The sequence below is a fragment of the Necator americanus genome, chromosome III, assembly GCF_031761385.1.
Source record: "Necator americanus strain Aroian chromosome III, whole genome shotgun sequence".
Classification (NCBI taxonomy): Eukaryota; Metazoa; Nematoda; class Chromadorea; order Rhabditida; family Ancylostomatidae; genus Necator; species Necator americanus.
The window spans coordinates 25,147,078-25,382,228 of record NC_087373.1 but is presented as its reverse complement, the minus strand read 5'-3'; the positions used below and the strand labels follow the sequence as shown (position 1 = coordinate 25,382,228).

At 41.2% G+C, this 235,151-nt stretch overlaps 21 protein-coding genes across 35 annotated transcripts; 8 read left to right on the top strand and 13 right to left on the bottom strand.

Annotated features, from left to right (window-relative positions):
* Positions 1 to 6,708: 6,708 nt before the first annotated feature.
* On the bottom strand, positions 6,709 to 20,185 carry RB195_010889 (uncharacterized protein; the record flags this gene model as incomplete). 2 transcript variants are annotated; one of them, XM_064192074.1, is made up of 14 exons in its annotated part: positions 6,709 to 6,818; positions 6,876 to 7,010; positions 9,593 to 9,648; positions 12,976 to 13,049; positions 13,264 to 13,416; positions 15,893 to 16,040; positions 16,779 to 16,881; positions 16,944 to 17,037; positions 17,091 to 17,210; positions 17,284 to 17,306; positions 17,373 to 17,435; positions 17,518 to 17,538; positions 17,603 to 17,680; positions 20,053 to 20,185. In XM_064192074.1, the coding sequence occupies 14 exons, from the start codon at positions 20,183 to 20,185 to the stop codon at positions 6,709 to 6,711; spliced, it is 1,311 nt and encodes a 436-aa protein (XP_064049657.1). The 2 variants fall into 2 exon arrangements, with proteins under 2 accessions (XP_064049657.1, XP_013299037.2); XM_013443583.2 differs by lacking the exons at positions 17,603 to 17,680; positions 20,053 to 20,185 and having other exon boundaries at positions 17,284 to 17,435; positions 17,518 to 17,536.
* Positions 20,186 to 25,520: 5,335 nt separating this feature from the next.
* On the bottom strand, positions 25,521 to 45,564 carry RB195_010888 (uncharacterized protein; the record flags this gene model as incomplete). 4 transcript variants are annotated; one of them, XM_064192073.1, is made up of 17 exons in its annotated part: positions 25,521 to 25,675; positions 25,734 to 25,875; positions 26,370 to 26,564; positions 27,467 to 27,565; positions 27,808 to 27,921; positions 28,065 to 28,205; positions 29,292 to 29,414; positions 29,494 to 29,641; positions 31,490 to 31,588; positions 32,478 to 32,563; positions 32,628 to 32,730; positions 35,231 to 35,523; positions 35,578 to 35,744; positions 43,637 to 43,703; positions 43,772 to 43,874; positions 44,953 to 45,050; positions 45,358 to 45,564. In XM_064192073.1, 17 exons carry the CDS (start codon positions 45,562 to 45,564, stop codon positions 25,521 to 25,523), a joined length of 2,340 nt encoding a protein of 779 aa, XP_064049654.1. The 4 variants fall into 4 exon arrangements, with proteins under 4 accessions (XP_064049654.1, XP_013299038.2, XP_064049656.1 ...); XM_064192072.1 differs by lacking the exons at positions 25,521 to 25,675; positions 25,734 to 25,875; positions 26,370 to 26,564; positions 45,358 to 45,564 and having other exon boundaries at positions 27,419 to 27,565; positions 44,953 to 44,996; XM_013443584.2 differs by lacking the exons at positions 27,467 to 27,565; positions 27,808 to 27,921; positions 28,065 to 28,205; ... (9 more) ...; positions 44,953 to 45,050; positions 45,358 to 45,564 and adding an exon at positions 26,957 to 27,118.
* Positions 45,565 to 45,728: 164 nt separating this feature from the next.
* RB195_010887 (uncharacterized protein) lies at positions 45,729 to 46,166 on the bottom strand (the record flags this gene model as incomplete). The annotated part of the gene is made up of 1 exon (XM_064192070.1): positions 45,729 to 46,166. The coding sequence occupies one exon, from the start codon at positions 46,164 to 46,166 to the stop codon at positions 45,729 to 45,731; it is 438 nt and encodes a 145-aa protein (XP_064049653.1).
* Positions 46,167 to 46,448: 282 nt separating this feature from the next.
* RB195_010886 (uncharacterized protein) lies at positions 46,449 to 47,748 on the bottom strand (the record flags this gene model as incomplete). Of its 2 annotated transcripts, XM_064192069.1 has the most annotated exons (2): positions 46,449 to 47,127; positions 47,222 to 47,748. In XM_064192069.1, the coding sequence occupies 2 exons, from the start codon at positions 47,746 to 47,748 to the stop codon at positions 46,449 to 46,451; spliced, it is 1,206 nt and encodes a 401-aa protein (XP_064049651.1). The 2 variants fall into 2 exon arrangements, with proteins under 2 accessions (XP_064049651.1, XP_064049652.1); XM_064192068.1 differs by having other exon boundaries at positions 46,981 to 47,748.
* A 448-nt stretch (positions 47,749 to 48,196) lies between these two features.
* RB195_010885 (uncharacterized protein) lies at positions 48,197 to 51,686 on the top strand (the record flags this gene model as incomplete). 3 transcript variants are annotated; one of them, XM_064192065.1, is made up of 4 exons in its annotated part: positions 48,197 to 48,588; positions 48,693 to 49,752; positions 49,925 to 50,811; positions 50,858 to 51,686. In XM_064192065.1, 4 exons carry the CDS (start codon positions 48,197 to 48,199, stop codon positions 51,684 to 51,686), a joined length of 3,168 nt encoding a protein of 1,055 aa, XP_064049648.1. The 3 variants fall into 3 exon arrangements, with proteins under 3 accessions (XP_064049648.1, XP_064049649.1, XP_064049650.1); XM_064192066.1 differs by having other exon boundaries at positions 49,922 to 50,821; positions 50,877 to 51,686; XM_064192067.1 differs by lacking the exons at positions 49,925 to 50,811; positions 50,858 to 51,686 and having other exon boundaries at positions 48,197 to 48,763.
* A 145-nt stretch (positions 51,687 to 51,831) lies between these two features.
* RB195_010884 (uncharacterized protein) lies at positions 51,832 to 52,284 on the top strand (the record flags this gene model as incomplete). Its single annotated transcript, XM_064192064.1, has 1 exon — positions 51,832 to 52,284. The coding sequence occupies one exon, from the start codon at positions 51,832 to 51,834 to the stop codon at positions 52,282 to 52,284; it is 453 nt and encodes a 150-aa protein (XP_064049647.1).
* A 52-nt stretch (positions 52,285 to 52,336) lies between these two features.
* On the top strand, positions 52,337 to 54,469 carry RB195_010883 (uncharacterized protein; the record flags this gene model as incomplete). 2 transcript variants are annotated; one of them, XM_064192062.1, is made up of 3 exons in its annotated part: positions 52,337 to 52,414; positions 52,478 to 53,195; positions 53,430 to 54,085. In XM_064192062.1, 3 exons carry the CDS (start codon positions 52,337 to 52,339, stop codon positions 54,083 to 54,085), a joined length of 1,452 nt encoding a protein of 483 aa, XP_064049646.1. The 2 variants fall into 2 exon arrangements, with proteins under 2 accessions (XP_064049646.1, XP_064049645.1); XM_064192063.1 differs by lacking the exon at positions 52,337 to 52,414 and adding an exon at positions 54,120 to 54,469 and having other exon boundaries at positions 52,538 to 53,195; positions 53,430 to 54,077.
* A 6,092-nt stretch (positions 54,470 to 60,561) lies between these two features.
* On the bottom strand, positions 60,562 to 60,789 carry RB195_010882 (uncharacterized protein; the record flags this gene model as incomplete). The annotated part of the gene is made up of 1 exon (XM_064192061.1): positions 60,562 to 60,789. The coding sequence occupies one exon, from the start codon at positions 60,787 to 60,789 to the stop codon at positions 60,562 to 60,564; it is 228 nt and encodes a 75-aa protein (XP_064049644.1).
* Positions 60,790 to 72,426: 11,637 nt separating this feature from the next.
* Positions 72,427 to 73,092, bottom strand: RB195_010881 (uncharacterized protein; the record flags this gene model as incomplete). Its single annotated transcript, XM_064192060.1, has 1 exon — positions 72,427 to 73,092. The coding sequence occupies one exon, from the start codon at positions 73,090 to 73,092 to the stop codon at positions 72,427 to 72,429; it is 666 nt and encodes a 221-aa protein (XP_064049643.1).
* Positions 73,093 to 74,149: 1,057 nt separating this feature from the next.
* Positions 74,150 to 75,151, top strand: RB195_010880 (uncharacterized protein; the record flags this gene model as incomplete). The annotated part of the gene is made up of 1 exon (XM_064192059.1): positions 74,150 to 75,151. One exon carries the CDS (start codon positions 74,150 to 74,152, stop codon positions 75,149 to 75,151), a length of 1,002 nt encoding a protein of 333 aa, XP_064049642.1.
* A 17-nt stretch (positions 75,152 to 75,168) lies between these two features.
* Positions 75,169 to 75,810, top strand: RB195_010879 (uncharacterized protein; the record flags this gene model as incomplete). 2 transcript variants are annotated; one of them, XM_064192058.1, is made up of 1 exon in its annotated part: positions 75,169 to 75,810. In XM_064192058.1, the coding sequence occupies one exon, from the start codon at positions 75,169 to 75,171 to the stop codon at positions 75,808 to 75,810; it is 642 nt and encodes a 213-aa protein (XP_064049640.1). The 2 variants fall into 2 exon arrangements, with proteins under 2 accessions (XP_064049640.1, XP_064049641.1); XM_064192057.1 differs by having other exon boundaries at positions 75,205 to 75,810.
* A 1,934-nt stretch (positions 75,811 to 77,744) lies between these two features.
* Positions 77,745 to 125,094, bottom strand: RB195_010878 (uncharacterized protein; the record flags this gene model as incomplete). Of its 2 annotated transcripts, XM_064192056.1 has the most annotated exons (23): positions 77,745 to 77,888; positions 77,995 to 78,165; positions 78,260 to 78,515; positions 79,166 to 79,300; positions 79,415 to 79,560; positions 79,635 to 79,784; positions 79,978 to 80,150; positions 82,183 to 82,339; positions 82,391 to 82,490; positions 83,096 to 83,217; positions 83,278 to 83,447; positions 84,712 to 84,852; positions 86,611 to 86,770; positions 86,856 to 86,959; positions 93,712 to 93,847; positions 94,257 to 94,397; positions 94,873 to 94,961; positions 98,563 to 98,650; positions 105,348 to 105,406; positions 119,228 to 119,315; positions 120,586 to 120,702; positions 124,391 to 124,423; positions 125,029 to 125,094. In XM_064192056.1, 23 exons carry the CDS (start codon positions 125,092 to 125,094, stop codon positions 77,745 to 77,747), a joined length of 2,946 nt encoding a protein of 981 aa, XP_064049638.1. The 2 variants fall into 2 exon arrangements, with proteins under 2 accessions (XP_064049638.1, XP_064049639.1); XM_064192055.1 differs by lacking the exons at positions 124,391 to 124,423; positions 125,029 to 125,094 and adding an exon at positions 80,682 to 81,602 and having other exon boundaries at positions 120,586 to 120,696.
* Positions 125,095 to 131,701: 6,607 nt separating this feature from the next.
* On the bottom strand, positions 131,702 to 144,527 carry RB195_010877 (uncharacterized protein; the record flags this gene model as incomplete). The annotated part of the gene is made up of 12 exons (XM_064192054.1): positions 131,702 to 131,789; positions 131,844 to 131,971; positions 132,027 to 132,126; positions 133,358 to 133,436; positions 133,529 to 133,608; positions 136,748 to 136,850; positions 137,252 to 137,306; positions 138,625 to 138,825; positions 138,876 to 138,953; positions 139,099 to 139,246; positions 140,654 to 140,780; positions 144,470 to 144,527. 12 exons carry the CDS (start codon positions 144,525 to 144,527, stop codon positions 131,702 to 131,704), a joined length of 1,245 nt encoding a protein of 414 aa, XP_064049637.1.
* Positions 144,528 to 150,818: 6,291 nt separating this feature from the next.
* On the bottom strand, positions 150,819 to 153,972 carry RB195_010876 (uncharacterized protein; the record flags this gene model as incomplete). 2 transcript variants are annotated; one of them, XM_064192053.1, is made up of 6 exons in its annotated part: positions 150,819 to 150,926; positions 151,007 to 151,152; positions 151,502 to 151,619; positions 151,683 to 151,792; positions 153,500 to 153,585; positions 153,683 to 153,972. In XM_064192053.1, 6 exons carry the CDS (start codon positions 153,970 to 153,972, stop codon positions 150,819 to 150,821), a joined length of 858 nt encoding a protein of 285 aa, XP_064049636.1. The 2 variants fall into 2 exon arrangements, with proteins under 2 accessions (XP_064049636.1, XP_013308594.1); XM_013453140.1 differs by lacking the exon at positions 153,683 to 153,972 and having other exon boundaries at positions 153,500 to 153,608.
* Positions 153,973 to 154,174: 202 nt separating this feature from the next.
* Positions 154,175 to 162,587, top strand: RB195_010875 (uncharacterized protein; the record flags this gene model as incomplete). Of its 2 annotated transcripts, XM_013453141.2 has the most annotated exons (8): positions 154,175 to 154,248; positions 154,335 to 154,370; positions 156,463 to 156,477; positions 156,522 to 156,551; positions 158,388 to 158,616; positions 158,656 to 160,746; positions 161,590 to 161,778; positions 162,438 to 162,587. In XM_013453141.2, 8 exons carry the CDS (start codon positions 154,175 to 154,177, stop codon positions 162,585 to 162,587), a joined length of 2,814 nt encoding a protein of 937 aa, XP_013308595.2. The 2 variants fall into 2 exon arrangements, with proteins under 2 accessions (XP_013308595.2, XP_064049635.1); XM_064192052.1 differs by lacking the exons at positions 154,175 to 154,248; positions 154,335 to 154,370; positions 156,463 to 156,477; positions 156,522 to 156,551 and having other exon boundaries at positions 158,395 to 158,616; positions 158,662 to 160,767.
* A 309-nt stretch (positions 162,588 to 162,896) lies between these two features.
* RB195_010874 (uncharacterized protein) lies at positions 162,897 to 164,803 on the top strand (the record flags this gene model as incomplete). The annotated part of the gene is made up of 4 exons (XM_064192051.1): positions 162,897 to 163,006; positions 163,099 to 163,186; positions 163,250 to 163,337; positions 164,733 to 164,803. The coding sequence occupies 4 exons, from the start codon at positions 162,897 to 162,899 to the stop codon at positions 164,801 to 164,803; spliced, it is 357 nt and encodes a 118-aa protein (XP_064049634.1).
* Positions 164,804 to 181,020: 16,217 nt separating this feature from the next.
* Positions 181,021 to 182,142, bottom strand: RB195_010873 (uncharacterized protein; the record flags this gene model as incomplete). Its single annotated transcript, XM_064192050.1, has 1 exon — positions 181,021 to 182,142. The coding sequence occupies one exon, from the start codon at positions 182,140 to 182,142 to the stop codon at positions 181,021 to 181,023; it is 1,122 nt and encodes a 373-aa protein (XP_064049633.1).
* Positions 182,143 to 190,076: 7,934 nt separating this feature from the next.
* Positions 190,077 to 190,442, bottom strand: RB195_010872 (uncharacterized protein; the record flags this gene model as incomplete). Its single annotated transcript, XM_064192049.1, has 1 exon — positions 190,077 to 190,442. One exon carries the CDS (start codon positions 190,440 to 190,442, stop codon positions 190,077 to 190,079), a length of 366 nt encoding a protein of 121 aa, XP_064049632.1.
* A 361-nt stretch (positions 190,443 to 190,803) lies between these two features.
* On the bottom strand, positions 190,804 to 203,206 carry RB195_010871 (uncharacterized protein; the record flags this gene model as incomplete). 2 transcript variants are annotated; one of them, XM_064192048.1, is made up of 5 exons in its annotated part: positions 190,804 to 190,962; positions 202,155 to 202,256; positions 202,348 to 202,391; positions 202,427 to 202,435; positions 203,094 to 203,118. In XM_064192048.1, 5 exons carry the CDS (start codon positions 203,116 to 203,118, stop codon positions 190,804 to 190,806), a joined length of 339 nt encoding a protein of 112 aa, XP_064049631.1. The 2 variants fall into 2 exon arrangements, with proteins under 2 accessions (XP_064049631.1, XP_064049630.1); XM_064192047.1 differs by having other exon boundaries at positions 202,348 to 202,435; positions 203,094 to 203,206.
* RB195_010870 (uncharacterized protein) lies at positions 203,205 to 207,958 on the top strand (the record flags this gene model as incomplete). Of its 2 annotated transcripts, none has more annotated exons than XM_064192046.1 (7): positions 203,205 to 203,307; positions 205,472 to 205,605; positions 206,680 to 206,786; positions 206,843 to 206,942; positions 207,233 to 207,385; positions 207,624 to 207,697; positions 207,754 to 207,958. In XM_064192046.1, the coding sequence occupies 7 exons, from the start codon at positions 203,205 to 203,207 to the stop codon at positions 207,956 to 207,958; spliced, it is 876 nt and encodes a 291-aa protein (XP_064049628.1). The 2 variants fall into 2 exon arrangements, with proteins under 2 accessions (XP_064049628.1, XP_064049629.1); XM_064192045.1 differs by lacking the exon at positions 203,205 to 203,307 and adding an exon at positions 204,857 to 204,965.
* Positions 207,959 to 210,132: 2,174 nt separating this feature from the next.
* Positions 210,133 to 212,109, bottom strand: RB195_010869 (uncharacterized protein; the record flags this gene model as incomplete). The annotated part of the gene is made up of 2 exons (XM_064192044.1): positions 210,133 to 210,345; positions 212,017 to 212,109. 2 exons carry the CDS (start codon positions 212,107 to 212,109, stop codon positions 210,133 to 210,135), a joined length of 306 nt encoding a protein of 101 aa, XP_064049627.1.
* Positions 212,110 to 235,151: the final 23,042 nt, after the last annotated feature.

Sequence of the window (235,151 nt, the reverse complement as noted above, 5' to 3'; positions counted from 1 at the left end):
ATAAACACACATCTGAATCAGGGATACAGCGCCCGCCGCCACCTTGGTAAAGATGCGGTTCAATAAAGTTTGCAAATATGACGCCAAGAGACCCTGACAAGTGGATCTTTCCAACTCATGAAGCGAAGCCATCTAGTTGAAAAACGAAATTCGCAGATATCGCCAAACATTGTTATTGGATGATCCTAACGAGTTTCTCATTTCCTGGATGTCAAATAATAAGACTGGATTAGCTATTTTTATTTTTTTTTTTGTGGAAGAACTGAAAAATGTTCGTAATCTTCACATATGTGGCACCAAGGTAGTTTGTGTAGCACTACAAGTAGGTCCTCTCTAAATCTACTTGAAAGCATCACAATCTACGACCTCGTATAGGCATTACCCGGCTAAAACCAGTACCACCCCACGAATCGAGGGTGGTACGGGTTTCAGCCGGATAATGCCTATACGAGGTCGTAAACTGTGAGGAAGAGGATGATTCCGTTCATCTCTCCCTGTATGAGTGTAAATGAACGATCCTGGAACGCTGTTTCTTACGACGGCTTCTGTTGCAATGCGCAACCATTGCGACCGGCCCCGCTTACGACTCGTCCGAATGCGTTTTCGACGAATCGCAGGCGGGAGCGCGCAAGGGTGGAGCGATGCAATAGAGGCCGTCGTAAGAAACGGCGCTCCGGGATCGTCCGTTTACACTGATACAGGGAGAGATGAACGGAATCATCCTCTTCCTCACAGATTACGACCTCGTATAGGCATTATCCGGCTGAAACCCGTACCACCCTCGATTCGTGGGGTGATGCCTTCAAACTGCTGCGCCGGCGGTCGCATAGCAGCATGCTGGATTGGCGAGGTTGGAAGTCTTAGATAAAACCATGTTATAAACCCCTTTCGATTTAAATGCAAGTATTTGGAACTTGAATAGTGAGTGGAGGGGTCAAATCCACTTCTGCTGTTTACTGTTACTCAGCAAAGTTCACTAAGCTGCTGTTTCTAGAAGTACTTCCTCTACTGTGAGCATAGATGTGTCTTCAATGCCTACTAACGTCAATCTATCGCCTTGCACACGACATCGCAGGTTACTTTTTGAAATATGTGTAAAGCTGACACAGTTGGTTAGAACATGACATTGTGACATGTGCTAGCATGGGATTGAGTTTGGCAGAAACGTCAATGAGTTTTACACCTACTGAGGCCGTTCTTTGCTACATCCAAGAATCATTTGCTTGTAATCATCCATTCAATCTTACCCCTAAAAATACCTCTTTTTTTATGTTTCTTTTTGTTTGTCTTTTCAGAAATATGTGAATTTGAATTCTGCATCACTATGAGAGATACATAGTAAATAGCTATCCATATTATTCTTCTATGTACAAACTTGTTTCTTGCTTCTTGCTACATGATGACTCGAAGATGAACCATCTAAAACAAATTGAGTGGAACAGAAGCCGGACGTTAACACAAATATAGGGCTCAAGAATCTCAGAGAGAAAATTATTTTAAGTGGCCATCAGATTGCATCTCGAAAACCTTGCGAAAACTGACAAGTAAATGAACTAGTATTACGATTGAGCACTAGCTAAACCCTTCCATTTGTGAAAATTCATGAGAACCAATCATGAGAATTTAGATTCATTAAAACAGGCGGAAAAAAGAAGGCTCCGAGAGATTCCTGGAGTTTTCCCCGAGCAGAAATGCTCCGAGAAACTTCAGTTTCGTGCTCGCGAAAGCAATTATTTCAGTTGGCTCTTACAACGGTGTTTTTTTTTCAACGTTTTCTGTAAGCACACAAATAAGCACGATAAAATTGCTGACTATTCTTGTACAAATGTTCTATAAGGAACCTTTAGGGAAGAATCTTTAGCAGAGAATAAAGTTGCGTAGATTCGAAGAAAACAGACGAGAGGTAAAATATAGCAGGGGGATGGGAGCACACAGAGGCTCCTTTTTTTCTCGAAGTAAATAATTAAATCAATCGGAGCCGTAAGACCTAAACATTGGTCCTAGAGGATCTTTGACATGTAAGCTAAAGTGAGTAAGATAAAGTTAGAGCGTCGAGAAATAAGGGAGCCACTGAGTGACACCCCCAACTATTATACATTTTCCCCCGGACGAGTGCCTCAAATGAGGAAATTCCACAAGTAGTTCTCTTTACTGCTTCGATAGAACTTGGGAATCTTCTATGTTAGCGGCGAGATCATAAGGAAAGCTCACAACCACGCATTCTCTTCGCTTGCATGTGATAAACCCCAAAATACAGCAAAGCTTGTAGCGAGTCAGCCTGCCACGACGCGATCGCCCGCGCAGTCGTTTAAAGGCATCACCCCACGAGTCTGAGGTCAGGTGGAGTATTCGTACACGGGATCGTAGATTATTGAGAGAAAGGTGATTCCATTCATTTCTTCCTAATTGTCGTAGAAAACGGCCCGGAAGATACGGCTTCGAGCGTTCCGCGCTATTTTCTGCAACGGATTTGATTGGAGCGCGCCAGCCTCGCCAGCCGCATCTTCTCGGCCGTTTTTGCGGCAATTAGGAAGAAATGGACGGAATCACCCTTCTCTCCATAATCTACGACCAAGTATAGGCATTACCCACCTGAAACCCACACCACTTCAGATTCGTGGGTTGCCTCTAAGAAGATTTAGATGGGGCCCTACAGATAACACATACAGTTAGCGTAAAACGAGTCCTAACATGACCACGCAGAATGTTCTCCACAGAAGCAGTGCTCACAGCATGTGAAAATATCTCGGGAACTTTTTTCCACCTTTCTGTCCCAATTGTTGTGTGATTGTGCATGATTAACTTTTGTTGTAATGAGAATCGTAGTAGATTCCTAAACTCCGTCCTAGAATAAGGGTGACTGTGCCCAGGTATACAAAAAGAGGAGCAGAAATCCAATTCCTGCAAAATGAAGTCTTTGACGAGATGCTCTGGAATCGGGAGAAGCATCAGAACAAGTCAAAAATGGGTTTTCCCCATATTACGATTACGAAAAGTGAAGATCGTTGAACAAATCAAACAACTGTCCTATTTGAGAACAATGAGGCCACAAAAAGGTAGAAATAAGAGGTCTGAGGAGTCTTACGCATACCGTTAAAGGCATCACCCCACGAATCTGAGGTGGTGCAGATTTCAGGTGGAGTATTCTTATAAGGGATAGCAGATTATGGAGAGGGGGTTGATTCCGTCCATTTCTTCCTAATTGCCGTAAAAAAACGGTCCGTAAGATTCGGCGCCGCTCCAGTCGAACTCCTTGCAGAAAATAGTGCGCCTGAACGCCCGAAGCCGTATCTTCCGGGCCGTTCTTACGGCAGTTAGGAAGAGATGGACGTGATCATCGTTCTATCCATAATCTACGATCTCGGATACGAATACTCCACCTGAAATCCGTACCTCCTCAGATTCGTGGGTGATGCCTTTAAGAGAGCTTAGTGTAAGCCTTCACCGAATACGCGTCGAGTAGTCACGTTACAAGACGTTTTGCGACGACTGTACATGGAGTTTACGAAAATATTCCAGCTCCACAACAAGAGTGCAAAAATAACTGCTCCACTCCTAGTGTTTGAGGCTTTTTTTTTGTTTGGTCGTTTTTTTAAGGTCAAAAACTGCGCAATTCTCTTCGGAATTTGGTCCTTCGTGTCATTCTCTTTTCTGCCAGTTAATTTTTTATCTCGGTAGTTCGACATCACGAGATGACTAAGATCACTTGACAGAGTCCCAGTGCGCAATATTTAGACATTGCTGATTGAACCACATTTTCACCACGTTGCCTATGTCATTTGGCTCACCTCTAGCGTTACACGTACCAAGGCATCGTACATAGCTCAGGTCGATAGGTACCCGCAGCCGCCGCGACAGCCGATCATTAGGGAAAACGACTGGTAACGGCGATCGTTAATTGCGCTGCGTTTGCCTCATGCTCCGCCCACCACATCCTTCATCAGCGACCCTCATAGCGACCCGTCTAATGAGGTGCGAAACATGCCTCGCAGGGGCGCGCTATCTCTGCTACTGACTTCGTATGGGGTATCGATCGTTTACATATAAAGATATATCGAACGACTGCACACGAGATACCAGAAACAGGAAATAATTGTACGTTTTATTTGCGTAAAGCAAAAAAAAAATCGAAATTTCACAAACTAATGCAGTATCTTACAAGGATTTAATAATCTATATAAATACAAATCTACATTCATATCTTCTATACAGTTCTTTCAATCACACATCTACATCTTTCAAAAACCAGATTCTCGGTTCTACACCTTTTCACTTTTATTTTGGAACGTTTTCAATTTCCAGCTAGCTACGTTTGCATTTGCTTTAGAAGAACAGATTTAAAAAAAAAAAACCAACTTTACAAATTTTCTACGTTTTTGCTTCATTTCTAGCATTTTCATTTTCTACGTTTTCTTCCACTTTCTACGTTGCTACGTTGTTGCCTTTTTGTTCTTTGAACCTTCGTAGAAGGCAACTCTATCACGTAACTGCAATACAAACATTGCTCATGACCTCATTGATGTAGTGATGGATGGGCGTGGCTTAGTGATCACAGGTAGCCCAAGACATGCCTGCTCTTCCACTTTCTACGTTGGCCTACCGACAGCCTCTTCTGCAAGCACTTATCCAGCTGCAGATAATCGGCTGCGGGTACCTAACGATACGCACCCGATAAGGGGTTCCGCCGTTTCTGAGTGATCGATCGGAGGTTCGAATCCGCCCTAGTGCCAATCTAGCCCTTCACCCTTCTGGAAAATTGTTATCGGACTTGTCTGGAAGGGTAAAAGCACTGATTCGATACATCGGCTAGCTCCCTATAAGTCACTGTATAGTGTAGCTACGCATTCGTAAACCTCAAACGATTCTGAATTAAAGTGAATGTGGTGTTCCATCCCAAGCGGATTGATTAACGACAGATGCTTCATTCTTTATAATTTGGGCAGCTAGTTTCTACGCTCTGCATATGCACTAAGCCAAAGCTTTCACACGGTTATGATCTTATCCTTGAATCAGATACTGACTTGACAGACCTCGCCGGTCAGAGCAACTTGAGAAAACATTCAAAAATATATTATTTAGAGTTACGGTGGTTCAAGATCCGCGGCACAGTACGCTGCAGATTCACTGGGCAACCGTCCCCCCAAAGCCATATTCTCCTTATGCCAAGGTTAGCCAAGGTGTCCTCTCGAGGAGTAAAGTGGAAGGATGGCATTGGTGAGTCCCCACAGGAACAATTATTCATCAATGATTGACTCATCGAAACTGCGAAGCAATGTACGGTTGTCACCCAGCAGTTATTAGGAAATACTTGCACAAAATGTTAACACATTACTAGCTTTCCCGGTCAAAAACTATCTCACTAGCTTTCGTTCTACATCCTTCGGATGAGATCAGAATCTTCTGTCGGAAAGAAGTCCCATGTTAGCCGCTCTGCTTCTGAATTCTACTTCCGACTGTTGAGAAGCAGCCAACTCATAATTGTGGGAACAAGTCATTTCCAAAAGTTTGGCCAAAACCAGCATATAGATAGATTTAAAATGATGAAAAACTAGTAAATTACAGAGGAAGCAAATGTGAGACTAGCTTTAACAACGTTTAGCACCAAACGCTAATGTTTTACTTCTCTCGGTACAACAACCATTTTACGTTCGATTTGACTTTTTTAAACGAAAATGTAGAAGATGACAACATCGTAACTTTTACTTCGCACATTGCTCATACGATCGAACGGTGCGAAAGCATGCGAAGCGATTCCAGCTAGCTGCAGGTTGTTCCTATACATCACTATCTAAGCTGATAACCCGCTATCAAAAATTTATAGGAGACGCAGATCACAAGAGTTCAAATATACCTCTTGCAACTACTACTACTACGAATAAGTAGCTTGTATCGCCGGTAAATGGTTTTTATAGCGAATCATAATAACGGAATTAAAAAAGTACTGAAAACCGTGATTATCACATGAAAGTTTCTTGTGTTTCACGAAACTTTATAAAAATAAGTTTCGTGAAACACAAGAAACTTCCATGTGATAATACTACTGTCGAATAAATAGCTTGTATCGCCGGTAACTGGTTTTCATAGCAAATCATAATAACGGAATTAAAAAAGTACTGAAAGCCGTGATCATCACATGGAAGTTTCTTGTGTTTCACGAAACTTTATAAAAATAAGTTTCTGCAAATGATCTAGATTACAAAGACGTTCGATAATGTAAAATGAAAGTATGTAAATATCGAGTTTACACTGTCAACGACCTTTGCAGATATACTTTCAGGAAACTACATAGTTCCTGAAGACAACGGCAGCATAATAAGTTGAACACAGAAAAGAAACAGCTAAAAGAAGGTTGCATAACGTCTGCAGTTATATAGGTTCCTACTACGCAACTTCCATAATTTAAAGAAATGACAAGGCAACATAATGCCCAAAATCCTTTTAAAAAAAGAAGACCTTGACGATGGAGTGAAGGTAATTTTATTTGCACTGAATAAGTAAGTCTCGGAATAGAAGATAATTAAGAAAAAAATCCTGTCCAAGACCTATGTATCATTTATATAACATTTCAAAAACAAATGTAGAACAACAAACAACTTGGAAACAGATAACAAGTACCATCTTCGAATACTAAAATAACAACGAATAGAACCCACTTGGAACTACAACAGAAGAGAACACCTCAGTCCAACACAGATTTAAGTTTGAAAGTTAAGAAAAGTCTTGTTTGAAAACGTATTCCTTTGCATATCCATTATTCTCAATTTCACAAGAGCGAGAACAAGTGAATATGTAAACCGAAGCCCAATCGATTGATTCTCCTGAGAAGAAAGTAAAAACACATTAAAGTGTCAGAAGTCGGAAAAGAAAAAGCTTACTGAGGTCATCGACATCAATAAGTGATAGAAGATGAGGCATTAGCTGGAGCTCGAACGTGCGTGGTGCCCCACATATCTCGCATGACGGTATTTCGCCAGGTGGTGGAGCCCGATCAGTTGCCAGAAGAGGAGTTCCTTACAAAAGTATTGTTTAAGGGGACAGACCGAGAGCTAAACTCCCTTATGAGCTAAACTCCCTTGCCCATATGCCCATACCTTGTAAAATAACTCCACCTTTAAGCAAACCACTGGACAAGAACGAGATAAGAAAAAGAAAGAGGAATAGGTCTTCTCTTCTATATTTAACACCGATTTAAAATAAAAGAAAATTATCTCAAGTATACGTTCTCTACTTTGTATACACCTACTTCCTTGCGAAACGACTGACATTCGCGCCCAAAGTACCAGGAGAATAGTGACGAGTTCCACTAAGACCGAGGAAGATAGTAGGAATTAAACGCGTTTGGCTTTCCTCCGAAGCCGACCATTTGTTTGCATGGATCCGAAGGAGAGTGCCAAGTTTTCCAGAAACAGAAATATGAGGAATGAACGCTTTGTTTCTAACCTTGAGCACTACCGGAACGCTCATTTTCCTTTTTGTGAGAGCGAAGAAATGCACTTAAAGAGGCTCCTGTAGATTTTCGGACGTGACTCCGATCACTGCTTCAGCAAGTTTGTTTTTCTCTCAACTAACGTTTTAGAGAACGAAGAGAAATATGGAAAAAAATAGAAAAAGAATCTAAGAGGAAACATTTTCTTCCATATTTTTTTTGAATGATTAAGTTTTCTTTTACGAAGTTATGAAACACACACACACACACACACACACACACACACACACACACACACACACACACACACACACACACACACACACACACACACACACATACACACACATACACACATACACACATACACACACACACACACATACACACACACACACATACACACACATACACACACACACACACATACACACACAGCTTGATGAGCCTCCAACAATACGAATATTTTGCATATTTCCACATACTTTGGCGACTGCGGTAATACTATTCCAAAAAAATCGCCGGCATCTTTTGATAGGGCATCAAAGGTAACCTTTAAGTGCAAATTTTAATGTCTGAAAGTGTCCCGGTTCTCTCTAAAGCTAGTTGGAAGAAATACAAGTACAGGAGGAAGAATTTACTATTTTCCAAAAAACTAAGGAAGATAGAAACATTGTATTTTACGCAAATATAGGTATACTCTATCTCTACAAACTTGCGAAGCTGCACTGCATGAAATTTATTAGGAGCGTCGTTATCCAGCAACTCGTGCAACCTACTGTTATCACCGTTGGAGAATAAATATGATCATGAAATTCCATTACTCTAAATGCAAGCATCTGCCATGGATTGATCTTGACCGTTTTCATAAGAGCGGCGCTACACCTCAAACCACCACCCCCCACAAACACCAGTCGGACTTCTCACTGGGCCTCTCAGAAAACGTATCAGCTCTCTTGGCAAAAAGGTGCATCTTCAATATCTTGAACTGTTAGTGACTGAGGAGTGCCGAAGCAATTTGCAAACAAGGAAAAAGAAGGAAATGAAGCTTACGCCCTACGATCTCTTATTAGTCAAAACAAAATAACTTCTGGTTAGCTCCATTGCTCTTACATAAAATAATTACACAAAAATTTGTAATGCGTAGATTTGATAGTTGTGATAGGAAGGTAATCTTTTTGAAAAGATCAAAATTTCTGTGTTGTTATGTACATTTTAAACTATTTATTTTCCACTTCATTATCTTCACAACTTCCTTTTAGGTCATTTATACTACATGATATTTATGCCTCAGCCGGCAAAGCGACCCTTACATCATCAAACGTTTTAGAGGACCAAGAAAATGCTAAGTCATTCATCCTTAAGATTGACACACAAGAAGGAGCACTTTAGTTCCATTACCAGAAGTATAAAGAATAAAATCTTTTTGTAATTTTGTTATTTGTGTACTTTCATCTCAAATAAACTATTTTCGCCGCACAAGTTTCGAGTGCTTTTCGATCATCTAATCCCCTCTTACGAACTCTATTGGGAAAATCCTAGCATATGCATGACCCTAGAAAAGTCAAACACACTAACTGAAACTTTCTGATAGGAAGTTTGCTGGAATGATTGTGTTTTCAACAAGAAATTTCATATACATAGATTAAAGTCATCAGATGCACCTTTTTGTCATTTTCAGTTTGTACGGTCACAAATTTGAGGTCACCTTTCATCATAATATTTCTTCTTAGCAGTAACGATGATGAGGATAATCGAGAACCCATGTTTTCCAAAGATTATTGTACTCTAAGTGGTCTCCGTGTGAATGTTACAATACATGTTGGCAGTTTTGAAACAGGTGAGTAGATATGGAGAGGAAGAACGTTGTAAAAAGCTGGTAGTTTTAGTGGAAAACTTGAGACCTTCTGCACGTCTTGGAATGCAGGACTCAAGTGATTGGTGTTACTGGTATGACAATTAATGTCGCACGTAAGAAGAGACGGACACACTACTGTTTCGTATCATAAAGTCAGCAGGCAATCGATGCTGATGAAAACCGTAGACCATGCCGCGACCAAATAAAAACTGGATAACCTCGAAGTAATAGTGAAAAATCAGAAATGCACATGAGGGATATTCAAAAAAAATGACAGACAAAAACGATGATTGAATGCATCGACCAACCTGAACGTTGATATCGAAGAACTTGTTCGGAGTTCAAGTTCAACAGACGGTTGAATCTAAATGAAAAGTGGACCTTAACCCAAATCTTTCAATGTATGATGAATCTCTTAGTGAATGTCTCGATGACTATAAGGTTCTTTAATATACTATATTTATTATTTTCTATACATGAGCACAAACTTCTCATCATTCTTTTTCCTACCCTGCCATTGAAAGTTCGGCGTATTTTCTTGAAAACTTTTTGTTTCGAAGCTTTCTCAAACCTTACAGTATTCGTGAACTTTAGAGCTGTTCTACACACGAAGAATTGGAATTTTCTCTTATGGCATTCCGGTGTTATTAGCCTTATTTTTATTTTTTAAAGTAGAACATCTGTGACCACCTTCATCCTTAAATGACTCTCAATTCACATTTTGATGCAAAAAAAAAATTAAAAGTGTTTGTGGATAAATTGATAAAACAATGCCGGGACAACGATAGTCGACCGCTCGCACGTTAATGCTGCGCTCTACATATAAGAGTGGCTCGTTGCAACCGATTTCGTACGGAAGAACAACGTCTTCCACGCCGTTTTTTTTTTCTCCTCAACGAGGAAAGCAGCAATGAGCGTATCCACGCTGCTTTCCGTAATCTGAAACCGGATTTCTACGGTCCCCCTACCCCCTCCTTCCGCACTACTTCAATTTCGCGATACCCTTCTTCTGCTTTACGCTGTCACGATATTACTTGTTATTATAAATTTTTATATCTAAAGTATAAAAAAGATCCAAATATTTTATGGATTTAGATACATCACATATATCTATCATATATCTGATTGCTAATTGCTTGCGATGGCCCTGGTTATACTAAATGTTGTTAGGTATTTGAGTATACACTTTGAGTACGCATGAGGTGTATAACTTTCATAGTAATTTATTTCTTTTTTTATTTTCATACTCAAATGTTGCAAAAAAATGTTCTCGTTAAGGACAACGCCAAATCCTAAGCCGAATAGGTCAAATGGCTAGAGGTACCATGGAATCTTTGGTAACAACTCTCCGTTTCGTTACGCTGAACTGCTAGACATTGTCGAGCGGAGGGTACTCGGGTCACTTGGAGTCGACAAGCAGTTCACGCTAGATGTCAAGTCGCGAGACTATAGAACACTGCTGAGTGGATGGATTCAGCACATCCTCTCGCTATCGATAGGGAAGGTTAAACAGTGCTAAGGGAGGATGACACGCTCTCATTTGGATTCAAGCTAGCGAGTACTGGACCTTTCAGGCTTTTACTTCATTTAGGTTGTAAATTTGTGGTTGTATTGAAAGAAATATATGAAAAATGTTCACAAAACCGCCACAATTTGCACATTTTTACCGTTCATCGGTCAGTTCTCATTTCCACACATATCGAACCCACTATGAAATGAGCATCTACTGTTATTGCATGTTTTTGAAGGTGAATTTTAAACTGGCACGATGTTCGAAAGCAGCTGCGCATTCAATTTCAAGCATATTTGTCGGCTTAAATAAGACCCAAGCAATATTTATAGATAAAAGTTGTTGTCACTGTGTCTACTGCGCTTACGCCAACGACGGTGGCGCGCAACATATGGCAGCGTGAATCCCGCCTCAGTGTTCGCACATTGCAACACTGAGGTAGAATCTACGCTCTGCCCTTCCAGACGTCGGATAGCATTACGTGAGAGGAGATCAAATCCAGGATAGCGGGTCCAGAGTAACATAGACCTATCAAGGAATCTTCCTCAGACTTTGGTCTTGAAACAAGAGAACCGTACCCCCAGAGGCGGACCTACATGACTTTTTCAGAACTGTTGACCGCTCTGGAGGAGAGCAGGAGCGAAGAGCGTCCACAAGTCACTCCCAGAGAAAAGATTGCGTGATGAAATGCATGCGCAACTGCTCTATTAGCCACATGCCGTCCATCCATAAAACACAAACATCAACTGTTACTCACGAACATCAGCAGTAGACAGAGACCTAACCGGATCCATTATACGTAGTTGTAAAGATTGAAGTAAAATGAGTTTTCTGCGAGTTCTTCGTACAAGATCATGACGAGAAATAGAGAAGTGCTAGAGAAGGGCAGAGGATCCCAGTACTTGATTTACCAGATCGAAACCAAACATGGATTTTAGCGGGATGATTTCTTTCACACAGCAGTCTCTGTCATGGGAGTTCTCATTTAATGAAAAAAGGCTCCTATGACAGAGCCATCATAGGCCATTAAAATCGACAAATGGCACGGCTGTTAAGATCGTTCTAGCGATTGCATTCTCAAATCCACTCTATGTGAACCAAGCAAACAATTCAAAAAAGAGCATGACAAATGCACAATCTGCAACAAAAAGTAACATGAGCTTTAATTTCAATAATCAGAGGGGGTACCGGCTTGGGAAGCAAGTGCACCTAAAAAAACCATTAGTTGCCATGACACCATCGCCCACATAGCAAAAAATAGGTGGAAAATAGCCCACAGACTTTTGTCGCATTCTGCAAACTCTAAGTTGGCAAGTTTGCGGAGAGAGTGCAAACATTTATGAAATCAACCGCTATTGGAAGATATCTTCTGTGGACTATCCATTATCACTGTCGTCAAACACCAACAAAGAAAACAACAAAAAAGAATAGATAGAGAAAAGAATACATCGAAGCCAACTTCCGTCTAATTCTGTAGGATACAAAACGAGAAACACAATCATTGCCTAGGGTAACGTTCCCCTCCTTCATCACCTTGTCTCAATCTTCATCAATACTCACTACAGTTTTGTTGCTGTTCCCTACCCTCATTCAAAAGTTGTCTCGCAAATTTTATTACGCACTATTTTATTACGAACAACGAAAATTTGAGGTCATCTTGTCATTGAGCGTCCGTGGGCGCAACATACGGACGGTCAACTTTCGCTTCACGTAATGGTGGATGTCTTAATGGTATCTACACAAAAAAAAAAAAAACAGTATAATACATATGCGCAAAACGTCATGCTGGTGCAGTGAGTGCGTCATCATCGAACCGGCAAATCCCAGACTAGAATGATGTTTTCGATATTTTTGTAATGGTTGCATGCTGCTCATATATTCTACGTGATTTCACTCCCAGAAAGAAGTTATCCTTAATGTTGTTTTTAAACTTATTACCGCAGCCTCAACTATTCCTATCTTAGAATCTTACCGATGGAATTATCAGTCCTCAGACAAAAAAGGAAAAACATTGGAAGGGAATCCCTCGTAAGAAATCGTACGACCAAGGGATGGAAAACCTTGCAATAGTAAATTTTTTAATGCAGACATTGTTCACAACAGTAGAACTTGATAAATCTTAAATTTTTAGGAAGTATTATAGAGTATTATTATTGATGTTTTACCAAAAGTAACATGAACCTTTCGAAGTTGAAGTCACTCCGTTGGTCGCAAACTGCCGCCTCCATCTCGTCTGTTTTGAACTGATCATTTCTCTGCAATGGGAATTTTGAATTTCGAAGATTGGAAATAATTGATAATGCGCTGCTAATAATTGATAATGCTCATTAATAGAATTTTGCCTCTTCGACAAACTTCGTTCTAACAAGTAGATGGAGGTTCCAACCAACCGCAGATAATTTGCTAGGAGAGAACAAAAGTTGTCGAGACTATTTGATGGCTAAATGTATTTACACCAGAACAACTAACCAGTTTATTCTTGGCCACAAAATCTTCAAATTCCTCCATACGTTTCCTTTTTATGTCTTCTGATTCATCGTCATCATCAGCACATTTGTCATCAAAATCATCTTCACTATCGCCATCGTTCAAACTCTCAAGCAATTCAGCAGGGACATATTCCTAAAGTAGTCTTTGTAGAATACACGACTACGAACTATTTTTAATCTTCCTAGCATAAATCTTGGGATCATCGCATCTTCTAAAGGCAATGTACCAGAAATCTGACGTGATGAGAGGATCCACGCAAAAGTCTAGCGTTTGGTTTCTAGATTGCGGCATCCGTGATAGTTCGCTCACACCCTCCTAATCATCGTAAATTAACGGAGTGAGATCCGCTGTAAATCTTACGAGGTACATTAGAACGCTTTTCAATGTACAAGTTCGGATCCCGTCAGCAGCCTGTTCATTGGTATCACTTGAACAGGCTGAGGAAAAGACATGATTGATCCTCGACTGTTCGCACGTGAACGTGGCGATTTGCAACTTAAATGCTACGTTCGTCTCTCCCTGATGGTTCGTCTTAATAAACGGCGTCCTCCACGGCGTTTAGGGAGAGAAGAACAGAACCACCTCGGATGTCGCAATCTACAACCCCATTTCTAGCTTTTCTCGGGGATTCGTCAGCAGATTCGTGGCATGCTGCTTATAATTCGTAGCGTATATCTCTATGTGAAGATCCATAGCACTCCGTTTCGAACTAGGCAGATGTACAGTCGTACAAATTGAAAAAAAAAACAGAAACGAATCCATGAGACGGCACGTTTGAGAACGCGAATCTGAACATTTATATGCTCTCACATTTAAGTTTCTCAAATTGATCTACGAAATCACCGTTATTAGGCTCCATTGGTTTAGTAGAGGTCGTGAGGAATTGGTGCTGAACCTATGTAAATATAAGGTACGACCATGCGCAATGAGACTAAGAACTACACATATTTCGGACCACAAAGATATCTGTGATGCGATTCAAAATCCAAGTAAATAACGCTCTCACTTCTGTATCTCTGACTCACATTCATTAACCGGTGCAAAATTTTGTACCCCTACTGTACTGATTTTTGGGATTATAGGCCTCCATGCTATGCGAAAATAGTTGCTTAATGGTTATTTCCGTATGAAAACAAGTCAGAAAAATTGTTATAGTAAAACTTATGCTGAGTTCACGTTTTTGCTGGTAATTAAGAGATCGTACCAGTCACAGGATTCGCACCTAGCTTGTTTTTTTTGAGCTGTGGATTTGCACTATCGGGAGATCGGAGAATTTGGATAAGGGGGCTGAAACGAAAACCGGCAATAACCTCCTCGGGCTAATGTTAGAATGCTTGGAAATTTCTCTTCATGAAGAAGGATCATCACATGGTGGACATGGGAACCCTTCAACGGTAGGATTCATGCGAAGATCGATCACATACTCCGTCATAACGATGACAGCATCCTCGATAACTCCGCGTCCAGCGACCATTACAAGGAGAATCCAACCCTCAAAGGATTACGAGCCAGTGTTGAACGTGTCTCGGAGTCTTGCATGACAAACTTAGATCGAATTTCAAAAGTCGCAGGGAATATCTTGAAAAAGGAAGGACTACCAGACTTGGTCACCAGCCGCACCACCAGCTGCAAATAAAAAAGTTTTGCAGGAGCATCTTTGGAAATAAAGATAGAAGAAAATTCTATTACAGAGGATTTCAAACTTTTAAGAATGTAGAGGCTGATAACAAGATGTTCATGATAAGTAGGTAGAATAATTATGTCGAGTTGACCATGATTTGCGTTCTCCAAAACTGCTCAGCTCGTTTTCGCAGCAGCACGTGAATATCCTTGATCAGACAAAAAATATAACAATTTTCATAACTGTAGGCAGAACTAAAGTAAAAACTTTGAAACGAACCCCAAGCTGTAAATAGGTACACGTTACAGGCACTTTTTGAATGCCTTCGGTTCGAAAGGTTCCATAAACTTGAAAAAAGCATATGTAGCGAAGAATCGATACAGTTCAGGGCGGCTATAGCACTCTCAGTAAGAGGTCGGCTGCTGCGATAGTCGGCTGCCGTTTCCCCGACCCCCTTCACTTCTGTACGGTTGGCGAAGGGCTCCCTCCATGTGTGGACGGTTGGCGGATTCTCATCACTTGACCTGCACCCCTTCATGTGAGGAGGATCCGGCTCCTCCCTATCGCACCTGTGATCGGCTGTAGCTGCACGGCCGATGGTTCGGAACCGCCATAGTTCCAAACAAGCCTTTCTTCCCTCCGATGTCGGTAAATCGGTAGCAGACTTGTCTGGGAGGATAAAAACACTGACTTGATGCATCGCTTGGCCCCTGCAAGCCATTGTATAGACCAACCGTCAACCGAGGTCAAGACGCGTTCCAAAAGCCCAACGATTAGGAATTGCAGTAAAACGCGTTAGCGCATCCAAAGCGGATAGATACGACAGACTATTCTTTTGTCAATCGATCAATACAGTTATCAGTACTCCAACTAGTTCGCTATTTTTCTCTCTGTTGCCAACAATTTCTGATGGAAGCTTGGAGAAGCAAAATAGGTTTAAACTATCATCTCATCAACACAAGTTTCAACAATAAGAAAAACACTGACCTGATCCATTTCAATTCCATACTCCTTGAAGAGAAACTTATTCAAAGGATTAGTTAAAGATTTAGCTCCTTCAGGATTATCAGTATTTCCACAAGATTGTTTGTGACCAGACGTCCAATCCAGTGCTTGGTGATCACGACAGCAATACCTAGTGATTTCATAAGCAACAATTGATATTAGAAGTGCAACAAGAAAGCCAATACTCTGGAAAAACAACTCATTTCATTACAAAAGATAATTTGGTCATCATGTTACCCAGGTTCAGAAAACACCACATGCTACATCCTATTCTGCTCAGAACTAATCGTAATTAGCAAGTGATTTCTTAAATCTGTTTCTTTCTTAATTCTGTTTTTTAAATCTGTTTCTTTGTTTAAATCTTTGTTTTAAATTGGTTTCTTAAAATTAAGAAGTTCGGGAGGAAATTTTTCGAAAATTCCGAGTTCCCAAAACTGGCCCGATGTAAGAAGTATTTTATCTTCTAGTAGATGAATACAACTACCAAATCCATTTAACCACTTTCTTTCGTTCTCGTTACCGAGCTCGGAAACTTGGCACCAAACCGGATAAGAGCAGAACAAGAGAGTCTTGACTGGTTTTTTTTTTTAAGATTTCTCACATTTCGCAACCTCGCAGCTCTCAAAATTATTATCAAATAGCCATGTCGAATCAGAATCAAAAGGTGGTGCCGGAGTGAGGTCATGATTCGCGAAGTTTGGGGTAAATAAAGCGATTGTATATGGCTGAGATTGGAAGAGTTATCGCGACTATGGAACTTTTTTTCTGCCGCTACTCTACTGCTTTTGACGACTGTGAAGTAGAAAGAGACGTAAAATTTTGCAAAGAAAGGTAAAACTTAAATTTTTCGAGAGCACATAGAGCTCACCAAGATGTGCTGCATTTCCCGCACTTTTTCGAAGCGAAACAACCGCAAATAACGCAAAGTTGTGGTGCATCTCCAGTCATTCTTGGATCAGGAACATCGCCATCTTCGAAGAAGTGATAACAAGGAGGCAAAGGCTAACAACTAAAAAATGATCGAAGTAACAACCTAGATCAGGATCCATAGGCCCATCGAATGAATAGTAAGGATTCAGTCGGGGAAGACAACAACGAAACACAACCATATTAGACGCATCGTTGGACTGAAAATGAAGTGAATCCTACGTAAAGGAACTGTTTCATCAAGCATAACTACCTTCGAACACAAAGGATTACGGCAAACAAAAACGAAAAGGGTTCGGTGGAATGAATGGGGAGGATCGTTTTCAGATGTAGCATAGACTTGGATTAAAAAACACATTTGCTTTTGACATACCTGAAAGCGCAAGAATAAACACAAAAATATAATTTCCTAACAGAAAGCAAAATAGAAGTAATTAAAATCATACATTACACTGCAGATCGGCTGTTCCTGGAAGAATTTTGGGGTTGAGCCAAGACGGTTTCCCTCCTATCTTTCCCAATGGTAAAAAAATACTTCGAAGACGGTACAATTCATCTGTTTCTATACGATTAGCGAACCCAAGATGAACAGGAAGATCTGTATAAGTAAAGAATGAAGGATAACGTAAATAGTGCTGAGAGAAGAGCTAATTGAATAACTAACCAACTAAAAAACTCACCATGGGCGTACTTTTGCATTACTTTAATCTAATTTGTTTATAGTCTTTTTGTGTTCTTCTTTGTTTGCCGCAAATAACCACAAACACAAAACAACATGCACGAGAATAACAGCAATTACAGCCGAATAGGTGAGGGAATCATTCGGCGAGTATCCAAAAAGTTCTGAAATGCGCATTATCGAGGCTTCAAAAAAAAAACGGATTGAAATAACAACGAAAGCGATTGTTTTACGGCGAAAATCAGTGACATAGTGACATCACAGCTGTAATTATGCTACAAATAAAAGAACAAATTTCGGCGCTTTTTTTTCTGTCTTAATTAAATTATGGAGAATTTATTTAAAACAAAAGAAAAAATTACAAAAAAGGCTTGCTGCAAGTGTCGCAGTTACACCATTTGCAACCTCGGGCCGTCATCAAAGAAAGCTTTAATCAGTAGGAGATCAATATCATTTGGATATTAATGTTTATGTTGTTCAATACCCATAAATCAGTTATTAATCGCAAAATGCAGTCGCCCCTAGCAAACTCCAAAACAGGAGAACAATTCGTAAAAGCTCTATCCATACACTTGGAGTGAAACACTCTCAGCCGCCGAAAAAAGCAATAAAAATAACTATATCTAGCGTTGGTAGACGTACAAAATTGCTCACAGCAATAATCCTCTCCAAAATTTAGGGCGTTTGAGACCATTATGCTACATTAAGACGAGAAGCGTTGGAGTAAGATTTGCAGCTGTATGACGATTCACCTTACCGTACATGGTGATGTCACACCATGAGATCCCCTAGATCCATCACTTCAGTTTAATGTCCGTGCACCCTTTCGGTTGACTTTATCTACAGAACACGACCATACAGCTGCGTCGACACATCTTACTATACTCCTACTTGATTTGCTGAATCTTTATGGGCAGCATTTCAGTAATTTCAGTTCTAAGCTACAATAAGCCTATCCCGGATCTAAGATGTCATTTACAGTAGTTAACAAAAGATAGTAATTTTCGAATTGCTTCGCTTCCATGACCGGTTTAAAATTTGGTTTCTTTGATTTTTTGGTTTTTTCAGCACTTTTCCTCCAAGCTCTGTAAAGTGAAGCAGTTCTCTGCAACATACGTACGATAGTCGGAGCCGGTGCTCCGACCTCTTCACCTACGGATGGTTGACGAAAGCCCTTTCCTTTTGGGTGGTGGAGGGATCCTCATCAATTGCGCTGCTCCTCTAGATCTGCATGCTGAACTAGATCCCCTTCATCTGAGGAGGGTTCGCCTTCTCCCTAACGCAGCCATGGAGGCCAAGGAGCTTTTTTTTAGATTTCTTCTGTCAAACTTATGAAACATGCTCAAAAATATAACAACGTAAATCAACACTGATCGGAATAAAAATGGTAACAAAAGGATAAATTGCAGTGCGTTGATCAATCCCTTTGGAGAGGCGCCTAAGCGTTCGACTTCAATATGGCGACCCAATGTGATAAGTCAGTGTTTCTACTCAAATCTGATACCAATTTATCGACCCCGGAGGGATGAAAAGTTTGGTTTGCACAGCGGACCGCCTTCGATCGATTGCAGTCAGAGCAGAATCTCTTACTGACTGCACTACACCGCCTCAAAATTGTAACGGAGGCACCTAATTCATTTTCAGATATTCTTTCTGCCGACTGAAAATGAATCAATTTCTGATGAGCCTACTTTGTGCCACTAAAAGTGGAAAAAAGAGGTATAGCGTAGTCGGTAAGGGGTCCGCTCCGGCCACATGCCCGATGATTCGAAACCGCCGTAGTGCTGCCAAACATCCTTTAATTCCTCCGGGGTCGATAAATTGGTACTAGACTTGTCTGGGAGGATAAAAACACCGACTTGATACATTGTTTAGCCCCGCTATCACTGTATACGCCAACACGCGTTCGAAAAACCTCAAATAGAAATTACAGTAGAACGCGTTGACGCATCCCAAGCGGATTGATAAGCCATGCACTTGAGACATTTGAGGAGTAGAAAAGTGATAATTCAAACGCTTTTGAATTTTCATAAATTTCAGTTCGACAGTTACCAAACAATGTCAAATAGAATAGATTACACTTGCTCAATGTGGTGAAAAACTGATGCGGAGAGGAGGTCCTATAGGTTATGCAAACAGCAGATGCGGAATTCTGAGATTTACCGCGCACCTATGTACATATGTTCAAACAACTATTCATGCCAAATGAAAACGTACGGCAGCAATAAGCTAAACTAATCTAAGGGACCTCATACTGCAAAAGAGCTATGCGCATAATCGCTTCAATCGCCACAATGTTGCGGATCCTGTTTCGGCGTCTCGTGGCGTTACCGTTTATCAGTCTCAAAGTCTGTGAGTTTTGGAGAAGCTGGCAGAGGCAGCAACGGTTTTCTTGTTTTCCTTACATAATGACTCTGAAGAGGGAAGAGAACTAGCATCTACACCGACATATTTCGTTGAAAGGAAGGTAACTGTAATCATTTAGCCACCACATTTGATGCGACATATTACCATATGAATGGAAATGTATGCGAACCTTCAAACAAATACCGCTTCAGGAAGAACATTGATCCAAGCGGAACGAGTAGTATAACGATGCTGTACACGAGGAGACTTTTAACGGCACCCTGCACACGTTCATCGCGCAGATTCGGTATCAATTCGTCCATTGAAGAAATGGCACCTGTAAAACAACAGATGCTACAGAACGCTGCACAGGGCACCGTTAAAGAACTTACGCCGTATGAATGGAAAAGAAATACAAATAACACTAAAAGAAGAATAACGCAAACAGTAAAATTATCCAAAGATGCGTCCAAACTTGCAATTCCATACGAGAAATCGTGCCTTCGGATCAATTCACGCCGCCGCGATGTTAAAATGCAGAAGCTAGAGAATGAGTACCCTCACTTAATTTGGAATATGTTTACTCTGCGATCGATGAAAAGACATTTAGATAAGTGGTGAAAAGCAAGGATGGGCACGTGGGAGTGCAACACCAATGTGATATGGATACAAGTTGGTGCGAAGTGAACATCATGCCTGCAGCTAGGGGACCCAATTTTGTGTAAAATAACGAAAAAACCTGGGAATGGTCAGAGGGTCGCTTATGAGAACATCTTCTATCATAATACAGGCATACTAGTGCTACTTACCAACGCCCTTAGACACGGTCGAACACTACAAGTGATCTGATGAAGAAGTGACCAAAACGCGAAAGATGAAACAATAAAAATATCACATGTCATTCTATATCACCACCTTTGACCTCTCTTGAAGCGTTAACATCTACATATAATTACAATTAATCAATTATTATTACTCATGAAATTGATTAGAATGGGATCTTTTTGAGGGAATATAAAAATAGGGGCGTAGATTACACCACAATACCATACCAACACCCTTAATTTCGTGATATGCTGCCTTTCACTTTTCACAGGAACTTGGTTTTAATCGAATCGTTGAGGTCGTTTTGCACCCTTGGTTGATCAATGCTTCTTCCCTCTTTACAGTTCCGTAATTGCGAGAGGAGAGGACGGAGATCATTTCTGATTGGGTCGTTTCCCATTACAACGATTCGCCTTCGAAACGCCCTTCTCTCCAACGCGAAACTTGCGCAGCAAGGATTATCTATAACAGAATCTCATCAAACTTTACTTGAAGGCAGGGAAATTTCTGTGGACTAGATTTGTGGATTAGATTGTAACGCAAAAGTTGGTGGTATACATCGCTTTAAGCCTTGTATCACATTGATTAGTTACTGAATTTAAGACGGTGAAGAACATTATAGCCTAGTCAAAACGACATGACATGGTGCAGTTGCGTAAGCTGCTTCGCTCAAAGCGACGGTTGCAATCCCACCACCATCACAAAATGCAGCGGTAGATGGCTCTAGCAAGGGTCCTCAAGCGATAACCGTTACGGTCCTCAAGCGATAATCTGCCATATATAAATCGTAAAGTTGTTCGTCCGTCCGTCCAACACGAATTTCCACGGACATTCAGATATCAAGAACACCTAAAGCCAGCGTAACTGAAGCGACCCATCGCATAGTCTCCTAGAGTGCCACTGATGGCCGCATGCTTGCACCGTACATCTCACAATGAGAGTTTCGAGCTTGATTGTGTGACAACACTTGAAGGAGGCGATGGTGCAACAAGTTCAACGGTACTGTTATGAGAGGTGATGAGGTTCGATGAGCGACGAAAAAGGCATGGGACAGTAAGGCAATGATACGGTTCCTCCTTTTGCACAGACATGGTCGGAACATATCTTTCAAGGGTTATAGACGACGCGGACCACGGATATACGTCGTCTGTATACGATGTCCTCCAGCAATAATCAATTTAATGTTTTTGCGCTTTTGCTGCAACCTAACATTTCGAGTTCACAGAATGTGAAGAAAACTGCGAGGACTTTTGATTGTGGATGTCGGTATGTTGTAGAAAGTGAATTCAGATTATTATCCATTTTATGGATACTGACCTATTTATTCATATTTATTTTACTTACCTATTATCATTACTATTATTTGTTGTTTATTTATTTATTTTACTTGCCTATTATTTATTTACACTTTTTATTTATTTGTATTTTATTATATAGACGAAGGAAACGCGATATATAAGGTTTTTTTTTCTTCATATACTGATTACAATTTTTATATGTGCCAAGAAAATTTCGTACTTTCTGAGGTAATCTGTAACCTCCTAAAACAATCTACAGGAAGACTTTTTTGTGAGGGTAAGAAATCCACGGAAAAAAGCTAGCGTTATGTTTGTGGATTGCAGGATCAGGGGTGGTTCCGCTCACCCCTCTTTCATCGTCCTAAAAAAACGCCGCTTTAGGTCCTACGGGTAAGGCTAGAACGCTTCTTTATGCATACGTTCTGGTCCCCTCAACAACCTATTCATTGGTTCTACTTGAATAGGCAGTCGAGGAGAACTCGCTGGCTTTCGACAGCTGCGCAGCTGGATACGGCGCGTGCTGCGTTGCAACTGAAATCGTCATGAAAAACGGAGTCTTTGACACTGTTTTTTTTTTCTACGATTAGAGGGAGATGTGTGAAATGACTCCTGAACCCGCAATCTACAACCCCATCTCTAGCTTGTCCAGCGGTTTCCCTCACTACGTCAGATTCGTGGTATGTTGCTTTTAAGAGCACTTGTTTTCTCACATTGCTTCTGTGTTTGAAAAAGTGTAATGGTCGGCTCAAAAAGACATGACACTCGGTGCAGTTGCGTGAGCGGCTGCACTGAAGCGGAGGTTGATCTAGCGGCTGAGATTGAGGTGGAACCACCGCGAACTGCAGCGGTGAGTATAGGCAACGATAAGCGAAGCCGCCTACGCAACTGCACCGAGTTTCAGGTCCTTTTCATTAGCATACAGTAGCACGAGTAAATCCATAACAGGAAACTACTCCCAGTCTCGACAAAAGTTAACTTCTCTACTTTTTTGTTTTACGAGAAGTACATTCTGAAACTGGTTGCGTGTGTTAGGAAGAAAATCACTTCAAATTCGCAGTAGAAATGTCGAAGAATCAAATGAATATCCGAAACCTCTGCCAACGACAAAAGGTTTGACCTTGAGACATACGAATATCTTCGTCTCCTAAATAACTAATATTTTTTAAAAGAAGCGTACGCTACAAACTATGAAATACATATAATATGTATAATTGGAGTAACGTGATATGTAGAGTTTTAAACTATGCACATAATTACATTCCATTCGCTTCAAAACCCGTTTGTGCATGCAAATTATTCAATCCAGTGATACGACGCAGTGGCATGTGTGAAGCCCTGCATAGCATAAGAATTCACAGGCTGTGGACCAGCATCGACACAGGATGCAACTATTCGTACTCAAACTAAGAAATATCGTACTTTGAATACATTTGAATGGCTCTGGCGCTAAGATCCGGTCACAAAATGTTTTGTTCATTCCCATAAATAACTACTTCAGAGAAAAAAAATTATAGTAATCTCATCTTTCCCTTTGTTACCAAAAGATAACCTAATCTACAAATTTCTGACCGAATTATCGCAATTGCTATACTGCAGTAACGTGCGTCTTTATTATGTCAACTGAACCCGACACCTTTTCGCTACTTAGATCCGCTTCCCATCGTTTAAAAAAAAAGATTAGAAAGGTTGATGTCTGACATCTGGTATGGCTGGGTTGCATCTTCATCAACAGCAGTTCGCTTGAAAGGTGCACATCAGACCGTTTCAATCCACTCTGAGAAGAAAATATGTGCTGGGCTTAGTTACTTGGTGATTTCATATATCGCAAGAAGAAATGATTAAGGATAAGAAGAAATTCGCATCCATGGAAACACCACTTGTAATACTTCCACCTAGGTTATAAAAGGCAATTCCATTAAAGTATAGTCGAATCAAAACGAGGTGAAGCACAGTGTAGTTGCAAGAGCGGTTTTTGGCAGACAGAAAATCTGCTTATCAATTTGCCAAATTTTGCCACGTGATGTCGGCGTACAAATCGATATTGGCCGCAACTTTTTGGTTTCCATTCTTTTTGATTTATTTTCTGATTTTTTCGCGTTTAATGTTTCTTTCTCGTAATTTTGTTACATTTACTGTATTTGCTTTTGTTATAGAGATCTATATTGTAACTGTATTGTTCTGAAAAATTGCATTATTTTTGTTCATGTATTTATTTCCATGTTAATGTTCTTTTTTTCTTCGTAAAAAAAGAGACGATGTGAAGAAACAAGAAAAGAACATTAACATAGAAATAAGTATAATTCTGGACAAGATTTCAAAAGCAAAAGATGAACAAAACCAATACAATAATTTAAAAACAATATAAATTTCAATATAGATCTCTATAGCAAAAGCTAATACAGCAAACCAAAAAAAAAACACAAAAAAAAGGAATTTAAAAGACGAACAAATAAAAAGGCAGAAAGAAAGAAACCAAACAAAAAGTAGCCGGTATCAATCCGCGTGACGTTATTCGGCAAAACTTTGCAAATTTCCAAGCAAACCGATCGCAGGGGTTTGCGAGCGGTCAGGAATCGCGTTGCTGCAGCGCACTGCTCATGCAACTACACCGTGCTTCATGTCGTTTTGACTCGACTATATATTATTAACAAAATGTTTTGTCCTAGGCAATGCAATCGATATGACAAGAAAACGAGCACGCCCATTATGCGAAAGCTGATTTCGATCCGCAGCAACTTGGAATTTTGAGTCAAGTTCAATTCTGACACAATGCTTTGCTACATTTACGAACACAGATGAATAATAGAAAATGGATGTTATCATCTATTTGCTTAAGTATCTTCAACAGTCGTGGTAACTCTTTCAGGGAAAAAGGATGTTCTGGAAATTCCACATCTCCTTTTGATTTCGTCATCTTATGTTGCACTCCAACCATAATAATAAATCGCAAGTCCAACCGCAAACCCTTCAATCTTTCTTGAGTTTTCGAAAAGTCGAGAAAAAAGAGTATCAAGAAAAAGACGCCAAAAAGCACTTGGAATACAAAAGAAAATGCTAACGTTGCAGCAATGAATAGATGTTCGGTGGCGTTTTTAGTGAAAAAAACAAAGCCATACTATGAGGAACAGAAGAAGTAAAACGCGGTGGATAGAACCGAAACGAACCTCCGAAACAATCTTCTTAATCGTTTACTGGCAAAGAGCCACTGCAACCCAGCAAAAGGGATGTGCAACAATGTCAATATTATATTTCACTCTAAACCACTATAATCTGTCATTCTCAGGAACAGACTTCACCTCCATACAAAATTATCATCAAATCCAAGTATGCGACTGTCTACTTATCCACGTCATAAACGGATTAGTTCGAATAAAAACTGCAGAACATATTCAGATGTCACAATATTAGGAACATAAGGAAAGGAAGACTCATTTTCTGAACGAGTGACGGTCAAGAGAATCAATTGCGAGAAGCACAATATCACTTGTTAAATCTAGAAAACTGCATAAAGTTAAAGGATGTAATTAAACCAAAATCATTCCGATTTCTTCATAAGCTTTTGTGTGTTCTCATCTTCCTTTTCCTCCCGATAAGCAACGTATATGAAGACAATGACTATAATTATCACAGCTGCAATTCCGCAGATGCCCGCGTACAGCATTGCCTGATCCGGAGGCAAATGAAAGTAGTCTAAAAAAGCGAATATGAAACAGAAACATCTAATAACAAATGAAACAAAGCAACGAACCTCTGAAGACGTAGTGGTACATAGTGAACATTGTTAGCAAAGGTATAACAAACATCGCCGCCGAAAATTTTATCAAATTCGATATAGCACGTCGGGTGTGTGCAGGAGTATGAAGTTGTTCGTTTGAACAAACCTCTCCAGTCTCAAATGTAGAAAGTGGAGTGATAACTCACGAAGAACACAGGAAATAGATGTAACTCTACCAAACAACTCACTTCTTAAATGTGTAAGAATTAAGTAGACGTAAATGATGCAAACGAAGTGTGGAGATTCGCTACGAACAAACTAAGGTCTTTAGCATCTAACATCGGTAAATCTTATGTCAAACAAAATCACCATCTGAGCCTATTTGTTAGAATATTCAGAGAAAGAAAAGTGTGAATCTCTTTCCATAGATCTTTGTCGAAGGCCAAAGTTATTAACCATAAAAAAAACGTATGAAAGTCCAACAATTACAGTACTATTGTAGAGCCCATACTATAATTTTCATATTTCCAGCCAAATAAAAATAGAAAAGCTCAAAAATAGAAATTTTCAAAGAGACCAAGTTTCCTCAAAATATGTGACCAATAAACTATATCTGCTTCAAATTCTACAACTTGCGATCCGTGATCTTCCCAATGTAAAAGGACTCACAACGCTAGAACCGCTTGATTCGAGAGATGCCATCTCTTCAAGTGACTCAACTTCTTCGTTACCTTCCTTGACTACGGGGCTGCTTCGTGATCCATTAGACTCAGAAACGCAAGGTCCAGTAACATTTTCGAAGCTTCCAGTGGTTGAAATACTTGACGATGAATCACCACGCACTACATCGTAATCAACAGACATCTAAAGTTTACATCAAGTCATTCTAGAAAGAAACCTCCAATCTGCGTTGTGCACAAACTTAAGGAGCTGGTGGACCCAAGAAAAGCTTCGATTATAGAAGAGTCAGCAAACAAGAAATAAACAAAGGTGAACATCAAATATGTACTAAGGGAATGCCGGAAACTTGACATAACCCGAAAAGAATATCCAGTACCGACAGACAAAGGACAAAAAGAAGACGTCAGACTCATAGTAGTACTTTCCTACATGTCATGTTCATTCTTCCCAAATGTGATTTCGTAGAGGAAAGCTGGAACCACAGCCCCGCCAAATACGGCGCAGAGGACGTGGTGCACAACTGGTACCATTTGAAGGTTACACCACAGTAGGTGTCACGTCGGTGGAAAAAATACCAGTCGGAGATTTCTTCTGCTTGCTTCTGTTTTCTTAGAAATCAACTTTAAGACTACTAACAGATAGAGCGCCAGTGCTTTGATACCAGTTAAGTTCCATGCCAAGTACGACAAATGCCACAACTGTGTATACAGTGGAATATTCGAAATCAAATGTAACATCCGTGAAAGTATTTATCAAGCAGTGTTGATTTATGACGTGTACTTACTAGCACTGAACACGACAAGTTATTTACAAGGAGACTGCACATTGTCCAGAATTATTAGTACTACAAGCAAAAAATAACTAGTATCCATGATAGAGCAAGATCTTAGTCTGACACTAACAATTGATGGAGTGGTATCGTTGAGTGCGATATGAGTATATTAGCCATGTGTCTGGCCTTGAATAAAAAGGTAAAAGTTGTGACAACGTCGAGTTATTTAGTAATAACGAAACAAAAAAGTACTATCGCCAACATACTAGACTACGCAACTTAGTACATGATAAAGAACAGTAACAGAATCGACCCTTGTATTAACACTAGCTTTAATTATACCCATGTGCTCTAACTGCCCAACGCATGCAAAGAATATCGAATCCAGTTTCTTTTTGTCCGTCTCAAAACCCTGCAAAAAAATGTGTTATGACGTAATACTTGTACTTTCATGACAAATACAACAAAGTTGTGCAGAACTGATTGATTTCAATGTTGGTCATTTAGTTCTATGTGTGGCAGAAGTGGTTATGTTACAAAGAAATTATTGTCCTAATAAACACATTTTGTCTGATTTCTTGCACACTACCGAATTTCCTATATCTACACTACCAGAGCATACAGAAAAATTCATCTGAAAGCTTTGAAACCCACATGTTTCATCATGGAGGTGACAAATAATTTTCTCCATCCAGTAAGAGGTACAGTCTTCCATAGTCCATGATCAACAAGAGTCCGGATAGCAACATTCAACGAAGAGTGTTCATTCTGCAACGAGAACGATTACGCTGCAACACTTATGGCTTGTGCACAGTTATTCAAAAAATAGCAAACGCAGCAAAACCGTGTTTGGACAACGGAGTTTGAAATTTTTGAAGCAATACCTAACATTACAACATGAAAAACATTACCATTGCCGGACAGACAAGAAGAGAACGTTCAATATCAGAGATGATATTCGGTGCAAGCGAATGCATTGTCTTGTCTCCAAAGAGAAACAAATTGGAGTGGGGGATTGACGTAAATGGGAGAAGTACGGATCGAAAAACGTTCTGAAACGACCAGTTCTGCTATATTTAAAAAGTTGTGCATGGATAAACAAAGAAAGCTAATAGCAGCATTCACTACAAATTATTTCGTTCTAGGAAATCTGTAAATAAAACAAACGTTTAAGGAAATCATCGGTTCTAGGTTCTCTCCAGTAGTTTGGGGCTCACGACGTAGTTTGTAATAAAAATACGAAGCAACGAAGTATCTCATACAAATCCAATGAAAGCAACTCGACTGACTTCTTCATAACTTGTCTACTCTGCTTTTTTCATTTCCTTATTCATCTTCATGTCGTGCTCTCATTTCACAGTACGTACGGGTGTAAAGAGTTGTTTCGTCAGAAAAACAGCCTCAGACTCCTTATCGTTCTGATTCCTAGATTTTTAGGGGATGTCTCGCATTTCAGCCATGGTTTACAAACTTAAAGGTACGATACCACGAATCTGGTGGAGGAATCCGCGGGAAGATCTAGAGTTAGTTTAGTAGATTGGGGGAACGGGGGTGGTTCCGCTCATCTCTCCCTGGTCGTCGTAAGAAACGGCGTGGGAACCACCTTGGTTATTGTGAGGTACGTTAGAACGGTCCTCTATGCACACGTGAAGAAACGGCAAGAAGACGATGTCTTTTTAAGACAATTTCAATTGCAACGCGCCACCGTTGTGCAAGCATCGCATTCAAGGGCGATCGGCCGGATATCAGCGATATCTTCGCACTAGCATATTCAAGTAAAACCAATGAATAGGCTGCTAAGAGGACCGGAACGTATGCATAGAGGAGCGGTCTAACGTACGTCGCAATAACCAAAGTGGTTCCACGCCGTTTCTTACGACTATCAGGAAGGGATGAGCGGTCCACCACTGATCTCGCAACCTACAAACCCATCGCTAGCTTTACGTCGTGGATTCTTTCACTACGTCAGATTCCTTGTATGCTGCCTTTACATCCCGATCTCTACTTATTAGAAGAGACTCTATAATCAAAAACGCAAACAAACGCTGTTTTTAAATAGGATTGTACTACTTGAAAGGATTCAGGTATTGTTGAAAGACTTCAACTACCATTCGAATAAAATATAGACGAAGGCTCACCTCGATATCACTGATCAATTTCTTACGTGCAAGAGTTCGCGAATTGCGCTGCCTAGACAAAGCAATTTCTTTCATCTTACTCTTCAACTCTAAAATGGAAGTCTTCTCAGAAAGAGAAGAAACCTACAAAGCCGCTAGTTAGGGGAAAAATAGAACAGATCAAGAAAAATATAGAAACTATTGACGTGAGCACAAAACAGACCAGTTGTTCTGCAGTCGCCTCACGTCGATCAGCCGCAGAATTCTGATTGGATACGTTCAATTTTATATCGAATGATGAAATCCCTTCCTGGTCTAACAGTTTCCCGATGTCGTCTTCAGACATCAACGTTATGGAGTGTGTCCAATCCCTGAAATGGAAAACAGTTACATAGTGTTCCTTGAAGAGCTGCAATCGGGGTTGTTAAATCATTTTAGGCGCTATGGTTTCACAGTTTGCCCTCTTCGAATGAAGTGGGTGATCCAAAGATCGATTTGCTCCCCAAGTCTCTTCAGATTTAGAGAATGTTGCAGTCATCTGCTTAGCCATGAATACTCCTTTTGGATCGGAGCTTTAGTTCTTGAGTAATCACTTGGTTGAAAGATTCACACTATTATTTGAAATCAGAAAATCCATCACAAAAATGGCAGCAAATATGATAGCGAAAATATGAGGAGCAACAGTCACACAGGTTCGCCAAGTTTGCTGTAGTTATTTCTTGTCGTAGCTCGAGTAAGAAATCCGATAAATTACACCAGACAATCAATCCTATGTTTCGCATCTACGGAAAACGATGCAGTTTAATGCGGCACAGATATTATAGTGCATGCAAGTTTAGTTGGTACTTAAAGGCAACCTATCACGATTTGACGTGGCGCAGAACCCACAGTGAAAGTGTAGAGTTCGTATTACATCCCGGAAACAGAGCAGTTCGCTCCTCTTTCTCTAATCGTCGTAGAAAATGGCGTTGAGTTCAGTATTTTTACAAGCAAGGTTAAAAGTGTATAAACAGTCAAATATGTTCACGTATTAGGTTCAGCACTTCTCTGCACAACATCTTTGGGTACCAATGCACATTTGCCGACTTTCTTTTTTTCTGCGACGTGTCGTAGCTCAAACGGAAATCTTGAACCGGTAGAACCTCTTCCAGAGCATTCTTTGCGGCAGACTACTAGATAAGTACTAGATACTTGGCTTTGGCTGAAGTTTCGGACCAGCCATCTTCTCCAGACCTTGAAAGGTCAAAGGGCAGATGTGATGTATCCTTCTAAACACCGCATCACAACACAAGCTATTGTTAGTTACAAGAATATAGAGCAAGGACCGGACCAAAGGATTACTGACCGTTTGCATTGCTCTAAGAGTCACGTGGCCGCAATGCTAAGCAACAGTAGTGCATTGTTCCACTAATGGTAAATAGTGGTGCCAACTGACCGTTTAAAATCTCGCATATATCAAAACCCAAGGTCGGGTCATGACAAGGAAAAGGCCAGTTCGTTAGACAGTCAGTTTTCGGCATTTCTCGTTCTGCTCATTCTGAGAGTTTTCGCCATTATCAAAACGTTTCCGTCGTTCGGAGTGCAATGATTCCGGGCAATGATCACAAAATTGGGATACCAATGACAAATGGATGGTCGTACAAACTTGTATGTTATGAGACCCAAGTGGAATCGAACATCTACACTTTACCATAATTTACTGAAGTTTTTGTTTAACCGAATACAAAATGGACATTCGGTGTCTCTGAAGTATTGCTTCCCACAAATTGATATCGCCAGATATGGCTATTATTTCACGTTCCTCAGAACGACCTAGTCGATGCTATCCTTTAGGAGTGTAATCTTCTGAGAAACTAACATTTTGGGCAGAATTTATCAAATTAGTGCACTCTTTGGCATCACACGAAACGTTTACGACTTTCTTGAACATGTTCGTAACTATTGTGTGTTTGGTCTTGCACATGATGTACGGTGTGAAGGCAATGGGTCTAGTACATTCTTATTACTAAGCCTTCGGCAGCAGTTACTTTTGCTTCTTCTCCTTGTTGGACAAATGTAGAACATTTAGGCGAGGCTACCATTTGACTTCAACTCGTCCGCGTATGAATTGTGAGAACAGTGTACTAATTCCTTCCAAAGGTCTTTTATGCTCTGCGGGCTGGTTCCTACTTTTCTTTTCAAATTTACACAATAAAAAAAACAGGCAAAGATACACTCACCTGTATTTGCACGAACTCCTAATTCTGTCGAAGCCACCCAGTTGTATATCCTCATGCAACTTAATAAAATGAAAAACAGATTGTCCTTCACCATCATCGCTGAAATTTCTATATTGTATGTGAGAGGGCACAAGTAAAATGTTAATTGCAGAATATCACATAGCATATAGGATATTGGGATCTCTCATGGGCAATATAAGGTACGAGGTGTAAATTACGACTATGAGCGTGGCCACTTTGAATTCCCTCTAGTCCTCCTGAGAAACGACATGGAAAAGTTTTGCGATACCCTATTACTCACCACTCTCAGATACGCCTCTCGCCTGCAAGGACGTTTTTCATGTCGATTATGGAAACATGAACGTAACCAACCATGTTTCTACTCATAGTCCACACCCCTACCCGTATTGTCCATGAGGGATCCCAACATCGTAAATTTCGTGATATGGTGCCTTTAACGCATCGATACATTCGAAGAGAATAGAAGAGAGTGTTACCAGATCTCAAAATATGTTTTAACTATGCAAACTCAAATTGCTTTTAATGTGTCACTTGGACTTACAACCAAAAACTTAGAGACATCACCCCACGAATCTAAAGCAGTACGAGTTTCAATGCCTATACGGGGTCGTAGATTGTGGGGAAGAAGGTGATTCCGTTCATCCCTCAATGCATTTGCATTTTGCATTGCGTTGCATTGCACCCCGCCCCGCCTATGACTCGTCCGAATGGGCTTTTGACGAATCGCAAAGGGGGAGGGGAGGGGAGGGGCAAGGGTTGCGCATTGTAACGGAAGCCGTCGTAAGAAACAGCGTTCTGGCGCCGTTCGTTCACATTGATACATGGAGGGATGAACGGAATGAACGGAATCACCCTCTTCCCCACAATTTACAACCCCGTATAGGCATTACCCAGCTGAAACACGTACCACCCCAGATTCGTGGGGTGATGCCTTCAAACTATGGAAAATCTGGATACACCTACTCACCGAGAAGCATACAAATTTCCGTGAAGAAACTTAAGAACATCCATATACGTATCTACACTGTCAACAAAGCTTCTAGACACATCACTCTAGAAATAAGAGGACAAAGCATCAAGTCAAAATCAAATTGAATGCAGTGAAAAAAGACCGCACCGACGGATCAGGTGATCGATTTGTCCAAAAATGCTGCAACAGTGCAATGCGAATACACTTCTTCAAAATGGAAATGGAAAAGACGTTCCCGAGAAAAGCTGATCTGTAAAATGAAAAAGCAAAATTTTTCTGTCACAAACTTCCGCGAAAATACTATTGCATGTTAATGTGATAATCCTGACTCTAGAAGCAACACAGGCTCTCGTCGTTATAACATCACACTTATGTTTATCCTTCGTAGCGGGAACAATAGAGGTCCGGATCTATGGTCCTCAAGTTCGGCAAAAATGCGCTTATTGGATGCCCGAGTTCCATTTCAGGGTACTTCAGAAAGATATGGGAACCTTTGCTATAGTTTTATTAACCTAAGAGAGTGAAGAGAAGGATAAAGTTGACGAAGATGGAAAACCGTATTGTTTAGTTATAAGTACTTAATTGCAGAGGAAAACAAAATAAAACATTGCGAAACATTTTGATCCCTCAAATTCTGCAGCTGTAAAAATCACGCTACCAAGTCTGAGTGGGGGCAGCGATATAGTCTTGTGTGGGCTATTGAGTGAACATGTACGTACATTTGTTCATGTAAAGCTTCGGGGTCAAAAAAGATACTTACAGCTAAACTTGGTGAGTGATAAAAATCACCGTCTGTGCAATCGTTTTCACCGAACGTGTGAGTGTCATTTCGTTTTATCAACGATGAAGTGAGTTTTTTTGAATTCGAAAAAAATTTCAGGTACGTTTCGTGGGTATCCACAGCTCCAGCAACAACTTATCTCTAGTGAAAATGACTGGCAACGGTAACGGTGATCGTTAATTGCGCTGCGTTCTCTTTATGAACCACCCACCACGCACTTCATCAATGTCCCTCATCGCCTAAGAGGTGCGGAACATCCCTCGCAGGGGCACGCTATCTCTTCCACTGCTTCTGTACGGAGTATCGAACGTTTGCGACAGAGATATATCAAATGATTGCACACGAAATGCCAGAAGTAGAAAATAATAGTGTTTTATTCAAGTAAAACAAAAAATATCGAAACTTTCAATTCTCAAGAAGATAAAGTGAAAAGATCTGTTAATTAATACCAACATATTTTTTAAGACCTTAACATTAGAAAGTGTAAAATGTTACTCTGTTTCAGAGCCAATATGGTGATGTCTTGACTAAACACATCACAAAATTTCCGTCTGCCAGCTGTTACGCAATAGCCATTACAAAGTAAAATTTGGAACTTTGTCAGCTTTATGTTCTTTGATGTTGTTTTGTTCCTAAAAAAAAAGCTTTCTATGTTTCCGGTAATTGCGTCAGACGATGACATCAGCCGCCGATTGAGTCAAGTCAGTCAATGGTAAATTATGGCAATGTGAAGAAGTTAGACGTGCTCTGAATGTATAGAAACATCTAGTCATCTAATCACAAAAGAAATCCATGGAATACCAACTAGTGAATTAAAGGCATCAGCCCACGAATCTAGGGTGGTATGGATTTTCGTTGGAGTATACCTATATCGGGTCGTATATTATGAATACAGAGATGGTTACGCTCATCTCTACCTTGCATCACTGTAAAAAGAAGGTTTCGGAATGCGATTCTTTACAACGTCCTCTATTGCAAAGCGCCACCCTTGCGCCCCGCCCCCTCCTGTGATTTGTCGAAAATAAATTCGGCAGCCTCGACAGGCAATCCGTTTCATTCGACGAATCGCAGGCGGAGGCGGGGCGCAAGGACGGCTCATTGCAACAGAGGACATCGTAAGGAACCACGCTCCGAAGCCGTCTATTTACAGTGATGCAGGGAGAGATGAGCGCAACCACCTCTGTATTCATGATCTACAAGCCGATATAGGTATATTCCAACGAAAGTCCATACCACGCCAGATTCGTAGGGTGATGCCTTCAAATTGAGAAGTTTTCGACCTAGCAACACAAAATGTTTTCGCATACTTCTTTCCCGATCGTACTTGAGGATGCTGAAGCTTATGCTCCTAAGCCTTACCTTCTTTATGACTGTGCAAACGCGACTAGCGGTAATCGACTGGTTCCAACGCGGCATCCCAGTGCACGCGCCACATCCAACTGCAAGCGACTGAAGATCGATTGCGTCTCCTCAGTAGCCTATTCAAGTAAACAAATGAATAGGCTGACGAGAGGGCCGGAACGTGTACATAGAAGCGTGTTCTAACGTATCTCGCAAGAACTAAAGTGATTCCCACTCCCTTTTTACGACAACCAAAACAGGATGAACGGAACGAAGCTGGATTCCACAATCTACTTTCCTAACTCTACACTTTCGATGTGCGATCCGTCCCACGTCAAAATCGTAATACGCTGCTTTTAATGCATCATTTAAGCCATCACATGCATTTTTTGCTGAATTCACGTGAAGATTTCCCTTGCTTCTGGTACGGTTGCAAATTTAAGGTCACCTAACATCACACCTCTTTCTCCTCAAAAGCGATGTAGATGAGGCTCATCTTATATTATAATCGGTTTATCTTGTCTTGTTTATGATCTTGTAAGTTGCACATATCCCTGGGTGGCACTCACGAATAATGTTGGCTTTCTACTTGCCGATTCAGTGCAAAGACACTAAAAGATTCACTTACCTTAGGAATCTCAAAAATCCTGGCTGCAGCCTGAGGTTTGTGAAGGAGGGATTAAGAAGTGTATCAGATATCAAACTATGAAAGACTTCAGGGGACAATGAGAAGTAAAATCTCTTCGTATGAAGCAAAGCCAGACATCTTCGTGACACGCGAGAAGTGAACATAATCGGCTTGGTAGAAATACAGAGCAGAACAAGAATGTCACATCCCAAGGTTGCTAGTGAGTAGAACAACCCGTTGAGAAATTGCGGACTTAATGATTCAGCCTGCTCAATAAACAGCAGTTGCTTTTTCTGAAATGGTCAACTACAATCATAATTTTGGAGAAAAAGAAAACAAAAACTTACTTTACTACTACAATCTTCGAATTCTTCTATAACCTCGTAGAGGTCTGTGTGACCGGACCTGACCAACACATGCCTACCAATTTCCCGGTTAAGTCCGACAAGCACACCTTTCATCAACCGGTTTACGTCACCAAAGTTGCATTGAACAATGGCGGTCTTCAATTTCTCTATAATATTTTCCTATAAATATAATATGTAACCTCAAACTGGATTTCACGAAAAGTAATTATCTCACTGCGACTCCAAAGGCTAACAACACTTAGGCTTACTTAACTTAAACGACGGGCGGATGTAAAGCCTAATGCGACTATTTGCATCTTCGTCGGGGTGTCGTCCATCAACATATCTGAGCCCATCCTGCCTGATCTTCAGCTAGAGCCATCTATCTGTCACTATCCCATACTTTGCGAAAGGCTACATCTTGATTAGACTGCCTGACAACGCCAAGTGTACCCACATCTTCTTTCATCAACTCCGTCCAAAACTTTCTTTTACGACCACAAGGCCTCTCTCGGTTTAAGTCTGGGAAAATCCTCAACAAAAATTGGACAAAACGATCTTCTTATAGCATGAACAAAGAAGCAAAGACGGTTTCTGTGAATAATTCAGAAGGCCAAGAAAAGTGTTGATGTTTCCCACGTGACATCCGACATCTGCCAGGTACCCACTTCTAAAGCTTTTTGCTATGGCACATCATTGACCAAACCATTGAATCTCACTGTTGTCTAAGCAACTTTTTCTCCATGTCGTCAAGCTTCTACATCATAAGTACAACTTTCATCAACCGGTTTACATCAGTATACGTCGTCCATCACGCCTGACCATTTTGCCCAAGTCTCTGATTCGTACATCATTATAGGGTGAATTGCATATAACTTAACTCCCAGTTTCAATTTTTTTTTCAGGGCGACCGCAGGCACATGGTCTACGAGCTGGATGTCTCGATTATCTGACACCTCTCTGACAATTGCAAGCAGATGTGAGATCCCGAGGAGTCAGAGAGGAGTTGCACTCCATAGGCTGCAGCTAATTTCAACACAATGCTCGCAAATTCGCGCTGCTAGAAGCAAACATTAGCACATCTTCGGCGTACTTGAGATCGACCAATGGAAGTGTCGATGGTGCTAAAACGACATCAAATAACATCAAATAATAACTACTCACTTTTCTACGCACGATAGCATTCGACAGCCAAGTTGAGCAGAAAAGTCCCCGCTACAGAATCTTACCTCTCTCCAGTCTCTATTTCGAACGTTGAAGTACATCCGTCTGGTGTTCGAACTGCAACAGTTGGTTTTCTACTCATATAGTTAATTTGGCGTGCGAGCTTTTCTGGAATTCCATCGGCGCGAAGAGCATTGCGGAAACAGCCTCGATAAGGCGATGCGAAAGTGGCTTCGTAAGTCAACTACATAGGATTCCAACATCGCTGCCAAGTGGTTCCATTGCTGTGTTTGATAAGCCGATCCAGGATGATCCACTCCGAAACTTTGCACCTCGTACGTGCAATGACATCCTTCAGTAATTCTTGGGTTCCGGGGCAGATATTTTCTTTGCGAAGAGGAATTACGTTAACGTATCTTCAGGAGTGGATCAGGGGCGGGTGTAGTGTAGTGGTTAGAGGTTCCGCTTACTGCACAATCGATCGGAGGTTCGAATCCGCCCTAGTGCTCACCAAGCCTTTCATCCCTCCGGGGTCGATAAATTGGCACCAGACTTCTCTGGGAGGATAAAAGCACTGACTTGACACATCGGCTAGCCACCGCAAGTCATTGTATAGGCCAGATACACGTTCGTAAACCTCAAACGATTCTGAATTGAAGTGAACGTGGGGGCGCATCCCAAACGGATTGATTAACGCCAGAAACTTTTAAACTTTAACTTTTATCTTCAGGAGTCAGATATCATTTCGTCAACATACTGAACGGATGATCTTCGATCTCTTCTATTTCGGAAGGAGAAACAAGTTTAAGAATTTCCGCGTTACCTCCATAGTCTTCGCCTCTTGCATTCTTCATTTTCTAGACAAAGGCCAGACCCTTAAACTCAGTAGTTTTTTTTTTCGCTAATCGCATTGCATGTCGGTCGATGGACGAGTACTGGTTCAGCGACAGACAGCGCTTGGCGATGTTGGAATGTTCCTTACAGATTGGCAGGGTTCCTTTGGCGACCACGACTCGGCTACTAATGTTGAGGAGTATAGACTTTTCTCTAGCTCTTGTTCTTCCACGTCTTTTTAATCTCTTTTGCTCATGACCTCCATTCGTTCCACAATCGCGTTTGAGCTCAATTCTTTCTCACACATTCCTTCCCTTTGACGTAACCACAGGTGCGGGCGACCGACACTACAAAATTTTACAAACGTTGTCTTCGCAGATACAAAAATAAATCTCTTCCTCGCTGTCAAAAGCGGAAGTTTTTTCTTGACAGCCCTGAATACATTCAGTGAAGGAGTCGGCGTCAATCATTTTCCCCTTGGTCTGTAATCCAATGTTAGTGGACACTCACCTGCGGAATTTTTCCCCCCATTCAACATCTTTCATACCTGCCATATTGAATTTCGGTTGATGTAGAACCCAACGACTCCTCTTCCGGAACCGCACCGCTAAGCTGAGAAGTGGACAGAATTGAATGCTCCGTTATAGACAGTTCTAGATTTTCGTAAGACCGAGAGAAAGGTGTTCCTCGTCAGAACGTAATCTTTTGCGGTCGATGGTTCCTCGTAAACACGTAGTAAAGACGAGGTTTGTCTCTCCGTAAAAGTGCACCACATGTTATCCGACATTTGCTTCGCAGGACAATGCAGTGTCCAAGCCCATCGGATTGTTGTTTGAGTCTCATCGTTGTATTAGCATTCCGACAATTATCCCTGCTGTCTTGTACTTCGGACATCAACGTTAAAGGTCCATCACAACACAACATCCTTGTTGCAGTCTTCAGTGGTTCCCGTATTTGGGTAAGCATTTACAATCCAGAATTACTCTTGCGGTCTCCGACATCGTAAAAGGGAATATCTTGACGACGTTGATCCAAACTCCTTCACCATGTTTTTGTAGTCATTCCTCCCAGCTACTGCGTAACCTCCTACTTTGCTCCTATCCAGATCGCTGCATTAGATATTTTCGATGATGTGTATTTCCTGCAATGCAGCAAATGGTGCATGCAAATATCGCAGTGGTCTGGACAAGGGTTTGTTGGAGTTCACTCTACAGCGACCTGCGCTTCAACGTTACGAGATAGATGTTTGCTGCCAAAGATTCCATGTTCCCCTTAGTCATCTGACCTAGCAGGATATGGACTCTGACATGGTACTAGACGACAGCACCTTTCTGGAACATTTAGGAAAGTTTTGACATGTAACAGTGCGAGTTATATAGCTCGTACACCTCCAAGAAGTACACTCAAATGCCTGAGTTTTGATAAAGGCAAAGTTTTGATCAACGACAGCCACTACGAACAGGTAACAAACAGAACAGGCGGCCGCAATCAGCACTCAAACCAAACGCAGCAATGACCTTCAACCAGTTGAGCTAAACTCTGCTGCATACTAAGAAAAGATTCACTTGGCATCTGGGTTGCTAGTGAAGACGACAAGCAAATTTCGGAAAAATGTCGGAGCACTTAAGTGTTGAAAACGATAAGTACAACTTATCGCCACTTTTTTGTCGTACTTGAATGATGTTTCCCATGAAATCGTGAAGGAAACTACTACTTCAGTAGGCAACGTCACAGAAGCTGTGCGTTGTGTTGATGATCGATGAACATTCACAAACAGGGGCTCGTGACAATTGGCGGATTAATGAATATAGTCAGTGTTGTGATATCGTGACTCAGACGGTAGTCGGTGCAAAACCAGCACCTTTCCACAGCATTACCGTAATCATGTTTGAATGCGATGATGGAAATGATATTAGGTGAAGTAAAAAGTTCTGAACGTTTTCGCTGGGTGTCTTTAGTGAGCTATATCTGACGATGTAGACATCACGTCATGAAAATGCTATCAAAATGGACAAAAGTTATCGACCAAACAATGTATATTTGTTCAAAATAGGTCAGTCCTAACAGAGTTAATTTTATCGTCGAAATAAAACGAAAAAACGCTTAGAACTTTTTACTTCGCCTAATATAAAACTATGGATGCGTATCTTTTTCGGGATCTCTGAGCCAAGATTTAGTTTCTCATGTACCTGATTTACTATTACCATGTTTTTTTTAAACCTTTATCGTCCTGAAATCCCCTGTTTTAATGTAAATGAAAGTTTTTCTTAATCGAAAAGCTTTGCCGCAAGTGGAATAAAGTCGACTGCAATTGCGGCTTGACTGATGACTCCGCTTCGAACTGTCCAAAAGATTGTTACACAATGGAAAGATCATGGAAATGTTGATGTTAAACCAAAATCAGGACGACTAAGGACTGTCAACACTCAAAAAATGCGTGGAATCGCTAAAAAGATTCAGAGAAATGATGGTGCGAGCCTCAACGAAATGACCCAAGAGCTCTCGATTTCTCTAAAATCTCTTCATATGATGGTCTGTAACGAGACAGGACTCAGAGTTATTGATGGACAACTTCTCAATGGACAACTTCTTAACGGTCAAACAAAGAAGAGTCCGTAGGATAAATGCAAGAAACTTATTGACTTTTTGAACGTGCGCCGCATGGAAGACATTGAGATGAAAATGAAGTGTTCACTACTGAATTAGCCAAGAATCCACAGAATCATCGACAACTTCTCAGTCCAGCTTTTAAAAAAAACCGTAAACACAATTCACAAAGAGTCTTGCTCAAAAAAAATTGATGGTATGGGCGGCACCAGTGCAGCCGGGGAGACAGTTGATTTTCATAGTCAAAAAATGAAAATCTATGTTCAAATCTATCACACTGAGATTCTTGACAAAGCTGTGTGGTCTTGGAAGGAATGCCATCAGAATTTGATCGTCCAACAGGACTGAGCTCCTACACGCGGAGTCAAAAGGACAATTTGATATTTGGAAACGAGAATCGGGTCGTACCTTAACGAGGATCAATATCCCACAAACAGCCCGGATCTCAATCGATTAGAACTTTCGGCTTCGGGATTCATGGGAGAATAGTAACAAGCGAGAAACAAGAAATTCGGATCAATTGAAGAAAGAACTGGAGAAAATTTGGCACGATCACGAAGCCCACGGAGGCCATTTTGAGAAATTGTTGTAAAAGTTCATTGTTGTGATACATAATGCGGATTAAATAAGCTTTTACTGGAATTGACGATTCAAGAAAGAAAATTAAGTCTCAACTTTCGCGCCCACACTTTTTCGCCACCCTATATTAATGCAACGCAGAGGCGGAAGTCGTTACGGGATCATTCAACATCCTCTTACGCTCTTGTAGTCATAATAAAAGGATAAAGGATAAAGTCACTAGCGTATCAATTCACTTGGAATGCCGCAACGCAATTCGTTTTACTGGATTTCTTAGTCGTTGATGTTTTGGAACGCGTGTTGGCCTACACAATGACTTGCGGGGGACAGCCGATGATCAAGTCAGTGTTTTTATCCTCCCAGACAAGTCTGGTACCAATTCATCGACCCCGAAGGAATGAAAGGCTGGGTTTGCACCAGGGCGGTTTCGAACCCTCGACCGTGTGGCTACAACGGACCTCTAACCGATTGCGCCACACCCAAGGGATCTGTAGCCGGTGATATATGATAATACTTAGTGAAGAAGAAGGTTACTGTGGCCAAGAAGAAAAATACATAATACGGACAAAAGTTACTGCACACATGGGTACGTGATCCAGGTATAAATCGTCTAACGGGCAAACAACCTACACTTCTGGTTTGAAACAAAAAACAATTCCAAGTGAATCTTCTTTACGTTTTTGCGTTCTTCGTGAGAAAGTTTTAGTATGGCCCTCTTCGAACCAGAAGTGAAGCCGTATTAGTAAACTCGCGCGGCTATTACGGAGAATCCCGGGATCTTTTGCCTTCAAATTTTGAAATGCAATGTGTTATCGTCATGCATAGCATAGCGGCACAACTCATAACTGAAGTTGGGAACAAATATGTGTTCCGTCACGTCCAACTGCTGACTACTCTCGAATGACCTTTAGTTAGTCCCACTGTACAGTTTATTGGGTATATCCGTACACTGTTTGCTGCAGTGCAGGAAAAGTACGTCAATGACCACGAGATCGTCATGAGGGGAGTAGAACAACTTGTTGGAACGTCGTCTAGATGAGAATTTATGCGTCTGTGCGATTGAAGAGGAGTCAATCTTCGGTTTATAAGTGCTCACTAATCTTCAAAAAATTCTCACACAAGGACATGATGGACTGAATGGGTTGATATCCAAATATCCAAGATACCCAATATCGAGGAATTCAAAGATGGGATTCGGCATCCCTACAACAATTTAATGCTCTTAAATAATGGTTTTATCTACAGGTGCGAAAGAGAGGAGCCCTGAGCCTTCGCAGGTGAAGGAGGTCTGACTCATAGGTGCAGCTCAAAGATTGAGGATTTCCTCGCCAACGGTGCAAAAGCAAAGAGCGGTCTTTCGCCAACAGTCTGAAAGTGAAGAGAGAGGGGTGGGAGGGGGTGGGAGTGAGGGGAGGGAACACCAGCTCCAAACATCGGACCAAAGAAACGGGTTGGCAGAGTAAGTGGAAGAGGAGAAGTCTGCTGAAGCTTGAGAGTTGTCATCACAATTTCGATTACTTTCCGACAATGAACATCCCGTTATCTAGAGCTCGGAAATATAGAGTAGTCTGGAAATTTGCATTAGATTCAGACCGCCCAGTTCCTCATTTGTTGAAAGAAAAACTCCGAAGAAGAAGTCGATGGATCTTACCTCAACCCAAGTTCGACGTGGCAGATCTAAAAAAAATGAAGAAAGTGTTCCTTTCCTACTGTCAAGGAACAAGTTCGCCTTGTGTCTCTGTAGCCAAGATAAATAAACAATTTTATGCGTGCGCTTCTGGAAATTTAAAAATTTTAATGTTGACACATGCGGTCAGCGAAGAACAACTGATCAAATTTGATACTCCGCCATTTATCCAGAAAATAAGGAATTGAAAGAAGTAGCGACTGGCCAAAAATCATTCTTTCAAAATGGATGAGCGAAAGATATTATACCCGTTTCAAAAAATTCGGCACTATATCCAAGAACCACCGAGAGCTTTCGACATTGGTAAGAGCGGCTTATCAAACAGCAAAGAGACATCTCCTCGCGATGAACAAGTCGTCTCGTCGTAATCGGTCCACGTATGACATAGATTATAGATAATAGGTATTCATTGTCGGTGATCGAAGAGGGTAATGTTATTTGAAATCAGTAGAGGTAGAGTTTCTGAACTTCGATGTCACTTTCGAATGTCCTCCTCGAAATCCCTTCTTAGGGATGGATTAGTAGGGATGTGGAGGAATTCTCCCTCTCTGCAATTGATGACATCATGAGAAGAAAAGTCGAGCAGTGTTCCGTTCCCCAGAGCTCTTTCCATCTACTTTTCACTTTTCTTTCGTAAAATAAGCCATGAACAAGATTGTATAAGTCGTTTTCCTTAGTTCTGAACTCGTCGCCAAACTGATTCAGCCCTTTCCGGGCCCAACACTCTCAACTTTCGAAAAGTTTTCTGCTAAAACTTGGCTCAATGTCCTGAATGCAGAACTCGGCTGCTACATATTACTTTGGCATGTTTACATCTCTAATACAAAAATTTTGCAAAGAGAGTATATTCGGAATTACAAATGCGTTGTTAGCAGTGATACGACAAATCCCATTTTCAAGTCTAATTTTTGAGTCTATTTGTCCAAGACGCACCCACTGCTATTCCGCTCAATGATAAACCAAAGTCCTTGAAATCAAATAGAACGTTCACTTTGTAGTTATCTTTGAATACCGTAGAGTAGAACAGCTCGATTGAATTTCGATGGTGCTAGCATAGTTTTAGGTAGCAACCGACCACAAACTATCACTATTTTTGAATAGCCTAACGATTAAAACGCATATCCAAATGCAACTTCATGATGTTCCGTAGGAAAAAAAATTTAAGTAAAAAAGGAGCAAACTACTGACTTGTTTCTCGTCTCACATCAAAAACGTTCTCACGCTTGGTCGTAGCCGACAGGAAAAAGTCGACAATCTAGAACCGAAGCAATTAAAACGAGAACCACAATCAAGAGATAAGATCTCCAGGAAATGAATAGTAACCTCGTTCAAGACATCATCAAATAATTGATTGACTTTTCTGTCGATAACAGGATTGAAACTTTCCAAACTGGCTATTTCCTTAGAACGAAGGAATGTTGGTCTCCTGAAATGAGCGCATTCAAAGACAGTACTAATGACTAAAATTCTTCTAACTGTCGTACGCATCCCAACCGTTTGATACCACAACAGTAACATATGACATAAAACTCTTGTTCCGTTTGAGTTGCAGTCCTCTTTTTCTTTTCTCTTTGAATTGCTAACAATAGCAAAACAACAAAACATGTTATTCTGAGGAAGTCTAAAGACGGTCACTTTCCTAAGAAATGAAGCAGGTCTAGCTTTTCACCATGGCATGAAAGATGGGAAAGAATAATCTTCAGAGAGCAGCGAAATCCAAATACTGCAAATAATAGAAATCTTTGAATTTATAGTGTTACAAAATGTGACGACTTCTCCTACGCTATGGTCCTTCAAAACTTATCAACTGACTTTTCCTTGTGAAAGTATGACAAGCTCCTAGGAGCCTTTTCCTCTTGTTTCTCATTATCTTTTCGTATAACAGTTCATGAGTAGTGTTAAATAGTCTTAACAAAGTGCTTTCCTACGAATTTTATCAAACCTTGTTAGAGCGCTTCTAAGACCTCAGTTTGTAATTTCACCTCGATTTGCTCATGTAATTCTACATGATCAACATTTTTTGTGTTCGTAAGCGCGGTACGAATACCCAGAATACATCTTAGAAGAGTGCCAACTATGCACGACTACGCAAAAATGGAGAAGAAATACAGCTCCCACATATGGAAATCACTGACGCGCTACCAAAGCACCAGAGATAACAACTAAACTGGTGGAAAAAGAGCATTTGCTTGGTAATGGGACTACTATGGATACTAATCATACAGAACAGGACGAACAAGGGTAAGAAATTAAACCACTATTTACTAAGATGAATGGGACAGAAAAACGCAAAAACTAGTTTTAAAAGAACTCGCCAATGCTGTGCAACCCTACTCATGTATTACAATAAAGAAGCAGAATGAAAAGCAACAAGAGCATCGACGAGTTTAGCGTGCATTGTGGAGAGGAACCAGTGCGCGCCTTCACAGTAGGTGCAACCTCTCACCCCGATACAACTAGTTTACGCACACCTTAGATAGAGTTGCACCCCATGACTTACTGACTTAATCGGCGGGTTGATGTCATCGCTTGACGCGATTACCCGCATCTTCGCCGAGGTGTGCCGTCCTTGAACGTAGCTCTGCCCAACATTCTCGATCTTCTGCGAGTGCTTGCACAGAATCGTTATTCGTCGTTATTCCATATTCTGCGAAACATTACGTCTCGCCTGAACTGCCTATCCACGCCGAGTGTCCTCAGGTCCTCTTTCACCGTCTCAGTCCAGAACTTCCGTTTTTGGCCAAGTGGCTTCTTCCAGCTCGAACCCGACGAACTCCTCAGAACTCGTTAAACAAGGCGAGCTGCCGCTTTCCTTAATAATATGACCAAAAAAGCGAAAACGACTTACTTTATCCAGATTCGATGGTGGTGGAAAATGTTGATATTTTCCACGTCTCATCCACACCAACTTCTGCGTAAAGATCTTCGTTGTGACATATCCTAGGCCAAAAATAGTCAAGTAGCCGTCTAAATAGCTTTCGTTCCGTGCAATCAAGCCTCTCCATAACCGTTGATGGTGCTGCCCAAGTCTCCGATCTGTACATCATGATGGGGCGAATTGCGGATGGATAGGCTCGCAGCTTGACTTCGTTGGTGATGGGGCCAACCACAGGCATTTCGTTACGGAGTTAAATGCAGAAGTAGCCTTAGCGCATCTTTGCTGAACATCTCTCTCGTAGCTGCCATTGTTCTTCAGCGTACAGCCCAGGTAACAGAACTCATCGACGAGTTCTATCGGTTGTCCGTCCACCCTGATTCCCGTTCGAGGTCTCGAAGAGATCTACATCTGCTTGCATTTATCAGGGCCTAGACGTAGTCCATATGCTGCAGCCAGCTTCGATAAGAGATTGACAACATGTTGAAGTTTTGAACTGCTTTCCGCGAATATAACAGCATCGTCGGCGTACTCGAGATCAGTCAAGCGGCAGCATGATGGTGCTAAGACAATGTCGGCAGGACACCGGCCGACTGTTCTTCGCATAATGTCGTCGATGGCGAAATTGAACAGGAAGGGTCCTGCCACTGCTCCTTTTCTTACTCCAGTTACTTCCTCGAACGGTGTTGTACATCCGGCTGGTGTTCGAACTGCAGCAGTTGTTCGTTGCATCAAGCAAGCGAACGAACTTTCCTGGTACTCAATCGGCGCGGAGCGCGTTGAGAAGGTCTTCTCGATGAGGATAGTCGAAACGGCTTCAAAATCTAGAAAGGCCAATTGCATTGTCTTTGAGTACCGCCAGAAAGCCAGCTTGCTCGTCTCGCGTTGTTTCTTCGCGATGTTTAATGAGTCAGTCCAGGATAATGCGCTCCAATACCTTGTACATAACACGCAGCAGAGAGATTCCTCGATAATTCCTAGGGTCCATGACGGATAACTTCTTGTGGAGAAGCGTGTCTTCACGAGTCAGGTATCCCTTCTTCTATCCATATTGAATGGATGATCTTTGTCATCTTACGAATCCCAGACGGAGGAAGATATTCCAGCATTTCTGCGCTAATCCCGTCACCAGATTTTCCACTTTTCATCTTTTGGATACAGAACCTCCGACTCGGTCGGTGGTTCTGTATCCAAAAACGTTAACCGCATATGTCGGCCTATGAACGTGCTCGAGTTTGGGAGCTGACGATGCTTGCCGGCTAAGCAAGGTCTTGAAGTGACCCACCAAGCTTCAAAGGTTGCTTCACCGACAGCCATTACACTGGCAGTATTAAGGACAGGGGAACATCTTTTCATTTTGCTGCTGTACTGTTTTAGTAAAGTATAGGTACTCCGCGAATTCTTGTTCTCCCACGCCTTTTCAAACTCCTTTGCTCTTGCCGTCCACTCGTTACCGCGGTCTTGTTGCAGTTGACGACGCAACCTCCTTCTAAGACCCTTTTCCTGGTTGAAGTCAACAGCGCTGCGCGCGACACATACAGAATTGTACGTGGACGTTGATTTTTTCCGCAAATGCAAAGGAGAATTTTTTCCCGCGGCAATAGAACCGGGAGCGTTTCCCTTGCAGCGTCTTGATGCAATTTGTGAAGGAAAGTCGCTAAGCTTCTTTCTGTTCCGTACTCCAACATGAACAGACACACGTTGGCGGAATTTCGTCCTGCATTCTTCGTCTTTCAGACCTGCCATCTCGATTTTCGGTTGAAGGGGAACTCCTCGGTTTCTTTTGTGGAAACATATCTTGAAGCTGAGAAAAACTGGAGTCAGAGTCGAACGCAACGTCCCAAACAGCTCTAGATTTTCGGATATCTGACTGAGGAATGTTTCTCGGCAGAACGTACCCGAGCTGAAGTTTGATAGTGTTCATCTTCCGCTTGTGCCGCTCTTCAGACGTTAAAAAGGTTGACTCCTGCCACCTGAGCTGATGGCGTCGATGATTCCTCCTTAATGTGGAAGCGATGATGAGGCCCGTCTGTTCACATGAGTCGACCAGACGGTCACAGTTGTCCGACGTGCGCTCCGATGGATAATACCATTTTCCTCTCACATTGGATTGCTGTTCGAGTCCCATCTTCGCATTTGCGTCGATTCCGACAATGACCACCTGCTGGCTTGCTATTTTAGACATCAACACATTGAGTTCATCATAGAAATCGTCCTTACTGTTGTTCTCAACGCATCTAGACGACTTTGAGCTAAATTCCTCGATGCTGATGACTGGCCGATCTCTCATGCATGTTTCCTGCAGTGCGGCAGAGGGCACACAGAGATATCGCAGATGTCTAGACACAGCGGCTTTTTGAAATTCACGTTTACTCGATTCAGGAGGCAGTTCAGCGTGACGAAACGAATGGTTGCTGCCAAACATTCCATGCTCCCTTCAGGCTGTTCACCTTTCAGGTTGTGGGCTTTGGCGACGTGCTAGACGACATCACCTTTTTGCAATGTATGGGAATCTTTCGCCATATAATAGTGCAGGTTACATAGTATAGAGAGTCACCTCTCTATGATCAGTTTATCTCAAGATTGTGTTAGTGTTATTGTTGAGTATGTATGTAAAGGTTCAATTGCCCAAGTTCAAGTCTGAGGTGTGGTCGGCCCCGAGTGGCACAGAAGGTTCTCAGACGGAAAGACCCGCGTGGCAGTAGCTGTTGGTACACATTATACCACTGAACATCTTTCGGCTTATGGTACATCGGTCAACTCGACAAGGACCGATCAACTACTAAGGAAATGAGTTCTACTACGTTTCTTTTACACGCCGTCCACGTCCAAGTCTTCTCCTAAGCTCTAATGAACTACGTACAGTATTCAATATGACATCAACCCTGGCGACGCGGCAAGGCCTTTTGACGCACTCAGGAAACCGTCTGTCGACAATCATACAGGAAGAGTCCGAAACCATCAATGCGTACGTCCATTCTTCAATGGAGGCAGCTGAAATTTCGGCACTTCGGAAACGGATACGCACAGCCAAAACGGCAATTAGCACCGAAGCAAACAAGCTAGATGCTGCAATGGAGAAGTTCAGCGAAGCAGTGGACAGGTTGGACAACAAGACGCAGTCACTCCTAGAGATTATTGAAAGGATTGAAACAAATACTACAGCAGCAGAAACTCTTCTGGACAACGCGAACAAAGCGCTGACAAGGCTAATCCGACTTCAAGAGGAGCTTGAATTCGACCAGGAACAAATCTCGCTTAACAGGTGTGAAGTTCCGGAAATGAAACTCGCACAAATCCAAAATTCAGTGGAAAACTCTGGGAATGAGAGATCTTTTGGAAATCTTTCGACCACACCGTGGATTCCAGAAACATTCACAACCTCTTCAAGTTCAACTACCTTCTTGACGCCCTCGAAGGAGACGCAGAAGAATCTGTGAAGCTTTTCGAGGTCCTGGGAAGCACCCACCAATTGGTGATTGAGCATCTGAATGAGAAATATGGCGACAAACAGGCTTTGGTTGATCAACTTTTGAAGAATCTCCACGGAGCACGCGCCCGGACCGACAGTCTAGAAGACCACGAAGCATTTTGCGAGCAACTTCACTCTATAACTTCGCAACTGACACTCAAAGGGGAACACGTCGACAATGTTTTCCTGCAAAAGGAGCTGCTTGCGAAGTTCTCGGCGGACGTTCAGAGGCATATCTTGCGGCAGAAAACGCAGTTGAAGAAAGAAGGAAATTGGAGTACGGCAGCTTTGCTCTCAGCAGCAAGAGAGCATATCAAGACCGAGCTTAAGATCAACCGCCAAGTTGAACATAGCCTAGGAAGTGGAAAAATGGGGAAAACAAATCCTGGAAAGAAGAAATATTTCAGCAAAACAGGAGTAGTCCCACTTGTAGCACCTTGTTTCTACTGCCATAAAAGCGGACATCCAGCGAAGGACTGTGACGAAGTCATTTCTCGGGAGCAACGAGTACAAATAATGAGAATGCAGAATCTCTGCCACAATTGTGGAGGAAAGGATCACTGGGCTACGAAATGCCCCAAAGGAACTTGCAGAATCTGCAGACAAGCCGAACATCACACGTCCATTTGCAAAGAACTCTTTAGCTCTCAGGAAGCCCGTCAAAAGCCTCCACTCCGAGAAGTACTACAGAAGCAGGGAACGAAGCCTCAACTACCCAAGGCCAAGACTTCGAAAATAAATACGGTCGCTACGAATGACGGTAGCAAAGGGAAAAGGAAAGCTTCAGACGCAGTTTTTCACGTCAGCAACACAACGAAGGTTCTCATTCTGGCGGGACAAGCCAAAGTACTTAATCCGACAACAAAAGCGTTAGAACCAGTCTACGTGATTCTCGATACAGGAGCCGACCGATCGTTCATCAGTAGCAGTTTGGCTGAGCGCCTCCAGCTGAAAGACGTAGATTCCAGTCGTCTAAGCATAAGCACCATATCATAAGCACCTTCGGTGCTCACAAGCCTTTCGAAAGGACTTGCGGCATCACGGTTTTCCGCATTTGAGATGCTGAGGGAGTTCCACATACGTTCACAGTTACGAAAATCGATGCCATTACAACACCATTAACAAGAAGCAGACTGAGTCAAGAGGACAAGCAGTTCCTGTTCGAAAACGACATCTCTCCATCAACCATACTGTCGAGAAGATCCAGCCATATATCCTTCTTGGTTGCGCCGATATTTTCTCACTCCTCAAGGATGGACCAGGAGCTCAAACAACACTCCCATCCGGATTGAAAGCAATCCCCTCGAGACTGGGATATCTCATATCTGGACGAAGCGGCGACGAATTAGTCAACTCGGAAAGTTCGGTAGATGTGGCCCAAACAATAGCCTTAGAGGACACAAACAATGATGTTGCGCAGACTTGGGGACAGTTCTGTGAATTCGAGAAGTCCGGAGTTAAGGAATTTTCGGGTCCAATAACGGAGGAACTGAAGCAGACAAACGCAGAAGTCTGGAAAGTTTTTGAAGAAACTATCGAAAATAAAGAAGATGTATACTATGTGCGCCTTCCATGGAAGAAGGAAGCAAGCGGACTTCCGGACAATAAATCGATTGCATATCGTCGTCTGCAAGCAAATCTTTCTAAGCTTAGGAAGGATCCCAATCTACTGCAGCAGTACGACGACACGATCAAGAGTCAACTCGAGCTGGGTATCATCGAAGAAGTTGCTGAGGATTTAATAGTCGAGGAAGGAGAAGTTGTGGACTACCTAGCACATCAAGCCGTTGTCACGCCGCACAAAGAAACTACCAAGCTACGCGTTGTGTTCGATGCTTCAGCACATCTAAGCAAATCCCGGTCGCTGAACGACGTTCTCTATCAAGGACCAGTCATTCTTCCGAAGATGTGGGACATCTTGCTCCGGTTTAGATTTGGAGATGTTGCCATCATCAGCGACGTCGAAAAAGCCTTTCTGCAAGTACGGCTGCATCCCAAAGACAGAAATGCAGCAAGGTTCATGTGGGTACGAGACATCCACCAACCACTCAGGAGAATCTAGTGTTCTTCCGGTTTACAAGAGTGACCTTGGATTGAACTGCTCTCCCTTTCTGCTTGCCGGAACCATAGTGCATCACCTAAGAACGCATGTCGAGGACCAGCTTGCCAAGGAAATCGAAGACAACACATATGTGGACAATCTCATTGTAACCAAAAGATCATCAGACGAAGGGTTGCGGTTTTACAACGATTCGAAAGTCGTTTTCAAGGAGCTCATTATGAACCCTCGCGAATTTCAATCCAATGATAAACAGTTGAAAAAACGAATCACGTCCGCCGACCTAGCTGGGAATGATAACCCGAAAGTCCTTGGAATACTATGGAACACTGAGAAAGATGAACTAGTGCTTTCGTGCAACTACCCTCCGAAAGCGAAAGTGACAAAGAGGTCAGTCTCAGAACAAGTTGCTGCAATATACGACCCTCAAGGATGGCTCACACCTCTCACGCTGGCCGGTAAAAGATTCCTCCAATCGCTGTGGAAATTCGACTACGCCTGGGATACGGAGATATCTGAGGAGCATCAGCAACAATGGAAGGATATCAACCAAGCAGTCAATGGCTTTCAGTGTGTGTTGCCGCGAGAGGTCGCTCAGATCGACACGCCAACAAAGCTTGTGCTGTTCTCAGACGCTAGCGGACAAGCTATGGCAACGTGCGCTTACCTTGCTTCCACCCTGGGAAGCAATTTACTCGCTGGAAAATCCAAACTTCCACCCATCAAAGACATCGTGACGTTTCCAAAATTAGAGCTCAACGCCGCTACACTGGCTACTCGTGTTGCACATTCAATACCGCACAAGGATCTCAGAAATAGTCATCCTGTCTGACTCACAAATTACTCTCAAATGGATCGCATCGCCTTGCCCTGCCGAAGAAAGAGCAGGAGTATTTGTTGAGAATCGTATAACCGAGATACGAAAGATTGTGAAGGACATTCCAGTCAATGTTCACTTTGGATATGCGAGTACCGCAATGAATCCAGCAGACTCAGCAACAAGAGGAGTCGATAAGGACGACATGACTGACCATATGTGGTGGAAGGGACCAAAGTTTATCCTGGATCCAATAGAGCAATGGCCAAAGACATACCGTCTCTTCAAGATACCAGATGACGTGGAGAACGACAGCTGCGCTCTTCCAGTATCGTCGGCGAGAAGAACTCACATTATGGAACTACTGGACTGGAAGAGGCACAACGAAATAAATCCGATCATTACCAGTTGCATACGTCCTAAGATTCGTCAAACGACTTATGGGAAAAAGAGAATCACGACTCCAGTCCAGAGTTCTGGAAAACATTCCAGAACTACGTCGCATGACAACGGATTCCTATATCACTGCGAAAGAAAGGCAAATGGCTCTACAAGTAGTTGTGCGCAATCACCAAGCAGTTCACTTAAAAGAGGATCGTCAGAAAGCGCTTAAGCTACTAAAACTGCAGAAAGACGACTCTGGAATATTCCGTTGTCGAGGTTGCATGGACAACTACATCCTGCTATGCCAAGCTCGACAGCCGATCTTCATAGTTGCTAAGAGCGATCTAGCGAAAGCGATAGTGAGGGAATCACACAGTCCAATACATTGCAGTACTGCGCATACCATGAGGAAATACTACTAGATTCCCAAACTTCGACAGCTAGTGCAACAAGTCATCAGGGGATGCGTTCCGTGTCAGAAAATGAACAACCTTCCGTTCAAGTATCCGGAGATGGAGGACCTCCCTGATCGACGCGTACAAAGAGCACGGCCATTCGAGCACGTTGGCATCGACTATTTTGGTCCCCTCACGGTGAAAGAGCGCGATGAAACCGTCAAAGCTTATGGTATTATCATGACGTGTACACTGACAAGGCTTCTCCACTTGGAACTCGCGTCAGATATGACTACTGCTAACCCGCTAAACGCTCTACGATGGTTTCTTGCTAGGAGAGGTGTCCCAACCTCGATCACTTCGAACAACGGGCCCTATTTTCTTCTAGGAGAGCAGATTCTCCAGGATGCTGTGCTGCCGGTCATCAACGACAAATCCTTTGCCAAAGCCATGGCTACAAAGGGAATTACTTGGAAGACAATCACGCCGTACGCTCCGTGGCAGGGAGTTTTCTATGAGCGTTTCATCAAATCTGTTAAACATTCCCTTTACAAAGTCATTCAAGGAAGGGTCCTAACGAAGTCAGAAATGGAAACCTTGCTGATTGAGATTGAAGGCAGTCTCAACACAAGACCGCTGTCATATCAGGAACAGCATTGGAATGAAACTCCGATTTTGCGACCGATCGACTTCATACAACGTGACATGGTGATCACATTCCCTTTTGAAACATGTAGCACCGGAAGTAAGGATGAAAACTTCGGCCTGAGGAGAAAATTGCATTTCGAAACCGTCGCCAAGCGGAAGAGGCTCTTAAATCAAGTCACGAGTATACGGAGCGCTTCTGGAAAATATGAAAAATTCTGGAAAATAAACAACAATATTTTAGCAGTCTTCTAAGAAACTCACAATCTCGAGATAAGCAGCAAACGAGGATCACGAACGAGCCCGACTTTAAATAAAGTTGTGCTCATCTCAGATCCAGTAATACCTCGTAATTCCTGGAAAATTGGAATAATTCGTAAACTGAAGCAATCTCCAACGGTAGTGGTGAAGCAGAGATTCAACTACCGAACGGACGCCTCGTTCGCCGACCTGTCAATCTTCTCGTGCCGATTGAATTGGACGACAACGAAGAAGCTGCCGACTGCGAAAGTGTTAAAAACGAAGAGGAAACAAGTGCTCACCCCACGGGACGAAGTCCCCGAATTTACAAAAGAGACGCGCTACAATTTACATCCACGGAAAAAGCTCGACTACAGTAATCTCCACCACGGTACCGCAAACATGCAATTAGTAAAGACGCTTCCTACAACACTATTGTTGCTGGCACTACTAGCGCTTTTCAATGCATCAGTCGAAGCAGTTTCGACTCCATTGTCTTCAGTTCGAGCATTCGCACGCCGCTCTTCAAAAAGAGTTGAACTCATATCGTTCAACGCCCAGAAGTATGAGCTTTGCGCAGGAGAATACTGCATCGCTAAAGAGAAACTGCCGAAAAAGGAAACGATACAGCTACCTCCAGAAATCACCTTGCAGGACTACTTCATTCAGTGGGAAATCTCCGATGGTCACCAAGTGACAGTTGTTGAAGCCACCAGCCCTCAAGTACCGTTCTGCGAAAACGGTACTTGAGGGCTGGTGTAGTAGTAGTACTGGTTCTGTACAGCTAACGTGCTGAACCCAAAAGGTTCACCTCGAGCAGCGATTACAGTAATTGCGATCGGCTTCTACCTTACTACTACACTGATCTACGTTCTTTGCTACGTACCTGTAACGCTAGGCATACCATGTCGGATTCTCTGCAAAATTCTTGACGACTCCACCACACCATCAGCGCCGGGAACCCACTGCCAGCAGTGCGAAAACACGCGCCAACGAGAGCAGATTGTACACGCGATACAACACCAAGGTCAACTCGCACATCGCTGGACCATCATACTTCGCCACCAGATCAACTATGCCGGGGAGTATAGAGAGTCACCTCTCTATGATCAGTTTATCTCAAGATTGTGTTAGTGTTATTGTTATTGTTGAGTATGTATAAAGGTTCAAGGGTTGCCCAAGTTCAAGTTTGAGGTGTGGTCGGCCCCAAGTGGCACAGAAGGTTCTCAGACGGAAAGACCCGCGTTGCAATAGCTGTTGGTACACATTATACCACTGAACCATCTTTCGGCTTATATAGCTCGTTACGTTCCCAATGCGTACACTCGAACGCCTGTTGCGTCTAGTTAAACGCAGAGCCATCAGGTGCAGGTATCAATCAGACTCGTATACGCAGCCCCCTTGCACTCCACATGCATCCGCTATACATAATTTGTGTCCACACTTATTAAACTCAAGACAAAAGCCTGTTCTTTGATATCACTTCTGACACGGCTGTCAGGTAATTCGCAGGTTTAGTTCCTCTGAAAGTTTGAAGAACAAAAGAACGCTTTCAAACCTTTCAAAACTAGGTGGGTGATTAACTGCAGATGCCAGATGATCACTACTGACCCAGGCCTGTCGATAAATTCGCTTTCTGTTGGTTACATTCGGTTGAGAGCTTACGCCTAAGCCATAATTAGACGTGGAAAAATTTGTTATGCTACCTTTGCGTATCAGCAGGCATTGGAGGTAATTCCACGTTTCTGAGCGATAATATAGCGCCACATCCATTAGAATAGGAGAAAGAACTCATCTAAAAATAATCTGATGATAATCTCATCTAGTACAGACTTGGAACAAATCCAAAAATTGAATATTTCTTCGAAAGAGAAACGCAGAAGGAAAAGAGAGGAGTAGGAACAACGCGAGAGGGTTTTTAATAATAGAAAAAGTGCAAAAGAAAAGAAATAGAGACAAATATGACATGTGGTTTTTCGTGGAACGGTGGAGACTACCAATTTCGAATATCGCTGGCGGCGTATGCAGATACAGAGTCTGCAACATACTTCACGTCTTTTTTGCTCAAGATTTGGGATATGCTCGTGGTGGGTGCTTGCACTGACGCAAAAGTGACTACGAGTGGTTATGAACAGGGGGGATAGTCCACTTTACCTATCTGGAGTAAAATGTAGTTGTGGAGTGGGGGAGGGGGCACGTTAACTAACGTAACGAAGAGAAAAAGTAAGTTACAGCGTCGGGAAATATGGGGAATCAAATAAATAAATAAACAATAATAATACAATAATAAGGAATCAATAAAAAGCTAGAGACACTGAGTTCCCCCACTTCCAACTGCATTTTTCACTGTATCAGTATGGCCTGCCTTTTCGTTAGTGTTTGATTTCCTCGTGCAGGAGCTTGTAATGCGTCCATTTGTCACTATCACGTAGGAGTGTTATCCAGTGGTTTCTGTTCGTTTGAGGGATGCGAGAGACATCCTAGGAGAATTTTGTGAAGAGATTTGATTATCTGCTTAGCTCTGTCTTCCTTTTTTCTCCTAGTAACTTTAGCTTGCATGTCATAGATCCTGTAAGATCAATGCTTAGGTTTCAGGGCCGCGACTGATTTAGTTGGTTTCTTCCAGGAGGGCGCGGTTAAGTGCCCTTCCCTTCCCTCCCTCAAATACACTTTACCAAACGCTCCTCTGCAAGGTTTGATTTCTGGGGTTCGACCGCTGTGTCAGCACATTCATTCCCTCAGACGGATCCGATAAGAATTACTATCCTCAGATGGAGGAAGCGATTGGTTGCCCGGCTTATGACAATCTATGTACATGTATCAACCAGAACCAGAGTCTAATGAGTGGCCCCTCTTTTCTCACAAAGGTCGTTACCTTCTACTCTTATACAAAACAAGCAGTGCGAGCAGTCACCAAACCAAATGAGGGCGATAGCAAATGCTCGAAGTGCCGCTTGGATGCGTCAACTCGTTCACCTCAATTTAGAGTTGTTAGGGATTTGTGAGCACGTGTCTAGCATATGTAGTAGAGTCAAAACGACATAAAGCACGTACTCAACTGCGCACGCGGCTTCTCTCGAGGTGCTTCGGAGGAGCGTAGCGATTATGAGCGTACTGGAACCCTTGCTGGGACCGCCCGTCGCTGCGATTTGCGTCGTTCCCAACTCGGTTCCAGTTGCGGCCTCCACCGCGCCGTTTCGAGCGCGTACGCAAATACATCGCAACTACACTCGTGATTCATGTCGTTCTGACCCGACTATACAATGGGTGGGACTATGGCGGTTTCGAACCATTTATCGGACCTGCTCTCATAGCCGAACTCCTTAACGACTGCACTACATCCGTCTACTAATCAACCACAGTAAACTGCCAGAAATCAGAGCTTTTCCATCGATATTGTTGGACACAAACGGTCTGAATCTAGGTACGCTTGCGTAAGCGAAGTAGCAGGTTGAACGAGGGAAACTCTTGTTTGCACCACTCACCACTGCCATCCAAGTGAAGTTAGATGGCCCCCGCTTCGATCCGAACTGCTAGTTCCACCTTGCTGCTTCTGCCGCTTACGCAACTGCACCGATCTTCAGGTCGTTTTATCCCGACAATAACAAATATCCTAGTCTATGCCTTCAAGGCAGCATATCACGAATCTTACGTGGTGAGGGAATCCGCATTAAGAGCTAGAGATTAGGTTGTAAGTTGCGGGATCTGGCGTAGTTCCTCATCTCTCCCCAAGTACATTTAAAAGAACGGCTTAGGAATCGCTCTAGTTCTTATGAATCACGTTGGAACGCTCCTCTACGTGCACGTTCTGGTTCTCCCAACAGCCTGCATACCACCAATGAATAGGTTGCTGAGAAGACATTACTGATCTTCGAGCGCTCGCGCTCGGATGCGGCGCATGTACAAGGGGTTGCTGAAAACTGAAATCGTCGTGAAAAACGGCTTCTTCCACGCCATTTCTTATGACGATTAGGGAGAGGAACCAAGCCGCATACCGCTATCTACAACCCCTTCTCTAGCTTCTCCAGCGGCTTCCCACACCACTGATCAAATTTTATGCCGCCTTTTAAATGAACCAACAAAAACCGTTCAGGTCTAAGGACTATTAATCAGAAGGGTATGAATGATCAAATTAACCGGAAATCTGCCTGGCCTCTCAGATAAATTCTAGAATAGATAAATTTGTTAAAGGCAACATACCACGAATCTGGGGTGGCACGGATTTCAGGTGGAGTATTCGTATACGAGATCGTAGATTATGGAAAGCTGGGTGATTCCGTCCATTTCTTGCTAATTGGCGTAAAAAACTGCCCGGAAGATGCGGAGCGTGCACATGGCTGGCGCGTTCCAATCGAACTCGTTGTGGAAAATAGCGCGCCGGAACGCTCGAAGCCGTATCTTCCAGGCGGTTTTTACTGCAATTAGGAAGAAATGAACGGAATCATCCCCTCTCCTTAGTCTACGATCCCATATACGAACACTCCACCTGAAATCCGTACCACCTCATATTCGTGGAGTGATGCCTTTAAGTCAACAACATCATAGATGAGAAACTTTGCCAAAAATGCCAAAATTTTCTATCTTTTCTTCGTTGCGCAATTTCAGTAGCACGATTAGAGAATCCGTCTCTATTGTTGATAGATCATCAAGGTAACCTCTCGGTCGCAAATTTTTGTTTCTGTAGGTGTCCTGGTTTTCTCTAAAGCTAGTTGGGAAAACTCGACAATAGGAGGGAAATTGTACCATTTTTCTCAACTGGGTTCCAAAAAACCTAGGAAAGTGAGAAACACAGCATTTTACATAAATAAGGACATTAACCTGTTTCTACAATGTTTCTACAAATTGTACTGCGTGGAATTTCTTGTGAACATCCAACAATGATGACTTCTATACTACGACTAAAGAAAGACGCCGTCTTTCTTTAGTCGTAGTATAGAAGTCATCATTGTTGGATGAGATCCGTTTGTTTATTAAGATAGCTAAGGTGTATTCTGGTGAGATGCACTGCCATCTGGTTGATGTTCTTGATCGGCGCGGCACGGTTTATCTGCGGTTTTTTTTTAACTAGGTCGGAATCATTCCCTAACAGAGGGAAGACTTTTGCTTCGTAAAGGAGTTAAATGAACATATTTCCCCGTTTTAATAAAACTGGCAATAAACTGTGAAGCACCAACCAACATTACTGACCAAATGGCAGTACATCTCACTAAGATACACATTAACTATATTAATAAACAGGCAGGATCTTCAGTATATTGGTTTGACTCTGACCGAAGACCGCCGAAGCAACGTGCATTGCATAAAGGAAATGAAGTCTGCTTCCCACGATCTCTTGGTGGTCAGTACGAAGTCATTTTCCGCAATCATTTATTCAAATATTACGCAATTTTATTTCAGAGACAAGTATCGAATGTGACCGCTCACCAATACTGTTCTGCTCCCTCACCCTTTACAACTTCCGTATTTGGAAAATCCCAACGTACGCTTAACCCTTCTGCGGCTTCTTTTCACCTACCTCCATCTTTTGAAACAATGTACTTAGAGTCCCGCTGGACATCATCTCGACATGAAGATGAAAAAACGATATGAACTTATCGATAATATATTCGAAAGCGTTTATCAAATTATACATATCTGATCATCTGCTATATAACGTGTGAGTGTGAATGTGAGTGTAAGTGTGAGTGTGAGTGTGAGTGTGAGTGTGTGAAACAAAATTCCAGAATGAAGGGTCCAGCGGCGTTAGATAAGTGTGCTCGCGCCGGAAAGCGATAAAAACGGCGTGAGGCGGGTCCTATGGCTTCACACCATCTTTTAACACCAGCGCCGCGAAGCGGTAAATAGGGTGGGATGTGTCTCACGGCGTCGAACTGGTGGGTCGGCGCCAGAAAGCCGAAAAATGGGGTGGGGCGGGTCCCGCGGCGTCGGATTGGTGCGCCGCGGTTGCAAAACTATAGAATTTAAAATAAGGCTATAAAATGGGGTGAAACGAATCCAACGGCGTGGAATTGGGGTGCCGTGGTGCAGTAATATCGCGCAATTAATTCATGTGAATTTGGCAAAGAATAAATAAGACACTGTGAACCGTTTCATGGTCATTGCACGTGTTGCGTTTCAAATATATCCTATGTCTATTTCCTTCCGCGTTTGGCTCAGGTTGGTGATATCCTTTCTTCAGTAAGTACAACTACGCATGCAAACAGCTGTTTAAGTAGTAGCCAACAATTTGCGTGATCTAACTTGGAAGTTATGTCATTTTATGTTAAAACACTCTGTGATAACTGTTGGAGAAAAACAGGAAGAAAACCTATACTTACATACCCAAATTCTGCACTGTCGTTGTTCTTTCAATACGTATCTACAATATACTGGTATCGAAGGAGTGTTCGAATTTGAAGTTTGAATGTACTCCAAATGTAGGAATGACTCGTATAGAAGGAAAATTATGGAATCTCTCGCCTATATTCATTTTAAAAGAGATAAAGAAACGTTCTTATTAAATCACAACTCTTATTTTTACAGAAAATGCCACAACTAGTAATTTTCGTTGATCAGTGAAGGCGAGGGAAGCGAACACCACAGAAAGTCTGAAGTTCGGCTTTAGCCGGACGTTCAGACTGGTATCGAAATAGCTCAGTAGACGTCTTCACCCAGACGGATTATCGTGTTTATAGTCAGTTGAATCCCAGCCGAATTCCCATTTGGAATAGTCCTTCTGCCCAAATTCTGCAACCAGACGAAAACAGAATCCGTATGTTCGACAAGCGGATCAATACTTCCATGCGAAGGGTACCTTGCATCCCAAAGCAACTGGCTATGTTGTTATTTCTATGGGACAATATTGGATGCGGGTGACTTGACTCAAAGGTATCACCCCACGAATCTTAGGTGGTGCAGGTTTCAGGTGGAGTATTCGTAGTATGGGATGGGAGACTACGGAGAGGGGGGGGGGGTGATTCCGTCCATTTCTTCCTAATTGCCGTAAAAAACGGCCCGGAAGTTACGGCTTCAGGCGTTTTGGCGCACTATTTTCTACAGGGAGTCCGACTGGAGCGCGCCAGCCCTGTGCGGCACCGCATCTTCCGAGCCGTTTTTTACGGCAATTGGGAAGAAATGGACGGAATCATCCCCCTCTCCGTAGTCTCCCATCCCGTATACGAATACTCCACCTGAAATCTGCACCTCCTCAGATTCGTGGGGTGATGCCTTTAATCGGCGGGCTGATGTCATCGCCTGACGCGATTCCCCGCATCTCCGCAGAGGTGTGCCATCCTTGAACACAGCTCTGCCCAACCTTCTCGATCTTCTGCGAGACCTTGCACAGAATCAATCCATTCGTTGCTATTCCATATTCTGCGAAACACTACGTCTCGCCTGAACTGCCGATCCACGCCGAGTGTCCTCAGGTCCTCTTTCACCACCTCGGAATCACCCCTCTCTCCATAGTCTCCCATTCGGTACACGAATACTCCACCTGAAATCCATACCACCTCAGATTCGTGGGGTGATGCCTTTAATATATGACCAAAGAAGCGAAGACGATTTACTTTAGCCACCTTCGACGGCGGTGCAAGATGTTGGCATCTTCCACGTGTTCCGCTGGTTTAATTTCACACCAATTTCTGCGTAAAGATCTTCGTTGTGGCATACCCTAGGCCAAAAGTAGCCGAGTAGCCGTCGGATGCGGGGTATCACCTGTATCACCTGTACCGATTTGCTCGAGTGGGTACCAGTAAGACTTCCATTTGGCCCGATTTTTCACATTATCCTTTCGCATCGCATTATCCTTTGAAGGACTTCGGTAAGAGGTCTCACCATCGGGTCGGCGGTCTTCCTGGGTGCGGGACAAGAGGTACCGGCGAAAACCGGCTGACCGCTCTTGACCTCATTTCAGCGCCGCGCGGCTCCGCTTGGTTACGGCTGCCGCTCCACCAGCTAGACATCCTCCACGACCGCCTGAGATCCCCTAGACCCCGCCCCTTACTGCTCTCTAATCAACGCCGCGCGCGACGTTCGCACCGCGACGAAGCAGTGGATATTCCGAATTTAAAAGGGAGAGGGTGTAAAACTAATTGACACAGCAATATCTGATGTACGAATATAGTAAACCGAGCGCGTATTGTATATTGTATTGTATTGTAGCGGAAACTAAGGAGAAAAAAATAGATCCTTCTAACTTATTAAAAGATATATCATCAGGGGCATATCATAGAGTATCAAATAGTCAAAGATTTGATTATTGATAAAAGTGATATGCGTGACTTACATTGACCTCATTTGAGCAACTTCACACAAATAAAGATTATCTCAAAAAGCAGCGAAATTAATAACATGCATAGATTTTCGATATACAACACCGCTACTAACTTGTGTCCCAAAAACCGTTGCCGACGGATTAATCCGTCGCAAACCGTCGGAATTCTTGGAAGTGGGCAAAATTAAATTTTGAAAATATAATTCGAAAGCAAATGAGCTGCTGATTTCAGATATACTTCGAGAATTTACTTCTGACAAATGCATGGCCTAAAAACGGTCAAAGTTTCCTCAAGCCCCGTTAATTACTTTCACTTCTTCCGCAATCCTCCCATTGGCATATCTCGCGGATACATCTCCATGGAAGGAAGGGGGTGTTCATAGGATTTCCGCTTATTTCTCGAAATTGGACAAAATGTTTATTACATCCGTAGTCAGGAGGTTATTTGGAGCATTTTGGTACCCCACATCATATGTTGGCTTGAAATTTCCATTCTCTTCAGAAATTGACGAAAATGCTCCATCGAAGATTAATATAAAATCATACTTTCCAAGCAGTGAAAAATCTCCTTGGAAATTTTTCAGTGAACAACTTGTACTAGACAATACTTTATATTGTAAGTTTCTAGCTTTGAAAATGTCTAGCTTTTCCAGTGTCAAACTTACAACATTACTCTATTTCGTTATTTGGTCCAATTTTTGAACAGCAGTCTACGGCTTAGAATGAACGCTTCTGTCTCGCGATTCGGTACCTGCTTAGAACTCTTCTTCCTTTACGAGAAGTGAATTAGGCACTAACATTGGATGACAGCTGGTCATGGTTTTCGAATGACCAAATTGGGGAAAATTTCGTCTGTTTTCACAAAACAGAAATTTTTGCAGAAAATTTTTTAAATTTTATTTTATTTTTTAAATTAAATAAATTTAAATTTAAATTTAAATTAAATTTTAAGCCGCTCGTTTCCCTCTGCCCAGCCCATAGGTGAGGTCGACCATCATGTTGATTTTCCTTATTACTTTGTATAATTCTTTGAACTCCTTTCTACATTTTACCTTTTCAAAATTTTATATAGATATAATTTTTATAATGAGCGCATGACAAGTATTTTAATACTTGCTTGTACGTTTTATACAATACAACTTTGTACGGTTTTCTAAACTTCTTTCCACAACGTTTTATCCCTTCATTTCCATCTACTCTCTACATCAAATCAATATGACAGATTAAGTCTATCTAACAACCATTGGTTTCCATCTAACAAGTCAAAACAGGATAGGATCTCTATTATTGGAGAACAGAGACCTTTGTATCTTCAAGATATACCTTTAAGTACAATGTATGTATGCGAGACATTATTCGCGCCTTGTTAGGCGTTGGATGCCAGTTTTACCCAGCTAGATAGGCAAAAAGGAAATTCCTAGAAAGCGGAAAAGTAAAGAAATATAGCATTATACCGACCAGTGAGACATTTTTTGAAACATCTTTTGCATTCTCAGAGGTGGATGAGTGGTTTCCACCTAACAAGTCAAAACAGGATTATTTCATTTTCATTCGCATTTGTAAATGGCATATCACTTACACAAACCTCTTTCATTTATATTAACTTACAAGTATACTTTACCTATAGTTTCAAACAATATCTAGTACCACTAGCACTCTCCTTTCCGTTCGATTCTGAAAGCGCATCGTAGGAGCTGCGGGCGCGGAAAAAAAAACTCGTTCTAGGAGCAGCAGATGCAACGAAATAGGCGAGGAGGGCGGGGCGTCAGCGAGACGTAGCACAAGAGGAGCAACCAGACTACTATAGCGATTATGACGCTGTCAAGAGACGCGCAGTGCAATTAAAGGCATCACCCCACGAATCTGAGGTGGTACGGATTTCAGGTGGAGCATTCGTTTACGGAATAGTAGATTATGGAGAGGGGGATGATTCCGTCCATTTCTTCCCAATTGCCGTAAAAAACGGCTCGGAAGATGCGGTGCCGCACAGGGCTGGCGCGCTCCAGTCGGACTCCTTGTAGAGAATAGCGCGCCAGAACACTCGAAGCCGTATCTTCCGATCCGTTTTCTACAGCAATTAGGAAGAAATGAACGGAATCATCCTCCTCCCCATGAACTACGACCCCGTATACAAATACTCCACCGGAAATCCGTACCACTCCAGACTCTTGGGGTGATGCCTTTAACGACGCTCGTTAGCCTCCTGGATACGCGGCGGCACATCATACGGGTACCTCTTGACCGTTTTCCGGTCTTCCTGGGGCGCGTTTGATGTTGCATGGTATCTATTCGCTTCCGGCTCTGGTCCAACGATTCTAGCTTTGAAAATGTCTAGCTTTTCCAGTGTCAAACTTTACAACATTACTCTATTTCGTTATTTGGTCCAATTTTTGAACAGCAGTCTACGGCTTAGAATGAACGCTTCCTGCTCTCGCGATTCGGTACCTGCTTAGAACTCTTCTTCCTTTACGAGAAGTGAATTAGGCACTAACATTGGATGACAGCTGGTCATGGTTTTCGAATGACCAAATTGGGGAAAATTTCGTCTGTTTTCACAAAACAGGAAGATTTTTGCAGAAAATTTTTTAAATTTTATTTTATTTTTTAAATTAAATAAATTTAAATTTAAATTTAAATTAAATTTTAAGCCGCTCGTTTCCCTCTGCCCAGCCCATAGGTGAGGTCGACCATCATGTTGATTTTCCGACGTTGATATACATAGCTGGAGCATTCGGATATATTCGTTTCGTTGAGCGTGAATGGGGCATCAGAAACCCATCGCGGAAGTTGGATGGGTCACGATAGTTTGGGAATTTATATCCAAGAAAGGAAACGGTGGTTCAGTGGTAATGTTTATAAATTTAAGCAAAGAAGGCACAGAAAAACTGCTGGCCTGCTCCGGCAAAAGTAACACTACATACAAGCGCGCTGCCTCCTTGCCTTATTGTCGGCAAGGAGGGGATAGTATCTCAACAAACATTACAAATTATCAATTATCGTGTTCCGAGATAAGAACACACCGGCGACACAACAAAATTTAGATCTACACATTACGCAACAAAGCTCTTTGAGGCAGCATTCGCTCAGAGCTAGTCTGGCTGCCTGCAAAGCGACAGCGTCTGGGAATCTGCTGCATCTGAATGAGTGATGAATGTCGTGATTTTGTTCCAGTGTGTAAAAGGCACACGGAGATCGTAGCTCAGAACGCTTGAGTAGTTCTCAGCAGGCAGATTTGATGACATTCTGACGCAGCTGACGGAGAATATTGTCCTGGCTACCCCCTATGCGGTGAGCAAGTGCACGAATTGCAGCAGAAGTAGAGGCGGAGGCGGGTGTCCTGTCCATTTTGTCGAGAAAGTCTTCCATATTGGCCCTGGATAATGATCCCAAGCTATCCTTATCGGATTTTTATACTGCTACGTAAGCACCTCCCACCAGATTTAGCTCTGGTGTCGTCTTGTAACGACTATATGCAGATTATTTCGTATGTTATTGACTACCAGTCTGAGTGTCCGGCTAAAGCCGGACTTCAGATTTTCTGTGGTGATTGCTTCGCTCGCCTTCACTGATCGACGAAAATTAATATTAGGGTTATTAGTTCTATGAAATTGGACTTGTGTATCTCCAACAATCTTTCTTCCTTTTTTATATTACAACTAAAAGCGAGAGATATCATAGTCTTCTTTTTAAACGCGTCAGTTCTACATTTGGAGAACATTCGAATTTCAGCTTTAAACACTCTTTATCAATATATTACAGAAAAAATGTAAAAGTATCAGGCAAAATATGGGTTTTCCTCCTGTTTTCTACAAACATTTATCAAGGAATGATGTTTTGGCATAAAATGACGTGAAAGACATCATCCTCCTGATAAAGATAATGTTGTCAGATCACATAAACATCTTGTTACTATTTAAGCCGTTTGCATGCTTGCTTCCACTTTCTGAGAACGGCATGCTACAAACTTGAGGCGAACGAAGAAAGAAATAGACACGCGGAGGAGTCATAAAGATGAAAAGCAACGCGCCCAGTGGCCACGGCTATGAAACGGCTGCAACCATTTATCTTTTGCGACATGCAAATAAAGTTATTGCAGTCCGACGTCGCAGGTCCCGTCGCAGCCCATTTTGTTGCTATCTGGCGTCGAGGCACTAACTCGACGCCGGTGGACCCGTCGCACCCCATATTATGGATATCTGACGCCGTTGGACACGCCGCACCCCCTTCCATAGGTATCCGCCAATCTGACACTGGTGGACCCGTCGCAGCCGTTTCTGTAGGTATCTGACGCCCGTGGACCCGTCGCACCCTCTTCTATAGGTATCTGGCGCCAATGGACCCGTCGCACCCCTTTCTATAAGTGTCTGGCACCGGCCGCCCTTTTGGTATCACGCCTGGACCCACCTTCTATAAGTGTCTGGCACCTATGGACCCGCCGCGCCCGTTTCTATAGGTATCTGACGCCGGTAGACCCGTCGCACCCGTTTCTCTAAGTATCTGGCGCCGGTGGACCCGCCGCACCCCCTTCTACAGGTATCTGGCGCCGGTGGACCCGCAGCACCGTTTTCCATAGGTATCTGGCGCCGATGGACCGTCGCACCCTCTTCTATAGGTATCTGGCGCCAATGGACCGTGTGTGTATGTGTGTATGCGTGTGTATGTGTGTATGTGTGTGTGTGTATGCGTGTGTATATGTGTGTACGTGTGTGTGTGTGTGTGTGTGTGTGTGTGTGTGTGTGTGTGTGTGTGTGTGTGTGTGTGTGTGTGTGTGTGTGTGTGTGTGTGTGTGTGTGTGTGTGTGTGTGTGTGTGTGTGTGTGTGAGAGAGAGAGTCACGAAATTCAGAAAGAGAGGTGCTGCGGGTCCACCGGCGCCAGATACCTGTAAAAGGGGGTGCGGCGGGTCCACCGGCGCCAGATACCTATAGAAGGGGGTGCGGCGGGTCCACCGGCGTCAGATACTTAGAGAAGGGGGTGCGACGGGTCTACCGGCGCCAGATACCTATAGGAGGGGGTGCGACGGGTCCAACGACGTCAGATTGGTGCGCCTGCACCAGATATCCATAATATGGGGTGCGACGGATCCACCGGCGTCGGTGGACCCGGTCATTGGTGCGCAATAACTCAGGGTGCATGACGTAAAAGACAAATGGTTGCAGTCGTTTCAAAGCCGTGACCACTGGGCGCTTTGCTCTTCACCGTCATGACTCCTCCGTGTGCATATTTCCTTTCTTGTTCGCCTCAAGTTTGTAGCATGCCGCTCTCAGAAAGTGGAAACACTCATGCAAACGGCTGCTTAAATAATAGCAAGATGTTTACGTGATCTGACGTGGAACGTTTTTTTTATCAGTAGGATGATGTCTTTCACGTCATTTTATGTTAAAACATCATTCTATGATAACTATTGGGGGAAATCAGGAGGAATACCCATACTTCGAGTAATGCTTTCAAATAGTATCTACATTAATCTGGCATCGAAGGAGTTTTTGTAGCTGATGGTTGATTATTCTCCAAATGTAGAATTGACGCGTTTAGAAGGAAAGCTCCGTAATCTTTCGCTTTAATTTATAATATAAAGAAGAGAAGGAAAGCGTTGTTTAAAAAAATCTTATTTTACAGAAAACACTACTACTATTAACTTTCATTGATCAGTGAAGGGGAGCGAAGCTAAAACCACCGAATGTCTGAAGTCCGGCTTTATCCGGACATTCAGACTGGTGATTATATGATTTGTGTACTATATGATTTTGATTGACTATTATTATATGATTTCGGGCGGGTGTAGTGTAGCGGCTAGAGGTTCCGCTTCCTGCACGGTCGATCGGAGGTTCGAATCCGCCGTTCACCAAACCCTTCATCTCTCCGGGGTCGATAAACCAGACTTGTCTGGGAGGATAAGAACATAAACTTGACACATCGGCTAGCCACAGCAAGTCATTGTATAGGCCAGTTGCACGTTCGTAAACCTCAAACGATTCTGAATTGAAGTGAACGTGAGGGCGCATCCAAGCCGATTGATTAACGCCAGACACTTTATCCTTTACTTTATCCTTTATGATTTGTGTCTGTTCGATATAACCTCTTTGGATGCCTTACGATTCTTGTCTGCATAGTGAATTGCAGCACCTAATTGTACATGCCCAAAACAATTTTAGCAGGAGAATTATTAACCAAGCAACAGTTTTTAATACAGTAATGATAATTTTAATCAATAGTATAATGATAGGCAATAATAGGTGACCCCTATTGTTATTGTCAAGGTACCTAGCGTTCCAACGGCCAACCTCCAGTGTTCTTAAAGTTTAAGAGTGGTTGATGACCAGGTGGATCAAATTTTCCAAAGTATTCGTTTGCGCTTTCGTCGCTATTTTCTTGGGAATAAACCTGACTTTGCTCACTTCTGAGATGATGTACAAGTGTTCCATGTAGATCAAATGTGATCGCAAGCCCAATGCAATACTTATCACACTCTTGCTGTATCAGAACGTTACTAAACTCCAGATATTTTACATTAGTTCTGTTCGATGGCCCACATTCGATGGAGAACACTTGAGATTCGCACTGGACGGTTGCTCCGGGATTAATGCGAGTTATGCACGAGACTTTAACTTGTGCTCCTTCAAGGCAATTATAGCAGCCTTTTATTTTTTCAAATATTATATCACAAGAAGGGTGGGTGTAGTGTAGCGGTTAGAGGTTCCGCTTCCTGCACGATCGATCGGAGGTTCGAATCCGTCCTAGTGCTCACCAAGCCTTTCATCCTTCCGGGGTCGAGAAATTGGTGCCAGACTTGTCTGGGAGGATAAAAACACTGACTTGGCACATCGACTAGCCACCGCAAGTCATTGTATAGGCCAGATACACGTTCGTAAACCTCAAACGATTCTGAATTGAAGTGAACGTGGGGGCGCATCCCAAGTGGATTGATTAACGCCAGAAACTTTATCCTTTATCCTTTATATCACAAGATTGTTTCATGATGTAATGTGCGCTGTTGAACATGAGGCTTGACTCAAAAGCAATGGTGGTTTCTTGTTGGTGAGTATAGACGCTGATATTTCCTTGTTCTTACCTTATTTCTGTGAGTGGAGTTTTAATGAGAAGTACATCTGTGACCTCTTTCTAACAGAACCTAGTGGGCACTTGCATGTTTTAGAAACCCTTAGATTTTCGCAAGTGCAAACCATGCGATTTTCGCTTGGACATGTGATTCGTATTCCACGAGAAGACGAAAATCATTTTTCAACATTAGTGCCTCGTTTTCAGAAGCAGCGAATCTTCTGTCGGTTAGAGTAAAATGTGGTTTTTGAATTGAAACTGCAGTAATCGATAGCTTATCGTACTTGTGACATAGGGTGTCAGAATTATCGGTTTTTTTTGCCTCTGTTACACACCGTTATTTCGATGTAGGCCTGCACTGTAGGTGTCCACTCCATGCAGCGCACAATTTCAAATACTGATCTAATTTTAGGTACTTGTGTTAGACGCAAGAATGAGCATGCTGGCATCGGGAGAAGACATCCGCAGACAATACCGCCGCATTTTTCTTCACATGCAATGTATCCTGGATACTTTGAGGCGTATCTGATTCTGGTATGGTAGTATTCGGATACATTCTGTTACCAAAGTTTTGTGTGCAGGATCCCATCTGAGCGCATTTTGTGGTGCGAAAAAACTTATGCATCGTGTCTCTTGTGAAAAAGATCGTTATTTTTCACTCTTATCATAAGCACTGTAGTATTTAAATAGTTGATTTGAATAGATTTCTGAATCTATTCTATTAAAAACTATGTCTTGTCTAAATTCGAATAGATATTTGCCTCTTGACGCGCACACTACTTCTGCAGTGTGCCTTGTGTAACCATGTTGACAAGCGAATGTAGCACTTTTGATAGCTAAAGTGAACAAAGTGACTACTATTAAAGTGTTCGCGATTAGAGGAGACGGTTTGAACGTACTCAGTTCGCACTCGACTTGTATTTTCGGAGTTTGCGTGTGGATCATCCCATACCAATCGTTGTTATGAGAATAGAATACAAGACAATGAATACGATAAGAACTGCGCCAAACAGCCAGCAATGTGGGTTTCCTAAGAGTGATCTACTAAATATTGTTGAAGATGCCGCGTAGAATTCTTGACGCTCGCATTTTTCAACCAGCGTGATTACTTCGTTTCTCGAGTAGAGACGTAATTTTACCCTTGCAGGCTGGTCCAACGGTGAAATTGGAAGAGTATACTTAATTTCTTTCGTAACATTTTTAAATGACTTGCATTCATTATCAAAGCACAATTCTAATTCCTAGTCCTCTAGTAGGTGTTATAAACCAAGTAATACTGGAGTTTGGTTGCGCATCACCAGGGTTGATTAGAAAGAAGGATAACATTGTCGTTACTAGGCAGTATACTGTTGATCGAGCAGACGTAGAGATCATTGATCTGTGGGGGTCTATTTCGAATTATCGGATGACGTCTATAGCGCGAGATTTGGAGGTTCTGCCTGGATGTCTTGTTGGTTGTCAGGCATTAGAATTTTAGCGCACCTTGTCGTCTGCGTTTCGTACCAAACTTTCTATTTTACCGTATACCCATTGTCTTCTTGGCAGTAATTCCTGTTCAACCAAAACAATTTCGCCGATTTGTGGAATTTTACTCACATGAGATTTCTGATTCAATTGTGACATCTGTGGCTATCACGTAAAGAAATTCAGTGTTCCATTTCTCCTAAAACTTTGTTGCAATGTTGAAGATGCAAGCGCTTCGTAAGCTTGAGCAACTGTCTGTATCAACTCTGGCTCAAATGTGGGATAGTTTCTGAAATTGGACATCTCCGAGTTTGGAATTGGAAATTTAAAATTCCATTGTTGAAAATCAATAGGTATGAGTGGAATTTCAGAAAGATCAGTTGCTGAGAGTTTCGTTAATGGACGTGTATTTATAATTGCCTCTATACGGGTGACTACTGTAACCATCTGTTCAAATAACAGTTCCTTTCTTCAAATTGATTTTTGGAAATTTGTTTTCAAAGATCCAACAAACCTTTCCCATGGAGTACCCGTCCATGGAGATGACGACAGGTTAAAAATCCATTTTATGCCTTCAGAGGCGCAGTAATTCATTACTGAATTTCTTGTTGTTTCATAACTTCCGTATAACTTTTCAATTATTTTCTGACCAAGTTTGGAATTTGATCCGCAGGCTGTTCTCATTAAAAGAGGTGTACCTCCACACGTTACAAATCAAATAAAACTATTGAGAGACGCCGCTGTACTGAAGCTTTCTACCACTTCCAAATGGATTGCTCTGATTTCAATACCTAAGATGCTACATTCAAAATCAAAACCAAAAGAGTCCAAATCGTTGCGCTTACCTAGGTAGCCGCGTTGCCGTGATATTAGCGGACCTCCGCGTGATAAAATCGCTCCGCTAGTACTAATTAGGATGCGACCCGCATATGACCCGTAGATCAAAACCCGCAAAGGTCTTGATACAGAGAAAGCTCGTTGGTCACGGTTATACACTCTTCCTTTCTATTCATTTTTGGACTTTTAACGTTTATCCAAAACGCCTCCAAAGTTCTGCGAGCCACAATTTCGAGTTCGTACGATAGGATCGTGGCAGCTATGTGAAAGGAGCATTTTCATGGCATTTTCTGTGATGGGTTCCGAAAAGAGTTGCTGCGTTTGAGTGTTTCATCCCATCTAGGTGTAGAGACATATATACATCTTTCATTTGTGTTTTTTGCTAGAAATAGTCCCATAAAATCACATCCTACGTTTTGAAACGGTTTGCTTATTGTCACCCTATCCTGCGGCAGTGGTGGCATCTCTGGAGCTCCAAAGTCATACCTTATCATTTCTTACAAATAGTAAAATCTTTTATATACTTCTTAATTGCTCTTGATGACTGCAGAATCCAATATTTCTGTCTAGCCAGAGACAGAATGTGATCTTTGCCACAGTGAGCATTGTTGCAATGCAAATCTGTAGTAATGAGTCTAGCGTGGTCAGAGTCATTGTCGATATAAATAAGCATTTTTGTATCCAAAGTTGAATTTGCGTTTCGAATTCTTGATTTGTATCTCATAATTCCGTTTTCATCCTTTACGATTATTTATTTCGGAAACCGTTTTTGCGGTCTTTTCATGCTAATATTGTTATGAAATTATGCTATGATTAATTTCTCTTAAGCTTATCTCTTAGCATCCAGTTACCGAGTCCGAGTCAAAGCGTGAGACTGTAGATATTGCAATTGATGTCAATCTGGTAGTATTACATCGATTGATCCGTTTGTACAGCACTTTGCAACTCTAGATACAGTTCGTAACGCTGTAATGATGCTTGAACATCACGATAGATCTACGAACATTGAGTTCGCATCATCATTATTACCCTCAGACTCTTCAACATGGAGATTTTCAAATGTTTACATTTCTTCCACAACTTTTTCATTCAAAGTATAGATAGATTAGATTACAGATAGATTTTATTGATATAGTTTCCAGCTAAATGGCTTTATTGCCAACCTTTGCGGCCTCCTCACCCATTTATGTGTGCTGAGTTGAGATGATGTAAGACCTCGCGTTCCTGGTTTTTCCGCTTCCTAATTTTTTCAATTCGGTCCTTCTGATTGGTTATGAAAGCTATGTAAAAATTTCCGAGAGGAATTAATCCATTGTGGAGCGATTTCACTATCAGTGACAAGATTGAATTGACCTATATCGTGATCAAGATTTTCTAAGATACTCTTTTCCGGTTCCATTCCAATGAGTATTCCAAGCATTTCTAACCTTGGAATTGTTTGCCGGCACTTTTTGGGAGTCAATTTTGACTTTCCGCTAATCAATTGCGTGACCACGTTAGTGTCATTATGACGCAAGAAGGCGCAACTTGATATCGCAAGATTGCTTGCATCACAAAATACAACTCTCTTTTTGAGATGTGAATGTTTTGCACTTCTGCATCTGAGCTGTGAAAATTTCGCACATTCGTAAGAATTGTCCTCTGAATGCTGATACTCGCACCATTGATCTCTTTACAGATGGAGTTCCATTTATTAGTCATTACTGGATGGACATAGTCATTCCATTTAATTCTAGTGTCATAGATTTCTCGTATTAGCAACTTCAACTTGATAAGCAATCGCGCAGTTACACCTATAGCATCGTAGACAGAATTTATTATACTAACCACATCTCGCTTGGTAAGTAATGTTTTCGATGGATGATTTACTTTCACGTTAAGCCCATCAGTTTCTGTGATATATTTAACACCTAAGAATTTGAAATCACCAGAAGGCGATTTGTCTTTCTCATGCATTCCTTCATTTACTACCTGAGAAGTTGGCACATGTTCACAGCAATGTTCTTGAAAATGTTCTTTTGATTCGACATACTTCTCTTCCTGTTCAGTTGCAGCTGTCAATAAAATGTTATCTACATGAATGCTTCTTGCTATTTCATGTGAAGGTGGGGTACTCTTCGCGGTTAAGTAAGCAAGAATTGCCATATTCAATATACTAGGAGATGCGGCAATGCCGAATTCGAAAGGTCAAATCTGTAAACAAGTATGCTGTCCTTTGTCGGCATGCAACTGATGTCTTTGACCCGGAGAAAACGACAAAGGTCTCTGTGCTCGTTTACGATTCTGATCTGAGTGAATGCAGCTTCGATATCGCATGTTAATATAAATTTGCTGATTCGACTGTTAATAAAGATATCATGAATTTCATTAACGAAAGATTCACCTATGTGAATTACATCATTTAATAACAGTTTACTTCTTTGTTTTGAGGATGCACCAAATACGATTCTGAGAGTTTTCGTTTTTGAAGGTTTCCACACTCCAGAGTAAGACATATAATAAATGAAAGCCGCGTTTTTGAGTGGTTCATGTACCTCTTCGACTTTGGAATCTTTGAGGTAATCGTTCAATATTTTGCTGTACCACAACCTTTGCTCTTTGTTGGTAGCCAGCTGTTTCTGTAACGACTCGAGCCTATGGTATGCCACTGCGTATCGGATGCATCGATTACGTTGTCTTAAGAGCAAACGGTGCAGTCACAACACTGTCCTTAAATTATATAGTTTTGGAGTATTTTTCAAAATATTCAAACGTCTTTTCGTCATTTGAAAATGCGTTGTTGGAAATTCCCATCATCCGATTCGAAGATCTGAAGTATATCCTCTTCAGTTCGCACTTCGTGGAGGACCCAAACGTGGACTACGAGATGCTGCTCAGAGGATTATGAGCCTGTGCTGAGCGTGCCTCGAAGCCGCGCACGACAAGCTTGGATCGAATTTCGAATACCATCAAGGAATTGTTAGAAAGAAGAAGGGCTTTGAGGCTTGATCCGAATGTTTCGCACATTGAGCGGTTACTAGCAAACACTAGCTGCAGAAAAGCGTTGCGGGAGGATCTTTTGAAGTATAGGCAGAAGAAGATTCTGCAAGCAGCACAAAGAACAACGAGTTTAAAGAAGTGCCGCAGAGATCTCCGCGAGTATAATATTCCGCTAGCAACCTTGCTGAGCGAAGACGGGACTCGCACGTCTTCTCGTCGTGAGATGGAAATCATTACGGAGAAGTTCTACTCGAACCTTTTCCGTTCATCAACTCCTGTGTCAAGCCCGATCATCCCCACTGGTGAAGCTCCACCACGGATTCTCCCTTCGGAAGTACGAGTCGCTATCAAAAGCATGAAACCTGGCACAGCCTCCGGACCCGATTTTATATCAGCAGACTTTCTTCGGGCTGGTGGCCATCCGCTTCATGTAATCTTAGCAGCGCACATGACATCCTACCTTCAGAAAGAAAGGATCCCACACCAGTGGAAGACCTTGCGAACCGTTCTTATCTATAAGAAAGGTGACCGAGAGGACCTTCGGAACTACCGTCCGATATGCTTGCTGAGCGTGTTATACAAAGTATTCACCAAGATCATCCTCACTCGCATATCTAGGACACTGGATGAAGCCCAGCCTCAAGAACAAGCTGGACTCCGCCAGGGGTTCAGCTGCTTGGACCACATCCAGACGGTGTCGAGGGTCATAGAGGTTTGCCGGGAATACCGCCTTCCCCTTGTTCTAATCTTCGTGGACTATGAGAAAGCCTTTGACAGCGTAGAAACGAATGCAGTACTGCCAGCGCTGGTCGATCAAGGTGTGGACGCGTCGTATGTGAGGACATTAGCCAATTGCTACGATCGATGCACAACTAGGATACAGCTTTTCCACTGCCCTCTCACAATACCCGTTGGAAAAGAGGTACGACAAGGCGATACTATATCGCCGAAGCTGTTCACGGCTGCATTGCAATGCATAATGAAATCACTATCTTGGGAAGAAAGGGCATACGTGTTGATGGAAGATTTGTTTCGAACCTTCGTTTCGTGGACGACATCGAGCAGTACCAGTGAAGCAGAAACGATGCTGAACGAATTGAACGAAGCAGGGAAGAGAATAGGACTGCGAATAAACAGGAAGAAGACACAGTTCGTGAAGAACGCCTACTGTGAGGACGGGGGAGTACAACTTGAAGACTCCCAAATCGTGGAGACTTCGCCATAAGTATACGTTCTATGAACATGGAAAACGACTTGAAGGAAGAACTGAATAGAAGAATGAGAGCAGCATGGGTAGCATTCGTAGCCGTCAGGGAAGCTACGGACCAACTGACGGACCAAGATCTTCGTGCCCATCTGTTCGACTCGACAGTTCTTCCAACGCTCTGTTACGCAGCGGAGACGTGGGCAGCCACCGCGGCCACGTCTAGGAAGCTACTTACTACCCACAGAGCCCTTGAGAGATGTCTCCTGAAGTTTAACCGGCGCACACAACACCTTGCCGGTCTTCGTAGCTCCGACTTAAGAGGAATGTCCCGTCTTCCCTATCCAGCGGAATATGTATCGAAAACAAAACATAGATGGGCCGGTCACACCATGAGAAGAATCGACGACAGATGGACTAAAAGAACGCTAGAGTGGATCCCAAGAGATGCTAAACGCCCTCGAGGGAGAGCGCCAACGAGATGGTGTGACGTGTTCGCTATACAGATGGACCAGCTGAGAGCTCAGCTGGATACGGCTCAAGGATATCGTCAACGTCACTCACGAAACTTGAGAACATCTTGGATGTTCTCAAGTTTCGTGAGTGACGAAACGAGGGAGAAAACGAATGGGGCCCATACCTCCAGTGGAGACGGGCCATCTAAGTATCTAAGTATGTAAGTTTGTTCTTGAACGAGCGTAAGACTATGAGTAATCTCTTCGTTAGTTACATTGACTGCACTTGTACTGCGACCATGAATAGTTGAATCTACTAATGTTCTGGCAACATGTAGTCTCTATGGTAGCCTAGTATGTAGGTAGCCCAACAACAATATGTTTCAGCGAATCGCAGGCCGGGGGGAGAGGGGCAACTGTGGCGCGTTGCAATAGATGGCGTCGCACAGAAGAGCATTCTGGAGGCAGCTGTCTGCAGCGATGCGGGGAGAGATCAACGGAGCCACCCCCTTTCCATAAGCTATGACCCCGTATACGAATACTCCACCTGAAATCTGTACCACCTCAGATTCGTGGGGTGATGCCTTTAACTAAGTAATCTCATGGTGCTTTATGGTGAAGGATTTTTGTTAATGTATTCCGCAACTTTCCAATTTTAGTGTACTATTATGGGGAAAGGGAACAGTACTCAAGGTGAGTAGGCAGTAGATAGGAACTAAAAGAAGTAGAAAGATTTCCAAAGTACGGATATTTCGAGAAATTTGGGAAGGAATTCCATATGCTTTGTTAACCATATAAGAAATATGAGTATTAAAATAATGTTTTTCATCAGTAATAACTCCTATATCATTCTCTTTACTTCTGTTGAAGTTGAAGGTAATGAGTTAGTAGTAAGTTGAAGGTAATCATTCGATCACAAGGAGTAGGAATGGTGGGAAGTCTACATCAGATAAGACTGCATAACTCGTATAAACATAACCTGCATGGATTTCGACATGGGGAGCATGTAACCGGACCTTTATATACGGACTTTCAGTTTAGAAGGCAGATTATCTGGATAAATCAAAAATAGGAGCCGGCACTGTACACCCTCTCCTGTAGTTACACATGTATGGACGTTTTTCAGATAAGTAGCGCTAGAACCATGGAAGTAACCTCCTATTTATGCACTAGAACTTTTTGAGTAGAATATTGTCATCAACATTACCAAAGGTATTTGAAAGAGCAAGGTCCTTCCAATACCTTCACTGATCTCTGATTAATAAGTATTTCTGCGCATAAGTAATGCAGAAAAAAAATCACCATGCCATTGTTGTTCACCCCAAATCTAACTTAGTTGTTCTTCATCCTTAATATCTATCTATCTACCTAATCTCCGTCTCTATTTTATGCATCTTTTGAAGCAACAACCATTATACACAACATTCCATTTTGTAGTAACTTTTACACCATACATTTATACGGCACCTATCTTAGTCACGAATGTAAAGCCATGTATTTTTCTTGTCACTTGCAAAATGACTCATAATATCCTCTCTGCAGGAAAAATGTACGTCATACATAACTGCCACACACTGCAGTGTATTACTTTAATTCTACATTTAAATACACTACGTAACGAGCTTCGTAAACATCTTAACATAGCAAATAATTCTTCAACACAATAGTTTACACGTGAGTTTTAATCATCCTATATATTTACATTTCGTAGTAGAAAAGTAGTGAAGTGAGGAAGACGAAGAAAACTGTAAAGAACGGCGCTTAAACAAGTCGTCCGCAATCGAGTGAAATGAACCATTATAGATCATGGCAATTACAAGGCATATTATAACTATTCGCAAACAATATGAGTACGGAAAATGTGGCTGAAAGAAGCGGAACAACAGGTGTGAAGATTATGAACACGTCATCAATGGGCAATAGCTCGAACGACGAGAAACCATCTACTGTTCTGATCCAAAAATACTAGAGAGATCGCAAGGAATGACAGACTGGACAGTTGGGTCTCACGATTTGTGCGCGGCAAAACACTTCAAGGCGTCAGACTAGAAATTCACTGAAAGGAGCGACATGGAAAAGAAGTGGAGGCACACTTCGACCGAAAACTGACGTATACAACACCGGTACTCAGAAACCGAAAATTCGGAGGCAGACAGTGATTAAATTATGCTAGCTGGTAGCAAATCGAAGGCATTCGTAGAACGTTTTGCAGGAGTGGCTACTGGTGGCGGCGCCCTCCTTAGTACAACTTCGTCCCCTATGCATGAATAATCACGGTTCGACAGCGACCCCATCACCGTACCCTGAAATGTGAGGACAATCAGTTACAGATCCTTCCTTTTCTACTCCCGTACTATCACAATGAAAGAGGCAAAACAAGAAATTGTTTTAAAAAAATATTTAGGTGACCTCAAGGAGAGGAGGGGAGTGGGTAGACTCGGTTGTTGCTGCTGGGATGCCATAATTGGTGTCAAGTCCTGCGGTTAGCAGCATATCTGCACACTCCTTGAAACCGCTATTGCGAGCATACCAGAGACCGGATCGTCCTTGTTCGTCCAGTGCATGTATGTCAGCGTTGTTCTGCAAATTTGATAAATAAACAGCAACAGTAGAATACCTGAGCGTGAACTTAAAGACTCAAGTGCATCAGTGGACAACGAAAGCCACCACTCACCCACAACAACAACTGTAGGATGGCGAGACTACCGATACTACAGGCTAGATGTAGTGGCGATCGACGATCTCGGGTTCCGGAGACGGTACTATTCACATCTTCTGGAGATGCTCTCGCTAAGAGCAGCGAAACTTCTGCGACATCGCGCGCAATTACTGCTGCAATGAGTTGTGAACCCACAGTAGCATCTACCCGAAGTGACGGTAGAAATCTTTTGGCCTCATACTTATCACGGATCCATGATTCTTTAACTTCGCTGAAAATGAACCGAATTTAGTGTCGGAAATAGAGCGTTGAAAGATTCAGTAAAATAATTGCTGTACAAAAAGGAGAATTCAGGAAAATACCCAGAACGACTTGCTATTGCAAATGAGAAATCATGGATGGAATAGGTTGAAAACTGGGAACATTTCTACTCTCTCTCTCTCTCTCTCTCTCTCTCTCTCTCTCTCTCTCTCTCTCTCTCTCTCTCTCTCTCTCTCTCTCTCTCTCTCTCTCTCTCTCTTTCATCTCATAGGCAATCACAGAGACCACGTTTTCATTCAGGAGTTATAAAATCTCCAAGCTTTCTGGCAGAGGATGTGGGGCAAAATTGAATAAAGTATTGTCAAACTCATTACGGTGAGAGCTACACAAAAGTACTTCTGTGATTTTGTTACTCATGTTCTACGAATTCACTGAAAATCATGGTTACTCCTACGGCGATGATCTTCGTAACGAAACATAGTAAATTATGCATTGATGACGTCAAATATATGTCTCCATTATTCCTGAGATTACTTCTTAAGAAGGTGTGAGTTTATGTGTGCGTTTCCTGATTTAGAAGATAGAAACATGTGTCCTCTAATTCAGAACATAAAACGATGAGGAGAAGAAATGAATCGAGTGGAAAAGTGTAGAACTGACAGCGCACTATCCGGCTGAGGTCGGCGATCTGAGGGGGCGTGATGTTCCCACAATCGGTTCGCAGCATCGTTTCCAATAGCTTGCATTACTGCTAAGAACTCGACTGGCCAGGCATCAAGATCAAGCGATCGAACTCTGAAGGCACAGTTTATTTCATACTCCATAAGCAGAGCTAAAATATGTTGGACTTTTCAAAGAAAACGAAGGAAGAAAAGAAAAACTGAGCGGCGAAAAATTAGTGCTACGAACCTTGAGATGTGTGACCCGAGATTACGATGCGTGCCAGAACACTCTATGCATATCAGGATCCCAAGATTCAAGCTAGCCCAGTCTGGTGACATCTGACCGCAATCGGCACACCTATCGTTGCCGGGCAGTTGACGCAAAGCAAGGACCTACAAACGAAGTCTTTAAACGACCACAATCAAATTAGAACACTGAAAATTCGAGAAATAGGCGGAGAAGTCACCTCCTCCCTATCTCCTCTTGCTCTGGTGCTGGGTTTACTCATTTGATTTTGTAACGCCTTTTCTATCTGTTCCTCAATTGCAGCGACCCAGGCGTCTCGTTCCTCCGCTGCTACACAAAATTCCCACCGTTTTTGGTCCGAAGTGATAATCTGAGATGGGCGCATCAATTGGCACTCTTTTAAACGAAGAACGGCAAATTTTTGCAAGTGTATACAGTGACGCAAAAAAGATCTGACCAAAACCACTGGCATGCACAATTTGGACGTGACAGAACCAGTAAAGAGGTGAGAATAAACATTAGTTTGGAACAATGTTTTTTTTTTTAATTTGAAAAGTACTGACTTCAAAACACTCATCGTCCTCATCTGTTGCTTTTCCAGCCGATCCAAGTCTTCTATTTCCTCCCCTTCTCTTCTTTTGTCCAACGACAGTTTGTGGAGTAAGTTGAACAGCAGGAGATGATTCCTTAGCGTCATCGCTTCCTCCTCCAGAAGTACCATCGCCAGATCCACCTCCTGAAAAAAGGAATAAAACTAAACACTAGCAACTCACGCGAGAAAATACCAGCTTAGTAGAAGACAGTAGAGGAGTAGGTGTAGTAACGACTCAGCGTTTAATATAGTCATCCGTGTGCAATATTATTTTCCTCGTCCATGTTGCGTATATATATATATATATATATATATATATATATATATATATATATATATATATATATATATATATATATATATATATATATATATATATATATATATATGTATAATATCACCTTGACTCCCGTTGATCTTCGAACTGGTCGAGCGGGCGCCAGTAATTCTTCCATTTGTCCCGATCGCGTGCCAGAGTAGCCCAGTGGTTCCTCCTTTCGCGTGGGACACGATAAGCATCATATTTTTCTTTGAAGGACTTTGTGAAGAAATCTGGCCATCGGGTCGGCGGTCTTCCTGTAGTGCGCTTAATATCGCGGGGAACCCAGTCGCTCACGGCTCTGGTCCAACGGTTGTCATTAAAGCGCATCACGTGTCCAGCCCACCTTATTTTACTTTCCTTGGCAAACGCGGCGGCGTCCCTAATCTTCGATCGCCGACGTAGGAGAGAACTTCGAATCCCGTCCCTCACTTGCGTGAAACGGGATACTCCTAGCATCACTCTCTCAATTGCGCGTTCAATGACACTCACCGCGTTTTCTTCCTGCTTGCGAAATGCCCAGGTTTCCGAAGCATAGGTCAAAGCAGGAAGTACGGTGGTGTTGAAGAGGTGAGCTCGGAGCCGGGTGTTCCTGGTCTTCTTCACTACATCCTCGATGCTCTCGCTCCCCAAGCCTCCCCAAGCCACTCGTCTCCTCCTGCCCAGCTCGGGGGTCAGGTCGTTCATCATGTTTAGTTCCCGACCCAGATAAACGTAGCTGGTGCATTCGGATATGTTCGTTCCGTTGAGCGTGAATGGGGCATCCGAGACCCATCCGTTCCGCATGAACATCGTCTTTTGTAGATTCAGCTGAAGACCGATGCATCCACATATTTCGTCGAATTCGGTCAGCATTCGTTCCGCTTGGCTGATGCTAGGTGTTATCAGTACGATGTCATCAGCAAAGCGCAAATGGTGTAGCTGCCGACCATCAACCTTCACTCCCATGTCGTCCCATTCCAACTTTCGCATTGCGTTCTCGAGGGTGGCTGTGAATATTTTGGGTGGAATTGTATCACCCTGTCTGACTCCCCTCTTCACGTCAATGATGATGTTCTTGTAGAATGGCGAAATTCCGGTCGTGAAGTTACTGTACAACTCTCGAAGTACCTTTATGTACTGAGTAGGGACGCCGTGGTTGTCCAAGGCTTCCACGACCGCTTCCGTCTCAACTTGGTCGAAGGCCTTCTTTAAGTCGATGAAGGTGAGACAGAGCGGCTCGATGAGTTTCGAAACAGTGTGAATGTGGTCAGTCGTGCTGAATCCTTTTCGAAACCCTGCTTACTCGCATGGCTGTCCTTCATCCAAGACTTTTTCAATCCTATGAAGGATTACTCTTGTAAAGAGCTTGTAGATGACGGACAGTAGGCAGATTGGACGATAGTTGCCGATGTCATGTGGATCTCCCTTTTTATACAACAACACGATCTTGCTGATCTTCCACTGTTTAGGAACCTTGCATTCCGACAGATAACGTGTAAAACTTTTGAATACTCTCTGTACTGAAAACCTTGGAGAATTCCTCTGATGTACATATATTCACTGCAGAAAAGGTTCCTCAGATAGCTCCTCAAGCATCTTCACAAAAACTTGGCGATCACCTGCAGCAATTCTCTGATGCTTTTTAGGCCGTTTCAAGAGATTTAGAGTCGCTAAAGGCTATGAGTGAAGTACTCCAAGAAATTAACTCATGTCTTGTTGTTAGCATTTGGATCAGATGACGGTCAAGTTTCGGTGCAACTCCTTTGGAACGTGTCGATATGTGGCACTTCATGGAGGGAAAATAAAGACCACAAAAAAGTTTTGAAATTCCCATCATTGTCTCAAGTTAACATAAGGGATGGAATAGCAACGAACCTGCGTCGCTCCTCCTCGGTTCGTACGGTCGCAAAGCGGCTGAGCTTACTGAATTCGTCACATTATTCTCCTCAAACTGATTGATTGCCACCCCGCGTTGGGTGTTGCGAGGACGCTGTCGGCCTGCTATTCGAACCGTAGCCAGACCAAGAAACACCTAAAGAAGGAGAAATTGAAGCAGTGTAGGAGAGAAGAGGTGACTGTTTACCTCTTTCCCATGATTCGGCTTATCACGATAGTCTTTTTGAGTATGATGGTATGTCAGCCTACCATCTCCATACAAACAAACATACTTTTTCTTCCATTCTCTTAAATGAACATAAGCATAATAATACTGAACAACTGAACCAACACCAATTTTAGAACTATCACAACTAACGTCATACACTGCTCAAACATATGAAGCCGAAGCCTCATCTAGTACATCCTACCACTGAAAAAAGCTACTGCTCATTATATTTAACCTCTTAAGAGGGGCGCGCCTGTATCAAGCACTAAAATTACTGAAATCTTAAAGGGCATCCATAATACCACTGCCACTAGTTGGTCGTTGCTTTGATACAATCTAGGAACAATCTAGTAGAGAAGTTCAGTACAAAACGGTGAGTATTTCAAGTATTAAAAAACGTTGACCCACTCTGATTGAGATTAGACATTTTTGAAAGTAGAGAGTCGCAGTAATAGGAAGTAATAACAATACCAATAACTGTTTGAAAGAACATAACTTTGACAGCATTTCAGAATGAATGTTTCAGAATGAACAATGTGCCTTATAGCAAGGGAGCTGCCCGTGATGGAAAGTTCCTACGGGAAGATGCGAGCTCTTGCACATTCTACTCCATCCTTCCAGCTTGAAACGAATGAATAAATCCTGTTTGGTTTGCTTCAGTCATTTAGAATACTGACGACGTACCGATTCAGAGCACCCTTCGTACTTCGTTTGTGCATTGTACCTTCCTTAATTGGAATTTCTCGCCCACCACCGAGATTTACATTCTGGGTCTTGGTTTTTTCTTCAACATCCTTTGGGCGCTGCTGTAATTCGGAAAGTCAGTTTGGCCGCACATATTTTTCGATTCAAAGAAAACAGCTCACGAAAATGTTAGATATCCTCCTATTTTTTCGTTGAGTTGTTGGTGTGGATGATGGAGTAGGTAGGTGGGAGGTAGAGGCACTTGCAAGGGAATGTGCATCCAGACCACAGCCTAGTGCACCCAAGTCACTTCCAGGATCAAGCAGAGCAGCCGATGAACGCGTATGAACGCCTAGAACAGAAATGAATCATGATCACTACACATCACAGTTGGGGAAGTTTGCAGTTGAGCTGAAAATTACTATGTGAATTATTAGTGCTCAAATAAGAGAAGGAATCACACTTTCTACAAGAGAAAGGAGACTGGGCTCTGCTTAATTGTAGTTCTTCTTAATGTAATGAATTATTAGTGAATGAACTTGGCCTGCTTGAATGGAATATTTGCCTGTCAAGATTAGAGGCATCAACTAAAGCTAATAAAACAGAAAGTCTGTGCTTTTAAACTAATTGTATGACCATTTGATGGCATAAAAAATGAAGCTGTAGCTGAAAAACAGCTGATACTTTCGAAGTAAGCGTAGTCATTGATGCGCCTTGTGGATGTCGGTAAAAGACTCTACTCATTCAGAAAAACCAATTAATTTGATAGAAGGTTGTTTACACATAAAAACCTACAACAACGGAACAGCCTGGCGAGATTGAGAGGATAGAGGGTCGCGAAGGGGCAAGTGTGGGACAGCGGTGACGACCGAGGTGGTGGTCGTGTCCGCGGCGGCGATGTTCTGGTTTTCCAACACCTTCCCCACTACAACAATCGCCTGTACGACGTTAATCGAATGTCATGAATGAGCGCGTAGAAGTGGAGAGGACCCTTGCTTCCAGACCACAAGATTTCTTGATAGTTAGGCCGCGGCACTCAACTTCATGAAGAGGTTGTCGCCACTAAACTGGGTCACCCATTAACTTCGCCGCATAATGCCTTATTCGTTCCGTAATTTTTGCGTTGGTGCTGCTTGAGGTCCACAGAAAAGTAAGAATACATTGAGTCGAGCAAATGAGAGATTACCAGCCTATCACCACCCAAAAGTGTTTGAGTAACAACGGCTCAGAAACCAAAGAAAAAATCCGGTCTATAAACAAATAAATAAAAATATACATGAAATAAAGAAATAAATAATGAGTAAATAAATAAATAAATATATAAAGGAGAAAAGGATAAAGTTGCTGGGGTTAATCAGTCCGCTTGGGATGCGACCCCACGTTCACTTCAATTCAGAATCGTTTGAGGTGAAAGGCTTGGTGAGCACTACATCGGATTCGAACCTCCGATCGAACCTCTGATATATATATATATATATATATATATATATATATATATTTTATATATATATATATATATATATATATATATATATATATATATATATATATATATATATATATATATATGAAAGTATAAACGAATATATATGAAAACAACTTATACATCAACTGACCATTGCTCATACTTTTTTGACTGTTTGAAGGTGAGACACCTCGATAGTCCAGCTGACTTGCACGACTCCCAAATTGGGCTTGCATAGGCATTCCAGGTGGCACGACAAATGCAGACATAGCACGGTCACCACAACGTTGAGCTGAAAAACCTACAGAACTAGATAATCCAAGAGATATTAAAAAAGGAAGTCAAAGAAAAAATGTACGTTTCCTCAAAGAAACCTAGTGAATTCAAAAATGCACAAACAGTTAGGATCGCTCTCCTCCACTGATTTTCCTTTTTGTTTGAAACGGGATAAATCTTCCAATCCCATCTCAAGAAAAAAAAAATTGAAATCAGGCTAAGTGTCTTATCTCCATCCACTTGAAAATGACTTGATAGAAAACTGAGAACTTCAGTGGACTAGAATTAGCAGACAAGCTAGACTAAGAGCAGACGATGCACTGACGTTGACGTGACAATTGTACGACCTGATATCTCAGTGAATAGAAAAACATATAAAATTGTAGTTGTGCACAAAAAACTAAAATAACTTGAAATAGACGGCAGCTTATTTGAACACTGCCCTTGATCAAAAACTACAATCAACCAAACCGGATTTCGATCTATAGAATTTATAGGTCTGCGAGACTAGAAGAGAAGTCCTGCAACACCAGTTGAATATGTATACAAAAACTTTCAGCTAGAATTTTTGACAGAATTCGGAGTGAGAATAGAGGGAGCTGAGTATATCGGTTGGGTTCGACGTTTACAACGAACTTTTCTTTTTTGAATTTCGCAAACGATTTATAGGGATATTGAGGGTAAAAGTCCTGAAGTTTGTCGAATAAGACGAAAAATAGAGGCGATGCTAAAAGTAGGAGAAGATTACTCTGTCTAATTCATTGTCAGAACTACCATCTTGTTTAAAAAGATCGGAGATTTGAGATGAAAGATCAAAATCAGGAATGGCAATGGAAGGAATGGAGATCGCTTTTTGTTTCTCAACTGGAAGAAATATAGGCAAACGAAGTTGAGAAAATCCGCTACAGATACTGATAATCAGATATTGCGAAGGTGTTTGTAACTACGTTGAAACAAAACAATACAAAAGAAGCAGGCAATGAGCAGTGCTTTAGGAGTTTCCTTTTATTCTAGTCAAAACTCCCACCTTCTTTAAAAAGACCTAGAGATTTGAGATGAAATATCAAAGTCAACGCAGTAATGGAGATTGCACAAAGACAAAGAATTTTGGGAAAAAAAATTGGAGAAAAACTTGGAGTTGGAAAGGTGAAAAAAAAAACTTTTGTTTTTGCGCTCCGGCGTGAAAGTGAAATGGACGAAAGTGTGACGTAGCGTACTCGCAACAACACTCGCAAAAGAATATCCTGCTTTACACCAGCTTTCTACAGTAGGAATTTATTTCAGAGATACGTGATGGCCAGATGCACACAGGGAATGCTGATCACAAATACCCTCCAGCATTTGCTCAAGCATCCTCATAAGCGGTTTTTTTTTTCGTACTTTTGGCTCTGCGTCTTACATTGCGTCTTATATTTGCAATCTGAAGAGTAGGGATCTATCTGGAAGACTCGTCTTTTAGTCAGTATAAGAAATCAATCAAGCTTAAGTTGACATGTGACTATGCTAGATTGCTGTTCATTAGCATCCATTCTTAGAAATTTAGCATAGAAATAGAGAAAATGGGAATATGTCACGAAAAAGAAAGCGGATAGATTGAAAACCTAAAAAGAGAACCTCTCAACGTTTCACTCAGTGCGCCAGCAATAGTAGAGTTATTGATGAAGTAAAACCTTTTTTGAACAGTCTTTTTGCAAAGCGCGCAAAGGCTACTAAAAAACTATACAATATTTGATGTGTTACATCCTACATCATAGAGTGATGGTCGTGAACTAACCGCCCACTATTCCAGAAGTGTCACGTTGTTGTACGTGAGTTTTCCGCGATCCTCCTACAAACTGTTCGGCCAGAGGAGCAGATGACATCGAGCGTTGGTGATAGGGGGTCTTCTGCGCCGAAACTGCTCCATACAGCACGTTCTGCATGAACCGAGACTCCTGGAAAAAAAAACTGACAATGCTGGTTTGAGTGGAATACTGAACGAAGAAAATCAGCGGTGCGTAGAACACATTGATTGAAAACCTGGTAGTCTCGCTTGTCCTGAGTGGCAGGGGTAGTTGGCGTGGGTGTACGTGTGCTACCACTAAAGGATGCCCGAGTTCGTTGTTGGAGAATCTTACAACAAGCTGCAAGTGAAACTGTCAAATCACCTCTTCAAAGCAGCGCTAGGTAAACAAACAAGAAAGTCGCATATTTCTCAGCGAAGGAGAAGGAAAGATGAGAATATAAAATTTTTAAGGAATCGATATGATAGGCGGAAAAGAAAGTGGATTGCATGAAAGATTGTTTGCTCTTGAGAACTGTTACCGTTGTGTGTGAACACGTCCGATGTCAAAAAAAAAGTTGAAAGTGAGAAAATATCGACAATTTGTAGTACACAAACACTCTGCTTTCGGTGAAAATTCGGTTTGTGAAACATAAAAGTAGAATAAGAATAATGGGGATGGATAGCACTGTAAGCAAAAAGTGTGGTCATAACAAACAACAAATCGGTTGAACGTTCTCCAATCTTATGTACAGTTTAGCTTTCATTATGCACAACATCTTCATATAAGATTACCGTTCTCTAGCAATAAAGCAAGTTCCTCCCAGAGCGAATGGAAGCCGACCCTCAAAGCGGCAAATGTGCGAAGGTGTTCACATGGTATGTTTGTTATATGTTAAGGTAGTAAGAAAAAATTCTGATTTTCATCGAAGTGACTTTTTTTTTCCAATTTTTAGACACTGTATCAAGTCAAGAAAAGACCCTACTTCTTTTGTTGAGCGAGCAAGAACTTCGCAAATTGTCCAAGCAGCCAACAGTAAATACAAAGAATAAATTGCTTGGGGTTGATAAATCCCCTTAGGATCTGCTAACTCATTCAAGTCCAATTCAAAAAAGTAGAGGATAGTAAACGCGTATACGATCCATACCTCAGTGTGCCAATCAGCATTTTTGTCTTACAATATAAATCTGGTGATAAGTTATCGACCAAGAAAAGAAACGTGGCTTAGTAAGCCTAGGATCGACTCTAACGATGCAGCTGCAGCGGAGCCCTCTTACGATTGCGCTACGCTCGCTAAATAACAGATATAGGGATTCGAAAAGAAAACCTTGGCACTAAAGCAACCTGTCGCAAGTAACTGCGAAACGCTCTAGCAAGATACCTTCATGAAAGGTGACCGTCAAAGAATATTAGAAACACACAACCCTCGTTATCAGCGAGGGATGGCGCTAATTCTTGTTTTGATTGGCGACAGGAACAGCTATTCTATCTGTTATAACTATATATTCGTTTTCTAAGAAATGTTCTAATATAATAGATCGGTGTCAATATACCCCCATGTTGATTGAAGAAAAATCGCAGAGCTTTGATACATGATAGGATAGGAGTGCAACAGGGGATTTGCCATGGAATGTCGCGCAGCATTATTCATTCCTCAACAGATAAAAATATAACTCTCGCTGACCAAAAGGAAACAAATCGATGGAAAAGAGCGATCGCATGACAGCTGAATTAAGACGCACTGAATAGTTGCAGTAGACAACTACTCATCATAACTATAAAGTATCATTGTGTATCGAAGCCGCGCATTTTTCGACCCTACATACCAAAGATATAATCCGTGGTGTTCATCAAGAAGCAGAGAAATATAGTTAAAGGCATCACCCCACGAATCTGAGGTGGTGCAGATTTCAGCTGGAGTATTCGTATACAGGATGGGAGACTACAGAGAGGGGGGATTTCGTCCATTTCTTCCTAATTGCCGTAAAAAACGGCTCGGAAGATACGGCTCCATTCGTTTTGGCGCACCATTTTGTACAAGAAGTTCGATTGGAGCGCGCCGGTCTGGGTCTCGCCGTTTTTTACGGCAATTAGCAAGAAATGGACGGAATCACCTCCCACTCCGTAGTCTCCCATCCCGTCCACGAATACTCCACCTGAAATCTGCACCACCTCAGATTCGTGGGGTGATATCTTTAACAAAGGAAACAGAAGCAGTAACAACTACTATAATCGGTCTTGTAGAAAAGAACGGTCAACTACATGGCTCTGACAACAGGCAATGCTCAAGCACATCAATGAAAAAGGGTTCTGACACCGTCGAGATTAGTACCTTATAGCATAAGGTTTCTTACAAACGAACAGGGCTGAAAATTAAGTAACTGAAATTAATTAAATTAATTAACTATCTAATTTTGGAGAGATAGTGTTCATCGCTTTGAAATCTAAGCGGATGGAATACAAAACTGGAATTTTTCTTGGAAGACGACGACGTTCGCACGCGCTTAAACAAGCTAAATGCGAAATAAACGGACACCAAGTGAGGTGAATCGTTGCGACCATTGCAGCGAAGCAAAAGGAAGCTCATAAGGACCTGAATTCCAGGTGTCACATGTATCTCGGCGGCTACATATTTGCATAAGCAGAGAATAGAATAGATGAGGGAAAGGGGAACGAAGCGCTGATTGAAAGGGCTTATCAGTGCAGTACACATGAAATGCATCAAACACAGATATCGAATGTTTTTTTTTAACTGTAGGGAACTACTGTCAGAGAATAAGTTAAGTCGATACTTTCTCGAAAACGACTACCAGATTCAATACCAGAGTATGCACAAGTCTCTTATGATATGGCTTTTTTAGATTCGGAAATAGGTGAAGAAAGGATCAATAAACTATATCAATAAACACAAAACCAGAGAGGATTATTAACTGAGGCGAAAGTTAATGAAAATCAGGAGGAATAGAACTAAGTGGTTAGACTCTGTTAAGCAAAAACTTTCAATGTTCGTTTCCTAAAAGGGATTATGACACTTGTAATCGGCACTATCACAACCCCCATTGGTTAAGGCTTTAAAACAACTAGAATAAACGAATGATATTTTGCGATGAAATGGCCACCATATCCCCGATCGGTCAATGGATAAATCTCAAGTGACAGGATTCACATTTTCCTATAGTTATCCTATCCCAATACCAGTATAGCTAATAAGAACCAACGCTTCTAAGCGAAGAGAAGCATGTAATCTTTTCTATATGTGTTTATGTACAAATGGTTCTCTTCACTGACACATAGTTTGGTTCAAACGATCCAGCAGCTGAGACCCTGCACGAAAATCTCTAGGACTGGGAACTCGTCTCTTTCCATGAACGTGAGAAATTCGTTGAAAAAACACATCTGAAATTTGCTGGAGAGGAAGTGCAACGCCATGTTGATATTATTGATCAGCAGGCAGAAATGCCTCTTCAGCAAATCTTCGTCTCGTTCCATGCACTTGAGCAGCTCCCACGAGTTTCTATATTCCCCTGCCTCGATGAAGGGTACAGTATTTTGGCGGTAATCAATCCTCTGGAAGGCTCGTTACCCACTCAGAATCGTATGGTTTATGAACACGTATGCCGATATGAGGACTTGTAGAGGCCAGGCGATGTATCAAGTCAGTGTTCACATCCCTCCATACAACTCATACCGTTTTCCTCCACTATTCGAACAAAAAATTCAAAAATTCAGAAGGTGAAGCATTCTAACCACTTTTTTCTATGCTCCATACTCTGACAGTTCAGGTTGAAACTGTCACGTTCTATGAACCAAATCTGATAGCGGTTAAAATTCTCTACTCACTATTCGATCAAAAAATTCAAAAGTTCAGAGTATCGAGGGACGCATAGGAAATGATGCAGGCAACATTATCACATTCATGCGCATTTTGAGGAGCACATGTTGTTCTTATTAAAAATGTTTTGATAGAATTCACAACGACTTTAGCCGAAATAACACAGTGCTTCTTATTATAAAAATGGGGCTGGTGTAGCGGAGTGGTGAGAATGGTTTCTCCTGCAACTGTATTGTTGAAGGTTCGAAACTGCACTAGAACCAACCAAGGCTTCCATCTCTCCCTAATAGATAGGCTAGTACCAGACTTCTCTGTGAGGGTAAGATCATTGACTTGCTACATTGGCGGCTTCTGCACACTGCATTGTATACGCTGCATAAACCACAAACGAAATGAATGAATTATGAATTAGCACGCAGGAACACGTACCAAAGAGATTGATCGCGCACCTTTCTCTTTTTTTCATGAAGAACAGTTGCTGCAACCCCAATCTGTTCCCAATTTTTGCAAAGAAGCAGCCCACGTGTCAATGCTCAATAAACCGACACATTGTTAAGATTTTCTTAAAAACTGAGAAAACCAAAAAGTCATTTCAAAAAAACTGGAATGAAACTGAAAATATACGAGTTTTTCAAAATCCCAGAGACCACTGGGTCGCTTCACAGTGAAACAGGGTCAAGTGTGTATTTGGGGCACGATCCTTCCAAAAAAGGCCCCACCCTACACCTCTCTCATTCTCTCTAATATAATTGCTCAAGTAGCTATTAATAGTCAAATACAACACATACAATTTGCAAAAAAAAAAGCAGAATAAAATAAAATAATAAGCAAAATGAATGAAATAAATTTACAGCACCTACGCACAACCTGAAGGTGATTTTAAATATGGACAGTGATTATAATCGGAAAAAGTGCACGATTGAAACAGATCTTGGCAGGGTAAAATGAACATATAACTTGAAACTAAAGAAATCTAAGAGGGCGAATAGAAGGGCATTCTGCCGAGGAAGATTTGCGCTGTAGAACGTTTAATTTAACATTTCTAATAGCTTTCTGGTCAGACAGAAACGCCTAATTTTGCCCAAATATAAACGATGTGTCTGTGCAATTCAAAAGCAAAATTATACTGCATGGAACTTACTGTGAGTGTCGTTATAGAGTAACACAAGCAGCCTACTTTACAATAAATTTACACGCATTTTTTGTTTCATTTTAGGTGGATGAGGTATCGGCGCTGTATCCTTTGTGGGTGATGTTGGAATGTGTTGTGGAACAGTGGGTAGGGTTTCATCGGCATTCTGCTCGTTCCTTTGTGTCGAGGACTTCTCCCCAGCGCAAGACATCTTTTTCAGCTTGTTTATTAGATCTTGAACCACAGGTGACTTTGGTTTTATTTGAACCTTCGCTCCAAACGAGCCGTGGATTTTTGGCAAACCGGGTGGTTTTCTGGGAGATACACTTGGGATTATTCTTGGTGGAGGACACAAGGCGACGAAGTTTGGATTTCTCAAAGTTATTGCGGTTTCTTCTTTTTTCTTCGATTCTTTTTTAGAGTTCTCCTTTTTCATAGTTGTTGGACGAAAAATATCTGAATCAAACGGAAACAGGGCCACAAGTGAGTCTGATGACAGCGTCGATGATACTCGGGACAGTGTTGGGCTGCTCATCGGTTCAGGTCCAGATGATGATCCCGAAATGGTGTCAGTGAAATGTGGGACACTCGCAGTGATTTTCTTCTCAATACCAACACCGACACTCTCCACACCTTCCAGATGAGACTTCCTAAATTTGGCACGATCAAGTGATCTCGATCTGTTTCGTCCACAACCACATTTTATTTTAAATTAAAGTAAATTTTACTAACACATCCACTAATATGGATCAGGGTTTCTTCGGCAACAGGCGCAGATCACGTTCACCCACTCGCAACCGTGTAGCCTACCCGAGATTCCCTCAGTGGACCTCGCTAACACGCGCGCAAGCACAGAAGGACGATTTGCCAGTGTTTGGCCCCTTGCTACCGACATCTCAACCCGCCGCTAATTCGGAGGAGGAAACTGTGGTTTTCGTACCACAACCGCGGCCAAAACCACGAAGCAGATCGAGATCACTTGATCGTGCCAAATTTAGGAAGCCTCATCTGGAAGGTGTGGAGAGTGTCGGTGTTGGTATTGAGAAGAAAATCACTGCGAGTGTCCCACATTTCACTGACACCATTTCGGGATCATCATCTGGACCTGAACCGATGAGCAGCCCAACACTGTCCCGAGTATCATCGACGCTGTCATCACACTCATTTGTGGCCCTGTTTCCGTTTGATTCAGATATTTTTCGTCCAACAACTATGAAAAAGGAGAACTCTAAAAAAGAATCGAAGAAAAAAGAAGAAACCGCAATAGCTTTGAGAAATCCAAAAATCGTCGCCTTGTGTCCTCTACCAAGAATAATCCCAAGTGTATCTCCCAGAAAACCACCCGGTTTGCCAAAAATCCACGGCTCGTTTGGAGCGAAGGTTCAAATAAAACCAAAGTCACCTGTGCTTCAAGATCTAATAAACAAGCTGAAAAAGATGTCTTGCGCAGAGACCGCTGAAGAGAAGTCCTCGACACAAAGGAACGAGCAGAATGCCGACGAAACCCTCCCCACTGTTCCACAATAAATTTACAATTATTTCCAGTAGCAAATATGTTTTATCGCAGAGTAATGGCGTCGAAATTACATTTTCGGCGGCTAATGTGAAAAGTGGTTATTGTTCCACGAAGAATATCATCATTGAACTCATTTGAACTCGCTAAATGCAAAAATCTCCCTTCTGTTATGAACTGACCCTTGACCGCTATAACCACACACGCACAACGGTTAACAAAGTTAATTTCCCACCCTAACAAGTAGTCGTCTGTAGTCGTACACATCAATACTATACCTAGCTATTTCTGAAGAACTAAAATACCATATTTCCGAAAGAGAACAGTATCTTGTTTTGCGACAAAGCTATGCGCTGTTTTTCAACGTAAATTGGGGATGGAAGATCTCTTTTCATTCGAGGCCTTGTTAATTATAAAGTCCTTCATATAAGTTATAATATTGTGTGTGTATATGTCAATGTGTTTAGAGAAAGACAATTTGTTGGGATAAAGGGTAAACTGTGTTAATAATCCAGACCAATAATCGTAAATATCATAGAGTTGCATGCACACACACATCAGAGCAATAAAGAAGGAAAATGAATCTTTTTTCGCCGAGTAGTTACAGATCATCTCTTTCTTTGGAATCAACTCACCGTCTTTGAAAACCCGCTCCACATTTAGCCCATAAGTTGCACAGGTCTCATAGTAAGCGCAACGTTTCAAATGGTTTGCCATTTGCTTTCCTTCCTCTTCGCTTATCACTCGTGGATTCTTCTCCGAAAGCGTGTCCTAGGATAATTTACCAATTAGTGGTGTTTTGAAGTGAAAGGAAAAACTAAAGTACCTAAGGCAACATGAAATTATAAAAATAATTACACGAAAACAAATAAGTCGGAACTAAGAGTAAAGAATAAAATGTTGATCAATGCTCATTGAGATGCGCCGAGGCGTTCGAGTTCAATTCAGAATCGTTTAAGGGCTATGAACAAGTGTAAAGACTATGCAATGACTCGCGGGGAAATTCGGAAAAGTTGGATTCGCAATAGAGTTTGAAAAACCCCATTGCGGATCTAACTTTTCCGAATTCAATTTCCGAAGCAGTCGCAGCAGAACCTCTAATTTACTGCGTAGCAACCCTCATAAGCGGAAGTAACTCTAGCTAAACAGACTCGAAAATCTAAAAATTATAAAAGCCCACCTTGGTACCGACAAGCAGCACCGGCATTTCGGCTACGTTCCGAAACTTATTCATGTGGCTGTAAAAATGTCGGACTCTTTCAAAGCTTTCTTGGTTGTCCACGCTGTATACGAAGATCACTGCGTCGGCCCACAAGGAGAACTGTAAAGCTCAAATGAATGGATGAAACAAACTGCATTTATAAGGCGTAGAATTACGAAACAATTATTCTAGATTAGATCCCTAGCCCGGCTTTATTGCGCACTGAAGCAAGTTTAAGAACCAATAACAGAATGACGCTTGGTGGCTAAAGTCGAGAGGCAGTATCCAAATCGGCAGAAGTTCAGTGGCAGACAGAGGGCATTGTGTCACCATATGATCATAGTTCACGCGTCTCATTTTACACGGAACAGAAGCGAGAATAATGAAAGCACGACAACATAAGTTGAAACAAAGATTCGCACTTGACATTTCTACGACAGCAGTAGTTAATCTAGGCTCAAAACTAAAGTGTGAGATCTCGTTACATCAAAACACTAGACATTATTCTCTATTTCATAAAAGCAATAGCATCTTGAAGACAGTGAGGAAGGCATTTGCATTCTAATAATTTCAAGAGAAAATACACGATACAAACCTGAACATCAGGTGAAGCACTTCCTTCGTCACGAATCAGCAACAAGTGGCTGAGACCGTCAATGAACACCTCCTTCTTGAATCGACCACCTAAAAGAATGAGTCACACATTAGTGTTATATGAATGATCGTTGGATGCAGGTTTGACGAGGAAATATGTCAATATTGATGATTTATTGGAATGTAAGAAAGTCGGTCTCATGCGCTACGTCCCTTTTTTGCTGAGATAAACCACGCAAACGGAAACAATCCTCCGCAATTAATTCTAGATCACGGTGAAAGACGAAAAACTTCTCGATGGGATATTTAAGATTTTTTGCTGCAGTGATGGAGGGCGACAAAAAAAGATATGCGTCGTGTATGGGAATGAAATAACTGCACGCGGGTGGTTTATTTAAAAAAAGTTTACGTTTTCCATCTTGAAACTAAACTGTCGCTCAGTTGTAGAAACTAATAACGTGTTCAATGAAAAAGTCTGATTGAAAGTAAATTCTTCTGGTTTAAAATAAGCTTAAAAATAACTACATTGCTCAGAATCGCTTTCTGGGCCTTAATTGTATGTATGCTGCATCTTCTACACATTCTCATTGGACTGGATTCTATGAATAGAATCTCTATCTGGCATGCTTATAAAGCAAAAGTATTATATTATATTAGTATTATATTATATTATAGTATTTATTGCTATTATTGTTTTTCGAACAGAAATAGAATGGAAATGAGCAATATGCATCTGCAATGACAAAGAATGAAAAAAAAACTGAGAAAAAGTCGTCACTTGCATAAGGGGGGCCAGATTCAAATGTTAAAGAAAAGTAAGTAAACTAAAATATTAAATGAAGGTAGTAACAAAGTAATTACAAATTGCAGAAAAAATCATAATCAGAAATTGGTGGGAAAGGAAGATAATTTCACATACCTTTTTTTATAAGCACTTTTTTTCAAATCATCTTACTCATAATCTTACTTCACACATCAAAAGTCCAGGCACACTGTCTTAAAACAGAAAATTTAAACACAACGACCCCAGAAGTAATTCGTAATAAAGAAACCAGGGGCACGATTCTGCTGTTTTACCAAACGGCAGATTTTCTCGAGGAACATTCATTGTACAGTGCAAATTTCACATTATCATTATTATTTTTTTTTATTGTTTACACAATACTCAAGAACTCTTTAACGACAAAGCTAATTTTCTGATTTTCGGAGGCGCAAGATTTATTAAATATCTGAAAGAGAGAAAAAAGGAGACTACCGACTGCAGACTACCGCGCAAACCTGAAACTTGTTGCCATTTGGAAATAACAGCTTGCCCACGCAGTTTAGTTTTACATGTATTTAATTGATAACTCCAAACATTTATGTTTTTTTTGTCGCAGATCCGAAAAAACGTCGTGTGTATCATTAACATGTTTAAAGGCATCATCCCACGAATCTGAGGTGGGCAGATTTCAGGTGGAGTATTCGTATACAGGATGGGAGACTACGGAGAGGGAGGTGATTCCGTCCATTTCTTGCTAATTATCGTAAAAAACGGCCCGGAAGATGCGGCGCCGCACAAGACTGGCGCGCTCCAATCGAACCTCTTGTACAAAATGGTGCGCCAAAACGAATGAAGACGTATCTTCCGGGCCCTTTTTTACGGCAATTAGGAAGAAATGGACGGAATCACCCCCCTCTCCGTAGTCTCCCATCCTGTATACGAATACTCCACCTGAAATCTGCACCACCTCAAATTCGTGGGGTGATGCCTTTAAATAATAGTGAAATATATGAATATAGTAGTCAGAATCAAACATACTACGGTTTTAGGCTATAAAAGCGTATATTATACACCGTCAGATTCAAAAGGAATTTCAGGAAGTAACTGCTAGCTGTTAGCCTTGAGTAGTTTAGGTCACAGTTCAATGCTGAACTGTACTATTCAATGCTAACAATTAATAAGATTTCAACAACCGAAAAACGCAGCTGTGACTTGGCTGATCACAGCTAGTAACACAATCGTTGTCGTGAATGGACGGAAAATTTGACTACTTATGTACATATATAGGTGAGTGAAATTGTACTCTGGACAACTTCGATAATTAAGAACTTTTCTGCAGCATGACGCTAAAAGAGGTCCCAAAATACATCAACAAGTAGCTTTCTTCCGTGTCCTTATTATGCAGATTTAAGAACAGATAACTAACGGCAACTAGACACGCAAGAGAAGAAATTTGACTCAAACATATAGCAAAAGTTCAAGAAGACCTATCCGACAAGTACACTGCGGGATAGGAGGGCCACAAACAAATATCCATCAATTTTGACTCAAAGCATCGGAAATGCTACACCCCAAAAAGAAAATACTGATCTACTTTACACAAATGTTAGCTGTATTATAAAAAAGTAAATAACTTCACGAACATCTAGAAAATGTATACATCTTCGAACCTTACGAATCTTGTTTAATATTTTGACAATTTCGATCTACCACTAAAGCTTCTCAAAGGCTGCGTTTAAGCAAATTTTCAATTTTTGCATCTCCAGTTGTAAATAAGGTCCGAAACGTGTTCTACAAATGTCACATCAAAAAGGAAAAGCGTCAACTACAAATCAAAGAAAAAGAGGACTCAGAAACAAAGTGAATTTCACTGCTTTTATGGGTGTGAAAAGTTGCTTAAGAATAGGATAATTTCAATACTATTTCACTTTCCACGGATGCACTAAAACCTCCTGTTCTCGGGAGTCCTTTGATTCCTAATGTTGTAGAATTGTTTTGTGTTTCGCGTGTTTGCTACCATCCTTCAAAATTATGTACCGATCCTTTACCTACTGCTGGAGCACACCCAACATAGAGAATTTCCTCGAAAGTCACCTATAGATAGAACGTAAACAGAAAATTCTACAACTTGATAACTGCGTATTCAGCTGCAGCTGAGAGTATTTGATCTTCTATTATTAGAATGTATAATTGCTCGCAGAGGAATAACCATGGATCATCTATAGTAATATTTTAATCCATTGTGGAAGCATGAGGTCGAAAGACAATTCGAACCAGAAGTTATTCCTCAAACCACTAGAAGTATAAACGTTGATACCGTTGCGGTCATTATGTCTTCTTAAATCTTGACCAGATAAATTATTTGTTGTCGAATTCAACGGTTGTTACCTTCAGAAGGAATCGGAAGTACATAGGAACAACTATTAAACGTTCCTTCAAAGTAAGCCGAAAACTGAGTGATGTGGCAACTGTTCTTCTTATCGGAAAGTGAGCTTAGGATTCAGAACTTGTGCTATCGAATTTGAAAGCTGCTAAAATATCTGCTATGGGGAAGGAGAAAACGAGCGTATAAGAAGGACAATAGAGTAGACAATGCAAACATTGAAAACGATGAAATGTGTTACATTTTTAGACGCAATTCTGCATGAATTCGTTTACAAAGAAAAGTGTTACATTTCAACGATGGCGGGATTTTAATTTTCCAAAAAAAAAACCACAAGTAATCGCTCTAAACGACTTTCCCGCTGTTCGCAGCTAGCAGCGATCAGAATTTGGATGTGGAAGGATTCTTTAAACTGGCAAAAAAAAAAGGTAAAATGACAATGAAGAAAAGAAAGCAAAAATTGCCCGCAATAATGAAAGCAAAAAGTATACTTCAAAGGAGAGAAGAGCTTAAGATGAAGACTTAATAGGAAAATTGTGAACCACCTTCTGGACTTTCTTCAGCAGTGAATGTTCCAGTAAGATATCGGTGAACCAAAGACGTCTTTCCGGAAGATGTCGTACCAACGACGCCCTAAAACAAAAACGCGTGCAAGATTTCTCAAAAACAAAGCTGTCAAAAGGAAATCAGGAGAGAAAGCGTTAAGGTTTAAGGATTCACAATCTGATAGAAGTGTGTTGTGCAGTTATAAGACATTTATATAGAGCTGAGAAACCATCACTTATCTATATGGTAAATAATAAGTATCTTAACGCCCTAGAACAATCAATCATAGCTACACTTCGAAACTGTTGTCAAAATCAAACACGACTTTTGAAAAATTCAGAATGTAAGCAGAACACTCGAAATACTAACTGCTTATGAAGATATACTAGGTCGGACGTTTTTTTCCACTTAAAAGTACAAGAATACATACGTGATGGCGGAGTGTTTGTGATCCCAACTGAATGCAGGCTTCGAGAGTGCACGTTCTACAGAGCCTCTTCGTACGAAAAAGGAATTGCAAAATCATATATACTCCCTCCCTAAGAGCGTCAAGTCGCAAAGATGTACCGAGATCTTTTCTACACGGTAATCTCGGGAAGGCGATAAGCGCACAGATGTCGTTCAAAAAATGTAAGCACCTGGGTTTTTGGACGTTTAAGGTGAAGACAGATGTGCTTTCCTCTTTCGGGCAATAGATAATATGAAGAATGAACTAATTTCTAAGAGGACCTATTCTGTGTTATTTATAGCAAGCGCCATTCTATGACAACTTGAGAAAGCCAAAAAAAGCGTTTTGAGAAATTTTTGCAACAATTCACACACAAAAAAGAGATTATTCAAACGCGAATAGTGTATACAACGTTCTTTGCAAAGAAGTAGTCAGAATCTGCTTTTAGCATCATGTTAATCGCGCTAACTAGAGATTGTTAACAAATTAGTAACTACGTACGGAAATCGATTAAACCTCTTAAGTGAGAGAGACAGGTGCATGTGAGACGTATACATCCATTGCTCTTGCTTATGCAACTCATATCTGGATGACCTCAGCTGCTTTAAATTACAGTTGTGCTCAACATAAAAGCGAACCCGCCATGGCCCTTAACGAGATTAGGCGCAAATTCATAAAACAACCAATGTTTACAAAAGAGCACAAATGGACCGGATTTTTGAAAAGGTACGGTGATGGAAAAAACGTGAGCATCGCAGCCAAACCTCAATATATAGAAAACAATTTGAGGCACTTGCACAAAAAATGTGTATTTTTGTCAAATAAACGACACTCAGAGAAGATGAATACTTATCATAACCCCTCGCATTTATCTACAGTATCTACACATATGCTTGTACCACAGAGCATAGTGCCATGCATTCTCCTGAAAAAAGGACAGGAAAAAGGAGCACTTGCTCGCGTGGTGACAATCGATTCGATCAACATCGAAATTCCCAGCGAATGCGTTTCCTGTTGTGTAACAGCACCAATTAAGAGTTAATGATGAGAGGGGTGACAGATAGTCGGTGCGGTGAGTCTTTAAGATCAGTCAGTCATTGATGCATTCACCCGGAACAGAAAATGAATGAAGCGTGAACACGCCTTCTTTGTACGTGCTGTAAATTATCGGATTTAGGCCGGAACCGAAGATCTCCATGCACGCATGTCATCTCTGTTTTATAACTACTTCTTGGCTTTTAATAAGCCTTCATGGTTGTAGAACAATGAGAAATTCCGGAAGAAATTCTGATAAGCAGATATCAAATTGCTGCAGAATTCCAAGCTCTTAATTTTACATAGATTCTTTCATTTATGTCTAGTAACTACCTCTTAGTTTGTGTTAAAAATGAATGCACATTTCATATTTGGTGGGGTGGATGCGCGTTTGGCGAAACCATAGAAGTTAGAACGAATGAGAACTCTGGAAACGCATTCTGGCGATTGACGAACTTGGGAGCAATTATAAAGATGCTACTGTCACATATTCGGGTCAGTATTCAGAGTGGTGTCTCCTGCTGAGTGCAAACCTCCTTATTCTGCGTAAGGCTCTCAACCAATGCCGGTCCACAGGTGAAACCTGTTTTTCTTTCTTTTAAACCGCACTAAAAACAAAGCAAACCCTACATCTTGTACATTAACAGAAATTTTCATTTTCAAGCTCTTGTTAACAAAGAATACAGAATATCTGCTCGATATAGAATGTGAAATGATTTGTCAACAACCCTTTTGTCTTGCGGTCAGTGTTTCACAGGACATTCCAAGATTATAATAGGTAGTCTGATCTTGTGGTAAATATCCTTTAATTTCATATATTACTAATTTTAAGACGAAGCTTGACTTCTTTCTACAGTCATGTCTGAAGCGCACGATGAGGAAGAATTAGAAGAACTTCTTTTACTGTTGGGGATGACAATGAAGAGAAGACACCTAACTTAAAAAGATACCAGCAGCAAGAGTGACTGCTGGAAATAGAACCATCATAGTGCACTAAAAACAATAGCGAAATCTCGACGCATACTACGGTTGAAGAGAAAAGTTCTCTAAATTTATGGAAAATCAAAATTTGATCCCATGAACACTTTTCATCTATCGCTATAGTACTGCAGAGTTTCACAAACATCTCAAATGTCATGTATTTTCCCCGTATTACGTACTGTCATGCATAATTTTCTACTTAATCTTCAAATTGACAAGGCAAATAATTACCCGTAATTGAGGGCGTTATCTACACCTGAGGAATCAGGCCTTACAAGACACATTACCCCAATATTGCTCCATCAGACCTTCATTTTATCAAAGAGATGAGTGATGTACTGCAAGAGCAGTGATACGTCATAAAATCGGAGTCGAGAATCGAGTTAATTCACGTAGATACATAGTGTGCATGGATCTGGATAACGCATATTTCGTTTAAAATTGTTCGACACTCGTAGAGAAAAAATGAGAGAAAGATTGATGAAGAAGAAACGAAATTACTCTCGCACAACCTGGTGCTTACGTGTTGTGTGCACAACAAAACCAACAAACCCGGAAATATTAGCATTGGTCAATGGTTACGACTGGAGTGGTGAACGACTTTGTAATTCGACACAACCTTTGCAGGTCGAGTACGTAATTACCTTAAGTGATTTTACGCCATTGGAACCTTGGAGCTAAAAAATACATCCTAGCATGATGAGAGAAAAATACGCGATTAAACCCACAAAATGACCAACAAAACAACCAAACAAAGTTTCGTAACCGATGACGTGACAAAGCATTGATAAATAGATTCTGTGATGACTTACCTATGGTAACATCGAAAGTGCATCTAACAAAAATATGGCATTTGAAACAAAAACCTCTAGAATCGAAAAAGTGCAAGTGATTATGGTCAGAAAATAAGGAGGCAGATAATGATGATGATTATTACAGGTCCATCTATGGAAATCTCAGCATGACGATTAATTGCCAATCGGACCTATTTTAATCGAACGCTAATAGTCGAGATACGACAAAAACAGGCGAGTGACATTGTCATGAGCTGTTAATGGTCAAGTGTCGACGGCGTCACCTGTCATCGACCAGTGCGCTGCATTAGTAGCTTAGTTAATGACTGGTGGAATAGCGTGACTGGAACTCGTGTGAGAGGGTTCTTTTTACGTGAATAAAGTTAAACTTAGAGAGCGAACTCACTCACTGTGTCCTGAACGAAAGGGAACATGAAAAGCATTTATGTATTGTCCATAAACATAAAAGTACCGTGGACTATTGCAGTAAGGCTACATTCCAATAAAGTATGAACGGAATTAAAAGGACCTTTGCCTTCACTCTCTACTTGCTAATGTAAAGACGTTTAGCACCCTTACGTTTCTTTAAGCCGATATTGAAGCGAAAAGTTAAGATGCCACCCACAAAACACGTTTATCGGAAGATTTAGTCTGATCCAAATTAAAAAAAAGGTATTTTCAATACCTCCCAGTAACATATTCTTACTAGAAATCAATTGGAACCATCATATTTGCTGAGCAGTTTCATGTTGCAGTTCAAGAAACAGCATGTATGGTTGGATGTGCAACTGAGCACTTATCATGTTAGATTCAGAAACTATGATGAAACTCTCACGCAAAGACAGAGAAAGGTTTCCTTCGAACTTTGTTTATGTACTGTATGAATTCCAATACAAAGGTCGAAAATACTCCAGTGAACTGACAGTGACCAAAACATTCTTTTAAACCTCAACTTCAAGCATGGACGAACTGCAAAATGAAACTATTTCAATGTGTCCAATTTCATAGGTTCTTCTAAAGATTTCTTCTACCTGAGCGTTTGAAAGTAATCTATCTAAATTTTATTTTATTATTATTTTGGTGTTTTCAGCGAACAAACCTCAGTGACTGGACCGATTTTGACCATATTTTATCAGCAGACGGTACGGGACAGTTCACGGATTTACGACTATGTACAGTTCGCGTCGAAATATTGATCCCTTCATTGATCATTCCAACTTCTACTTGAGAATTCTTTTGTTAAGCAAAAAGAAAAAGTAAAGGCAAAACTTTGCCGATGTTTTGGTTATCCTGACCACAAATATGATGAACACTCGAAACTATCGACTGGTTGATTTTTATGCACTTCTTTCGATTTCGATTTCATTTAGCAGTTTCTAAGTAGAGTGCAACCTCGACTATAGAGGTTCTCGTAAAAGTTATTATGGATATGGTAATTGGTTTAGAAAAAGCAATCTATTTGTGGGGAACAACGCAAAATGTGAAAACGGCGCCGCATGCTCTCTTATTCCCCTCTAAATATTGCACTGCAATAGTTTTAAAAGTTGTTTTTTTTTCATGACTAATGAGAAATGACTATCCCGGAGCAAAGGCCGTTCCTCTTCCATCTAACTCTTGAGTTTCCTTCATTCTCCTCTATCATTTCTTATTCGCGCATTCAAACACCCGTTGTTTTAAATATCTATGAACCTCTTCCTATAGGAATTTTTGCAAGTCAATTACGAATACACCGAAAAATTCGCAAAAGTGCTTACTGGGCCTTTTTCACGGCTTCCATCTTAGGAAGATTAATGTTCTCGATTCGCTGAAAACGTGCGCAGAACAGCTCATTAGTGTATTAATTACATGTAAGGAAAACAGAAGTATCAATACGAGTGTTTTCAGCAACGTTCGGAACAATATCTGGGTGCTATATGAAAACTCGCATGCATGGCTTTCTCACCTTCTTGGTCACAACACGACCATTAATTTATTTCACATATGTCAATCTCAGCAACTCCGAGTGTCTTATCAACTTAGGTGCTCTTACCGGAGCTTGATGTCACAACTTGTAGCATTAGACTATTTGGGATACGTATAGGTTTTCCACCCTTATGACAACAGAACAGTGAAAAGTGTTACATTTCAATTCCCATTTACAGATATTTCTTGTTCGTGGTTGTCTTTTTGGTGGATGAAAGGACGTAATTGGAATCTCGAAATGTGTGTTTAGGCCGGTTACAACGGAACCTTTGAGAGGTATTTCTGTTCAATACAGTGCCTAGGTCAAGGCAACCTTTATCCATTTTTAAAACAGTTGAAGATGAAAGAATCAAATTCTTACTTCAGTTGTTTATATGATCAAATGTACTTGAAAAAGGTCTCGTTATTGGTAATTTCATGTGTTTGACACAAAAAAAGGGCGCGTTCGAACAGCTGCTAGCAACGCAACGTCCTCTGTAGTATTGCGCAAAGCAAAGTGCGTCGTTCGAATGCAGCCGCCAAGACTATTCACAGCGAAAATAAAGGAACGGGCTGACACCGAAAATTACCACACAGATTGTACCATTATATAATCATTTTTAAGTGAAATAGTGATCTGAAATTATTTGCTTCGTATTGCTGTCATTTTGTAATTGTAATTGTGATCAGTAGTCTTTGCACAAAAATCGAGGAAGCCTGGAACAACACAATACTTTCTACATTAGATAACACGTTATGACTCAAGAATTACATAGGACGAACATAATTCCAATCTTCTACATCTGCTCAAAAATGTGATTCTAAAACTAATCTTCCATTTATCACTCAGTTTTCATCAACTCATTTATTGTCCTTACAATCAAGTAACGTGTCGCTGATCCTTTTCGAATGGTTATTGAAATTTTTGCTGGGGAAAACTTCGTATTTTTCATTGTTAAGTTCATTTGCAATCAAGAGACACAAACTCGCGTTACTATGATCTCTCGCCACTTAGAGGCAGACTGATGTTCAAAGCAGGATCCGCGGGGAAACCTATAGATGGGATTGTAGATTGTGCGGGATCCGAGGTGCTTCTGCTCATCCCTCCCCAATCGTCATTAACTGTGCACGCGCCGGATCCAAAAGCGAGCGGTAACTGCTGCTAACTTTGTGTAATTTCCTACAAAAAAAATTAGACGTAATGTTTTTCTACTACGCATTAATTCAACACTTCCTACCTAAAACTATACCAACAAACTCTCAATCACTCGAAATGACTGGAATGAAATGACTTTTCGAAAATATTAAAAATAACAGGTACAAAAAATGGCGAAATGAGATAAATCTAGTGAAATTCGCTAGTCAACATGCGTCGCCAAAAGAAATCACTGAGTTATTTTAGGAGCGCAGCTAGGAATTACTGTCTCTTGTTCCTGTAAGCTCGTTTGAGTCAGTGTATAGAACGAGTTATTGATTGGCATTCAAAATGATATCAATGGATATGCTGTAGACACTTGTGCACTGCAAACACACAGAAATGAAAAAAGAGGAGGATAAAATGTAGCGAGAAAAGCGGACAACTCACCAGTCGAAGCTCGCTAACCGATCTACTGAGAGTCCACTCATGGCTATTAACGAACGCGTCTGAAACAAGAGAAATAGTCGGGAGAAAACGAATTTGAAATTCACTAAAATCTCAAATTTCCAACGAAGATGTTGATGTTTTCAAGACCTTACTAATAATACAATCCTCCTTCCTTCTAATATAAAAGTTGGATGGAAGTAACTAGGAAACGAGCATCGAGCGGCATAATCAACTTGGAGGCGTATCACGAAACTGACGATGTTGAGAACTCTAGTGCATAATATAGGGTTCGGAGTGTATGTCACGTGCATGAGTATTTTCACGCTAAATTCCCCGCAAAAGTCCTGAAACGAAGCGTTTACGAGGGTTGCGCATTACAGAAGGTTTCGCAGAAGTTTTACAAGCTTTCCCTTTTTCAGGGCGACTAAGGAGAATTCAGCGTGAACAAGCTCATATACGTGATCTATACCCAAAACCCTACATTCCTCAAGAGAAATCATAGACAACATAGGGTTCGGAGTGTAGATCTCGAATCCCAACATCGTAATTTCGTGGCATGCTCTCTTTAAGTGTTAATACACCGCACAACATGAATGCTAGCATCTTATTTTTGAAAAAAAAATCTGTTCGCCTTTCTAATTAAGTCCATTGTGTAAAGCATTTCCTTCATTCTTTGCTTTGGCGGCAGTTTTTGGTGCAAATGCGCATAAATAATAATGGCTTTGTGATACGGAGGCCAACTGAGAGGTGGGACGTTATAAGTCAACGTAGAAATTTCAATGGAATCACGTCTCCTTAGTACTGCAAACCTGATCTCCTTCACAAACAATCGAGATCATTCTAGTATATACTACTTTGCTGGAAAGCTTTTAACGCCGGAAACGATTATTCAAGTGCACTTTCCCAGATCAGAGGTTTTTTTCTTCGCAGAAACACTGATTAATTGGTTGCTACTGACTTTGAAGATGTCGAAATCCGATATCATCAACTGAGAACAATTATTAGTTCTTTCTAGCATCTATGATTAAAAGATATACTATTCGCAAAATAAAGGTTTCTAAAAGGACGGTACCGACCTTTACTTCGTTTGATAGCGAGTCTTCCGCTGAAATCGACGCCTTTCGGTTCCAGAACGCCTAAATTCTGAACCACAAAATTGTCCTTGATTTGATAGTGTCTTCTCCTTTGAAATCTCGGCTCATCAGCGCAGAAAACAACTTCACTAGTGCTCGTGGTGCAGCACGCATTATCTTTGGAAGATATTCCTGCAGAATTACAGGCTACTGCAACACTATGATGCCGATTTCTTGGCGATTCGCTACGATACTCCTTCTCCCTGGACGAATAGTGTCGGAATAAATCTCGTCCTGATGATCTTGCAGATCTTCCAAGAAGCTCCTTGAGGGCCAATCGCATCCTACTTCGCTTCTTTTTTGACACTGTTTTGCTGTTCCGAAGCGACAAATATTCGCAATCTTCGGGATTATCAATAGTCATATTCATACGGTGGCTAATAGAACAACCAGATGGTGTTTTATGAATGAACCGACCATTGGTATCATAGGAGGCACTATAGAAGTGATATTCGTTTAAGAATGTGCTCAAATGAGCTGGAGATCCTCCAAACTGTGGTATAGCCGTGATAGTGTAATTAAGATTATCGAAGTGATTATAACCTCGCATCAACGGCATTACGGCAGAAGTCTAGTAGGAGGAGCAGGAGTAAAATATCTGGTCGTCTTCTTTACAGCTTTATAGCACAGCACTGGAACTCACCCAGTTATGAAGCAAGATAGAGGATCGAGACAAATACACGACGATTTGCTTTTGGCAGTAATAAAAACAAGAAAACGCTCACAGAAACGGCAAAGTTAGGAGACACTAGATGTGAAAGATATCGAATCTCCAAGAGTGTTAATTCGAAATAAAAGATATCAGAAAATTATCTCAAAAAAAAATCTGATTATCAACGATTCAATCTTGTCTTAGTTATTATAAAATTGGTTACGGTATACATTAATCGACCACTTGCTACGAATTTTAGGACTTGGTGTCAACACTGGCTGTAAACAACAACGCATGATGATGGATAGGCAGACGCCACGTTTGACTCTGCTCCGATCTGGTCGTTAAGATTCCTCTCATGAGAAGGACTTGTTCTGTGCATCTAATGCTGCGAATATGTAGTCCATACGGAATTCGCAACCATGTCTTGAGAAGTACCACTTCCAAGCTGTGATCTAGAGGCATGGAATCTGTTCCCATAGAGAATCAATCCAAAAACAAAAATCCCTCCAAATGCATCGTTTTAGCTAACAACCTAACAACACTGACGGGAGCACAGTGGAAGATCTGCTTTCACGCGGGCCCCCACTGGACTTCACTCCTTCCATACATAAGGTAGTGCTACATAAGGTAAGATCGAACGCAAGAAAGCTCAATTACTGCTAATATATCCAAGATGATAGTCTACACAGAATACTGGGAATACCTATTCTCAAACGCAACCTGTCGATAGATTCTTCTGTACCGAAGCACTCTTCCAAACACTGAAACAACGAAGTAGAGGACGCAACAGTAACAATTATCCCTAATTTAATCCGTTAAATTCCGGCTAAGTACTTGAATGCTGCAAAATTCAATACTGGTTGATATTCATTCATCAAGTTCAAAGCTGTTACAGAAGATTATTTCTCGAAATGTGTCCTAGCGCATTAATCAATGTGAGCAATCTTCCCTCTGCTTCCAATCTACGACACTTATTCCTGTATCAATGAGACTGAGGAAGGCGAAGCAAAATGTGATACACTAGCGTTTTCTGTTTCCAGACCTGGTCTCTATTCCAATCACATGTATGTGATCTTTACGTGATTTCTTACCCGTCCCCGACTGTACTTCTGATAGTGTTATACGAAAACGTAATAAGGGAGCTATCTTAAGATATGTGTGCACTGAAGACCACAAATGCTATATAACCAAAACTTCAATAAAAAGAATAAGGTTGTTTTCTAAAGCGGCCCACAATGTCTAGTAAGAGCACTAAGTACTTATTTCTACAATTTTATTGTAGAAACAGTAGTAGAGAAGTTGAATTCACAATGGGAAGAATGAACAAGCCTTATATGAAAGAAAAATTGGCTGCTTACAAGACAGTGAAGTGGAAAACACAAAAATGTTGGATTTGAATCGCAAAAGAAAAGAAAGAGACGTATGTAGTAGAACGCCGATCTTTCAGGATGTTCTGCTATGTCGCATAGCTAAGCAAGTAGCTGTAACAATTGAGTCCTATGCTTAACAAATCAAACTAATTATTGAAGTTGACTTATTCAAAGTTAGAAAGGCAACAACGTATGACGAAGAAAATAAAACGCCCTTTAATGAGTTCACGAAAGCAGCTATCTTCTAGGTGTTCGTGCGCCTGCTCTCTTCAACGCTTTCTTTTCTTTCTCTATTTTTTGGACCAAACATGGCTAGCAGATGCTTTGAGGTCGCCGCGCAGAACGCGGTTTGAAACTACTTCATCGAAATATCGATTTGATGGCTTCTATGCATTTTATTCCTACCCTGTTTATAAGTATGTATGTTTGTAAATACGACAATCAGTTTCAACAAATATGATCAACTCATCTTCATTTGGCACCTCCTCCCAACAGAGTTCAATAGGAATTTGGCTACCGACGATTCAATATACATACTCTTATTACAAATACCTTTACAACTACCACTTCTTCCTCTGGAATAGATAGTTTCTATAAAATTACTATCACATCTGCAATTGGCGCGTGCGATAAACGTTGCGCAAGAGGTCTCCTTAGACCTAGAAGTACACGGAAGAAAAATAAGCGAACCGATGTCTCGGTGTGTCCAGGTTCAAATGGTCACCACATTCGTAGTCAGAGTTTTGCTAAACAGTAGGCGAGGTTTTATCGAACTTAAGAAGAAAGTGGATCAAAAGTAATCAATCAATAAGTTCACCTGAAGTGATTACCAACACAGATAAATAGTGCTTAACATTTGGACCAAAGTCCATTTGTAGCCCCAAAGAAAAACCGCTTGCAACCGCAAAACTACGCTGCAATATAAATAAAAGTGCAATCAAGTCACCTCTCGAGAAGTGCTCGAAGAGGAAGGACTGATCCTAACCTTACTCGCTTAGGAACCTCAATCGAAGCGGTAAGAAATTTAAAATCTTAGCGACATGGCAAAAATCTTCCGGTTTTGCACAACAGAAGAAAAAGAAAATATAATAGTAGCAATAGTAGTAGTATAGCTATATTATATACTATATAAATTATATTGCTCAAAACTAAGAACAGCTACACGCCGTGTAAAGGATCAAAAATTCAGCTAAGCAAAAAAAAAAAGAAAGGTGCTATCAGCGAATAAAAAAAAAGAACATTTGAATATTATTCCATCAACACAAAGCGATTAACCAGCGTTCGGTTGAACAACAAGCATCACAACCAGCTGCCACTTGACGGACAGACAGAAGCAGCAGGAACTGTGAATCTAATTAATTGAATGGATGAAAGATACGGGCAGATGACTGGGTGACGAATGGTAATTTGAGTAATCTTTCGTATCGTATAATGAAACAAATAACTTGTAAAATTTAACAAATTATAAGGAAGCGATTTGCAACAAATAAATAGACTCTTAAGACCTACGAAAAACGAAAAATGAGTGGTCTAAGAAGAATGCTACTTTCTCGACAAAAGAAGAACGCTACAAGATTTTTTGAACAATAAATGGGAAATTTCGTAAATATCCGAGTATTCAAACATGCACTGGTAACGAAGTTACTACTTGAACACTTGTTTTATTTTCTTCTGATATTTGTGAAGGTTTACTCGGGGACTGATCACCATAGAAGAAAAATAGCGATTTTCTACTATATTGAATGACCGACTTAGTCCCAATCTTAAATAACCCCACGGTTAGTGTGGTAAAGAAATTCGTAAGGAGCAGTGTAAATTTATGCCATGTAGAAGTCGTTCTCAACTTGAAGGAGAGCGAATAAAAATTTCTCAGTAGAAAAATGGATTTCCAATCAAATCTGTCGATGAAGTTGAGGGCGGGCATACCAGAAAGAATGCAAACTGTTTGCAATTTACTAACAGCGGCTATTTGGCAGAAAAATATACCACACACGGTTAGTTCTGTTGAAATTAAAGTGAAAAATGTCCAGCCATCACACCTTTGACGAACTTTGTAAAACACACCGCATTGCAACCAAAGGAATTTCTGGAAATTTCTGCTGGAAAACTAGAGTGTAGCACTTGTTTTATTCTTCTTTATTTTTCCCACATAATGAAAAGATTCAATTTTACTTTTCAGTTCTGTTTTCGACAGTCGTTTTTTCGAAGGCCAAACCTTGCTCTAACAGTCAGTCCTTCCAAACTTCATTAACGTACATGGTAACACTCTCGTGGGAGAGGAGGAGACAGACCATCGATATTTCCACTTTACCGTTTTTCAAATTTATCTCGGCCTTCTGAAAACTCGAAAATTCTATGCAACGTTCATACATTCAACACTTGGTATGCAATGCTACTAAGACACTTGCGGGAAAATGCTTGAAATTTTCCTATTTGATAAAAGGCCAGTGTCAATATGCTGGGTGTGTTGATATTCAGAAACATGATGTACACAAAACATCATAATTCAGTCTTCTTCAAAAGAATTTAGACGATACTTTGCCAACACATGTATCAGGAGTAGGCTACTTTTCGCATTTCCCCGCCTATCAATCGTATTGTTCTTATGGTTGTTGTCTGATTTCGCTCTAGACGCAGGAGGAACTTGAACTTTTGTAAAAGTATTAATAATTGCCAGGATCGTATCTATCATCACCGACACTCCAAGAATTCTATTCCAGTCCATGAAAAAGAGGAAAGGCAATGGTGTACTTCTTGAGAAATTATCGATCTTGGAAAAGAAACTTCGACACTTTCTTGAAAAGCACACTCCAAGAATGTTACTGTAGAAGTTAGCAAAGGGAAAGGGGAAACGGAAGGGATTAGGTGGGGCTACGGAGTATTTCTCGAGAAATCACACCGCTCCACTCCCGTGTATCACTGTCAAGCCAGCCAGACAGTGATACATAGGCATTTCAAAGAAATTATGTCACAATCTGACCACCTTCAGCATATTTTAGTGAATTTTATTCTACACTACATGAAATACCCGCGTAAACGGGAAGCGTTCTGAAACGTTGCAAAGAAGGGCGTAAACTGATGTATAAGAAAATAATTGATGGAGGACTTTTTAAAATTACTGCTTGCGAATCTATTAGGTGCAATCAATTTAGGAAAAACTCGGAATCTTTTCATAGATCAAAATAAACTTCTTGTTTTTATGATTAAGAGGATTAATGTGGAAATATATTAATGAAAACTTGTAAAGCAGAAATTGGATGTATAGTCCAAATATACACGTCAAACCAGCACATAGAGGTTGTAGTATCGCTCAAAAATAATTAGACTCAGAGACCATCTTACTTTCGATATACTTGAAAGAGGACCAATCCCACTTTCATTATACTTGAAAGAAAAGCGGCTAATTCAGCAGTAAATGAAGAAACAATAACTCCATGCCTTGATTTTTCTTGAACTGAGGATCGGAAACCGATTATGGGATCATGTGCACAGATAGAAGTGAGTAGGGGGTAAGACAATCTATTTAAATCATATACGGGCCATGATGGCTATGAATCACGATGGAATACATCTAACGCACCACAGGCGGTCCTTTTGGCGGCGTCAAACACAGACGCCCGAAAATGCATCACTTTCTCAACAACCGTGAATAGCTCATCGCATATTAAAGAAAAAGAGCTTCCCACAAAAACCGAGAAGCGCAACTACGGAAGTTTAGACTAGATCAACAGTAAATGATAAGGTCTCCAAATGATCTCAGAACACGAACAATGATCCCACGCTTGTAAAAACAAAATATATGATCAAGATCAACACTCCAGCGAAAAACGCTTATTGCATTCAAATTTGACGTACACTTCAACCGTTTCCTAAGAACGAAATCACTCGAAACTCTACTGAAATAATAAGATCTGTTTCCAAAACTCTTCGGCCACGAATATTGTTCAATTGTATCAAAAGAAAAGGTTCCAATCAAAACATGACTTTTTGTGGCAAAGATCGTTACTGTTATTTGCTACAAACATTCTTCCTTTAAAAGTAGAATACCACGAAATTGGGCGTTGTTGGGATCTTTCCATAAAAGTTAGAGTTTGGGGTAAAGATCGCGTGTATGGGGGCGATCATGCTCAATTCCCCACAATTGTTTCCAAAAACGGCTTGAAAAACGGGCTTTCCGATCGAGTTTTCCTACGATGTACCTTATGTCGCGGAACCCCTCTTTGCTGATGTCCATCATAGGAAAATTCGATCAAAAAGCAAATTTCTCAAACCAATTTTCAAGATGTTTAGGGGGAACTGAGCGTGATCGCGCCCATACTACAGGTGATCTAAACCTTCAACCATACGGTTCCGTGGATTCCATCATCGCCCTTCGTGGTATGTGGTTTGAAGGCAACATATCACGAAATTGACGATGTTTGGGTCTTTGTGGGATGATATACAGTTGTACACTTCATACTAGAAGGTTGACAACATCAAAAGGACAGCTATAAGTCGCTGCATAGGTTATATCTACGAAGAACCACATAGACTACTTTACGAGAAAAAAAATTGTACATCCGTAGCGAGCGCCACTGTGGGTTAAGATGAGATCTTAGGGATTAGATTTTCTGCTGATTTCTTTTTTTCATGCGCGTACCCTTGATAACCTCGCAGTTTCTCAATCACATACTGATGATTATGCATCCATGCTTCCTAGGAAAAAAGCGAAATGCGCTCGCGTGCATAAAGGTTCCTCTACTCGCAGCCAACTTGAGACTCTGGGCACCCTTTTACCCTATTTCCCAGATCTCCCCCATTAGACTGCCACTTACTTTGGGCCCTCAAGCATTCCCAGAAGCAAAACTGCTTAATTTTTGACTGATCTAAGATCCGTTGTTGATTTTTTCCTTGGGTAAAAAAGTAGCCAACATAGCACCGATTGCATTACGGCTGACACGCTTTAACAAGAAAGAATAAACTGAAATTGACAATTGGTATATAGGGAACTTATAGTATGTCGTTTTCGCGTTGGTCAAAGTACTCAATCCCAATGAGAGGTTCCTCAACTACACGGAAAATTGGATTAGAACATTAATTAAAATTAAACTGAACTAAATTAAAAAGGAATTAATAAATAAGGACCTAATTTCACGAGGAATTTAACGGAAACGTTACTAAGGAAGACATATAGTGTAGAAGGACATTTTCAAAACGGCACTTAAAAGTGCCGAACTAACTTCTGGAAGAAGTCTTCATTTCACATTTTTCAATTTTCACTTTAAAACATATCGGACGAATCCCTCCTAGTTATTGTCCCTCTTTTATCTACGCAGCGTAATGCTCCAAGTACTTCACGTGGCTAGGCAAGAACGCTTATTTGTTCAGGCATTTCATTTTCTGAGATTGCAAACAAATTTCGTATCCTTTCCCCTTGAAAATCAATTATGAATTTGTGAGCTGAATGTGAAGTCATAGTTAGCCATGTTTGAAATGTGTCAAACAATATGCGGTCTTAGTTGCAAGCATCTTATAAATTGCTCAACAGAACTCCGGCAAATTTTTGATAAGTGCATAATCTCCCTTATGTAAGAAGTGATGTTGGAAAATTTGCACATCTTCCATCATGCGCTGCTGCTGTTGTCTACAGGGAGTGTTGACAGCAGATAATAAAACTGCACAAATGTGTAATAAAATACAAAAAAGAAGGACTTAAATGAGAAAAAACTGAAGACAGATGTATGGCAAAGATTTCCAAGGACGCACATGAAAACTCTGCGCCTATTACTTGTTGGACAATTATAACACTGGGAGAAGACACTAGAGAAGAACTAGCAGCAGTAAACTCAACAATGCAAATATCAAACATTTCAACGGAAAGGAAATCCGAGCCTATTGACCTCTAGCAAGTACTTAGCAATGATACCAGCGGCTTACTTCAAAGGAAGCAGAAAGTGGCAGCCAAATCGCTCTACCAGACACCATTCAAGAAGGTTCCAATCTGTTTCTACAACATACTTACTCTTGCAACAATAAGAAAAAGTATGAAACTCGGTGATTCTGAGAGAGAAATAAATGAGGTGATGCTTAACTACTCAACAAAATCCACTTTTTTATTTACCCACAAACCACAAAATGAGCAAATTCTGCATGACTACTGGATGTGCTGACAAGATCCGAATTAATGAAGAAGTCAGGCGTGCGAAAATCTCAAACCGTCAATTTTGTAACAATTAGCCATTCTCCAATTTGCTATTGGAAGCCCTCAAAGACAATAGTCGTGGGACTTTTCGTCTCCGAGTTGTTGAAGCTTCTGTAAACGTGGCACTCCAACGTCCCTCATTCGCTATTGAAATAGTGCACTTTTGCTGATACAACAACATAATACTCTGTTTCGATGCAATCTGAATTAGTGGTGGGAGAAAAGATCCCAAAAACGAGCAATGCAGATGAGATGATCGGCAAACAGCAGTTTCAAAAGCAGTGAACAGATGACAAATATTGTCATGCATCAACCTAGCAATTAACAAGTTTTTAACCATATTTGTATGTTTGGAAAGATTTAGCAAGTAATAATCAGTCCTAGAGAGTCATTATCACGAAATGGTAGAGGCATGGCAAAGTATAGTAGGGTCAAAACGACATGACACACGTACGCAATTGCGTACGCGGCTTCTTTCGAGGCGCTTCGGTGGAGCGTAGTGGCTAGGAGCGTGGTGAAATTCTTGCTGACACCACCCATCGCTGCAGTTTGCGACGGTCCCAACTTGGTTCCAGCTGCTGCCTTCACCGCGCCATTTCGAGCGCGTAAATGCACCGCAACTACACTCGTGTTTCATGTCGTATCGACCCGACTATAGATTTCCGAAACTTAAGAACTACTTAAGAAAATGAGAAATAGAGTACAACCAACGGAGATGAACTTGAAAAGGTCTCACCTTACATCATCAAAATGCTGTGAAGATGTTCACAAAGACAAAATCCGACCAAAAGAACGAATTTTAACTGACGAAATTCCCGAAGAGTTTTCGGGAATTTCGTCAGTTAAAATTTCGGATCTTCGCATTACCTGCTTAGTACACTTTCATATGAAGAACAAATTTTCTAAAAAGGCAAACAGCAATATCAATTTTCAACTATGCCGAAAATTCGTAAGTTAAGCAAACAACGTACTTTTAAGCAGAACTTTAAAAAATTGGAAGGAATTTCTGCGTCAACTTATGTGTGACAACTGTGCAGAACACTTCGAAGATTACGAAAACTTATAATCTACGCAGACAGTTTCATTTTGAGTACTGCATATTAAATCGAGCATTACAAGATAACTTGATGATTGCTTCAACTCCCCCCTCTCATCCACTAGAAATACGCTGGAACTCCCTTCTAGAACGCTCTTCTCAGGAGAAACCGCTCGGGAGAAAAACCATAACATAACTTCCAACATGAATGAAGTAGTGTTTTCATCCAAAGCAATTCGCTGGTATTATGTCTTTTTTCCTTTCGATTCAACTCGACAGAGACTCCAGAACTGTAGACTGCAAGGATACTTAGAACGTTAAAACAAAATATTTTAACGGTTTCTGCTCAAGGAAAAGTATTTCAGGCATGCGACCTCGGATCATACGGAGTAGGTCACAATGAAACGAGAAAAAAACATTTTAAAAAAATCTGAAATTTCTTCCTAGATCCTTAGAGTCCACAATTGAAAAACAAACTTAGAATTTATGATATAGAGAAGGAAATGATAAATAAAAGACGCGCCTGAAAAATGTAATTCACTAAAAAGAAGTTTTCTTATATAACTACAGTACAAATAACAAAATGATCCAAACTAGATTTCGGCAGGCCATTGCAATTTTATGAATAACAGTCAAATGATCGAATAATGCAGAGCGATTTCGAGAACATTAAAAGATCGGTCTCTCTATTGCGACACTGTTTCTGTCGCACGCTCATACCGCCTGTCGCCATTGCCGGCACTGGTCGAGACATAAGAAGAAACGCGGTCAATACGAGTCAACAGGTGGTGTTTCGTGACGCAGGCATTTCTAATCTAACTAGGATGATATCGCCGATAATGATTACGGCAATGAACGAATAATTACACAGGAGTACATGACACATGGTCACTTCAAACAGCAGTAATCACAAACGGACGAAGAACCACGACAGATGTTTGTAAAGAACCTGTCACAGAGACCACACTATTCAGGAAAATCACTAGTTATGTATATAAAGAACCGATCCATGAAGTATGCACATTCGTTTCGTTTGAACTGAGCTATAGGTGCGATAGGGAGAAGCCTCACCCTGCTTAGGTGAAGGGGTCCAGCTCATGGGGTACAGCTCAAGTGATGAGAACACCTTTGTTAATCGTCCAGAAGTACAAGATGCCTCTTCGCCAACCCTCCAAAAGCAAAATGGTCCTTCCGCCAACCGTCCAAAGTGAAGGGAGTCGGAGCACCGGATCCGACTATTGCATCTATGCGAACGACACACCACAACACTTCATTGGAGAGCGCTATGACGAACAAGCCACTAAAACAAACTACGGCAGCAGATTTTGTTTCCGCGGCCGCGTCGCGGCAGGCCACATTGGAGCAGAGCAGCCTCGGCGCAGGCTTTTATCGCTTACTATTCGCAATTGTAAGGTCGTGTAAAGCTTTGTCCTTGCTTCATTTTCTGTCGTTCCTTCAATGTCGTTCCTCTCAACAGTTCTGCATCCCTTTTGGTACGCTATTGCTCCTTTTCAATCTTATTGCTACGTTGTTTATATTAAAGAGATGTGTTTCTTCTACAAACTCCGTAGCGCAAGAACTACGTTCTTTTCTGTTCACGTATGCGTTTCAGCGTCTGTCGTCTCTTCAGAGTCGTACCTTACACCAGTCTATCATATCATCAGACGTGAAGATCGACTCTTAAGAAACGACGGAAACTGAAAACCACACATGAAGAGAAGACGACATGAGCTTACAGAAGAAACATACCTTCCCCATTTAAAGGCATCACCCCACGAATCCGAGGTGGTGCAGATTTCGAGTGGAGTATTCTTATAAGGGATAGTAGATTATGAAGAGGAGGGTGATTCCGTCCATTTCTTTCCAATTGAAGTAAAAAAAAAAACGGCCCGGAAAATGGGGCGCCGCAAGACGCTGGCGCGCTCCAGTCGAAGTCCTTGCAGAAAATAGTGCGCCAGAACGCCTGAAGCCGTATCTTCCGGACCGTTTTTTAAGGCCGCCCCCTCTCCATAATCTACTATCCTGTATACGAATACTCCACCTGAAATCCATACCACCTCAGATTCGTGGAGTGATGCCTTTAAGCAACTTAGCATAAACTTGAATAAAGAGCAGTAATGAACCCATAAATAAAACGCTCAACCTTCCTAAAATTCTCACTATTCATGAGCCATTTAGTTTCCACAAAAGGAAACATAAGCAACCAGCCATTCGTTTCTAAACCGTACAAATTAAATGATTGAGAAATATAAGAATTATTGAAAAACTGATCAGGTTCAGAGTTCGTCAGATTATAATCATGTTCAACTCTAGTTACGAACATGATGAATTTCAAAAAAAGCAGAACAGAAGAAGAGATAGCGTTCAAAACATCTCAAAATCACCACCTAAATTTTTTTTTGAAAAAAATCAGCTGTGCCTACAGTGATAGAAACTTTTCCTAAGAAATTAACCATGAAATTATGATAAAATAATGGAATCTTCCACAAGTCACTTTTTTGTCTCTTCTCTTTTCATCGAAAATGTTAAATCATTCAGTACAGTTGAGACTTTCAAAAAAAAAAAAAAAAAAAGCGTGAGCATGCATACAGATGGTCGTCATGGATGAGAAAAACGAGTGACCACCTGTCAGATTGCAAAAATTTTTGCAAGAAACATACTACACAGATATCTACTCAGAGCTTGTTATCAGGTGAAACGAAAGAAAAAAACCAACTAGCTAACAATGATATACCATTCATAGAGAGTTGCAGCATAATATTCTTTGCTTGCAGAAGCTTGCAGCTTGCTAGCTTGCAGAAGAACACGTTTTCTCGCTCATAAAACCAATTCAATAGCAATTACTTTGAAAGAATATTTCTACAATTGCTTGGCTGCAAAAGAAAGATTGAAATGATAACTCTGTCACAATTAGAATGGCTGATGGTGCTTGTCTGCGCACCTACAAATCAAGAAATACTTAAGCTAAACAAACAATATAAAATGGGCGCTAGCATATTAAGCAAGTGCAAAAGTTTAGAAACCACATAGCAGAAACATCATTAACTTCATTTGAGTATCCTACCACATCAAGAGGATAGAGTTCTGTGTGACACACTTTCCTTATTTTATTGACATATTCTCCTTTATTTCTCCTTATTTATTTAATTATTCTTCTTCCTTTCTCAATTTCAAGATTCATGATTTCACGAGATCAATTCCTAAGAATAAATTTTAAAAAAGCTGATCCAAATGTGTTTTAGATGGTGTATGTAGTAATGCATCTATTTTAAATCATCAATATCGATGGGACTGCAAGACGTTTGTCAATCCTAAAGAGTGAAAAGAAGCTTAACGTATCGTGATCTCGCTTGGCTCAAAAAACTCTTCTCAGTATTTTCAGACTTGACATTTACAGCTATCACTAGTAAAAATGATCACAGCAAAAAAGAGTTATCGAAATTGCACATAGGTTATGCGGAAACGGCGACAGAAACAAAAGTAAACTAGAATTAGTAGAACCTACCTTCGATACAAACAACCTGGTCCCGAATCTCGTCCCTCATATGCGCGTATTCAGGCGGTAGCGGTAGGCATTCCAACATGTCGTAAATCTTAAAAAACGACTAGAAGCATTGACGAGACTAAGAAGGAGAAGACTTGATTAAAATAATAAAAAAGAAACAGAACAAGACAGAATTAACTGTGACAGTTACACAACATCGAACAAAAATTTAAAAAAAAACATGCAACTACCACAAACGCAATAAGGCAAAACTTCGAACTCAAGAGTTTTTATCCCGTGGTCTACCGTTTCTTGACATTTCAGTATACAAAATTAATGTCTGAGCTAGACACTTGGATCACGCTCGGTTTTGCACGCTTAATTCAATTCAAAATAATGAAATTTTCCTCGTGCGCAAGGAATTGTCTTCTTTTTTGTTATTATAAGTGAGTTGTTAGCAACTAAACTTTAAAAGAGGACCAAATTTTTGCAGTGTTGTTGCTCTGTGAATCTAAACACAATAAAAACGGCAACCAAAGTATTTTTTGACGGAAATTAATTCATAATTCGTGACCATACAAGTTACACAATTGAACATTTTGTCGTGAATACAGATCTCAGACCAGAAATAATTGAGAAATAAGACGTCAGGGTGTTGCTGGATATGATCTAAGAGCTATGTAGGAGAACAACACAGTGGCAGGTAAGAGACCGAAAAGTGGCAAATAAAATTAAAGAACTCTTCAACAGAAGTCCCAGACTCTACACTAGTCGTAGATTTTGAAACATTGTGTTTTGCGATTAAATGTTAGAACATGTTATTCCTTCATTCCTAACAAAAGTGCATTAATCTGAATCAAATGGATTGGATCAAATGAATACTCATCAGGCATTCAAGAAAAGAATCCAAGGAAAAAGCAAACACGAATTCAACATTCACTTTCTACTTCGATATGAAAACTGTTGCATGCTACTGCAAAGACTATGTCTTGGGGTTATTTGATGCGAAAAAAAGCTCTGCTGATTTCTATAACGCCTGAAGCATCACCGTTTTCGGATGTCGGGCAACGATTGAGCTCGAACAAAACTTTACACGCTTTTGCAGTGAGAGGTCAGACCGTAGCTATCATATTGACCAAGGTTAAATTTTTCTCCCAGAAGATAATGGCTACCCTTGTCTCGCCTACGATCGATCCTAATCCACAACGAGGAGGCTTCTAGATGACAAACCCCCGCTGTCATCATTTCTTCCATATTTGATAAAATAGAGGATCTCGATCTAGACCATATTTCTTGAAGAACCCCTCGACAACAGCCGTAAAAAAAGAGAGGTAGTCGAAGATAAAGACAGAAAACAAAGAAAGACAAAGATATCCAACCTGATAAATACATGGATGTACGCTCTCGAACCGTTGTATTTCGGCACGACATTGTTCCGAATGCAGGGTATTAGTGCCCGGAAAGCCAGTGTGTAGTTGACGAGCAGACATAGTATTCTGAAGAAAACTTCATACTTTGAAGAAGAAAATTTGCAAAGCATGAGATGGAGGAAAATCCTCTACATCTAAAATAAACAATAATAATAATACAAAAATATAGGCTAGAAAATGAAAGTAGTAAGCGGACTGTGAGTCTTCCGTATATATCACTTTTCATGTTCTGATTCTAATCATACTTCAATACTCCTTACCAGCAGATGAAACGATTAAGAAAAGAAAATATGAAGGAATTATAGATCAGAAGGGAGAAAGGATAAAACTGTCACCGAAAACAATAAGAACCATAAAAGAACCATGAAGAGAAAATCTTTCATTCCTTTTTCTTAGCTCAGCAATCGGACTTAAAATGACATATAGAGGAATAATGATATTATCACATATAGGTTGCAGATCAGGAGATCGAGCAATCGTTTCTTAATTTGAATGTGTTGTGTTATTCTAAACACAAACTTCCGGCGTGAACCTCCTTCTCTTTCTATATGGATAACGACCCTGAGTGAAGATGAAACCAGTAACCACCGTAAAAAAAAACACTTTTTCCCCAGTTTCGATTCTCAAAAAGAAACCTAATTTGAGAATTAGTCATTTCCACTATTCAGTTGCATCTTTTCGAAAAGCAAGCAGCAAACGTGTTCAGTGCGTTCTTTTCTCTACCCATCAGAAAAAACCTTTTCTTCTTTGTACTAAAAAAAATATGCCTTGTGGGAGTTATCATATTCACAAAATGATGCCTCCTATTTTTGTTCTTTAACTCACATACAAGACTAATAGGATGTAATACGACATTGGTAACCCACCTTGTACATCACCTTACTTGTAAACTTTTCATTTTTACGCAAAATAATTTAAAGGATGAAAGATAAAGTCACTGGCGTATCAATCCACTTGGGATGCGCCAACGCGTTGTACTGGAATTCGTAATCGTTGATGTTTTGGAACGCGTGTTGGCCTATAAAATGATTTGCGGGGGCCAACCGATGATCAACTCAGTGTTTTATCCTCCCGGAGAAGTCTGGTACCAATTTATCGACCCCGAAGGGATGAAAGGCTTGGTTTGCACTAGAGCGGTAAAATAATGTTTCATATGTAAAACATAAGCCTAGTGATATCTAACACTATTTAAGCTAAACAACAAAGCTTTGCGAAGCAAAATCAATTTTCTATTAGTTATGTATATAAAGGTCAAAACAATATTCTAGAGAACAAGTCCTGCACTTTCGATTGACGACAAACTTGTTCATAACGTGTGAACACGATACGCAACTCCTTTTTCTACTTGAAGTCCACCCCCATCGCGTGGTTTAATGGTTGAACACTTCAGGGGTAATCCGAATGTTCTAAACTGGTAACATTTAACAGAAAAATACAAGTGGTGGTCAATTTTTGGCAGAGATGAAGGATGGAAATGAGAGCAACTGGATTTGATGAATCATAGTCCTTCAAAAGAATATTGATAGCTGTCGAAGATTTCTGGGCATTAGCTTAGTTTATCTCAAAAACCCAATGCTGAATCTTGAATTTGAAGGTAGTTTGATTTTCCTTCTATATGTACAAAATGATGAAGTAGCGCAGTTGTTCTTATAAATAGCTCTCTTGAAAATATGTTCCAAGAAGGCAAAAGTAAGCAACGCCAAAATCTGGGAACTCAAGCACATTAAATAATTGGGAGGTATTTGAAACATCATAGAATACCTAGAGGACAGTTATTTTAAAGTATCTCCTAGTACTCTCCTAGCAATGCAGAGCGGAAAAATGTGAGCTGTCTGCGGGTAACCATGCGAAGGCTGTGCTTGCACAATTTAAACGTGCGCAACTGTTTGAGTTGTCAGCAGTGTATACTGCAGTATGTACTGTGTTCCATGTATTTTCTGCGAAATTGGCGGTTATCTTCATCCACATCTTAACTCCTCGCTCTACTGAGGGGGTTTCAAGAGCACCCGCTTACGGAACTGTACCGGGCTTCAGGTCGGTACAATTTGAACAAACGTTGCCGTAATTAGCACAAGTTCTGAAGAGTTTTAAATGCCAAGATAGAAACATAAGAAGAAAAACATCGATGGAATTCGGAACGATGACTTTAGATTAAAACCAAGTCCTTACAAGTTGGTTTTAGAGAGCCACAATATTACGAGTTTACCTACCGTTTGGATGCTTTCTGTAGGTTGATGAGGCGCTTGAGAGGATAAATCACTAGTGGCTCTGATTTTCCAGGCTCTGACGAAACGTTAGCTGTTGTTTAATAAAGAAGATCCATAACAATCTTGGGTACAGCCCAAAGAAATCAATTAGAAATTATGAGCAGTTTTCAGACAAAAGCTTTTCAGAAATAATCAAATTATGCACAAGTTCAGTTTTGTTTTGTCACGTCGTCAATTGTCATAAGAACACTACAGGCTTGAAAATCATTAACTTCTGCACTTCTGCTTACACACCAAATTGATTTTTCTGTGGGGAGGGGACTGTGCATTACCTGAAAACTCAAGTGCTGCCAATATGTTCAGGTCTGGATTAAAGGCATCACTCCACTCAATGTGAGGTGGTACGGATTTCAGGTGGAGTATTCGAAAACGGGATAGTAGATTATGGGAAGGGGAGTTATTCCGTCCATTTCTTCCTAATTGCCGTAAAAACGGCCCGGAAGATACGGCTTCGGGGGTCCTGGTGCACTATTTTCTACAAGGAGTTCGACTGGAGCGCGCCAGCTTGGTGCGGCGCCGCATCTTCCGGGCCGTTTTTTTTTTAACTTCAATTGGGAAGGAATGGACTGAATCACCCTCCTCTCCATAATCTACTATCCCTTATAAGAATACTCCACCCGAAATCTGCACCACCTCAGATTCGTGGGGTGATGCCTTTAAGACTACGTACTACGCCAAGGTAGCTATTTACCCCTTCGCACTTCATCCACGTCTTCGAAAATGTTGTTTTCAATGGAATGAGCTAAGCAGCAAACCACTCCTGCCATTACAGTAGAAAAAAGCCATAAGCCGAATATTTGATATATTTTCCATCATTTTAAGTCTAAAAATACGACAAAACCATACTTACTTAGAAGGATAAAGAAAAAACTAGTTCCAAGAATCCATTTACCCAGTAGACAAGTGAACAAACTAAGAGGCTTCTCCTTCAAAACTAAATTTCGATTTTTTGGTTGCATATACAGCTTTCGTCTCAAGAGTTGAAATGGCTTGTATATACCAAGATTTGTCATTTTCCAATAGCAAGAAGAGTTAGCTATGGTCATAGTTTGAATGGGGATTCAGAACAGAAAAGCTCTATGGCAGTGAAATACGAACACCAACGGGGACTTTTCTTTGGCACAAATGAAACGTTGAAAATTCGACGCAGGATGATCAAACCGTTCCGATAGAACAAAGCAAAAAGCGAAAAATCACAGTGACTGAGCAGTAGATTGCAAGATTTGCTCTTTTATTGTCTAAACATATGTATCTCTGATGCTCCAAACGATTTCTAAATCAAGAAGAAAACTATCGGTTATATAATGGTTGTATATTGCAACACAAGCAACTGGAGGCAGAATGTAGCATCGAATAGTAGCTTACACATCATAGACCTTAAAGGAGCAGATAATCAACACCAACAAAAAATCAACTTGAACAATAAAAGGTTGAGCTGGTGGCCACAAGGGAATAAAAATGAACCGGTGAAAAGGACAAGAACCCACTTCAACTGCAATTTGCTCGATATTTTGTTGCTTCTAGAAATATGATCCCTCCATAGCTTAGGTGAAACAACCAGAAATTAAATCTGCAAGCATACTAATATTAAACATGACAAGTGAACCATGCACGACAACCACTGCGAGTTCATAAATGGAAATAAATATGACAAATAAATACTGCACACACGACTAATTCGCTCGTTAACATAATTAGTTCCGTAGCACCAATTGCGAATGGAGTCTACGAAGAAGAGAAAGAACACAGCTGAAACGTGATTGTAGAGAGTTCGATTCGCACAGAGGACACATGGCGTCGCATGCAAAGCAGTCGTGATGCTGTTTGGAGCACGGCAGACAAGTCCGACCGGACATTTCCATCACATATCTGCTTTATATTTGCCGGTATACGGTTATTTTCCAACTAGTATCACGTCTTGAATGTAACAGGTGACTAAGCTCATAAAACACATTCGATACACATCCACAGGAGAACACAGAATGAAGGGATTACTAATAGCGATCGATATCTTGGCCGCATGCACGGTTCGTAGTGTGACGTAGGGTGTCCCAGACATGTAAAATGATTCATCAGCTATGATGTTGATGTGTTTTCGCACGGAAGAGGTGAATACTTCACCTACCACATGGGAGCTGAACATGGATTCGAGGAAATTTACCGCAAGTTCTGCATCTGAAGGCGTAATCATACATTAAGTTGAAATTCACTAATGTGTTTTACAAATCACATAGATATCAAATAAATAGCATGAAGGTGGCGAAGGAACAACAGTAACTTATTATTGCTGTTCTCGAAACATGCTCGATATAGTCTATGCTGGCAGAGTTCTACGATGAACAGCACCACGAAAGTGAAATGGAAAGAGAAGAGCGGTCAATTTTCCCGATGCAATCTTTCCCAATGGTGTACGCCTGAGAAATGTGGCGACGCCGAGCCATGAGCAACATCACATTATTCATTACCTATTTCAATAAGGGATAAAAATTTTTCGAATGATGTATACAAGTATATCTAAAAACATTTTTTCTGGACTTTTCTACTTCTATAAAAATGCTCAACTATGAACCTCAGAAGTCGACGCCGCAGGGAGTCACGCATGTCAGTGGGTCACTTTGCAAGGGTATCTAGAAAAAGTCGTTTAAGAACTGTAAATTAACGCTTAACAAGAGAGAAAAATGTAAAAAAAAACTATGTAAACAAAGTCTCAGCGTTGTAGTGATATTTTTGCAGTAATTTTTGCACAATTATGGTCGGGTCAAGATAACGTGGAGCATGGTGTAGTTGCACTAGCGGTCGCGATGAAGCAACGAGGTTTTTGACCGCTCGAAGGACGTCTGATTGACAGTTTGACAAGTTTTGCCAATTAGTGTGGTTCGGATCGATATTGGTCGCAATTTTTTGTTTGTTTTCACTTTCCTGCTTTTTTTTCTGACTTTTTCGTCTTTCGTTCTTTCTTTTTCCGTATTTTTGTTGTGTTTGTTGTATTTGCTTTTGCAATAAAGATTTATATTGTATCTGTATTGTTCTTAAGTTATTGTACTGCTTTTGATCATGTTTTGCTTTTGAAATTTGGTTCAAAATGGTATTGTAATTAGTCCAATGTTAATGTTTTTTTTTTGTTTCTTCGCCTATCCTTCATTCCTTACAAACAAACAAAAAAACATCAGCATGAACATAAATACACGAACAAAAGCAATAACTTAAAGGCATCACCTCACGAATCTGAGGTGGTGCAGATTGCAGGTGGAGTATTCTTATAAGAGATAGTAGATTATCGAGAGGAGAGTGATTCCGTCCATTTCTTCCTAACTGCCGTAAAAAACGGCCCGGAAGATGCGGCGCCGCGCAAGGCTGGCGCGCTCCACTCGAACTCCCTGTAGAAAATAGTGCGCCAGAACGCCCTATAATCTACGACGCAGTATAGGCATGACCCAGCTGGAACCCATCCCAGTGGGGTGATGCCTTTAAGCTTCTTTCTTGGCATTTGAGACTCTTCAAGACTCGTGCTAGTTACGGCGTTTGTTAGTCGGATCAAAACAAACAAAAAACTGCGGCCAATATCGATCGATGGCGTCAAGTGGCAAGATTAGGCAAGTTGACAAGGAGACCGCTGGCTGGTTTGCTGCCAAATTTTGCCACTTGAAGCCATCGACCGTCTGCGAGCGGTGAGAAACTGCATTGTTTCGGCGCGACCGCTCGTTCATCTGCGTGATGCCGTTTTGACACAACTATATGTATTTGCGCTCGTTCATTTTGACTTCAACGGTTTACGGCCTCATAGCAGCGTGTAGGGGTCTGCGTCCAGCTACGATAAACAGAAGAAGTATACTCGGGTCAAAATGACCTCAAGCATGGCGCAGTAGGCGAATGCGCTTGAAGCGGTACGATGGAACGACCAGTTCCCATCAACTTTAGACCATCGCTAGCTTCACCCCACCTCCTGAGTCGTCTCTCTTCCAAGTCAAAAAAGAAATGGACATTTCCGACTTCTTCGGAAATCGGTATTCTACCCAAGAGTAAATCACTGCTAATATTCTAAACCGACTTCGCAAAACATTTTGCAAGGTGGTTTCCTGGGTTTATGTGGGCCGACGGGGATATGTTTTAAAAGTATGGTTGCGGAGACTGCTTAGTATGGGCAAAATAATGTTTGGCACTCTTTAACTTCAACAGACGAATGTTAAGGCTGAACGCGCTCCGCTCATCTTCGCCGGGGTGTGTCGTCTTTGAACACATCCATCCTGTTCGATATCGATCTAGAGCTCGCATAGAATCTCTTCAGTTGTCCTGTTCCATAATCTGTGGGAAGATACATCTCGATTGAGCTGTCTTTTACCATCAAATTTCCTCAGAACTTTTGACACTTGCGTGCAAAACTTTCTTCTACGACCAAGAAGGCTTTTAAAGTTCGAATTCGGGAGCATTCTCAGGACGACTTAGACAAAGTGATCAGACCGTCTCCTTATAACGTGAGCAAAGAAATGAAGACTGTTTTCTCTGAGATGGTTCGGTCACGTGTTGCGGCGAGAGGAAGATTCCGTGGCCAAAACCGCACTGAAGCTCGACGTTTCAGGAGTGAGGCCTCGTGGGAGGCCAAAGATTCGCTGGTTAGAACGTGTGAAGCTGGATATGATAGATGCACGTTTATGTACGGCTGATGCAATGGATAGAACCAAATGGAAGACAAGAAGCAGAAAGGCGGACCCTGCAACAACGCGGAACAAACGCTAAGAAGAAGAAGTACATATAATATATATGAATACAAATTTAAAGCAGGAGCACTTCCCGTAACTTTCTGCCAGAGGATTAAACGTGCTTACTTCAAAAGAAGCTTATTTCGCACTTTTTTTTAACAACAGAAACGAAGGCATTGATGTGTTGTTTTGTTGTGGTCATTTTGCTATAATTGGTTGAATATTCTAAATTTAGAGGACAATTTGAAAACATATTTCGAAATATTAATATATTATTAAAATCTTCTTCTTTCAACTCAGCAATTAACAGAGACTGCATACGTGAAATGACATCAACACTTTGATAAAGATAAGGGTGCTGCGTCAAATACAGTTGTTATGGATATAAAATGGTTCCTAATATCTCATTTATTTTATAACAAAACTGCTTGGAATTTTTTAGGTGCACAGTAATCTACCGGTGCACAGTAACCCCGCTTATTCCAATTTCTGGCGTCGCCGCAGTAGTGCGTGGAGTCGGATATTTCTCACTCTATCTTATTAACTAGTTTGCGAAATATGAACTCTTAGATCAAAACTCGCAAAGATTCTGATACAGAACCAGGTCCATGGTAAAATCTTTTCTTTCCTGGAGCAGAAAATATTTCTGTGACACATAAGCATTCAAACATACATACATGCGAGTCTATAATAGCGCCTTAATAAATTCCTTAGTAATAAAGTCCTTGTACATTAGCTTTGTCGTTAACTCTGCTCTTAAAATGCCTCTCAGGTCTTATTTTATAATGATTTAATTCTTATCCCATTTCCATGGTAACTGTTCATTTTGCGATTTTCGTATTTCGTAGTCATCATATCGAAAGGACTTTTTGTACTTCAGCAGCTCCTCTTGAATTCAGAGGACTATGTAGGTCCAATCAGACACTGTTTTACGGAAAATACCTAACCATAAAGAACAAAAAGAAAAAGAGTCCGAAGTGCTCCCTACACATGATAGAGGCATGCCAGTGGTGAATTACTTTGCACTAAGGCAAAAAAAAGAATGGCAGGGAAGAAGCATAAGAATAAAACCTCAGCGTTAAGGATAAAGTTGCCGTCATTTTATTTCCAAAAGTCATCATGTTTAATTCTGTAAGAACGAGTGATCACCAAGCCGTAAAATGAAGAGGTGATTAACACTACGATGTCAGGGCTTGTATGGCCCAGGGTCAAGTGTGTATTTGGGAAAAAACATTCCTGAAAACGATCCCACCATAGAAGACCCTCCAGAAAACGACCCTCTCATCTCGTTCTTTCTAGTATAGCCGCTCATAGCAAAGAAAAATTAGTTGAAATCAACAGAAATAAAGAATCAGATTGGAAGCTTAATAATAAATCAAAAATAATATAATATGGTAAATATTATTAAAGACTACTATAATAGATATTAATATAAAGTACTGCGAGTGAGGACAACAGATAAAACATTGTAAAACTATTTTCACACCATTTCCTACTATTTCATCACAATTTTACTCATCGACAGTGAGAAAGAACGGTTGAGAGTTCGATTCGCCGGGATTTTTCCATTTTTTCAAAATGGAAAAACAACTAATACCGAGGCAGCATTCTTAAAGCATTTTTTGCACTATTTTCTACTTCCTATACACAATTTTGCCCATTAACAGTGATTACAGACAATGAACAGTTCGATACCCACCGGAATCTTGATTTTTGCGAAACCAAAAAAAAAATTCTGAGAAGAATATTTCACCAGCAATTTTCTTGAAATTGTGTTTAAAGCATTGTTCACCGCAGATAGATGTTATTTAGAGGTCATTTTAGCGATTAGAACTAGCCCCTGATTGGAAATTACTGCTGGACTGCTCGGATTTTAGTAGCTTGAAATAAATATATACAACGGACTACAGAAGAGAATTAGGAAGACAGAGGTGGCCGCTTTCTGTAAAAGAGGGATTGCGCTATAAAATGCTTTGAATATCTTTTTCAGCGGTTCTCTGGCTTTTTTGAAAGCTAGTTGGGAAAAAGTCGAGAAATTTAGTATTTTTCTCAACTTTTTCTCAACTATCTTTTAAGAGAACGAAAACTAACTGGAGAAAAGTAAAATTGTGATAGCAGAAATCTTCCTCTCTAACAAAATTGAAACAGAATTTGTCTCCGTAAACTACGAGTTGGGTTATTGTTTGTTTGAAGATTTTATCATACAGATTTTGACGCGTTGCCGAAAATCTGAGGTTTCGCACTTTTTTCCTTTGCGAGATTACGGTAGTGCCGTTGAAAAATTCGATGCCATATTTTGATAGAACAACAAAGAAAACCCTTCTTTGCGAATTTTCGTCTATGTAGGTGTTCTGGTTCTCTGAAAAGCTAGTTGAGAAAAACTCGAAAATTTGAGGCAAAATTTGGGATTTTTCTCTACTAAGTTTCAAAAAGACTTGGAAAACTGGAGGCACCAAACTTTATAGAAATATAGAAGAAATCTCTCTCTACAGATTGCAGCCAGCTTTATTGCATGAAATTCCTTTGAGCGTCGATATTCGAAATTCGTGGAGCCTACTTTGCACTAATTTTACCCTAATTGCGCCTATAGATGCCATTTTCTTGCTCAGTAACAGAAATGTACTCTTTTAACTCTCGTATACTAAATGCAAATTCCCCACTCTTGTCGGGGATTGGCCTCTGATCGCTGCAGTAAAAACATCGGCACATCACATTGCACCTTCAAATACTGTTATTGCCTCTTGCTTTTCGTCGAGTATGTAATACATTTTATTGGTTGTAATGAAGGAGTTTCGAAGCAATAATCGAGCAGTGAAAGAAATGAAGTTTGTCTCCTACTGCCTCTTAGCACCCAATACCAAGTTACCAGTTAGTTCAATGCCAATACCAGTTAGTTCTATTTCTTGAAAGTAAAATAATAACACAAAACTTTGTAACGCTTAGATTTGATGGTAATAACAGCATGTTAAATTCTTTAAATTTTTATTTAGTCACGTGCAGTTAAAGCACTTTGCTTTCTATTTCATTACTTTCACATTATATTATTTATAATGCGCTATATTTAATTCGTTATTTGATGGTTTGTTCTCAAATTGACCACTGACTGTGTATATCAGATAATCACTCGTTTTGATTCCAAGGGTTTGTTAAGAACGCATTGTATAATTTACACTCTTTTCTTGTCTTCGCGCTCACGACCCCTCGTATTTATAATAATTTCAATGTCCTTCTTTGTTTAGTATTTTCTCGAGCTGGGCACGGACCAAGAGGTGTGGAATTATACCAGCGAAATCTTTAAAAAATACCTCACGCCATCCATTTTTCTAACATTTCGCATCCCTTAATATATGTGTATTGTATTTAAAATCGACTTCTATCTCATCGTATTTTCCTCCTTGCTCTCTCCTCTTCTGTCAAGCCTTACGACCCTCCCCCCTCTGCTCTGCCAAGTCACCTGCTCTGACACCCCTCTTACGATCCCCCTGTTAAGAAATTCTCAACGCACGCTTGACCCTGGTACGGTCCCTGGTTATGCATAGATTTCAGATGTAAAAGATGTCGAAGTGACCATCTTTCAAGAAAACCTCTATTACGACGGAGTTCAGATTTGGAACATGCGAACTTTTCAGATCGTGTATTTTGCGCATGACATTCGAAGAAGGCAACTTATTGCAAGTGTCTGAATGGCAAAAATGATGGAACAAGTCTAAGCGCTACCCAAACTGGATGAATTCGAAGAAGAGGGAGGACGTTACGTTTAACACGTAAGGAGCATCGTGAGCGCATTCGAGTTAAAGAAAGTGGTCTTTCTTTCGACTTCAATGAAAGTCTCATTTCACATGACTAAGACACTTTAATTTCCAGGATAACATTTATGTTCTGAACATAACAATTTACTTTATTAATTTATTGAAACAAACGAAATGAAAGACGAAGAAATAAAGAAATACTAGCACCTATTTCTAAAGTTCACTGAGTTCAAAATTTGTTGACTGCAAAAGTTCCTTGATCAGCGATCCATTTTCAACGCGCCACTTCAATTCCGTGTCTGGAAGCTGTTCTGCGAACAGTAGAACACCGATTTCCGCTCAGCCAATTACTCTATCGTTGGGGTTCAGGGCAGCTCTCTTTTGTGCGTGGGTATTCTTTGTCCATGCGAGCCTTGAACATTTCCAATGCCTTCACGAACCTTAAATGACCACTTCTCAAGGCTGAACATGTACTTATAATTGCGAGATATTACTTCTTCGAATTCTGCTTCTGAATGGCCCATGTCCTTCCATCGTTCGACTTCTGCTTGATCCCTTTGTGGAACATGAACACATCGTCCAGAATATCTATTGCGTACTCTGCACGACACATCTCCCATCTCTGAAAGGAGTGAAAGGGTCTTTGATTAGTTGCAAGTGCGGTTGCGCTCACTGACCAGTACTGTATTGTCCCTTAGTTGATAGGGAAACATCTCATCATGAAATGGAATTCGCCAGAGAGAAACGAATTGCGGCTCCCAGTTTGCACGGTTGTATCTCAAATTGAACGTTCTTTGGAAGGAAAGTGAAACTACGTCTACACTATCCACTACAGCAAAAATGCTTTTAGCTAGTGAGTAGCTAGATAAGTTTTTCTGGGAGGTACCATCAAGTTCAGTGTGGTGATTGGGGTTTCGGCGGGACGATGGACGGGTTAGTGAAGCTATGCCTTAGCTGCCCGAAAATCACACAATAGCAGAGTTATTCTCCTTTTTGAATGCTAAAGTCACCATTTTGAGGGAAGGACTAGTGTGGGAAAGCAATAAGAAGGGATTAGTGTGACTTAAAGGCATCACTCCACGAATTCGACGTGGTATGGATTTTCGATGGACAAACTCTATATGGGGTCGCAGGTTGCTTGATCAACGGTGATTCCGCTCATCTCTCTCTTTAAAAAACAGCGTGAAAGACTTTCTCACGACGATTTCAGTTCCAACGCTCCTCTTGTACACGCGCCGCATCCGGCTGCGCAGCGTTAGAAAGCGAGTGAGTTTCTTTCACTTTAGGTGAAACCAATGAGTAGGTTGTTGAGGGAAACAGAACGTATAGATAGAGGAGCGTTCTGATGTTCCTCGTCGGAACTAAAGCGGTCTCACGCCGTTTCTTTAGGACAATTAGGGAGAGGCGGCGGGAACACCTCTGATTCCGCAAACTATAAATCTATCTCTGGCTTTTGCCGTGGATTCTCTCACTAGGACAATTTCGTGGACGTATGCTGCCTCTAATGAATGTCAGCAGACTGTCGAAGAAGATTCTTCTCCGGCTCATAACTCCAGCTACGATAATGGAAAGTTGTTTAAAGGCATCACCGCACGAATCTGGAGTGGTACAGGTTTTAATGCCTATACGAGTCGTAGATTATGGGTAAGAAGGTGGTTTATCTCTCAATGTATCAGTGTAAACGGATGACCCGTAACTATTTTTTTTTACGACGGCTTCTGTTGCAATGCACAACCGTTGCGCCATGCCTCTCCTGCGATTTGTCCGAATTGGTTTCCGACGAATTGCAGGAGGGGAGACATTCATGTGTTCAAAGTGAGGACGATGGATGATGGATGGACGGATGTGAAAAGCGCAGTGAAAAGAGTTAGTGTATCTCGGACGCAAAAGAAGTGTTCGTTATGGCAAATGCGTTGCATTATAGACGGGGCTGAGTACTCGGTTGAACACAATCAAGGCACAATACTTAAGCAGAAAAGAATTTGGGCTGCATTCGTACACAATTCACCTTCTATCTTTTGCGAAAAGTCCTCCGTCGGTACCATTCTTATTGAACCAGTCTAAAAGTCCATCAATTTCGTGCGCACCTAAAAACGTTGATCACGTTCTCTACGCTCAATATGCTGGAGAACAAATTCAAAGTTTTTTTGGGTTGGTAAGGACTAGCGTCAGTTTTTACCTGGATAGTATTTTGAATGGAAGACCACAGCATCTCCTGACTTGTACAACTTTTGCAGTTCGGCTTTGTCTCGCGGCATCCTGAAGCAGAACAGTTTCAATTTCTTCAAGCCTACAGGTAAATTGTACTCATACAGCATCTTCCTCTAGACTTAATATTTCCTAACACTCAGTCCAATGTGACTCCTTTTTTGTTGTCTTTATCTTTTTCACGATTTATACTCTCCACAGATCGACCTCTTCAGATGGGTCAGAGCCGGTTGGTTGCGGGGCTACGTGGCATGTCCCAGCTGCCGAATCAGAGTCTTCATACTGCGAACCACTACCAGCTACCAGCTACCTACGACGAAGGTGGATCCAAGAAACCGACTATTTGTTTTTACTTCCAGTACTGACTTACAATACGTTTGTATTCCGCATCTCGCTCAAGTCAAAAGTCTGCAACCAAGTGCAGGGAAGTGCAGAGAAGGCGATCTAGAGGCGCTTACAACGAATAAGCTCCAATTGTCCACTTTGAAAAGACGCGACGCTCTCTCACAGTCCTATGAGGTAGAGGCCTGCAAGTTGCACATGGATTTTGAAATTAATCGCATGGAACGTACTCAGAAAAAATCTCCCAACTTCGGAGGTAAGCCTAGTACGCAAGCGCTAGGGAGGAAGGGGTTGAGTCATCTAGCCTGCCGAAATCGAAAATAGCTAGTATGATTATCTGCACATACAACGCAAGTATGCTCACATCGGAAGCGGCCATTGGAGATCTAATTATGCAAGGCAGGAATATTAAGTTCGATGTCATCGAACTGACCGAGAAGAGATCATGCCGCGCACTAAACGCCGTATATAAAACTGAAGAACTACTGTCCGTAGGAGCTTGCGACAGTAGAGGAGTTGGTGGAGTTAGTTTCTTCGCCACCACTAACACAGCAACACTAGTATAGCAGAGAACATCTACTATTTCGAGAAAGCAGATACTCGAACTGAAAGTCTACGGATGAGAAGATGTGGTTTGACGAATGCTTCGACTATCTTCGCCTTTTACATTCCAATATCCACAGCTAAGAGAAAGAAGAAGTTCATGTTATATGCACTGGCTTAGAGCTCTACAGAGATCACAGCATCTCTTACGAAGCTGCTGGTGGTGACCCCAACGCCAAAATTAGCCCCTGAAGAAGAAGAACTTCACATCATGACCCACGGCCTGCAAAAGAACGAGCAGGAAGAGAAGCTTTCCGAGTTCACCATTCTGAGTGAGCCCATCGAAATCCGAAGTTAACGGAAAAGACCACATCACTGTTAGTCCAAGCTTTCGCCTGACGGACGTTGCTTATGTGACAAAGTGCTGCACGAGATAGAACCAACGTCTCCTTCGAGGAAGATCTTTCTTTACATGGAAAGAAGAAAAGGACGCAAAGATTAGAGAGCGAAGTTCCAGAACTATCATTAACTGGGATATCATCGCTACCTTAGCCGGCTTTTGGGAACATACACGAACATATACGAACGCAATGAACATCATCGACGAGGAATACTATCGGTTCGTTGAATATCTTCACGACTGCACGAAGAATGCTAGGAATTTTGAAAGCACCAAGAGACTCCTGTCTCACGAGACACCTGCGTTAATACGCCAGCGTGGGCCTGCACGAGCAGCAAGCAACCAAGAACCCACGTCTGCCCTTGCAGGGCGTTGCAAAGAGATAAGAGATCTTAAAGAGGAAAGAGCGATACGTTACTCAATACAAACCGAGAAACATTTAATTACTCGTTTGCTCAGGGAATCTGCTCTGCTTACTGCTTTCTTAAATACTGAAAGCCTATATGAGTGGGTACCTTTTTGGACACAATTAAATAGTCCGAGCCAGCCCTGTTAAAGAAAGTGTCGCGTCACTGACGACCTCGAGATAATAAAACCAGTCGTGAACGTAGGGCCAGGTGTCAATAATGCTTTTTTTTGCGCAGAGAAGGAATCAAAGATTTTCAGATTTTTAGTATAACTTGACCTAACCTAATATTTTATGAACCATGGTAAAAAAATGATGTCGTTTCTCCTCTGTCTTAGGGAGAGAGGTTCTGAATAACAGTTTGTTCGTGCTTATTGCACCAGGTAGTGCATTGTAATCTAATCCATAAGATCTGATCATGAGTATTCTCGCGAAGTTATTCTCTACTTTTTCGAGTCTCCCTATAGCTGCCAGCTTATGAGAATTGAATATAACAACACCATATTCAAGAATGAAATGGTGAATACCCATAGAATCCTCCAATTTTACACTACCCCGAAAACCTCTGATTTCTTTTCAATCCAAAAATCGATAAGACTTAGTCCTGCATTCGGGGCTGACTTTATTATCCCGAGGTCGTCAGTGAGGCAATATACTTCCTTAAAATCAGCATACCAGGAATCTGAGGTGGTGCGGATTTCAGGTGGAGTATTCGTATACGGGATAGTAGGTTATGGGGAGGGGTGTGGTTCCGTCCATTTCTCCCTAATTGCCGTAAAAAACAGCCCGGAAGATATTCTACAAGGAGTTCGATTGGAGCGCGCCGCACAGGGCTGGCGCGCTCCAATCGAACTCCTTGTAGAAAGTAGTGCGCCGGAACGCTTGAAGCCGTATCTTCCGGCCCGTTTTCTACAGCAATTAGGAAGAAATGAACGGAATCACCCTCCTCCCCATAATTTACGACCTCGTATACAAATACTCCACCGGAAATCCGTACCGCTCCAGATTCGTGGGGTGACGCCTTTAGCAGAGCTTGCTCCGACTACTTAATTACGTACAAAAGTACGCGCATCCACTAAACCTTCAGCAATTAAGAAAGCAGTTAGCAGATTTCTTAAGCAAACAAGTAATTGCAGGTTTCTTCGCTTGTATTGAGTCACCTATAACGGATTACCCACGTCTTATTGTACATATGCGTGTTATTTGTTCCACGTATAGTCCCTTCATATTCATTACATGGACAACCATGTAAAGAATAAATAGAAATAAAAGATATCATACACACCGCAGGAACACAGCCGATCTGATGGTCAGACTTCTTTACAAAGTCCTCTAAAAAATACAATGCTCTTCGAGTCCTCCGCGAAAAGAGAACTCACTTAACCCTTGCGAAATCGAGGCAAATGGAACTATTACTGGAGCTCGCTTGAGCAAATCGACGAACAGCGGTAGCAGAGGTAGTGCAGCTAAACTTCTTTTTTATAGGAAGCATAACCCACTTGATGACCTTTTCATCAATTTCAAAAATTCTGTAGACAAGCATAGTAAGTGGTTTCTCCTTCAGTCGACTCTCGGCCACCAGTCGCACGATATTCTCGAAACCTAAAGTGGATATTCAATGGGGTTCAGGTTTAAACTTTTCGCTTATGATACTCCAAATCCATGAAAATATTTCAATATTTCCTTGAATATAAACAACTGTTAATTTGTGGTAAAATATAACAGTTGTTTAGAACTTCGCACAAAACGGATATGGGAAGTAGCTTTTCAAAAAATGGCCAAAACAATCAAAAAGAGTGAAAAGTGAGAGTGAAAATCCATGGAAAGATTTTTGAACTTATGCTGGCGGGCTGAGGACCCTGTGTACAGGGAACCTGACTATCGAAAAATTATGGAAATTGAATATTTTAAACAAATAAATATTTGTTAAGAAGCGAGAAGCTGAAACAATGAGATCTCCGGTTAGAAACGTTTAGATCTGTACTTGAACATAGAATTCTCACCTTCGTTAAAGAGATGTTCATAGTCAGTGATGACGATGTATTTTGTTGCCGAGAACTGAAACGGGGAAGTTTGTTGTAATTTTCTGTTCACTGGTATCATGCTATATAATAACGCGCTTAGTCCGTGTGTGTGCGTGTTTGTGTGTGTGTGTCACGAAAATACTCCATAATGATGCAAAACTCTTGCAAAACTCTCACCATTGTCCTAAACTGTAAATCCATGTATGTTGGCTTTAATAAGGCAAGCTAGTTTCTCTCATATGTTAGTTAGGGTAAATAAACTTTTATGTTAATGTACACTTCCAAATTTGCAATATAATAACGGGTATATAAGTATATAATAATATATATAGCATATAATAACGGGTTTACTCTGTCACGTGTGTGCGTCTGTGTATGTATGTGTCTCAGTCAAGAAATTCCAAAAAGAGAGGGAGATGAACACTATGGCGTCGGTTTGGTGCGCCGGAACCTCAACGCGGTAAAATTGGGTGAGACGGGTAATGCGGCGTCGAATTCGTGCCCCGGAGCCAGATAGCTGTAAAATGGGGTGGGATGGTCCCACTGGGTTGAAATGGTGTTCCGGTGGCAGAAAGGTATAGAATGAGGAGAGACGGGTTCCACTGCGTCGAATTGGTGCGCGGGAGTCCCAAGGCAGTATAGTGGGTTTCTGTGGTCCATTCGCATATCTATTCCTCAGCATCTCTCCTGATACTGCTAACATCCTTTCTTCAAAGTGCGAACGGCTGCTTAAATACAGTACGTAGTAGCCAACAGTTTACGCGATCCGACGTAGAACGTTATTTTTGTCACTACGATAGTGATATTCACGTCATTTCATGTTACATGCTCTCACCTATTAGCAAAGAATGATGTACATTGTTCATGCACGTCATTCTTTGCTAATAGCTGAGAACGGAGGAGACTCATACTTCGAATAATGTTTCCAAATTGTGGGGAGAAACATAGATGTAAAATTATGCTGGATTGCTCTCCAAATATAGAACTGGGCGTTTAGGGAAGAACCATAAAATCTTTCGTCTATGCTTAAATTTTCGGGTAAAAAAATTGAAGAAGGCGTTGGTAGAAAAAAGCAATTATAATTTTCCAAAAAGTGTCACTACTGTTATTTCTGTTATTTCTTATTGATCGGTGAAGGCAAGCGAAGCGAATACCAAAATGAAACATCAAAATAAGCCTGAAGTCCGGCTTTAGCCGGTCAAAGGTCAAAGGTCTGCTTCAGGTCACCTCAGGAACGCCAACTGAATTTATCAATATTTGTTTGTGCTTATTTTTGATTTCCCAATGATCTCCATACGGATCAAAGTTTGACGAACGTGAAATTTACGATTATTTCATCGTAATCGACCAACCATACGAGCAACATTCCTTGCTAGATTGGCTGGATAGAGTGCCACTTGCTCCACGGTAGTTGCAGCCTTTTCGCATCGAACTTTTGAAGATCTGAGTGCGGATTGCGGAATTGTACAGTTCCCCGACCATACTTTTGAGAATATGAGATGTGCACGAAGATGTTGCGCCACAGCCGCAGATTCACGTCGGATACGCCTCAGCTTAAAGTGTTGGATGAACTGTTATGTTGAAATCTGCGATAAGAACTCACAAAATTCGCGATACAAGCGTACTGGTCTATTGAGCGTAGTACTACAGTCATTGATACGGGAGCATTCCAGTTGGTTACCTAAAGAACTTCTTTCAGCGTTCACTTCTGCGGAGGTGAACAGTGGCAGCAACATTACGGTTTTTCAAAATGAGAAGTTCATTAAAGTTTAAGTACAAAGTGACATTTTTGCGTTATATTCTCTCCGCTGATGGCGCAAGGATACCTGCTCAATAATCCTGTGGTCAAGCACATCAGAACTGACGTGCAGTATCTGACCAATCCGATCAAAACTTGCGGTGACGGGAGCAATGACGTTGTAGTGGACGCAGTAGTTGTGATAGAGGACAGACTGCAAAGGTGAGGGCAGAGTGCTGAAAGAAAGCAGTATTTTTGTGGTGAAGCGGCGCTTAATACCACATTAAGGCTGTTAGATCATTAAACGTGAAACGGCATCAGACACGAGCTTCATGAAAAAAAAAAACAGTTCAAACGTTAACTAATTAATTCCTCTCTCCCAACCATGTATCACGCTGAAGACACATTTACAGGCCTCGGTGGGGTGAACAGGGCATCACTCTACTTGCTTGAAAGGTTTTTCGCATTTGGGGGGAAGTTTTTGCCTTTTGCTTGCCAGCCTTTCCTTGGATTGAGCAGATTAGTCAAGGTAAATAAACACTGGATCACTGGTCGAGTGCTAATTTCTGTCAGTATGAGGTCTATCTGTCATAAAATCGAACTTCTTCTTAAACACCTGTAATTGCTTACTTTTCGCCAGCATCCTCTGCAAAAAAAACACCCGTGAATAGGATAAAATTTGTCACGTCACATGCTCCCAACAATCTAATTGTGTGTTGAAGTCCTCGACTTTGAAAAGATCGTAAACCTTTGTAGGTCCATTCCCAGTTAATGTAGACGGTTCTGTTGAGGGCCCCACAAGAAACGACAATCGCATTCAACGACTTGAGCACTTCAAAAAGCCAACTACATGTGCTCTTCACAAGATTGGCACTTCAGGGAAAGTAGAATTAGTGCCTCTCGACCTCAATTTATTCACGTAAACAGTAGTTGTACTCGTGTTTGCCTTAGACGCCCATGATGACTTCTTGAGGAATCAAATAATCCCAATAAAGAATAAAAATGTTTGGGGCTGATCAATCTCTTTGGTGGGCCCAAATTTATTCGAGGGCGATTCAAAATCGCGGAGATTTATCTATAATTTAATTCAACTACAGTAGCTTGGGTTATCAACCGATGCACATGCCTACCAATTTATTATTCACATGCAAACCCCTCCCTCCATCCCAACTTTCCTCTATTGATAATTAAGCTGATTTTTTCCCATGAAATCTTTTTCATGACTGCTACGAACGGGACAATGAGACGTGCGCTTATTTTCATGTGCTAAATAAATTTTAAACTTTGGACTAATGATTCACTGACGTACATGTTTTTTAGAAGCAGATAACATTAAGAAATTTGTTTTTGAGCTTGCAGAGGTAAAGGTTAGAGCTAAGAATAACAACTGATCATTGCCTATGAACGAACACCGCTCTCCTACCAAACCTGAACTACTGGAATCCTTCTTTTCAAATCTCCGCATGAAAAAAAAATTCTCAAAAAAAAAGAAAACGTTACGCATTCTGCAGGAAGGTTAAAACTGAAAAGTCTTTTTAAAGCAAAGTATCATGGACGGCATTCACGTAGACTGGGAGTAGGATCTGTACTGGTTTTTTTGAAAAGTGGAAATTACAAGCTTTGAGAAAAATGTAAATTCTCACCTAGTCTCTGAGTCTCCCATAAACTTCCAGTATTCAGCCATGAGGATCAAAAGGGCTAGACAATAGAGACAGAGCAGCGCCGCCTTCGAGGACGACACAAAGTGCTTCATTACGTCATTGGAACCACCTGCAAGAGCAGTGGAATCGGACGAAAGTTAGAAAAAAAGTCTCGATTTTCTGTCTTTCGAGAAAGCCCAGTGTAATCACGGCGGAAGCACGTAGCTATGTAGGTTATGGTATGTCAGTAACAAGTTTTGTCGAGCGGAGAACTAAAATTCTAGCTGCTTGACCGAGGTCGTCATCGCGAATTCCTGTAATCTCTCAAAAATTATGCATACGCGCCGATGCTGTCAACAAACGTTCTTCTGTTCGCTCTTCTGTTTGTTTGGTCCACAAACCGTATCGTTGACGAGAAGAAGAACTTTTACTGCATGAACAGAAAGGTTGCTAAGTGTCATTTGAGCGTAGCAAATAACACTGCAGAAGGAAGAATAACAGGAACATCATTTAAAAGTAAAAGAGAAACTTTTGATCGCATACTTGTGCAGAACACTCTCAAACTACAGAAAAATCCTTCACTCATAGTTGAAGGGCACTGTCATGCTTCCAAAAATTTGATTTTACTAGGGAGAACTAGAAAACCACAAGTGGGGAGTTTAGAAATGAATATCGGTTGACTGCAAAGCTCAATGTCAAGCTAAAAAGATTGATTCAAAGAAAATCAAACACTGCTTCTATTATCATTTATGGAAATCCAGAAAATTGTTCCAAAAGTTCTCCAGAGCTTCTGAAAATTACAGTTAGATACTGCGAATTGTTCAACCTGATGTAATAGCCTCTGGATTGGATCCTCCTCAAATCTTCTTATATTTTCCAACTTCATAAAAACAGAAAGTGATTTTTAGTAGGTCGTAAAATCGAGCAGAACATTTTGTAGTGTTACTGTCATCAGATGCAAATGCGAAGGTAAGAGCAGTGATATGTTTTTTTTTACATATAATCAACAGAAATTGTGTAGATTTAGGACAATGGTGGTGAACAAAGAACGAATTTGCTGTTATCGATATTTGTTTTTTTTTTACTTATTTTCTCGAAAAACAAGCTGAGTTATTAACAACGTTTCTATGGATGTGAATGTGGAAATGAGTGCTGTCTAAGCAAACGTTCCATTCATCAGATTCTCACCATCGGGTCACTCACTCCCCATGATTCATTGGTGAGCAAGCAGAAAGTGAAGAAAAAAACAAAATATAAAGACCAAACAAAGGGCGCATAAATTTCGAGGATTGAAAATCAATCAAAGAAAACCCAATTTTCACCACAGCACGATAAAGTCAAGTGATCCGAAGCGAAAATCGGGAGATACCGAGAATCTAAGTATTTGGAGAGAGAATAGATTCTCCAGGCATCCTTCAAAAAAGAACATCTGGTGCACGGGCTTACTTTCTCTTTTCTTCGAATTTATGAGTAAAATGCTTTCAAAGAAAGATCAAAATTCGACAACCGCATCCTGCCAATTCATCTTTGCATTTGTTTTGCTCACCATACTCGATACCTGGATAGATTTCTGGAATCCATTTTCGAAACACGACCACATATACGGCATCTACATAATGCAGCACACTAAACCACAAACTTGTAGGTATTAGAAATCTATCTCAAAGAAATCTATAGAGAATTCAGATATATATTCTTGATTTTTAGTTGGTTGTTCTGAAGCTGGCTTTTCTCGATACTGCAATTTCCTTCTGTGGATTCTCTTCTTTTGGATGGATCTGAAGTGAAATTAAGCGTCGTTCAAAAACTGGAATGTCTTATTGGAAGTTCTCATGGCGTGGTTTTCGTAGCTTTATCAGTGGATTTCGTCTGTGTATATAAATCTCTTCGCATACATTGACAGGGGAAGAAACGGTAATGTTAATCCTCCTATCTCACACCAACCGTTTTTACCTTTTATGACTTGTAGAAGAACAGATTCGTTGAGAACTCTGTCTTCTGTCTCGTTCCCTGTGAAACGAACCTCATTAGAAAGACAGTTTAATTACCCAACTTTGAGGCCTGATTCCGAAAAGCGGTTATATCCCGCGTGGCTATCTTTGCCATCGTCAATCTGTTATGCTATATCTCCTGAGCTGTTGGACTGTTATCGTGATCAAAAGAAAATTGACACGAGACGAGGGGTTGCAAGAAGAGGCCTACTATCAGTATACAACTCTTACCACTCCTACATGCTTCATACAGTACTATATGAGATGCTAGAAACTATCCTGGGCAAGTAGATTGTGGTCTTGTTACTGCCACCACAAAGCAGAATTATGGTTTGAGATTGACAGGTGTGTGGAATACTAAATATCTTCGCAAATCACAATCTTTTTGAGAATCACAATATCTCCAACCAGGAAAAAAAATCCGAGACCAGCTTTAACACTTCGCACGTTCCCTCTAGTTGTATTGTAGTGATATTGCTCATATGTACATATATGTACATTATTTTTTTCACTGTAAGCCGATAAAGATGATAAGGCGATGTATGAATGAGAAAATGAATGAGAGAATGAATGAATGAGAGAATGAATGAATGAATGAATGAATGAATGAATGAATGAATGAATGAATGAATGAATGAATGAATGAATGAATGAATGAATGAATGAATGAATGAGAAAATGAATGAGAGAATGAATGAATGAATGAACGAACGAATGAATGAATGAATGAATGAGTGAATGAATGAGTGAATGAATGAATGAATGAATGAATGAATGAATGAATGAATGAATGAATGAATGAATGAATGAATGAATGAATGAATGAATGAATGAATGAATGAATGAATGAATGAATGAATGAATGAATGAATGAATGAATGAATGAATGAATGAATGAATGAATGAATGAATGAATGAACGACTAAACGTACGGCTTCAGAGGTACATAAATACTACTATATGAAAGCCAAGCCCATTGTCAGAAATAACAAAAGTGAAAGGAGGTGCGCATCTGTTAGCTGTCAGCAAAAGCTGAGTACTTAGGAAAATTCTTCACTCTCATGCAGAATCTGATTAATGGCCCTATCTGCGCCAGTTCTTATTCGAAACTTGTTTAAGTCGGAAGCTGCTTCTTTTTGGAAAAAATATTTTCATTTCATTTCACAAGCAGCAATTCCAGTTCAGTCTAGTCAAAGTGTCCCCAAATTACTCTGAATTGAAAGGACACTAACTATCATCTTCCAGTTAGCCTTCAGTCGACAGCGCTTCAATAAACTTCCAATGAAACAAGTGAATATTTCAACAAAAAAAAATTTTTTTTAGAAAAAAAAAGGGTCTTGTGTATAGTGTTAACACGAGGTGTCTCGACCATAACAGAAATAACAAACGTGCAAAACGTTTTTGGAGCGGTAAACAGAACTTGTAGATGATGTGACGGGAAAACATCAGCGGAAAACATCGGAGCTACATGATCATATTCATATCGAGAACCACGTAGACAAGGATCTTCTTGCAGCAGATCTATCTAAACCCAAAACTTTCGTTTTCTTAAAGTATGGTCTAAAATTAAGGAATTACGGGAAGCGGAGAAAAAGAGAACAACAGAATGGGTGACGCATGGGGCAATTCGCATGAATTTCGCTGCTCAGTCGCTCTTTTGTCGTGTTATTCGGAGCCTTCTTTGTTAAGCGATTATTCCGTCTATAGCCCATTGCTTGGCAACCTTTGGCGAGAAACGCATACTTGGCAGCTCAAGCAAAAGAGATGCGCCGTGCACGACGCCTTCCAGGTGAGAATATGACGCCTAATACTACAACGCCTCACAAACCTGCGCTGAAAACTTCGTGGAAGTCGTCGTCGGATGGCAGCGGGGAATATCTGGTCATCGTCGTGATGAAGGTTCTGGAAATATTGTGTGTCTCATTTAAAACATACGGAAAAACAGAAACATATGGCGAAATCGGCAAGCCTGGTTTAAAATAGAAGAAAGATGGGAGAATAGATCCGAAAGAAATAAAGAGAGTAAGAATGTGAGGTAGCGAGCTAGCTATTTGGTAGTACATCGCATAGCAACATTCATGTCGAATGTTTAGCTTATCCGATTTATCTGCACGGACAAATCTGTTCGCTCCAGAAAGCATCGCAATAGCAGACAGTGAAACTTTGAATCCATCTAACAACCTCTACATAGGCTCGTTACAACATAAAAATGTGGAAAACAAAGTCAACTCTGCAACAAATCAAAGAAGCTGCCTTGAAGTGGGACCTTAATAAAAGTGGAGAGCCTGCTGAGGGGATGAGCCGACTTCACACGACTGTGTTACGATGCGCCTTCAAGATGCAGGAACGACGACAAATAGTGGCGTTCACTTTCAATTGCGAAGAAAACTCAGAAACGAACACCATTGCTGTCCATTTTCATTTCCTCTCCATCATCATCGCACTTGTGCACTGTGCATGGTTACCAGACTTTGCGTCAGGAGACGGATCTACAACCTATGTGTGTGGCTATTTTACTACAGCAAAGCATGTGCTGAACATCTGGCGGATCGTCGCTCTTCCAGACGAATGAAAGGGGAACATTGATGATTGATCGTACGCTTTTCATTCTTTTCCGTCTGAACAAGGAGTTTCGATTTTTCAGACCAAAAATGTGGAAAGAAAGACATGACCTCTTTCACAAAGGATACCCAAATACGGTCAGTTGCCAGCCTACTTTCTCAGAGTTGAGAGGGCATCTTTAAGCGATACTCATCGTATCACGTTCTTCGGGATCATATCACCTATTCTTCGGGGTCTTCGTATCCAATAACGTCGTGCAATTCATTCATCCATGCTAATATATACGAAGGATAACGGGGAGAGTGAACGGTACATATGGCTAAAGCGGCATTTCATCTACTGTGAGATCTCGCAGACAATCCTTGAAAAAATATGACGAGTGTGCAAAGTTTTATACGTTTTACGCTGTGCGAATTCCAGTTAATGGATTTTGGCGAGATGATAAGTGTCCATGCACTCACAGCAGATGTTACTGCCATGACGAATGTGCTTCGAGAAGTAAATTATAAACGGCAGAATGTAGCTGCTACGGAAGTGAATCATGGAGAAGTAAATCGCCTTGTAAGTATTCGAGGAAATATTTAGGACCTGTACCTAATATGATTTATCCAACCGAATAATGGTCTTACAAATATGTGCGCGTGACGCGGATAAACTGCTATAGAATAAAAGTTTCTTTGCGGATAAAAAGTTCATATGATGGATACAAATCCCTACTGCAGTAGTTATATTCACCAACGAACAAAACACAGAATTCAGGAAAACGGTCACATCTAATGATAAGCGAAAGTTATTATTTGGCGGGAAATTCAGGATTGCATTGCTGCCGATATCCCGCCAAAGATTCGAGTTTCAAATTCTAGTATTTGCGTCATAATTTATCACTTTCACACCAGGATTTTCACCTACATATGCCGTCTTGTTTCTAATTTGGTTACATTTTATCTTCTTAAACAATTTACAATTTTATCTTTGTAGACGATGCTATGCGCTTAACTATTTTATTACAATTAGAAACAATCAGAAATTTTTCATTGAATAAGCCACTAACAGAAGAAATTGAAGGAATGGCTGTCCCAAACATACTGTATACTTTTCCTGGTGATTATAGTGGATTTTGTCTTTTTGTCTACTTTCACGTCTTAGAATTACCAGATTGGACGGGGCAGATGGCAAAAGAAGCATCAGTGGTTTCATTTCAATCGAACTTATGCTGAGAATAACAATTGTTTTGGACGAGAACATTGTTCCTGTTTACGATCGATTGTTGTGCACATATCGCAATGTATATGTGTGATTGTAATCGAGATCAGCACTAATGTATAAACATTGTGAATACGGAATAAACAGCAAGAGAACGGTAAACAATGAGACTTCAAATACGGATATTAAAACAGCAGGGGCATCGTGAAAGAGAAATTAGACATCCAAATTCACAACTAACAACCGCAGCTAGCGCCCGTGGTGTACTCCCCAACGAAGGCAAGAGTCAGAAGCAAATTCAAACTAGAAGCGCCCAGGAAGGTCGCGAATGGGAAGTTGCAGGAGTTGGAACAGTGCCTACAATAATCGTTTCCCTCACGGTTTGCCACTTTCTTCTTGGAAATTCTGGAAAGTTCATCTCTCACCTTCCATTAGAAGAGTTTCTGCAAATTGTCTTTCTCATTGGAAGATACTTTCTTGAAACTCTGAATCGTAGGCTCTGTAAATCAGTTCTTTTTGCAACTCTATCTAGTTTAAACTGTTATTGTATCAGCCGTAAACAACATTTGGATTTACTCAATCGTTCAAATCCACAACACAAGCAGCTGACAGATTAACACAGAGTTGCAGACAATTATTCTTCACTGCTAATGATTTTTTCGTTGATGGATCTAAAAGGTTGTGTTTCAACGAAAACACATTGGGTCAAGCACACAGAACAATAATTATGTGAAACTTTTAGTAAACAATGTACAGAATCGTAAACAAAGTCCATATGATGAATTAGTGCTAACAAGAGTAAGAAAAAAGCAGTAAAAAGTAGTAAAAAAGAAGGCAGTGAAAAGTACAGTGCTATGAATCTGCGGCTTTCGGTAGGAACCGTACACCTTTCTCGGTTTTTTTTTGCCTTTAATTAAAGATGGGAAATGTCCGCGTGTGTTTACGATGCCGTTAAATGTATTTTTCGTTGAAAAAAAAAACGAGAGCAACAACGCAGAACACATACCAAATGTGCAGCATTTGCAGCGAAACTACTTTAAAGCAGCACTCACGAAGAAAAAATGTTTTCTTTTTGTTTTGTTTTTTTTTTGTTTGTTTGTGTTACTGAGAAATCCACGTTCACCGAAGTAAATGTCGAATTACTTGCTTGTTTACGCGTAATGAGATTGCAACGGCTTGTTCTTTTTCGACCCCTTGTAGATCTTCGCTCATTCCTTTCAGTTCGCTCTCGCAAGTGCGACGCCGCTAACCTCCGCTGATAACGAGTCAATATAGATTTGTGATTCTCGCCGCATTTCGTCAGCCATGCCTACAGTAATCGCCTGTGTCTCAGAAGGAGAGCACATAAGAAAAGGAAAACGGAAAACGATGTTTATTTCATCAATGGCGAGCATGAGTAAAAAGAAATGGACTATGAGTTTTATCGTGAGTGTAGATCAGTGTCTAAAGTTCTGCACCCACGAGATTGGCCTTCACGACTTTACCATCAGGAGTTTATAAAGCAAGTGTTCTATGTTGGATATGTGCTTTGACACGAAAAGGTTTGCGGCAAGAAGAATATTTTCCATCCAAACAATCTGGGATACGTATGCTTTACTGGATTTAGATCCTTTCTCCCGATGAGATTTCCAAAGAAACTGAACACTAGAGGTGGTAAGCAGATTCCGACATAAAATTTATGCATAACAAACCTAGAGCAAACCAAAATGTTCACAGAACAGACAACATTGGCGTTATTAAAAACAGATTACACAGGGGATTACGGTGAGTTGACATCATTTCCGCATTTGTTTTGAACTTCGGTCCACAATGTTGCGCAACTGCGTAGTAAATTTCTTCCCAGAAGATGAGGTTCGTTGATTGTGAAAGAGTGAAACTAAACAACTGATTAAGAATCGAGAATTGTTGCGGTTGAGATAAGAATCAATGCCCACCCTAGCTAAGGTGGATTTTTTCACAAGCATCCACGAGAAGAAATAGTGGGACTCATCTTCAAAGCAGCCACGATCTCGAAATAAAAAGTATTCGGATACCAATCATATTCTCATGACTTCTGGATCTAGCGTTGTCATGGTCTATCTCAGTGGTTGTACTTGGTCTAATCGGGACCTAAGCAGTACCTCAGAGGTAGATTCGATAGCAATCAGTTTGATTACAACACTTCCACTGCCAAATGACATTTGTCACTGAGATCTGTCAGTGACGCATTTGAATTATACGAAGTACTGTAGAATGCCGCTGTTGCTTGCGTTTGAGGTGTTTGAATAAACCAATATGTTATGTCTACTTAGATCATTAATCATTAACTATTTTCTTGTGTATCCAATAAACATTCTCTCTTTAAGTTTTCTTAAGGTTTACTTCTGATTTGTTTTCTCCAAAAATCTGTAATTCTGACTAAGATTCATCTACGTATATGTATATGCGTATATACTTGCATTCAGATAGTGTGCTCATACTGTTAAACATTTTTCCGCTTAGTTTCTGTTCAAGGCAGGAATAATGCTAACAAAATACTGAGATGGTTTCCATCATTTTTTCTCCAAATTTCTTATCTTTTCCCCTCATTTTGCGTCTATGAAATTTCAAAGTAAAATTTGCTGAGAGGTACTCCGAGGTTTCAAAGTGAATGTTGGTCCTTTGGCTAAAAAGCATTAAACCGAGAGGAGAAGAAAGGGAAAACTCATCAAAATCCGGCGCAACCGCCTCCCGCTTCCCACGAATGAGAAGTTAGTTCTTGTGACAACAACCAATAAAATGGTCATCTTCAGTGTTTCAGTAATTGAATGAAACATTTGGAACAACACATTGCATATGTGATCGCTGCAAAACGTTCTTTGGGAATTCCTTATAGGGAGTTTTTATCTGCTAATTTATAACATGTCTATTTGTGAACGAATTTACACCAACGTTTTTTGTCAGTGCAATTGCGTACGCAGCTTCTCTCGAGGCGTTGCGGTGGAGCGTAGCGGTTAGGAGCGTAGTGGGATCCTTGCTGGCATCACCCATCGCTGCAGTTAGCGATGGTCCCACCTCGGTTCCAGCTGCTGCCTCCACCGCGCCGTTTCGGGCGCGTACGCAAAAACACCGTGCTTCATGTCATGACCCGACATAGATCAACTGGCCATCGACAGCAAATTGGTTAATTTTAGACACCCTATCCTCTATACTTTATGAGGTCATCACGTAAATTCCTTCCATCCACAACAAGCGCACAGTCGGCGTAAAACGCGTAGAGAAGACGCGATCCATCCGCTAATTTTTCACATTGAAGGCTTGGACTGAGCTCCTTTAACAGTAAGTCAGAAATTTTGCATGACCTTTTTTCCCCTTGCTTTGCTTGTTTTTCATTTTTTTTTGCATAGTATGGCACGAATGTGACTAGTTTAATTGAAGTTCCATCCCATTAGTTTTATCTCAGATATTAGTTCTGCAATTTTCAGGAACTGGATTTCTGCCCTTTGTATTACTGCACATACTCTTCTTCTTCTAAGAAAGATTTTGGGATTATGCCACAACTATGACTACAACAATTTTAGTCATGCACATCTACTCGAAAAAAGGTAGAAGCTGGATCGCTATAAACTAAGATTTCAGAGGCATCCTGGAGGGCAAAACAAACGATAAAAACACGGTAAAAGAAAGGTGAGAACATTCTTCTGCACGACGGCTCGTTAGCACCACGACCAAGCGACTGTTAGGGTATCTTAACGGTTTTTTCTAATTCTCTGATCAGAATCTTAGACTTCTTTCTTGTTGAGTGGTAAATTTTGCTGTGATTAGGTATTTGGAATGTTGACATTGCATACATTGCATATGCATTTAACTTTCCGGGCTCTGAAGAAGGAAGTTATGCCGCAAGGTTAGCAAGGAAAGGAGTAGCTCTTCAGGATTCAAATAAAACGTCGATATTTTGCACATGTAATGGAAATGGACTTTGTTAAGACTGGGTAGCCCTATTTATGCAGAAAAGAATCCGAAAAATCATAAAAACAAAGAAGTTCCGCGTAGTTTTACGAATACCATAGAGGGGGCTCTTACCGCGGGCCTTCACCGCGCCCTCGTCTTACAACGCATTTTACGCCGGCTGTAGATTTCTTTCTATAACCTCCACATGAAGCATAACGGCGAGAAAAATGAACAACAACAAATTTATTAAGTTCAACAAAAAAAGGTCAAGTTTATACAGCGTCAGGAACAGCTTCATGAGCAAATGATCAGAATGCGAACAGATAGTTTACGGTCATTCTACATCTAGACACACAGTCCACTAAAGAAAGTAGAACAGAAATGCTTGATGGACTAAGACGTCAATTTCTTAGTGAACAAAAACTTACGAACTTTTCACCAAAATAACGCAAACAACATGTAATAATATATTCAATAAATGTGTAACACTTAAAATCTAATATCTAAACAATCTCTATGGTAGCTCCAACTTTTTCAAGAGCATTCTTCATTTCCTCAGCTTCAGACTTACCCATGTCTTCCTTTACGACGACTGGAGCGGTCTCCACAAACTGCAAAATGTGTTTGGTTGGAAATCAAATACAGATAAATAGCTAATCATGTAAACAAATTCGGCAAAGGAGAAGCGCACCTTTTTCGCTTGAACGAGATTCAGACCCGGAACAAGAGTTCGGATCTCCTTGATGAGAGATATCTTCTTAGAGTCATCGAATTTGGTCAGTTTAACACTGAAGGTCATCTTCTGTGGAACATCGGATTCGGATTCTTTTGATGCTTCTGAAGGACCTTTATTTTTACTCCAGTTTCAGGTACACGATCTCGATATAAAATCTAATTCTCAAACAATCTAAAACACAAGAATATGATAATAACTTAATTCACTACCACACTAAGAAATGTTTCAATTTTCATACTTTCTCAAACAACTTTTGCAAAAGGTAATAGCAATACATATCTTACGAGCTACGTGGAATGGTGATCAAAAGTACAACTACCTTTAAGTTTTATATAATGCAAGATAACAAAACGGATACATAAAAGTTTTTCGTGAGTTACCATTTGAAAATTGAAATCTAACCGTCTTAAGAGATGAGCTGAGTCTTAAATCAAAACTTAATCCTAATACCTGATGGGGCACCATTTGCTGCAGCATTTTGTACAGCAGCCATCATCATACCAGCAGGCATGAATGGCTGATCAGAAATGTTCAGCCTCTTCTTCAGAGCTTTGTTGAGATCAGCCACCTGAACTGAAGAAATTTAAACTCATCAAAAACAAGATAAAATAATAGCACCAATGGTACATACGTCTAGCAGACTTAAATTAACTATTTCCTCGACAAGAGCCGCCACTTTAGGAGATAGCGGTTTGTCCTCGGAAGGAAGAGGGGCAGGCGTGCCTTTATCCAGTGGTAATCCTGAACGATCGTTTATTGACATAATCACGATTCTTGGTCTTCGTTCGCCACCAGCTACTGTTTATCCCTTTTCTGCGCTTTTTTCTATTTATTTGTTTAATTCATAGAATTTTGATTCTTCATATTTCCCCTTCATTTGTTCATCCTCGGCTTAGCCCGTGATGATAAATTTCTGTGTTTGTTGTTTTCATTCCAGTTTCGAGCCCCATTTTCCGCGTTTCTCTGTTGTAAGCCCTCCATTGTTGCCTATTTAATGCCATGCTCAGATCTACTTGCGTTCGCACTCTATCACTGTAGCATGCGCACGGCAGCAATAAGGGAGAGTCTGCGGTCATGAAGCTTAAAATTACGAAATGACGCCAAATCCCAAGTCAGACATCCAAACTGCCTTTTGCGCCAAAATTATCAACGAGATTTTCGCTAGAAAAGGTGAACCGAATAGAAGGATGGTACTTGCTCCAAAAGACAAAGACCACGCGAGAGGTGAGTGATGAAGTTGAAGCCAAAAGGAGGGACAACACTGTCACTGTCATTGCAGGGTTAACAGAATGGAGTGTTGACAGATCGTTGATGGAGAGGAGGAAAAACTTCGAAGAAAAAAATGGTCAGCGTCCTTGATAAGCTGAAAGTAGATTGCCTTCCCGAAGTTGTTTATAAAATAAGCAGGGTAAGTTCAAATGAAAATAGATCACTTCTTCCGAAGTTATACTCAATTGTTTTCTTTCCATAGAGAACATCTTGTTCATCACACCAGTCTCTCTAACAAAATTATACGGAGAAGCATGGCTGCAGTGAAGTAGAACAAATGAAATGAAATGCACCACAACGAAATAGTACAAGTCATCGCCGACCGAAAATCCTACTCAACGAATGACTCTATACACAATTTTATCAAAATTTTATTTGTGGGACACTTTTCTTTTCGCAATAAGCCGTAAAATTATAGAGCAAACTTCCAAAACAAATCTCAGCTGTAACGTCTCCGCATCGTTAGCGTTTCTTTTCTTTTGAAAGCAGTGAAAAAGCAGGAGTACGAATCGACAACTGACAAGGAATATGATCTGCTCATTGGAGATTTTCAGTATGAAGAAATTCTTAACAGAAGCAGCATCAAAAAGATGCGATCGCACTACTATCTCATACAACAAAGGGTATATAGTAGCTGAAACTTCCCCCAGTAGCACGGTTAGAACTAAGAACAGGAGGGCTATATTTTGACTTCGCCTCCACTTCTTATCTTCTTATCCATTTCATGAAGAACTCCGATCGAAGAGCCATTCAAATTACCCTCACGGTAGGTGCCGAAAGAGATCTTTCTTACAGGTTCAAAAGCAAAACTATTAGAATCTTGTAGAAAACAGTACCAATCGGAGATAAAAGAAGCAAGAACAGAAAGCTATCAGATCTAGTGAAATGCGCAACTAGTTACCAAAAAAAATCACACCATGATCACGAGATCTTTGTGTAATAAAGCATATTACGGCATACAATAAAAGTCTATAAATCGCACATCTTAACACAGACTTCCTTTTGTTTCACCACTACATCCGAATCAGACAAGCCAATCGCTGCTAGCTGTGTACCTTCTGTCTCCCGCTTTCTGTGTTTTCACTACGTGTGTACTGTAATTGTTTATGTCTGTACTTATCACGTTATGCCATTGAACGCAATAAATAACTAAGTAAAAAATAATAAAGGTAACCTCACCGCTAGGTTGTGCAGCAGACAAATATCGGACGCCATCACGAACACGGAGGAAAGATCCGGAACGTAACCTTGCTAGTACTGACATCCTGTTACAAGTAATGACATTCATCAGAATTACAAGGAAAAGGTAATGGACGAACCAAATAGTAGGAAAAATAAGGGCAAAAGAGGAGCTATAGTCACCTGGCTTGCGTCTGCCGGGTTGATGGACGCGTGCCGAGAGCATGGTTGGCGCAGTTTACGTTGCAGCCCACATTTTGGAATTTTTGGAGGATGTGCGGCGGGTTTTCGTTCTCGGTGCGAAGGGCAGTCCCGTTTCTTGGTTTTTCTCGCATGATTTCTGGTGGATGAACACGTAGTCTTTCTCGGTCTATTTTATAGCGTCTGTTTGCGCCTGGAATAATGTGATGGCTTTTCCGCTCTGTTCCTTCGCAGTTAGCTCTTCCTCGTATGCCCCATTCTTTCCTCCGCATGAAGTAGGCACGAATCCATTGTAGGGATTCTTCTGAGTTTTCGTCCTTCTTCTCTGCTTCAACATAGGTCTAGTTCGTATTCCATTCGAAATGGTTGTACCTAACAAGTGCCTCCTAAAATGTCGTCTTTGTATAGCTGCACTTCTCAGGTTTTCTAAAATCGGCGATATTTTCAAAGACCAATGATGTGTGCTGCTAATCGATGTATTTAACAGAATCGTCTGCTTTCGCTGGTTCCTTTTGTGCAAGCGGTGTATTCAGACCCTACTTAGTGCCGTAAGTATTGTACTGGTGCGGAGCTGCTACTATGATAGATGGTGATGCGCGCCAAATGCTAATGAAAAAGTCAGTCTGCGATCTAGAACTGTACGCACTTCTATCAAAGGCTGGCCGAGCCGGTGAGCTGTGAAAATTAATTGAAAAATTAATTAGCATGTGGAGGGCTATTTCAATCCTGAGCCTCCGTCTATATGTGGAGTTATTTCAACATTTCCACGCATTTGCAGAATTTATCTGTTACTTGTCCGCACACTGCACTAGATGCAGTTTTTTCGTCCCTCATTGTACCCCATTGATACGACACACCTGGATCTCGAAAGTTGAAAAGCATGTTCCTCATCATAGTTCGGTTGTTTTGCGACCCTAACCTCCTTACTTCTACGTCATAATATGTCATTTAGTTTTCCGATATCACTTGGTTCCAGATTCTTATGAGGTGAAATTTTGTTGTTCTAAATATCCATATTCAAAGTCACGATTAATAACTAGTGAGTGATAAATAAGGCTGGCTTCTCCATTTTTTCCGCTTGATTGGGATTGGATTGCAACACAAGTGATACAAATAGCGCTGCTGCTTTTCTGTATGCTCACCGTCGTGAGGTAGAATGTATGAATGAATGAGCGCTAAAATTTAAGCCTTAGTTTAGGTTTATTGTAGGTACAGTCAGAGTGAAACGTGCTGTAACGTATTTGCGCCATGCTTCTTCGCTGTAGGCAGCTGCCTCTACAGTATCCTGAAAACTCTCTGGAACTCTTTTCTTTTTGCTTTTCATTGTTTTTCATGTTTTTTGTAATATAGTAATGCATGGATAGGATTACGTGGCCTCAGTGAAGTCATTCTGTGCTACTTTTATCGCTTGTATTGCTCCCTACGACCTTAGTTTGTAGGGATACGCTAAAATTAATTAATTATTACTTCTGTATAATTGTGCATGATTAGCGTTCAGTGGTTAGTCGTGGTCATAATAAAACCTCAAAATCTCCCCTAGATGAATTTTAACTGGCACACTTACATAGACGGGGCGAGGGCAGAAACCCAATTCTTGCTAACTGAAGTGTTTGGGGAGATGCCCTAGAATCAAAGAAAACTATCGATTCAAAGAAAAAGTGTTTTCGTGATATGACAATTACGAAAGATGCAAATCCCCTACATTTTCACGAAAAAAAGGAACAAAGATTAAATCCTTGTAAACTAAGATTCGTAACAGCAAAACGAGTGATAAGATGACTTAATTACGGCTCCGTAATCCTATTTTCACACTCACATAGGAAAGAAATTACAAACCATAGAAAGCAAGGAGAAAGAGGTGCGCAGAATTCTTCGTACACTACAGAGAACTCAGTTGACGTTACACAGTGGACGCGTCGTGTCGACATGTTTTACGCCGACTCTATATCCCGTTAGGATCGACTCTACGGATCGCAAAATCGCCTACGGCTGGACCCTGGTTAAGCAGGCTCTGTGCGAGCCCCAACACACATTCAATATCGAAGGTTTTTGAAATTTTCGACTTGAAATCGACTCTACAATAACCGCGATAGGGTGGCGTCGTAAGACCTCGATGCACGCGCTATTCCGGTACTCTAACACTTGGAGAGGCATCCAGGAAAAGGATTGGGAAGAAGATGCTGTTTTATGTATTATTTCTTGGAAAAATTATTTGTCCATTGTAGACCAGTCTGTTTCAGATTGAAAAGGCAAATAGAAGGTTCATTACTTGACTACGGTTATATACCAGTAAATGTAGTAGTCCTCTTCAGCAACTGGTGCGTTGTTATAATCTGACGCCTTTGCTCTATCGTTTTCCCATCATGCTTTTTTCTCTGCATTCCTTTTCTTCATGCAGACGTGGTAAAAGTCGCCATTCAGTAAATTAGTTTTCAGTTCGTTGAATATTTTGTTGTACGTGAATTGATGGTGAGCAGGGAACTATCCGCATTCGTATCTTTGAAGGATTTCCCTGGGAAGCCCTTGACTTTTCAAACGAACGTCACTATTTGGACGAAGGCGTTTTGGGGGAACTTTCAATTATGTCTTGCCTTTCCTGTAACTTTTCCTTCCCAACTCCGAATAATTTAATATATATCACAAAGGGAAGTCGTCTTGCTTCCACTGTCTTACCTATGATTGCTGCATGACTTCTGCCCAGTTCTTCCGTTTAAGTTGACATGTGTGTTTGAGTTTTTGTCCTACAGTATTAACTCTTTCAGGGCTCTTCGTATGAAGTGACGTTATCGAAGCTGTTGATTCTTTGTGGATTTGGTTGAAGAGGTGGTTCTAATCCCTTCTCTCTTGAAAGGTGGGTTTGTCCTACATTTCTGGGAACTGTTCTTTGTTGGCACCGATTACCCCTCTAATCGCGATGTTTTCTGTTCTTTTTCTGAAAGCTGTTGATTCGATGACCACTTTTGCCCTCTGAGCAATTATATTGAATGAAAAAAGCTTGAGGTGTGCAAAGCGAACAGATTTCATTTTCGCTGGACCCAGTGCAGGCGAACAACTTAACTTTTCTTTGGAGGTTCTATTAGTTTGGACTTTGTAGCAGCTTTTCTCTACTCAACTGAAACTAATTTACGGATAATGATGCGCGGAAAAGGTCAGTGTTTGGAGCAAAAACTAACTCGAAATCTGATGTTAAGGGAACCTCAAGTCATGTATAAGAGTAATGTGGTTATCTGGGTTACTTGGAGCAATATATGTATAACTTTCAAAGCGTGTTTAGCCAGGGAATCCTGTTTAATTTGCACATCTCCGACGTGATTTGATACCCTACTCTTGGCGCAAGATGATGCCTACATTGGATCTTAGCAAGACACACTGCTTATACCTTCTTTTCTTCTCATGGTATTCTAACTTTTGATTTATATTCTAGTTGTGGGAGGCATTTTTAATTATAGAGATTGCACACATGAGTTAACAATAAAGGATATCTGGTTACTAACATAGAAGTAACTTCTCAAGAAGTTCCTTTTTACCAACATTTGACTTTGCTTGCTGAAACCAGATAATTCCGGTGTTATGATGTAATAAATCCAGTATCATCACGTCCCACCGTTTTTAAATATAGCATAATATCTGTGCATAATAAAATATTTCCACTAAGCTTGGTAACTTAGGTCAGCTATTCATACTAGTTCGAAGGTGGGAGATGATGTGGTAGTGTAGATAAATTTAAAGTTCGTGGAAATATTGTTGGATTAGCATTTTCAGTTCCGTTTTTCCCTTTTTAAAACTCAATAATGAAGGCCATATGACCGACTCTGCTATGAAAGGGTTGAAATAGACGATGGATGGTTAGATGGTAATCCCGACATTATCTTCATTAACTAACTCAAATTTAACTTCTAGTTATTACACCGAAACTCCTATATTTCACGAAAGAAAAAGGGGTGGTGAAATATCGCATTACTTCTCGCCACCGATTTTCTGAAGCTTTGTGTCGCTTTTTTTCTGAACTCTGCAATGTGTTATATATTCTGTTCTCGTTTTTTGAGTAGTTATTCGAGTTCATAACAACTTGAGAAAAATGAGAAGGGGAGGTTGGGTTTACACTTTGTACCTCCAAGTTTTGTTAAGGATGAGGTTAGATACTATGCATCAAATAGCATTTTATGCATAGTATCTAACCTAGCATGCACCTATCTAATCTAGTATGCATAGTATGCATAGTATTTAAGGTGCGACTGAGAGTTATTCGGTATTTGATTAGTTTTTTTTTCGGATAGAAGAATATTTCTGCGGGAGATTGGATATCATACGCGTGACTTTGGAGTTCTTATGATTCCAGGTACTATTTATTTTACCCTGAAATAATGAACATTTACCAATTTGGTTTCTTCACAACATAAACTTTCCCTATGATATCCGTTAATCTGCGGAAATATACTTCTCATTCCGTAAACAAAATCCACACTCTATGGAGAGTTACTGTTAATCCCCTTTTTTCCTAAATTAGTTCTTTTTTCGTGTGTGCAATCTGCAAACTCGCACTCTTCACCGCATGAGTTTTTGAGTTATGGCAAGTTACAAATGGTTCCATCTCAACTTGGTAACGAAGATAATTACCAATTTTTAATTTGAAGGGCGTCCTCTTGCTGAGTAGTTTCAATCACGGGGTGCTAGTGTGTATTTTCAGTGGCACAATGGGTGCGACTAGCGGCTTGATTGTTGCCGGAATTGCCGGAGCGACAGCGATTGGTATTTCCTTCGCAGCGATCCCGTTTGTCGCCCCAGCGATGCGTCGCGTCTGCATACCTTATGTGCCCGCAACCCTTCCACAACTGAAAAACGTGTCACGCGCTCTAGCCGAATGCACACCGAAGCAAGGCCCACTCATTGATCTAGGATCTGGAGATGGACGTGTAGTGAGTTATTCATTCCCTCTTCCAATATGATCTTTTCAGATGAAGTTCGGCGAGCAGTTGGCGAGCCATTTGACGCCGGAATGGCGGAAGCAGTACATCGACTATGAGGCACTGAAGAATCTGCTATATGACAACATGATGGAAGTGCCATCAGAGGAAGACCGAAGAGAAGAGCATGTCGCACAGATGGATGAGAAATTTTTCAATGAATGCGAAAAAGAGCTTACTAAGATCAATCTGTTTTTCTCGCAAAAGATAGCTGAGGCCCAGGGAAAGTACCATGAACTGCAGTCTGAGTTGCAAATGTTCAAAGAAGTTGTTGAAGAGCGTACCGAGCCGACAACATTAAGAAGAAGATTTGGCACTCGTGATAAACTTCATAAGGAAACAACGAAGACAAGTCAACAGCTGAAACTTGCTTTTTCGGAGTTTTACCTTAGTCTTGTACTAGTCCAAAATTATCAGCAGTTGAATGGAACGGGATTTCGCAAGATTCTGAAGAAGCACGACAAGTTAACCGGAAACGAACGTGGACTTGATTGGCGAATCAATAAAGTCGAAAAGAGTTCATTTTTCCTGAACCGTGAGATAGAAACCTTGATCAACAATGTAGAAACTTCAGTAATCAATGAACTCGAAGGTGGAAATCGCCAAGCGGGCATGAAACGTCTCAAAGTCCCTCCCCTCTCTGAGAAACAGAAGCCGATTACTACATTTTCCCTTGGTTTATTCATGGGAGCGAGTGTAATTCTCATTTTGGCCATTCTTCTTTCTTGGTGGGGTGCTGCAGCGCGTCCGAATGAGCCTCAGTGGGTGGCAGTGCGACTATTCCGTGGTCCATTCCTTTTGTTTCTGTCTATTTTCATGTGTGGTGTTAACATGGCTGGCTGGGCAGGTGCAGGAGTGAACCATGTACTGATCTTCGAAGTCGATCCTCGACATCACCTCTCTTACCAGACCCTCATGCAGATCGCAGCTTTCATGATCATGTTGTGGGCAGCAGCAGTGCTTGCTTATTTGTACGCTCATCTACTACATATACCTGCGTTTGCCCCTCCACTCATATTGATGATCATATGCGCTCTGATTATGTTTAATCCTCTTTCAAAGCCGAACTATTTGTTTCACAAGAAGTCCAGATGGTGGCTAATCCAGCACTGCTATAAGTGCTTCACTGCTCCTCTTCACTTCGTCACCTTCACAGATTTCTGGCTCGGTGACCAAATGAATTCACTCACAACAACCTTCCTCGATTTCCAGTATTTCTTGTGCTTCTACTCTACTGAAGTTGACTACTCACTCGACAATTTCTTGACGGTAAGGACCATGAACTCGACCACTGGAATTGTGCCTTGGGGATATGTTGACATTTCTACGGGTAAGGACATGTGCATGTCAGCATCAGGCGTACGCTCATTCGTGTCAATCATACCTGCGACCGTGCGTTTCATGCAGTGCCTTCGACGTTATCGCGATACTAAGCGCGTACATCCTCATCTCGTTAATGCAGGAAAATATTCCACTACTTACTTGGTGGTAGCCTGTGGAGCACTCAATAAATGGGCTGAAAAGTCGGACCCGAATGGGACGTCTCCGTTTTTCTACATATGGATTGCATCGTACATCCTTTCCTTCACTTACACTTTCTTATGGGACATTTTCATGGACTGGGGTCTCATTGATCCTCGTGCGCCAAAGGAAGCACCGTTACTTCGCGAAGAAATGATTTATGGAAGCAAGTACTACTACTACGCTGCAATTCTACAAGATTTTCTGTTGCGTCTCTCGTGGGTGCTTAATGTGTCTCTTGGCGAAGCTTGGACATTGGACTCAGATTTCCTCACGACATTGACTGCGCCTGCAGAGGTGTTCAGACGTTTCATTTGGAACTACTTTCGTCTTGAAAACGAGCACGTTAACAACTGTGGCCAATTCCGTGCAGTTCGTGACATTTCGGTGAAGCCAATACGAAAAGGAGATTTGGAGTCTTTACTATCAAAAATGGACCAGTGTGATGGTGTTACGCATAGGGGACAAGATTTGATGGAGAGAGTTAAAAAGCAGAAGAAAGCTCAAAAGACGACACGAACTCTCTTGCGAAAAGCACGCCTAAATCGACTCATAGCACCGGTTTCTTCTGCTGCTGCTCTTGTGGAAACTCAACAGTAGGCTTACTCGGTTGTCTTGACGTACTATTTGCCATAGGTGTACGTAATATTTAATTTTTCAATATGCATAGGATTGTCTCCTTCTTAATAATTTAAAGCCTTTGCTATTATGAATTGTCTCACCAGAACTTGTTGCCGAGGAGCTAACTCATGTATTCACTTGCGTCTGTAGATATCTCACACAGTGACCATTCCTTCAGTTGAGATGTTTTTTTTTGTTCTCAGTTGTTGCTCAATGTATGATGTTAACAGAAGGATCTAATACGGCTAGTCCAGATGGAGTTTTAATGTACTATAAGATGTTTATCACTTAGTATAGTATTTAAAAGTTGCTCTAGCGTCTTATTCTTTGTAATAATTACCCACGTTGTAATCAGATTTTGTTGACGATATGAACAATTCAAGTATTGATTTTATATTTCGTTTCGCTGAAAGGTTCCGGCCACTGATTGCTACTTTTTTGAATAATCCTATTATTATACGTGCGAGCACAATGGCTTATCTCGACATTTACATACTTGAAGTGTAGGGAACATTGGGGAGAAAACTGGACGAGAGTTCTCGTTCTAGAAAAATATAAGTTACGAATTTCATGTTACGAGTGTGAAGGAAATTACTTGTAGCTACCTACTTACACAAAATGACAAAATACTGTCCTACAAAATTCATTAGGTAAACAGTGTAATTAGTTTTGTCATTGCTTTTTTTGTTGACTATTTGGTGGTTGGGTTGTACTGCATTAATTCTTAGTTTATATATTATGTCTCGGTTTGGTCTTTGAGATATACTGACTCCCTTTGTGTAGGTAATCCAGTGCGCTTCGGAAGGTATTACGAGTACTGGTGTAGAGCTGAATGGAATCCTCGTCGTCTATTCGAAGTACCGAGCTGCAAGAGATGGGCTGAGTAAAACCGCAAAGTTCCGAAGGCGGAATATTTTCTATACTGATCTGAAGCCTTACAACACTGCTGTGATATTCGGCGCCGAAAACTTGGTAGGTTGTCCTTTCTGTAGAGATGAAGTGTTAATCAAGGTGTCTGTGATATCTCTGCATTCGTTCATTTCCCCCTAGTTTCATTGTTTTAACAGAATGCGAAGGTAGGTACAGCCTACATATAACTTGTATTTTGGAAACTCTCCTGCTGTTTTATCAGTTATTTATGTAGGTCAATGGACAGACATAGATATCCCACTAGTTTATCTTAATTAATATCTTAGCTTTATTTATTTTTTTATTTTTTCTCGTTCAAGTACAAAAATAGTAATTGAGATAGTATATGGTTCTGTAGTTTCAATTTTTCAATGATTCTACATCTTGTCGGTGATAGATACGTAGTGGCGAATCAAGTAAGTGAATTACTAATCAATGTTCGTAGAATCCCAACAGGCAATTTTGAATTGCAAGTAAAAATGTGATGGAAATTGATAAAGTCGACCAGCGGATCGATGTTGCAAAGCGAAGTGCTTGCGTTACAGTTTCGGTTCAAGGTGTCTGTTTGCAAAGTGTGCTCCAAATGGGTTCGTGGATTTGTATAAAAATACAGATACATGTAGCCATAGATTTTCGATTTCATTTATTTGAATACTGAACACTTTTAAAATTGTTTCAAAGTATGAGCCATCTAAATAGCTTCTGAACAATCTTTGTTTTAGATGACTGATATGCTGCCAAAACTTAGCGAAATGAGATCAGGCACTTCCTTGTTGGCGTGCCGCTTTCCGCTTCCGGAATGCGAACAATTCAAATCTGTAGCACAGATTGGGGAAGGGATTGATGCCGTCTATGTATACCGAAGGATTTAGATCATCAATGCTATAGTTTAGGTTTTGTTCTTAGCATCTTATTTCCTCATGTTCCACCAAGTTGTTGACGATGACTTGTTAAAGAATAGAATGAATCTGTTGTTTAGTGTTGTACAGTCTTATGATGCAGTGAATATAAGGATTCTTCGAATTTCTGGAGAATTTTTTAATGTTTTCTTTTAAATACGGATTATTCGAAATATACAAGAATGGTGGACACTGATTGTGATACTATATAAGGTGATCCTGGATAGGAGAGCCATTTCAATTTTAATAATTTAGGAATTTTTATAATTTTGGCGTGTCTACATGCAAAAAGTGCTAGTGACGATAAAAACAATTAATGGAGTGCTCAGCTTTCGCCGAAACCGAGCCACCTATTTCCAGCAACAAAAACGGTTCCCACCAGCTTTTGTAAGGTAGGCATAAGCTTATTTACAATGTATGTGAAGTCCATCATTCCCCTCTGTTCTGTGGGAGGATGAATTCATGGGATGAAACATCTGTTTAGACGATTTTTCCTTCGATACCCACAAGCGCACTTGTACATTGTGTTTGCTATGCTATCATCAGCAATGCTTGGACCATCAATGTATTCGGTTGGTTTTCGATACTAAAACTAAATAGGTTCTTTCAACAGGGAATCAGCTTCGATGTTCCAGGTCTACCTCTTTATGACCCTCAGTCAAGAGGAGTTTGAACGTTATAGATTTGAAAGGACTGCGGTAGTGCGCGAAAGGCAAAAATACGGTGAGCGGAAATGTACCTGGTTTCAACATTACAGAGCATAAAGATCTATGCTAAACCCGTAATTTCTATGGGCAAAGAGGCAGTGAAAGTTGCTTTCTAGTAGAAACATCTTAAGTTTGAAAATTAAAATTAACTAGAAGTTTACTTGTCAAAAATTCATGGAATTAAGTTGAGTTAATTCGACATTTTATTCTTTTTTATTCTCTCTCAAGATTGCGGCTAGAGGTTCCACTTCCTGCACGATCGATCGGAGGTTCGAATTCGCCCTAGTGCTCATCAAGCACTTCATCCCTACGGGGTCGATAAATTGGTACCAGACGTGTCTGGGAGAATAAAAACACTGAATTGAGACATCAGTCAGCCACCACAGTAATTGTATAGGCCAGTTACGCGTTCGTAAACCTCAAACGATTCTCAATTGAAGTGAACGTGGGGGCGCATTGATTAACGCCAGACACTTTATCCTTTATCCTTTATCCGTATAGGTACAAGCTTCGACACCTATATCCACCGAAAACAGAATGGAACACAGTATGGAGACTACTTTTTTTTTTACCAAAACCAATGCAGTTTCTGCGCATGCGAATTTGCTGCACAGGGACGCAAAAACGTTACCTCCGAAAAGATACAAGTGCTCCCCACTTAGGTTATAGTTGCGTGCATGACGAATCCCCAGCAAGCATCGCTAGACTCTTTCTCAGCCCGTTCTCTGCTTGGGAGCTGGCAGGCTGAACTACTATGATATGCTGGTCACCCGCGAGTAGTTGTGCTGATGCCTTCACGACCTTACAGTATAAAATCAAAGCATTTGAACCGCACCTAACTTCTTAGGCTGCCCGCAGAGTACACAGCCGCGCGGGCCGCGCCGCAGGCTCGGCCGGCTGTTTGGTGTTTATTGAGCGCGCGATTGCGGGCGCTCAATAACGATCAAGTGCAGACCAATGCGACTGGCGCCGCCCGCGCGGCTGTGTACTCTGCGGGCAGCCTTAGGCACAGGCATTAGCACATGTCGTTTGTCAACTTCATAGAATTTTCCCTTGAGTGAAGTCGAATCGTCTTTTTTTTCGCTAAGGATGAAAGGAATTTGGCAGAGGTTCGTCTTCTTTTGAGTTCCCAATTTTGATCCATCACAGCTATCTAGCGTTGGTGTTTGGTTCAAAAAAGAACACACCACTTTGAGCACAGCCGCTTGCGTAACTCCGCCGTGCTTCATGTCGTTTTGACCGGACTATATATATATATATATATATATATATATATATATATATATATATATATATATATATATATATATATATATATATATATATATGTACGTAGCAGATAGACTGGGCGTTCGTCAATTTTCAGTTTTCATATTTATCATTGTTGTGGTTCTATTGTGTATTATTTTAGGAAAATACCTTTGGATCCCATTTTACTCATCCGGAGAAATGCCGAAGGAAGAAATGCCGCCTAGTGAATAATACGTCTTTCTTTTTTTCTATATATGAATAGTTTAGTGGGTAGTTGATTTTGCGACTTGAGCTATTCCGTGTGTTGCAGTGAAATGTTGGGAGCTTTGTTCGCATTTGTTGCGATCAAAGAAACTTTAAACACAGCACCTATTATAAAATTACTCATATGTATCATTGTAAAATTGGATGGGTGACGTGTGCTTCCACTGTGTTGTACGTATTGCAAACACCGTTATTGTTTATCTACTTTTGAACAGTTCCAATGTAGTCAGACAAGGAAAGGATAAGTTGGACTGTAAGTTGGTATGTCAAGATAATTTATTAGGCTGAGTCATAAACAACTTCCGTTTTGTTTTTCACACATTCATTATAATGATGATTTATTGTGACTGTGACGTATTGAGCTCCTCTGCCAACTCTTTAAAAAACAGGAAACAAAAAAAAATTAAACTAACGCCTACAACACTGGACTGCTATCTAAGGACCAACCTAGGAGCCGATTGTAAACGTAAGCAATAACAACGGGTGCCATGTAGATGGGAGGAAGTTATTTGGTGCTCTACCTAATAGTGATAAGCTCTTATTCAATGTAAGTGGTTAGGCGCACATGCGTCTGTGCATCTGCAGTGCACTTGGTTGCAGCTAATCTTCGTGAAGCCAAGAACCTGACTGCGCTGAAACATTGCACGAGAGAAGAAAGATACCGTCGGATCAAAGCAACCTACAATCTGGTATGTCTGGTACAACTACGTAGGCGGTTGCGCTGAATGCGAGATTGTAGGACTCTTTCTCGCCCTTTGCAGTCCTATTGTACCTAACAAGAATCTCACATCAAGCGCAACTGCCTGCACAATTGCGAGACTTTGAGTCTTTTAGACTCAAGTACACATAGTTAAGGAAATCAGCGATATTTCATCCACTTTTAAGCCGTATGTATGTGGTCATTCGCTCTGAACCCTTTTGCGAAACCTGCTCGCTCGTATTGATGTGTTTCATCTAATTTCCTTCCAATCTTGCTTAGGATTATTCTTATGAAGAACCTGTAGGTGACAAACAAAAAGTAAATTGGGTAATGGTTGTCGATGTCATGTGAATCCTACGTCTTATAGAACAGTGTGATCTCGTTTGCCTTTAACTGCCTAGGAGCCTTGCATCCCAACAGATAACAAGTGAAGAGCCTCGGTAGTGCGTTAGTAAAGACTAGTGGTAGGTTCTTCTGTTGATTTTGTTTAGATAGCGTGTAGTGCGATTTTTCACCGACGTGGTGGCATGTCGGACTTCGGGAGGAACGACCTCTGACTTTCCCCTTAATACACTGGCTGTTTTATTTGTCTTCCAGAAAGCAGTCATCTTCGTCTTGCGATTAGCGGGCAATTTCTCCTTCCCGCCTCTGAAGCTTCAGACAACACCACCGCTCTTCTCCTTTTGAGGTATTCTTTTATCGCTCCTTTGTAAAACCTCGCTAGCTCGGAAATGAGCTCACAGTTGCATACAGCTTCTGCTTCTCCAAGCTGACGTAATAAAGTTTATAGAGACAGGCGTCTCTTGGTGGTTTTAGAACTTCCACCGTGCAACGGTGAAATTGCTCTACAAACCGGTTGTATTCATCGTCGATGTTGTTCATCGCGGTTTCTCCCCAAAAGCCGCCTAGCTAAGCGAAGAGGTCCCAGTCGATGATGTTTCTAGGATTTCGCAAATTTGCGGTTTTCTCTTATCTCTACTTGAGGGAAAATCTGGCTCAAAGGGGGCAATAGTTCGATTCTGAATAGAACGTTGCTAGAACAGCGTCATTCGTCAAGGTATACCTTTTCGCTGATGTCGACAATTTCATTACTGCACCCCCACGAGGGAACTGCTCCCACGTCCTGCGTAGAGAGGAGCCTTCTGGAAATGCGAGACCTATGGCTAGTTTAAATCGCCATGATCGGAAAGCCTCTCTCCCTGCTCTTTAAATGCCGGCCGTGAGTTCCGATGTGAAGTTCTTCAGACGTTCTTCCGAGGCGACGAAATCACCGACAAAGGCTCTGTGGAAGGTGTGATCTTCTCCGTAGAACTCCTCTAAGTCCGGCAGTCAAGAAAAGTCAAAGCGTTGAACAAAAGAAAAAAAAAGATCTTTTGGGCTGATTGGGTAGTTAGTTGTTGGAAAAAGTCGATTTTTATTACCATACTCGTGTTGACGGGGACACCTATCCTACCACTCAGCCCCACTTCTGTCGCATTTTTCAAAGAACAATTCTCCAGTTTTCGTTAACGGCGTTAGGGCATTGTCTCGGTCAGTCCGATGAAGTTGTACTTAACCTTCTTGGCTGCGATTAGAGGATTAGATTATCACTTCACTGACCGTTTTCAACACATGCGTTCATGCGTTGTTTGTATATACCGTCATCTTAACCGTTTTCCGTTCTCTTGATCGCTTCTGCAACCCCGTCCTTTCTGGCGCTGCCGTACCAGGACATCCTCTTGAGTCAGGAGGCCCTTTCATATTGCTGTTCGTTGCGTTTTCGCAAAGCGGCGATTCCAAACTGCCTCCCTTTTACTCTTCATGGCATGACTGCATGCTTTTGGATTGGTCTTCGTGGGGGATAGAAGAGATTTTAATTTATTCCCCCCTCTGTAAAGGCAAGGAGCCGTTCCCTTTAACCCTGCTTCTCCTGGCAGGCAGAAGGTTGCAGGTTCCTATTAGTCATCTGGGGACGCGTCACGTAGCTTCGTGACCAACCAGCTTTCTAGTTAGGGATGTATAATGGCTGCTTCTCAAAAGCCATTGATTTCTTATGTCGAGGAGATTGTCATCGTTCACTGATTCAATGAAGACTGCTCAACGCGAAGATTTGTACATCGAGATGTCTTCACCGCCATGAGGTTTGTACCGGCAATGATGTTGCACAAACATCACTGTTCTGGTGCACTTAATTTGATGCAGATGAGAGTTGTAAGTTTGTCCATGACGCTGTAAATTGATTCGACAGTCTTTTCTTGAGCTTTCTACTATTTTTGATGTGTTTATGACTGGTATGATGTTCTAAGTAAACCATAGTTTTCTTGCTTCAATGGGTGCTACCCTTAAATTGATTTTAAATGTATTGTTTGTTCCCAAAGACTTTTGTAGTGCTGGATTGGAGAAGTACGTAGCAGCTTCGCTAGTTTTCACTATGAACGTTTATTGATATGCTGAGACAAGTAGAAGTTTACATCATATACGGGAGAAATTTATGCTATTGGGAAAAAAGCGACGTATCAGAAACTGAATGGTAAATCCTACTTACATCTAGTGCAGCTGTGAACAAAACACGACAATACGTGGGTGTGACAAAGTGGGTTCACGCTCTGATTTTGAAAGAATCACATTGCTGATAAATGGCGTATGATCGGTCGTGCTGTGGGCTAGCAACTGCATCCTTTACAAAAACAGGTTACTGGGTTCCTAAGAAAGCGAAGTCCCATCAAATGGATTCGTGGCGTAGTCTCTAGCTTGATGGCCACTGGCCGCTACGATCAGTACAACCCGTGAGGATTGAGAGCATCAGATTCACCCGGTTAGAACCATTTTGGCGCTGACCACAGCCCAATAGGATCCACACCACATTATGGGACTGATACGGAAAAGGATAAAGGATAAAGTTTCTGGCGTTAATCAATCCACGCCACACACGTTCGCACACACATGCGCCCCACATTCGTTTCAATTCAGAATTTTTTGAGGTTTACGGACGTGTAACTGTCCTATACAATGACTTCTGGTGGCTAGCCGATGAGTCAGGGTTTTTATCCTTCCAGACAGGTTTACTACCAATTTATCGACCCGGAGAAATGAAAGGCTTGCTGAGCACTAGGGCGGCTTCGAACATCCGATCGATCGTGCAGGAATCTTAACCACTAACCGCTACACTACACCCGCCCGTGATTCAGGAAAGGTGAAGATTACGGAAATTCGAGGTGCTCATGACGCCAAAAACCCGAACTTTCATTCTAAGTGCAGGAATCAAGAAGAAGTAGTGGAAATAAAAGTGCATCTCCAAGAAAATACTTGAATTATAGTGGATTTGATGCAAGATGTGTTAGTTATTCACAGCGTAAATGTCTTCATCCAGGAATTGGTCACGTGGTGCCATTTAGTCGAGAAATGACGTTGATATGCGATTTCTACTTGTTAAATAAAACTTAGCTAGCTCTCGCTGGTCTATTCAGTTTCTATCTCGGAAGTTTAAGGTAATAGGTTTTGACTCCATACGTGTTTTATGGGAGCATAAACGGCGACATGCCTCATCCAAGTTTTTAGTAACAACTGTAGTTGTCAGTAGAAAACAGAATATTGAATATTCACTTGACGCAGAAGTCTTTAGCCTTCGTAGCAGTTTCGAATAGGGAGAAACGAATTGAGGACGACTTCTCAGCGAACAACTGATACTAGCCTTTTTTCAGGAAAATTCTCAACAACCTTTAAGCCAGTGTTTTCTTTCGCACTTGTGGACCGTGCTCTGCAAAAGGTATGCTGTAATTGAGTCTGTAGCAGTAGTAGTAGCAGGCGGGCCATTGTATGAATATGACCGATGTTTTGCGGACAAACAGACTAGCATTCCGTTTCCTTTTCACTCTATGCTGAGAGGAATTGTTTTAAGAGCGAATACAGGAACGCAGGAAGAGAATATGCGACAGATGGGATCCATGAGTAATTTACAAGGTAGCGTCTTCCTCCAACTACCGTGTAATAATGTATTCGATGCTGATTGAAAAGGTGAGTGTGGTGCCTCTGCCACAAACGCGCACACACACACTACACACAGCTCTTTTTCTTGCCCTAATCGAAATCCCAATAGCGGTTCGAAACGACAAATACCAGACGCAGGGGGGTTAGAGGTAGCGTATCGTGATTTTCACGTGCTGTGGAACTCGCAGAAAAAACATGGAGCCCGAGTAGTGGGTTGCGGAACCCCGCGTTTTTTTCTCATCTTTCCTTAGTCGTCGTAAAAAAAATAGCATGGGAAAGCTTTTGTTTGTACGAGGTACGTTAGAACGCGCGTGTATTTACACGTTCCAATCCCCTGAGCAGCTTGATCATTGATTTCTCTTGAGTGGCTTGGCGAGAAGATACCACAAATCTTCGATCGTTCGCAAATGGATGCGGCGCGCGCGCAGGGGTGGTGTGTTGTAGATGAAATAGTCGTAGTAACGGCGTCTTTCACAGGATTAGGGAATGATGAGCGGAATGCGGATGATGGCCACGCCGTGTTCCGGGGTCTACTACCGTAACTTAAAGGCATCACCCCACGAATCTGAGGTGGGCAGATTTCAGGTGGAGTATCCGTATACAGGATGGGAGACTACGGAGAGGGAGGTGATTCCGTCCATTTCTTGCTAATTGCCGTAAAAAAACGGCCCGGAAGATGCGGCGCCGCACAAGACTGGCGCGCTCCAGTCAAACTCCTTGTAGAAAATAGTGCGCCAAAACGCCTGAAGCCGTATCTTCCGGGCCGTGTTTCACGGCAATTAGGAAGAAATGGACGGAATCACCCCCCTCTCCGTAGTCTCCCATCCCGTATACGAATACTCCACCTGAAATCTGCACCACCTCAGATTCGTGGGGTGATACCTTTAACGCTTCCGGTTTGGGTTCCGCACAATTTCAAAATCGTGACGCACTGCCTTTAAGAAATGACGAGCATTCAGCAACAATAGTATGAATTCCGAGGAACGCCTGCAACACAGTCCTTTTCATAATTTTTAGATATCAAACCGTCTGCCTGTTTTACATTAATATCAGAAAAAATTGTATCGATAAAAATCCGAACGACCAGAGAGGTCAGGAAGTTAATTATCAATTAATTCGGAGATTTCTCGGGTCAAATATTTGAATGATTTAAAAAGTTGGAGTTACTGTTATGGGGATGGTCAAATATTCGTGTAGAAAATGATTGCAGCCACAAAGCTGAGCAGTGCTATGAGAGATTTCTCCAAAAAAAACCCGTCAAATTGGCCACTTTTTGTATTAGTTTTCAACTGCCCAATACACTTCGTCGAATCCAGGCATTTGTTTTGAATATGAGCGCTGCTTTTAAGCTCTTCTTAGGTGTGCTTGTGCAACCCTATCATATGCTGGGACGTCGCTAACGTCTTAATTTGCAACCCGAATTTCAGAAATTTGATTCCGCTTTTATTTGGTGGGTTGTGAGCAAAATCCACAGTTGCTACTTAATGAAGCTCTTTCGCCATTACTCCAAAACATTCATTTTACGACAAGGTTCTTACCATAATTTTCCTCCGCGGGCTGCTCCAGTTATTCCCACTTATAATTATAATGAAGTATGTGAACAATTTGAAATTACTCTATCAATTCGAAAGTACACTATTCGATCCAACAACGGAGATAGACAGATGGGCCCAAAGTCTCTCGAACTTTCACCAGAGAACGGCTGTGCGGTTCGGTGGTTACTGAGTGCACGGGTATGAACGCTCGGTAACCATCAAAGCGCAGAGCCGCCCGCGAACTCTGCGGGCAGCCTTGGCTGAGTGAGGGTCCCAGCGCTTCACTTCAAGCGCAACCGCGTATGCATCACAAGTCAGATCATTTTTAATCCTTTGACGACTGGACAGCCCAACGGTGAGCTGCGCTTATTTTTTGGTCGCGCGGGACAACGCAGCTCACCCGTGAGCCGCACTCTTTTCAACGGTTATTTTTGATGATTTCCCAATTTTTTTAAAAAAAGTTTTAGTTATGGGTTCATTATTATTTATTATTATTTTTTATTCAAATACAGACTGGCGACTGAAGAAAAAAACAAAAAGAAAATCATCAATGGGTTAACCGCATGTGCCCGAACATACAAGAAGTCTATAGAAAGTCTATGAACAGATTTGCCCTTGCAGTCACACTCCACAGGGCTACACAATGATGATGATTTGTCTTCGAGACAATGGAGAGTACGAATCCATGCATCTTTCATGTGATTTCACGCAGAGAATGCGCACACAGAGATGTGAATTCGCTTCATTGCTTCCGGTCTAACACATGGATGAATCCTTCGCTCTCGATTTTCTGCACGCGTATGTTGCCTTGACAGCGTAGCAAAGATCCTTTTCGCAGAGTGATGTTGGAAACTGCGTAGAAAAACTTGTACCCGACTTGACCTACTTCTGTTTCCACCTCTCCCTCAGAATGTAACTGCAATTAGTGAACATCTCCACACAAGAACAATTTACTTTTCAATTAGTTTGAAAGTTCTAGTAAGGCACTATGAGATGGATTTGTGGGGAGCGAAGAATGTTATTGAGAAAGCATTTCCATTTGAAACACCTTACTCAGTTCAGGTCGCAAATATAACCGGCCCATCGAGAAAATCTCACATGTTGGTTCTTTCCACATTAGTACGTTTTAGTCCGACTCTTCTCTTTCTGTGTATCCAACCAGAGAATGAAACCAACGATGAAAATGATGGTTCGCAGGGGACGCTGCGTGGTTGAAGTTCATATTGCGGACGAGTTTTCTTATTTCTCATATTCGAGTTGAAAGGCTAGGTTCAACGTGTTTCCAGATAAATTTGGTCGGTGCAACAAGTTGCTAAATAATTAGTATCACTTGTTTAAGCTTAAATGGTGTTTAACAGTGTCATGTGAAGGGATTTCATTGAAGGTTGAAGGCTGAAAGAGAAAGGAAGAGTTCGGTAGTCTATGATTTGACGCCTTCCTATGAAAGCGGATGAAAGATTACGTTTTGGCAAAATTCTTCCTATGTGACGATAACGGATGAACTTTTGCGCCTAAGAAAATGTAGAGTGGCGTTTCACAGGGAAATACTTCATCTCTCATATTTTTCGTTCAGCTTCACAACTATCGCAGTTATCCAAGAAATGATCTGAATAAGTGACGTCAACTTTAAGGTGTTGCTGATCGTTTCACTTCACAAGAACTCAACATACATAGATTAATTTTCGAATTGAAGACATACAAGGCGCTCACAAAATCCTATGGATTTCTCTCCGAAATTGAGAACATTTCACGGAATGTTAATCTCTCACAACTTCACACAACAATCAAAATCATATAAGTTAAAGAAAATTCTGAATTGACGTTTTTGTTGGATTGCATCAACAATTCCTTGATATTTTGATCAAATTTGAAAGTTAAAGTCCTGGAAGAATTTTGCGGGTATGACCTCGGACTATGTTAGGTTGAATTTACTGCTTTTGGTAAACATTTATCTTTCTTTTCAGCCCGATTTTGTATAGGCCTTAAGCGGAAGAACCAAGAAATATATATAAAATATCCTGAAATTCTCATTCAATTACGGCAGGCGGCGATACCACACCTTTGCTTTTTCAGTGCTCAGTCGGCTGAAAAAGACTTGACTTGCGGTCAATCGCATAACTTGTTGCGTTCCTTCTTACTCCTTTTTTCTTCTATTATTCTTTGGAACCTGTGAAACCAGAGGAATTAAGAAGCTGGTATTCTTATCAGCGGCACTGCCGCCATAAATTTCTTCGAACAGTTGACGACCTGATTCGGAGTCAGCGGTTGCATCAAAGCTAGCTTTCCAGTCTACGTATATACCAGTTAATCCTCGGATTGCTAGAAAGTTGGTTTGAAACAGGAAGAACTGTGACAACTCGATTCGAATGCGGAGACGAGCGCAAGCGATAAATCCTCAAATATTAGTTTGCATGCTTCTTTTTCACTCGTGAATGATAAGCACAGCCTTGAACGTTAACTATAAGTGACCCTCCGTTTGATACAGGTTGGAGACACGATCAGAAGTGTTGTTGTTATGGACGACGCTTTCTTATCGAATATCCTGGTACTGATGAGGCATCACAGCGTTTCTGCCAAAACAGCATCTGGAAATAATTCATTCAGTTATTATCACTTAATCACTACAATCTGAAGGCAGCTTTTAGGAGTATTGTGTGAAACTTTTTTCTTCCTTCAAATTCCTGTTAACGCAGAATGACGTGATCATCACCGTGCTGACAAGGATAAAGGTCTCACGTGAGATCGTGTGAACAGCTATTATTTCAGGAGTTGTGTGCTGGTAGAACAGCACCTCTGAAATCAAGGTGTGGCCACACGAAGGGAGAAACGTGCGGAAGATAGAACAGTTGAACGTTAGATTACAGTGCGTTGTTGGAGCTGTTATAGCCGTGAGTGTCTTTCTAAGCACTTCCTGTTTTCCTAGGCGTTTCCTACTACTCTTTTTTGGGGAAAGATGGTTAACCAACGGATTCACTTTTTGGTGTCGTCGCACCACTCTTACCTTTGACACCACTGCGCCTACTTCGCTTCTTTCTCACATGCTGCACAGTTCTGACGCTCTTCTTCCCGACTTTCTCACCTCGCCCTTCCATTTTCTGGCCTTAATGTACTAGTCTAAGGGCGTTGGAACTTGTACGATTGTTTTCTAGATATCAACACTTAGATATCTCACTTCATTTCTGTGGTAGATTTACCAACTTGGCCCCGTTGGAAGCATCTCACTGCCTTCTGAGGCAAAAACATCAACCTGGCACAGTAGGCTCCTGTGTGGTAGCTTTCTGATGCCGATCCACCAATCCAATTCGGCGTGGACCCCGTTATGGGGCAAATGCTCCAAATTCGAATATTTATGATGCAATTTGACAGTAGTTTTGACAAGATATGTTGCAATGCTCGAACATCTAAGAAATGTACATCGTAATAACTCAACTTATTTGACTTCTGCTGAAATTAGATATTATGGCCTAAAATATTTGCCTACATCTTCGCCAAACTGTGTAGGTCATGAGCAGAGCCAAACATACTCAACTCAATATTTAGCTAAGGGTCGCTTCAACTCAACAAATTCGCTCCGTATTCTGTCGAACGTCGCCTCTCACCTGAAGTGCCCACCACCCTCACACTTCCAAGACTCTTCTTGGGTGCTCTTCTCACTCAAGAAGAGTCTTCTTTCTTCTTTTCTTCTATGTCATCGATCGCAAAGTCGAACAGGAAAGACTCGTTTCCTCTACAGCCTCTTATCCCGCTCCAGCTTCAATTCAAATGGTGAAGTACACCTGGCCTATGAAGCCAACCGCAGCAGTTATTCGTCTACTCACAACATCGATTAAACGGACGAATTTTTTGAGATTCCAGCCATGCGAAGCACGTTGTTGAGACGGGCCGAGGTGGATTGCAAGCGGCTTCAAGGTCTCGGAGGCTTAATTTCCCAGATTTCAAATGTGAAGATCTGCCCCCTTCAGTGAAGACAAGGCCTGTCGTAGACTGACCAGTGCGAAGAATTCAGGTCTTTGGTTGCTCATCAGGGTGTAGACTTTCCTATGTCTTTTGTAAGCAACTCTCGCATTTCGGAGTATGCATCAATGATAAAAGGATCTCCACAAATGAAGCGTCCTATTTTCGTTTATCTATATTGAATGGTTTTTTCCGTCATTTCATGAATCCTTGAAGAGAAAGCTGTCCTGAGACACTATGCCTAAGCGTTTACTTCCAAGCGTTCATTGTTTCCGGATCGAGGACCCCTTGTCATCATGGCCTATACCAGCGGTGTATATTAAAGGCATCACCCCACGAATCTGAGGTGGTGCAGCTTTCAGGTGGAGTATTCTTATATGTGTTAGTAGATTATGGAGAGAGGGGTGATTCCATCCACTTCTTCCTAACTGCCGTAAAAAACGGTCCGGAAGATGCGACGCGTGCACAAGCCTGGCGCGCCCCTGTACAACTGGTTGTAGAAAGTAGCGCCCCGAGACGCTCGGAGCCCTATCTTTTTTTTAAGGCAATTAGGAAGAAATGGACGGAATCACCCCCTCTCATTAATCTACGATCCCGTATACGAATACTCCATCTGAAATCCTTACCATCTCAGATTCGAGGGGTAATGCCTTTAATATTAGATCAATTATCATCAGACGATTTCAAAATCGAAATAGGTCCTTAAACACATATTGTTCCCCATTTTTTCATTTAACTTTTTTTTTTGCATGTAAAAGAACCGCATTTGTCCAAATTTTTTTAAAAACAATGAAGCAGTTAAATTCAAAAGAACCAAAACTCCCTTTGTGGCAGTGTGGTAGTTTTCCAAATTTTTGTCCATTGAGGTAGGACGCAGTGTTTTCTGAAGCAATTGTTTAAAAAACAATATGTGTTTAACTAAAGAGGAGCCGAGTCTTTTTTAAACAAAACAAAAGAAAATAGTGTTTTTTTTCCAAGTTGTCAATAACAATTGAATTTTTAGATATCTTTATTTTTTAAATTTCTTTGATTTGCTAAGCCAGGGCGACAGAATTATACCGCCGTTGACACGTTGTTTTTCTCCTTCAAACTGATTTCGCTGCAACTTTCCAGAGGTCCCTCATCAGAGCAGTACTTTCGCGCAAAAAAGTACAAGTTTAAAGTATCTTTAGGAGCATATTTGAGGGAAAAACGCTAAGCAGTTACGACAAATCTCTTTTTGTTGTTTGGCTGCGCCACTGAATCAGAAGTTTCAGAAAAACACTGCAAAAGAACGTCAACTTAGTATCGAAAGTTCTATTACCTGTTTATATTAATGTTTGTGTTGTTATATTGTATATTTACCTAAACTAGCTTGCCTTGTTCGGAAATGTCTCGATATCTACAGTCGTCTTATTTCAAACTGCATGTCGTTACGTACTTTAGCATATTTTCTCTTGTACCGATTACTGGATTTTCGTCGGTCTCTCAGCAACAAGTCGTGTCCATATTCACGCCACAAATTCACTGGCAGTGAAGTCGTTGAAGTTTAAAGGCATCACCCCACGAATCTGAGGTGGTACGGATTTCAGGTGGAGTATTCGTATACGGGATGGGAGATTATGGATAGAGGGGTGATTCCGTCCATTTCTTCCTCATTGCCGTAAAAACGGCCCGGGAGATACGGCTTTAGGCGTTCTGGCGCACTATTTTCTACGAGGAGTTTGACTGGAGTGCGCCAGCCTTGTACGGCGCCGTATCTTCCGGGCCGTTTTTTACGGCAATTAGGAAGAATTGGACGGAATCACTCTTCTCTCCATAATCTACGATCCCGTATACAAATACTCCACCTGAAATCCGTACCACCTCAGATTCATGGAGTGATGCCTTTAATGTAGGCATAGGTAGACTAGGCAGTTCAGTTATAGGACACCCCAAGCTTAAGCGTTCCTTCAGACCTCTTGAAATAGCTTTCTGTGGCCTCTTTACGTAATCCAGGAATGAAATGGAGAATTGCGGTAGGGCCATTTTACGTAATACGAGCGCAATGTCTCCATGAGAACATTTTACCTATGATGGATGGCGCAGTGTAGCCCTATGGCCGAACTTTTTCTATGTAAGTGAGAGCAGCGACTTTTCTTTGCTCCGCCCCGATATCCACATGTGGTCTCCTCCAATCATTACTAATAAATGCTACGCGACTTCGATTTAGTCCTTTACTTCGTTTCCCCGATTCTTCTCTGTTCTTTTCGTTCTTTTAAAATGTAAAAAAAAATAAAATAAAGTAAGAAGCACACGACTCTGTTTTGGGTTAAACTCAAATGAAATTATTTGCAATGGCGTTGGAATGAAACCGCATTGTTCTGCTTTGGCTCAAATCGCTTTATTCTGGGATTAAATAAAAAGCTGCTACTATTCCCGGTTTCTAACGGTCCTTTCTGAAATTCCAATTTTTTAATAGAGGACATTTCTTTGTCTTGACTTCAGTATTCGTGGCTCATTTCTCAAAGCATTAGATTTCAAATTATTTTCACTAGCATTATTTACCGTTAGACTGAGCCAATGTCGTGAGCTCTCCTTCCACGCTTCAGTTGGCCGTGCTTGATGGCCGTGATCATGAGTTTTGCAAACGGTGACCGAGACATTTGTTCCTAACTTTTTTCCTTTTTTCCTAACTCATAGGTTCGTGAATAATGATGAAAGGTCATCCATCGCCACTACCGCGCACATGATGGTTCAAAACCATCCGAGATCAACAAACCTTTTCAATCCACTGGGATTAGAAGACTCTTCATAGAATTTTCCTGAACCATAAGGGCACTGACTTGCGTTGCTACGTCGTACGTTGCTTAAACAGAACGAGATACTGTTGGCCGCATTCGTATTCATAAAACCCTCACGATTCTGAATTGAAGTTGAATGCGCTGGCGCATGGTGAGAAATTGGTCAACCCCGAGCACATTATTCTCTTCATCTTTTTTTTTTCTAAAGTCATTGCAGGGGAAATGATTAAAGATTTATCATGAATGTGCTTGGAATGTACTGGAATTGAGGAATGCTAGTATTTTGCAGGGCAAGCCTTTCTCAGACTCTTACCGATTTCTGTATGCATCCAAACATCCAAAATACTCCCTCCTGGAGAACTGAAAAAAGAAAGGATAAAAAGCCCTTTACAACGAAATTGTAATGAAAGGATAAAGGATAGGTTTCATTCTTTATTCGATTCTGAATTGAAGTGAACATGGCCGCTTGGGATGCGCCGCCACGTTCACTTCAATTCAGAATCGTTTGATGTTCACGAACGTGTAACTGGCCTATACAATGACTTGCGGTGGCTAGCCGATGTGTCAAGTCAGTGTATTTGTCCTCCCAGACAACTCTGGCACCAGTTTACTTATTTAATTTAATTTTTATTTTATTTTATCGACCCCGGAGGGATGAAAGGCCTGGTGGGTGCTTGGGCTGATTCGAACCGATCGTGCAGGAAGCGGAACCTCTTACCGCTACACTACTCCCGTCCCTGAAGTTGTAATTTAAGAGGGTTTTTCTCAAAGGCGGTTTTCTTCTTTCTTTCTCTTTTCGTTTCTGTCGGAAAGTGTTCCAGAGCATACGGTTGCAAAAACTAATGAGTGGATAACACGCGCTGAAGAAGATTGCTAACGCTCCCCAAACCGATATTTTTGCTTGCACGAAAAGCAAAGTGGAGTTATCCCCACTCGAACTGAAGGCTGTGCCACTCCTTCGAATTAATACGTAACAGAGACAGTTTTCACTTGGGAAAACTTGTTATTATCTTCCGCTAATGCGTAAAGTATATCTTGACAACGATTTCACGATGATCACCACTCTTTTATGCAAGCGTTGCTCATTTTCAAAATACCGCAGCAAGCGAAGGGAGGAGGTATAGTTAGGTCAAGACGTGAAGCATGTTGCAGTTGGATCGAGGCGGGACCGGATAGCAAACTGCAACGATGAGGGGTTCAAGGAAGGGTCCCAACTTGACCCTAACCGCTACGCTCCATCGCACCGCTTCGAACACAGCCGTTTCGTAATTGCAGAGAGGTTTATGTTGTTTTGACCCGACTGCAGCTGTAACGTTCAGAAAAACCATACTCGCAACCTTTGAATATTCAAAAAAAGAAGAGTTCGTTTGGCTGTAAAAGAAAATTATCGCTAGAAAACTCTGTTTATGAGTTTATTTATCCTTTATAATAGGACAGGCCAACTGTCACAGACGCGGTTTGTTTCTTTAAAATTGAAGAACTGAGTCCGTAGTGACCGTCGATATTCGATAATTAGAATGGATATCTTTGAAAGATCTTTGGGTTGTGTATTCAGTCGTTATCGTAACTTCGAGGATTCGAGTTCAATCCTAGTCGCTGCAGATTTTAAGAGCAATACAACTAGATAGTACCTATTAACTACCTTTTACATAACTTGGATCTCAGAAGTCATTCAAACTCAGCTCCGACACGCCAAGCTGCCACGGTCAGTTGCACACACCATCTCTTCGTATTCATAGGACAACTTAAACAGGACATTCTTGCAGTCTTGGATGTTTCTCTGGAATTTCTTCCCGGAAAAACGCATTTCATACCATTTCATTATCAAACAGATCTACTGGATGGGGTAATCATTTTTACAGGTGAGATATACAAATGAAAACATTTTTCTGCTCAGATATTGCAGCAAATCTTAGTAAAACGAATGGAAACTAGTAATTAGAGTAATACCCTTTTCTAATATACTTCATTAAGGTGGCGATCATCACTTCGTGTACATTGTCTCAGTCTTAAACTGATATGTTGTAGTACCATCGCTGCTATGGCTCTAACGTGTTCGCTCCACTTTGCGTTAATTCTCAAAAATTCTCAAAAAAAACCCCACAATTCTTCTAACTGGAGTGGGATACTTTCGAACACAAGCTTAGGACTATCCTTATTAAAGGTTCCCAACCTCCCGTTGTCAAGGATGGGATCCAGGATAGACTTCAGGCTATCTGAGGCCTGATCAAATTGTGCAACTTCTAGTTCGAATGTTCTTTTGTCTTGAAACCTCGGCATATTCTGTCTGTGTTTTGCTATAGTGTGCCTACGAGGTTTTTAGATGGAACCTTTATTTGCCTGACGTTTCGGCTTTTTCGCCGTCTTCAGAGGCCTAAATAGAGGATGACTGGAACAATGCTACGTTTATCCCGTCAAATGCCACACCACCCTGGGTCAGTGTTTCGATAATCGTTCAGGGTAGTGAAAACAGAAACCTATCTACATTGAAAATGGTCTTACGTTTTGCTCCACCGGATGTGGCGCGGCTGGTTGCACGCACTTGTCACTCAGTGTACCAGCGAATGAGTGTTACTGCGTGTAGATCACCAGCGACGACATAGATTATTTGATCTACACACAGAATATCAGGCGGTTATAGGTCACAGAGCGGTACAAGTGGCAAGAACTCATTCGTTATGGACAAGCATTCATTCTTATTATTCATTGAAGGGTTTCTTTTAAGAATAAAAAACGCCTCCAACGTCTTCCTTGCCGATATTTCTGTTTCGTGAGCCAGTATAACGCATTTCACATCGTAATCGTTCCCGTTGTGGGCCTCATGTCTGTGCCTTCCTAGTGGTGTTATCAAACTTTTTCGTCGTTTTCCGGCCATGTGTTCATTAATCCTCACTCCAAGATTTCTACCGGTCTCCCCAACGTAAGTTGCCTTGCATATCAAGCACTCAATCTCATATATTACCCCTATTTTTGCGCAGTCGCCTGTTTTTCCGTAAGGACAAATAACACATCTTTCACAGATGCAGTATCTATCATATAGTCTGTTTCTAACAAGCTGGCTTTTGATGTTTGCATTTGGGATATTTACCAAGATCACGTCATTTTGTAATTGTGCTTGGATAATGCTGCGCTGAACAGCGGCACTGACATTGTCAGAGATAAAAGGAAGACAAAGAGAAATTTTGTTTTCGCGCGGAATATTGCTATTTACAGTGCGGGTTCTTCGGTAATGCGGACGTACTGTATGGCCATTGGCACATGCGATTTTCAAGCTAGTCTTCGTGATTCGTGTCGTTCTTGGTTGCCAGTGCATACTTCACTAGCGGTTTTGAACATATTACGAATCACTGCGCGTTTTACTGCAGTCGGATGTGCAGATTTGGCGTGCAATATGATGTTCTTGCAACTTTCTTTGCGATACCACTTTACTCTAATAATGCCGTTTGAAGTACTTATTTGTGTGTTGAGGTACGGAAGCCATCCTTCTTTTGGGGTTTCTCGTGTGAGTCTTATATATTGCGATTGTTGGTTGAGTATTCGGAAACACTCGTCCATTTCGGACTGTGTTGATGTTATGATGCAACAGTCGTCAATATATCTGCAATACATTATTGGTCTACGCGAAAGTACTGGTTCTTCGATTCTGCTCATGAAGCAGATAGCCAGTACTGGTGCTAATCGTTGACCCATTGCTAGCCCTCTCAGTTGCGCGAAATAATTTCCTGACCACCTGAAGATATTGCAATTCAGGCATTCCTTGATAAGCGTTATTATGCGAGATTTACTTAGTCCATATGTTTCCAAGTTGTTACCATATAAATCTATCATCTCAGAGAGAGCTTGCAGCGCCTCACTGTTTTTTACATTCGTGTAGAGTGAGGTTACATCAAAAGACTCTATTACGCAGTTGCCCTCAACTCTCGCATTGCGTAATCGCTCAAGGAAATGGTGCGTGTTCGACAAATGAGATGGTATTTTAGGCAAAATTTGACTCACGATTTTATTAAGGAACCACGAAATGCGATCCGTTGGTCCTCCCACACAACTTATTATTGGTCGGATTTTGAATGTGGCCGCTGATGTTGAGTTGACCTCATCGGGTTTCAGCTTATGCGTTTTGATGAGGCTGTAGAACACAGGGCAGGTCGGTTTGTCAAGCTTTAGGCGGCTAACAAATCGTTCGTCAAGGCCAGCAGATTTTCCCATAGTCATCCATACATGATTCAAGCGTTTGCACTGCACAAGGAATTCTTTCTCTGTTACGCGGCGATAGATCGTTTCATCTTGCAAGTGAAGATTTGTTATTTCCCGATCAAGAGCTTGTGACATGACTACGAATTCCCCACCCTTATCGCTTACTGAAAGACGTATGTCCCCTCTTGTAGTCATTTCGCGGATTTCCTTCAAACCCTGCCATTGCTCGCGCGTAAGATTGTTAAGGGTGAGTCGTCTATGATGGTTATGAGCGGACAACACCCCAGATAATAGAATTCTAAATTTTGTGTCTGTTTCGCGAGCTGGTTCGGGTTCTTTATAAAAGTTGCGCGGAAATGGTGTTGGGGGTAACGCTCTTCTGCTTATAGGTGCAGTGTGCTGATGGTTATTGCAACTGCAACTTCTACTTTTTTCATCGTGAGGTTTCGAACAGGTGCACCAGGCAGAAGATGGAAGTATAGAGAGAGTCTGCGTTTCGGAAAGAAATGGAACCTTTTTTTCGTTTCTTTTCCAATTTTTTGAATAGACTGTGACAGCGTGACCTCTCCTTTCGTCAGTCTAACGCTCATGATATTTAAAGGCATCACCCCACGAATCTGAGGTGGCACGGATCTCAGGTGGAGTATTCTTATACGGGACAGTAGATTATGGAGGGGGAGGGGGAGGGGAGGAGGTTGATTCCGTTCGTTTTTTCCTAATTGCCGTAAAAAAAAGCCCGGAAGATGCGGCGCATGCACAAGGCTGGCGCGCTCCAATCGAACTCCTTGTAGAAAATTGCGCACCTGAACGCCCGAAGCCGTATCTTCCGGGCCGTTTTTTACGACAATTAGGAGGAAATAAACGTGATCACCCTTCTCTCCATGATCTACGACCCGGTATACGAATACTCCACCTGAAATCAAAAAAAAAATACCACCTCAGATTCGTGAGGTGATGCCTTCAATCAAACTTGTACTCTAAGCGCGAGATTGTTCCACCTGGTCTCTTTATCGCTGTCAGCCCATGATTATCCTAGAGAGCGTCATGGTTTGCACTTTACTTGACGTACTTCCAGAATTTGTGAAGTCTTAGGGACGTTATTCTCGTATTTGTTGCTTTGATTTTTCATTTCAACCGTACTTCGATGTAGTCCTTCAAAAAGAACAAAAATCTGCGTGCCCGTTTTCCCCGACCATCCTAGCAAATATCTGCTTCGTTTGTGCCAGAATCGTGCACTTTGCGTCATAGTTGTAGTTAATTTGATTTCCTTTCATTCACCATCATTCTTTCCAAATCTATTGGATTCGGGACGTAAAAATGCATGGACTATAGGGATAAAGCGGTCGGACAATTGTGGTATGATCGCGTTAGAAGTTGCGTAAGAGGTCGAAATTGTGTGGCAGGATTCTCGTTCACGGAGCCAACGAAGGTCCCACCACTTTAGCTCCAGTGACCGAGGATCCTACCGCGTCATCTTGACCTCTTACGCAACCTCTTACACGACTGTACCATAACTCAGTTTGGCTCGACTGGCCTAGAAGGAAGTGCTGCAAGAAAGAGGTGCGCGCATGAAAATGACCCACGTTTGGCAATAAACACTGCATTTAATCTGATTCGGAGGGGTTTTTTTTGAATTTTTAGAACAGATGAAGCGAGGAAAAATGCCAGTAGTTTGCATATTTCATTTGGCGAGTTCTATTATTTGCGAGGCGGAGACTGGATATACATGCAACATGCATGGAGAAAGAGATTTGTCTTCGCTTCTATCATATTTCCTCGAGGAGTTGCTACGTTCTTCTTGGAAACACCTTTGCCAAAACATTCACAGATATTTTGACCTCTTCTTCCAATGTTGCTGATTATCTTCTCACATTTTATAGTAGTTCTACTGATCAACAAAGAACTTATTCTCTTTGACTGTACTTGAATTGGTTGTGAGAAGATTTCTTCGCAGAAATGTACGTACGTAATGACCCGATCTAATGAGATTTGTCGGCGATATTCCAAAAAGTGCGCTTCTACGTGCACGACACTCTGAATCACATTTACAGTTTCTTTTTTACGACGCAATCTTTTATTTATCGATAGTCATAACGCATTCAAAAGATTTCTGGTTAAGTTTACGAGTTCTCGACCAAGTTGCTTTCGACCACGTTCGCAAACAGCAGAAAAATTCAATTATTCCGGGGGATTTATGACGAAGCGGTGACATTTCCTGACAAGTTGGCCTCGCGAAGAGATGCTTTTACTCGAGAGATGCCGCCGCTCCCCTACTACAACACTTCAATCTTTCGAAAAATAATGTCATGGATTTTTTTTCGGATGAGTTGAAAACTTGAAACCCCGAGTCCTTTCTTCAACTATTACCTAGCCTCGCTTCTCATTCATCTGGCATTCTCATTCATCAAACTGTTTCCTAACTCTTGCAACACAACACAGAAACGTACATATGTCATACACGTAAAAGCACTTTTCAAGACAATTTTCAGCATTTTCATCCGCCATCGCATTTGCTGATTTCATAGAGGAAAACACGCCAAAAACTTCTCCATAGCAACAAATTGCTATTCTATTAAACGTTAGTGTAGGACAGATTCAGGAGAAAACCTTGATAGAAAAATCGAGAACATATACATTTACTGCTCGGGGGAATGACAAGCGAACAGGTCAACTTCACATTATCCACTCATTCTTTGAAGAAAATGGTCACAGATTTGTGTTCTTTCTACAATCCATCATTTCTACCGCAACATTGGAAAGATTCAAAATTTCCAAATGCAAACAAAAACTTTTTGCTTAATTATCTTCCCCCAAACAAGAGATTTCCACTCAGAAATCTTCCTAAGACCTTCTTTCATTGATAGTTGCTGGTATTACGAAGGTATCCACTCGATGAATGTTTTCGACCCAGGACTGAGTGTTTTTCTCGTTCAGTTCTCATGCGCAATTCCCTGGCAATTTGCTCAAGAGCACTTAGCATGCTCGAGCGTTCTCTACTCCTTCATATATTCCGTCTTCTTCGGCGAAATACTTACTGTTTTGATTCCACTTCCTGAAATCTGGCGGGCATCTGCATCATCCGTCTGCATAATTCTTCCGTGAATTCCTCTCGGTTACTTCAAGCTACCCACTTCAAGCCTTTTTCTACGCGTGTACGAATGTGTTCGAGAACAGCTGACAATCTGGGCGGTTATTGCGTTGAACCTAACCACCTGCGTGCGTCTGCTCACGACGAGTCGTTTGATGTCAGCTCCGGTGCTGCTCGCACAATGCGCCAGTATATCTTGGACACGTAATTCTGCTGGACGCAAATGTCCTTAAATCGACTCTCGTTTTCCTCGCCGAATTGGTGGTGGCGGATCGAATAGAGCGATGTAGGGCGACTAATGGGGATATTCCTCTGGGATCGCTGAGCTCAAACCGAACCTGTCACATTGCGGCCGCCATAATTCGCGAATTATGGTGTTGACTCGAACGAACTTCTCTCCGTTTATTGCTGCTCAGGATGAGCCTTTCTCTTTCATTACAACTTTTTTGTTCACTGAATTGCTGAATTTACTTGTCTGTTCACTCCCTGCTGTGAGAACATCACTTTGCCTCTTTTCGCGCATAATTGCTGCCCATGATCCATCCAGAGATGTCCGAGAACGTCGTACTGGTGGGTCTTTTCGAATGTACATGTGATGTTTATGCATTTTTCTCTTCCGCTATAGAACTGCTCAGACGTGGCGAGCATGGTTAAATAAGTGAAAACATATGCTGAGGCCTCCGCTGGTGTCGTGCTGAAAAACATTCTCATTCTCTATGTAGCGCAGCATATTAGAATGCGTCCGTGTGGATATTTTTTTTATAACGGATGTGTAATGTCACGTGTGTTCCATGTTTTTCGGAAGCTCTAGATGAACGTGTAGCTGTGAGTAGTGAAGAATATTGTTTGAGAGAATGAAATAAAGTGAACAACGTAGAACTTGGTTGAAAGCGATTGCGAATTTCTGGTTGGACAGAATGAGGGCGTCTTAGCAAATTTTCCGCAGAGTCCATTACTCGTTGACTTCAACTTCCGACTTAGAAGAAAGAACACGAAACCTTCCTCTACTCCCACATAATAAATGAACGTGATCTCCTCTCGTGGGATTTCCATCGTTTTTAAGCGTTGTTTCTATAGGTATGATATGAGATATTATTCTGATAAGACATGTGGTTCTTTTAAAATGATCTCAAACCTTGTGGTTTTATCGGTCTGTTGTATTTTGGCATAGTTTTCTTCGTAATCGAAGCGTACCTCTTCTTCACTTTTAGTTACTAGTCAATTTTAAGGATAATCTTTCGACTGTGGAAGTCAGAGATAAGGATAATATACTTTGGGACTTATATTTTAGCAGCAGAAGGGGAGTTGTAATAGTATACGTCATCCACAATAAGTGAAAAAGATGTACTATTAAGGATCGTTTGGAGTTAGGGGCGTTCGTACGAGAAATAATGATGTTCAGTGGAGCGTTGCAGTTAATACGAGGTAGGAAAGTCACACAAAGAGGCACTGAGACAAATCAGGGCTACTTTTGGGTTGAGGGCTTCCTCCGGTAGATTTCGATGTTCAACTACCATTACCGAACCGAGTTTCGAACGTAATTCGCAAAAATCACACCGAAAGCGCAAAACGCTCCCTAGAAATCTCACGTATTCTTTACGCTCTTTTATCTCAACGTTCGTGCAGATGTAAGGAGCTGCATCGTCGGATAAACTGACCAGTCTCCTAATTCGTCTGCACCCTGGATTTGTAAGAAGCGTTCCGTGTTTTTTCCGTTTTCCGATGCGGTTTTCGGACCATGTTTCGATCGTTGCTCATTAATGGAGGGAAGAAACATGGAAAATTCTTCATAAACCGCTTCTGGGTAAAAACGAGTAGAGATCCTGAGATTGTTCCCTGCGGCGCTCATATTTCTAGCTATCTTATTTATAATTTTGACGTTTGACACTAATGACCTCTTCAATGACTCCGTTCATTGAAGAGGCTACTGATTCACCTCTTATTTCTATTATTTATTGTTTCCTTGTCATTTCTCAACGCTTAACCAATTTTCTACGAGCTGAGAGGCAAAATAAGGAGATTGAGGAAAGAAAGTGGCGTCGGAGTGGCTGTAGTTGGTTAAATATGGAATACTAGCAATATATATGGAACGAAATCAAGTCTCCTGGGATTCAAATGGTCTAAATATCCAATGTCTTATTCCGGATTTTTTTTTAAAAGAAAGTAGCTTTCGTAATCGTAGCCTTTTTGTTTGTTATGTGTGTTTAAAAAAAAATCAAAATTCAAAGCTTGGGTTATCACTTTTGAAAAGAAAACATAGTTCATGGTGAATTGATATTGAAAAGAGAGAACAGAACTCGCTTAGTGTTGTTCACTCTGATCCTTTGTTCTACTTTTCTTTTTTCGTTATTCTATCGCGTTGTTTGGTGGCGCTGTTTCTCTTTTTTTCATACTTTTGCTGTTCACATTACTTCCAACAAGATAGTGAATATGTGCATCCTTCCCCCACGATGTGCTCGATAAAATCGATCACATCGTGACGGATGGCATGGATTTCGATACTAGCAGCATCAAAGACCTCCTGCAGATTCTCACCAAGTGTTTGACTTTGAGATCTTTGCTGGAACCACTTTAGGATCCCTGCCCGTAACGGAGATTGAGGTGTGCTAGCAGATTTCGAGTTTCCTAAAGAAAAAAGTTGGTATTTTGCATTAGTTCTGGTAGCTCTTCAACGTCTCATCGGAAGGGTTTTCTAGCAGTGTATTTGTGTGTCACTAAATCAAGCGTGCGGCCGTAGATTTTTAACGAACCAACGAGTTCGGCCGCACTACTCCTCCTCCACCCTCTGCTATCCCCCACGGGGATAGTACATTGGGGGAGGACGTGCCAGAACAGAAACACCTCTGTTAGAGCGGAGAATAAGTGATTTATGGCAGAATAATCAGGTAAATCGCTCAATAGTGACAATTATACAATCCCTGCGAATGCATCGTGAGACAGTACGTAATTGCGTACGTAATCCATTCATGTTAATACGAAAAAAGACATGAAAGGCTACCAAAAACAAGAAACGTGGCTGTTACAAAGAAACCGCTAGAAGGAGAACACGACCCTGTGGTGGTCGCTAGAACGCTTTGATCGCACTTTCCACAAGAATTAAAAAAAGCGATGGTCAGTGTATCCGCAGGGATTTTTCTATGTTTGGGCCCTTACAATATTTGGTAGGATTCGTATAGTTCTTTTTTTAAATTCACATATAATGGAGAGGCGGAACTCTTTACAAAGCAATTAGCTTGAGACTCAATAGTACTCAGGTACCTCAATTTTGCACACGACTGGATAACTCTTTAACTTGTACTATGGATGAAACGAAAGTCCGTTAAAGGCACCATCCCACTGGGGTGGTGCGGGGCTCAGGTGGGTTAGGTGCCTATACGGGGACGTAGATTGTGGGAAGAGGGTGATTCCTTTCATCTCTTCCTAATCCCCTTAAAAAAGGATCGGAAGCGCATGTACAAGGCTGGCGCGCTCCAATACAATTCTTCGTGGACACCCCGGAACGCTCGAAGCCTCATCTTCCGGGCTGTTTTTCACGGCGATTAGAAGGACATGAACAGAATCACCCTCTTCCCCACAATCTACGACCCCGTATAGGCACAACCCATCCGAAACCCATACCACCCCAGATTCGTGGGTGAAGCCTTTAAGTGGAATTCATTATTCGTACAGTTATGAAGAGTTCATTCCTAGAGCGGGGGAACCTGAATCGTTTTGGTCTTACTGAGATCCAATAAACCAGTATCCCAAACTTTCCGCTGACCTTGTTTTTAACCTCGTGGTTACAACAAAATCTCTAACAAATTAGACGACATCGAAAATCGTAGTAACAAATTTGAGTCTTCTGCAGTTGACCATCATTTTCATATGCACTGTTAGGTCATTGTTACCGTAGTCCCTTTTTCTGATAGTTCCTCAATTTGCTCTCCTGCTGCTCTTCTATTGATCTGCTTGGAATTTCTTCCATTTCTAAAAAGGAGACAGTAAAAAAAAAACTAAAAACACTTTTTGAATCGTATTATTGTTGTTTTCAAAAGGTGGTCGTGAACAATTGTAAAGTACGATCAGCACCAACCAGTACTCCTTCCCGAGACTCCATCAACATTTCGACTGATTCCGCTGCGTCTAGCTTCTTTTTTGAATAAATCGCTTCTACTTTGCTGGACTCGATACCTGCCGAAAATACATTTAGAGCCGACATGGCCAGAATTGAAAAGGACTAAAATTTCTGGCGGTAGGAAAAGCAACAACAGTGTTGTCGCAATAAGAGTTTCTCCAGATGATTCTCTAATTGATGTTTCATGGATTTTTTCTTACAGTCAGTATAGAGTTCATCGCATTCTTTTTGAGATGACCCAGGTCTATCGTCGGATCAGAACGACCTGAAGCTCGGTGCAGGTGCGTAAGCGGCTGCGTTCGAAGCCGCGCGGTTGAGCATAGCGAGAGGGTACCCTCGCGTTAACGCCACTGCCTGCAACCGTAGTGAAGCTGGGAGGGATCCATTTCAAGTCCAGCCACCGGTGTAACTGTGCCTCTTCGAGCGCAGCCGCTTACGCATCTGCACCGAGCTTCAGGGCTTTTGACCCAACTATAGACCAAGACCCCAGGACAGAACAGCACCTAGCCACGGTCTCTCGTTTCCACCACCCCTGAAAGAGGTGGTTCGCTTTCAGTGCTCGCGGTAGCTGTGTGTGCGTTCGCGGAGATCTGCAAGCACTCGAGAATTTGTGTCACAAAATCACACTGCTGGAAGTTTGCGGACAGATGCTGAAACGATAGCAGCAATGCTTAGTCGGCGCATGATCTGAACACGTACGTTCTTTGGTTTCCAATAGTTTTTCGCTTTCGTTTCCAAGCTGCGATTCCCATTTTTGCAAAACTTGTCATAATCGTTAGTGGTTCTTCGGTGTTGTACTTCCGGCACTCGTTTTTGTTGGACTCTCTCGTTTTGATAAGAGATGGTAACTTATAGCATTCAAACATACAATTTCTTGATGTGAGAGCAGAGTTTTGAATGTTTGAAAAATTGAAATGAATTTTATTTTTAAGGTGCATTTACAAAACCGGTATACTTTTGGAGCTCTCTCCCACGTTCTTCTCCACTCCTCGTTGCAGAGCTCACTTCCTTGATAAAGGAATGTTCCCCTTTCCTTTCCGTTTTCTTCACCGTTTTCTGGAATCGTGCAGGAATATGGCCTTCTGCTACTGATGGCGACCTTAGTAAATCGTTAACGTACACTTTATAGGAACGTTTCGCAGTTAAAAAACTGAAAAGATCTGAGCACGTACAAGGACCATATGTAGCGGAAATCTGAGGAAGAATATCTTGGTTCACATGACCACGTTGACCATAATGTCCATAAAATTCACAAATTAAGATTCTAAAAATGGTTGTCAGTTTTACGGACATCCAAAATCTATGATGTTTTTTTTTACTAGAATGCTGTCGGGAAAATCTGTTTGGGACACGCCAACGCGTATGATTGTATGAAAATTCTACAGTTATCATGTAGTCTCCCTTTTAAAAATAACTGGAAAGATTTGAGGAGTCATCTATCTGGGAAGCTCTCCATAATTTCTGTAATGGCTTACTCCTGATGACTCTCCAGCTCTTATTGGTTGCTGCTTTATTATTTTACTTTATTATATGTTCTTTCCCACAATAAGCAGAAATTAGTACTTAAATTAGTATTTATGGTTAAAAATCGTTTAGAGCTGATACGAAAATCACAATCAACATTGAATTGACCAACAACTGTACGTAGGCTCTTCTAGTAGGGAAATTTGAAATTATTTTTCTTATTCCACTGCACTTCGCCGGATAGAGGGATCGTCCACGAAGTGTACTGTCTGCTCATCATCTCTTGGTAGTACTGGACCGAGAAGTTCGCATTGCAAAGATCCTCTTCGCAGCAATCGTCGCAGTTCACCTGAAAATTCCAGAGGTATCGTTGTATCGCTTGAAGAGCCCAGCGTCGATCAATCTGTTTGGGACACGCCAACGCGTTCAGTTCAATTCAGAATCGTTCGAGGTGTACGAACGTGTGTCTAACCTATTCAATGACTTGCAGGGCCGGCCGATGATCAAGTCAATGTTTTCTATCCTCCCAGATAAGCCTGGCAGCAATCTATCGACTCTCTAGGGATGAAAGGCTTGGTGAGCACTAGGGCGAAGCAGTCGACCGTGCGGCTACAGCGGTCCTCTTACCGACTGCACTACAACCGTCCCTTGCTTAAAGTATTCATCGCAGTTCAAGCATTCAGCACCTGCTGTCTCCCTTGATGGATTTTGTGCAATCCAATTTGGAGCGCAGACCAGGGTTACTACGCTGCTTCACCTGCACCGCATACAGTCACGCCGAATGCGATCAATTAATCGATCGCAATTCGGGACGGAGAGACGAGAGAGCGCCTCGCAAGCAGAGGAAAGGCGTGCGTGGCGGCAGCACCTCGCGCACATCCGGTTGGACACATCTGCGTCCGGCTTCTGTTATTTGAGGGTCGGTAGATGTGAATCGCATTTCGTACTGTCAGATGAGAGGACTTATCCCTTTTCTAAGAGGGACATCAATAAGACTGTGATAGGTTTTTTTTTTCTATATACCGACCATGAGTGCGTCTAGAAGGGAAGCTCAAGAACATTTCCTTAACTCTCTCAATCACTGATGCAGTTCCTCACTAGAATATTTGTCGTGGTTTTTTTTTGAACTCATAAGTAGGGTATATTTTTTCTAAAGCAAGAAAAGTGTCTTTGGGGATCTAATTATCTTGCTTAACGCTGCAAAATACGATAACAAGCAAAACTTGTAAATATCGATGGTGCATCACACAATTACCTCAGAGCCTGTCCTCCGAAATTGTTACCGCTGGTGACTTAGAAAATTAGTTCTTTGGGGAAAGTTTCCCGAGTTCAAAATAATCTGGATAGATCACTCATCACAAACGGACTGATTTCCACCGTAATGAAAAAGAGCGAAATGAACCAAGTTGCGGAGAAAAATTAGAGAAGAGAAACTAGAAAAGAGAGCATTTTCTTCTCTTTTTTTTAATCAAGGATCCCCGTATCAATCTTTTCTGTAAACGACGAGTAGCCATTGCTCTCGCCGAATGAATTATAGGATACCTCATTTTGTGTGTTGTCTTTTGTATAAACGATTATTTGTTAGCTATTGTCGGTTGAAAACTGACTGAATTTATCCTGCCAAGAAAAAACTTAATTACCATAATTTAGCATTAGCGTATGAACCACAATGAAAAGATGTCACCATTGCTCTTGAGCTGTAGGCGGTTCGGTGCCACACTCAGAGGCAACCGAACTAGTACATCATTCTGAGGTCGATAGCCTTGTTTGGAAGGATAACGACACTAATTTTTAGTAGGAATAATGACGATAAATCAGTTGGCGATGTAGGTCATTAAATGAACCGGCTGCAGGTTCGTTAACTTTTACGGCCCAGAATTCAAGTGGAACGTTCGTCGAATCTCCGGAAAAAAGTACGTAGCTTGGCGATATTTGCATGCAGAACATGTAAATATGCTTATTTATAAGGGAGAAGAATGTTTACAAAATTTTTTGTTTGGGTTTTATGTTGATATAAACATTATATTATTTATTCATATATTTATTCATATGTTTAAATTTTACATTTCATTTTATATTTGATTTATATTTGGTATTTGGTATTTGGATTTCTACTGCTTTCATTTCTCTTGATGTTTGAAGGGGTCCCAAAACGTACGGAAATGCCAGTTGCGATTTTCTTTTTATTACATTATCCAACTCTCCCTGTAGTTTTTGTGCTTTTTTCTGCTGGCCAGTGCATTCATTTATTTAACGCTTTACCATCTATGAAATTTAGTGTAATTTTTAAAAATTGTGCGCAGCTCCGCTCTCGAAAGCATTCAAGCGTCACAGATTTGACGGATATTTCGACTGGATATGAAAATTAGCTGACTTTGGCCGTGCGGTCCTGAATTACCGCCTCTGCTCATTCATGAGTGCTTGTTTTGATGAATGACTCTCTTGGGAAGCAGTAAAAGGGACAAATCACCGCATTAATTGGTTTATTGCTGAACACCGGCCCTAAAGCGCCTTCCCTCTCAGATGAGTTCTAAGACGGAGCAGTTGTGACTTCGCTACACCTCAGCAGCAGATTGAAAAGCGCAGGAAGCGATTTCTCTTCTTGTTTCATATTCCGAAAGTGCACTAATGCACATCCGATTTGAGTGTCCAGCTAAAGTTGCAGCGCCTCTCTTACTAATTTGCAAATTCCCTTAACCCAAAGATTTCTTTTCTAGTTTTTTTTTTAAATTACGCTGCTATACAATTTTCATCTAGTAAAGTGGATAAGAGAACGAAATTTTCTCCCTCTCTCTCTTCCTTTCCTGCATTATTCCAGTGCAAACGTCGTTAATTACTTTTTTGGATTCGCCTTTTGTCAAATGTCCTGTTTCTGGGAAAAGTTATAATTCATAAGCTATGAATGATCCAATGCACGCTGCTTGAGTAACTTTCCAGAGGAGTGCTGAGCTTGCTGGCTGTCGAAGGCTTATTTTTAAGTGCATTTTCTTCCTTATTTTCTTACAAATAACCTTTATGTTCCTATCCATTTTCCATTAAAGTGAGTGGAGAGGTTGTTTTTTCTACTCTCGCGCATCATTCCATGGTTGCTCAGTGTTCTAAAACCTAGAAAATTCCGTCCGGTTGATGGTTTAGTTTTTTACCTTCGAATTTCTATTGTTTGCACTTAAAATCCCCCATATCAAGGGTGGTCGAGCTTGTTGAGCTACCATGAGATGTTTTTGGATATGCACCATCGAGAAAAAAACTAAACTAGCAATACGGGTACATATCATATCCCTTTTCTGACAAATGCCGAGATTTTTGAGCCAGTTGCGTCTTGATGCATTATTGAAATTCTTTCCGCTATCTGTCATTTTAGCAACTTCGAATTCAGATATAGAAGACGTTCAGGTTCTGCTGCTAATGAGGTAAACTATTAAGGACCAAAAATCTGTTACTTAACGTAGCCTTCAAACATCTACGATGTAGAACGTAGCTCAGCCGGAGAAACACCAACCGCTACGTCTATGCGCTCGAACGACCGACACCACCTAGGCTGACTGAGAACTTCAGTCGTTCGGTGTCAATATGTTCGATGGCACTAGATTTTATCCCCGAGGGTACCGACACTGTCCTGGTCCCAGCCATTCATTCTATAAGCCATCTACGTCTTCATAAATCTCTGCGATTCTGAAATGAGGTCGAGAGCGTTGGCGCATCCGAAACGAATCCGTCAACACCAATCACTTCATCCTTTATTAACTATGAAGGGCATTCCATCAGAAAAATAGTGGGATTGCTTTTAGCCTTCACAAAGATGGAAAGAATACCTCAATAATTAAATGTTTACTTCAGGAAACGTCTACTTTACTTACTGTTTTGAACAACATCTAGAAAAATACGAGAAATAATGGACGTAAAAGCAAAAAGCAGCAGCTTTAATAAATCGCAAGCAATCTGTTTCCGTGCGAAAATAAGTCATGTTCTAAAATTTCCGGCCAAAAAGTCAGTGGAAAATGGTCAGTCAGCATAGTTAAGGCTAATTTTGACTCAAAAGTCCGCTCCACTTAGTGAAATCTCCAGGCCTACACCTTTCCAGGAAAACTCAGATTCTAGAAGGGGAGTAGTGGCGACTAAAGTTTTCGTTTAAGATTCAAAATCCTTTACGAAGAAAGAACAGCTTTCTAGAAATTGCATTGGTATTTCGCAAAAATTAATGGAAAAAAGGAAAGTTACAAACTACGAAAGTTCACTTAATTTCAGATCAGATGATGCATGAATCATCTGGATTGACCGATTTTTTCTGCATCTTACATCACGCGAACGTAACGAACGACACCTAAACAAACACAACTGGCGTCTAGGTCAAAAAAGGTTTTCCAGGGATTCCGTGGGGTTGATGAAATGAAAGGACTCGGGTGATCTACTTTATTAAACAAAGACTACCGGCACGCGAACAAAGATGGCGGGAAAGATAATTTTATTTTTTTTAAAGGTGAAATGAAACTTGATCTCAACTCAAATAACAAGATTTTTATGAACGAAAGCTTTAGTTGGGGAAGGAAGTTTTGAGATACACCACCTTTCAGGTCCATTTTTGGAATTTTTCACGGATCGAAAACGCCCTAAAGGTGCTTGTGGCCATCAGTGTAAGCTTTAGCTGTAGAAATCGCGTTCTTTACTCTGAAATCGTGGTGACGAACGTCATCTCCGAACGCACATGAACCGTATACGTTCCGGAATCGTACCACAGATCGAAGCGGACGCCAAACTTCAACGAAAAAATCTTCGACTTGAAACGTGTTCCAAAGCGTACTCGCTAGCGCATTTCTCGTTGCTATAGTATGGCATTGAATCATATTTTACTACACCCGGTGGGAAAACATCCCAGATCCTCTGGAAAGCATCACTTCCGAATGTGATAAACGCTACATTTTCAATTTGCATTGATAATTCAACCAGATAAGTACTATACATGCATACCTTTTTCTAGTCCAACTTTCTGCATTTATTTTTCGCTGTGGATCCAGAGCTTCGAGAAGGGGTGTTGTCCCAGCAGCTGGCCGCATAGCGTGTCAATCACTCATTAAAACCGCTTCTAGTGTTGACTCAATACGAAATGCAACTTGTTCGATGTCGCATTTGCCTGGTCGCAATGAAAATGGGCACGGACAGATTCGTCGACTAAAAAAGTAGTGGCAGCTGATTGAGTGTCACTAATCCCCTCCAGCTTTGGAGGAACATTCGCAGTGGAGGCGCAAAATAACGACAAAACAGCCCATTTGTCTTCATTTCGTCCTCGCGGTCAGACCTCATCTGTTATGGAGGTTCGCGTGCCACATGTTCATCTTCCTCTGAATCAATGTTCTTCTTGTTCATCCTCGTGCTCTGATTTTCCCCTATTTATTGAATTTATGCTGCATTGTCGCCTTTTGGCCACACATTCTCCTTTCCTGCCGCGCTCTTTCTCTTTCGCATTACTTTTGTGTTGATGAAGGAGGAAAGTGATGCGTGATTATGGGAATCTGAGGCCAAATGGCTATTCTGGATATTTCATCAAAACGGTGGATTCCGTTGTTACTTCGTGCTGATTATTGCTTTCTTACTGGCTACTTGTCAGTCAAAAAGAGCAGCCCTGTTTGCCTCAATCTACATTAGCGACTCAAGAAATATTATGTTCGAGGAAATTTTTTTGAAGAGTTTCAAGGTGGCCAACTTTGTCAAATATCAACTCATTCCATTAATGATGCATCACTCTATGCTTTCTCTATTTCCGAGTTTTCCTTCTGAAGTCTAAGATATGTCAGATTATTTTAAATAATCGTTTTCTGCAATTCTCTTCCACTTTTCTCGTAGACTAAACGTTCAGTGTTGCTCTTTCAAAATTCACTTCCTCGTGCCGAAAAATACTCCTCCACTGCTATTTAACAAAACGCGCTATTTGTGGTATGACGGAGATTTTAATGTGGAGGGAACTTGCCGATTTCTCCCTCTTAATGTCGAATTTTATCTCGAAAATGTGAAATTAATTTTTTTTTGGGTTGACTGAATTTTTTATGCAAAAATTCCTAAGCCGTTGCTTAGTTTATTTCTAATAGCGTTTTAACCCTTCAATGAAATCCTACTTTTATCCGAAAAAATCATCGCGTTCCGAAAACCATGACAGTGGCCATGGATCGGTGTTGATTACTATTTTTGATCATCGATGAGGACGCTCAGAAGCCTGTAGGCTGTCATTTGATTAATCGAAACGCCATATTTCGACTAATTATTTTTTAGGCAACAATTGTGGAGCAGGTGATTTCTGTGATTTTCATTGGAGCGTTTCATTAATATTCTTCAAATCATTTACAGTAAGAAGAAGATACAGCAGTTAATAAATCAGACATCTTTTTTCGTGAAGTTTTGAGCAGGTAATTCGATAATTGGGTTGCTGCAATCTTCAAAATCGCAGAGAAAATCTTCGTTCTTACGCTTTTGTTCGTTTTTGCCATTTTGGTTCTTTGGAATCTTTTCCGAAATAGATTTTCCCCTTGTGTGAAATACTGGAAAAAATGAAACAGAAAACCTAGAAATAGAAACAGCGAGAAACATTTAGTGAACATAACAGGATCAAAATTCCACCCCGAAAATAAAAATTGAGGCATAGCGTATAAATGATGGTGAGGTTGTTATAAATTTATTGACTAACAAAATCACAGTGAAAGTAGGTTTCAACAATGCTTTTGGGGAGTTACACTAATATTTCTTTGGAAATTTGACGGATGTTTCTTTTGAAACATTAATCTTTCAAATCATTCTACAGATCGAGAGCTCGCAATACTGAAGCGCCCTCCTTAACATAATCAAGCAGCAAAATGGGAGAGGAAGCAGTTTCGTGGAGCCTAGTTCTCTTTTTGAATCTATAATGTTTGTAAATTTTTCGAGTTTAGGAACAATGTATTTTCTTTGATTCATTTCTTGGAGCAAGGGGCTAATATGTAGTTATTAGTTCAAGGAAGATTTTTTGCTCTTTTTTATTTTCCGCCAGTGTATTCAAATTTTACGTTTAACGCGTTTTTGGAATCAGTATTCTCAGGTGAAGTGTTCATACATGGACTGTAAGTCCGTTAGCCACAAATGTGTTCTTGTTCGAATCGTTTTTTTTTTGGAGAACCCCAGTGTCAAAATTTTCATAGGTTCTGAACGTGGATCACTATGACATGACTCCTGGATATATCATCAGGGACCAACAAGTTGACATTTTAGAAATGTTTCTAGCAGAGCGAAAAAAAAACGTTAGAAGATCTCCAGCGCCACTCCTGGGATTTGTTCTCGGCCGCTGACGCCTGGTGATGGGGGACGGTAGGATGAAAAAGTTGACAGGGACAAGTTGTCGCTAAGCTAAAGCTCCGGATCACTTTTATATTCATTTGAAATGCCCTTTGCTTCTTTTGCCGGTCTATCTCAGTTGACCACATTAACTTCTGACGATGTAGTAACTGAGTCACTTTTCCATCACTTTTTTCGTCCTACACTCAATGAAGATCCATGATCTGCTCACTCATAGTTAAAGTTTCACTCTTAATAGTAATCCCATCAGTCGAACTTCTCAGTTATTCCCAATTTCACTTCTTCCATCAACATTCTTGGCCCACTCTCTGTGCACACAGAAAAGGTGACTTATTTCTAACCAAAAACTCCGTCATATACAGCTAGAAAATTGTCACAAAGCAGTTACCTCACTTTAGGTGCCTCCAACCTTTCTTTTTCTCGTCCTCTTTCGAAAAATACTGTAGCAAGGCTCTCTGGTGTCTTAACCATTTATTTTTAGACGACAAGACTTTTCCTACTATCCATCGTCACCAAGCGGAAAAATTCTGACGGAATTTGAATGCATGCTATTCCGTTGGACCCTTATTGAGGTGAAGACACCCACTCCATCCATCGTTTTTCTCTGCATCCAGCAACCATATATCAAAAATCTCAGGATTGCATGGCAAGTGGAGCATCTCTTATGACTCGAATTGCATCCTCTTTTCATCTAGTAAGAGAGGCAAAACGTGAGCTTGGAGAACTCAGCTTTTGCCGGTTCATCTGTCGTTGGATCTTTTCCGACTACTAAGTAAAAGCTACTCAACCATATTTCTATCGTGGCAGGTAGATGGACCTCATCGCATGTTTTCTTAAAATATTTCGAGTCGAAAATAAAGTGCTTTGACGAAAGGCCATGAACAGCGCTTGAGAAAGACTTCTGGAACGGTATGCACGAACGTTAAAGGCATCACCTCACGTATCTGAGGTGGTATGGATTTCAGAAGGAGTATTCGTATATGGAATGGTAGATTGTGGAGAGGAGGGTGATTCCGTCCATTTCTTCCTAATTGCCGTAGAAAACGGCCCGGAAGATACGACTTCGAGCGTTCCGGCGCTTTATTTTCCACAAGGAGTTCGATTGAAGCGCGCCAGCCTTGTGCACGCGCGCATCTTCTGGGCCGTTTTTTACGGCAATTAGGAAGAAATGGACGGAATCACACTCGTCTCCATAATCTATTATCCATTATAAGAATTCTCCACCTGAAATCCGCACCACCTCTGATTCGTTGGGTGATGTCTTTAAGCTCATGCGAGGATTAGAAGCATAGAACATAGAAGGATATGTTCCCGCTAAAACATTAAGGCAAGCACCACTTCCAATGAATGTACCCAGTAGGACGATTGTTTTTGCTTAGAATGTAAGAGATTCTATTCCTCTATGTTCTGAATAGAAAATTTTGTGCTTCTGATACGCTCAGAAAGTCTCCGCGTTCTAATTTCCTAGACACTTTGTTCGTGATGTTTGTGTGCCGGTAGTTATCCTCTGTAACGCACACATCGATCTTTCACAACAAAAACGAGAAACGGAAGTTGCGACGCCACAGAACCACTAAAGATTACCACAATCCTGCAAAAATGAAACCGTAAGTTAGAAACTACGGACACCTACGTGTTCAGATCATGAGCATCAAGTAAATGTTACTATCTTTGCCGCCAACACCGCTATCTTTTTAGCACCTGTGCCCGCAAACCTGCACTAGTGTGAATTTATGGCACATGTTCTCGTGTCCGTGCAGATTTCCGCGAAGAGAAAGTAGAGGTGACCTGAACACATGAAACGAACCACTTCTTCAAGAGGTGCAAACGAGAGGGAAAAGGTAGCTGGTTGCGGTGCTGTTGGGAACAATTTCGCAACGCATAAGTACATACGTGTGGTCGGATCCAAAACGACTTGAAGTTCAGGGTAGTGGCGTAAGCGGCTGCGCTCGAAGCGACGCGGTTGAGCGTTGGGATCGAGAGGAAACATACACCAACGCCACTTATCACTGCAGCTCTAGTGAAGCCAGCGATGCTCCCACTTCAATTCCTGCCGCTAACTCAATCGTGCGGTGTCGAACGCAACCGCTTACGCAACTGCCCCAAGCCGCGAATCCTACAGACTATGTGTAAATGCGTCCAAGATTCATGAACAGTTTTGTACTGCTTCGACCGTACTGTTCGGAATTTCAAACCGAAGCAGCTCCTTAAAAAAGCAAGTTACGCCATCACTTGTGATTTGATCGTTTGAACAAATAGACGTGAAGGTCGGAGTTTGAAGAAGCGGATTACCGGAGGCGAATTTGGAGGGAGCACTTCGGCACCACCATTGTCTGCTGAACTCGAGCACAGAAGCGACAGAGCTATGCCGTCAACGTTGAACCACCGACAGAGCGGCAACGTTTTTCCCTGTTTCTAGAAAATGAAAACTAAAAGTTCTGCGGAGATGACAGACGTGACATTCCTTCTGTGGTATAGGATTCGCGACCTGACGGAAATCATTTCCCCAATAGGTGGGTTGACGAAGGAGAGGATATGTGAATTGTAAAAAGTCTTTGTCCCAATATTTTTCCACAGGGAAGAATCTAAGAACTCGTCAATTTTTGTTTTGTGTGCAGCAAATAACGTTTGGCCAAGAGTGGCTCCTCAAACACCTCGAGGAAGTTCTGGGTATGAAAGAAGTAAACTTCTGTAACGCTTTCGACTCTCTTATTCGAAGCCTTTTCTCAATGGGCTCTTCCTACAAAAAGTACGCAGAAAGAGCGAAAAGCTACTGAAGAAACATTGAGAGGAAAAAATCACTGAAGAGTTATCAGTGCCGCATATCGCACCATCAATGGTACTAGCATGGGTGCAGAGAGACAGACTACTAGTGGCCGCATGTAGCGGGTGCGGTGCATTTTGCGGCGACTATGGGCACGAACTATGTCCCGCCACGGCTGCACATTCAATTTTGCGTGAGGTGCGTTACTGCCAGATCTGGTGACTCCATCCATAAGTGACGGCGGACAAGAGTATAGCTTTTTTGGTGAGGCACTTCATGGACAAATCTGACGACGGAACCGATCCAGTTGAATCGACTATATCCATCGAAATATACATGAGATGGGTGGGGGTTTTGACAATCTTATTTTTGCTTAGAAAGACAGGCTTTGGGATTTGTGACGCGTCTGTTTAAGTTGTACCGAGGCGTCCTCACACCGAACACCTAAACAGGAACAAGGACACCTCCACATGCCGCGACACATCATACCCTACATTGTGTTTCTAATCCGCTTATAAAGGCGAAGTCGATGTAACCAAACAAATGTTTCCCACCATAACGAAACATCGCGTTGGTGACCAGAGCCTCTGGGAGGTCGATTACCTTTCAGTGAACTTTTCTTGCTCAAAGCTTTCGTATCAAACACATTCAACAGGCGAGGCGAATACATTTTGTATCTCATTTAACTGATGAAAACAGAAAAAATGCAAAACCAAAGTTAGAGTTTAGAAAATGAGTTCGTTTATTTTTCGGGCATTTTTTTGGCATTCTCATGTCCACATTTCACTTTTGGATAAAAAAAAACAGTGGATTCTAATTCGTTCTGGATTCGTTTGTGATGACTAGGTGGTGCGTTTTGTGGGCTCTTAACTCATCATACTATTTGTGCACATTTTCACATCAACGTCTCATTCACTGGCCATGGTAACATCGTCACTGCAAGTGTTCTCCATGGAGAGCAATTATTGTCTAGAAAAGAGTCAAATTTTCAAGAAAGTGATTTGCTGTGTTACTCAAGGAATCGTGCTGGTCTTGCCTGATACAGTAGCTTATTACTCATAAGATATGTTGAGATATCCCATACCTTAGTGCTCTCAACGAAATTCCGAGTATCTCCGTGGTACGTACGTAAACACTTGACCAGGTATTGATTGATTCCCCAGCACTTATCACACCGGTTTTCTAAGCGTTTTTCTGGCAATGTTTGTTGTGGGTTCCTCATTCCTCATGATAGGCTTTAGTCTACCGTTTAATTATATCATGCAATACAGTGAACCTTCAAGCAGAATCTCCTGTACGTAAAATTGCGGTTTCGTTGGTCTGAGCACAAGGTTCTCACTCAATTTACCTCTACCTGTGAATTGAAGTGCTTGCCGCGCTTACCTGATGGTAAGGTTAAAGGTCCTAACATTGCTTTGCTCAATTTAATAGGAAAAAATCCTCGGACGAAGTGGGATGGGTACCTGATCGTGGCCGTATCCAACTGATTCACAAAGTTCCGAGCAACGTTCCCCGCAACCTCGACTCACAGACGTGAACGCCTTGTTGATTGTGTTTACCGCAGTCTGAAATGCTCGTATTCACCTTACTTCCAATCCTTATCGCCGAAATCTCCGCTTTTCTCCGAATTTTCTCGTATCTGTTGACATCTCTCACCACACAGAACTTCTCCCATGGGGCACACGACTTCGCCGTCTCATCTGTGTCGAACAGCACCAGCGACTCGTTCGCACACCACGCATCTCTGACCGTAATCTCAGTTAGTGTCCGTTGAAACATCATTTCGTTTTAAGTTCGTCCCACCACCCTATATGTGGATCCAAATCCACCGTTTTTGGCTTTCTATTGGGTATTGTGTATTTATTACTGTTATATTTATTATCATTCACCTTCTAGCATGCCAAGTTTTTCTTTCTCATTAGCGCTATGAATAAGATTTCCAAAATAAATAACTATTTATTTTAAATGAGAAAAGGGTATATTCGGTCTATAAAATCTAATCTGAAAGCTAAAAGTTTCTTCTGTACACATACGTGAATAAACAAAATAAGCAAATGGACTGCTATCTACGACCATGTTGACGTTATGATTTTCGTTTCTTGTTCCGTAGTATGTACTAGGTATCGAATCTCGGTATCGTATCGTCAGATGTTCTCAAAAAGCCCTTGAGATGCGTGATTTCTGTTTCTAGAAGTTATAAAGCTTCTCTGTGGTTCTCTTGCTTGGATATTCAGTTTTAATTGCATTTGCGGGACATAATTCCACGGCTATCGTTTTGTTTCCATAAATTTGTGGTTTCAAAGCTCGAATATTCATGCATTGTGTTCATTCGTATGGATAAGAACCACTCCGATTCGTTTATTGTTAAGAATTCACTAATCAATCACTATTGATCAACTCACCGATGATCCAGGTCATAGAGTTCATTGAACGAGAATGAGCACGAGTAGCATTTCAGAGCGCGTACGTGCTGGTGCACGGCCAGGAACCACGTCGCCAGGAACACTGCCGTCATGACGTCACGTCGCGTGATCAGTCGCGAGTCGCGTCAGTGCTCGCAGATACGGCCGTTTCTCTACGTTGGAGGTCTTGGTGCGCTGTCACCTAGAACGCTGGGTAAGTGCGTAATTTTTCAAAGGAAAAAATTCTGCCCAAAATATCGTTTTGACGAAAATTTTCGAATGAGAAGGACAAATTTCGACTCCTTTTTTGATAATTTTTTCTCGTTAATGAGCTTAAGGTTTCAGGGAAGTTGAGATTCAATACAACAAATGAATAGAAATTCGAAAGATCCTCTTGAATTTCAGCAGTACGATGAGATTGAGAGTAGAGGAATTGTTCAGAACTAAGCAGGGATCTGAGGAGGTTAGGGGGAAGCAGCGATTTTCTTCTCGTGGCAACTAGGAGTTTGCTGGCTGAAAACTATGGAGAACTGCATTATTTACTGTTATGTGGATATTTCTTGGCCCGTTACTTCCGGTAAAAAGGCACTCCTGGTCTTTGCGTAAGATATACTTTAAATATTGCGACGGTGCGACTAAAGTTCTAGATTTTCCAGAAAATCCAAAAACAGCGCTTACAAATTGTTGTACTACTAACCTTTTTCTTTTCTCGCAAAGCTGCTGGCCGCTACTTTTTTCAGAATTTCTCCATCTGACTGTAAGATTTTCGCGCTAGATTTCCTATTTCAGTTAGTATTTGTGAAGGCTGCCTACATACGTTTAATCTTCACAGGAACACTTAAAGGTTCTATACAGCACTTTAACGTTTAATAAACTAAATTAAATTGTGTGACAAACATATTCAATTAAAAATAAAATGAATAAAATCACATCCAGAACTTCCCAAAAGTTTTCGGTAGAATATCTAAGAAATGGAATCGCAGTTCGGTCAAATGAAAAAAAGAGATGGAATCCTTCGTGTACATTGATTGTAGCAAATTCAGGAGCATTACCTTCACTCATTGTAATATAATTTATAGTGAGTTTGCTCTTTTTTTTCTCAAACGCAACCCCTTTAAAGTTATTGCTGCGCGGGAACACTAGTGCTGACATAAAAATGAGCCTCCAAAGAGTGCAGATTTCTAAATATGGCTGCACTTATTACTAACGTTTTCGTTTTGCGCTGGAATGAGAAAATGTGTTGTGTCTGTCGATTTTTTGTGTACACACCGCCGACGCGGGTGTAAGAACAAGAATCTAAACTGTTCTTCTGGATAATCACGATTTAAAAGTGGTGAAAATGAAAAGGAGAAGTTCTCCGTCGAAGCCTCTATTGTTTATGTTTTCTTATAAAGGTTTTCTTATGAAGTTTGCAGAAGTCATTGCTTTTTGGAGGAAGTGCAGCTTTCTGACAGAATTCAATGAAAATCTACTTACTAGATAATCTTTGTGAAGCGTCTCATATGTATCAAAATGGATAAACAAACAAATCACTAATTCGAATTCTGGGAAGATTCAACCACGATAATACCAGTGCTATAGATGCAGATCGTAGCAGAAACACAGCGAAACACTTTCTGAACCTAGAATCATCGGATGAACACGAGCACAATGTCGTACACGAAAAAATGGAAAATTTTACTGCAATTATTTGACGGATGGGAGAAAATTACCCAATTTGGTAGTGGAAAAACCACTTTTTGTAGTAGGAGAAAGTGCGGAGTATGGCAATTATTGCATTATTCCCGAACACACCATTTCCAGAAGAATGTGGACATGAGTGTTTGCGAAAATCTTCCAGTTTTTCTACGGAGGAGGAGAATATTAAACTAGGTAGAGAGCTGAAGCTGAACTGAAGCATTTGAACCCGTGTGTATTGAGCTGGGCGATATGGCACCGGAAGTTCACCTGGCCGATTGCTATGCACCGGATCCACTATTATTTCGCCAAAACATCCACGCCCCAAACATTGATTAGGAGGTTATTCTTCTGCTAGGAAATTGCGTCTCACTGCTTTTATTTGCGGGACAAAAACAACACTCAGCTACCAACAGCTTAAAATGTGCCTCTTTAGAATGATTTCGTAGTTTTATTTAGGAAAAAAACTGAAAAATATGTTCATTTTTATATAAAATGCCGGAACGCATGTTGGTACTATCAGCATCTATTGGAAGACGGAGATTGTGTAATATGCTTGAAATTTACATATCATTTTCGAAAAATAGCAAGATTATTCAAAATAATCGCGAATATAATTTGATAGAATTTTTTTTATAAAGGATCAAATCCGATGTCTCAGAAAAGAACGGCTGCGAGATCCATTGTACTTCATACTTCAGCTCGATTCTGCACGACAATCAACCTTATTCCTGGGTTCCGTATCTCGGCGCCCAGTCATATGAAAGTGCTTCATATTCCTGTGCTTGACGATGAATCCACTGACCTCACGCCATATTTTACCACCGTCTTCAAGGTACGAGTTCTTCATTAGTGTCTTCTCCTCAGAATATGCTCTCAATCTACGAATCGATGACACGTCGTGGATGTGTCAGTTCTGGTAGTTTTCAATATGATAAGAATAGAATAAATCCTCTGTAGAATTTCTCAACTGCATTATTCATTGAAGTGAAAATCCTGCCTGTTTTGCCCGCTTGTCATTGTAATGTCTGGACAACTGTACTAAAATCCGGATTTTCTTTTCCATTATTCAACGAAATGATTTCATGTGTATGTTTTTTGGCCATTCTCCTGCGACATACACTATCTAATGGTGAATGCTCAAGCTCAATTGGGGACAAATTAGGGTACTACAAAAGACAACCAATCAACTTAATATTATTTACTTGTTTTTTAATAATAGAAGCCTGTGAACTATAACGAGAGGGTTTGTACAAAAAAAGTAATTTTTTGGCTGAAAGTAGAAAGGAATTTGCAGTTAAACTGGCTAGAAGTAAACGGAGAGAGACGAGAGCATTTGTTCTTTAAAAAAAAGAGAAATTCATTCTAACTCGGTCGTTTACTGTTTTGTTTCCAGAGGAAGAAAAGTACTTTCATGCAGCTTCTGATCCTCCTTAAATTTAAGGCTTTACTTTACTACTTACAGAGCTAAGTTATTGAAAATCATCTCATAAATCCAGATCTAGCCTTTTCATGTGAAGTTTTAGCTTAACAAACATTTTCACTCTGTTCGCCAGAAAAATCTGCTGTGGGCTATTTTCTCTGCCATACGCAGTGATACATGCTTTAAACCCGGTATTTTAGAGCGAAGTACTTCAAAAAATCACTCCGAAGCGTTGTTACTTAAAAATGGCCGCCGTGACTAAACTGGCCAGAGGTAGAGATTGAGACCGCAAAAGTGGCTCAGACACTGCACGAATGCCTTCTTACGAGCTGGAGGCCACGTTGGGTTCGGTCTTACTCAGACCACGCGCTTCTCCAGACCTCAGAGTTCGCGCGAATCTCATCACCGCCGCGGCTGGGTTCGTACCCGTGACCACTTGCGCGCCGACGTGGACACATCGCACTCAGCCACACATTCCTTCTGCAGGAAATCGACGAAGCTCGGAAGTCCGCCGGTCGACTGCTCTTGCTCTGTGCGATGGGCATATCACGTTCGGCCACATTCGCCATCACGTACCTTATGTGCATTGAAAAGTGAGTTCTACAGCTGCTGGCACCCATTTTGGTGGTACTTTCGCTTTATTTTGCAGGATGTCACTCCACGATGCCTATAAACACGTGCAGTACTGCCGTAACATAGTTTGTCCCAACGTGGGTTTCTTCCAGCAGATGATCGACCTTGAAGAAAAGGTCCGTTCAATTTGTTTTTTGCCCACGTTTTCGTGTCGACTTGCGGAGTTTGGGGACACCAGCGCACGTGCAGATGGATGGCCGATCCCCTATGGACTCATTTTTCACAACGCGTCGTTTAATAGGGACGAGGGTCAGGAATTGTCGCGCTAGCGCAAACATCTCCATTTGTCTTTGCGGCCACATTTCTGCCAGCGTTGTCTCCAGTTGTCCGTAGCAGCATGGAACTTTGCTTGTTTTTGAGCGAGGGGATATGACTCGACGGACTGGTGTATATTTGGTATTTGTAGCTGTACGGCAGAAAGACTGTGCATGTGATCGAACCGATCCGCGGCGTGAAGGTGGCTGATGTCGTGTGGAACGAACTGTACCAGGAGATGATGGACAGTTTGAGCCAGACCGACCGACACTCAGTGCAGTCGTTCAATCCTCACCTTGAACCGGTACGTTCCATTTTTGACTAATCACAATAATCTGAGTCTCTAAATATTCTGACGAGAATTCATGCAGAGCATCAAAAATAGGTGTGAATTGAAAAAAAAAATTGCAGCCTAGCTCCGCTGGTTGTTACTAGGCTTGGCGTCAATGTTTTACATGGTGGATGGGTAACTAGAAGAATATGACCTGAGGAATTTCTCGCTTTCTTAAAGAACTTTCGCAGAACTAGTTCAGGAGTTTCAGCCTCGTTCGCAAGACACACGATCCCTTCGTTCATTGAACCTCGTCGGTGAGGGAGGTGTGGAAGAAGCGACAAAGTGAGCAGTTCATATTTCAGATCTCGATCATCCAATAATTTATGCGTTACTTGCAGAGGCCTTTCATACTGTCGTCTTTCGGAGCGTCAGCCTGCAGAAACAGAGCCGAGCAACGGATCCACGCACAACGAAATCACCTTACGGGTTCCCACTCTCGTACGCTCCTCCAATCCTTCGTCTTTCCCAAAAAGTGCCTTACGCGACAAAAGCAAGAGCAAGAACAAGCGATGGCGACTGAGTTTCAGTAAGGACGTCACCTGAGACACCCTGCTCCCACTTTGCTGTGCTCTCACGGTTCATCCACCGGTATCCTCTTGTTCTTCAATGCTGACAAATAGTTCCATCCATCTCTGAGTCAACTAGGAACTGCTTGCAATAAGGAACAAATGATTTGTTACATTATGTACATAATATGTATGTCTGTGTAGGAGCCTAGCTGACAACGAGTTCAGAAGTTTGTCTCCACGGCTTCCTGTACACCTCCACATCTGAGCTCAACAGCCAAAACTGCTATTTTGCTGTTGTGTTGTTTTTTAAAGGTGCGAATGAATAAATTATTCAATTCGGGTTTTTCTCATTTCAAGTAAGGAGTTAAGCAGATTACATGGATCCCAAGAATTCAAATAAATTCCTAGGTCTTCCCTCTTTGTTTCGTTTTGGTACGTGTTGTTTAGTGATTGCTGGAAATTTAAGGATTTCAGTACCCTTCAAGGACAGTCTAAGAGTGGAAGGCTTATTGTTGAAGAGAGATAGAGAAGGTGCATTGAAGGCGAACAACTGAGTGAGTTGGCAGAGCGTTATCTGTCGCGCTCGTGGACGGCAGAAGAGTTACGCCAAGAAGAACCGTAACTGCGAAGAGCATCTTATTTCGTACCCTTTCATGATCATCGATTATACTGCCGTGGACGACAACAATCACAACGGACAATTCAGTACAAGAATTTCAAGTCTACCACTCATGATTCCCACGATTAGTAATGCTACTCAACTTCGAATTTTTGGTAAAGAGTCTCCCATGGATTCGTTTGAAACACAACACCTACCTGTTTGTTTTAAATAGACTGAAAAAAAAACGAAAAAACGTGCGAATTTAGACCTCCTCGTTCTCTTTCAGAGCTATATATTTTACCGTAGACGACGAAATAAAAAGACAATTTCGGCACTTTCATTGTTCGATTTGCAAAAACCTCGGCATGATGATGATCCAGCGTTTACTTCCTTGGATTGTTGGACGCAGGGTTAGAATCTTCTGTTCTTGGCTAAAGTCTCGGCGAATTCACCTTTTTTCAGAGCCCGAAGGGGTGAATTGAAAATGATCTATGTACACGGTCAAACATCCTATCTGCCCAGCAAAGGTTTGAGTCTGTTTTTCATACCCGTGATAGGGTGAGCAGCGCAATAACCCTGCAGCTTTTAATAAGGGCGGGTTTCCGCGTAATGTAGTGGCATTTATGCAATTTTTTTTGTGGCTGTTTTTTTTTCTCCTGGCGCACATCCAAAACGCTTCTGTAATATTACATTCACGGGCCGAGATCGTGATGTGAGCATAAAAATCGGTCCCGTCGTGACTCCACGGCCTCTAATGCCGTGGAGTCACGTGATTTCCTCTTGCCGTAAGGGGGTTGTTTTCCTCGAACACAGGTTTAGGCGTTCATCCTATATATTCGTTGACGCAATCCTCGAAGGAAATCAGGCAAACAACACATGAATTCATAGGATTCCTTCCTCGTTATTTGGACAAACCTTACAGCCCGTTATAGTGGAAAAACGATCACAAAGGCGATTCCATGAGCATCTTTGCTTCAGGGGAAGTCTACAGATTCTTCATGATTAGCTTCTCTCGGCCGCTTAAAGGTATCGCACCACGATCTTCACGTAGTGCGGAAATCACAGCGAAAGCCTAGAGCTTTGGTTGTAGATTACGGAAACGAGCGTATTTCGCTCATCTTTTCGTCGTAAAAAATGGTGTGAAAGACGCCGTTCCTTCCTACGATTTCATCTGCAACGCGCCGCATTCACGAGCGAGCGGTCGAGGATTAATGAGGTCTCCTCATCGGGTCTACTCAAGGAGAACCAACGAATAGGCTGGCAGGAAGACCGGGTCGAGTTCACGGGCATGCGTTCTAACCTACCTCGTAGGAACAAGCGTCGTACCACAGCGTTTTTCAGGATCATTAGGGGAACTGAGCGGGTCACGCTCAGCCGTAATCTACATCCCATACTCTATATATTAAGACGTGTTTCTCAACTACGTCAGTTTCCTGATGCGCTTCCTTTAAGGACTTTGCCTAACCTGTTTAATTTGTAAGGAGTAGATCCAATTTTTCCATTTGTATATCGCTCTTCTTCAACCAACATCTATTGCTTATCTCATCCATTGTGTCAGCTATCCATCATCCAATAATATGTAGAAAGGCAATGTTCTAGTAAGTGTTTCAGTTTACTTTCAAAAATGTATCTCTTCCTCTACGCAGCAAAGCAGGAGTGAATAATAATAATAGTAATAATAATAATAATAATAATAATAATAATAATAATAATAATAATAATAATAATAATAATAATAATAATAATAATAATAATAATAATAATAATAATAATAATAATAATAATAATAATAATAATAATAATAATAATATGAACAGTAACTGAGAATGAATAATAACACTATAGAAATATGTATGCGTTGATGCTATCCAAAACGATCGCTGAAGGATTTCGACACTGCATACCTTAGTCGTACGATGATACGACGGTCCACGATGCCAACGAGAAAGTATATTTTGTTTCAAATTTCTTTTATTTTCAAGCTATGCTGATTTATTCTGCTCAGGCAAGGATTCCAGTTCTATTGCGGGCAACCTTCCATTGAAATAAGCGTCACGACTTTAATATGTCACGAAATAAATTGTGTAGATTCAGAATGAACCTCTTTTTTTCGCCCCATCGCACGCTCGGCTTTGAACATGGCAGTAACAGTATGGCAGTGGCAGAGAAAGCATGCACACTGTGAAAAGAAACGACTTTAAAAATCAAAGATGAAAAGTCCTTTTTGTTCCTGCCTTCAGATGGAATTATGAAAAACATTTGTTACTCTCTCCACGCAGCTCGTCAATAAGGAAGGAAAGCAAAGAATTCTTGCACTTTTAAGTGCATTAGTAAATGTAAAAATAAACACAGCAGGCATTATCTGACGGTGCGGTGACCAGCACCTTCGCCGAAATGTGTCATCCTTGAACATAGCACTGCGAAATTTTCCTGATCTACAGCATAATCAGTTAGCTTAGTCATTTCTGGCTCAGCAGCACGGAGTTCGCCCCCTGAATCCACCTGCTCCTCATGGTGGAGACAAGGTAGGTCGCTTTTCGTCCGCAGCTACGCGCCTGGGATGTGCCATGGGACATCGCGACCTATCGGCTGTGATCCCTCTGAGGGTTCCGAGGTGCGCCCCAACGGTGCAACTTACTGCAGGTAATAGAACGATGGCGAGAGTCGAGCGTATGATGGGACTTTCCCATCGGGGGTCGTAAAGGGAGGATGTCGCCAATGAAAGGGGTCGTGAGGGACTGTGCGGTGGGCAGTAGTGAATGAAGGATAGCGTGAAACAGGAAAAATATTACGTACGACTACATAATTACATGCACTATAAAATATTACGGAAAATTACATTAAATGGTTACATAAATTACAAGATATTATATTCAGCTTCCGGCGTAGGACAGTATGGAGGCCCCAGCATTTTGTTTTTAAAATGTGTGACGCGTTGACCACTCATGTTCGACACCGCAATGAGGCAGATTTTTGCAAAGTGTTAGGTACTTGAAACACTTCTAAAAGATGAAGAATTTAATTATACGTAGTTTTCAGCGGCTTAAAAGTGGATCTACAGGAATTTAATTACAAAAAAAGCTCAGATTCCGTCCATATTGTTAAGTCTGGAAGATCGCAAATAACTTAGTGATAAGAGGACCAAAAGAAAAAAAGTTGGGTAGTTCCCAGAAAAGAAGGTTTCTTCTAAACGACTCACGACGCCCTTTCTTCCCAAGTCCTAGTCTTTTTATGATTTTGGTCGCGACAAAATTTAAAATTGTCCGACATTTTTTGGAATTGCGTCATCTGAATTTCAAGAGAACCAGATGATGCAAAAGGAGAAGCTTTGCACATAGATGTTTCCTTATCCCTCTATCCGAATATATGGGTGATTTTTTAAAACGCCGTCCCATAGTTCTGAAATGGGAAAACCTGCCAAAATCCCAATTTTTACTCGCGCGCCGAAACGTTGTGTGATCTTAAATAATACAGAGCAGCTAAGCGCGGACCAAATCAGCTTCCAGCATGTTGTAGCCGAGGATTTTCTCTAACAATCGATCAGTCTGCGTCAGTCGATTTCCAGGACCTCGCCCTTTTTCCATATTTTTGATGGGAAAAACATGAGGTAAATGGCGTTTTTGTTACCCATTTTTGCCCCATTTGTCCAAACCAAAGAAAAAAAACGAGTGATGTGACTTGTTTCCTAGCGCGAACCTTCCTCTCTGAAAAGCCACCCAACTTTTTTTCATTTCTCTTATGATCAAGTTATTTGCCAACAAACCAAACAATGTGAACGCAATTAGAGCTTCTTTGGTCATTAAATACCATTAAATCCACTTTCAAACAGGTGGAAGCTTACGCCTAATTAAACTCTTCATCTTTTAGAAGTGGTTCTAACTCTCTTGTTCTGCAAAAATTTGACTAACCCGGCTGTCGAACCTGCACCGTCCCATTGTCACATTACAGGAACAAAATGTCGATTTTTTTGACGTTACTCTGTAATTCGACCTATACACCTGACTCTTCTTTTTTGTCGTATTATGTTCTTTAATCCGTACTTAAAGATATTTCATAGATAGTAGAATAAAAATAGAATAGAACAAAAACGAAACTATTTCATTACCAATATTTCAGTTTTGGAAAGGTATGAAGAGAACATTTACTTCAAATAGAGGAAGATGTGTGATTAAATTTCAACAAAATTCAGGAAATTTGCTTTTTCTGCTACTTGATGTTTCTTCGCTTCTCTCAGCTACCGATTTCCTCATTTGCCATTCGTGCTTCAGCTAATTTTCAATTCTTTTTTTTCGAAACACATGAAATTTCCAAAATAATGAATTGGCGGCAACCAGGAACTTCTACAAGAACGTTGGAGGAGGAGAAGAAGAAGATAAAGGAGGAGAAAGGCGTATTTGAGAGACTTGTCGATCACCACACTTGACCCTGTGACGATGGCCATCCACAATGCGTTTGCGATTGTGCAGATATAAGAAACTTGCTGTGGAATTGCTCGCGTTCTATGATCTAAAAAGTTGTATCGTAGGCAGTGCAACCAAAGGTTTTTCACACCTTTTGTGGATTCTCTTTCCTGCGCGCTACACGAGCCTTCCATCTGCAAGCTCTGCGAAGCACTGAATCAAAAGATGTAGTATTTCGTGCATGGGGAACCACCACAGGCAGAACTCTTGAGCACTTACCACCTCACCATCACTGATAAAAAGGAGACACTTCTGCTAACGTGGATAGCACGATGAAATCATTCCATAACGAGGAAACGAAGATATGTGCAGCTGTGGATTTGATGTCCGCTGTCACACTACCAAGCTCCGCTCATGGGCCTTCATTTCAAAACTCCCTGGATTCCAGCGTAGCGCTTGCGCACTGCGATTTGGGGTCCGCGTCACATGGCTTGCTGCTATTTTGGTGATCCTGAAGCCTCGTCCTGTTTCCTTCTTCTTGCGTGCTCCACAACAAGACACTGGTTTCCGGTGGCGCAACTGCGTCAACGCGCCGATTTTTCAGTAGTGAAGCGATCGGTAAACGAAACTCATTGAAAGAGATCTCAATGCCGTGGGAGCACATCATCTTCGACCTGGTTGAGGGCTTGCTTTTTTATCTGATGGTAAGAAGTGAGTTGCGGAGGAACCACGTGCGTCCCTTTTTCAGAGAACAAACCATTTGCTGGCAGATACCAAGCACGCAAACGTTTTTGAGAATGCTGACGAGGTGCTCCAAGCATGAGGCGATGAGTCAGGACGAGGTTCCGCACGTCACCGAGCGTGATTATCTGGAAGCTTTCACTGATTGCAAAACTCTTTTTGTACAAGAAAGTGACGAAGTATATGGAATGAAGTGGAAATGTTTTCTGTTCATCTGAATCCTTAGCAGTAACTGAGGCCGAAGCGGGATGGTCTTCGAATCTCTTCCCAGAGTTCCTCTTCACAGCGATGACGCAGTTCCTGCAACAACTGTTATGCAGTCGGCATGCGATGATTTCATCCGAGAACTGCTTTGGTATTCTTGAATACATTTATTGGTAGCTCAATGAGAGTCTGTGTGCTTATTTTTAACTCAATCAGCAATAGCTGCTCCTCGTGATGTACCAAATGAGCATCGCGAAAATCGCTATTATTCTCAATTTATTATTGAGAATGAGTTAAAATTATAGCATAATCACTTTCTGCGACGAACTTCGTACAGTAATGGGAAATTAAAGAAATGCGATGGTTCAGGTGCAGTTATCACCGTCCTTTTTCACCACGTGCAAGTCAGGAGCACCTTCGCGATCAGGCAGGAGCGTGGTTGCCCTGCGGCACAGTTTATCTCAACCATAACTGCTCTGATTCTGCGGTCACCTGCCAGTATGCTTCCTTCTGGATAAGAGATTGACGTGGAGAGTTTCCCTGACTCAAACATGGTTATTTTCTAAGGAGAATCAACAAGGTGCGTACTAAGCCATGTGTGATTTTCCGGTTCCAATTTCTAAAAGGAGGAAATTTGAAAAATAAATCAAACAGAGTTTGTGTTCGCTTCAATACAAGATATTGTGTTCTTGGGATATTTTGCAGCACTTTTTTCATTTGCTGTGCAGAATCCGGAAAAAGTTGAACAATACAGTGATAAAGGGCGTATGGGCCTTCTTTCTCTCCATCTAATACGAAAAAGAGAGACCAAATTTCTACGCTGAAATTAATGAGATTCCCCTACAACTCCGAAAGGAGGAAAAAATAAAGAGCCGGAAATCAAGGATCTGCGAAAATATAACTCAGTGTATTTTTGCAGTGTTTTTTGCCAAAGTTATCCTTATTTGGAGATTTTTTGAAAGTTTTCTTAAATTTCTAACTCGCCTTTCCTTATTTAAGGAAAGCAGTCAGTGTACGATCCAAGTTAACAACCAAGTTTCTTATTTTTTTGGTAAACCAACCCTAGTTTCTTATTTTTGTGAATTGCAAACTTTGCACAATTTTACATGATTCTTTTCAGTGAAGAATATCTCATGTATCATTGGGTCCCGATCAAACATTAGTTTTTTTTTTAATTCGAAGAGAGCTACAACATCGTACATACAATAATGTACCATAGCAGATAATGCACTTGAAAGCGAATTTGAAATTAAGATATGCCTGGTGCTACAGTAAGATGAAACCGAGCGCCTTCTAAATTGTGAGTAAACACTCGCCTTTTTGAAAATAATCACTGCGTTTCACACCGAGCTGAAAAACGTGCGCATGTACTAGCCCGTTTTCAAGATACGAACATTTCGTCCATGCGTGAGCGATGGTAAACATGTTAGGAATGTTAGTGAACCTTAAAATAGAGATCCTTACTGCTCCTTTGAGATCTTTGGTCCTAGGGTTCCTCTCTCTTGTCTGAGTTAAACAAACCAAACAAACCCCAGTAAAAGTGCTTAGAATATGGGAAAAGTATTTCTATGACAACTCTTCTAGTTCCATTGTAGAAAAATGACTGATCGTTCAGCATGTGAAATGACGGAGTCCAACTGGTTTTATCGGTTTTGCTTGGTTGTATATTCTGCATTTTTATGTTTGTGTATTCTGTACTGTATGCGTATTCTGTGTGTTTCTGTATCCTGTGCTGTTTGATCCACTGAACGGCCAATTGTTTTGTCCAGTTTTAGTTTTATCACCCGCCGCCAACGTTACCCGAAGAACAGTCGGCTTTTGATATCACTCTGCTCCGGTCCGGACGCTATCATTCTTTATGTACGGGAGATTATGTTAACCCTGCTTGGTTCTTTACGCTCTCCTGGATGAATTTGGAAAAGTAAATGAAATGGAAAAAAAGAAAAACGAATAGTAATCGGTCAAGCGTGTTGGTCTATTTTGCTGTAACAACGCTCCTCCTCCAACTACTTTGTCTTTGCAGTCAAGAAATGCTCGTGCAACGAGGTCGTTTTTAATGGAATTTCCGATGCTAAACTGAGCATCGCAGAGAGTAACGAAATGACGCATGGCAACTGATGACATCAACTGCTCCCTCGATGACTCGCGTCACTCCTCGTCGACGCCTTTTTTAGTTCGGCAATCTCTACTGCTAAGCAAACATCGTGTACTTCAATGTAACCTCTCAGGCGATGCTGACTGACCTCAGTTCTCTTATGAATCCCCTAGACATGTTTCCTCTTACTCCCCTAGAAATCAAACCATTCATTATTTATTTATTGCTTTTCACGAACAACGAAAGAATGGAAGTTTCCATGTAAGCGCAAAACAGCGAAGTACACTTGCTGAACACTCCTTCCAAAAATGATCCCTGATTCTGTTGTGATAAGCTCATCCATGAAACACGTTGGTAGCGGAATGGTTAGTTGCGGATTTGAGATGATTCCTTCCCTGATATCCTCCTCCTGCCTTAGAAGTTAACCATAGGGAACTGGTTCCTCATGCATTGCATCCTCATGAGGATGGGCTGCAGAACTGTTTTGTATGCCCGCCTGCTATCAAATACCAAAACAAACAAGTAAGAAACAAACAATAAACAGTCATTTCCAGGCCTAAACTCCATATCCTTGAGGGTTTTCCTATTTACGGCTCGCTCATGCTATTTAAATCCTCTGCGACAGACTCAATCAGGGAATAATTCGTTCCTAATTGAATTTTCCACCTCTCATTCGTCATTCTTACCAAAATTGAGCGTCGCAAAGATTTGTTTCCTACTTGTCAACACTGACAAGTGTTTAACAGTCGTATTTATAGCGCAGAAAGAGGAACTGACGTCTCATTCGAAAAAGGCTCATCCATGTTTGTCCTGCTATAATCAAGGAGAGGAGGGTAATGAGCGAGAATTGTTGGAATGACTATGTCAGAGAGCATGTTCCATGGAGTGGTTTTTGACGAATCTTAGGTGTACTGCAGAACGCAGTGCGAGTTCAAGAAAACTAAAGCTGCTCTCATGCGCAAGCAATGACCAGTGGTCCTCGTCGAGGTCCTTAACCGACTGCCACAGGGCCCCTTCCATTGTCATTCGCTCGCGTGCAGTAATCCTCTCAACGACCCTTCTCGACCACCGCTTGTGATCGCAACACACTTATTTCGAGAAGTTCGGAGTGCTGACAAATCCTCTTCACCTACCACGACTACTACGATTAGAAAATTAGTTCGTAGCCTTGGCCTAACCTCGCCTACTCTATATTTTTTTTTATTAAAGTACTTCAATTAATAGCTGCCATTTCGGGTTAAAGTCCAAGCGGATGTGGATCCAGTGGGTCAATCTGGACGAATCTGATCAAAATCGAGCACTATTTTCGTTTCACATCCCACTAAACTGAATTTTTTTTTCAAAGATACTCTCTACCAGCCTTCGCTCGGCTGCAGAACTATTGCAATCCCATCAGTAGTCGCTGCTTCCGAAGGCGAATATCTTCAAAATAAGATGGGCGGACCAACCTCTTTCCTGGATCATCTGCCGTCTATTTTAGGATACAGCAACCGTTTGTTTTTTCGCTGGTCGCCCCCAAGCTCATTGGGTTTCTCAACTAACTTTTGGTTAACTCTACAAAATGTTCCGATTTTCTGAACGTACCTGCTGAATAGTAAGTGTTCTTGCGCTTCAGAAACACGTTTGTTACTTTTGTTGATTTTTCGTCAGAAGAAAAACTCGATTGCAGATCTTCCCTAGACAGATAATCCTGCGATTTCGCTGGAGATTTCAGATTTCCAGCCCCAGGAAAAAAAAACAGGAAAAAAATTATCTCGTTAATGCAGTCTGGTTTTTGGAGCGTCCCTCACTATAAACAAATGATTGCGAATGAAACTGCAATATTTTACTGTTTACTAGCAATGGCTGCTAAGTTTTTCTGATGATTCAGCCTATTACCATCTAATAAGATTAGCATTTAGCTGAATTCCATCCACAGCCTCCTTTCATCCCTTTTTCTCGCATCCTAACGAAAACAGAATGACTGTTGTCAAACTCAGTGTTTTCGTCATGTTTACCTCACTTTCTCACCTCATACAGAGATTGCGTACAGCTTCTTTATTCATATTCTGAATTTAAAAAAATCCTCCAAGACGAGCTTGTAAGCGACGCCCACCTTTGAAGAAGTCCAATTGGAAGGAACTGTGCAGATCTTCAGACAAATTTCGCTACGCCATATCACCTCATAAAAATTACTGGAAGCTTCGTGAATATATCAAAGTAAAGAAAGCGAGGTTCATCGAGATGATGGCACCCTGGTGATACACTTGTTCTGTCCACATCACCATGATGAACTTGTTTGGCCTTTCAGAATGACAGGGGTAACCAGAGTGTGGAACAATGAGGAAGCTCCGGAAACTGCAGCAAGAAAAACACGTGTAGTTGACCTCGCGGACCATTATTCAGACCAAATGTTCGCACCAAAGCAGCCGAACACGTTTGGCGCCGACCGCGATTACCTGGCAGTTGGTAATTCAGTGGCAACCTTCCCATAAATTCACATACTCCTATCTGATTCACGTGTGGAATCGTTGAAGTGGCACATGTGTACTTCTGAGTCATGGTAGCTGCACTTAAAGATTTCCTTTGCTTGACTACAGAATTTTCAAAAGCTCATTAACGTCTCAGTTCATTAAAAAAAAGCACATATTGTACGTTGCTGAAAGTAGTACCGTTACAACTAAAACAAATGATCCTCTTTTTCTAATCAATAGACCTCTTTGAATCCCTTCTCCTATGACGTCCTCCACCTTCGTGCACCCCAACTAACAGTTTCTGAGGCGCAGTACATTTCAGTTGGTGGGACTACTTAGCTCTTATGTTATATCAGTTTATTTTTCTTTTGCCTCGAAACGTTCTGCTCCTTTGAGTAACACAACGTTATTCTTTGCTCCACCACAAAGAGGTGCAGTGAAGGATGTTGATGACGTCTGTTGTTGTTCCGCTGCTGAGGAAATGAATACCTGACGATGCCATGTTTTCCCGGGACGAAAATTTATGGCATGATCATTTAAAAGGTGTGGTAGTGCTGGTAAACTACTAACCAACATAGTAAACTACTAACCAACATACAACCAAATTCAAGTTTTGGTTGGAAAAAGTCTGGTGGAATTGAAGCCAGTGCTCTGGAAATTTACTGGCTGTAGATATTAGATCTCTGATACTATTAGCCAAAGCTGAGGAAGTAGTTCTCGAGAATGGCCGCAGAAATGCGAAAAACTTCTGAAAAAATAGTCAGCGAGGCAACTCAAGGCATCAGTTTGTAGGACGAGACATAACTTCCCCATAGGAATGATGAAGTGAAGAAGCATAAAGTGAATTGGTGGTGAAATTACCTGACGAAGCATCTGTTTACGACTAATTAACAATTAACAATTGCGTACATGTGGTGAGATTCACACCACGACGTCTCATCTTCCCTAACTAATAGGTGTAAACAGCTGCTTCGTTGGGAAAAGTGGTCAGCCCGGTCTCTTTAATCCATTTTTTCCACAACACTACTTCTACTTGTTGTTAACGCAACACCACTGCTACTTTCCACTATATTTTTGTTGAAATCTTCAAATCTTTTTGTTTTCTCCAGGAGCCAAACTGTTATTATGCTCTGTCAGAGGTCACACCACTAAATACGTTTATTATCCGCCCATTGCTCAAAATACAGTATTTTTGATCTCACGAACTAGTTCACAGCTTATGTTCGCTTCTTACATATACTAAAAAATATCTATGATTTCACTCGTTAATAGATACATGAATACATTACTTTACTTATAGATTTGCAGCAATATTTGGAATAATAAAGTGTTTTGAAATGTTTTAAGCCATTGTTTCTATCGCGACCTTGTGAACTTTAGTAACGTGCAACCCTTTGCGATGTAGAATGCAGAGGAAATGTAATGTTGTTGATTTGAACACCTTTGTAGGAGTTGTCTCGTAGCGCATTTAAGAAAACGGCTTTATATAAGGTCAGACGACTCCTACAGAGGTGTTCAAATCAACAACATTACATTTCCCCTGCGTTCTACATCGCCAAGAGTTGCACGTTACTAAAGTTCACAAGATCGCATCCGCGATGCTCCTTCTAGCCGCTTCTTTGTCCATGAATCGCAGTTGTCTCTCTAGATCTTCCAATTGCTCCTCACATTCGCGCAAACCATCTCGAGCTCGATTTAGTCGGCTGACAATGTCCGCGCTTCTCTCAGGAAGATCACAGATTTCTGAGTGATGACTAAAATCGTGACAATGGTAACAGCGGGTGTGGAATTTCTCATAGGTGTTCCTGTCGCCCGTGCAAAAATCTTTTAAATAGACGCAAACCTTTCGTTTGGCAACAAGTTGCCTTCTGTCTTGGACTGCGGTAACAAAGAAACATGAATCTGAATAATGATTCCCCCTCTACATCACTAAAAGCGCAACGCGTGAAGGGTTCCCCAAATGCACGGATGGCGCCGCGCTCAAATCTTCTTTGTGGGCATGTTCCCTGTCCCCTTAGATACTCAATTATGTGGTGGAAATTCGCCTTCGCCCAGCGGACTTGCAGTATTTCATCCTCAATTTGCTTCCTCCTTTCGTGCCGCGCACGGTATGCTTCTCCTTGTACTTCTTCCTGTTGTGGTGGTGGAATCTGTGCACCCTCTTCTTCCCTTTCTTGGTTGCCAATTTCTTCTAGATAGTCTACATTTTTCTCCACGTTTGCTGCTGTCTGCTCACAATGGCTTCCCACACTGGTTTTGGAAGAACGTCTGCCGCTATAAGCAATTGAGGTGCGCCAAAAAGTGTTCTTAGTTGAAGAAAAAGAAACTCTAAGCGCATTGGGTCGCACGTGATCTCTACAAGCTCCAACTCATGCAGACGGGAAGTCAGGTCTGCGGTAGATAAGCGTAGCCGTTTAACGAGGGAGTCTAGGTCATTCTTTTAGTACATTCGTAGAAGTCTTGGCAGCGCGCGATGATGTTCTCATAGAGTCGATCCGATTGTGGAAGAGGAGGTAATGCGCGGGGCAATTTTTTGAATTTGAGCATTGAGTTGGCTAGTGCTTTTGTCGAGTTTGTCAATTTGTTGTCTGAGTATGGCATTTTCTTCACGAAGGCACTCCGACTCCTTGCGCATACACTTCATCATCTAATAAATATGATCATTTGACTCCCGTGTTCTAAGTTTTAAGTTGATTTCGGCGCTAGCGTGCCTTAAACAGAATATTGATTTATGATGACTTACAACTGACATTGCATGAAATCGTGCGAATTAGTTAACTAATCGTTTTTTTCAGCGCCAAAACTTCATTGCCTCAAACTTGGGTAATTAAACCCAGTTATCAACACAAAGAGGGCACAATAACACGAACAATTACATGGTTAAGTGAACAAAAGGAGAAGTGGAATAAAATGATAACTAAGTGCATCAACAAAGCAACATGTAGAAAGAAGCGCAGTGCAAAAAGCACAACAAAACACAGAGCAAGTGAAATCAACAGTGTTCCAAAGAAACAAAGCGTTAAAGCGAAGATATATATATATATATATATATATATATATTATATATATATATATATATATATATATATATATATATATATTAAAGAAAGGTGCAGCGCCGGGACCAAACTGGTACGACACTGGCGTGCAAAGGAAAAGCTCAGACGATTCGTCGTCTGACCTTTTATAAAGCCCTTTTCTTAGATGCGCTACAAGATAACTCCTACAGAAGCGTTCAAATAAACAACATTACATTTTCTCTGCATTCTACATCGCAAAGGGTCGCACGTTACTAAAGTTCACAAGATCGCACCCGCGTTAGTTCCTTCGCATTACTTTATCAGCAGCTGTGAATATCGTTGTCTTTTCTGGTCCTTATTTCTGCACCAAAGGCATTAAAATCCTCGACGCTGAGTCCTTTCCAATAGTATCTAGGATGTGGGGTGTAGGTTACAAATATGACAGAGAAATTGCATGACACCGTTTAAAAAATTCAGCGAGAGGAAGCATCAGCAGTTCCCGAGGCATCAGCTCAACCAATAAGATAACTATTTACCACAGCCTCGACGAAATGAAACTTCACGAAGTGAATTATCGTTGGAATTACTAAATACACCACTGCATCCGTCCGAATAGTAAAATCCGCTCCTCAACTTTCCACTTTGTGGATCATTTTACTGTAAAGAGTTACCGTTTAAGTATAAAAAGTTCAGAAAATACAAAGAGCTAAAAGATAAGATGCGGTTTCAGTTGCCGTTGTCGCGACTAATTCCTGGATGTGTAGGGAATACTTTCGATGGATATCCAGAAATGAAATCCCAAATACTACTTACTGGTGGAAAGAAACAGACCGGGAATTTTCCAGACAATGCCTTCAATCTCACAAATCTCGACTTAACAGATAGTATGAAGCGGTATTCGGAGGATTCGGGGAGTATATTTAAGTATAGCTCTTCCGAAAGTGGATATGTGAGTATGTCTGGAAGCTGAAACTTCTTCCAAAAACTGGTTTACATATCAACGCTGCGAAACATCTAGCGCTATTTAATAAGCCTTAGTGCTCACAAATTCCGCGTAATCAATTTATTAATGCGCGCGTAGGTGCAACATGCGTCCAGTGTGCGGTGAATCTTCGTTATTTTCTTTCTTCGGGATCCGTAACAGAAGATGATCTGACATCCGCTCTGAGTGAAGACGTTTCCGAAAATCTAAACTTATACTGGCACGTAAGGAATTCCCAGGTACGGATAACAAAGTTGCACACCACTGTGGACTTAATGTACTACTTTAACCTCACTTCGCATAAACAGCAGTGGAAGGGGGGTTCGAGATTCGACGGCGCATGTGATGATGTTTAGTTCCCTACACTCCCTACGTTGCCACAGAATCTTGGTGATATTCTCTCCTTTCAGAGCGACTGGTAAATAGTGGCGGATTGCGAAAGATATCAGTACATTCTTTGAATCATCTTTAAATGTTTTTTTCTAAATACAGTGTTTAACTACTATGTGAGATCCATTGTTCCCCATCTATGTGTGAAATAAAAGAGAAATAATTAGAGCCTTAAACAAGTGAATGTCGGATGGATCGAGGTCCGGGCTACAGGGAGCAAGGTTGTCCAACTCACTCCCTCCAGAAATTGTGGCACTACCTTTAAGAGGTCTGTTATCTCTCCATGAACGCCATCCGAGACAGTTGGAAAAAATGCAAACAACTAGGAACCGATACAGTGGCCTCTGAAATCTGAGGATGCAGTGTATGAGCTCAACGACATCATTTTATGTTCAGTGGTACAAAGCGTCCTGACTTGTGGTGCAGTTACGTAACTGAACCCATTCGAAGTGTGCCGGGATGGACGATCTGCTTCGCGGCCAGTTGCGGCTCGATCGGATCCTATCGTGAGCGCAGATCCCATTGTTTATGAAATTCCACTACAGGAGGCAGCCCTCTGCAGAAGGTCTGTTGGGACTGCAACGAGACCTTGTGCAGATATACAATCAGGCCAACACGACAGACGGCGTTCGGTGCAGTTGCGTAAGCGAAGCAGTTCGGAGGAGCGGTTAGGATCGAGAAGGGACCCTTGCTTACCACTCATAGCTGCACTCGCGATGGTCGCACCTCGATACAAACCGCTAGCTCCGTCGCAGCGCTTGTGTGCAGCCGCTTACGCAACTGCATCGAGCTTCATATCTTTGTTATCCAACTATAGCAAATTTTTGGGTTCTTTTATTTCCTTGGCATTTAATTGTCCACATTTTGACTTGAAGAACTACCTGTTAGTCTTTTACTGCAGTTTCTGAACGCTATTAAATTTTCCTGATGTTTCACTGGAATGATTGGCGTCTTGTCATGTGCTTACCTTTGTGTGACCATTGCTGAAACTAATGCTTAGCCCACACAGTTCTTTTAAAAAATCCGTTCTTTGCAAGAACTGCAGGCGCTCTCATTCTGAACTATTGAGATTTGATGAATGCCTTCAAAAGACTACTTCATTGTAACGAATTTGTAGTTCAAATACACGTAACTACTTCGAATTTGCTGTTTAAAATGAAAATTAAAATGAAAATGAAATTTTTAAAATGAATTTAAAATGAGTCAAGCAAAGTATGTGAGAGTTACTCAAAAAACATGCAATTTGAGGTTGTCGATAATGCCAAACTTATGAATATGAACGCGGTCGATTGACACTGTGAAACAAGAGCCGAGATTGTTCACAGTCTTTATTATGGCTTGCGTTTCGGCGTTGTTACAGCCCGGCAAGTCAGAACATTTGCAGCCTATTCTCTTAAATGCCTTATCCATAACAAGTCATCATCCGCCAGAGATGTTATATCCGAAAGTAAGAACCAAAAGAGCTCAAATCATTGTGCTTACCTCGGTAGGTTCGTTGCGGTGATGTTAGCGGACATCCGCGTGGTGGAATAGCTACGCTAATACTAATGAGGATGCAACCCGCATATGACCCCGTAGGTCTCAGGTCTAAAGAACACGAAATGGTCGCCCTGTTTCATCAATGCACTCAACCCAGCGCAACGTATCGCGAATGGTAACGGTTGCATTGCTGAGGCCGCCCGCAGAGTTCAGAGCCGCCCAGGCGCGAGGTTTGACGGCTCTGCAGCTTTGCTGGTTATTGACTATTCACAACAGGGCGCTCAATAACCATCAAAACCGCAGAGCCGCCAAACCCCGCGCCCGCGCGGCTCTTAACTCTGCAGGCAGCCTAATGTACCGCATAGGCCAGATTTTGGAACGCAGCGAGAATATGCTGCGGTGGAAGGACCGAATAAGAATTTCTGTTTGCCTTTCATAACTGTCGAGAGCGGTGCGAGCGAGTCTCGTAAAAAGCGGCCTCGAGGACCCAGTGAAAGTTGTGGAAATACCCCCTACAAATCTGAAGAAGCATTTAGTTTGAAGGAGAATTTACGATCACTCCTCTTTTGCTCCACTCTGTGGCGCGTTCTCACGTACTTCGTAGGAACTAAGGCGGTTCCCACGCAACAATTAGATTGAATACTATTAGGAATAATTAAGGAGGAGCATGCCTATACTCGTAATCTACAAGCCAAACTCTATATTTGCCCACAGAGACACCAACATCTTCAGTTTCGTTATACGCGGTCTTTAACAGGAAATCTCGAATCTGGAAATTTTTGTGCAACCAAACCAAATCCTCATACTCAGTAGTCACTGCGAAGCAAGATCCAAGATTGGTAACAGCCTTTATTACGGTTAACCTTTTAGCGTTGTAGCCTTCGTCAGAGCCTGGAAAGTCACAACATTCCTAACGTAACCCCCCAAATGCCTCATCTGGAACAAGTCATAAAATACACATATATATATATATATATATATATATATATATCGTAGTATGTTATGTGACATATATGATATATATCACATAAGATACTACGTACGTCCGAAACCAAAACGAAAAGAACCCAAATCGTTGCGGTTAATTAAATAGCCGGATTTTTACGAACATAAGGTCTGAATCCGCATTTCTTTTAATAACTTTTAAGTCATTTGAGGAGATCTTGAATCGAGTGCAATTCTGTCGTCGGTGCTTCACTTGCTCATGCATGAACTGCCACTTTCCTTCGCGTACAATGCTCTCATTTTTTCATTTCTTATTGTGCATGTATGCTTTTCTTCTGCATCTTCCTGGGATACGCACGTCAAAATAGTGAATATTAAGTTTCGAGGAGAAAATGAACCTGACATGGAAATACTGTCAAATGGTGGGGCAAAATAAGTTTTGTGTGAAGAATTGGAGACCAAGTAGGAAAACACATTCTTTCTTTTCGGGTTTTGACAGATTAAATGGAAGGACAATTAATTCTTAAGATTCGACATTCTGCAGAGAAAATTTTAGATTTTGAAGTTTTGTTTCTTCACTGCTGTTGTTATAGTTGGGTCCAAACGACAGGAGACCCGTTACAATTGAGTAAGCGCTCGATAGCAGAGATTTTGGTATCGAGGTGGCCCTCGTCAGCACCAGAAGTCAAAACGAAATGAAGCTCGGTGCAGCCGCTTGGGGAACTGCACGGAGCTTCAATTCGTTTTGTCCCGACTATATTTGACTCGTCACTTTGTTCCTGACAAACCTTCTATTTCTTGTGCCGAAGAGATCCAGAAACTAGCGACCTTCGGACCAAATTTCAGCCTTCTTTATGACTTCCAACTTGATTTGTTTTTGAATTCCCAGGATTCCACAAATTCCCACAAGTCATGTGCTTTCTCGGATATGTGAGGGAAACGTGATATCGTTGTTCTTCTGCTTTCGAGGAAAGCTTTGCGACTCAGCTCTTAATTTTAACGTGGGTAATTGAAGAGTAATTACCAAATGTTATTGTCTTTGATATGTTATTTTCCTTGAGATGACTCGCGAACGCCTTTATTTGACAACGAATTAAATAACTTCTGAATACACACCAACAACAAAATCTTGATTCATGCATGACTGAATGTAACTGGTTCGATGGATGTCAAAGAACCATTTTCTTGATCCTACCACTCAAATTGGACCTAGCCTTTCTTTGTCCCTTCCCTTTTTTTTGTTTGAAGAATTCAAGGAATTACTTTTTAGGACGACTCTATAAAAGATCATATTTAAGTAAAAGGGCACCACTGGTTCTGGATACCAACTGGAAATCTGTCCAAAAATCCTTTTCCTTGCTCTCTTTCATCAACTGTGTCTCGCCTACTCGATTTTTTACGGATACCTGGTTAAATTCATGATGAGCACCAATGAAAGCGGGGGAGCGCTGTAGGTGAAGCAGTCGTGCGAGTGGGGAATACTAGGAAGCTATTACATAATTCGCTTGCGACCTATTCTAACAAAACATGCATCGCTGAACTCATCCACGGAAATGACGTTATGGACACAACAAACACATTTTTCCTCCTTCGTTTCGTCATTATTGAGGTTACCTCTCTGATTTGCTGCAAATCTTACAGAACTATCTTCATATAAACATCATACTAAAGGGCATAAGGAATGGATCCTTTGCGTGAAGCGAAGCGGTTTCGGCTGTCTTGACCCGAGACGAGAATTCCAAAAAAAGCTAGGAGAGCTCCTTTCATAGTATTTTCTCTTTAGTCCGAATGCTTAATTTTTTCATTTTCCATGGAAAATAAATGCGAAATATTTTTATGTAGTTAAATTATCATCAACAATGCATAAACACTGCCATTTAAACAATGCTGAATGAACCAATTTCACTTGCACTACGGAATGACTTCGAATATGTTCAACCTAATTTCGCTCAGTGCATACTTGCACTTAGCAAAATTAGGTTGAACATATTGGAAGTCACTTTTCTTCCTTTATCTCCTTATTTTGTATTCGCACTCATTCCAAGTTGAAAGCTTCATGGCCTAGCATCTTAATCTCCGAATAAAAATAAAGTAAGATCTAAGGCTCCGCCCCCGACGTTGCAGTCAAGGGGATATCTGGATGGATTCTTCATTTAATCACTCATCACCCACATGATTAACCAACTATGTACCTATTGTTCATAATTCAGCCGCTATACTGCGCTCTTCTCATGCAATTCCTGCAAATGATTAGAAATAGTATTAATTGTCGCGTATGCAATAAATTATACTTGAACAATGTGCCTACGTCTGGATTATAAGTGAGAACTGAGCGCCATCACACTAATATTTGTGAACTACAACTTTACCGCTCTTTATTCTTGGCGAGATCGCAACAATTCCATGGTACGTATAGTATGTACAGTACACAACATGATGACATGGAGCACAGTACAGCTGCGTAAGCGGTAGCGCTGGAAGCGGTGCGGTGGAGCGTAGCGGTTAGGATCGAGTTGGGACCCTTGTTACCACCGTTCATTGCTGTAGTGATGTGATGGTCCCACCTCAACCCCAACCACTATCTCCACCTTCGAGAGCTGCGCCGTGCTTCACGTCCTCTTGATCCGACTATGCAAGCGGAGTCCTTCACTTGGAGACGAAAAATGAAAACTGGGGCCTTAGAACTACAAAAACCTCTTCGAGGTGCACTCTGACTCATTGGAGTCTTTCGTCAAAAGATCACTTTTGTTCATGTTTTAATCAAGGAGTGATCTTTCAAGGCACCTCTCTGTTCCCACGTTTTCTTTCCCAGAAGCACGCAGACCTCATCTTAGAATGTCTCACTATTGTGTGTTCACTTCAACAAGAACATGCTTTGCGTATCTGAAAATAGACGTTCTTTTGTAAAACGTTGCTACCGCCTAGGCTAATTTCACTTTCACGACGATTTTACCGCCCACCTTTCACTTACAGGATAAGAAACTATTGGCCATTAATGAGCAAGTGCAAAACTTTCTCGACTCGTACTTTCTTGCTTCAAGAGTTTCCTATTTATCAATCTCGAAGGTACTGACCAAAAATAGAATGAAATTAATAAGGTTTCCTCGTGGGATAAAATATATTTCCTTTTTTTATTTAAACTCTGTATGAATGAAACTATTGGAACTGCTTCAAATGCATTACAAAACAGTGACAAAGGTAAAAAAAAAACAAGAGATCGCTGTTCAAAAGTACGCATGAGAGCAGAGTTCATCCACACTCAGATGAAAAGAAACTTTTTTCACTTGTGTTCTGAGCAAAAAGCTGGTCAACAAATGCTGCAAAAAATTGGAAGGATGTGATTTCAACGAATCGAATTTTAAGGGATTTTTCACGACATAGGAAAACATAGCAGTAGAACGACGGTTACGATCTCCTACCATTTAACGTGACTTGATGCAGTTGATCTCATGATTTCAGTGAAATTCGATTTTTTTTGACGATTTCCATTTGCTCCACGTTTCGAAATAATTTTGGGTTAATTATACACAAATAGTTTAACAAATAAATGAGTGAATTTATAAGTTTCAGCAACTTTGAACTCAGTGCGTGGTGAAGCATTGATAATGCGTTACTTTCAGTTGCTAAAAAGGTGTACTTAAAAGATTTAACTAAATACTTTCCTTCGACAAACTTTTTTTTGAGACTTTTCTGCCTCATCCGCATAGTCATATTTGCATATTTTTCGAAGTGAAATCTGTCTGCAAAATTTTTTATTTATTTTTCTGTTCTGTTGTTTTTTAATGCAATGCACATAAGGTAAGTGTGTAAATGTAGGAATAGTACGTTACCCATTTTTAATCATGAGGGTATCGCTGTGCTTAGCTACCGGTAGCGATTTCTGGTCCAGTTTCCACGTGACGGGACTGCAGGAGTTTGAGTGATACTAGGACCGAGGTAATTTTGGAAGTTGTGCAGAAAAGTATCTGCCCAACAAATTTTTGAGTCAAATTTTTTGTAGCTTCGATCCTATTCGTTTTTACCTCACATTCCACTGAATTCACTCATTATCTTCCAGATTACTGAAGAGTAATTCCAAGAAGACTGTGTATGTGTCGTCCGTCAGAATCCACGCTTAAACAATCACAATTTTGTAGAAAGTAGCCTCAATTGTAAATTTCTCCGCTATTTCTAAAGAAATAAGGCTATAGGTTCTCATATCTGAGACTAAGACTATGTTTTTTTTTGAAGAATGTAAAAGTGTGACCTTTGTTTGCATCTAATCTCCATCAACGGTGCGTTGGCCCGTCAACGAAAAAATGCTGTGTTCCTCAAACTTCATGTTGTTCAAACAAGAAGTTGACCTCTTATCGAAGGAGTTCCTAATGATACACATATATCAGATTTTTCTACCATCTATGTGTTATACATCCTTTTCCTTTTTCTTACTTCCGCCTTTATTTCGGTAATTTTGAAGTTTTCCATCCAGTGATATCACTAATATTAGTCTACATGTATGTCGTCGGTCAACAGGACGAGCGCGATACTCCTTCGATTGAATCGGGGCCAGCAGAAGACGGTGACAGGGAGAAGCGGAGATTGGGCTGCAGTAGACGCGTCGCGCTCGTCCAGCTGAACTCGACATTTGTCGCTGTGTTGAAGTTCCTTTGTCTAGGTTATTTTTCACAAATCAGATTGAATTGAAAGTGGCGATACGAACTTCTCGACCGCTAAAAACTTCTCGATTTCCGGATTTCCACGTATTTCAGGGTATGGCGCCTCCGCGCCTTTTCCTCGTTTTCTACATGTGTATGCTGCTGATATCATCGGGGAGGCAAGTTGTTACGTTAAGATTTTTTAATGCAAATCCACATTTAAGTAGTGTAAAATAAATAAATGCAGTTACAGTGGAAGACCCTAATTCAGTTTTCAGATACAATATTCAGTATGAAATTCATGAATGAATTAAACGTAACTCGATAACTCCAACTGAATAATTCAGCCGTAGTTGGCCTATCTGAGAAATCCTCGTAGAAACTTCGGTACTCTACGAACAACTCATACGTGTTTTACAAGTCATAGAGATGAAGCCAATTTTTTAAAATCTATTTTTCAAGACTCAGAGTGGCTTTGGCTCTCAATTAGTCATCTCCATCCACCCTTTGAATTGTGGAATCTTTTTTAGTGCAATTTCATCTGAGGAAAACATAACGTTACATGAGAAGTGGAGTATTGAAGTAATTCGGATTTTACCAACCTGAACGTCCGGCTAAAGCCGGACTTCAAGCTTTTTTTGGTGTTCGCTTCGCTCGCCCTCACCGATCAATAAGAAATAACAGTAGCGACATTTTTTTTTTGTAAATATAGAGTTGTTTTCTTTCTATCAACGCTTTCTTCAATTTTATTGCTCGAAAATTTGAGCGTAGATGAAAGATTTTATGGTTTTTCCCTAAACGCTCAGTTCTATATTTGGAGAGCAATCCAGCATAATTTTATGTCTATGTTTCTCTCCACAATTTGGAAACATTATTCGAAGTATGAGTCTCCTCCGTTCTCAGCTATTAGCAAAGAATGATGTGCATGAACAATGTACATCATTCTTTGCTAATAGTTGAGAACATGTAACATGAAATGACGTGAATATCACTATCGTAGTGACAAAAATAACGTTCTACGTCGGATCGCGTAAACTGTTGGCTACTACGTACTGTATTTAAGCAGCCGTTCGCACTTTTGAAGAAAGGATGTTAGCAGCATGAGGAGACATGCTGGGGAATAGATATGCGAAGGGACCATAGGAACCCATTCTACCGCCTTGGGGCTCCCGCACACCAGTCTAACGCAGTGGAATCCGTCTCTCCCCACTCTATAGCTTTGTGGAATCAGCGCACCGTTTCGACCCCGTTGTACCCGCCCCGCCCAAATTTTTAGCTATCTGGCTCTGGGGCACGAATTCGACGCCGTAGGACCCGTCTCACCCAATTTTACCGCGTTGAGGCTCCAGCGCACCGAACCGACGTCTTGGTATCCGTCTCCCTCTCTTTTTAGGATTTCTTGACTGAGGCGCCCACATACACAGACGCGCGCACGTGACAGAATAAGCCCGTTATTTTACAGCATGATAGTTAGCAAATTTGGGAGTATACATTCACGTAAAAATTTATTTACCCTCACTAACATATGAGGGAAACTAATTTTCCTTATCAAAGACAACATACACTGCTATGCAGTAACGCTTGGACAATGGTGAAAAGGTAGAGTGATTGCCTATCAGGTGCATGGCGATGGTTCGACACCTCACCGGAGCAAAGCTTTGCATCATTGTGGAGTATTTTCGTGGCACACAGACAAACACACACAAATACACACACACGGACTAAGCGCGTTTTTATATGGCATGGTATTTCTAAACCACCAGGAAATTTCACTTCTAGAAAATTAGCTTATTAATTAGACAAGTTACTGTAAGCGTATATAACTAGTAAATATTCGCAGTTGTGGGCATTGATGACTTTGACTATTAAATGCGCATACCGGAACATATCAGTTTTTTTTTTTTGCTGGAAAAACGTAGAATTTTCTTCCTTCTCATTTAATTTCGATTTTTATGATATTAGTGAAGGACGACACCTCTTGCTGCTCTTGAAGAAGGTTTCGTTGCATTCAAGGATAGCAAGAAAAAATGTAACAGCTTCCGTTACGGAAGTATTTCTGAAGTAATTTTCTGACGACAGAGCGAAATTAATAGGTCTAAATTGTACTTTATTGCTTCAGTTAAAAGCTAGTGGTTGTTGTCACAGGATGAGAAGAAAGATTTCATGGAAGAAAAAACTTGAGTAAGAATTCTTTGGCTTAATTTCTTAGGACACAGCTATCACTAGTTTTTTTTTCATCCGTATCACCTGTTTTTCATTGATTTGCTCGAGAGGGCAGCAGTAATGCATCCATTTATCCCGACCGCGCGCAAGGGAGGCCCAATGGCTTCTCTTCTCACGAGGAACTCGAAAAGTTTCATCGTTTCTTCAAGGTCGTTCGTTTTTTCTTCAAGGTCTTCGCGAAGAGGTCTGACCATTGGATCGGCGCTTGAGGTCGCGTGGTATCTGGGAGAATAAATGCATTCGTAAACGTCAAACGAATTTGAATTGAAGTGGCAAGCTCTATCTCAATTTTTCATTGGCTAAAAGGCAAAGAATGTATGAGCAAGTATCCAAGACACTCGTATTAACTCCTCTCAGAGCAGCTGAACGCCGAAACAAAGCGCTGAGAACTAACCAAACAATAGAAACTGCACCGATTTCACGCGCCATACAAGCAGAACGCGCGCTGTCTTCAGCGAGTTAAGAACGTCAACTTAAGAGGGGGTAAAAATGAAAAGGGGCATTAAACACGTGTTGGATATGTTGCTTCGGTCACATCGTTGGATGTGACCGATTCGTGTTTCCCGCAACTTAACCGTAGGTCGTTCCGCATCCAAAGCAAACGCGACGCATCTGTTCTAACGCACAGAGCTCATTGTTTCCGTGTGTTTCTATCTACTATCACGGCACGACAATAATGTGACAGCGCAACAAAGTCCAAGGGGAGAGAATAGTCTCAGCACCTACATGAAGCGAAGGGGCAGTCGCATGGACGCTGAATATGTTCAACTGAGCGACGCAACGCGTCAGCGCCAAACCGCGCGCTGCTTCTCTGCTTGATACACGCTCTCTCTTAACGCTACCCTAGCCTATGGAGCACCACTCTCGTTCTGTTGAATGTATTCGACATCGAATAACTTAACGTCATGAATATAAGGCTTAACGCTTAGCACTAAACAACACTTAAGTAAGTGCGCGTTATAAGCGGGTGTGGCGCAGAAGGGGTCTGCTGTTTCCCGTCGATGGTTCGAAACCGCGCTGGTGCCCTTCATCCCACCGAGGTTAATAAATTGGTACTAGACTTGTCTGGGAGGACAAAAACACTGACTTGATCATCGCGTAGCCCCCGCAACTTATTTTTATAGGAAAACCCGCGTTATAAACCTCCAGCGATTTAGAATTGCTGTAAAACGCGTTTGGGCATCCCAAGCGGACAGATACTCCAGAGACTTTGTCCCTTACTTTAACACTTAAATACTTGGTATGAAATGATTTTAAAAAAATAGATTCTACGGAACTAAACACTTTGGTGTTCTTGCTTTCCGTTTTGAATCATTCCGTCTTGTTTAATGCTGTCATTTTTGCAGCACGCAGTCAGAATCAACGAAAGACAAGAAGCAAGGCAGACTGATGTCGAGCAATGGTCCCTCGTACATGAAACGAACCCCGTTCTTCATCCGACCGCAACGAACCGTCGCCCTACTACTGTTGTCATGACGCACTACAGGGATTCTCTTCCCAAACCATTTCACTTTTTTCGCAGCTTCGCACCTATTTTGAATAAAATTCTAAATAAAGGTGGTTCCAAGGAGTATTTCATTCATATACACATACAAGTAACGTCAATAAGGATACACTTTTCGCAGACTCGTAACTGAAGGTTATTTGTTGTATGCTGGAAAATAACCGATGAGAGCCACTCTTCGAAAATAAACAAAAATATCATCGCTACACACAAGATCTCGCGACGTTCATTCGATTGTATCATCGGTGATGTGCAAGTCTTGAATAATTTATAAACACAAAGTTGAATTTCTTTTCAACGTCGAAGCGAAACTATGCAATATTTGTAGTATGTAAATATCGAGATGAAAATCGAGAGACCTCCCTAAATTTTTGTCTCGTTTAATTTGTAGCTATTCCAGGTCAACCGCCAGACATATCTTACATTACAGAGTCCTGTTTAGACGTGAAAAAGTAAGATTGGAAAAAAAAACTAATATTTTGCCATGGAAACATATGCACACAGCTCCGGCTACGCTCTGGAAACTGTGAATAGGCTCCCACCAACTCTCCTCCTCTGTAGAAATCGGTTAGAAGGTAGGTTATCAATCACGGAGCACAATGAAGGAATTACTAAAAGAATCGTTATAATTTAAATTTGCATGGATCGTACTGCTTGGGATGAATGGTGCAGTGTTAGTCAGCAGTATCTATTTAGTACAATAGTCTTCTGGAAAACACCTACGGGGATTCGTGCACAAACCGGCTACAGCACACGAGTGTGACATCATCCGCCTTCTAGTTGTCGAAGATCCAAAGTCGTGGGGGGAGATCTCTGCTCAGTGATAGATGCGACGTCACCGCCGCTAAAAACAGCCTCAGGGGTTCATATTTCACCTAACAACAACTGCACTTTTCTACACGGAAGGAATCTTTGCCTGAAAGGATTTTTCAACTTGACTTGAGGGCTTTTGTCCTTTGTAACTGATGTTGAGATACTGGGCACTCACAGAGAAGTACTAAACAATACGAAGAAACAGCAAGTGTACTTTCCTACAGGAGGCTATTTTCTTCTTGATCGAAAATTAAATCGGGGTGGAACTTGCGCAGAGCTCATCAAAAGTATGCAAAAAAAAACTCTCCTAAGCTATTTTCGCTTTGCTTTTTTTTTAAATGTTTTTCACTGTTTTCCGCGTAATAACGCACAAAAACCAAAGATTTATGTAGTATTAAGAAAGTCCTCGCCATTAGCTTTATCGTTTGTTTCGTTTCTAAGAAGCTGTTAAGATTTTAGTTCGTAGGCATTCGATTTCTGCCCCATTTTTTGCGTAGTTGTGCATGATTAGCGTTTGCTATAATCAGAATCGCAGTAAAATCCCAAAATCCTTCGTTGGAAAAGGCTAGCGACGCACCCTAGGAAAAAAGAGCTACAGAAATTCAATTCCTGCAAACTGAAGTTTTTGAGGAGATGTCCTGGGATCCAAAAGAAACTCTAGAGCTGGATTTCTTTCGTATTACTACGATGCAAAACGAAGATCGTGTCCGAAAAATAGAGCAGAAAATCCCCACAAACTAGGC